Consider the following 262608-nt stretch of genomic DNA (forward strand, 5'->3'; position numbering starts at 1 on the left):
TTCCCCAAGTGAGTGCGGACCCTCAGTAGTGCGGTTCTCATTGCCCGCGAGGGCGTGAGCCACGAACCAGGGGAAGCGAGTGGGTACTGTTGATTGGAGGGTGCTCCAGAAGGTGGGACAAGGGAAGAGCAAGCCCCGGACTCCCATTAAACTTCTTACGGTGCCGAAGGATAGCCCACTGGGATTTATGTTAGAGAATTGGAAACATTATCCTACCACAGGGGATAAGGATAAAGTGAAAATTGTTAATTATTTTATGATAGAATGGGGGGGAAGGAAATTTCTAAAAATGTCTTTTTAGATTTGGCCGATATTTGGGTCTTCAGAGGATTGGGTAAGACAAAAATTGAACCTGTGGGTAAATGACAAAACCCCCCCATGTCCAGAGGAGAGTGCGTATGCAGTCGTATGGCTGACTAGTCCGAGCACGCTCTTGTTTCCTCTAAAAGAGAAACGAAAGGGCAAAAACGTGGAGGAAGAAATTCCCCTTATACCTCCCCCATATGTGCCTCCACAAAATCCACCACCCCCCAATGCTCCATTAGAAAACCCTCAGGAGCCTGTTGATGATATAGAAGGGCCTATTACCCGGAGGCGGGCGCAACAGCAAAACCTGTATCCACTCCAAGAAATGCCCGTGGGGGGGGCCAGGCCCGAATCCAGCAGTAGGCTTTATTTCAGTTCCTCTGAATTCGGGTGAGGTACGGGACTTTAAGAAAGAAATAGGGAACCTCCTAGAAGACCCCCTGGGGGTGGCAGAAAGATTGGACCAATTCCTAGGTCCTAGTATTTATACGTGGGGGGAATTGCAGGCTATTTTGAAAATTTTGTTTACGGCTGAGGAGAGAAATATGATCAGGCGAGCTGGTATGCGGATTTGGGATGCCCAATATGCCCAGGGGCCGCAGGCAGACACTAAGTGGCCGATGGAAGACCCGAATTGGAATCAGCAGCAGCAGGAGCATAGAACCAATATGCAGGACCTAAGGACAATAATTGTCCAAGGAATTAAAGAAGCAGTACCTAAAGGAAAGAATATAAATAAGGCCCTAAACGAGAGACAAAAGAAGGATGAAACCCCCACGGAATGGCTAGAACGCTTAAGAAAGAATTTACAAATGTATTCTGGGCTAAATCCCAAAGATGAACTGGGACAGGCCCTGCTTAAAACTCAGTTTGTGGCAAAACCATGGGAGGATATTAGGAAGAAGTTGGAGAAAATAGAGGATTGGCAGGATAAGGGGCTGGATGAGCTATTGAAAGAAGCCCAGAAGGTGTATGTTCGGAGGGACGATGAAGTTCATCGGAGGCACGCTAGGATGATGGTGGCCATGGTCAGAGAGGCGAAATCTGACCCGGCCGTGGATGGGTGGTCAATGCCCCAGAGAAATGGGGGAGGACCGCCCCGGGTAGAAAGAAGAAAAGCAAATGTAGAAAGGAGGGAAGAGAATGTGTGTTTTTATTGTGGGAAAAGAGGACACTTCAGGAGAAGTTGTAGGAGAAGGATGAAGGATGAGAAGATCTTCAAGGAAGATTAGAGGGGTCAGGGGCTCTATTTAATGGGGACACGGAAATATCAAGAGCCCTTGATAAAATTACAAATAGGTCCCCGTCAACAGGAGGTGGAATTTTTGATAGATACTGGAGCAGAAAGATCTACTGTTCAGAAACTACCAGAAGGGTGCGAAATATCCAGAGAAACAGCCCAAGTAATAGGGGCAAAGGGAGAACCATTTGTGGTTCCGATAATTAAAAATGTACTAGTTGAAACTAGATCTAAGATGGGGATGGGTGACTTTTTATTAGTTTTGGAGGCCGAATATAATTTGCTGGGGAGAGATTTAATAATTGAATTTGGTATCAGCATAGAAGTGGTAAATAAGGAAATGAAAATAAAACTTTGTCATTTGAGAACTGAAGATGAGAAGAAAATTAATCCAGAAGTTTGGTACACCCCTGATACTATTGGGAAGCTCAATATAACCCCCTTTTCAGTAACCATCCGAAACCCCGAGGTCCCAATAAGAATAAAGCAGTATCCCATCTCCCGCGAGGGGAGAAAGGGGTTGAAGCCTGAAGTAGAGAGGTTAATAAACAAGGGCCTTTTGGAGCCCTGTATGTCTCCCTTTAACACACCCATTTTGCCTGTGAAGAAAGCAGACGGGTCGTACCGGCTGGTACATGACCTAAGAGAAATAAACAAGTGAACTGTGGCCCGCTTCCCAGTGGTTGCAAACCCCCACACTTTGCTGAGTCGATTAGGCCCCGAAAAACAGTATTATAGCGTAATTGACCTTAAGGATGCATTTTGGGCATGCCCCTTAGATGAACAAAGTAGGGATTATTTTGCATTTGAATGGGAAGACCCCGAAACGCATAGAAGACAACAATTGAGGTGGACTGTGCTCCCGCAGGGTTTTACGGAGTCTCCGAATTTATTTGGACAAGCTGTAGAGCAAATTCTACAAGAATATCAGCCTAAGGAAGGGGTGATCTTTATACAGTATGTAGATGACCTTCTCATTGCTGGGGAGACAGAGGAGGAGGTGCGGGCTGAGAGTATCAAGCTACTGAATTTCTTAAGTGCAAAAGGGCTTAAGGTGTCCAAAGCAAAGCTGCAGTTTGCAGAAGAGGAGGTAAAGTACTTGGGTCATTACCTTCGAAAGGGGGAAAAGAAGATAGACCCAGAAAGGGTAAAAGGAATTTTATCCATGCCACCTCCAAAGAGTAAAAAACAGGTCAGACAATTATTAGGCCTTGTCGGATATTGCCGACAATGGATAGAGAACTATAGTGCAAAAGTTAAGTTCCTATATGAAAAGCTGAGCCAGGACGGGTTGGTGAAGTGGAATGAAGAGGATGATAGACAATTAGAAAGGTTACCACAGGATTTGGTTAACGCTCCAGTGCTGAGCCTGCTGGATTTGAAGAGGCCCTTTTATTTGTTCATAAACACTGATGAGGAAACAGCTTATGGGGTGCTAACCCAAGAATGGGCAGGGAAAAAGAAAACGGTGGGATATTTGTCCAAACTGTTAGACCCCGTAAGTAGAGGATGGCCTACTTGTCTGCAGGCTGTAGTAGCCTGTGCCCTACTGGTAGAAGAGGCTAATAAAATCACTCTCAGCGGAGAGCTAAGGGTACTATCCCCTCACAATATCCGGGGAATCTTACAACAAAAGGCAGAGAAGTGGATAACAGATGCCCGACTTTTAAAGTATGAAGGAATTTTGCTGGACTCTCCAAAATTAACTTTAGAAGTAACTAGTTTGCAGAATTTAGCCCAATTTTTGTATGGGAAACCAGATGAGGAAAGATTGGTACATGAGTGTCTGTCCGTCATAGAAGAGCAAACAAAAATCAGGCCCGACCTGGAAGAAGAAGAGTTAGAAAAAGGGGAAAGGCTGTTTGTAGATGGTTCATCCCGAGTTATCGAAGGAAAAAGGGTGTCAGGATATGCCATAGTTGGAGGAGAGGATCTGTCAGTTATAGAATCGGGTCCCTTGAGTAGATCTTGGTCAGCCCAAGCCTGTGAGCTTTATGCTGTATTACGGGCACTGCAGTTGCTAAGAAACAAGTCAGGTACCATTTATACTGATTCAAAATATGCCTTTGAAATCGTACATACCTTTGGAAAAATTTGGGAAGAGAGGGGACTAATAAATTCACAAGGGAAAGGTTTGGTTCACCAAGAATTAATTAAAGAAATATTGAGAGCTTTAAGGGGACCTAAAGAGATTGCTGTGGTTCACCTGAAGGGACATCAGAAGGGGATAGACTTTAAGAGTAAGGAAATAATGCCGCAGACCAGGAAGCAAAGAGGGTAGCCCTCATGGCAATCCACTGTTCCCCGAATAAAGAAGGAGAAAAGCAAGAGTTCCCTTACTATGTTGATTGGGATCCCAAAGAAATAAAGGGACAAGAATGTCGAGAGTGTCGCTGTGAGAATACTTTATGGGAACTCCTGTGTCAGGACTGTGGGGAAGGTTGTGGTACAAAACATATTGAGAGTGCTTGCGATAATCCAGGCACAGAGGGGTACCAGTTTCATGATAGCACCCGGGAAGTGCATAGAATATACAGTTTTACTATCCAGGAAGAAGAGAAGATGCAGAAAATAGGATTAAGGAAGAACTCCCGGGGAGAGTGGCAACTTCCAGAGGATAATAGAACTGTTTTACTGTCATGGGGTTCCTTTACCTTTAAGAAAGTTAAAGTTGCTGGGGACTCCTGGGAGTCTTTTCTCCTGACCAATTATCGGTCATTGCTGAGAATTGACAGCAGTTTTAGCCATTGAAAAGGGGGATCAACTTGTGAACCCCACCTTAAAGTGTACAACCAGAAGTCTGTGGTGCTCTTTGTTTCCTGACTGTGAAGGGTGGCGGAGCTCCGGCTGGCCTCCGGTTCCCTGCCCAGGCCATGCGGCCGGGCGGGGGCCGGGCCAGGCCTGCCGCGTCTCCCGGCCGAGAGATAAGGCCTGCGGGGGCTTGCCCGGCCCGGCCCGATCTCTGGCTCGGCTGCAGGTTTTGCTGTAACTACATTCACTAGAAAACTGCTGAGTGAAGAAAGAAAGGGGCTCTGGGCCTGCAGCAAGCAGAGACACCGACCACACTCTCTAGAGCAGCTATGAGGAACTTTCCATCGCAGACGGCTCCAGCTCCTGTTCAGCAGAGATCACCGAACCATCTACAAAAGCTTGGGCAAGATTTTAACTCTTTCTTATGCAGATGAGACTTGCAGATTAATCTTTTTATCTAGAGAGAGAAAAGGAGAGTGATCAACATGAAAAGAGACTTTATAAACTACTAGTGGCAAGAAAGAAAAGAAACTTCAAGAAAGGTAGAGAATTAAGAAGATGCTTTAATTAAGCTGAAATATCTTTCTGTTAAAACTATGGGGATGGACAATGAAGTCCTGAAAAGAACTCCTTTAATTCATGATACAGTTTGTAGGGAGGAATAGAGTGTTCAAAGTGTAAATTTGAGTAAAAAGTAGAGTAATTGTGGTATAGTGAAGTGCTGGGAGATTTGAAGCCTTGAGAGGCAATGAGAAAACTGTTTTCTAGTGAAGCTCACAGAAACAAATGAAGAATACCTTTTTGCCTTTGACTAACTTATCTTTAAAAATGCTATCCTCAAACTCATGGCCCATAACACATTTCAGAGTGATGTGGAATGGGAGGGGTGGGCTTTGATAACAGCAGCTCTGAGCAGCTGATATCAGAGAAACGAGAAACTATAACAAAAATAGTTTTCTTGTGAGAAACTCCATAAATTAACAGAAAGGAACTTCTGTTTCTTTACAGAAACTGATGGAAAGACTGTAAAGAGAATTGAGATTATTTAAACCATCAAAATTGTAAAGTTTTTTGTCTCTGTTGTCATGTGAACAAAAGAATGGTAGGCAGTGAGAAATGAAAAGGTTTTTTCTAAAAGTTTATTCTGGTGTTCTTATTCTTGTAGTTTGTCAATAAACTTTCTTTACTCCTTTTAAGTTTTATGCCTGGTTTGCTCTTATTTTAATCCATATCTCACAGCAAGAGATAAATAATTCTTTTTCCCCCTTTTTGTTAATTACTAGTTCAAAACCACGACATTTCCCCAAAGCAGTAGCCTTAGAAATAATGAAAAGGATGCATGACAAGACACACTGGGGAGCGCAAGCATTGGTAGATCAATTTGCCACAAAACACGTGTATTGGGATAAATGACCTAGCAAAACAAGTAGTAAGGGGATGTGTTACTTGTTTAAAGGTCAATAAAGCAAATTTAAGACAGCCTCTAAAAAGAGGGTGGCTGGCTGCATGCAAGCCATTTGCAAACATCCAAGTAGATTTTACTGAACTCCCCAAGGTTGGTAGGTATAAGTATTTATTAGTAATGGTGGATCACTTTACTCATTACATAGAGGCTTTCCCCACAGCAAGAGCAACAACCCAAGTAGTAATTAAAATTCTACTGGAATGCATAATTCCCCGGTACGGGATTATGGAAACCATCGATTCAGATAGAGGCCCCCACTTTGTGTCAAAGATTGTTGCCGAGACCATGGCAGCAATGGGGATTCGGTGGGAACATCATACACCTTCGCACCCACAGAGTTCAGGATGAGTCGAGAGAATGAATGGAGAAATTAAAAAACAGCTGACAAAACTTATGCTAGAAACCAAACTATCCTGGGTAAAGTGCCTGCCACTAGCTCTATTAAACATTAGGACCCAGCCTAGGACTGATATGGGGATATCCCCATTTGAGATGCTGTATGGAATGCCCTATGATATGGGAGAACCACAAGATCACCCAGTATTAAGAGATCAGAATATGCATATGTATATAGTACACTTAATGAAACATAGGGAAAGTCTGTGGAGAAAAAAGGTATTAGCACAAAGACCCCCATTAGATTTGAAATTACACCGTATACAACCAGGAGATTGGATAGTGGTTAAAACATGGAAAGATGCTCCTCTAACCCCGCAGTGGGAAGGTCCTTATCTCACATTACTTTCACACATTACCACAGAAACTGCAGTCCGAACAGCTGAAAAAGGATGGACTCATGCCAGCCGAATTAAAGGACCGGTGGAGAAGCCAGCTTCTGAGTGGCAAATAGTGGAAAAGCAAGGGGACTTGAAGTTGAGACTAAAAAGGAAAGAAACTGTAAATGAATGGATGCCACATTGAGTATGCATCAGACCTGAACTACACGAAGGAGGGACTAATTTGTAACTCAAGTGTTAAAATAAGATGTGGTCAACCCAGGTGTAATTGTTATCCTTTTGTATGCTACCTTTGTAGGATTTGCGGAGACAAGTGGTGGGCACATTGTAGGCGAGGGATCCCACCGAGGGGAGTTTTTGGTCCCTGTTGGAAACTCCAGCGGGACATAACTGATTGGACCCTAAAATATAAAGTAAAGCACAAGGGGTTAATTAGAGAATCCAAAGAGTGGTGGGAGATATTTGCATTTGGAGTTGAACCAAAATATTACTGCTATCACCCGAACGAGCCAAAACCATTTGTAGTAAAAATCATTGATTGCACTTGTCGAACTCGCCTGGGAAAAGTCCCATGCAACACACCCCCTATTAAACATCAGAACTGGGACGTCTATGTCAGAAGGCAGCAGAAGCTATCCCAGAGGGCTCCTGAAGAATATCTCTGCTGCCGAGAAGATGGTATCCCCCGTGGCTCGAAGCAACTGAGTCGACAGGCGAGGCAAAGAGATAAAATACTGTGGAGAAAAGAACCCTCAGGTTGGGATACAAGGAAAATGCTTATGGAACTACCCCAAGGAGGTAGTGAGGGGTGGGACTCCCAATGAGGGCAACTGGATGCAATCCAGAAGACAGGCGAACTCCGGGGCTTTCCCCATCCCTCGCGACAATAAATACCACTTGGCTCTACGAATTACTATCATATGTTCCCTAATTATGATCCAAGAATGTACTGGGGATATCTCCTCACATGAACCCTTCAATTGGTCTCTAATCAGGTGGGAAGACCAGTTTATAATTCAAGCACAGGTCACACCTGGAGCCCCTAGTTTTCAAGTTACCCATTCATCTGTTCTTGGTAAACTGGGAGACATTCACACCTATGCTGTATTTTATACGTGTCCGGCCTCCAGTCCAGGAAAAGGGTACTGCAACTATCCAGGTCATTTTTATTGTGGATATTGGGGCTGCGAAACTATTTCATCAGGATGGAAAGTCGGAAATCCAGACAAATATTTAAAGGTTGGGTGGGGCCCCTATGGCTGTAAGATACAAGGAGCAGACAATTTTGGCTTGACTCTAGGATTAGGACGGGGCACCTGTAAGTTCTATTACATTAATGTCACAAACCCAGAGGACCCTGGATGGTTATCGGGAAGAACATGGGGTTTTAGAATATGGGAGACTATGAAGAGTGACAGGGGAGTATATATCTTCATAAAAAAAGAGAGAGTTCCACAAAAACCAGAGGCTATCAGACCAAATCCAGTGATAATACCCGAGGAGAATCACCAAAAACATGATGATAGTAATATACAAACCATCATAGGGCGAAGTAGCAGTGATTCTCAGGCCTTAGTACCCATAAACATGCCCCCCCAAGAGTTTAATGCCCTTTGGAAAATACTACAAGCCAGTTTTGAAGTTTTAAATAGTACACACCCTAATTTAACTGAGGAATGTTGGCTATGTTATAGTATAAAACCCCCGTTTTATGAGGCTATTGGATCAACTGCAGAATCCAGGAGACTTAATGGAACAAATCCAACATCATGCCTCTGGAAAACAGGAAAGGAAAATACACCTGGAATAAGCATAACCCAAGTTACGGGGAAGGGAAGATGTATAGGCAGAATACCCTCAGAGAAATCACACTTATGTCAGGTACAAATGGCTGTAAGAGATCCTCGTGAGCCAGCAGATTGGCTGATTCCGGCGGCTAGCACCAAATGGATTTGCGATACTTTAGGGATTACTCCATGCATATCAACCCGTGCTTTTAATGAAAGTTTTGAATACTGTATACAAGTGGCAGTGATCCCTAGAATAGTATACCATCCTAAAGAATATGTGTATGCCCACCATACAACTCCAGAACACCATTTAGAGAAAAGGGAACCTTTCACAGCTCTTACTATGGCGGTACTATTAAGCATAGGAGGTGCTGGGGTAGGGACGGGGGTGGCCTCCCTAGTGTCCCAACAACAAAGATTCAAGAACTTGAGGATGTCAGTTGACGAGGACTTGGAAAGGATAGACAAAACCATAGATGGTCTTGTAAAATCCGTAAGATCATTATCAGAAGTGGTTCTACAAAATAGGCGAGGATTAAACTTACTATTTTTACAGCAGGGGGGTTATGTGTAGCTTTGGAAGAAGAGTGTTGTACCTACGCAGACCATATGGGGATAGTAGTTGATACTATGGCCGAATTCCGTAAGCAATTAGAACAAAGGAAGAAGGAAAGGGAAGCCCAGCAAAGTTGGTATGAGTCATGGTTCAATCATTCTCCTTGGCTGACTACTTTATTATCAACAATGATGAGACCTGTGATCCTATTGATGTTAGGACTTACTTTTGGGCCATGTATATTTAACAAATTAGTTTCCATTGTGAAAAGTCGCCTTGAAGCAGCTCATCTAAAGACCGGATATGAACAGGTTCCCGAAGAAGAAAACTTTGAAACTATGGAATTAGCTAGGCAAGAATTACAGAGGTTTAGTGAACAAAAATGAATAAAGAGAAATGGGGGATTGTGATAAAAACAAGGGTATTTTGTTCACTAAGAAAGTAGAATGGGAAATTAGTGGTGATGAAATTATATGTACAACCTTTATTGTATTTATTATGAAATTATATGTATAACCTTTGTTTGTGCTTGCTTAAGACATGTTAGAACATTGTGGTTTGTGCTCGTTTGTGGTTTGTACTTGCTTAAGACATGTTGTAGAACATGCCCTTGCTTGGGATGTGTTGCCCAGTTCCAGTTCCGGGGGCCTTCACCATGTCGGGAGGGGTTTGCGAGGGGAGACCTACCTGAGGGAGACTGTCAGCCTCCATCACCACGACTACCAGGAGGCAGAAGAAGACCCCCAGCAACAGACGACACATGCGCAGAGTACCAGCCTAAAGACACGTCACCAGATGTATAAAAGGAGGAGCGGGAACTGGTTCGCGCGCGGCACTTGGCGGAGCCCTACGGAACAGAGGCTCCCCTGTCGCCCAGCGCTGTTTTTGCCTATACCTTGCTTGCTCTAATTAATAAATTTTCAATTGACCAAACCAATTTGGGTGCATAAATTTATCACACCATGCATGACCCACAGTATTCCCATCCGGAATCCTAACTCGGCTGTTGGGAAGGAGCCCTATCTCAGCCCAAACGCGGTTCTTTGGGGAAATACTGATTTATTTAAAACAGAGCATCCTCAGAAGTATCTGAGCGGCCAATAGGAGCCTCATCCGGCTTGGAGGAGCTCCCCGGAGATGGGGGAATTCCAGCTCCCTTTGCCTCTGGAGGATCTTGGACTCCGAGCACCGGCTGTTCCTATTCGGCTGCGCTGCAGTGCTGTGGGAGCTGTGGATTGGCCGCCGGCGGCTCCAGGACATTTCCTGCTGTGCCACTCGCTGCTGGGAACTCCTCACTGGAGCAGGCTGGGCTCCCAGTTTGACTTCCAGGCTCTTCTTGGCCACGTGCATCCTCAGGACTGAGCGGGTTCCCCTGATATCCGTGGATTCCTGGGAACATGGAGAACTGTCCGTGGCATCTTCTCCACTGTCCGCAGTCTGGCAGCTCCCGCTGAGGCTCGAGGAGCATGGGAGGCTCTCCGAGGAATGGAGTGACGCTTCCCGCCGCACCAGTTGCTCCTGGGAACGCCTCACTGGAACGGGCTGGGCTCTCAGCTTTACTTCCAGGTTCTTCTTGGCCACGTGCATCCTCAAGGATGACAAATTTCTCCTCATGCCCGCAGCTCCAAGGGAGCAGCAAGATCTGTCCGCGGGGTCTTCCCCATCTGGAGTCTGGCAGCAGCCACTGAGGCTCCGGGAAGGATGGAGGCTCCCAGAGGAGCTGAAGGAGCAGGAGGAGGCGCAGCAGGGCAGGTGGCCTCGCTCCAGCAGCTGCCCCAGGTCCTCCCACAACAGCTGCCACATCTCCGAATCCCGCGGGAAGGACACCCCGGGCCACAGCGGCATCACCAGGTCCTGCAGCTCCCGGGCCGCTGTCGCACAGGGGGCGCAGCCGGGGCCGCAGCCGCAGGGGATGTACAGGGGGCTCCCGGGGGCAGCCGGGCCGTGGGGAGGGGTCTCCTCAGCCGGGGAGGAACCGGGAGCCTCTGGAATCGCTCGGCTGCGCTGGGACCCCCTGGCCCGGCCCCCGAGGCGCTTCCGTTCCTTCCAAATGCAGGTGGCCAGCAGGACGGCTGTACTGGCCGCCAGCAGGACAAGCAGGGGGAGCAGGAAACTCATGGCTTCATCCATGTCCCATCTTGACCGCACTGGGAGCCAGGAGTGGTGGCACGTGTCCTGTAGAGACACGGTGCTGATGTCACAGTGCTGTGGATGGGACACCTGTGTGACGTCACAGCCCCGCCTCACCCCGGCGCTCACCGCTTTTGTGACGTCACGGGCCCAGGTCGCCCATCCCGAATCCAAACCCAGCGCGGTGGCCGCTGCTGGGAGGAATATGAAACCTATCTCCGTAAACCCAGTACACCAGCCCGGCACAAAGGCTGGGAGCACATCCAGGCCACTTCCTGCACCTCCTTCGGGACCCTCGGGGGTGTCCCCCGCCGGCGACCCCCGCCCGGCACGGGGGTGGGAATAGGTTGCGCCGCGTTTCCCTCCGGAACCAATGTTCCCACCGCGCTTCCCGCCCGGACAACGGGCGGCGCGTGATTGGGGCCGGGCCAATGGCGGCGCCCTTGCGGCACTTCCGGCGTGTCCCGGCGATGTGGCGATGGCGGCTCCCGGGGCCGCTCTGGGCCGGGGGAGGTCAGGGGGGTTTGGCCGAGCTCCGTGGGCCCGCCCGTGCCTTGTGGGGGGTTCAAAAGGCCGGGGGGGACCTTCCCGGGAGCCTGGGGATCCCGGGGGGGGGGGGGAACTCGGGCTGGCGGTGCAAGGGTTGACCCCGGAGAGGTTCCGAGGGTCCCGGTGGGACTCCCGGCTGGGCTGTGGTGGTTTGGGGGGGATCTGGAGACCGGGAAGGGGAGGCCCTGCGGGGACCCTCTTTCCCTCCCGGCCCTGCCCGAGACCCCCCCCGCTCTGTCCCGCAGGTCCCGGCGGCGTCGCGGTTCCTCGGGCGGGGCTCAAGAAGTTGGCGCTGCCCCCGGATTACAGCGGTGAGAGGAACGGGCGGCGGGAGAGCCCCGAGGGCTGGTGGGGGCACTCCCCAGTCTGCTCCCGGGGATCCTGATCCTGGTGTTCCCCGGCAGGGATCACCATCCCGGAGAAGCCGAAGCTGAAGTTCATGGACAAGGTGCCGGCGGTGCCCAAAGTCCGGCGGGAGCCCCGGCGGCTCCGTGACATCCGTGGCCCGTCCCAGGAGGCCACCGACTTCACCCAGGGGCAGTACGGGATCCTGGTGAGCGGGAACAGGCGCGGAACGGACCGGGGGGAGAATTCCAGAGGCTGGGATCGCGTGTCCCTGTTCGCAGGCAGGGCGCAGGAGCCTCCGTGTCCCTGAGCTGTCCCATGCTGTCCCTCCACAGGCTTTGGGCGGGGGGTACCTGCACTGGGGCCACTTCGAGATGATCCGCCTGACCATCGGTCGCAGCATGGATCCCAAATCCATGTTTGCCGTGTGGCGCGTGCCCGCCCCCTACAAGTCGGTGACGCGGAAAAGCCTGGGGCACCGGATGGGGGGCGGCAAGGGCCCCATCGACCGCTACGTGACGGCGGTGAAGAGCGGGAGGCTGGTGCTGGAGGTGGGCGGGCGCTGCCAATTCGGGGAGGTCCGGCCTTTCCTCGCCCGCGTGGCCCAGAAACTGCCCTTCCCGGCCGTCCCTGTCAGCCGGGAGAGCCTCCAGGAGATGCGGCGGGAAGAGGAGGAGAAAAGGCTGAACAACCAAAATCCCTGGACTTTCGAGCGTGTGGTGACCTCCAACATGTTGGGGATGAGGAAGTACCTGAGCCCCTACGACCTGCAGCTCAAGGGACGCTACTGGGGCAAGTTTTTCCTGAAGCACAGAGTGTGAGGAGCGTCTGGATTGGATTCCTTTTGGAATTAAACTTTTCACAAGAAACTGGAGTAGGTTTTGGAGCTGGGAACGCAGGGCTGGGAGCATCCTGAGGGATAGATGGATCAGGATTTGAGGCATGAGGATCTTTATCCCAAGGTGGGGTTTGGAGGTGGGGGATAAATGGATCGGGGTTTGAAGCACGAGGTTCTCTATCCCAAAGTGGATTTTAAGAGCTGGGAGCATCCTGAGGGATCCACGGATCAGGTCGGAGCCAGGAGGCAGAGTGTGGGTGAGCTCTTTATTGAGGAGGAAGGCTCCAGCATGGGTGGCTGCACATCCAAGGAGCTCCAAGCACAGGGAGAGGCTCCTCCGGCCGCCCCGGCAAGGCAGAGCCCTGTGTCCCCCTCCGAGAGGGACACGGCCCCTCCAGCCGCTCCGTGCCACCGAGGAGGGGCTGCTTGTCACAGCGGCCACCGACTGTCACCCGAGTGGAGGAGGAGGAGGAGGAGAGTGGGGACCTTGGTGCTGGGAGGGGAGCAGGGGGTGTGGTGGGAGGGCTCCACTCCTCCAGGGACACGTGGGATGTCCTCGGGGCTCCGGGGATCGTGGCTTGGCCGGGATCTCTCCGATGGATCATCCGGGCAGGGGGACAGGAGGGGGAAAGGCCACCTGTGACAGGGAAGAAGATGAGGTGACAGGAAGGGGATGTGGCTCCTAGTGCTGTCACCATCCCCATCCCTCCCCAGAGTGGCAGCCTGGAGACACTCAGGGCGAATCCAACCCCGGCAAGGCCTGAACCCGCTCCCTGGGATTGGGGTGTACCAGGGACCCCCCTGTGCCACCCCATTCCTGTCCCTGTCACCTGGAGGGCAGCGGGTGGGGGGCTCAGGCGAAGATGCTCCCGATGCTGGATGCCAGGATGATGGCGAGGATGATGCAGCACAACATGATCATGATCTTCTTCTGCTCGGGGAGACAGGGAATGTGAGGCAGGGACACTGCTGGGGACAGGGACAGGGAATGGGCTGGGGAGGAACACAGGATAAGGATGGGGCTGGGGAGGGGGGCAAGAGACAAGGACAGGGGCTGGGGAGGAGTCAGAGAAGGTGGCAGGACAGGTGTGAGCTGATTCTGTGTAGCACAGGGAGGGGACAGTGCCAGCATGCTCTGGGACAGGTGACCAAACACTGTGACTTACCCAAAAACTTGCGGCGGGGGGGGGTTGGGGAGTGTCTGGACAGGGCCGGGAGTTGGGGGTGTCCCCAGCCCCCTGTTTCCCCCTCGTGTCCTACAGCACCGGGAAACGGGGCCGGTCCAACCCCCAGATTCCCGAACACCGGGAGCCGAGCCAGAGCCGTGCCGGTGGCTTTGGGTGTTCCCGGTGCCAGCACGGAGAGGAGGCGCAGGGCGGGATCAGCGGGATTTTATTACAATGGGAGTTAAATACCCACGATCAACACATCCTCCCGCCCGGACATCAAAGCCAAGAGGGGACTGGGACCCCGACAGATCCGTCTGTCACAGCATGGTGACAACAAACCACGCTGGTGCCACCAAACCCCGTGTCCCGTCCCTATTCTCGCCCTCATTCCACCGGGATGCCCGCGCAGGCGAGCGTCCGGCCCTCGGATTTGTGTCCTTGTCACCCTTCGCTGGGGCTGTGGCACCGGTGGCCGAGTCCCAAGAGGACGGACGGAATCGGAATCCTGTCTCCTTCCGTGAGGACATGAGGAGCAGATCCCAGGGAGTGGCAGGATGGGCGGGAAAGGCGGCGGTGCTGAAACCGCGGCGGGAATCGGGACACGGAGGGCTGGGAGCAGCAGGTCCGGGAGGAGCGGGGAGAGGAGGGGTCCAGGATCCCGCCGGAGGTGACATCGCTGGGATGGTCGGGAGCGTCTGGAGGAGGGAAAGGGGAGCTGGAGACGCCGGCAGGGAAGGGGACGGGGACTGCAGCGGGAAGGAGGGAGTGGGGATGGCAGAGATGGATGTGAGGAAGAGACAAAATCCAGAGCCGGGAGCAACACGGACCCCCAAGGAATGCAGACCCTCGAGCAACACAGACCCTCAAGCACTGCAGACCCCAAAAAATGCAGACCCCACACAGCACAGACCCCTGAGCACCAGAGACCCCTGAACATCACAGGCTCCTGAGCACTGCAGACCCCCAAAAAACACAGACCCCAGAGCACCAGGGGCCCCCAGACATTGCAGACCCTCAAAGAACACCCTCAGCACTGCAGACCTGAGATCACCAATCCCAGAATCCAGCATCTCAAATCCTAAAGCACTGGAGCCCCCCAAGCAGGAGATGACACTGGGATCCCCTAGGGCTCTGTGTCCCTGCAGTGGGGGTCCCAACACTTACAGACCCCTGCCCCAGGGGCTATTTCATGTTCAGCCCAACCGAGAGTCCAATGATGAGGGCAACTGTCCCCAGCAAGAGCACGGCCACTGCCACCAAAATCAGCAGCTTCTGGGGGAACAGGGGCGAGTCGGGGGTGGTGACACCTGTCTTGTGGGGGGGGACATGGGGGAACCGAGGGGCTCTGGAGAGCCAGAGGTGCTGCAGAGCCCTGGGGATGGGGCAGGAGGGGCTGAGTCCTCACCAGCTCATCACACCTGAGGGTGGGAGGGGGTGCAGGGGTGGCAGTGGGACAGAGAGGGACAGAGCTGCCCTGGGGTCACTGCGGGGAGGTGGGAGCCACTGGGGTCAGCTGGGGGATATGAGGGGTGGCTGAGGGAGACAGGAGGTGACTGTGGGAAATAAGGGAATCTCGGGGCTGCTGGAGGATATGGGGAGGTGCTGGGAACACTGTGAGATGTGAAGGCACAATGAGGGCCAGAGGGGGACACTGGGGGTACCTCTGGGATGCTAGGGGCTACAGAGGGGACATTGGGGGCTACGAAGGGGACATTGGGGGCTACAAAGGGGACACAGGGGCTGTCGGTCTGTCTCACCCTCCTGGCCTCACTTTGGTACTTCACAGCCTTTTTGGTGTCAGCCACGGCCCGTTCCACGAACCCGACAGACTGGTCCATGTTGTTCTCTATGCGGTCGATCATGGCTCCCTAGGGAGCACCCGGGGGACATAGAGAGAGGGGGGTACACTGAGAGCACCCTGGGGTGCTGGCACCCACCCACCTGGCGCGTCTGGCCCCGGCACCAGATCGTCTCTGTGCTCTGCTCCACGTGCTCGACTCTGCATTATCCAGCAGCCCTCCCTGGGGGAGAAGGGACAGGGTTGGTGGGGACAACGGTGACACAGCCCCACAGCACGTGGCACACCCGCACACGCAGGTACTCACCCATCCCTGGGGCACGCAGCAGCTCCTCATGTGGCATGGGGGACAGAGAGGGGCTGAGAGAGGGGACCGCGCCACCACAGGGCAGGGGACACAGGAGTGTCCCTCCCGGCCACCGTGGGGTGGTGGGTGGCTCCGTGGGAACACATGCAGTGGTAACCACCCCAGCCCATATCGCTCCATGGCTGGACCCCCTCTGCAGGTCCCTGGGCCACTCCACGGTCCCATGCAGGTCCCTGTGACCCCACACTCAGGTCCCTGCTTGTCCCTGGTCACCCTATGCATAGGTCCCTGCTCGTCCCCATATGTGGGTCCCTGCACATTCCTCTGACCCTGTGCCCAAATCCCTGCTCATGTCCGTGTCTCCATACACAGGTTATCCCTGTGACCCCACACCCAGGTTCCTCCTTGTCCCCATGCTCAGGTCCCTATTCACTGTCCACAGGTCCCTGCTCATCTCTGTGACCCCATGTCCAGGTCCCCGCTTGTCCCTGTGTGTTCCTGTGTCCCCACAGCCGGGTCCCTGCGTGACCCCGTACCTGATTCTCCACCAGCATGGCGATGTCCACGAACATATCGTGGAGCTCCTTGATGCTGCTCTCCAGGCGCACGATGTCCTTGTGCCGCCCCTCGATCTCGCTCAGCGCCTGCTTCGAGATCTGCGAGTCCATGATCTGCAGGGGCAGGGGAACGTCAGCGGAGGGGCCTGGCCCTGTGACACACCCCCGTGTCCCCTGCTGTCCCCCCGTGTCAGGGCTCACCCCCGAGGTGAAGATGGAGGGGTTCCCACTCTCCAGCATCTCCTCCAGCTCCTCGTCCGTCGTGTTCTTGCCGGCTGCGGGCACGTGAAGAGGGATGGGGACGGGCCCCGCCCAGTCCGGGATAAGGGGTAGGGTCTGTATGGCCTGGCCCCACCCACTTAACTAAACTTGGTCAAATGGGAGGGGTCTGGATGAGTTGGTTCCTCCCACTTTATGAAAGGGTTGGGGGTTGATGCCCAGGCTGTGCCCACCCACCCGCGGGGCTCGGTCACGCACTGATTTCCAGCTGGCGCTGGATCCGGCCCTTGCTCCGCTCCCGGAAATCCACCTGCGCCTCGTTGTACTTGGTCATGACGTCCACGAACTTGCGGGACAGGACCGAGTGCTGGGGACAGGGACAGGGATGTGAGGGTGGGGATGGGGATGGGGACTTTGGGATGGGGACACCCCAGGGCATGGTGTGACCCTGGGGGACTGGACCTGGTCCTGGGAACGAGGACATGGAACACCCCACGCATGGAATGTCCCCATGGGCCATTTTCACAGAGGACAGGAACGAGGACAGAGGTGTGATGCTGTCCAGGGGACAAGATGAGGTGCTGGGGATGGGGACAGGAAGTCAGATCAGTGACACTCTGGGCATGGGATGTTGCTGATCCCAGGATGGACGGGACAATGAGAGCCAGGGGACCCTGGATATAGCATGTCCCAGCACAGGGCGGCAGGAAAGTGTTGGGGACAGGGCAGAGGGACACAAGGCCTGGGATCACAGGGGATAGAACTGGGGAGACTTGGACCTGGACATGCCACATCCCCAGCCCGTGGGAGACAGGGTGGGACCTGGGGACGCTGGCTGTGGACCAGAGCTCACCTGGGACTTGCGTATCCGAAGGTCGGCGGAGGATCGTGCCTCATCCTGCTCGATGTTCCTCTCCATACCTGTAGGGAGACAGACCTCAACCCATCAGGAACCTTTCCCACTGCCAGCCCCCATGATCCCAGAGTCCCAAGGGGACAGGGACACTCACTCTTCAGCTTGTTACGGACGCTGTTGGCCATTTTCTTGATCTCTGCCGTCAGCTGCTCCAGGTCATCTTTGGTCTCTGTGGGATCATGGGTGTGAGCCACCATGGGAATGTTCCCAGGGAAGGTCCCTGTGAGCAGGGGAGGCTGTGGGGACATGGTGACAGCACTCACTCTGCTCTGGGATGGGGGCTGAGAGGATGATGCTGTAGAGCTTCTTGGCTTCCTCCACGTTCTCTGAGATCTTGTCGATGTTCTGCCGGGTCTCCTCAATCTGGGCATGCCCGGGAGGATTTTGGGGGGGTGAGGAGGGAGCCCTACGCCCCCCAGCCCCGCTCCCAGCCCTCCCTCACCTCCGCGAAGAACTCATCCATGAAGGCCGTGTTGTCCACGGCGATCTCCAGCTCCTCCTCGTCATCCGCATCTTGCTTCTGTTGGGACACAGCGCTCAGGGTGGACCCTCTGCCCTGCCAGAGTCCCCCAGGGGCTCCCCAGGGGTGACAGGGACACGGGGGGAGTAGCCATGGGGATGTGGTAGCACAGGGGGGGACATCTGCAGCAGGGGACAGCCGGGGGGGGCTGAGCACAGCTCACATCTGGCCACACGTGGCTGGGAATTAAGGGATTGCTGGGCTCGGCCAGAGGGAGGGGACGGGGACAGCAATAGGATGGGGATGGGACAGGGTTTATGTCCCAGACCGTGGCCCCACGGCAGGTCTGGGGCAGCCCTGGGGGGCACGAAGGTGGCTGGTACCCTTCACTCTGGTGTAGTGCCCAGGCCCCCACCCATGTGCTCCCAAATCCAGCCCTTCCCAAAACTCAATCTCAGCCCCACTGCCTTCCCTCACCCCCTCAGCTCCACCAGCACCCCGGGGGTGCTGTTGGGGTGTCCTGGAGAGGGGAACAGACCCCAGGCTGAGACCCCCCCAACCCCCTCCTCCTGCTGTTGGAGTAAAAATAAAATTAATCCCTTTGCTCTCCCCTGAGGGCTTTATCTGATGGCTCCATAATCCCGGTAAATCCCTGCCAAGCCTCCCTGCCACGGCTAGGGGCCCGGCTGCGAGTTGGGGGCCTGCTGGGACCCCACCATCCGTGGCACATGATCCTGCTGGGGAGCAGGGGGAGCCCCCCAGGAGTGGGGGGAAGTGGGGCCCCAAGGCAGAGCGGGAAAAGGGAGAAGGAAGTGGCGCTGGTACCAGGAACATGGGCAAGTGTGGGGTGCAGAATGGGGTGTGGGCACCCCAAATCCACTGCCATTCCCTGCGGGATGGACACCTCCCATAGGCCGGGTGTGGGCTGGTGTCTCCCCATCGCACCCCACGGCGTGGGGGGACGGGACTCAACTGGGAGGGTCACGTCACCCCAAAACAGCCACCGTCCCCCCAAACAGCACGGGGATGCCCCCCCCCCCAGTCCCTCCCACCTGACACCCGCCTTGAGTGAGGCTCAGGGTCCCCCATCTGCCATGGGGTGACCCCCGTGACACCCCCACGCACAGTGGGGTGAGGTCTCGGGGCCATCCATCCCGTGGTGTCCCCGCTCACCATGGATTGGGGTCTTCCCAAGACCCCAGTCCACCATGGATGTCACCCCCCACCCCCGTGACACCCCCGGGCACCGTGGGGTGGCATTTTGGTGACATTCACCCCGTGACGTCCCCATCCACCACAGACTTGGTTTTTGAGGCTCCCTCTCCCCGTGATGCCCTCATCTCGGGGACCCCCATCCCGGTGTCATCCTTTTCCTGAGGGGCCCCCTGGAGGTGTCCCCTGTCCCCTCCCCACGCCCGGAGTCCCTCACCGCCTTGAGCTGCTCCAGCCGGTCCTTCATGGTGCCCCCAAAGGCTGGGGGGGCGCGGGGGGGTCCCCGTCCTCGCCCAGCGCAGGGATGGGGGATGTCACCCTCGGTCCTCGCCGCTCGGCCAGGCCTCCTACATCCAGGCGAGGTGGCGGGTGGCCCTGTCCCCTGTGCCTGTCCCCAAGCCCGGGGCTGTCCCTGCGCTAATCCCCAGTGACGGGCACAAGGAAGGCGCCGAGGGGAGGGACGAGCTGGAGCCGCCCCTTCACCTGGGACACCCGGTGACACCGGACCCGCTGCAGACGGTAGCTGGGGGTGGCCCCCGGGCACCCCGGGAGGTGACAGAGGTGGGGGAGGATGTGGGTTTGGAGGCGATGAGGAAGCTGATGCCCCACGGGGGTCACACGGTGAGGACGTGTCACCCCCTGCCACGTGTGGCTGCAGCGGGAGAACGGCTGGGGACAGGGAAGGCGGCTGGGGGGACACAGCTGGGGACACGGCTGTGGGTGTGGGTCACAGCTGGGCACGTGGCTGGGTTCAGGGGACACCACGCGGTGGGATGAGGCTGTGGATAGGGGGTCACAGCTGGGGACACAGCTGGGGGCGGGACACAGCCATGGATTCAACACACAGCTGGGGGGACACGGCTGGAGACGGGACAGGAGCAGGCACAGGGGACGGCTTGAGGACATGGCTGCAATTAGGGGACACAAGTCAGGGTCGTGACTGGGTGCAGGGGTCACGGCTGGGGGAGACACAGCTGGGGACAGAGGACACAGCTGGGGAACATGACTGTGGATGGGACACAGCTGGGGACAGGGCTGGGCGGGCACTGCGGGAGCTATGGATGGAGTGACAGCGGGCATGGATGGCACTGGGGGGCACGGCTGCGGGCAGGGGACATGCGGCTGTCACAGCTGTGGGGGGTAGAAAAAGGGACGCTGCCTCTTTAAGAAACACACAGGATGGGCGTGGTCTCAGTTGGGCGTGGCCCCCGTTGGCTCCGCCCCATCGCGCGCCGGAGGGCGTGGCACGGGGGATGTTGCGGCGGATGACGTCATGCGGCTGCGCCCGCGGCGGCGCATGCGCGGCGGGGCCCGGGGCCTGGTCGGGCGGCGCGGAGCCTGCGGGCGGGGGGCGCCGGCGCCGCCATGTTCCGGTACCCGGTGAGCGGGGAGGGGCCGGGGAGGAGCCGGGGGGGGGCCAGGCCGGGCGGGGCCCCGCGGGGCCTGCGGGAGAAACGCGCCGGGACGGCAGTGGGGCGGTGTAACGGGGTGGGGGGGGGTATAACGGGCTGGTGCGGGGGAGGTAAAAGGAGTTGGGGAGGGCGGTCCCTGAGGGGGTCTGAGGGGCTGGGAGGGAGCTCCAGGGTGACAGAAGGAGTCTGGGGTCACTGGGGAACTGTAACGGGCTGGGGGAGTGTGTAACGGGCGGGGTGACTCTCTAGGTTTGGAGGGGTCACTGGGGGGATGTAACGGGTTGGGGGAGTCACTGCACGGGAATAATGAGCTGGGGGGGTTTCCGGGGTGGATAATGGGGCTGGGGGAGGTATTGCTGGTTGAGGGCGTTATTGTACAGATATAATGGGCTGGGGGGTCATCAGGGAGGTACAGTGGGGCTGACCCCATCCCCGGCTGTCCCAGTCCCTGGAGGACTGCCCGCTGGACGAGGATGAAGATGCCTTCCAGGCCCTGGGGGAGGAGGATGAAGACATCGACCAGTTCAACGATGACACCTTCGGGGCCGGGGCCGTCGGTGAGACCCTGAGCGTCACCCCCAGATCTCCCTGAGCCCACAGATCCCCCCGGCCCACATCCCTCACCCTGTGCTCCCTCGCAGATGATGACTGGCAGGAGGCCCACGAGCGGCTGGCGGAGCTGGAGGACAAGGCCGGGTCGAGCCGGGAGCCGGACGGTCCCGTTGGGAATGACGGGGATGTTCTGGGTGATCCCGAGGACGCGCTGGCCGAGCGGCTCACGCGACTTGTCATCGACAGCGAGCTGGAGGACCCGGCCATCATGCAGGCCGTGCACACCAGGGACCCCCCGCAGGTGGGAATGGGCTGGGGGATCCCGGGGGATGTGAGGATGGATCTCGCTGCGCCGTCCTGACTCTCCTTGTGCTCTGCAGCAGCCTGGAGGGCTGAATTCCAGCATCTGGGACAGTTCAGCTGTGCTGCGGCGCATCCGGGGGCCACTCCTCGCTCAGGTAGGGCAGGGGGCTCCTCCCTGGTGATCCCAAGTGCCTGTGGCAACCAGCTGGGTGGGTTAAACTGTTCCTGGGATAGTGGAGTGTCCCGCTTCCCTCCAGCTGCATCCATGGCTTGTGGGGGACCCTCATAGCTGTCACCCTCTGTCCCCACATCGGACCCTGGAGGGCTGGGATGGCAGATTTTTGCTGTTCTGGGATGCCTGGTGATGTCTGAGGGATTTGAGGGCTCCCAGCAGGATCTGGGAATGTTGATGCCTGGAGGCAGAGGATTTTTGTGTTGTTGTGGTTTCATTAAGAGTCAGGCTTTGAAGTGCTGCGTGTCCAATCCTCTCCCAACTCTCTCCTGGCTCTGCCAGGCTGGGAGGTGACCCAGAATTCCCACCCCACGCCCTGTTATCCCAAACGGGATGCTCTTGGCAGTCACGTGTGCTTCGGGAATGCCCGGCATCACATGGAGATCCCAAGGAAGCACAGGGGACATGGAGAGCTGACAGTAGGAAGTGGGGACACCAACCCTCCTCCTTGTCCCAGCCTGTGACTCTCAGGGAACGGGGGTGTCCCTCCCATTCCTCCCACAGGAGATGCCGCCCGTGTCCGTGCTGGATTATGCCCTTCCCCAGAGGCCTCCGCAGGCTCGGGATGAAGAGCGGGATCCATCGGAGCGGGCGCTGCCCCGGCGCTCCTCGTCCCCCATCATCGGCAGCCCCCCGGTCCGGGCCGTTCCCATCGGCACCCCCCCGAAACAGGCTGCCATCCCGAACTTCAACCAGCAGGTACCTCCTCACTTCCCAACTTCCCACTGCTCCCAGGGGTGTAAGCTGCTTCCCAGGGGAGTGACTGTGCCACTTGCCTCTTCCTAGATCCTGTGTCCCAAGCCTGTCCACATCCGAGCTACCATGCAGCAGCGTTATCCCACTCCCTATGGAGAGAGGATGTCCCCCAACCAGCTCTGCAATGTTCCGGTATCCAGCTTTCTCTCCACCGTTTTTCTGGGGATTGATGACCAGGTCCCTCCAAGACCTCCCTGTGTTCCTGTGGCTCATCCCCACCCCACAGAGCCTGGCCTTCCTGGGATTTGTCCTATCTGCCAGTCGTGGTCTGTGACTGGGGTCCCTTTTCCCAACTTTTTCCCCAGAATTCCTCCCTCCTGGGTCACCCGTTCCCCCACAGCGTCCCTCCCGTTCTCACGCACCTGCAGAGAGCCCAGCTACTCGGAGGAGCCCAGGTAAAGCTCTTTCCTGTGCTTTATCCCACTTTTCCTCCTGGCTCTGGGACTTGGCTCTCCATGGCTGTTGCCGGCCATCCCAGATCCTTTTCCCACCCGGCTGACTCCAGGTGTCCTCTCTGCCCCTCCAGGCCGGCCGAATGTCCCCCAGCCAGTTTGCCCGGGTGTCCGGGCTGGTGGGGAGCCCGCTGCCCTCTGTGAATCCCAAGCTGCTCCAGGGCAGAGTTGGGCAGATGATGTCCCCAGCCGGTGGGTTCCGTGCCTTTTTCGGGGCTCCCCCTGCCCCGCCCCCCTCGCAGCTGCCGCACCCTCCGGGCCCCGGATCCCACCTGCAGAACCTGAGGTCGGTGCTGTCCCTGTCCCAGCACCCCAGCCGCTCCCTGCATCCATCCCTGACAATTCCCGCTCTCCCCAGGCCGCAGACCCAGATGTTCCGGCCGGACACGACCCATTTGCACCCCCAGCACCGCCGGCTCCTGCACCAGCGGCAGCAGCAGAACCGGAAGTGAGTGCGGGGACAGGGACGGGGCCACGTGGCACGGGGACGTGTCCTGCTTCTGGGGTCACCTGTCCCCCCTCTTTGTCCCTTCCTGTAGCTCCGGTGTGCTCACGGGTGCCCTTCTTCTCCTGCCAGCCAGCACCGGAGCCTCAACGGCTCCGGGGGGGACCGAGGGGGCCACCGGAGCAGCCATCAGGAGCAGATCCGTAAGGATCCCTATGCCAACCTCATGCTGCAGCGGGAAAAGGACTGGGTGTCCAAGATCCAGATGATGCAGCTGCAGAGCACTGATCCCTACCTGGATGATTATTATTATCAGGTACTTGGTAGCAGTATCTTCCCCTTGTCCATTGGGTATTGTTGGGAATGGGGTGCAGAGAGAGATCCAGTTTATTGCTTTCTTCCTGGAAAAGGAAGGCAGAGGGACAGGGTGGGATCAGCATCCTTGGGAAGAGCTGACTCCTTGGGCGAGATTTCCAGGAGTGAGGAGATGTTGGGATACACCAATCTCATAAGTCTGGGATAACAGGAGAGCAGCTCCTCTCCATCAGAAGTGTGACAGAGCCAGGATAAAACCCTTGGAATGAGACAAGGGAAATGCTAAATGGAAAACTCAAGATCTTGAGGTCCTTGGGCAGGGAAAGGCTGACTTTGGTCTGACTGGGAATGGTGGTGGTGAATCCTGTGGGAATCCAAAGAGTGCAGTGGAGAAGGTGGATAGGGAGAGAGTGCTCCTGCTTTTTTCCATTTCAGGAATGGGGGATTGTCAGACAATGCTGGGAAAAGCCAGACTTGGAGCAGGTGAAGCAATGTGGTGGTTGGGGGACTGTTTGAGGGTTCCCAGGGAGAGAGGGAAATGTCTGGGATGGTCCTTGGGAGATTGAATGGAATGGAAGAGCTGTGGCTGCTGAGTCCATGCTCTCGTGAGGTGGCAGAGTTTTTCTGGGATCTGTGGGTGAGCTGGTCCCAACAGAAAAGAGGAACTCGTGCAGGATGTGAGTCAGCAAAGCTCTGCCATTGTGAAATAGGGTGGATGGGGTGGGGAGGCCCCAGCACAGTGCTGGTGGAGCAAGGCAGGCTGACTGGGATGTGCTGGGAAGGACTGGGAATCCCACAAGGAGAGCAGATGTCATTGTCCTGAGAGAGGGTTAAGGAGGAGCCTCGATCTCTCTCATCCTGAGGAATGGGAGAGGAGGATGGACTCTGCTGTGGCTTAAATGATGATGTTGAGAAGATAATGGAGCTGAAGAGAAGGAGATGGTCAATGGTTTTTTGGGAGAAGGCTCTCAACTTTTCCTCTCCCTGCCTCAGAATTACTTCCAGAAGCTGGAGAAGTTGGCAGCAGCTGAGGAAGTGCACGGTGATGGTCCCAAGAAGGAGCGCACTAAACTCATCACCCCACAGGTGGCCAAGCTGGAGCACACCTACAAGCCAGGTAAAGCCCTCCAGCAGCCCCAGGGCTCCTTTTATCCAGGGATTGCAGGGGCTCATCCCTCGGCTTCCCTGTCCCTCCTTCCTGCAGTGCAGTTTGAGGGCTCGCTAGGAAAGCTCACCGTCTCCAGTGTCAACAACCCCCGGAAGATGATCGACGCCGTGGTGACGTCCCGCAGTGAGGATGATGTGAGTTCCTGGTCTTCCTCCTTTCCAACACAGCCCTGTGGCTGCTTCCCACTGCCCTGATTCCCTCTTCCCTCCCTGGCAGGAGACAAAGGAGAAGCAGGTCCGGGATAAGAGGCGACAGACCCTCGTCACCATCGAGAAAGTGAGTTTGAAGGGGATCATCCTGACCCTCAGAGGTCCATGGTGGGATAAAAAGTGGACCAACCCAACCCATTCCATGATTTCCTGAGTGATCCATGCTTCCTGCAGACGTACAGCCTCCTCCTGGACGTGGAGGACTATGAGCGCCGCTACCTCCTGAGCCTGGAAGGGGAGCGGCCAGCCCTGATGGGAGAAAGGAAGCAGAAGATCTGTGACATGTACGACAATCTGAGGGGGAAGGCACCTGGGCAGGACAGGTGAGCGGGATTTGGGAGCTCCAACACTCTGGGACCACAGCAGCCAGTTTTCGGTGGATCTGTTTGACTCTTGCAGGGAGCTGAAGTAACCTTTTTTTTTTATCCATTTTACCCTCACTTTGGTTACAAAGTCACAATTTCCATCCCCTCTGGCAGGACTGATTTAGGGATGTCATTCCTGTGTAGTTTTGCTCTCCTCAGGGATGTTTTGTGAGGTGTGGGTGTTTTCCATCTGGTGCTGGGGCAGATCCCGGTATGGGATAACCCTGGGATGCTCCCAGTTGATGGTAGACACCTTTCTCCCACCCACCTCAGGCCAAGCGATGACCACTTCATGCAGATCATGTGCATCCGGAAAGGAAAGCGCCTGGTGGCCCGGATCCTCCCCTTCCTGGCTCCAGAGCAAGCGGCTGACGTGCTCATGGCCACGGCCAGGAACCTGCCCTTCCTCATCAAGAAGGATGCTCAGGATGAGGTGAGGCTCCAGAGGCTGAAAGGGCTCCATGTGTCTTCAGGATGGTAGTTCCTGGGAGGGTGCCAGAGGTTTGGAGGGGCTGTGTGGGAGAAGCTGTTTGCAATTCCAGCCAGGCACAGGGAAGTGTGTTGAGCTCCCAACTGTGTTCCTTTCTCCACAGGTGCTTCCCTGCCTCTTGAGGCCCTTTTCCCACGTCCTCTACCACCTTCCCCTGGGAACAGTCACCAGCCTTGTGCAGCAGCTCACGAACCTACCTCAGAGCGCCGCCGCTCCCACCAACCTGCACCTCACTGCTGTGCTCCAAAACAAGGTGCTCCTCATCCCCACCCCTTCCCAGCCTTGGGAATTGCCCCAGCAGCCTCTCAGCACCGGGGTGTTCCCCTCACTCTTTAACAAGGGTGTCTGGCACATTAATTAATGGCCTGAGGTAGCCCTGGGCTCTGCATCAGCCTGGCAGCATTTTCTGGGTCTGTCCCACTGTACTTCATGCTCCAGTCCTGGAATTTGGGGTGGGAATGTTGCTCCAGTAAGTCCCTCCTGGGCTGGCAATGGTCTGTGGTCTTTTCTTCCTCCTCCTCCTGCAAAGGCAGCCAGGGATCTTCCCGCCTGTGGCAGCATTCCAGGAGGGTTGGGAAGTGTTGAGGATTGTCAGATTGTCCCGAGGAGTGTTTGGAGGGAACTGATCCCCTCCGTGTTCCCACAGTTTGGTCTGTCCCTGCTGTACCTGGTTCTGAGCCGAGGGGAGGAATTGCAGAGCTCAGACACAAACACGGAGCTGATGCAGGACAACCAATGGTGAGTTCCTGTCCCGGGCTGGCATTTTCCTGCCTGGAATGTCACCACACTCCCAGCCCCTTGGGGAGAAAAAGGTAGCCTCCAGGCTTCTGGAGCCCCCATGCCTCTCACTGCTCCCTTCTCCCGTTTTTCTGGCAGGACAGAGCTGATGCTGATGGCGACCCGGGAGCTCCTGCGGATCCCTCAGGGAGCTTTGGCAAAGCCCGTGTCCATCCCCTCCAACTTGATCTCCCTCTTCTCTCGCTATGTTGACCAGCAGAAGTTGAACCTGCTGGAGACAAAATTGCAGTGAGTGCCAGCCCTCTTTTCCCATGGGAATGTGGCCCTGTTCCAACAGGGAACCTGGAGAAGGGGGAAACCAGAGGTGGGGGTGCAGCTGGAGAAGGATTGGGGTGTGGAAAAGCAGCTTGGGGAGAGGGGAATCACTGCCTCCCTCTTATCCCACCACTGTTGTTCCCTGGTTCCAGCTTAGTGCAGGGGATCCGGTAGATCTCCGTGGCTCCTCGCCACCACCGGAATGTTCCAGAGGAAGGATGGATGGAAGGAAGGAAGGATGGATGGATGGAGGGCACACGGTTCACCCCACACTTCCCCTGACACCTGGCCTGGCACATGGGGCACATCTGCCCTCCAGTCCCTGGATCAGCAGGAAGAGGGGGTTGTTTGGCTGCTCCCCCCTTTCATACAAAGTGCTGCCTTTCCCTGCTGCTCCCAATTTCCCCCTGACTCCCTCTGCACCCCCAAAAACTGCTGCTTCCCCCCCAAACACACACACACACACCACACACACACACTACTGAGGATCCTGGGAAGTGGGGAGCCCCTTGCTCCACATCCTTGGCCAGGGGTTCCCTGCTCCTTCCCTGCTCCTTCTCCAGCCCTTCCCACAAGCACTGAGCTCTGCTTCCTGCCCTTCCCCACACTTCACACACCTGTTTCGCACACTCGCCTCGTCTTCCCAAAATTCGGCTCCTTCCCTCCCCCTGGGATCAGCCCCAGCATCTCCGGGGTGGGGAGGCACAGCCGGGTCTCTGTCCCCTCTGGATCGGATCCGGGTGGATTCAGCTGTGCTGCTCCTTGGGAAGGTGGTGGTGGTGGTTGGGGGATAATTTTACCTTTTTTTTTTTTTTTTTTTTTTTTTTTTTTTTTTTTTTTTTTTTTTCCTTTTAAAAATAAAAAAAAACCATGAGATTTGCACATATAGGGATTTTTCACCCCGGAATTATTCTTCCTGGCATTAACCAGCCCCCCATCCGCTGCTCCCGGCTCCTTCCCTGTCTTTTTCCTCTGACAGATCAAGTGGAAAGTTCATTTATTATTTTATTTTATTTCTTTTTTTCTTTTACCCTGCTTTTTTGTTTTGGTTTTTTTTGCCTTCCCGCCTCCCCCCCCCCCCTTTACTGCTTTTTTTCTTAATTTCATTTGCTTGCAGTAATTTTTTTTGTTTGGTTTTTTTCTTCCCCATCCCTTCCAGTCTTTGGTTCTGGTTAATGAGAATAAAGTTTCTAAATTTACATTTTTATAGGGTATTGTAAATAAAGATGAATTGTATACGGCTGCCAGCCTGGCCTCTCCTTCTCTGGCCCGAGCCCCGCCCTGCGCGACCCCGCAATGTCCCGGCCTTGTCCCCGCTCTGTCCCCTCGGGGGGCTCGAACCCGCGAGCCCCGGGAGTGCCTCCGTGGGCAGCGGGCAGGGGGCGTGGCTACGCTTCAGCCAATGGTAACGCGCGTGTCGCGAGGTCCCGCCCCTCAGCCAATCGCTGGCGGGTGACTCACCGCGAGGCGTCAGCACGCGCGGCGCGACGCTCCCCCGCCCATTGGCTCCCAGCCTGATTGACAGCCGAGGTGTCCGCCGTTGACCAATCGCAACGCGCGAACCGCCCCGCCGGCGATCCGTCCGCCAATGGGACGGGGACGTGGGCGGGGCGAGTGACGGCAACGCGGCGGGGCGGTGGCGGCGGCGGCGATGGCGGAGCTGCGTGCGGCGGGCGCGGGACCCGGCCCGGCCGCGCCCCCGGGCCCCCCGGCCCTGCCCGCGGCCCCCGGCGCGCCCCCGGCCCTGCCCTCACCGGCGGCGAGCGTCGGGGCGGCACCGGCACCGACGGCGGCGCCGGCAGCACCGACAACGTCGGCGGGCGGCGGAGCCGGCGCGGGCGGCGGCGGGGCCGGTCCCGGCTCGGCTCGCGAGGGTTGGCTCTTCAAGTGGACCAACTACATCAAGGGATACCAGCGCCGCTGGTTCGTGCTCAGCAATGGGCTGCTCAGCTACTACCGGTACGCCCCGGGACCCGCCCCGCCGCCCCCCGGGCCCCCCGTGACCTTGGGGCCGGGCTGAGCCCCCGCGGCGGGAGGGAAGCCGCTGTGGGCCCCCCGCACCCAGCTGGGGAGCGCTCGGTGCCCCGGTGCCAGCTGGGAAGGAGCGCGGCTGTCACCTCCCTGTCTCCACGGTTGTCACCTCTCTGTCACCGGGGATGTCACCTCCCGGTCACCGGGGCCGCTCTTGGCCGAGGGGAGGTCGCTAGCCTGCTCCCCGTCGCCCCTCTGTGCCAGCAGGAGAGGGGGGCGGTTGTCACACCCCTGTCCCCATGGTTGTCACCTCCGGGTTGTCCCGGGGATTGTCACATCCCTGTCCCCGTGGGTATCTGAGGACAGGTGGGGGCGGGGGTCTGCAGCCCCCTCAGCCTCCCGCAGCTCCCGGGTCCCGCTGTCCCTCCCAGCAGCTCTTCCCGGTGGCCTCGTGTGTTGTCACCTGCGGGGACACCTGAGCCCGGCCGTGGGGGTGGCCCTGTCCCTCCATTATTGATGAGGAACCCGAGCCTTCGGCAGCTGCCAGTTCCGGTTACACCGCCGACAACGGGGGGGCACCGGGCTGGGGGTAACTGGGCTGGGGGTGGCCCGGCTGGATGTCACCTCTGTCACCTGCTGACGTGGAAGGGGAGTGCCAGCCTGGCGTGGCCTCTCTGGGACTTCACCCTCATCCCGGGCCCTGCCAGGATCCGGGAAGCACCGGATCCCTGAGGCTCCAGTATCCCTGAGGCCGCTCCTGGGGGCTGTGGACTTGTCCCCCCAAAGTGACATCCCCAGGCTTGGCCCTGCTCTGGTGCCAGCAAACCCTCCCTATTAATAGCCCTGGCTGCCAGACTGGGAACACCGAGCCCCCTGCGCAGCCCCCCGAGGGCACATCCCGGGGATCCCAGCCCTGTCCTTCCCTCACCACGGCCTTCCTGTGCAGATCCAAGGCGGAGATGGGCCACACGTGCCGTGGCACCATCAACCTGGCCACAGCCAACATCACCGTGGAGGATTCCTGCAATTTCATAATCTCCAACGGTGGAGCCCAGACCTACCACCTCAAGGCCAGCTCTGAGGTGGAGCGGCAGCGCTGGGTCACCGCCCTCGAGCTCGCGAAGGCCAAGGCTGTCAAGATGCTGGAGGAGTCAGGTACAGAATTCCTGGATCCATGGCAAGGTCACGGTGCATTCAGGGTGAAATCCCAGTGCCCAGAGTAGGATCAGTGTCTTCAGAGTGGGATCTCAGGCCTGCACAGACCCCGGACCATGTTTCCAGAGCCCCACAGGACCCAGAGCAGGATATTAGTGTTCCACAGGATCCCAGTGCCTCACAGAACTGAGGGCAGGATCCCAATGCCCAAAGAACCCCAGCCCCACAGGGCACAGGATCCCGGTGACCCCAGGGCAGGATCACAGGGCAGCATCAGTGCCTTTAGGGCAGGCTTCAAGTTCCTCACAAACCCAGTGCCCCCAGGGCAGGATCCCGGTGCCCTGGGCAGCATCCCAGCATCTCCAGCAAGGTTTGGAAGGGGATGGCTATGTCCATGCACGTGTGACCCCAACAGCCTGGCGTGCATAGAGATGGACCATCAGTGTTTGGGAGCTCTCAGGGATTTGGGGATCCCCCCATGCCCTTCCTAGCAGCCCCACCACCAGCTCCTGGCATGACATAACAATCCCACACTTCCCGTCCCTTCCCACCTGCAGACGACTCCGGCGACGAGTCTGTGTCACAGACAGACAAGACGGAGCTGCAGAACACCCTGCGGATTTTATCCAGCAAAGTGGAGGACCTGAGCACCTGCAACGACCTGATCGCCAAGCACGGCACGGCCCTGCAGCGCTCCCTCAGCGAGCTCGAGGCCCTGCGGCTCCCTGCGGAGAGCACGGATAAGATCAAGCAGGTCAACGAGCGGGCCACGCTCTTCCGCATCACCTCCAACGCCATGATCAATGTGAGTCCCCATCCCGAGGATTCCATAGTGGGAAAAGCCCCCACTTCCATGCTGAGTGCTGTTTCCCCGCAGGCCTGCCGGGATTTCATGCTCCTGGCACAAACGCACGGGAAGAAGTGGCAGAAGTCGCTGCAGCAGGAACGGGATCAGCGGATTCGGCTGGAGGAGACGCTGGAGCAGCTGGCCAAGCAGCACAACCACCTGGAAAGGGCTTTCCGGGGGGCCACGGTGCTCCCTGCCGGCACGCCCGGCACTGGAGGCTCTGGAAAAGGTGGGGAGGGACACGTGCTGTGCCCAAGTGTCTCTGAGGTGCTTCCCGGGATTTTCTGAGCCAGACTCAGCTTCTCTCACTCTGCTGATCCCGAGGGATGTGTCTGTCCCAGTTCACCTGTGTAGCCAAGTGATTCTGGCATCCACAACAGGGTCCAAACTGGCTCCTCTGAGCCTTATCCAACACCCCTCAGATCTGGGGTAGGGTGTGACCCCCTCGCCTTGCTGATGGTGACAGGGGAGCCTTCGGCAGGAAACTGGGAATGATATCCTTTCCTCACCAGCCCTCTCCCCTTTCCCAGATCTGTGCTGCCCTGCCAAAGGTGACCTGAGTGATGAGGATGATGACAACAATGAGTTCTTTGATGCCCCGGAGATCTTCCCCATGCCTGATGTCATGGGCCACAAGTGAGTTTTGGGGGAGAGGGGGATCCTCTCACTGCTCTGCCCTGCTTGGGAATGTTCACCCCCTTTCCCCCCTTCCCAGGAGAACTGGGAGCAACATCAGCGGCACCAGCAGTGACATCAGCCTGGATGAGCAGGTGGGATGGGGGTTTATGGCTTGGGGGTGCCCCAATTCCCATGGAAGTGTTTTGGGAGGTCACAGGGATATAACAGCCTTTGTCTCCCCTCTCCCTAGTACAAGCACCAGGTTGAAGACACCAAGAAGGAGAAGAGAACCCGCATTCCCTACAAACCCAACTACAGCCTCAACCTCTGGAGCATCATGAAGAACTGCATCGGGAAGGAGCTGTCCAAGATTCCCATGCCAGTGAGCACAGATGCAGCCGGTGGGTGGGTGTGGGGCACTGCAGAACCCCCTTTTTTTGACCCATTCCCTCTTCCAGGTGAATTTCAATGAGCCGCTGTCCATGCTGCAGCGGCTGACAGAGGACCTGGAATACCATGAGCTCCTGGATCGGGCAGCGCGGTGCGAGAGCTCCCTGGAGCAGCTGTGCTACGTGGCCGCTTTCACCGTGTCCTCCTACTCCACCACCGTCTTCCGCACCAGCAAACCCTTCAACCCACTCCTGGGGGAAACCTTCGAGCTGGATCGCCTGGAGGAGAACGGATACCGCTCCCTCTGCGAGCAGGTGCGGCCGGCTCCTCTCTCCCAGCCTTTCCTGGGCCATTGGGATGGCCAGCACTGAGCTGTCCCCAATCCCGTGTCCAGGTGAGCCACCACCCGCCGGCCGCTGCCCACCACGCTGACTCCAAGAACGGCTGGACGCTGCGCCAAGAAATCAAAATCACCAGCAAATTCCGAGGGAAATACCTCTCCATCATGCCTCTGGGTGAGCCCCCCAGGAGTGTGTGGGATTTTTGGGACCGCCTGAGGCTTCAGTTGTGGTTCCCAGCACAATCTCCCTCCCTCAGGTACCATCCACTGCGTCTTCCACTCCTCCGGCCACCACTACACGTGGAAAAAGGTGACGACCACCGTGCACAACATCATAGTGGGGAAGCTCTGGATAGACCAGGTGGGAAGTCGTGGATGGGAGCTGTATGGAAGCGTGGATCCCTGCGGAATGGGGCATGGGTGGGTCTGACTGTCTTCTCCCCTCCACAGTCAGGTGAGATTGAGATCGTCAACCACAAGACAGGGGACAAGTGCATCCTCAAGTTTGTCCCTTATAGCTACTTCTCCCGGGATGTGGCAAGGAAGGTAGGGACATGGAGCCATGGAATACCCTGGGCTGCTCTTGACTGTGGTGTGTCCTAATCCAGGCTGTCCCCTCTCCCGCCAGGTGACCGGGGAGGTGATGGATCCCTCGGGAAAGGTGCATTTTGCCCTGCTGGGCACGTGGGATGAGAAGATGGATTGCTACAAGGTCCAGGTGGGAACAGGGGACAACGGAGCTGAGGCGCGGCCACGAGCCCATGAGGCTGAGGACAGCCGGGTGCTGCTATGGAAGCGAAACCCTCTCCCGTGAGTGGGGAAAACGGGAATGAGGCAGCCCTGGGAGCTGGGCTGTGGGGCCGGTGCTGAGTCCCATTCCTTGCCATGCCTTAGGAAGTATGCAGAGAACATGTACTACTTCTCGGAGCTGGCGCTGACCCTGAACGCGCCGGAGAGCGGGACGGCCCCCACGGACAGCCGGCGGCGCCCGGACCAGCGCCTCATGGAGAACGGGAGGTGGGACGAGGCCAATGCCGAGAAGCAGCGGCTGGAGGAGAAACAACGGCTCTCTCGCAAGCGCCGCGAGGCCGAGGCCGCCCGCGCCACCGAGGACGGTAAGGCGGGGCTGTCAGACAGGGATGTCGCCCCTCAGTGTCCCCCCCAGGCCCTCACCCCGCTGTGCCCCCCAGGAACACCCTACGATCCCTACAAACCGCTGTGGTTCGAGCGGAAGAAGGACCCCGTGACCCAGGAGCTGGCGCACATCTACAAGGGGGGCTACTGGGAGAGCAAGGAGAAGCAGGACTGGAGCTTGTGCCCAGATATTTTCTGAGCCCGGCGAGGAGGAGGAGGAGGAGGAGCGGCGGGGGGGGAGGGATGAAGGCCAGGATCCCCCCGTCCATCCGTCTGTCTTAACCGTGTGTCCCCGCGCCTCGCCGTGAGCGCCGGCCGGGCTTTGCCTTAGCCCACCCAAACTGACCTTGGGGAGCAGGAGCCAACACAGCTCCCCCCCAAATCTGTGCTGGAGCAGGGGGGGTCCATTCATCCCACCCACCTCCTCAGCATCCTGGGGTGGAGAGCACGGCTGCCCCTGGGGTGGGGGGCCCTGGGGAAGGCACAGCGGGGCGAGCCCGAGGCTGGCCTTGGTCTCCCCCCCTCCCCTTTTATTCCCGTTCCCCTTCGCCCCCAGGAGTTCGGGTGCTTTTGGAGTCTGGAGGGGGCCAGACTCCCACCCCAGCCTGTTCTATAGGTGTATATTATATATATGTAGAGAGCAATCGGGGTCCCCTTCTCCCCCACAGCCCCCAGTTTGGGGGGTCCCCACCCTCCCCGGGGTGGGCCCCGCATGTCGGGACCACCCATGAGGTGCCTTCCCTGTAGGTTTAGGGCAGGGGGAGGGCCTGGGTTTTGGGGGGGTCTCTCCAGGGTGCAGTGGGACCCTGCACCCCCAGACACTACAGGGGTGGGGAGATGCACCGTGGGGGAGTCTCTGCACCCCCGAACCCGAAACTGGGGGCGTTTGATGCCTTTTTATTTTATTTTTTCTTTTTTTGGGTTGTTTTTTTTTTGTCTCCAGAAAAGGAACTAAATTAAAATCTGTGAATGCCCCAATGCTGTGCCTGCTCTGTGGGGTAGGGGGAGGGTCCAGCCTGCGACTGATTGGGGGTGGGGGGATCCCCTACTCCTGTAGGGATCTTGAGTGGCAGCACCCAAACAGGGACTTTAACCCCGTTCATGGGATTCTTCAGGAGCCACCTTGTCCACTCCCCCGGTTCTGCTGCCCTGTGACAGATGGGGGGGATTGAGGGGTGTCTCCTGTGTCCCCCTGTGTCCCCCACTGGATTTGGGGTGCTGGGGACGCCCTGGGTGACTTTTTGGGAGGACCCTTGACCTCTTCCAAGGGACCTGGTCTGAGGGGGAGCATGGAAACAGGGGAGGTCCTGAGTGGCCTTGGGGTCACCTGGGGGCACTTCCATGGGGCGGGGATGTCCCAAGGGACGCCCTGCGTGTGACACAGGTCCCTCCATGCCCTGCCCGTCCCCATGGTACGTGGCCTCTGATTGGCCAGCTGCCATGAGAGGCGCGTGCTGATTGGTCGAACCTTTGCCATCCCTCGCGCTGATTGGCCAGTTGATTTGAGCGACTGTTCCGGGGGCCTGGCATTTCCCCGCCTACCTTGAATTGGAGTGTGCTGATTGGTCGGCTTATCGCAGCGGGTCAGATCCAGCCAATGGGAGGGCGCGGTCTGGCCTTGAAGCCACGCCCCCAGCAGCCCCCACCCCTCGTCCCCGTGGGACCCCGCCGTCCCCCACCCCCGGGGTCGGGGGGGACACCGGCCCTACGTCCCTCCCCGCAAACACCGGACACGTTCCTCCAGCTCCGGCCAAAGGGCTTTATTGGGTCCCCGGCCTCCGCTGGCTCTGCCCCCACAGCCGGTGACTTTTGGGGTCGGGGGTCTCGCATGTGCCCCATTCCCAGATGCTCCGCTCCAGCTGTTCCCTCTGAACTCTAATGTTGGCAGAGCTCTCGGGTGGGTTGGCCGGGCAGGGAGGGTCTGAGAAGGGGTTTGGAGGGGTCATCCGGGAGTCCCCTCCTGCCCGGTGTCTCCGTTACCGGGACGACAGCATCATCACGAACTCTGCGGGGCGAGGAGGCCACGTCAGGGGACCCGAGGCTCAGCCCCTGCCGCGGCCCCCCCGGGGAAGGGGGTCCCCTCACCGTCGAAGTCCACGTGACCGTCCCCGTTGAGATCCACGTCCTGCAGGATCTCGTCCACCTCCTGCGCCTTCAGCTGCTCCCCCAGCAGCGCCGCGATGGCCTCGCGCATCTCGGCCGTACTGATCTCCCCGTCCCCGTTCATGTCGAACTGCAGGGTGGGGGTCACCCTCCCACCACGGCCACTGGCACCCCCGCCAGCTCCAGTGGTCACTGTCTCCTCTGCACTTATGGTCACCACTATGGTCATCATTCCCCCCTGGTCACTGTTCTCTCCACGCCTGTGGTCACCCCATGGACACTGTTCCCTCATGGCCACTGTCCCCTCCATGTCTGTGATCGCCACCATGGTCACTGCTCCCCCATCATCTTCCCGTGGTCAGTGTCCTCTCCATGTCCTCGGTCACCACATGGTCCCCCCAGGTCACCATCTTCCCTTGGTCTTCCCACAACCACCGTCCCCTCCATGCCCCCATCATCATTGTCCCGACCAGGATCTTTCCAGGGCCACTGTCCCCACCACGCTCGTGGTCCCCTCATGGCTGTGGTGCCCCTGAGGAGGGGACACCATGCCTGCTGTCCCCGTGGCGGTGGCCATACCTCGCGGAAGGCAATCTTGAGCTCCCTCACGCCCACCATGTGCGCTGTCTCCTCCCGCAGCTTCGGGCCCATCATCTGCACAAAGTCCTCGAAGTCCACGCGGCCACCCACTGTGGCGGGAAGGGGACACCCTCAGCGCCCCAGCGACTCCCCGCTCCCCTCCCCTGCGCCCCGACCCCACTCACTCCTCATCTTGATGTGCTGGGAGATCTCGATGAGCTCCATCTCGGTGGGCATGTACCCCAGCGTGCGCATGCACTCGCCCAGGTCCTTGTAGCTGATGTAGCCATCCTGGTCTGTGTCAAACTCCTTGAAGGCATCCAGCAGCTCTAGGCATGGCCACGGGTGGGGAAAGGGAGATCAGACAAGGAGGGTCACACAGACACGTGTCACCCCGGGGCAGGTCCTTTCTTGGATGTGGGACACCCCTCCATGGCCACGTCCCCATGGGAGATCCCTCCATGAGGATGTGCCCCCCCATTCCCCTAGGCCCGTGTCCCCCACCTTACCATCCAGCTCCTCTGGTGACAGCTCCCGCTCCTGCATGGGACATACAGAGGGGGTGACAGCAGAATGAGACCCAGCTCCATGTCCATCCCCCCTCCTTGCCCCCCCAAACCTCGGTGTCACCTTTGTTAAGCGCGGGCCAAAATTAACTCCAGCAGAGGATTAATGGGATTGAAGGCAAAGCCCCGCCCTGCCCTGTGCCTGCGCCTCCCACCTGCCCTGCCCTGGTCCCCGTGTCCCACCTACTGTCACCCACCCCAGGGGTGTCTCACCCCGGGACCCCCAGGCTCTGGATGGGATGTGCTGGGTACCCACAGATGCTGCCGAGGGGGTTTGTACTCCAGAGGTGGGGAGGCAGCATTTTTACCTGCACAGAGCTTGGCTGCCCCTGTCCAGGATGTCCCCTCAGTGTGTCCCCTCTGTCCCCAGGGCCCTGGAGTATTCCTGGCACCCATGTCCCATCTATCCCCATGATCCCAGGGTGTCCCTGACTGATCCCAATGCCCCGTATCCCCTTCATCCCCAGGTTTCCAGAAGGTCCCTGAGCCCATTCCCACTGTCCCCATGTCCCCATCCCTGGGCTCCCAGAGTGTCCCTGAGTGTGTCCCCACTGTCCCTATGTCCTTTTAATCCCCAGGGACCCAGAGTGGCCCCAACTATGTCCCCAGTGCCCAGCATCCCCTCCATCCCCAGGGTCCTGGAGTGTCCCAAGCCCATCTTCACTGGCCCCATGTCCCCTCCATCCACAGGGCTCTGGAACATCCCCATTGTCCCCATCCTGCTGTCCCCAGGCCCATCCCGACTGCCTCAATGCCCTCTTCATCTACAGGGCCCTGGACTGTCCCTGCCCCCATCCCCACTTTCCCCATGTCCCTTCCACAGCCAGGGTCCTGGAACAGCCCCACTGTCCCCATCCCCACTGTCACTATGTCCCCATGTCTCAAATGCTCCACATCCCCTCCATCTATTCCTGTCCCTACCCTCACTGTCCCCATGCCCCCATCCCCACTGTCCCCATATCTTCTCCATCCCCCGAGTCCCAGAGTGTCCCTGACCATGTCCCCAAAGCCCCTGTCCCACAGGATCCTGGACTATCCCTGTCCCCATCTCCACTGTCCCCACATCCCCTCCATTTCCAGGGTTCCTCCATCCCCACCCTCATCCCCATGTCCCCTCCTGGTGTCCCCACCTTGCCAAAGACGGTGTTGAGGAAGGGAGAGTAAGTCTTGGTGGCAGCAGCGTGGGGGTCCGCGGGACTCTTCTTCCCACTCTTCTGCCCGTGGCCGCCGTGCCGGGACTCGGAGCAGGAATTCTTGGGGGCCGGGGCACCGACGTCCTCGGGGGCTTTGGGGGATTTCTCCCCCTCCTCATGCCCCCCTTTCCCCTTCTGCGGGGGCTCCGTGTCCTTGGGGGTCCCCTTGTCCCCGCGGGAGCGTGGCATGGGGCCGGGGCCGGGTGGGCAGCGGGCGGGCAAGGGAACGGGACCCCGGGATGGCCGAGCCGGAGGAAGGAGCAGGGAAATCCTCTTACACCCCCCGTGACCCCTCCAAACTCCCCCCGCAGTGGGCCCGGCAGGGCAAAGCCAATTAGCGGTGATTAATGGCAGGAAACAGCCACGGCCACCGGGCAGAGCCACGCGGCCACCGGGCCTCGGCCACCGGACAGGTCCCTACAAGTGTCCCGGGGTCACCACCGAGGCCCCGAGTCCAGTGGTGACACCCCACAGCCACCAGTGTCCCCAGCACTCCTCCATGTCCCCAGTGGTGACACTCCATAGCCACCAGTGTCCCCAGCATTGCCCAGTGCTCCCAGCGGTGACACTCCAAAGCCACCACAGTGTCCCCAGACAAACCCACATCCCCAGTGGTGACCTCGCAAGGCCACCACTGTGTCCCCTCATCTGGCACCTGTCCCTGAGCTCCCCCCACCTCTAAGGTAGGTCCATTTATTGTCCCCCCCGGATGGGGACTGCTGGGGTATCCCCAAGACACGACTGGGTGGGCACGGGGTGGCACAAGGGGCTCCAGAGGGGAGGGACACCCCAAAATGAGAGCAGGGAAGAGCCCGGCCCGGGGAGTGACCCTGGCTGCTGTGTCACCCTGGTGTGACACAGGGGACGGCACTGGTGAGGGTGACAGCCTGCCAGCAGCACCCCGGTGTCATTCGCTGCCACTGTCACCTCTGTGCCACCCACTGATGCCGTCCACCGATGCCCCATCCACGGGGTGCCCCTGTCGCACGGGTGTCCCCCGTATCCCCGCAGGGTCCCGCTGCCCCGGTCCCCCCCGCCGGTCCCTCCGCCCCCGAGCTGCGCACGCGCGGGGCGGCCCCGGTCACTTCCTGCCCCGCCCCCGCCGCCGCCGCCGCTCCCGCCGCCCCCGACACCGGCACCGGCCCCGGGCACCGACCCGCCGGTGAGTGCGGGCACCGGCACCGGGCACCGACCCCCGTCCCGAGCCGCCGGGCACGGCCCCCGCGGGACCCCCATCCGCCTTCCCGGGGCGGCCCCGTCCCCGTTCCCTGCGGGGCCACCCCCTGCCCCTGTCCCCATCCCTTATCCCTGTCCCAGTCCCTGTCCTCATACCTTGCGGGGCCACCCTATCCCCTTCCCCGTCCCTGTCCCCATTCCTGTTCCTGTACCAAGCGTGGCCACCATCGCCCCCATTCCTGACCCCGCCCCCGTCCCCATCCTTGTTCCTGTCCCCATCCTTGTCCCTGTCCTCGTCACTGTCCCCATGCAGAATGAGGCCACCACTGTCCCCATTTGTGCCCCCCCCCTTCCCTGTCCTGGTGCCCATCCCTTCCCCCGTCCCTGACCCCATAGAGCAGGGCCACCCCTGTCCCCTGATCTGTTGGAGCTGTCCCTGCCCTCCTTTCCATCCCCACCCGTGTTCCCAGGAGGACACCCTTGTCCCTGTCCCCATCCTGAATGGGACACTCCCTCTCTCACTCAGAGCCCCCATTCCTGGGATGCTTCCCGAGTTCCCTTCAGGGAGCTGGCAGGGACAGGGCCATGTGCCCCAATTCCTGGCTCCTGAGAGTGGCTGAGCCACCCTTTACTGGGGTGGAAGACGGTGACAAACCCAGTTCAGGGGACACCCCATTCCCAGGCCATCTCCCTGGTGGCCCCACCTCCCATTTTGGGGCATCCCAGCATGCCTGACCGTGGGCCGGGGGCGCTCCCCAGCCATGTCGTTCCGGAAGGTGGTGCGGCAGAGCAAATTCCGGCACGTGTTCGGGCAGCCGGTGAAGACGGACCAGTGCTACGATGACATCCGCGTGTCCCGTGTCACCTGGGACAGCACCTTCTGCGCCGTCAACCCCTCCTTCGTCGCCATCATCGTGGAGGCCAGCGGCGGCGGCGCCTTCCTTGTCCTCCCCCTGCACAAGGTGACAGCAGGGTGGTGACACGGGGAAGGGGGGGTTTGTGCTGGTGGGTGACCCCTTCCCTGCTGTCACTTTGTCCCCAGACTGGACGCATTGACAAGTCGTACCCCACGGTGTGCGGCCACACAGGCCCCGTCCTCGACATCGACTGGTGTCCCCACAACGACTACGTCATCGCCAGCGGTTCCGAGGATTGCACTGTCATGGTGAGGGGTGGCCCGGGATCCTGGTGGGCTGGCAGGGGTCACCCCGCTTCGCTCACTGTCCCCTCTGTCCCCTCAGGTGTGGCAGATCCCAGAGAACGGTCTGAGCCAGCCGCTGACGGAGCCAGTGGTGGTCCTGGAGGGCCACTCGAAGCGCGTTGGCATCGTCACCTGGCACCCCACCGCCCGCAACGTCCTGCTCAGCGCGGGTACGGGGGGACACAGCGGGCACGGGGAGGGGTGTCACGCGGCCGAGGTGACCCCTGCCGTGTGCCCCAGGCTGTGACAACGTGGTGCTGATCTGGAACGTGGGCACGGCGGAGGAGCTGTACCGGCTGGACGGGCTGCACCCCGACCTAATCTACAGCGTCAGCTGGAGCCGCGATGGCTCCCGCTTCTGCACCGCCTGCAAGGACAAGAGCGTCCGTGTCATCGACCCCCGCCGCGGCACCGTGGTGGCCGTGAGTGTCCCCACCCCTCCGGGGGGTCTGTGTCACCAGGGCACTGCCCTGCACTGGTTCCTGGGGGGAATCCCCTGCTCCCTGCTCTTGTCCCTTGGTGCACCCCATTGTCCCGTGTTCTGTGGGTGTCCTTGTCCCCTGGTTCTCCCCGCTGTCCCCTGTCCCTCTGTGCCTGTCCCCGGGGTGCTGCAGGCACCGGTGACAGTCGTGCCCCCCAGGAGAAGGAGCGGGCACACGAGGGGGCCCGTCCCATGCGCGCCATCTTCCTGGCTGACGGCAAGATCTTCACCACTGGGTTCAGCCGCATGAGCGAGCGGCAGCTGGCGCTATGGGACACGGTGAGTGGCACCCCAGGGGTCCCCCGGGACCATTTTGGGGACCCCCACATGCCTGACACCTCATCCCACCCCAGGAGAACCTGGAGGAGCCCATGGGGCTGCAGGAGCTGGACTCCAGCAACGGGGCTCTGCTGCCCTTCTACGACCCCGACACCAACGTGGTCTATGTCTGCGGCAAGGTATGGAGGCCCCCACCCCACTGGTGGCCCCCCCGGAGCCAGGGACCCCCCCAGCTTTGACACAGCGTGTCCCCAGGGGGACTCGAGCATCCGGTACTTTGAGATCACGGAGGAGCCGCCCTACATCCACTTCCTCAACACCTTCACCAGCAAGGAGCCCCAGCGGGGAATGGGCTGGATGCCCAAACGCGGGCTGGACGTCAGCAAGTGCGAGATCGCCAGGTGGGCACGGGGACGCGGGGGACGAGGTGAGGGACCGCCCCAGCCCCCCCCAAACTGTCTGTGACCCCTCTGCTCCCCTGGCAGGTTCTACAAGCTGCATGAGCGCAAGTGTGAGCCCATCATCATGACTGTGCCAAGGAAGGTCAGTGGGGATGGGAGCAGGGTGGGGATAGGGGAATGTGGGGTGGGGGCACCTAGTACGGCTGGTGGGAGTCCCCAGGGGGTCTGAGAGGGGTCACTGGGCAGGACTGCGGGCTGTGTGGGGTTCCTGGGCAAGGGGTCCCTAATCAGGCTGGATGGGGTTCTCTGTGGGTCTGCATGTGAGGTCCTTGAGCAGGACATGGGAGCAATGGGGGGTCCCCAGTGAGGCTGTGTCCCCATGGCGCCTCTCTGGGGGTCGTCCTGAGGACGCCACCCCTCTGACACTGTTGGGGGCAGTCGGACCTGTTCCAGGATGACCTGTACCCGGACACGGCAGGCCCCGAGGCGGCCATGGAGGCAGAGGAGTGGGTTGCAGGGCGCACGGCGGGGCCCGTGCTGGTGTCTCTGCGCCAGGCCTATGTCCCCAGCAAGCAGCGGGACCTCAAGGTGAGCCGGCGGACGCTGCTCCATGACAGCCGCACCACCGCCACCTCCGCCACCGGGGCCACCACGCCACCCTCCACGCCCCCTGCCGCCCCTGCGTCCACTCGCTTCAGTGCCCCCCCAGTGCTCGGCTCCGGCAACGCCACGGTACGGGGGACAAGGGGGACAAGGGGGAAAGGGGGAAAGGGAGAGAGGGGGAAAGGCAGAGAGGGGGAAAGGGAGAGAGGGGTGCGGTCGGTGTGGGTGGGGCTGTGGGGTGGGTGTGGTTACTCTGGTGGGCAGTGAACGGAGTGGGTGTGGCAGGTGGGTGGGGCCACGGGGAGCGGGTGTGGCTCTGTCGGGTGTGTCCCGTGTGACGGGGCTGTCCCTCAGGGGGGCCGTCTGGAGGAGGTGCTGCAGGAGGTGGCGGCGCTGCGGGCGCTGGTGGCGGAGCAGGGCCAGCGCATCTCCCGCCTGGAGGAGCAGCTCAGCCGCCTCGAGAACGGCCACGTGTAGGGACCCATCAGGGACCACCGCCCCAGGGACCACGCCTACTACACCCCAGAGAGCCCTCTGAACCATCTCGCCCCACTGGGGTACCCCCCTTGCCCTGCTCCGGGCCCTTCTCCCATTGTGGGGCTGGCCGCCCCTCTGGCAGCTCCCCACTTTCCCCCATTGCCTTATTGGGTGCTGCCTCCTCAAGTCATGGACCATTCTCTACCCCTGCTCCCATTCCTCGGGCTGGGGGATTGCTCCTGGGATCAAAGATTACCCCCTGCACCCCTCAATCCCTGTGTGGGGTCTCCCCCCTTTCTATGGGGCAGGGCATGATCTGCCTTCCTCAACTGTGAGATATTGTCCCCCCTATATTTTGGGGGCTTCTCCTCCCCTCCTCCTCCTTGTGTCCCCCATCTCCATTCCAGTGCAGGGTCAAAAACTATATTTTCACTCCAAATAAAGGATTTATAAGAAAAGCGGTGGTTGCAGGGGCCACCTGGGGGGTGACAAAGTGGGGGCAGGAAGGCGCAGCAGTCACGGGCGGGAGATCAGCGCCCTGGCAGGAAGTGGGGGTGCACGGGGCGGCATTTTGGGTAGCAGGGGTGAGGGGGGTGCAGCAGTCGGCCTCCCCCCGCTCCGGCACATCCGCTGCGCCGGGGCAGGAAGTTGGGGGGGGGCTCCCCCATCTCAGAGCGTGCCCGCAGCATCGGGACCGGCTCTGGCTGCACCCACTGATGGTGAGCACCCCAAAACCGGGCAGGGTGGGAGACTGGGGAGCTGGGAGAGTCAGGAGTAGGGAACTGGGGTGAGGTTAGGGAGAGTGGGAAGGTAAGGGGAGTATGGAATGTCTGGGGGAAAGGTTGGGGGATAAGGGGAGTACAGTGGGGTTGGGAGGGAAAGAGGGGTGTTCAGGGCAGCACGGTGGGATTGGAGGGGGCCAGGTATTGGGATGGGGTTGCGGGCTGTGCAGCCACATTGAAGACTGCAAGTGCCAAGTTTGGGGGGCTCTGGGGCTTTGGCAGGGGCGAGGGATTCCAGGGGGTCTGTGCAGCCATGTAGGGTGGCAGGACCCAGTTCCTCTCCCCCAGCACCTGCAGGTGCTGCTGCACCCGCCACCCACGGCTTCCGTCCCCGAGGGTCACCTCCCCCTCCCTGGCCCTGTCCGCTGCTCCTGTACCTTGTCCCCCGTCCCTGCCGCCCTTCGCCCCGGCCCTTCCCTGCATCCCAGCTCCGGGATAGCACGTGCCAGGTGCTGACCCCGCTGCCCTCACCCGCAGGCTGGCCCGCGGTGGCACCCGGTGCTGCTGGCGCTGGCGGGGCCGGCGGCGGCCGGGGAGCCCGCGGGGGCCCGCAATGACCGGGCGGTGGCCGCGCTGCTGGGGCTCCTGCTGTGCCTGGCGCTGGGGCTGGCGCTGGCCTGGCACCACCTGTGCCGCCTCTCGGCCGGCCGCTACCACCCCCGGCCCTTGGGCCGCCGGGCGCTGGAGCTGCTGCGGGGACGGTGGCACCGGCTGCGCTCACCAGAGGACCCCGCCGTGGCCCTCGGGGACGCTGACGGGGGGGTGACCGTGCGGGACGAGGAGGAAGAGCTGATGCCCTGGAGCCTGGAGCGGCGGCCGGAGCAGCATCAGGAGGAGGAGGATGAACAGGAGGAGGATGAACAGGAAAAGGATGAGAAGGAGGAGGATGAGAAGGAGGAGGATGAGGAGGAGGCCGAGGCAGCACCACAGGGCGGGGAGAATCCCCTGAGTGAGGGGGAGGCGGCGGGGGGCAGCGCCAAGGCCCTGCTCAGTGACCTGCACGCCTTCTCGGGAACAGCGGCCTGGGGGGACACGCGGCCACACGTCACCGCCTTGTGACATCATCGGCCTGACGTCACCACCCTTGGATGTCACCTCTCTGTAGTGTCACCTCCCTGTAATGTCACCGCCCTGCCAGCAAGGGGACCCCTTCTCTGTCCCCTGCCTGCCCCCAGCGGAGGCTCCTGATTGGCTGCAGTGATTTGCGCACTGACCAATAAAAGGGCAGCTCTACCTGGATCAGGGGGCGTGGCTTGCAGAGAAGTGGGTGGAGCCAATAGAAGGGTGTGATGAATGGGAGGAGCCTGGAAAGGGGCGTGGCCCCCTCACACAGGGGGTGGAGCCTGGATCCTCCCTGGTGGGACAACACCCCCACCCTCCCAGCGGGCCCCCCCAGCCCCAGCACAGGGACCACCACAGCCTCAGCAAGTCCTTTAATTGGCACACATCCAGCAGCAGGGCCACACCCCAGGGGCCACACCCCAAAGGCTGTGCCCCCAGAGGGGCCACACCCCAAAAAGCCACGTCCACATGGGCACCTCCCTGGGGGTCCACACCCCTGGGGGTTCTCGCTGTGCCCCCAAACCCGGCCGACAGGGGCTGTGCCAGAGGGGAAGAGCCCCCCGGAACACAAGCAGCACCGTGGGGTCCCCCCCACCCCATGGGGAGCACCAGGCCCCCCTCAAAACCCCCCACCCTCCCCACCCCTACCTGGGCACCCGACCCCGGCCCCCCTTCTGCTTCTTGGCGCCTCCTGAGGGTTTGATGGGCAGGGGGGCTGTGCCCTCGGGCGGGGGGGGGCTGGGGGGGCCCCAACTCCATGGGGTCGCCAGGCACCACCGGCTTGAACGCCTCGAAGGGGGAGAACTTCACAGGGCTGGGGGGGGACACATGAAGGGGTGTGTGGGGCACCCAGGGAGGGCGAGGAGAGGGGGGCAGCCAGTGTCCACAGAGCTCCTTCCCCACCCCTGGAGGCACCAGCTCCCCCCATACTCCATGAACCTCCCTTACTATTCATTCTCTGCCTGTTAGGCCCACCCTGACTCCCTCACCCCAAAGCACCCCAAACCCTCACCCCACTGCCCACACAGTCTCTCAGTACTCCCAGGACCGGGCAGGTAGAGCCTCCCCACCCTCTATGCACCCACCCCTCGCACCCCCAGCCCTGTCCCCTGTCCCCACCTTGGTGCCCGCCCTGAAACCCCCATCCCAAAGCCCCCCACCCCAAAGCACCCCCCAACCCCCCTGTGCCCCGGTACCTGACGGGGGTGCGGGGGCTGCTGTTGAGGCGCCGGGGGGAGCGCACCTTGGGCTGGAAGGAGAACCCCTCCTTGATGCTCTCCAGCACGGAGGGGGCCACGTAGGTGAAACCCTGCGGGTTTGGGGGTGTTAGCGGGGGGGCCTGGGGGTGCCGGGGGTCCCCCCCACAGCTGTGCCCCCCCTACCAGGAAGGCCTGGTTGGCACTCTCGCTGATGGCAGCGTCGTCGGGGCTGTCCACAGGGGTCTGGCGGGTGAAACGGGTGTCGAACTGGCTCACGTCCTCCTCTGACTGCTGCGGGGAACACAGCGGCTGCTCTCACAGGGCCCCCCAAAACATCCCCAGCCTCCCCCCACAGGCCTCCATACCAGGCAGGGTTTGAAGGGGGGGTCCAGCCTGCGCGCCAGCAGGTCCTCCCAGTTGATGTGGCGGAAGAAGGGCTGTTTCTGTGGGATTTGGGGGTGTCAGGAAGGATTTGGGGAGTGTCTCTGGCACCCCCTGCCCACCCCTGTACCTGCACATCGGCCGCGTCACCGGGGCCCCCCCCAACCCGCTGGCTGGGGTTCCGCTTGAGGAACTGGAAGAGAAATAGGGATAGAGATGGAAATGGGGGTAGGATCCACACAAATAAGGGTGGGGGGAGGTGGGGAAAATTGGGGGGAGGGGGGAGGACCTTTTTGAGGAGGTCACGAGCATCGGGTGTCAGGTAGGGCGGCAGCACCAGCTTCCCCTTGAGGATCTTGTCGATGGTCTTCTTGCGGTTCTCGGCGGTGAACGGCGGCTGCGGGGGGCACCGGGGGGCCATGAAGAGCCAGGCAGACCAGAAAGGCACGGGGTCAACCCCCCAGGCACCCCGGGATGCCCCCCCAGTTCCCAGGGAGGAAGGAGCAGCAGTGGGACTTGCCGATCCGGTGAGCATGTCGTACATCAGGGCGCCCAGGCTCCACCAGTCCACCGCCCGGTTGTGCCCGCTCCGCACTAGGATCTCAGGGGCCCTGGGGGGTGCGGGGGGGCCCCTGAGCGGATGGGAGGCCAGGATAGACCCCCCAAATTCCCCCCAGTGCTGCATCCACCTCACATGTACTCGATGGTGCCGCAGAAGGTGTGGGTGACGGCTCCGTCATGGATGGACTCCTTGCACAGCCCGAAGTCTGTCAGCTTGATGTGACCTGAGGGACGTGGGGGGCTCAGCACTGCCCCCAGAGAACCCCCCCAAGCTCCCCAGTTTGCCCCCCAAACCCACCTTGGCTGTTGAGCATGATATTCTCTGGCTTAAGGTCCCGGTAGATGATCCCGTGGGAATGCAGGTGACCCAGTGCCAGCGTGATCTCGCTCAGGTAGAAACTGCAGCGGGATCGGGGCAGGCTGTGAGCGATGTTGGGGTGACCACCCCACCCACACCCACCACCACCACCACCACATCCCTACCAGGCAGTGTCCTCCAGGAAGATCCCTTCCCGCTCCAGCTGCATGAAGAGCTCTCCACCTGTACAGAGAGCCCAAGAGGGACCCTCCTGAGCCATCCCTGGACACTCTTTAATCACCCCCAGGGAACACTGAACCATCCTGGACCACTCTGTAGCTGTCCCGGGACACCCTTAAACCATCTCTGGACCCCCTGAGCCATCCCTGGACACCCTCACTGGACACTGCAGCCACCCCAGGTCACGCTTTAACCATCCCTGAACACCCCAAGCCATTCCTGGAACCCCTCCAGCCATCCCTAGGACAACTTGTAGCCATTCCCTGGAGTTATCCCCGGGACCCCCGAGCCGTCCCGCACCACTGAGGCACTCCAGGATGAGGTAGAGCTTCCCGCCCGTCTGGAAGGCGTAGATGAGGTCAACGATGAAGGGGTGCTTGACGGCCTCCAGGATGTTCCTCTCTGCCCGGGTGTGCGCCGTGTCCTTAGCGTTGCAGGCGATCTTGGCCTGGGGGGGAGGCAGTGAGCGGGGGGGGTCCCCGGGGGGGCTGGGGGGGCCGGGGCGGCCCTACCTTCTTCAGGACCTTCATGGCGAAGATCTTCCCCGTGTTGGTGCCCTGCACTTTGCGCACCTGGAACACCTGGAAGGACAGGCAGAGAAGGCTGGGGACGCCATCAGGGAGCACTGAATCCCCTCAGAGCCCCCCAGCCCCACCGTGTCCCCACCTTGCCGTAGCCACCCTTGCCCAGGACGCGGAGCAGCTCGAAGCAGTGGGGGCCGATGTGCTCGGGGCCATTGTTGACGCTGCTCTCGGAAATCTCGATCTCTTCATAGTGTCCCACCGGCCTGGTGGGAAAGGGGGTGAGCAGGGACAGCCCCCTGCCTGTCCCCTGCCTGCATTACCCCCAAACAAGCTGTCCCCCACTTACTCCAGGCCGTTCCCCCGTGGCTCCAGCTCCATGTCCTGCGGGAGAGAACTCGCGGTCAGAGGTGGACAAGCGAGGAGCAGAGGGCAAGGGGACGCATGGCAAGGAGGGGACAGAAGGCAGGAAGGGGAGACACAGCAGAGAGCGGACCCGCGGCAGGTAGGGGACACAGGGCAAGGAGGGGAGCCCCGGCAGGCAGGACACGGGCAGGACACGGGCAGGACACGAGCAGGACACGGGCAGGACGCGGGCAGGACGCGGCAGCGCGGGGCGAGGCAGCGCCGAGCTGGCCCAGCCGGATGTTTTGGGGCCGAGGCCGGGCCCTGCCCAGCGGGAGCCGCCCGCTGCCCGCCCGGGATCCGCGGCTGCCCGCGGTGCCCCGGCGCCCCGTCCCCGCGGACAGCCCGGCTGCACCCGTGTCCCGCCACCGGCGGCACCCCTGTCACTGCCCCTGCCGCTGTCCCCCCAAGCCCCTGCCCGCCGTTCCCGGCACCGAGCGGACCCCACGCACCCCCGACACCCCCGGTCCCGCTGTCCCCACCGCGCCCCGGTGCCGCTCACCGCCTCCACCGCCCGTCCCGCTCCCGGTGCCCCCCGTCCCCGCGGCTCCCCCCGCCCCAGCCGCCGCTGCCGGTCGCAGCCCCGGCACCCCCCCGCGCCCCGCTGCCGGCTCACGGCGCCCAGCTCGGGCTCGTCCCCGTCGCTGCCCTCCTCGGTCTCCAGGTCGATGTCGAACACCCCCGCCATGACGGCGCCCTGCCGGGACCCCCGGGGACCCGCCCCGATGGCCACACCCCCGATGGCGGTCACGCCCCCGCCACGCCCCCCGTGTCACCGCCTTATCGGGACCCCGGGGAACCCGCGGCGGTGGCCACGCCCTCGGCCACGCCCCTCCCACCGGCCACGCCCCTCCCGCGCGCGCGTCACCGGGATGTCCCCTGCGCGGGGGACACGGGGACAGGGGGTCCCCGGGGGTGGCGCAGGGAACACGACAGAGGCAGCGCGGCCGCTCACAGCCTTTACTGGGGTCCCCGGCCCCGCCCCGCCCCCGCTGCGCCGCGCTGACGTCAGCGGCGCCGCCGTGACGTCAGAGGAACGTCAGAGATCCCGCGCGGGGTTTCCGCGGCGTCGGAGGACACGAGTGGGGCTGCGGGGCACTGGGGTTATTGTCGGGTCGCTGGGGGTGATTGTGGGGTCACTGATGTTATTGTAGGGCCTCTGGTATTATTGCAAGACCAGGGGCACTGCAGGGGCCGTGTGTTATTGAAGGGTCTCTGGTGTTATTGTAGGGTCACCGGTGTTATTGTAGGGTCAGGGGCACTACAGGGACTGGGGTTTATTGGAGGGTTTCAGACACTAAAGTGGCTGTGTGTTATTGCAGGCTCTCAGGCACTACAGGGGCTCTGTGTTACTGTGCGATCTCTGGTGTTATTGTAGGGCTGTGAGGGCGGTAGGATCTTGGGTGTACTGTAGGGTCACTACTGTTATTGTAGGGTCAGGGGCACTACAGGGGCTCTGTGTTGTTGTAGGGTGTCTGGTGTTACTGTAGGATCTCAGACATTACAGGGGCTGGGCGTTAGTGCAGAGTCATTGGTGTTCCTGTAGGGCCACCCCAGTGACAGCCCTATATCACATGGGTTTCCCACACAAGTCTCTTCCCAGAGGATTTTCTGAGCTGCTCCAGGGAAGCCCTGGGTACCCCTTTGTTATTGTAGGGTCTTCCTGTGCAGGTCTATTATTGTAGGGTCTCCCCATGTCAGTTTGTTATTGTAGGGTCTCCCCATGTCAGTTTGTTATTGTGGGGTTTCCCATTCAAGGTATGCTGTTGTAGGGTCTCCCCACACAGGTTGGTTACTGTGGGTTCTCCCCAAGCCAGTTTGTTATTGTGGGGTCTCCCCACTTCAGTCTGTTATTGTGGGGTCTCCCCATGTTTCTTTTTTATTATGGGATGTCCCAATAATTCTTTGTCATTATGGGGTCTCCCCATAATGGTGTGTTATTGTAGGGTCTCCCCATGCCAGCAGGTGCCAACACACCTCAAGCTTCACCTGTTGCTCTCATGGGGTGGCCTGGGTGCCTGGGGGCGGGTCCTGGCTGCCGCCCCCGGGGATGGCACGGGTTCAGCAGGGGTCAGTGTCCTCCTGTATGTCCATGTCCCAGGCATGGGACCCCCAGCTTCAGGGACAGGGGGCACTGAGGGTAGAGACTGTAGGGACACGGCAGAGGGGACAGGGAGGGACAGGGGAGAAAGGGTGGAATGTTGGGAAGCAGGAAATGGGGTGCTAGGGCAGAGGGATGGGGTGGTGGGGTAATGGAGGGATGCCAGGAGGGATGGTGGTGCGTGGATTGGGAGAGGGGGACTCTTAGGGTGTCAGTGTGATGGAAAGGTGAAGTGCCAGGACGGAAGGGGATGCCAGGGAATATGGTTCCAGGACATGGAAGATGCCAGGGACTGGGGTGTCAGAGTAGTGGGGGGGGTGCCAGGAGAAAGGGTTTCAGGATGCCAGGGGATGGAGTGCCAGGTTAATAGGAGGATCCCAGCGGATGGGATGTCAGGATGCCAGGGGATGGGCTGCCATGGGAGTGAGGGGATGCCAGGGGATGGGAGGCCAGGATGAAAGGGAATGCCAGGCAGTGGGGGGGCAGGGCAAGTGACTGGGACCCAGAGCGGTACCGGGGTGCCAGGGCATGGTGTACCAGGCCACGGGATGGGGGGACAGCGGGACGGGGCGGCAGGGGGATGCTGGGGAGGGGCGGCGGGGCGACGGGAGGGGGTGCCGGGGCGTGCCGGGGCACCCATTCCCCCGCTCTCCCCGCTGCCTGCCCGGCGCTATTTGAAGTGGGACAAGAAGTGCTCCACGGGATATCGCGGGGAGTCGATGCCCAGCCCCTGGCAGAGCCCCAGCAGGCGCTCGCAAGCCTCGGCCAGCGTGGCCCCGGAGCACGCCACGCTCAGCAGCGGCTCCTCGTACTCCCCGGCCCCCTCGGGCTCCTCGAAGAGCCGGTTGAGGCGGACGAGCCCGCGGCCGTGCAGCTCCCGCAGAGCCTCCATGCCCCCGCCGCCCGCCAGGATCTCGCCGTGCTCCGATCCTAGGCACATCACCCCGGCCAGGTGCGTGCGGGCCGCGGGGCGAGCGGGCAGCACCGGCGGCACGCCCAGCGCCACCAGCACGGCGGCCAGCAGCAGGTCGGGGCCGTAGACCTCGCGGATCCAGTCGCGCAGGTAGAAGCCCCCCATGCGGGGGTTGATCTCCAGCAGGCGCGGCCCCGCCGGCCCCAGCTTGAGCTCCACGTTGAAGACGCCGTCGCGCAGCCCGCACGCCCGGCAGCATTCCAGCGCCGCCCGCACCAGCTGCGCCTGCCGGTCGGCGGGCAGGCAGGAGGGCAGGCAGGCCGCCGTCTCCAGGAAGGCGGGGACACGCGTGGGGCCGTTGTCCGACACCCAGGCGCCCAGCAGCCGCCCCTCGAAGACCACCAGGTCCACGTCGTGCTCGGTGCCCGGCACGTACTCCATGAGCAGCATGGCGTTGCCCCAGCCCAGCCCGATGCCCGGGTGGTCGGCGTCGTCGCGCAGGTCCCTCCAGAGCCGGGCGGCGTGAGCGTGGCACTGCCCGGCGTTCTCCACCAGCCGCACGCCCACGGCACCCGCTCCGAACTCCAGCTTGGCCACGGCGGGGAAGGGCACGGCGCTCGCCGCCCGCTCCACGTCGCCGTGGCTCTGCAGGCGGCGGCAGGGCACGGCGAAGGCGGCGGGAGGCGGGCGGCCGCGGCGGCAGCGCTGCAGGTGCCGGTGAGTGCGGCTTTTCTGCTTGGCCACCCGCACGGCGGCGGGCGCGGGGCCGCGGAGCCCCAGCCCCTGGCACACCAGGGCCGCCAGCACCACGCAGTCGTCCCAGTAGGAGAGGCAGGCGTGGGGCCGCAGCCCCCGGGAGCGCAGCAGCTCCAGCACCCGCTCCGCGTGCTCCTCGTCCCGCCGGTGCTCCCGGCTGTCGTAGGGCAGGAAGGTCTGCACCAGCCCCGCCGCGAAGTGCTCCGGGTCCGACTCCACCAGGTGGATCTGTGGCCCCAGAGAGGCGTCACCGGGGGACGGCCGGCCCTGGCACCGCGTCCGTGCCACCCCCGCCCACCCTGAGCCCGCCGACGGCCCGAGCTCCTCACCCTCAGCCCGTAGTCGCGGGCCGCCTCCCACACGAAGCTCTTGCTGACGCCCCCGGCCCCGATGAGCAGGATGTCCTTGCCCTCGACCAGGTGACACTGAGCCCGGTGGAGCATGGCCTCGGCCAGCAGCCGCGGCAGGTCCCCGCGGGGCTCGCCCACGCCGCGCCCCATGGCCTCGGCCAGCGCGCAGGTCTCCAGGCACCGCTGGCTGTTGGTGGCCAGGGCCACCAGCTCCAGCGATTCATCCACGCACGCCAGCAGGAAATCCACGCCTGGGGATGGTGACGGTGACACCGCGCTCAGCACGGCGGGGTGACCGCGGGCACCGGCGGTGTCACCCGCGCCGTGCTCACCCAGGATGTCGGTGTGGGCACGGGTGCCACCGCGCTGCTGCGGGCTCAGCTCGGCCTCGGTGGCCAGGAGGGCGGCCATGGCGGCCTCGGTGGCCTCCCGCAGCCGTGTGGCCAGCGCCTGTCGCTGGCTGGGGGCCACCACCCCCCACTGCTGCAGGCTGGAGTCCAGGCCCTGGGGCAGCGCCGCGCCGTGACGCACCGGGCTCTCCGCGCGTCCCACGGCGCAGGCCACCTGTGGGGACATCCACGTGTGTGTGGGGACACCGGCTGCCACCGGGGTGTGGGGACATTGGCTACCAAGCCATAGCCTGGGGACGCAGCTGCCACCAGGGCACAGCGATGTGGGGTGACACATTGACCCAAAGCATGGGTGTGGATGGCCACCAATGTTAGGGACACCCAGGGCCACCGCCAGGGCATGGGGACATGGACAGGCACACAGGGCATGGCACACAGATTACCACAGCCTGGGGACACTGACTGCCACCATAGCTTGTGGACATAGAGGGCCACCAGGACATGGGGACATGGACAGCCATCATAGGTTGGGGACACACACAGAGCCACCAGGGTGTGGGGACATGCTGTACCTGGCAGAGCTGGGGCCGGTCCCCCCAGGACCTGCAGACGAGGGTGCAGATGCGCAGGGCCATGGGCAGCCGCGGGGCTGGGCTGCCTGGGGGGCAAGGGACAGGGCAGGCACGGCCGCCAAGCGGGGACGGGGCGGCCCTGCCCGTCCTCCCCCTCCTCTGGGGGCTTTTGGGGCTCCCTGTGGCACCGTGGTGGCCCCAGCCAAACCCAACCCCAGGGAGTGAGTGGTACAGCATGGCCACTGCCATCCCCAGCCCCACGGGACCGGGGTGAGGAGTTAAAAGGGGTCACCCCAACACCCTGCCCCAGGGGACCGTGGGGGTTCAGGGTGACTTTCCCTCCCACCATAGGGAACCATGGGGGTCCAGGGTGACCTTCCCCACCTTTCCCCATGGGTCTTTGGGGGTGGGGGGTCCAAGGTGGCAAACTGTCCTCCAACCCTAACCCAGGGGACCATGGGCATCCAGGGTGACCCTCATGCCCTCCCCCAGGACTCCAGTACTTTGGGCACCCCAGTGGCCACCACCCACCCACCCACCCCAGGGGACAGACACGTGTCCGGCAGAGCTGCAGGGACCCGGGGGACCCCGGGGGATTCTTCCCCCCCCGTCCCAGGGTGGTGGGCGCCCGAGGGCGGGGGCCTTACGTGGGGGGGGCGCGGGCAGGCGGGCGGTGGGCACCATGGCCTCCAGCAGGACGCTGTCCTCCTCCGTCAGCCCCCGGAGCCGGGCACCCACCGCCTGCGCCACCGCCGCCCCCTCCTCCTTCCTGTGGGTGCTGCGGGTGCCTGTCCCCCACCACCGCCACCCCGCCGGCCGCACCACCACCTGCGTGCACCTCCGTGTCACCCCGTGCCACCTGGTGCCACCCCAAGAGCCAGCCCGCCGCCTGCGCGCAGCCCCGTGTCACCCTGGGCCACCCCAGCACCCGCACACACCCCTGCCACCCCATGCCCCCCAGTGCCACCTGGCTGCCACCCTAACAGCCACCCCACCACCTGCGTGCACATCTCCATGCCCCCCAGTGTCCCCAGTGCCACCACCACCACCCACCCCCCCCGTGCCCACCTGGCCGTAGGGCTCCATGGCGGTGCCCCCCAGGAAGGCTCCCACCTCCTCCTGCACCAGGCTCTGCTGGCCGTGGGGGTCCTCCAGCCGCACCAGCCTCACCCCGGGGGCCACGGGCTCGGCGGGCAGGTCCCCCCTGGTCCCCAGGACAAAGGCCAGGGTGGGGGGCACAGGCAGGTTGGCGCGAGCCGCCAGCACCCAGCGGGCGACCAGCGTGTCCTCGAGCCGGTGGGCGAGCGGGACCGAGCCCCCCGTGGGGCAGTCGAGGTCACGGGCCAGCTCGCCCACCCAGCCGCTCTCGGGGTCCCCCGGCGCGAAGGTGCCCGTCACGTAGTTGGCGCGGCGGGGGGGCACGAAGGTCTCCAGGGCGCTGTGCCCCCCCACCTTGAAGGAGACCCCCCGAGAGAGCAGCAGGGACCAGGCGCCTGGAGACGTCTCCGATGGCACCCGGCTGGCCCAGGTTGGGGACAGGCACAGCACCATGGCACCTACGGGTGGGCAGGGGGGTGGGCAGTGGGTACCCCGCACCCCCTCCCCCAAACTGCCCCCCATAGGGGTGGTGCTGCGGGGTGGGGTGGGGAGGGGTGGGCGGGCATTTGCTGCTGAACTGGTGTGTACTGGTGTGTATTGGGATTAATGTGACACGTAGTTGCTGCTGTCACCCTCCTCTCTTGCCTCAGTTTCGCTCAGTCCCGGTCAGGCAGCACAGGGGGCTGTGGGGAGCCCTGCTGTTGGCCCCGGGGTGTCTCATGCGGGGTGGGGACAAGGGGACCACACCCACCTGGGCAGCGGGTGCCACCCTCCAGCAGGACAGGCAGGAAGGGGGTGGAGGAGCCCAGGATGCAAACGGTCATGTCCAGCGGGCCAAATCCTGCCAGGGGAATTGGGTTAACAGCCCCGCTGTGGGGGTCCTGGCGCCACCCTGCCCCTGGCACCCCAGTGTGGCTGGGAGCCCCCAAACACCCGTGTCCCAAGCGTGACACCATATCCCCATTGCCACTCTTATCCTCGCCATCCCCCTATCCCAGCCTGGCACTGCGCCAGCATCACTGTCCCTGCCACCCCCGTGTCCCCAGCCTGGCACCATTCCCCCATCACCACCCCAGTCCCTGCCACCCCCGCGTCCCCAGCCTGGCACCGAGCCCATAACACTGTCCCTGCCATCCCCGTGTCCCCAGCTTGGCACCGAGCCCATAACACTGTCCCTGCCACCCCCGCGTCCCAAGCCTGGCACCGTGCCCCCATCACCTCCCCAGTCCCTGCCACCCCCGTGTTCCCAGCCTGGCACCGTGCCCCCCGTGTCCCCAACCCGTGCGGGGCTCCGCGGAGCAGTCCAGCGTGGGGGGCAGCCCCTCCTGGCACAGGGCGCTCTGGAGCCGCTCGTAGGCGTGGGTGGCACAGTCGGGGTCCCCGCTGTCCCCGGGCACTTCGCCATCGGGGGCCTCGTCCTCCAGCCAGCCCGGGCACAGCGCCTCGGGCCCTGCCCACTCCTGCTCCTCCGGGCTGGGCACCCGCTCCGGGCTCGGCTGGGACTTCGAGAGCTGCGGGAGCAGGGACAGGGCTGACACGGGGCTGGCACCGGGGTAAGGGGGTGGCACGGGGCTGGCGTGGGGTTAAGGGGCTGTCACGGGGCTATCACGGGGCTGTCACGGAGCTGGCATGTGGACAGACCCCGGGTGGGCATGGGGGACGTGGGGCAGACGCGGGGGGGCTGGCACAGGACAGAGGGGCACCGGGCGCCGCTGCGCACCCGTGGGGTGGGGGCGTCAGGGTGCTGGGGGGCTGCGGGCGCCGGGCACGGCGCCACCGCCTCGGGGACAGCGGGGCAGTGCCAGCCGCCGGGGCCGCCAGTTCCGGACAAAGGGTCCCCTTGTCCCCGTGGGGTCACGCGGCGGGTGGGCACAGCACGCCACGCTGCCCGCTGCCCTGCGCCAGTGCCCGGCACCGCCGGGATCCCGGGATGGGGCACCCACCTCCGCCCGGACCCCCCACCCGGGGGCCACTCACCATCCTGGTGACAAAGGGGCTGCAAGAGAAGGACAGTCAGAGTCAGAATGGCTCCCTGGGGACCTGCCACCCCTCCCCGGCCACCCCCAGCCGGTGCTGGGAGCCCCAACCTCAGCTCCCGCGGGGGGACCCGTCCTAAAGCACCCACCAGAGCCTGGCACACTTCCTGGGGTGCACCTCGATGCCAGCTCCAATGTACCCAGTGCTAGTCCCTCAGTGCTAGTCACAGTGCTAGTCACAGTGTCCCCAGACTGACCCTCTCGGTGGCAGTCGCTGTGGCCCCAGCTTGTTCCCTCGTTGTCAGGTCTGGTGGCCACAGATTGACCCCTTGGTGCCAGTCACGGTGGCCTCAGGTTGTCCCCTCGGTGCCAGCCCCGGTGGCACCGGCACCTCCGTCTTAGTGTAATCCCGTGCCAGCTCAGCACAGCCGGGCCCCTCCCCATCCCTGTCATGCCAAGGTGCCCTGGGGGTGCAGACCCAGGGACCGAGGTGTCCCCACCGCCCCCCCCGGGTGCCCTCGCTCCCGGTAGGTGCCCGGCAGAGCAAAGCGCGGAGGGGAAACTGAGGCACGGAGTTGAGCGGTGCCTGCTGGCAGCCAGGTTGTCCTGAAGCCCGGCACCCGGTGACAGGGTTAGGGGGCACACGGCTCGGTGGCGTGGCACAAGGAGCCCCCAAAACCAGTCACGGGGGTCCCTCAAGGTCCGCGCCCCCCAGCCTCGGGACCACCCTGTCCCCCTCCATCCCCAGCTGGGAAGTGGTGCTGCTGTCCCCGAGCTGGGACAGCTGTGTCACCCGGTACCTTGGGGCGGGAGCCGTGGCCTGAGAGCGCGCAGGGAACGAGGGCTCGGGGACGCCTGGCACAGGGGACACCGGCCGGTCTGGCCTTTAAACCCCCCCGCGCCACCCCGGGGTGCCAACCCCCGGCCCCGTGCCCCGGATTAGGCGACACAGAGCCCCATTGTCCCCTCTGCCACCTCGCGCCAGGCGCTGGCACCCCTGTCCGTATCCCTGTCCCCGTCACTAGCGAGCTGCCTCAGCGGGACCCGGGCTCGGCTCAGCCTGACGGGGTTCTCCTGTCCCCCTGTCCCACGTCCCCAGGCTGGGCACGCCCCTCGTCCTCCCCCCCCCGCCCTGTCCCCCTGTCCCCAGCGTGGCGGAGCTGCCAGCCCGCACGTCCCCCGGCTTAGTTCCAGCTGCCCGCGGCGTCACTGTCGCTGTCACCGTCACCGCCACCGGCAGGCACGGGGACACCAGCGCGGCTGCCGCGCCGCGGGGTCCTGCACGCGCTGTCACCCGCTCCCTGTCATCCGCACCTCCCCCTGCACCCTGCCACCCTCATTGTCACCTGAGCTGTCACGTGCACCTTGTCACCCACAACCCATCCCACACCGTCACCTACACCATCACAGGGGTCTTGTCACTTGCACCTGTCACCCGCACCCTGCCACACACATCGTCGCCTTCGCCGTCACCCGCGCTGTGACACTGCACCATCATCCTGTGCCCTGCACTGTCACCTGTATCTGTCACCCACACTTTGTCATGCGCATCACCTACCTGTCCCCCGCACCCTGTCCCCCGCACCCTGTCCCCCGCACCCTGTCACCCGCACCCTGTCACCCGCACTGCCACCCAGACCCCATAACCTGCACCAATGCCACTGCACTGCCACCTGCACCCTGTCACCCACACCGTGTCATGAACATCATCACCCACCTGTCGCCTGTCCTGTCACCCGCACCCTGTCACAGGTGTGCACACACACCCCGGCCCCCATCCCACTGCTCCCGCCCCCCCGGCACCAGCAGTCCCCCAAAACCACCCACATTCCCCCACTGCTGCCAGCACCCACCGCCGGTGTCGGTGCCGGTGTCTGTCGGTGTCGGTGTGTCCTGCTGTTGTCGCAGCCGGCAGCGGCTCTGCCCGCTCCGGTCCCGGCGGTGTCGGGCTCTGTCGGGATTTGGCGGTGTCGGTCCCGGTGCTGTCGCGGCCTCAGCAGCGGCTCTGCCCGCGCCGGTCCCGGCGGTGGCGCCGTGTCCTGCTCGGGCGGGGCGGGGCGGGGCGGGACCGGGGACACCGGGGGGACCGGGACACCGAAGGGGGTGGCAGGACGAAGGGGACAGCGGGGGCGACGGTGGCGAGGCCGGGGTGCCACCGCTGGGAGACGGGGACAAGGGACTGGGGTAGGGAGCGGGACAAAGGACGAGGACAGGGACGGGGACGGGGATAGGGGACAAATGACCGGGGTAAAGGACGGGGCCAGCCCGGGGTCACCCGGGGCCCCGTGTAAAACTGACACCGCGGAGCAGAAATGTCAGGTCAGGCCCCGGGAGCTATTCCCGACCTTCCCTCACGGCATGGAACGGGACGCAGGGAATGGCATGGCGTGGCACACAGGGGATGGCACACAGGGAATAGCATGGCATGGCACTGCCAGTGCGGACAGGGGACAGGCGCGACCCCATCCCTGACGCTGCCACCCTCCACGAGCGGTGGCACAAATGTGTCACCCTCCCCCCGTCCTCAGTGGGATCCCGGCCATCGGGGTGTCCCCGGGGACCTCAGGGTGGCAACAGTCTCCCGGCAACCGCCCGGTGCTGCTCCCCACGGTGTCCCCAGAATCCCCGGGTGGGGATATCCCTGAGCCCTGCCAAGCATCCTATCCCCTCGTGTCCTCCCGTGTCCCCAGACTGTTCCTGTGCCCGCAGGACGGGGATGCGGATCCCCGGTTCCCTCCGTGTTCCCTCCTGTCCCCTGGCAGTCCCGGGAACCTCTATCTATCCCGAGGCTGTTCCCCTCCCTTTCCCTCTCTATCCCTGTGGCCCCAGGCCCAGGTTACGGGTCCATGTCTCCCGTGTCCCCCATGTCCCCCGGGTTGCTCTCTTGCCTGGGATGTCCCCCTTCCCAGGATGTCCCCTTTCCCGGGACGTCCCCCTTCCCGGGAAGTCCTCCGTTCCAGGGAAGTCTCTGCTCGGGACTGTCGCCGCTGAAGATGAATAGATCACACGGACACAGGTCGAGGTGTGGTGAAAAGAAGAGAAAGTTTATTTTTCCTCCCAGGATTTATAGGTTTCTGACCACAGCCAGGGATTGGATGGTCAGGCTAACACTTTATCACAGCACTGGCCATGAGAGATGCCCATCACAAGACGTGTAACAGAAAGAATGTACACATATCTATGTTAACAGGTACCGTCCTGGGAAAGTCCTTAGAAAACCATGTCAGCAAGCTCAGAAGCTGAGTTTTCAGGGCGACATCTTACCCTTTTTGGTTTAACAAAAAGAAAAGAAAAAAGAAAATGATCAAAGAAACTAGCAACATTATAAACAATCAAAAGGATAAATAACAGGAAAATACAATACTCCATACAATAAGAAAGCTGTAATTTCAGGGTGATACGGGATGTTCTCCTTTTCAGTCTCTGCTCGCCTGGGATCATCCCCTTCCCGTAGTATCCCGTTTCCCGGGGTGTTCCCCTTTCCAGGACGTTCCCCTTTCCAGGTATGTCCCTCTGCCCGGGATGACCCTCTGCCCGGGGTGTCATCTTTCCCGGGGTGTTCCCCTTCCCGAAATGTCCCCCTGCGGGGCACGTCCCCTCTCCACGGCTGTCCCACTGCCTCTGTGACACCGCCGTGGCTCCCTGCTGTCGGCCCCCCGCCATGCTGTCCCTATTTCCCGTCCCTCCCGGAGCAGGACACCCCGCCCGTGGGGACAGCGGGACACGGGGACAGCGGGACACGGGGACAGCCCCGCTCGCGAGGCGCTGCGCTGAGTCCTCCGAGCCCGCAGGGGGCGCCACCCGCGCCGGGGCCGCTCTGGGCGGGCGCGCGGGGCGGGGCGGCGCGCGGGCGGCCATGGCGGACACCGAGAAGCTCAACCTCGACTCCATCATCAGCCGCCTCCTGGAGGGTGAGCGGCCCCCGCCGCCCCCCGAGCACCGGGATACCCTCCCTCCGCTCGGGGAATCTCTCGGGGCTGGCTCGGGCCGTGTACCAACGCCGCGGAAGGGTTCCCGGCCTGGGCCTGGCGGGGGCGGGTTAGGCCGCGGTGGTTTGTGGGGGGGGTCGGGGCTGGGAAATGTTTTGGGGAGGGTCTCCATGGGGTCTGGGGAGCTGGAGGTGAGTCCGGAGGACGTGGAGGATATGGGAGGGGATCCCGAATGGGTCTGTACCCCGCGGGAGGGGGCTGGAGGAAATGGGGGGTTCCCAAAGGGTGTGTACCCCGCGGAGGGGGCACTGGAGGGTATTGGAGTGCCACGAAGGGTCTGGGGGCTCGAGTTGAGCCTGCGGGGCCTGGAGGATATGGGCAGGGAGGGCTGGGGCAGGTAAAGCAGGGGTTCCTGGGGCGCTGTTGGGGTCCCGGAGCACTTGAGGGTCCCTGATCCTGTTCTCTGCGTCTTGGGACCAGTCCAAGGGTCGCGGCCGGGGAAGAACGTGCAGCTGACGGAGAACGAGATCCGGGGGCTGTGCCTCAAATCCCGGGAGATCTTCCTGAGCCAGCCCATCCTGCTGGAGCTGGAGGCACCCCTCAAGATCTGCGGTAAGGCCTGGATGGCTGCTGGGCAGCACTGGGGTAGCACTGGGGGGCTGTGGGGTGCCACTCACAGCCTGTGTCCCAACCCCAGGTGACATCCACGGGCAGTACTACGACCTTCTGAGGCTCTTTGAGTATGGAGGCTTCCCCCCTGAGAGCAACTACCTGTTTTTGGGAGACTACGTGGACCGGGGCAAGCAGTCGCTGGAGACCATCTGCCTGCTGCTCGCCTACAAGATCAAGTACCCTGAGAACTTCTTCCTGCTGCGGGGCAACCACGAGTGTGCCAGCATCAACCGCATCTATGGCTTCTATGACGAGTGTGAGTGCCTGGGCTCCCCAAAATCCCACTGCTACCCCTGGGCTCCCTCTTTCCCAGTGTTGTCTCACACTGACCCTGCCTGTGACCTCCTTCCCTCCATGCTGTGTCTTCCTGCCCTTCCTCTGTATCCTCCTGCCCTTCCATGTCGTGCCCATCCCCATGCTGTCCCCAAGGACACCTCCAAGTCCCTTTTGTCCCCCACAGGCAAGCGAAGATACAACATCAAGCTCTGGAAGACCTTCACTGACTGCTTCAATTGTTTGCCCATTGCCGCCATCGTGGATGAGAAGATCTTCTGCTGCCACGGAGGTGGGAATAGCCCTTCCCAGGGATTTGGGAGGGCTGGAGGATGGGTGGGATCTCCATCCTGAGCTCTGGGGGTGTCCCTTTCCCACAGGGCTGTCCCCAGACCTGCAATCGATGGAGCAGATCCGGCGGATCATGCGGCCCACGGATGTCCCGGATCAGGGGCTGCTCTGTGACCTGCTCTGGTCTGACCCCGACAAGGACGTGCAGGGCTGGGGGGAGAACGACCGTGGGGTCTCCTTCACCTTCGGGGCCGAGGTGGTGGCCAAATTCCTGCACAAGCACGACCTGGACCTCATCTGCCGGGCACACCAGGTACCATCGGGACCCTCAAATACTGGGGACATCTGGGTTTGGGTCTCCGGTGGGTGTCAGGTGGTTCTACGCCGAGTACTTCCTTTTCAAGGGCAGTGTGCAGTCCAGGAGCGTGTGGGTTGGAATTCTAGGGGTGTTTGCCCTGGGATTTGGGTATTTACTTCAGCATTTGGGTATTTGCTGTGATGTCAAAGTATTTGCCCCAGGGGGATGAATAGTCACCCTTGGATGTGGCTGTTCCTCCCAGCTGTTGGATAATCACTCTGGAGATGCATATTTGCCCTGGAGCAGTGGGTGTTTGTCCAAGTGGTGGCTTATGTGCTCCAGGGAATGGAGTATTCACCCTGGTAGAGATATTCAGCCTGGGGGACTGGGAATTTGCCAGGGCAGGTGGATACTGGCCGTGGGGGGTGGATTTTTGCCAACCCTGTGCCCCCTCCAGGTGGTGGAGGATGGCTACGAGTTCTTCGCCAAGCGCCAGCTCGTCACCCTCTTCTCGGCCCCCAACTACTGCGGCGAGTTCGACAACGCCGGCGCCATGATGAGCGTGGATGAGACACTCATGTGCTCTTTCCAGGTGAGCCCAGGGAGGGGAAACACCCTCAATTCCTGCTGGGAGGGCTGCAGGGAATTCTGCCCTCCAGGGGAGTGGAGACATGGGACAGGAGCTCACTGATTTCTTTTCCCCCTTCCCCCTCAGATTTTGAAGCCGGCTGACAAGAACAAGGGCAAATACGGGCAGTTCAGCGGGCTGAACCCCGCCGGGCGCCCCGTCACCCCTCCCCGAAACTCTGCCAAAGCCAAGAAATGAGCTGGGAGCCGCCCCCGTGCTGCCCACGCCCCCCAGCCCCCCGCCCCAGCATCAGGTCGCTTTTCTTTCGACTCGTTTTTTTATTTGTAGGATCCTGCCCCCCCCCGCCATGCTCCACCAAAGCAAATCCAGGCCCAGGGCAGGGAGTGCTGGGGTGAGGGGGGAGCCTGGAGCCCAGAGCCCAGCCCTGGGGTGGCAGCGGAGGGGGGGGCAGGAGGACTTTTTGAGGAATAAACTTGTAATGGGTCACTGGGGGGTGCCTGTCCTGGTGGTTGGATGGAGGCTGGGGTGGCAGTGACCCGGGGCTCAGCTTTCTCCATCGCTGTCCTCCGCCAGCACCTCCTGGGTGGTGGCCAGGCCGGGCCTTCCTGGTGTCATCACCGAGCCAAAAAACAGGGAGCGAAACTGTGGGGAGAAATGGGGGATCAGGAGGCGGCTCTGCCCACCCCATGACCCCAGGCACACCCATCCCTCACCTTCTTGTGTGGGGGGGTCCCTGGCACAGCTCCTTCCTCCTCCTCCTCCTCCTCCTCCTCGGGTTCACTCTCAGCTGGCCGGGGGGTGCGCAGGGGGAAAGTGGGGCTGGGGGGCCCCTCTGAGCCCCCCTCACTGGTTTCCATGGCAGCCATGTAGGACTCCAGGTCATCAGGGAAGTCATCTGATGGGGCAGGCAGGTGGGACACACTGATGGGGACAGAGCAGGATTGGGAATGTTCACTCTGCTCCCTGCTCATGGCAGCTGGAAGGCTCATCTGGGACTTACCCGTTGGTTGAAGGGGACTGGGAGTTGCTTTGCAGGTCAGAGAGGGTGGCCAGCACCAGGTGAACCTCCAGGACAGTGTCATCCAGGGTGAAGATCACCGGCCTGGGGACAACAGAGGGGCTGAGGGGGTGCCAGGGACAGGGCTGGCACAGGGTGGGGATGTGGTGACCAGTCCTACCTGCCGGGCTCATCAAAGTGGATGGTGAGGGGCAGGTTGGAGGCCTCAGCAAAGCTCAGCAGTCCCTGGGGACAAAGGGGAGGGTGAGGGAGGCCAGGGGGTGACACAGGGCTGGGGGGCTTGGGTGGGGACTCACACGGAATTCCTTGAGGCAGAAAGTGATGTGGGAACCTGGAGCCACAGCCACTGACTGGAACTCGTCCTCAGCCAGCCACAGCTCCGTCACCATTGTCTTGCTGGGCTCTGGAGGGGGGAACGGGGTGGGTGGGGGGCTGGAGGGCACCACAAGGCGGGGAGGGGGCCCCCTTACCCTGCAGGACTCACCTGCCTCCTCCTCCACATAGTTCCGCAGGCTGATTTTGCCACCAGGCCCAGTTCCCAGTGTCACCTCAGCCAGCGTCGGGGGAAAGTGGACCACGGCCTCTGTCAGCACCCTGAGGGGCACAGGAGGGGGCTGAGCACCCCAAATCCTGCAGGGCTGGCCGGGGTCCCTCCTTCCATCTGCCCTCATCCCACTCTGCCCACCCCAGTGCCACCCCCGGTGTACCCCCTCACCGTGCCGGGGCGCAGAGGCGGCTGGCGCAGCGCTGGGTGTCGAATACAGCCTGGAGCCGCTCACACTCCTGGAAGGCCAGGTTGTGTGTCTTGGTGACACCTGGCAGGGGGACAGTGGCTCAGCGGGGCAGGATGTGGTGCCAGCATGTCCCTCGCTGTGCCGTGTCACCCCCCAGGCCGTGTCCCTGCTGGTACTCACCATACTTGCAGTGGAGCTGCAGGACCAGGCGGCTGGCACGGGGCTTGAGCAGGATGAGACATTTCCCCACCGACTTCTCCAGCGAGGGCAGCGAGCGGAAGATGCCCAGGAAGGACTGCAGGGATGGATACAGGGACTGTCACCTGCCTGGGGCCCCTGGAACAACGAGGAGCACTGAGGGGGCCCGGGCAGGCCACTGCACCTTCATGTGGACTTTGCATCGGAAGAGCTCCGTGTCGGGCCCGCTGCTGCCCGGCTCGTACAGCTGGAAGAAGAGGGGTGCGAAGAGGAAGGAGGCGAAGGCAGAACGGGAGGAGTTGACAGCACGAAGGGAGAGCTGGGGACACAGCCACAGTATTGGCACTGCCTGCCGGGAGGGAGGGGGCACAGGTGCCCCCCCAGCTCCCGTCCAGCCCCCTCGATGCTGCATACCCCGCTCTCGGTGGGCTCCAGGTAGAGCTCGTCGCCGATGCGGGACAGGGAGTGCACGGCTCGGCCGAGGACTGGGAAGGAGAGGATGTGGGGGTGAGGCAGGGCTCCCCGGGCACGCCGCACTCCCTGGGGCCCCAGGCCCCGCTCACCTTTGACGTTGCCGCCGGCGATGACACATTTCATGGCACCGGGACCAGGACCGGCACCGGGCGGGCACGTGGGGGCTTCGCGCCCGCAGGCCCCGCCCCCGACAAGAGACCACGCCCCTCGGCGGAGCCTGCGGGTTAGGCCACGCCCCCCAGCTAGTTCTGCTCGGGCCTCGCCGCCTCCCCCTGCCGCGGTTGTTTTCTCCCCGCCCCGCCGGTGCTGCCTCTCCCCACGGGCCCCGCAGGGGTGTCCCCCAGCCCCCCTGCCCCGTCCCTTCCCAGGGGTTCCGGCCTCTTCCCCGCCGCGCCCCGCCGGTGCCTTCCCGGCTTCCCGCGCCCGCCCTCCCAGGCCGCCTCCCCATTGGCCGGGAGCGCCGCTCCGTCCCGCCCCTGCCGCCAGCCGATTGGTCCGCGCTGAGCGGGCGCGTGACGGCGCGGCGCGATGGCCTCACGTGACCGGCAGGAGGGGCGGGGCTTCGGCCCCGCGGCTCGCGGAGCTGCCCCGCCGGTAAGCCCCGCCTCCCATAGCGCGGCATTGGGTGGCGGTCGGAGTGACGTGCGGCTCAGCCAATGGGGCCTCGACGTGCCCCTCAGCGCGGCTCCCGGCGCTCAGCCCCGCACCGGCTCCTTCCCGGGGCCTCCCGACCTATCTGGAGGCTCTCCCGGGGTCGTTCCGTGCTTGTCCCTCCCAGCACCCTGACCCTCGCTTCATTCCCGGCAGCATCCCGGGCGAGGTTGCCCTTCTGCCGCATTGCCTGCACCTCCCGGTCCCTTTGCCGCTTCCAGCATTCCCGGGGCACGGTGCTCCCCAGGAAGGGCTGCAATTCCCTGGAACTGCTCCAGAGCTTCCCGAGATCTCAGTGTTTCGGGGATTCCTATCTCCCAGGGACACATGGGCACTGGGATGCTGCAAGTTAATGCTGGATGTCTCTCTCCATGCTGGAGGTGCTGCTGGCTGTGCATCCCTTAGAATCATGGAGTGGCTGGGGTTGGAAGGGACCAGCTCATCCAATTCCATCCCCTGCCATGGGCAGAGACACCATTTACTAGACCAGGTTGCTCCAAGCCCCATCCAACACTTCCAGGGATGGATTTTTGGGGTGTCCCAGAATTCTCCAGTGGGGGTACACTGTAAATTCTGGGCTGGCCAGGTGTATCCACGGATGGTCCATAGAATTCCAGAACGGTTGGGGTCGGAAGGGACTTTAATGCCCACCCTGTCCCACCCCCCTGCCATGGGCAGGGACATTTCCCACTGGCCCAGTTGCTCCAGTGTGGCCATGAGCACTTCCAGGGATGTGACACTGGCTCAACCAACAGCCTGTGCTCGCAGCCAGCCTCCACAGGCTGTGGAGTGGCCTCGAGGGAGCCGGGGGGATGTGGCTGTGAGGAACTCGAGTCGTGCTCACAGCAGGGTCCTCCAGCCGGCTCCCGCCTGCCGCTGGAGCAGCCGCTCCCAAGTCCCTCCTCCCGGGCTCGGTGGCCGTGGAGCCCGAGCCGAGGGGCCCCGCTGTGGAGCAGAGCTGGCACCTGAGCAGAGGCAATGGGAAGTGCATTGCAGAGCCCTTTCCCATGGCTCCCGTCCTCCAGGACACAGAGGTGACAGCCTCTCCTCCTCCTTTCCCAGTCTGGTGTGCTCGGTGCCTTTTATCCGGGGTTTCGGCCCCGGCCTGCTCGCCGCATCCCCTCCAGGTACACAAACTCCTGTCCTTTGTTGGGGCTCCACGGCCCGAGCCACGTGTACGGGGCTGCGCTGGGATCACCAGCACTGCACGCCAGGGACTCTCAGGCCTGCCTTGGCCTGGGCTCAGGGGCCAGCCGGATCTGGCTCCTCCACTCCTGGGGTGAGCACTGGCTACTTCCCTTCCTCCCAGGAGGAGGAGGAGGATGGGATTGTGTGCGAGCGTCCGTTCCAGCTCTGGCAGAGCAGCCGGGCTCCTCTGGAGCCGGCGTCCCCAGGAGGGGCTCTGGCCTCAGGGCTCGGCATTTTATGGGGCTGCGGAGAGGACGCAGCTGGCTGCGGTCGTGACACACACACCTCAGCGGGGGCCAGGGCCTGGCCACCCCTCCCTCTTCCCACCGGCGCCGACCAGGGAATGGGCTGGATACGGACCGGGAGCAGGAGCCTGGCAGCCCTCGGGGGACTCCGGCACCCCCAGGCTCAGCTGCGCCCACGCCGCCTCTCCCAGGACCCCCGTGGGGCTGGCGAGCTTCGCCCAGGGATGGCGGGGAAGGTGACAGGGGTGTTCCCTCGCACCCGTCGGGCTCGGGTTTGTCTCCCAGCGCCCTTCCCGCTCCTCCGGCTTCCTTCCCGGCACATGGCACGGCGCCCTCGCCCAGGCAGCGGCTCGGGGAGACAGACGGCCACAGCTGGGCTCCTGCTGCCAGCCCGGCAGGAGGGGACACGCCGAGCCGGATGGCTGCTCCGTGCCCCTGCCTGCGCCCCAGGGGTGTCCCCAAGGAGCCGGGCGCTGCCGGAGCGTCTCAGCCCGCGCCTGGCGGGCGGTTTGGGGCTAAAGCCGGGATTTCTGGGTCCGGTCGGCCCCCGTCTCTCCCTCCTCCGGCTGTCGGCCGCAAAGGTCAGCAGTGGGAGGCCGGGCTGGTCCTGGCGCCGGCCGGAGGACCCGCGGGGTGGGATGGAGGTGAGCTCAGCTGCCCGGTGACGTGGCCCCGAGGGCAGGGCGGGCACGGCCTCACCCACGCGGAGCTGCTGCGGGCACCGGGCGAGGAGGAGAAGGAACAGGATGTGGGGATGAGGCTTCCCAGTGGTTTGACCTGGCTGTGCTCTGTGCCCGCTTTGTCCTGGGGCGTGGGCTCCGTCCTGGCACCGCTGGCTGGCTCAGGGAGAGGGGCTTGGGAAGCCGGGAGCCGCGTCTGCCGGGCTACGTTTCCCTCCTCCTCCTCCTCTCCTGTCTCAGGTGTTGGCCCAGCGGGAGCCGTGGCAGCTGGAAAACTCCCCAAACCCAACCGCAGCGCTGGGTTTTGGGGAGGGGAGAAGGCAGCGAGGAGCAGCCCCGCCGCCTCGGCAGGCTGGAGACCCCCGGGGACGGGCCGGCGGCTTTTCCCAACTGCTCCAGCGCTGCTGGCGGGATCTGCTGGCTCGGGGGGGGGAAACCAGATACCCTGCCCTGCGGCTGGGGGGGCGAGAGGGTTGGCCCCACGCCGAGCGGACCCCCCCAGACACGCTGCCGGAGAGCCGGGACAGGGCTCAGTCCATCCGTGGATCGTTTGCGCAGCTCCGTCCGACACCTCCGCAGCCCCTCCGGATCCTCAGGGCTGTGGAGTATTCCGAGTAATCCCCATTTACCCGGGGGAGGGGATCCAGAGCCCCCCTCGTCACCCCTGGCAAGACTGTTGGGCGCTTCCTCATGGATTCAACACCAAATCCGCACTTCCCCAGCAATAAATCAGCCAGCAGCACGTCCGTGTGTGGTTCATCCCTACGGGGGGGTCCCCAAACTGGTGCTAATGAGTTCAGCACCCAGTGTCCCGGTGGATTTGAGGAAAGAGGGTCCTGCTCTGCTCCGAGCAGGCACCCCGTGTCCCGGAGAAAACCGGGAGGATGCGGTCGCAGCCGGGAGGGCTCAGACCTGGCCAGGGCCGGGGTCTGGAGTGGAAGCGAATCCGCCTGTTACCTCCCGGCCCTTCCCGGCGCTCCCAGCGCCTTTGTTTTAAACAAAGGTTTTTTTGGGGGGAGCCAGGACGTTCCTCTCCCTGTCGAGAGAGCCCCGGCGGCAGCACCCACTCATGGATGAGGGACACGAGGGGAATGGACGAGGGGCTCCGGCTGTCGGGTCGCCCCCCTCCCCTCCGGCGGCGGCTCCGCTTGGCCATGGGGGTCTCCTCACGCCCCCCAGTCCACCCCACTTACCCCGGGTGGGCTGCGGGGAACGCCGCGGTCATTGCCAAGGGCCCCGCGGGCGCCGGGACGGAGATTGTCCTAACGGGGGAGGATAATCGGGAAGAAAGCGGCTCTGGCACCCGGAGGAAAGGGGCTGGGGCGGGGGGGGAGGAGGGGTGTCCTTCTCCCGTCCCCGTGTGGACAGGGGGCGCCGGGAGAAGCTAAGCCCTCTCACGGGACGGAGGGTCCCCCGTGGCTTAGCCGCCGCCGCCGCTCCGAGGGGCTCCGGTTGTTCCGCCGGGACCCCGCCGCGCTCCCCCCACTCCGCCGCTCACCTGCCGCCGTCCCGGCTGAGCAGCGCCCGCCGTGCTGCGGGTCCCCAAGCCGGGGGCGGAGGGGGGGGGATCCGCGGGCCCCGGACCCCCTCTCTCGGCCGGAGGGGAGGGGGCTGGCCGTGCCAGCGAAGAGCCGAGGACCCCCCCCTCCCCGCCCCGCCGCCACCCTTCCCGCACCGGCCGGCCCCATCCCTCCGCCACTCCTCCCCGCTGCCCCGGGGGGGGAAGGAAGGGGGGGCAGGCTGGCACCCCACGCCCCCCACGCCCCCCCCCGGCCCCGCCAGAGGAGCCGCTCCGCCGCACCTCGTCCCGTCCCCCCCGTCCTCCCCTCCCCGGACCCCCCCCTCTGTCCCGTCCCCCCCGTGCCCCCCCCGGGACCGGGCTCTCGGCTCTGTGCGCGGGGAGGAGGAGAGGCGAGAGGGCTCGGAGCGGCAAATGGGAGCCGCAGTCCCGGGCCGGTGTGCGGGACCGCTGCCTGCCCGCCCGGGGACCCCAGAGCACGCACCCAGCGCCCCGGCCCCGCGCCCGTCCCGCATGGAGCTGAGAGCAGGTAGGAGACCCCCCCGCCGAGCGGCACCGGCCCCGCACCGGCCCCGCACCGGCCCCGCCGCTGCCACTTTAACAAAAGCCGGGCGGGAGCCAGAACCGCACGGGGGAAACGCAGCGAGGGAGAAAGCGGGGGTCTCCCCCTTCCTACCCGGCCAGCGGCACCCCGGGGGACCCCCCTCTTCCCTTCCCTCCCCTCCACCTTCCGCAGCTCCGGGGCTTAGCTCCAGCCTCCCCACCTCTGCCCGGTGCCGGGACCCGGCGATGGGGATGGGGATGGGAAAAGGGGGGATAAAGCCGGGGCGGGGGGGAGAGGGAGGGAATGAATGGAGCCCGCTCTTGTGTACAATTGCATCAAATACATTCTTGAAAGCAACCTGGTTCTGCTTAACACTTGAATTGGGAAAAAAAAAGAGGAAAGAAGGAGGCAGCAGCTTGGAGAGGGTGGATGCGAGCTCCAGTTTTTTTTTTCTTTTTGTGTTTTTTTTTTTTTTTTTATTCCTGCATTCCTGGACCCCAATCAAAAGAGCAAATCAAGGGAGGTGGAAGGGGGGAACGGCGGCGAGCGAGGCAGCCGGAGCGCGGTGCGAACCCTCCACACCCCAAAAACCCACCCAACTCGCCCCGTTTTGTTTTTTTTTTTCACCTAACACCCGAGCGAGCCCAAACCAAAACAAATAGAGACCGAGGGAAAAAAAAAAAAAAAAAAGGAAAAAAAAAAAAGAAAGCCAGAAACCAACCCAAAAAAAAAAAAAAAAACCACCACCCAACCCTGAGCGCGAGCGAAGCAGCGAGCCAGGGCTGAGGCGAGCGGGCGGGCTCGGGGCGCCGAGCAAGAGCCGAGCCCCCCAAAATCCCCCTGCACCCCGACTATGCTAAATGTAACCGGGGAGCTCTCAGGTAAGCCCGCGGCGCTGGGTGCGGGGCGGGGGGCTGCCCCAACTCCCCTGCCTGCATCTGCCGCGAGTTTTTTTCCCCCTTCCAAACCGACTGCTGATTTTAATTTGATGTGATTGAAACGTCTGTCTGGCTTTGGGATTGATTTAAGACTTTCCTCTCTCTAGGTTGGGTTGTTGTTCTTTTTTTTCTTTTTTTTTTTTTTTCCCCTTTCTCTCGTTCCCTCTTTTCCATGCATGTTTGTGATTACCAGGGAGGGAACCGCCGCTGAGCACGGAGAATTAAACCCCAGGACTGACAGAGGGGAGGAAAAGGAAAGTCGGTGGGATTTATGGGGGGCAGGAAGAGTTTTCCTGCCTGGGGCTGGATTTCGGGGCTTGACACCGAACGTCACCGCTGGATTGCCGAGATTCCTCCGGGACACAGCAGCGGGATTTTGGGGCGTTGGGGAGGGTACGGCTTTGTTCCCCCAGCCCCAGCGGCCACCGGCACCGCCGGGGTTGCCGGGGGGCCGGCCGGCCTGGCGGCACACCGGGACCGGGGGCTCCTCGCCCGGAAAATACTGGAAAACACCCTTAAAAGGTCAAAGTGTGGGCGCCGCCAGGCTCCCCGGGGTCCCGGGCGGCGGGACCGGGGCCGGGGCAGCACGAGGCCGGCGCCGGGTTGGGCTCCAGCTCCCGCGGTGCCGGCGTGACGCAGGACGGGCAAAGCGGGGCGAGCGCCGGGGAACCGGAAAAGCGAGGCTGGGATCCCCAGCGGCTCCATCGCCCTCCCTCGCCCCTTCCTCTCCCCCTTCCCGCTGCCGCCGGGCCCGGCGGACGTGGCCGAACCGGTGGCACAGCCGGTGCCGAGGCCTGCGGGGAAGGGGACGCCGAGGAGGAACCGAAGGGCTGGAGCTCGTCCGCCACGACCCCGCTCCTCGTTTTGGGACATCCCCTCCCGTGGGCTGTCCAGGCGGCGTCCCTGGCAGGGCTCGGGGACTCTCGGCATCCCCGGTGTCCCCGTGCCTATTTAGCAGGCGGTGCGAGGGCACGGTGGCGGCCGCACATCTGGGCTGCATTAGGCGCTGGCTCCGCAGGGAAATGCGGAGGGCTCTGCTTACAGGGCCGCGCTGGGGGGAGATTTATACCCTGCTAAGTGGCACCGAGCCCCATAAATCATCGCCCCGCACCCCCCCCCCCCCCCTCCCCCGGGGCTGCAGAGGCAGTGTCCCCATGCCACCGTCTCAGCGTCCCGGCAGGCTAAAGGGGATGCACTCCTGGATGGGATATCTGGGATATCTGGGAAGCAGCTGGCCCAGCAGTGTTGTGGCTGCGTGTGGCACGTGGCCTGTGGGTGACGGAGACGTCCCAGGTGCTGTGGGGACATCAGGGCACGGCTGTACCCACCAGAACGGCTGGTTCCACACTGACCCAGCCAGGCAGTGTCCCTGTGGCAGGCGATGCCAGCAGTAGCAGTGGGTCTGGAGGTGCCAGGGCGTGTCACCCAAGGCTCTGCGGCGCCACGTGGTCTGGCACTGGGGGTCCCCTGCCCTGCTGGAGAGCAGCCAGCCCAGCTCTGTGCCGGTGAGCCCCCAGAACGGTGCTGGGGGGGCTGTTGGGCTGTGTGCCTCCATGACCTGCGCCGGGAGTGGCAGGAAGGGATCGAGGTGCCTCACGTGGCTCCCGGGTGCTGGGTGTGCGTGCAGGACAGCGGGGTCTGGTTGGGATTAGGGGCCTGCACCCCCCTTGCCGGCGGGGGTGTTTCCATTGTGCCGCTAGCTGGAGCTGGAGCCGGATGGGAAATCCAGGCCCAGCTAATTATGGCCTCGCTGGAGTCTCCCGTGCGCGGCCGCATTTATAAACACACGGAGGAGACAGGATGTAAACACTCAGCGCCGCGAGCGCAGGCACGGCCGGGACTGGGGGGACGTGGGGCCACGCGCCCCCCGCGCCACCACCCACTCCTGGCATGGCGGCTTCGCCACGGGATGGATGGGATGAGATCGGATGGGATGGGATGGATGGGATGGAGTGCAGTAGAATGGGATGGATGGGATGGGGACCTCACTGTGGTAGCTCTGAGTGCTGTTGGGGAGCAAGGGCACACGCGTTCTTCTTGTTGGAACTCAGGGAATGCTGTGTCTGTGATATCTGGGTGTGGAACATGAGCATCCTTGTGTCCCCAGCATGCTGGCTCCACAGGGACGCTGTTACGCTGTGGTGTCGCCTCTCCAGACACAGTAGGATTAAATGCCAGCAGTGTGGGGACACAGAGGCGTCTGTCCATGAGCCCTTGAGTGTCACCCACTCCAAGCCCCCGGGAGCTGGCAGCCACATTGGGCTGGGAAATGCTCCGTGGAGGGTTAAGTGGTACCAGTTGGTGGCCAGGGCAGTGGCTGGGGTAGTGGGGACAGGGCTGCTTTGTCCTCAGTGCCACAGTCATGCCTGGCCACCACGAGACCTCCCGTGCTGGCCCCCAGAATGGGGCTGTGGGGTGGGACGGGGCTCTGTTCACCGCTGGATGCCGGCCCATCAGATACGGCAGCTCCCGCCGCGGCGTCGGGGGCCGGCTCGGCTCCGTCCGCTGCCAGGGGCTCCGGGGCCAGGGGGGTCTCCCCTTCCCGGCTGCCGCCCCCGCCACCAGGGTTTCGGGAAAGCGGCTCTGGGCGGGCTGTGGTCGCTCAGCCCTCGGCAGCGCTGCCCACAGCATGCCCAGGGAACAGCTCACCGTCTCAGTGGCCGAATTCCCACTTTGGCCGCTGGCCGGGAGGTCTGGCCAGCACTGCCGCCTGTGCCGCTGGGCGGGTGGCAGGCCAGGGGTCCCGGGTGTCACCCTGAAGGTGGGTGAGCCACAAACCCGCTGCCACGTGTGCGAGGGCTGTCCGTGGCGTCACCGGTGTGTCGGTGTGGGTATCCCCAGGGTGCTGCTGGCAGAGCAGGGGGTGTCTGTTCCCATGGCCCCCTGTCACCCCGGCTCCTCGGGTGTCCCCATGGCCCAGCCAGTGACCCGGGGCAGGCACGCCATGAGCTGCTTACGTGGGCTGGGAGCATCCTGGCCGCGCTCCAGGGCCGGTTTTGAAACCCTCGGGCTCTTCCTCTCCGACGTCACCGGGATCCAGCTGTGCCGGCTGGAGCCTCCCTCCTCCACTGTCTGTGCCGGTGGGTGCCCGGCGCCAGCCGCTGGGACAGCGGGGGCACCCGCTATGGCTGGGCCATTGTCACTGCTGTGCCATGGTCACCGTCACTGCTGCGCCACTGTCATCGTCACTGCTGTGCCACTGTCATCATCACCGCTGTGCTGTGGTCGCTGTCAATGCTGTGTCATGGTCACCCTCATTACTATGCAGTGTCACTGTCACTGCTGTGTCATGGCCACTGTCTCTGCTGTGCCAGGGTCACCATCGTCACTGTGTCATCATCACTACTGCCCAGTGCCATCCATTCTGTGCATCTCACCATTCCCATCCCTCAGACACCCACCTCCATCCCCTTCCTCCATCATCCTCATCCTCATGTCCAGGCCACCTGCCCAGGAGCCACCGTGGCTCCATCCCAATCTCACATCCCTGCCATTCCCCCCTCATCCCGCTCCCCGGCTGTGTTTGGTTTGGCACTGGCCAGGCCGGGGCGGGTGTAAATCCCGCCTGGAAACCGGAGCCGGCGGCGGGCGAGGGTCTGGCCAAAGCAAACACCGGGAAGGGGGGGTATGTGTGGTGTGAGTCACCGCGGCCCCCCCGCCGGCCCCCCCCCCGGCCCACGCTCGCACGCACGCGGGGCCGGCCGCACGCTCCACGCACCGGAATGCACCGGAACGCGGGCAAGCGGCGGCACGTGCCCACCGCAGGGCACCGGGCGAGCCAGGGCCAGCCGGGGCTGCCACGCACAGGCATGGTGTCACAGCGTGACGTGGTGTATGCACGGTGTGTCACACGTGGGTGGCACGAAACCGAGTGTCCCCCCCCATGTGCACAGCACGTTGCACACTTGCCTGGCATGTCCCGTGACTGCCACGTGTGTCACACACCCGTGTGGGAGGTGGCACACCTGGATGGTGTCTCGCGTGTGGTGCATCAAACACGTGCACAGTGTCACACGTGCACGGTGTCACACGCCTGGAAAGCGTGGTGCTCCCCATGCCTGGGTGATGCGCACACACAAGGTGTAACCCAGGTGTGCTCTGGATATATCCCAGAGGTGTCACAAGTGTCCTGCACACCTCCAGGGTGTATCCTAGGTGTGACAGCGTCCTGCACACCCACAGGGCACTTGCATCCGCCGCAGCGAGGCTTGCAGTTTGCAAGACACCCACGGTGGTGAGGCCGTTGTGGCTGGAGCCGGGGTGTCCCCGAGGACCGTCGTGCGTCACCGGCAGCCGGAGACGGGGAGCGGTGACGCGCGGGGGCACGGGGGGCTGCCCGCAGCAGGAGCCCCGCGGTGCCGAGCCGTGCCAGCGGCCGGTGTTTCCCGGGAGGCGCTGCCGGGAAGGCCGGCTGCGGCGAGCCGGGGGTGCCAGCTGGCCGGAGTGTCCTGGCCGCGGGCCGTGACCTTTGCACGGCCGCCGGGGCCGCGCTCCCGGGCCGCCCTGACGTCAGGCCGATGACGGGGACCCCGCCGGCGCTTTCCGGTGGCTCCGCAAAGGTCACCCCGCGTCCCGGCCGCTCCCCGGAGCTGCCTCCAACCTCCCCTGCATTCCCGGTGGCCCCTCGGCGGGGGTCCCCGCTGAGTGCCCGGCCCGCTCCGGCGTTGGCGGTGCCCAAATATATCCCAGGCGTGTGTCCCGGCGGGAATGCCGCGGCCGCGCTGCTCCAGACCATATAAAGGATTGTTGGTGCAGCCGCGGGCGGGAGCACTCCGAGGGGAGCCGGGGGGTCACCGCGCTGAGCTTGGGGGTCCCTGCTGCTCCGGGGGGGGGGGGGGTTCTGCTGAGGTGAGTGGGACCCCACCCTCCCTACCTCCGTGCCTCAGTTTCTCTGCTTTCAGACGTGTGACTCAGGGATACTCTGAAGGCTCAGCGTCAAACACATGGAGATGGAGTGTCCTTGTCACCCCCCCTGAGGTGCTGTGTGTCCCCCACAGGTGACTCTTGGGGGATCTTCACCTTCCTGTGCGCCGCGCTTTGCAACCTGCCGGCGCTGCCGGCGCTGAACTGCTCCGAGGAGCTGGGCGCCGGCCAGTCCATCCAGCAGACCTACGACCTGACCCGCTACCTGGAGCACCAGCTCCGCACCCTCGCCGGCACCTACGTGAGTCCCAGACGCATCCCCCGGGATATCCGCCCCGTGCCCAGCTGCTCCCACGCCGGAGGTCACGGAAATGCCTCATCGCCCCCCGGGCGCAGGGCGGTTCCCGGGCACCCTCCCCTCGGCCCATGATTCCGTCATGGGCGCGGGCATCCGCCTCTCCCTCCCCGCCGGCGTCGCCGACTCACCCGGAGGTTCACCGTCCCTGCCCTGACGTGCCCTCGGCGGTGCCGGCGCGTTGGGTGCCAAGCGGTGACGGTGGCACGGACTGGGCTGTGCTGGGAATGTCCGGCTTGGGCAGAGTGGGAAGGGGGATGTGATAAGAGAAGGGAGAGCTGGGGCATGGGGAATGTGGAGACTGGGGACAGGGTGGACATGGAGACATGACCCCTGGCACCCCAATTCCCTTCCAGCTGAACTACCTGGGCCCCCCCTTCAATGAGCCCGACTTCAACCCCCCGCGGCTGGCACGGGCCGAGCGGGTGCCCAGCGCCACGGTGGACCTGGACCTGTGGCGGGGCCTGACGGACAACGCCCGCCTGGCCGCCAACTACCGGGCCTACAGCCGCCTGCTCTGCTACCTGCGTGTGCTGGATGGGCAGGTGGGCACGGCCGAGCTGCGCCACCGCCTCGCCCACTTCTGCGCCAGTCTCCAGGGCCTGGTGCTGAGCATCGGTGGCGTCATGTCCTCGCTGGGGTACCCGCTGCCTGCTGGCCCCGCTGGGCCCCCCGCGCCCCCGGGCGCGCCCGCGGCCCCCAATGACTTCCTGAAGAAGATGGATGATTTCTGGCTGCTGAAGGAGCTGCAGACCTGGCTCTGGCGCTCGGCCAAGGACTTCAACCGCCTCAAGAAGAAGGTGCCGCCCGCCGTGGTCACTCTGCGGCTGGAAGCGAGGGGGTTCTGAGCACCTGCTGGGCTCCTGAGTCCACGGCGCAGCCACGGCCATGCAGGTCCCCTGTTCCACCACCAGTGTGCCTTGAGAAATGGGGCTCCTGACCTCCAAACCACCCCACAACCTCATCATCACCTGGCAGTGCCTTGAAAGATGGGGCTCCTGACATCAAGTGTCACCACGGCCACCCTGCAGCCCCTCCATCATCATCATACTGTGCCTTAAGGGACAGGGCTCCTGACCCCAAGTGCCACCACAGCCACCCCATGTGCCCTGTCCACCACCAGTGCTCTTCAAGAAATAGGGCCCCTGACTCCCAGGTGCCACCACAGCCACGTCACAATCCCACTTTCATCACCGTGCCTTAAGTGAGGGGCTCCTGACCCCAAGTGCCACCCACCGCAGCCACCTCACATCCCCTCTGTCACCACACTCTGCTGTAAGGGATGCATCTCCTGACCCCAAGTGCCACCGAGGCCACTCGATGTCCCCTCTTTGCCACCAGCATCCTTTCAAAACTGTGCCTCCTGACCCCAGAGTGCTGCCAAAGCCACCCCACATCCTCATCATCACCCGGCTGTGCTTTAAGAGGTGGAGTTCCCTACCCCAAAGTGCCACCACAGTCAGCCCACAGGCCCTCTGTCACTATGTTGTGTCTTAAGGGACTGGTGTCCTGACTCCCAAGTGCCCTCCCATGGTGTCCCCAACCCCCAGGGTGCCTGTCCCTATCCCTAAAATCTCCAGCGGGTGCAAACCCCGCCCATCCCAAAAAGGACCAACGCCCTCTGAGCATAGGAATAAACCCCGCCCCAGCCAGCAGCAAGCCCCGCCCCAGAGCAATAGGCTCCGCCCCAATGGCAATAAACCCCGCCCACTCGCTGTGTAGCAAGCCCCGCCTCCTCCCGCAACAGCCCCACCCCCGTCGCCCAAGCCCCGCCTCCCCATGGCTGCCCGTCGATGCAGCGGTAGGGCGAGGCCATGGGGCGAGGCCGGGACGTGGCCGCTGTCCCGGTGCGTCTATGAGTGTTTATTTATTGGAGATGTTTGTTTATTTATTGGGGTATTTATTGCAGAAGATCTATTCTTGTATGAACGAATAAAAGCCTTTCTCCAGCCCCCCGCCCCACCCGTGCCACACCCCGCTGGGGACGGGAGAGGACGGCTCCGTGTGGAATTCGGGATGTTCCCGTCAGTGCCATCAGCTGGGAGCAGAGCGAACATTCCACATTCTGAGCTCAGTGTGGGATTTGGGGTGTTCCCCTCTCTCACAGGGAGGGCATCCGGGTCCTCCTGGGCCCAGATAACCCTACCCCGAGGACAGGCACCCCCAGCTTGGCACCTCCTCCCTGGGCACTATTTCGGGGTGCCTAGGATCATGTAAAAGGTTCCGGGCTGGGGCACGAAGCCGATGGCTTGCAGGCAGCGCAGCGAGGGCGTGTTGTGCGGCAGCACGGCTGCGTAGATGGGGAAGCCTCGGGCGTGCAGCTCCCGGCCCAGCATGGCCAGCACGAGCCCGGTGAGGCCTTGCCCTCGCCAGGCGGGCACGGTGTAGCCATGGCGCATGCAGCTCTGCCCGTCCAGCAGGGTCCAGGACACCGGGCGGCCGCGCGGGTCCAGCAGGCAGGCGGAGGGCAGCGTCCGCACCAGCCCCAGCAGGAACGCCCGGCTGCGGGCATTGCGCCCCAGGGCCCACGTGGCGTTGAGCAGCGGGACATGGGATGGCGACACGGGTGCCAGGCGCAGGCCCGGGGGCATCCTGCAACAGGGCATGGCAGAGGGAGGAATGCTGAACCCTGTTCCCAGCTGGGATAGCAGATGGGATGGGACTGGGAGCCTCTGAGCCACCCAGGAGTGGGACTGGGGACCCCTGTGCCACCCCGGGGTGTGCTCAGTGAGCCAAATCACATCACCCTGTGCCTCTCAGGGATGTGCTTGGGGACTCCTGTGCCACCAAGGGATGTGACTATGACCCCCCTATGCTACCCAGAAATGTGACAGGTCTCCATGTGTCACCCAGGGATGTGACTGGCCCCTCAGTGCCCATGTCCCCCCAGTACCCCATGTTCCCCAGTGCCCCTCACTCACTGGCTGCGGGGTTGGGGGGGCTTGGGGCTCATCAGTGCCCTGTACCGGATCGTCTCCACCTTCAGCCCCCTGGCACTGGCCACCTCCTGCACGGCCTCGTCCAGCTCATCCTGCATCCCTGGGACCCCCTGTCAGCTAGACAGGGGACCCAGATGGAGGGTAGGGGAGCCCTGTGCCCAGTGCCATCCTTACCCAGAATCTGGAAGGCTCTTTCCTGGGTCACCGCCTCAGTGCCCTCCAGCAGTGCCTGCAGGGCTCCCTTGTCCCGGTAGAACACAGACAGCTGGTTGGTGTAGTAGTCCATGGGGTCCCTGTGTTCCTGGGAGGGACATGGAGCTGAGGGTGGCACCCCAATTCGCAGGTCCCCAGGATGTGGGGTGCTGCTGCCAGGGCAGGGGCACCCGGGGCAGCACCTCTGGGCGCAGGCGGGTCAGGACAATGCCGAAATGGGGCCAGGAGTCCACCAGCACCTCGTGGGAGGCTGGGTTCCCCCTGGCCACCATCATCACAGTACCCAGGACCTGCAAGACAAGGTCGTTGTCACCGGCAGGGCAGGGGAGAGGGGACAGAGGGGTCCTTGTCACCACCAGGGCACGTGGAGAGGCAGAGGGGTCCCAGGGTCCTCATCACTGGCAAGGCAGGGGAGAGGGGACAGGGGACGGGGACAGAGGGGTTCCCAGGAATCAGCAACACTGACAGGGCAAGGGTGAGGGGGTAAAGGAGTCCCCAGAGTCCTCACTACCGGGAGAGAGGGAGGAAGGGGTCCCCAGGGACTCTGTCACCAGCAGGACAGGGCAGAGGGGACAGAGGGATCCTCGGGGTCCTTGTCACCGGCAGGGTGGTGGGCAGGCTCTTCCGCAGGGTCTCCTCCAGGAGCTGCAGCTGGGCTGGGCACCTCAGGATCAGCATGGCTTTGTGACCGTGGGGCAGGCGGTGAATCTGAGGATCCGTGGGGAGCTGGTGGCACTGGAGCAATATCCCAGAGTGTCCCAGTCAAGCACCCGTCCCCAGCCGTCCTCAGGGCTGGCCTGGTGCCCGGTGTTCAGCAGGATGGACCCTGCCCGCTGCCCCCCAAGGCAGGGGGCACTCGCTGGCCCGTGACAGCTGGTGGTAATAATTGTCACCGAGTGCCACGCAGTCTCCAGACTCCCAGTCCACGGTGCCCCAGAACCCACAGACCCAGGATTGTTGCAGAGTGAGTGCTGGAAGAGCTGGGGACCACGGGAAAAGGGATGGGGAGGGGGACAGGGGCCATGTCTGGTGGTCCTGTCCCCCCGTTATTGAGGGTCTCTCAGCAGGACAATGAAGATCCTGACGTGCCCAGCCCAGCTGCAGCGTCTGGAGGGGATCCTGAGGAAGAGCCTGCCCCTCGCCCTGCCGGTGATGGGGACCCCTCTGTCACCCCTGCCCTGTGCCATGGCTGGGACCGATATCACTCATCTATTGCTGTGATGGGGACACCAATATCCCCCTTGCCCTGTGCCATGAGGGGACCCCAATACCACCCTTGCCCTTTTCCCTGCTGGTGACAGGGACCCCAGTGTCACACCCACCTCCTACCCTGGTGATGGGGACCTCTGTGTCATTAGGGACCCTTTTGCCACCCTGTTTCCCACACCTGCCCCTCTCCCCTCAGCTCTGACCCCACATCTGCCCCCATGTCCCCCACATGGAGATGGAAAGCCCCCATTCCTGACCCAGATCTGTCCCCTCTTTTTCCCACGTTGCTGACCCCCTTTTCCCGCAGGTCTTTGGGGCAGTGCTGAACATCAACCGGGGCAACCCTGGCCAGTTTGAGGTGCTGGTGGACAAGTGGCCCGAATTCGGTGCTGTGCTGGCCCGGCCCAGTGGAGAGGTGGCCAGTGGGGACATGGGGCACTGCAGGAGGGGGGTGACATGGTGCCCTGGCACATGCCAGGTGTGCTCAGAGCACCTATGGTGCCCCCAGGTGCCGGTGAACGACGGCTACTGGAACACACAGGCAGGGTTTTACCGGGACCTGGGGGCGTACCGGGCACTGCTGGAGACCCCCGGCTGCCTGCGCTGGGACGCTGCCTTCACCCTCATTGGTGGCTTGGGGACACCGGAATCCTGGGGGGGTCCTGGGGAGGGATGGACATGCTATGAGAGGTGCTGGGCAGCACTGGGAGCGTGGGACACTGGGGACAGCTGTTGGAGGAACTGGAAGGTACTGGTGGAGAGAATGGGGGGTGCTGGGGGACACTGGGGATGGGTGTTTGGGTGCTCGGGAGCACTGGAGGCCTGATTTGGTGTGCTGGGGTGGGGTTTGATGGGTGATACCAGTGGGAAGCATTGGGGTAGGATTTAGGGGTGCTGGGGAGCATCTTGGTTGGATTTTGGGGTGCTGAGGAGCATCAGGGAATGCACTGCTGGCTACCCTGGAAGCAGGGTCCTGGGGGGTACTGGGGTTGGACTTGGGGATGTTGGGGGCACTGGGAAGCATTGCAGCTGGATTTGTAGGTCCTTGAGGATATTGGGAAGCACTGGGGTTGGACTTGGGGATGCTGGGGGCAGGATTGGGGTACTGGGCACACTTGAAGCAGGGATCTGGGTGCTGGGAATAGGGTTTGGGGCTGGGGACACTGAGGAGGCCACTGGGGTCACATAGAGGGGCTGGGGACAGGGATGGTGGGGTGCAGGGGGAACAGGACACCATGACATCCCCATCCCCAGGGCTACAGGACGGGCTGGCCACAGTGTCCCAGGACCTGGCAGGGAGGAAGGGTGTGGAGCTGGACATCGTTGAGTACTACTCCTACTGGCACCCTGACCCCAGCACCATGCCTGAGCTCCGGTAAGAGCCCCTCACCCTTATCCCCGCATGGGGACACTCCTGAGCCCCCCACTGAGCCCTGCCTCACCCAGGCCAACCCCCGGGGTGCGCATCGGCTCCCTGAGTCCCTCGCACGTGGACCTGCTCAACGACACTTGGCCCTACGGGGGGAATGCCCGCAGCCGGCGCTACCTGGCTGAGATTTTGGGGCGCTTCCCGCAAGTCTGCCTGCAGGACAGCAGCGGGCAGCCCATCGCCTGGGTGCTGACGGATCATTTCGGGACGGGCACCCACAGCTACACGCTGCCCGAGCACCGGCGGTGCGGCCACATGCAGGTGGCACTGACGGTGGCGGCGCAGCGGGCACAGTCCCGTGGGTTCCCCACGTTCGGGCACACGGCGCTGGGGAACCGGCCCATGCAGCAGCTGCAGGAGCTGCTGGGCCACCAGCGCCTGCCTGGGGTCTGCCGCTACATCCTGCACAATCCCGGCCTGGACAGGGACGGGCCCTGAGGCCCCGCTGTCCCCTCTCTGTGCCCACCTCAAATTAAACAGCGATGTGGAGTCTCTGATGGCTGCTCTGGGGTTTTTTGTGTCCCCCCCAGCACTGACTGTTACAGCGGTGACACAGCTTGGTGGCTCACTTGTCACCACTGAGGCACAGAGCGGGGTCCCCTGGGAGTCACCCCATTCCAGGGCACACATCTCAGTTATTCTCAGTTCCCCAGGGGAGGGCTGAAAGCCTCAGGCAAATCTGCTCTGGTGGCACCTGCAGTGTTACCCCCTCAACTGGGGCGGTGTCACCACAGCTGGGGGTGAGACAGGCAGGCACTGGAGGGACAGACAGTGACACACAGGACGGTGGGACAGGGCAGAGAGTGACAGTGTCACAGCGTGAGTCACGGTTTGGGGGGGCTGATGAGGACAGACATGGGGGTGACAGTGTCCAAGGTGATGAGGAGTGCTGGGGTCGGGGTGACAATGTTCAGGGGGACAGGGAGAACCACAGCGGTGACAGTGCCTGAGTTGATGGGGACAGTAACAGGGGTGAAAATGCCAGGAGGCAGTGGGCATAGCTTGGGGGTGGCAGTGCCTGGGGTTACAGTCACTGACACGGATGACAGTGCCAGAGGAACAGGGAACACTGGGATGGAGGTGACAGTGCTCTCGGGGTGACAGGAACTGCCGCGGGGCTGACAGTGTGTCTGGTGGCAGGGACAACTGGGGGTTGACAGCACCCCAGGACAACCGGGGGGTGCCGAGGGGGGAGAGGGACCGGCACCACCGCGAGGGTGGCACTGGCCGAGGGTGCCCGTGGCCGGCTGCCGAGCCCGGCCCCGCCACTTCCGCCCGGCCATGGGCAGGGGCGGGTCCGTCCCGCTGGTTCCCGGTAGCGGCGGGTTCCGCCCGGTTCCCGGTACTGGCGGCGCCGTGCCAGCTCCATGTCGCGCAGGGCAATGGAGCAGCCCCGGCGCATCACCGACTCCTTCCCGCGGCGGCGGCGGCGGGGCCCGGGGCGGCTCCCGGGCAGGCTCAAGGTCAAAAAGGACAAGGACAAGGTGCAGGTGAAGGTGCTGGACTGTCCCCGCGCACCCTCGCAGCCCACCCCGGACCAGGCGCTCCTGGAGATGTTGCGGCGCTTCGATCTTTCCTGGGAATACGGACCCTGCAGCGGTGAGCAGCCCCGGTTCCCCCGGTTGTCCCGGTGGCCCCGGGCTCCCCCCCGGTCCCGCTGAGCCTCCGGTGTCCCGCAGGGATCACCCGCCTGCAGCGCTGGGAGCGAGCACAAGAGCTGGGGCTGAGCCCCCCCGGCCCCATCCGTGACGCCCTCCTGGAGTACCGGGACAACCCCGATGTCACCTACAGGTGGGTGTGGGGTGGGATGGGACCGGACGGGTCAGTGGGCGGGGGGCACAGGGCATCCTCTCTCGGTGCCCCTCGCCTTTCCCGCTGACCCCCCTTGTGCCCCCGCAGCCTCTGGCACGAGTATGATCTCTGAGCCGCCGCACCGAGAGAGTGGGGGGGACCATTCCTGACGCCCCCAGACCCTATTCCAGGGACAACGGGTGGATTAAAGCTGGTGTGAGCCAATGAAGGGGTGCCGTGTGTTGTCGGGGGGGGCACGGGGTGGGGCGAAGCCCTTGGAGTTCAGGGGGAGGGAAGGGAGTTGCATCGCGCACTCAAAAAAGCTAGGTGGGGTGTCCAAGCAGCACAGTTTAATGCCACACAAATGGGACCCAAGGGGAAAAGTCTGTTCTTGGGTGGAGAAAGGGAGGTGGGATTTTTTTCCTCAGGAATGGGATGAAAAAATGAAGAATGAGGTATAAAATGAGGTGAAAGTGGGCATAGCGGGGTGAGGCAGGTGGCTGTGGATTGTGGGCATGTTCTGCAGTGGGGTGGGAAGAATGACACTGTCCTGGGGGATTTATATGTTTAGTAGCCCTAATTAGCAGCTTTGCTGTGTGCAGAATCATAAATAACAGGACATGTCTGTTAATTACTCAGGTTGTTAATGGCTTAATTCACCAGCTCTTTCTGTTGCTTTATCAATAAATAAATTGTTTCTATCCCAAGGCTGTGATGGAGCGTCAGAGCCAGCAGTAACCTGGAATAATGTGGGATAGGGTGGGATGGGTGGGGGCCACTCACAACTCCCATCCAACTTGCACTGCAGGTTCCTGACCCTCTGGATTGTGTTATCCATCTGGATCTGGTCCCGCTGGTTGGAGCTGCAGTCCCTTTGATATCTCTACAGGAACATAATTCCTCTGCTGGGCACAGGATGGAGGTGTTTAGGTGGACTCCCAAAAAATAAACACCATGCACCCAGCCAACCCAGGGCTGTGCCCTCCTGGTGGGAAGGAGGGAGATTCCCATCCTCCTTCCTTGACAGAGGGTCAGTCCCAACCTGGTGGGTGTCCCAGGAAAGGGGGAAGTGTCTGGAATGGCTCCAGCCACAGGAACAGCCCAAGGAGATGCAGCAACCTCAGGGGCAGTTCCAAACAGGAATCTCCTTCGCTGGGTGGGTGGGTTTAGGTGGGATTTTGGGAAGAAATTCCTCCCTGTAAGGGTGGTGAGGCCCTGGCACAGATTGCCCAGAGAAGCTGCAGCTTCTCCATCCTTGGAAGTGTCCGAGGCCTGGTTGGACGGGGCTTGACGCAGCTTGGGCTAGTGGAAGGTGTCCTGTGCGTCAGGGGTGACATAACATGAAGGGACGCCATAGTGGGAGGGGGTTGACACCATTTCACGGGGTGGCGGGGGGAGCACCCGGCTTTCCCCTCCGCCACGGCCACAGCGAGCTGTGTGCTTCATTCCTCCGCTGCCGGGCTTCGGGACTGCCCCCGTCCGCTTCCAGCACCAATTCCAGAGCCCTGATCCCAGTCTAGGCGCCAGTCCTAGGCCACGACGGTTGCCATGGCAGCCCGGAAGTTGATCTCGCGCAAAGGCCGCCGGGAGTTGTGGTTTCCTCCGTGCCGCAGAACATGGCGCCGCTGGGTCCCTGTGCCCGCCCGGTGTCCCCAAAGCGTTCACTCTGGTCCCTACTGACAGCACCCTACCCCCCAGATGCTCAGGGTTACAAAGCCATCGGGGGATGCCATTTCCACACTTTATTGTCAGTGCAGGAGCGGTGTCGGTGTTTGTGCGTGTGGGGCTGAGGCAGAAGCACCTCTCAACCCCCGGGTGAGGGCGGGGCGTGAGCGGAGCGTGCCGGCCCGTTGGCCACGCCCCCGGCGTCCGCCACGCTCCTCCCCTTGTTGCTATGGCAGCGAGGAGGCGCTGTCCCATGCCCCCACAATTAAGGAGTGGGTTCATCAGTGTGGGCGTGGCCAGGTGCATGGGTGTGGCACTGGGTGTGGTCATCACCACGGGTGAGGTCACAAAACGGGGCGGGGCCACCATCCAGGCTGGCCTGGCGCACCACACCGCGCGGGCGGGACGAGGGTCGTGACCTCGGGGAGGGACCCCCTACTTCCTCCGTGGCCTCAAACACCTGAGGGGGGACAGTGGGGTCATCCCGTGCTGCTGTTACCCCACAGCTGGACCCCCCACCCCTGACCCCTGCTCACCTCCCCGGCCAGGGGCTCTCCCGGCAGCTCGGGGGTCTCCAGCAGGCTGATGCTCCGCATGACAGAGCACAGGGAGATGCGGGGGCGCCGGGAGGCCCCCAGCAGCCCCCCACCAGCTGCCTCCTCCTCAGAGGGCTGTGGGGAGGCCAGCGGGGACAGGCCACTTGTGTCCCTCGTGGTGTCCTCCTCGGGGTGCGGCGCCTGCTCGGCCTCCCGGGGCTCCCACAGGCTGCTGTGGCGGCTGCCACAGACCTGTCACTCAGCACCCAGCCACACCCCCTGCTGGGAGCCACACCCACTCGGCAGGGTGGGGTTCCCATAGGCTCCTCCCCCACAAAACACACACCTTTCTGGGTAGGGCGTGGTCACAGAAGCCCCACCCAATTCCACACAGAGGGGTGTGGTGCCAACAGGCCCCACCCTCTTATCCCATAGGGATGTGGTTATGCCAGACCCCACCCACCGGTCCCAATCCACCTGTCCCCACCCTGTCCCCACCCACCTGGCACTCAGGATGCCCTGGTAGAAGTCGAGCTGGCGCATGAAGCCCGGGTTGGGCAGGACTCCGGGCCGGCAGTGCCGGACGTGCCGCAGTGCCCGCTCCAGGGGCCACCCGAATTCCTTCATGGCGTAGGCCAGCACCGTGGCGGCCGAGCGGCTCAGCCCCATCCGGCAGTGCACCAGTGCCCGACCTCCTGCTGCCCTGTGGCACCCACTGCTGACACCATGGCGCGGGGGGCTCTCGGGGACACTGTGTCCACAGGGCTCACAGTGTCCCCCAGCCGTCCCAAGATCTCCAGGGCTCCCAGCATCCTCCAGCCATCCCAGTGTCCCCAGGGCTCCCCATGTCCCCAGTCACCCCACTGCTCCCCAGGGTCCCGTGCCCCAGCACTCCCCAGCTCCCAGTGCACCCCAGCAACTCAGTTATCAAGACCCCTTCCCATGTTCCCCTCTCCCCTGCCCCACCTCCAGGCCCTGCCCCTCTGTGCCCCTGATGTTCCCGGTGGTGTCACCTCCTGTGCCCACTGACCGGACACGGGAGAGGAAGAGGAAGGTGTCGTTCCAGTGGGGCAGGAGCTCGGCCGCTTCCTCGTCGTACACCCGCACGTTCATGTATGTGAACAGCGCCGGGAAGAAGTTGTCGATCTCCCGCGCCACATTCAGGATGTGGGTGACCCTGCGGTGACACGAGTGACACCCCAGGGGCACCCTATGATGACCCCCTGCCGCCCCACAACAGTACCACCCCATGCTCACCTGTTCTGCTGCAGCTCCTCCAGGTTGGCTGCATTCCACTCGGAGCCCTGCGTGGTGACAGCGGTGAGGGAAGGGGACACTTCCACCCACCCCGCCCACCCTGCCCGCCCCGCTGCCCACCAGGAAGAGGTGCGGGAAGACGCGGGAAGGCCGATCCATCTGCGCCAGCACCAGCAGCATCTCGTTGTCAATGAAATCCTTGTGCTCGGCCAGGTTGTGCCCCGTGCGCCGCTCCAGCTCCTCCCGCACCTGGGCACCACCCTGGGTGAGGGATGGCCCTGCCCGGCCCTGCCCGTCCCCAGGACACCCTAAACGGTGCCACCCACCTCCTTGGACGTGACGTTCTCCAGGTCGGCCGCGGCCATCACCTCCCGCAGCAGCGCCCGCACCACCTGCTCCGACAGCTCCGGCATCGCTGGCCTGTCACCGGCACCGCCTTGTCACAGGTGTCACCTGCCCCACCCAGGCCACGCCCTGCCAGGCGCAGCAGCCATTGGCTGACAGGCTGGGGGGTGTGGCAGGGGCGTTGCAGGGAGCTCACCGGAGGGGCGTGGGTGAGGCGGGGCGCACGGACTCGAGGTCAGCCATGGCCAGCCACTCATTGAGGCAGCTCTGCTCCGAGCTCAGCGCCGCTGCGTAGTCGCGGGCCCAGGCCAGCGCGGGGCCGCCGGGGATGTGCCCGCCGCGGGCCGCATCCTCGCAGGCGCGGTGCAGCTCCTGCAGCACGGCCCTGCCGCACAGCATCTGCCACCCCTGCACTGCCACCGCCACCCGAGCACCATCCCGACAGCTATGTCCCCCTCACTGGCTGTCCCCAGCTTGTGGGTGCCACCCAAACTCTCCCCAGCTCCTTCCCCATGACTGTACCCAGGGGCCCATGGTGGTGGCCATGGTGATAGCCAAATGCCCCGTGCCCACATCCCTATGTCCAGCGTGGTGCCCACATTCCCATACCCAGGATTATGGATGCTGAATGTGAGATAGCAGGCAGGGAAGCACAGAGCCTGTGTGAAACTAAATCACAAAAGGTCCTCACTCTGGCCTGAGAAATCATATGGAAAAATCCAAACAGTCCTTAGAGAAGGAAAATATTTGCAGGTATTGTTTGGATCCTTGCAGTTTCCTTGCAAGAAACAGTCAAGGGGTGTTGTTCCAAATTGACCAGTGATGGTGATGTGTTGGTTTAATGACCAATGAGAGTTTTACCTCTCGGACCTGTCTATAAAAGAAGATCTGGAATAATAAAACTTGCGCTCTTGTGCAACCCAGAAGAAAGTCAGTGTTGTGCTTTGCCATTCCTAATATAGTGCGACACCAGGATGGTGACAGCATCACCTGTGTTCGTAGCAGTGCCACATGTTTCGTGTCTGTAGTGGAGCTGAGATCCCCTGTGCCCATGGCAGTGCCCATGTCCCCAGTTCCCGAGATGGTGTCCAACCCCTTGTGCTCACTGTGCCACCCACACCCCCCATGCCCCGGGTGGTCTCCACGCCCCCCGTGGTCACACCCGGGCCTCGCTCACCACATGGTCTGCACAGAGATGGGCTTGAAGATACGTGTCTCTCCCCCCGATGTCACGCTGAAACCCCTGGGCATCATGGGGACATACGTGGGTCAGGGTGGGCACCCCGACCCCTCTAAGCCCCTCCCTGTCCCAAAATTCTGTCCCACCCTTACCCGTCGCCGTCGAGGAACACCTGGGTGTCGCTCCAGAGGGGCAGCACCATGCCCAGGGTGCAGAGGTTGGCCCTGGGGCAGGCAGAGGTCAGGGGGTGCCGACGCCCCCCCCGGGCCCCCCCCGCACCCCGCTCACCCCTCGTGGGCAAAATCCACTCCCAGCAGCGCTGTCTCTGCCTCGGCTCCTGCCTCCTCCGACCTCACCACCAGCAGGTACCGCACCCGGCACGGCCGCACCGACTCCAGCCGCACCGCCTGCCAGAAAGGTGGGCATTGGAGGGGGGATCTGCCCCTTCCCAGTGCTCCCAGTGATCGGAGAGGAGCATCAGGCTGGGCCATATCCCCTCCTCATCACTTCCCATTCCATCCCTATCCCCATCCCATCCTATCCTGTCCCCATCCCATCCATATTTCATTCCACTACTCGATGCTCCTGTTTCCATCCCAATCCTGTCCTGTCCTGTGCTATCCCCACCCTGTTCACACTTTCACTCCACCCCATCCTCAGTCCAGCCATCCTGTCCCATCCTGTCAATTTTCTCTCCCCATCTTGACCCCATCCCTATCCCATCCTCATCCTGGTCCCATTCCTGGTCCCATCCATCTCTTTCCCTGTCCCCATCCCATCCCCATGTTCCTGGAGGGGGGAATCCATGTCCTACCAGCCGAATGGCGTCCTGGGGGCGCAGCAGCTGCATCATGAGGTGCAGGTGCTGCTCCTGCTGTCCCGGGGCCTGGCCGAGGGGCTCAGCCGGGGGGGGCTCAGCCGGGGGGGGCTCCTCCACAGACAGCAGCCGTGCTGCCCCCTTGACCATGACGAAGCTCTGCCTGGGGGGCAGGATGGTCCTGAGCACCCAGGGCACCCCCAGAGTGCTCTCCCAAGGGAAGGAAAATGTGTTCCACTCCCACCCCAGTGTCCCCCCCACCCCGAGGTTTCAGAACCCCCTCTCACCGTCGCTGCAGCTGTCTACGTCTGGGAGCATCTTCCTCCTGCAAATTAGGAGGCAGTTCCTGGGGGAAATGTGACCAGGCTCGGGGGTCCCACAAACTCCCACCAGCATGGACACCACAGTCCAATGACCCCCTAATCCCCCCCCCTTCAAAGAGTGTGGGGGCCCCACGGGGGGCGTAGGGACCCTTTGGGGGTCCCACTGTGGAGACAGGTCCATGAGGAGTCACCTCGGGATGGCGGGGAGGGTGTCCTATCCCTGTGCCCCTCACCCCTGGCTGGATGAAAGTGCTGGAAGGGGCAGCCTGGGAGGAATACCCAAAAAAGGCCCAGTGGTTACGGGAGGGGGGGGGGGGGAGGGGGGCACTGGGGGATACTGGGACAGCGAAGGGACTGGGAACACTGCAGAAAGTGGGAGCTACTTGGGACAACCACCCCCCCCCCCACCCCTCCTTCACCATCCACACCTCCATATTCCTCCCTTAACTACGGAGAAGCCCCCGCTGGGAGTACAGGGATCTCCAAGCGTGCTGAGGGCAGCTCGGCTCTCGCTAAACTCCCGGCAAAGCCCCATTGGGAGCGCCTGGGATGACCCGGCACCGGGAGCGACCGCAGCAACCTTCATCACTTCACCCCCGCGCTGGCACCCCCCGGGACAGCGGCACCTTCCAGAGCACCGGGAACCCCCGGGGCTCCGAGAAACCCCCGCGCAGCCCGCACTCCCCACACCGGGAGCCCCCGGCCCGCCCCGCACCCCCGCACCGGGGCCCCCGCGGCTCTGGGGCAGCCCGCACTCCCCCGGGAGCGCCGTGCCAGCCCGCAGCGGGACTTCCCGGGACCCCCCTCCCACCCCTGCCGGGATGTCCCATCCCTGCCCGCCCCGGGGCCGCACTCACCGCGGGGCCCCCGGCGGAGCCCCCCGCCCGCCGCACCGTCACCAGCGCCATGCCCCGCCGCGCCGCCCCCCCGCACCAGGAAGCGCCGCCGCTGCCCCGCCCGGACGGGAACGGGAACGGGAGCGGGAGCGGGCACGGCCCCGGGCACGTCCTGGCACGGCACGGCTCCCCCCGCCACGGAAACACCGCAGGCGGGACCCCCAGGCTGCCCTACCTCAGAGCGGCACCTCCCCGGTGCCCCGGAGCCCCCCGGGCCCCACATCCGTGGGGACAAGACAGGATTGACGGCCCAGCACTTGAGACACTCCCAGGTCCTCCGAAAGTGGCACTTGGGACCCTCCCCCAGGCGCCCAGAATGGATGATGCCTTCTCCAGGTCCCCAGAAATTGTGGAACCCCCGAGGGGTCACCCCAGGCTTCAGCAGGTGGGAATCCCGAAGTGTCCCCAGCAGGTCACCCCCAATGAGCCCCTTGTGACCCCATGGCTGCCCAGCCAAGCTCCCCCTCCCTGGGCAGGGGTCTTTTCCCAAGTAATATAAACAAAACAAATCAATCCCTGGTCCAGGGATGGGGGCACAGGGCCAGATTTGGGGCGAGCTGAAGAGGAGCAGCCCTGTAGTGCCACCCACACGCTTACTGTATGAGCCCCATCACCTGAGCCCCACCTTACCTGTAGGATCCATCCCTTTTTCCAGGCTCCACCCCTGTGGCACCCCACCCATCACCCCCAGGCACAGACACACGTGTGTGTATATATATATATATATATAATATATGTATATGTACAGACATTTGGGGCCCCTCTGCCCCCCACTGCCCCAAAGGACGAGGCCTGGGGGTCCCCCAGCAGTCCTCCCCACACTGCAGTGCCTTAAAATAGGGGTCATCTGCATCCCATGGGGACCCCAAGGTCTGTCCTGTCCCCCATGGGGTCACAGTCCAACACCAAAGAGGAGGGGGGTCCCTAGGGAGGGGTCCTGGGCACAGGGGTCTCCCTGGAGCGGCGGTCCCAGGCGAGGGTCCCTGGGCTGAGGTTTGACCCTGGTGGGAGAAGAGCCCTGGACTGGGGGTCCCGGGGGTAGGAGGATCCCTGGATCAAATCCCCTGTGCAGGGGCTGTGCCCACATCAGGGGGGTCCCCATCATGGGGGGGCCATCCCGGCACCACCGGCTGCTCCCCAGGCAGGGCTGTGCCCATGCTGGGGCATCCCAGTGTGGGACAGTGCCCGCACTGGGGTGTCCCCCGGGTGGGGTGTCCCTATCCCTGCAAGGGGCATCCCCACGCGGAACATCTGCGTCCGTGCGTGGGGTGACCCCACATGGGACACCCCGTCCCCGCGTGGGACGTCCCTGTGCTGGCGTGGAGCACCCCGGGGCGCTACTTCTCGGTGAGGGAGAGGCGCAGGATGCGCTGGAGCTCCTCGTCCTCTTCACGCCGCCGCCGCTCCCGCTCCTCCTGCTCCCGCTCCGACAGCGCCATGGCCAGGCGCAGCTGCTCCGCGAAGCTGCCGTAGCCGGGGGGTCCCGGGGGGCTCCCGCCGCCTGCTCCGGGGGGGCTCCCGGCGGCCGGGGGCTCGGCGCTGGGCCCGGCCTGAAGCAGCATGCTCTCCTGCAGGGCCCTGGGGAGGGGACAGCAGTGGGGCCACGGCCATGTCCTGGGAGCCACACCCCCTCTGGCACACCTGTGCCCCCCCCCTCCTGGCCACACCTCCTTCACAGCCCTTAGAAGGCCTGGAGAGCCATGCCTCTCCCACATGCCCCGCCCAGCTGCCAGCCACACCCACACCTGTGCTTAGCCACGCCCATTATGACCACAGCCTTTGGGCAGCAAGAAGCTCCTCTCTGTTCAGCCCCTCCCCAGGGCACACCCTGACACCTTTAACCCCTGCCCCTCCAACCCCCACGGACCCTGTACCTGCCCCACCCTGACACCTTAACCCCTGTCCCGCCCAGGGGAGGTGGGTGTGGCACCCAGGCCACGCCCCCACAGCTGGAACCTCACCTTTCCAGCTGAAGGTCCTCATCGTAGGGCGGCGGCTCCGCGCCAGGGCGGGTGTTGGTCAGCGCCTCCCAGATGGTCACCTGTGGGGTACGGCCACATGTTAGGGCCGTGTCCAGGTGCGTGTGGGGCGTGTCCAGGTGAGGGGGCGTGGCCACACCTGGTCAGTCTCGGTGCCTGCGTCCAGCAGGCTCTGCTGGATGGCAAACTGCAGTAGGTCGTCGTCCTCGTCCCGCAGGGGCTCGCTGCGCCCCGCACCCAGCACCGTGTACCCCGCCGGCACCTCGAACACGCCCGCCTCCACCTCGCACGGGAACGGCCACGCTGCCACGCATGGGGAGCCGTCAGCACCCTCGGGTGTCCCCACGGCATCCCGCAGCTCCCCATGGCTTCCCAAGCTGCCCCACATCACCCCACACCCCACCCATGCCCACCCCATTCTGTATCCACGGAATCCCGGCACCCCCTGGCCCCAGGACCCCCCTGGCCCCCCCAGCCTCACCTCTGGGCCCGGAGGGCTGGGTGCCAGGGGGGTGGGCGCCGGAGGGCTCCTGAGGGGCACAGATCCGCACGGAGCCCAGGGGCTGGTCACACCCACACAGGTTGCTGAAGGTGATGCGGGCGTTGAGCACGTGGAACAGTGGGATCTCTGTGGGTACAGGGGTCAATTGAGGCCCCAATGAATTCCTGCCCCTATTAATCCCGCCCCAAATTAAGCTTTCCCTCTCACCGATCTTGACGGGGAAGCCAGGGGGCAGCTTGAGGGTGATGAAGTCGCGGAGTTTGGCGAAGTGGGCGTTGGAGATGGCCATGAGGTCGATGATGGGCGTCACCTGCTCCGCCAGCGACAGCGGGTGCTGCTCGCACAGCCACAGCGTTGCCTTGAACCTGCCGGGGCACCACCGTGGGCACGGGCACCTGGCAGGGCCACCGGCCACCAGCACCACCCCAGTGCCACCGCCCTGGCCACACCCCCGAGGACAAAAGTGGAACAGCCCCGAGGACTCTGTCACCATCCCATAGGTCCTGACCCTGGGGTGGTGGCCTCACCTCTGCACCTTGCTGGACATCTCGATGGGGCGCCCGATGTTGCGGGTCTCCAGGTCAAAGTGGGGGTCGAAGTACTCCTCGGGGGTGATGGCCGTGGGGTTGGTGGGGCTGGCAGCCTGCAGAACAGGTGTCTGTGGGGACACCAGCACTGCTCAGCCCCCTGTAGACCCCCCAGTTTCCCCAGGGACCCCTGGGATGGCCACTCACCCCGTTGTGGGTCCCGTGCTGCTGTGCGATGCCCAGGAAGGAGTGGAAGGGGGTCTTGGAGCCTGGGGGAAGAGGGGGGGTCCAGGGGTGGGGTGTGGGCAGTTGGAGGGACTCCCAGAGCTGTCACCAGTCACATCCCTCATGGGTGACACGCCACACACTGTCCCATGCCTGTCACATTATTCCCACAGTTTCCCATACCTGACATGTCACTCCCCACACCCTGCGTGTCCCACACCTGACACGTCACACCCACACTGTCCCACGCCTGACACCTGTGCCACCCAGGAGGGGTGGCGTGTCCCCACCGTGTACAGGCCCCCTGATGGGCTGACAGGGCTGTCACCTTTGCTGCGTGACTTGTCCTGGTCAGAGAGATGCTCCGTCCTGGTCTTGGTGACCAGCTCCACGTTGCTGGCACTGTACACCTGTGTGGGGACATCATCAGGCCTGCCACACTCCAAGGTGTCCCCAGTGTCCCTCCCTGGCTTCCTGCTCACCTTGGCCTCGTAGCCGCTGACCACCTCCATCTTCTCCGAGCGCCAGCCCCAGATGCCAGACTTGTTCCTGGCGGAGCAGGGAGGCCTCAGCTCACCCTCTTGCACCACATTTCCTTCCTTCCCCTTTGCCTGCACCTCCCCCTCACACAGCCCCTTCCCGCTGGGTGCTCCCCTTCCCACCTCTCGAAGGCGATGTTCCGGGTGTCCAGGTGTGTGGAGACGATGGGAGAGGTGAGCCGCCCGGCCACGTGCTCCTCAGTGGGCTGCATGGCCGCCAGCAGCAGCTCGGGCTCGTGCAGGGCCAGCGCCAGCGTCTCCGTGTACACCACCTGCTTGTCGTGGTCCACCTCCATCACCACGGCCCCCTCGTCTGCTTGGGGACACCGGAGGGGTCAGCATCCGGCCCCCCGTGACAACCCCTGGGATCTGGGGGGCTGGGAGGATCGGGGGTCCCTCGTACATGTAGGAGCTGGGGTGGTTCCCTCAGGAAGGGGGAACTGAGGTTTCCTTGGGAGATCTGGGGTTCCCTGATACATGTGAAAGAACTGAGGTGTTCCTCTTGGGAGGGGGGAACTGGAATCCCACATGGCCCTGGAGGGGATCTGAGAGGTCCTTATGGGAGCATTTATAGTGCAGAGGGTCTGGGGGATCTCCAGGGGAGTCCCTGTAGAGAATCTGGGGTCTTTACAGGGGAGTACTCATAGTGCAAGGGGTCTGTGGCTCCCCACAAAGACTGGAGGGCCTCCAGGGAATTCAGACAGGTCCTTACAGGGGTGTACTTATGGTGCAGGGGGCCTGGAGGTTCCCCAAGGTGACTGAGGGGCCGCGGGGGGGTTGGAGCTGACCTTCCCCCTTGAAAATGTAGCTGCGGCGGCCGCGCTGCCATGTCATGTGCTCGAAGCCCAGCAGGGTGGTGTCCACCCGCAGGCTCTCGCCGCGCTTCCACACGCGGTACACGTCACTGGGACACACCTTGGACACCAGGGGCACTGCGGGCACAGGGACCCCTCAGCCCCACGGCTGGGGGCCCCTGGGGACCCCCTTTCCCCGCCCAGCCCGGCCATGCTCACCCCAGCTCGTGAACTCCCACTTCATCTCCACGTAGAAGTCAGATGCCTGGAAGGGATGAGGAGCATGGTGGGGGATGTGGAGGGGCTGGAGACTCCCTGCTGGGGTCACTGGGGTGGGGGGGAATCTGGGGAGCAGGGATGGGGGTCCCTATTGGGGTCCTGAGTGGGGATCAGAGAGAGTGGAGTCATTAGTGCAGGTCCACAGGGAAGGATAAACAGTGAGTCCCAGAAGAAAAGGATAAGCAGGGGGTCAATGGGAGCTTCTGGGGAGAATTGGGGGTCCCTTCTCAGACCACGAGGGACACAGAAAGTTTGGAAAGCAGGGATGGAGACCTTGCTGGGGTCCTGGGTGGGGATCAGGGAGATTTGGTGAACTGGGGTTGGATAACCAGGGTGTCCCCGGGGAAAGAGTGAGGTCATGGAGGAGACAGAGGGTCCTGAGGAGACTTGGGGGGTCTCTGCTGGAGTCACTGGAGAGATGGGGAGTCTTGAGTGAAGGGATGGGGCTGTTTTTTCCTGGGGAGCTTTGGGGTGCGGGGTGCAGTTCTTGGGGGCTGTACCCGCCGCAGCTTGCTGAGCAGCTCGGGGATGCCGGCAAGGCGCCGCGTTGCCCGCTGGTAGTCACGGTACTGGAGCACCAGCTGCACCATCTCGGGGTCCCCCGTGCTCACCGCCTCTTGCAGCACTGGGGACACGGGCTGCCATCAGCCAGAGGCCACCCGCACCCCTGGATGGTGTCCCCGAGCCCCCATGGTGCTCCTGTACCCGTCCATCCATTGGCATTCTCCCTGCCCACATTGGCGTTGTGCCGCAGCAGCACCCGCACCGACTCCAGGTGGCCCAGAGACACGGCCAGCTCCAGGGGCGTCCGGCCACGTGGGTCCGTCAGCTCCATGTCGTGCTGGAAGGGTGTTGGGGTCACTGCCCCCTCCCCGTGCCACCCCAGTGCCCCCCAGTGCTTCCCCTGTGTCCCCCATGCTCGCAAGGCCTGGTGCTCCCAGCCCCCACTTCTCCCAGTCCTGCTAACCCCATCCCAGCGATCCCAGTTGATTCCAGGCCTTCGGTGCTACAGTCTCTTATTATCCCGGTGTCACCAGTCCTTCCAGTGCCACCAGTCCTTCCAGTGCCACCACTCCCCTGAGTCCCAGTCTCCCCTGATACTCCCAGCCCCCACACCACTCCCAGTCTTCTTCCAGCACTCCCAGTCCCCAAAAATGCTTCCAGTGCTGTCCCCCCACCCAGTGCTGCCAGCTCCCCGTGCTCCCAGTCTTCCCAGCCTCCCTCCAGGTTCCCTCAGTCCCCTGTGCCCTCAGTATCTCCAGTGCCCCCAGTTCTCCCAGTCCACTGTGCTCCCAGTCTCCCCTAGCGCTTCCAGTCCCCCTGCAATGCTCCCAGTCTTCTTCCCAGTGCTCCCAGTTCCCTGCGTCCCCAGCCTTTCCTAACGCTCTCAGTCTCCCTCCAGCGATCCCAGTCCCTCAAGGCTCCCCGTCCCCGCAGTGCTCCCAGTATCTCCCAGTGCTCCCAGTCCCAGCAGCGCTCCCGCTCCTTCCAGTCCTCCCAGCATCCCCACCCCCCCGCCCCGCGCGGAGCCTTCCCGGTTTCCCCCAGTGCTCCCAGTCCCCCCCAGCATTCCCAGTGCTCCCAGTCCCCCCCACCCCCGCGCTGCGGGCCCCGCCGTTCTCCCTCCCTCCCTCCCCTCCCCTCCCGTCCCGCCCGCTCCCGTTCCCGGTGCCGGTGCGTGGGGGGTGCCCGCTCCCCGGCGCCGCTCCCGGTGCCGCTCCCGGCGCGTTCCCACCGTCCCCGCGCGCAGGGCGCTGTCCAGCGCCTGGTGCCGGTTGTGCCAGACGAGCCGGTGCAGCGGGAAGGTCTCGGCGGGCCGGGCCATCCCGGCACCATGTCCCCGGGGCCGCCGGGGCGGACGGACCGGGCCGCAGCGCGGGGCCTGCCCGCAATGGCTGCGCGGGGGCGGCGGCGGCGCAGCGCGGCGGCGCGGGGCGGGGCACCGGGCACCGGCAACAGGCAACGGCACCGGCGGCGGAGAATGGCAGCGGGAAAAGGGGATGGCATCCCCACCGGGAGCAGGCAGCGGGAAAGGGACGGGAAAAGGGAACGGGTGTTGGCAAAAGGAACGGGAACGGGGCACCAGGAAGGGGAACGGGCACCGGGCATGGGAAAGGGAAAGGGGCACTGGAAGCGTTAGTGGCACCGGGAACGGGGGCAGACACTGGGAACGGCAACAGCACCGGGCACCATGGTTGTGGGCACTGCCACTGCAGCAGCACCGGGAATGAGACTGGAACCGGCACCGGACACAGCCCCTCTCATCCCCTCCCATCGGGGATGAAACCAGGGACCCACTAGCCTTCGCATCCCATCCCATCCCATCCCATCCCATCCCATCCCATCCCATCCCATCCCATCCCATCCCATCCCATCCCATCCCATCCCATCCCATCCCATCCCGGCCCTGCCCAGCCGCTCCCCAGGAATGCCGGAGCACCAGCCCGGCTCCGCCGCGCCCTGACACGCTGCCTGCAGGCAGGGTGTGGGGCAGGAGAGGTGGCACCTGCACTGCCTGGGGACAAGCGACAGACAAGATCATCCCTGGGGACTGCGCAGCAACGGGGGACACAACCCCCAGGAGCCCACGCTGGCCCAGGACCCCCATCCTGTGGGGCTTGGGGATGCTTTGGGATGTCCCCGAAGTGCTGGTGTGTCCATAGGGGGACATACAAGAAGCCCCCACACCACAGGAGGTGACAAGGACTTCATGCCACCATCAGCGGACATGGAGACATCTGTCCCCCACGCAGTGAGGTGGAGCCGGATGGTGTTTTTCTATCTTTTATTATAAAAACTCTTTTTTTTTGGCATTCTCACATCTCTGCTCATGAAAACCTCACTCACCCACTGCCCTGGCCCTGTCCAGTGCCGCCCCTGCCCGGTGCCACCCCAGCCCCGGGAGCAGAGCGACCAGAGACCAATATTTACAGATGCTGCCAGGGACTGGGGGGGCACGGGGCACCCCTATGCCCACCTGTGGCTGATTTAAGGGGGTCCCACCTGCTCCTTTCTCTTCAGGAGGGAGGGCAGGGAGCTGGGGGTGCCCTGGGGAGGGGCAGTGGCAGAGCCGGGGGCGCAGGGGACCCGTGGCACAGTATTTACAAGGGGTCCCCCTGGGCACACACTCACACACAGCCACACACACACACACACACACGAGGGGTTGTCACCCACGGGACGGGCACAGCCGCGCAGGGAGGGGGGGAAATGCCACCTGGGGGTCCCCGCCGGCCCCTTTGGCACACACGGCACTGGGAAGCGGGCGGGAGGGACGGGGGCTGCCTTCATCTGAGCCGGAGAGTTCCTGGAGGACCGGGGGGCACACCGGGGAGGAGGTGCCAGGCCGTGTGCCCGGCACCGGCGGCGTCACCGCAGCCGTGCCCCCGGGTGACAGCGACACCGGGCGTGTGTCCCCCCTCCGCCCTCCCGGCACACGGAGAGCGGGGGACACGCGGGAACCCAACCCAATAAATTAGAGGCGGGGTGGGAAGGGGGAAGAGGGAGCGGGGAGGGGTCAGAGCCCGTTGGGGGAGCGCTGGATGAACGGCACTTTGCTGAGCTCCACCACGGGCGAGCGGGGCTTGTTCTGCATGCGGGGCACCCTCTGCAGCAGCTGCTGCGCCTGGCGCTGCGCGTCCCGCAGCTCCTTCCGCCACTGCACCAGCTCGGGGTCGCTCTGCGGGGCAGGGAACTGCGTCAGGAGCGGGAACAGGGCAGGGCACAGGGTGGTTGGGCCTCCCCAGAGTGCCAGGGCCGTGGGGTTTCCCCGTGTTTTCAGTATTGATGCCCTGGCACGGCTTGAAGGACAAAACATACAGGCCAGTGGCCAGCAAGAGGGGATGGCTAGTCGGCAGCAGGAGGTGGTCAGCGGCCAGAGGTTGGGGGGGGACACTCACGTCACACTGCAGCACGAACTGCTTGCCCCCCCGGATGCGGAGCAGGATGCACTTGCGCTCCTTCACCTGTGTCTCCTCCACCGAGTCGATCTCCTCCATGGTGAGCAGGGACTGCTGGGGGGACAGGCTCAGCCCGGTCCCCATGCCCTCACCAGGGTCCCCCCAGGCGCCCCCCACCCCTCAGCCCCTGGTGCCGTGTCCTCCTTACCGGCGACTCGCCCTCCCCACGCCATTCCAGGCGGTTGGGGAAGAGGTAGAAGTAGCGGCGCTGCCACTGCGTCAGGAAGGGGTTGCCCAGCTTGGCCATGTAGCCGTGCATGATGCAGTCCTTGCCCATGGCGTACTCTGGGATCACATGGAGGCAGGATAAGCACCTGGGATGTGGCCAGGGGTGGTTCAGGGTGGGGCCCCCGGCCCCACTCACCCTCCTCGTGGCCCAGCTGCTTGTTCTTGGCCTTCTTGCGAGCCTCCAGCTTGTCGGTGTCGGAGTTGACAGTGTCGAAGACAGTCTCGGTGACCTCCTGCTGCCAGCGCTCCGAGATGGTGAGCGGGAAGTTGCGGTACAGCTCCTGGTCGCTGTCCAGCAGCTGGGCAGGGTGGGATACTGGCGTGAGGGGCTGCAGGACACCCCACGCCCCGACACTCAGCCCCTGTGCCCGGTACCTTGATGCCCTTGGTGTCCTCCTCATCAAAGGAGCCGATGTCAAAGGCGTCGGCCGCGTTCACCTCACCGCGGGGTGGAACGAGGGGCGGTGGGTACTGCGGGCAGCAATGGGGTCAGAGGGGTGACTGCCCACATCTGTGTCCCTGTCCCTGTCCCCAAACATGGGCACACAACCCTCACCTTCTGCAGGAACACCATCTGCCAGTCCAGGCCCTTGAAGAAGGGCTCTTCCTTCACCTCCTGAGCCCTGTGGAGGGAGGAGGGTGGGTGAGTGTGGCTGCAGGGGAGCTGTGCCAGCACACCTTGCCCCATCCCTGGGGGCCTTGGGGACACTCACCCTCGCCCCATGCAGCCCAGGCGCCGGTTGACATCCCGCTGCAGCAGCCCCTCAAGCAGGGAGCGCAGCTCTGGGGAGAAGGAGTCTGGCAGCTCCACAGCCTGTGGGAGATTCCATGAGCACACATGAGTGGGGACAGGGACATGCAGTGACACACAGATGGGCACAAACATGTGCTCCAGGCAAACACCAGCTGTCCCTGACCCCCCATGTGCCCCCCAGACCAGTGGGTGCCACGGCAGGGATGCCCATGCCCTGCCCACAGTCCCCTCAGTGCCCCCACCCACCATGGTGAGGGTCATCCGGTCAATCTCGTGCTTGTCCTTCGTCTTGTGCTGCCGGAATGGGCTGTGCCTGTGGCGTGGAGGGAAAGGGGGCTCAGCAGTGTCCAGCTGTGTCCAGCTGTGCCCAGCTGAGCCCACACTCACCCCCGGAGCAGCTTGAAGAGCATGCAGCCCAGCGAGAACCAGTCGGCGCTGCTGTCGTAGGCCACCCCCTTCTGCAGCACCTCCGGCGCCATGTACCCGTGGGTGCCCCTGGGGAGGGGGCACAGGGGGGTCAGGGGCCGCCCCGGGCGGGGGGGCAGGGCGGGCAGGGGTGTGGGCACACTCACACGCTGGCGTGGGGCTTCTTCTTGGAGAAGTCGCAGGCCAGGCCCAGGTCGGAGATGCGGACATGGCCAAACTCATCCAGGAGGATGTTTGCCGGCTGCAGAGACACCGGGTGACACCCTGAGCCCCAGAGTGGCCCACGGATAAGGAGGTGGTGAGCCTGGGGGGCTCTGTGGGATTTGGGGGTGTCTGTGGCCCCGAAGTCTCACGGTGCCTGTAGATTTTGCTGTTGGGGTGTCCATTAGACCTGAGGGTGCCCTCTGGGCTTGACAAGCACCCACAGCGTTCTGAGGGCTCTGGTGGGGTTTGTGACACCTGTGGGTGCCCACGGGGCGGTGGAGGGGTTTCTAAAGGCTTGGGGATGTCCTGTGGGTGGGGACAGTCACCTTGAGGTCACGGTACACCACAAAGCGGCTGTGCATGTGCTCCAGGCCCAGGATGATCTCAGCCGCGTAGAACCTCATCTCTGCTTCCGAGAAGACGCCGTGCTGGGACAGGTGATAGTGCAGGTCCCCCCCTGTGGGGACAGGGACCGGCTGTCACCTGGAGCAGGTGTGGGCAGGGGGCTCCATGCCCTGGGAGTGCCTCGGGGCCAGGGTCTCACCATTCATGAGGTCGAGGATGAAGCTGAGCTTGTCAGGAGTGTGGAAGGCGTAGGACATGCATACGATGAACGGGCAGTCCTGGTGGGAGACACTGGGTCACCCTCCCTGTCCCTGTCCCTGTCCCCTGCCCAGCACCTGTATCCCCTCACCCCAGTGCTGACGAGGGACAACATGATGCGCTCGTTGAGGGCCAGCGTCTCGCCCTGCTTCATCTTGATGCGCTTCTTGTCCAAGCACTTCATGGCGTACCTGGGGGGTGAGCACGGAGTCCCTGCAGCCACCACGTCCCCACAGCTGGGCCAGCACCCAGCTCCCGCCCACAGCCGTGACGTCCCTGCCAGCCCCGGCTGCCTGTAGCCATGACAATAATCCCGCAGCCCCCCTGACGTGTCATTACAGCAGTGCCACTGGGACTCCCCAGCACCCCGAAATCCCAGGTGGGGCTCTCTGTTCCAGACATTCCCGTTACATTTTGCCCGTGTCCGCTTTCCGGCAGCCATAGACCTCCCCGAAGCCGCCGCGGCCGATGATTCGGTGGACGCTGAAGTCGTTCATGGTGAGCTGGAGGGGTGAGGAGGAGACTGGGATGAGCCTGGACACCAACCCCTGCCCCATTTTTCCCAGGCGAGGGACACAGAGGCTCCCTGGAAGCACATCCCCCGCCCAGGGAGGTGAGGGGCAGGGATTCCTGCTCACATGGATGTTCAGCTCTACGTTCTTCCACTGGCAGAACCGTGTGAACTTGTCACTGCAAGGAAGAGGAGAGAGGGCAAGAGTGGAGATCCCAGAGAAACACGCCCTTCAAAGACTCCCTGGATTTGTCTGGAGACAGGGAGGTACACACCCCGGGACACTTGGGAAAGGAAAAGACCCCTGAGTTCCCAGTGTAGGGAGCCCTGGTCCCTCTCTGGGCTGGGAGACAGTGGGATGGGACACCCCAATCTGCAAGGGAATTTCCTCCCAGCTCACCTCTCAATGAATTTCTGGAAGATGCCCCCACGCAGGTTCTGGCAGATCTCCTCAATGTAGGGCTGGGGAGGACACAGAGCTCAGCGCTGGGTCCCTAGAGCCACCCAGGTCACCCCTATCCCATCATTACGTGGGGTGTCCTCCACCCTTGGGATTTCACATCCCCCCACTGCCACTTCCAGGCCTCTGGGGATGCTTCTGCCACCTCAGTCTCTGGGGACCCCAACATCACCAGCCCTGGGGACCCCTAGGGTGACATCCAGGATCCAAATCACCTCCCTCTGAGGACCCCCTGCTACCTCCAGCCCCCCATCTCCCACCACCACATGGGGACCACTAGCAATTCCCCCTCATTGCCAACATACTGGGAATCCTCTCACCATCCCTTGGGGTCCCCATTCCTCCTGGGATACCCCCTCCCACTCTCAGGGACTCCTGTCACCCCCAGCCCCCTCTAAGGATTAACTCTCTGAGTGTTACAAGTGGCAAGAACCCCTTCCCTGTCCCAGGTGATGCCCACCTGGAAGAGATCTGGGGGCACCTGCTTCTTGCTCAGGCGGCTCTGGACGTGCTCCGTGGCGCTCTTGGAGAAGGGCTGTGAGGGGGACAGGACCGTGTCACCTCAGGCAGAAGGGACAGCGGCCTGGCAGGGCTGCATGAAGCAGGAATACACAGAGGAACTCCCATCCATAGCGCTGGGATGTGGGTGCCAGGATGGAGCCTGTGGGGAGTTTGGAGCTCCCTCTGAGGACACTGTGGGCACAGAGGGACTGGCACTCACGTGGGAGCAGGCCAGCAGCTCCTTCATGATATAATGATCAAAGATGTGGCGGCTGCGGGTGGCCCGCTCCTCCTCCGAGTCCAGCTTCTCGTACTTCTTGATCTGGAGAGGAGACAGCTCCAGTGGCACAGGGACACACAGAACGCTGGGAACTGTGGCCCCTCTGGGTGCCAGGTCCCATGGGAGAGGTTATCCTATCCCTGGGGACAGTATCTCCCCGCTCCCCAGGCACCAGCACCTCGCGTGGTGCTCTTGGCACCATGCCCATGGGCCCTGGAGGTACTGACCCTACTGCTGGTGCACACAGAGGACTGTCCCCTGGGTCCCCCTGTCTCACCTCCTCGTAAAATTCCATCAGGGGCTTGGCCTCCTCAGCCTGGTTGAAGGCAAAATCCCGGAAGAGCAGGTAGCCTGCAGGGACAGAGTCACAGTGTGAGAGGTGACAGCCTCCCAGCCCATGCCAAGGGACACGGACACATCCCCTGGGTCTGCCCAGCCCTGCTGCCACCCCAGTGCCAGGCTTGGGGAAGGGGAAGTGCCAAGCAGGGACTGGTGAGGACTTGGCAGAGTGACAGGGTGACAAGGACACAGCTGGCACGGGGAGCAGCACCCAGGGACACCACGGGGCAGTGGGGGGGCTGCTGTGGGGCACAGTGGGGACAGGGGCACGGGCGGGCACCCGGAGCAGTGAGGACGTGCCCGGAAACCGCCAGAGCCGGCAGGAGGAAGTGAGAGGCGCTTCCTGCCCTGGACGGTTTGCGCTGGTGTTGGGGGAAGTGACAGGGCAGGGGACACAGGGTGGGGAACGTGGCGCAGCCTCCGGGCACCCCGTCCAGCCTGGCCCCACAAGCCCCCTGCCATTACTGTGGCCACTCTTGCTGTCATGGTGGCCACCAGTGCAGCCCCTCAGCCCACCCATGCTTACCCCTGTGCTTGTGGGTGCTGGCCCAGGTGCCCCATGTCCCCCACAGCTCCCATGTCCCCAGCTCACCAATCTTCTGCGTGAAGATCTTGTCAAATGTCACCTCTCCCCGGTCCTCCAGGTACTTCTGCATGACACTGCGGATGCTGGGGACACACCAGAGGGGCTCAGCTGTGCCCCCTGATGGAGCTCTGCTCCCCACCCCTCCTCTCCTTCTTTTCCCGTCTCCCCAGGCCCTGGTGGCATGCAAGTCCTACCATCTTGTGTGTCCCCACCCATGTCTTGCACAGTGCTGTGTGCCAGGATCACAGCGTGTCCCACACACTGGGGCCCAAGGCAGGGTGGGGACGAGTGTCCCCCTTAAAAAAGCTTCGCAGGTGGCAGGGAAGGTGCAGGAGAGCACCGGGGTCTGGCAGGGGGAGTGGGGACGGTGACCCTCTGCACACCTGGCTACAGGTGTGTGTGTGTGTGTGTGTGTGTGTGTGTGCACAGGTGTGACACGGCGGCGACAGAGGGGACACACAGCTGTGTGGGACTGTGTCTGGCAGGATGTGTGTGTCCATGACCGTGTGTCTGTGCAACAGGCGTGACGCATGTGTGTCCACATCCCTGTGTGTCCGTATCTGTATGTGTCCGCGTCCGTGTGTCCACGTCCGTGTGTCCATGTCCGTGTGTCTGGGCAGGTGTGACCGGCACACACGTGTGCGGGAGGTGTCCGTGACCTGCGGGCGCGTGCGAGCGGTGCCGAGAAGGGGTGACCAAGGGACCGGGGGTGGCGGTGCCGGGAGTGGACGGACGGACGGACAGGCAGAGGGGCAGCGGCGGGGCCTCACCTGGGCTCGGGCAGGACGATCCTCTTGCTGGCGCGGGCGGCGGGCGCGGCGCGGCTCTTCTCCATGGCCATCAGGTAACTCACGTCCGCCAGCACCGCCTCCAGGTCCGCCATCGTGCCGCGCCGCCGGCCCCGCCGCCGGCGCCGCACCGGCCCCGGCCCGACCCGACCCGCCGGCCCCGGAACCGGAACCGCTCCCGGAAGCGGAACGGGGCCGGAGAGGAGCCGGGCAGAGGAGCGGGGAGCGGCCGGGAGGGGCTCGGCGGCCCCGGGACGCGGCGGCGGCAGCGCCCGGAGCGGCGGGAGCGGAGCGCGGAACGGGGCGCGGCCGCGCCGGGGCGCGGGGCGGGGACAGCGGGGCTGGGCGGGGACAGCACCGCCAGCACACCCGCCCGGCAGGGGCCGTGACACCGACTGTGGCACTGGCCGTGTGTGTGGCACCGGGTGTATGTGTGTGTGACACCGGGTGTGGCACTGGCCGTGTGTGTGACGCCGGGTGTGTGTGTGTGACACCGAGTGTATGGCACTGCCACCAGGTGCGTGTGCCAGCGTGGGGGTGTGACACTGTGTGTGTGCCACTGTGTGTGACGCTGTGAGAGACACCGCGGCTGTGTGTGGCAGTGTGACAGTGGCTCTGTGTGTGTGTGACATCGCGTGTGTCATTCCACACCACACACTGTGTGACCGCGTGTGCCATGCGTGGCCGTGGGTGTGACCATGCATGTGTGACACCGTGTGCAGGCTCCCGGGGCCAGGAGGGGACACCTGGATGGGGGGGGTCAGGGTGCTGAGACTCACTTGGCTCTGGTGCATCACTGGGGGAGGCACATGCTGGCATTGGGGACCAGGGTACAGGGAGGGTGACAGTGGCCTGAGCCACCTGTGGAGGATAATGTACCGTACATGCCTCGCCATGCAAATGTCACAGCCCAGCTGCCGCGGGGACCTGGGCCGTGACATCCCTGGAGGGTGTGGGACACTTAAATGTCACCGTGGTGGCCGAGGAATCCACTGGGAGAGGGCAGGTTTCCCAAGGGATGTGGAAGGGAAGAGCCCCACAGGCCTCTGGAGGACCTGTGGCCCTGGCAGGAGGTGATGAGATGCAGGGACAGCTGCCACCACCCGCCAGGAGACAGTGGGGACACCGGGACAGCTGCCACCACCGATGGTGCTCCAGTTTCTCCTTGAGCAGCTGAGAAAGCCCCAGTGCGGGGGGCAGGGGACAGGGGGGACACAGGAGGTCCCAGCCCTGGCCTTGTCCCCTCCACTTCCCTCACAGACAAAAGGGCAGAGCTCACGCTCATGGATTGTGGTTGGTCTTTCTTTTTTCTCCTTTTTTTTTTTTTAATTCCAAAAATCCACCCCCAAGAAACAGAATAGTTCCCTTGGGAGGCTGGGGTTTTCCCTCCCCCCACAACAGCTTACCCAGCCTGGTTGTAATATGGTATAAGCAAAGAGCCTCTCTAAAAATCCAGGACGGGAGAAGCAAAACAACCCAAGATACAAAAAAAAAAAAAAAAAAAAAAAAAAAAAGGAAAAGAAAAAAAATAAAGAAAACCAAGCCCACTTGCCCTCCCTCTGCCCCAGCCAAGAACCCCCAACCCCAGCTGAGAGAGCGCAAGACTTGGTTTGCTTTTACCCTTAATGCTTACATTTAATTTTAAAGCACAAACATCAGAGATGGACTCTAAATCGCCAACAAAAAAATAGATATTTACAATATTTCTCCGGGGAAGGGAGGGAAGAAGGAAGGGAGGGAAGGGGGGGATCGAAACGAAACAAAACCACAACCAAACCCTTAAACAAGTGACTTTGCTTGCAGGAGTTGTCTTTAGGGAGCAGGCTGGGTTGGTTTTAAATCACTAAGTGATTTTCATTATATATAATTCTCTTTTTTTTCTTCCTCGTGGATTTGCACCACGCTGGGGTGGTGAGGAGGATCGCACGCTGGAGTCTCTGCGGCTGGAGAGGGGGGGACAGGGTGGGAAGGGGTGCTGTCCCCGCGGAGGAGGGACCACCTTGTCCCTCTCAACCCCAGCTCTGGAAATTTTCTTTCGCGTTGCAAAACTCAAAAGGAATCCAAAGGAAAAAGAAAAGCTTTAATTCTTCCGACGTCTTTCCCGGGAGCCACCGCCGCCAGAGGCCGAAGGCTCCTCCTCTCGCCTGGCGGGGGGTGGTGATTTCCTGCTCCGAGCCCTGCGGCTCCGCTTCGGCCACACTGCCCCTTGTCCCAGGCACTGCGGGATTGTACCCTCGTGTCCCCCTGCCGGGGACAGTCCCCGCGGGCCGCCTCTCCTCCTTTATTGCTTCTGAAGCAGCGGGGGTGGGGTGGGGGGGTGCGGGCTGACCCCAGGGACCCCTGCGGGGCTGGGGACCGGTGGTGGCACGGAGGGGACACCCCGGATTGTGCTATCGGTACGCTGCCAGGGAGAGAGCAGGGTGCTGACACCGGGGGGACAGAGAGGGGGAGCGTCCGGGCACAGGCAGGACAGGGAAGGAAATAAAATAGTGACCCAGAAAAAGAAGATTCCAACCTTTTTTCCTTTCTTTTTTTTTTTTTTTCTTGTCTTTTTTTTTTAGTTGTTTTGTTTTTTTGTCTTTTTTTTGTTGTTTTTTTTTTAAAGTGCAAAAAGCTCTCTGCTGCCCTAGAGAGAGGTTCTTTGGACCAACCATTCATTGCAAAGGAAAATCGGCAGCAAAAAGGGGGTGGGGGAGAAGGAGAGGACGATGCCAGTTCGGTCCCAGGCCGCAGAGCAGCCTTCGCCCCTCCGGCCCCAGAGTGCTTTGTGGTGCCGGGAGCTGGGGAGGAAGAGGAGGCAGGCAGCTCCTGTCCCCGCTCCATGCTCACTCACCCCTGGCTGATGCTTCCCAAGTCCTCCCTGAGCTCTGGTGTACCTGTGGGTTCTCCCCTGCTCCATCCCCTCGGACAGACGAGTTATCCCCCAGCCCCTGCTCCTGGGACACCCCCACCATGGGGCTCCTGCGCTGGGTGCCCAAAGAACCGCCCGGATGTGTGGGAGGAGGAGGGGGATGGATAGCAGTCCCTGCAGCCAGACGAGGGGAAGGGGAAGGGGGAGAGAGCGCAGGAGAGCGCCGAGCTGGTGGTGGCACAGAGAGGGACGGGTGTTCTGGCTCTGCTCCCACTTCCTTGGTGAGACCTCGACCCTCAAGCTTTGTGCTACCGGGGAAGTGACAAGTGTTTCAAGGCAAGGAGACGACGGGGAGGAGGGAAAAGCTGGGGGGAGAGGGTGCCCCATTTCTCTGCACAGAGGCCTCTGTTACAGCCCCTGCCTCAGGAGCGGCGAGCTCCGGGCCGAGGCTCCCTGCCATGTGCCCGTTCCTCCTCTGGTACTGGCCAGCCTGGTGGGACATCTTCCTCGGCAGAAGTCCCGGGGAAGGAGGAGGAGGAGGAAGGACATTGGAGCGAGGCCAGCAACAGCCCTGCCTGCCGAGTCAGGTGGGAGGCAGCGGCAGGACACGCAGGGCAAGGGAGGGGAGGTGGAGGAGCAGCTCTCCAAGAGGGGTGGGATGGGCTCTTTTCCTTCTCCTCAGTCTGCCCCGGGGAGGGTCTCTAGCTGATTTTTTGGATCAGCTTCTCATCGGACAGGCAGTAGAGGCTGTTGATGGACAGGTCCGAGATGAAGTGCTCACAGGCTTTGCGGGTGATCTGCTTGCAACCCCGCAGGTCGATGAGGGTGACGTTGGAGATGCGGCGCAGGTAGAGCAAGGCCTGGTCCGTCAGCTTATTGCAGCCTGCGGGCAGAGCACAGGGAGTGTGAGGGGGACACCTCCAGCAGCCGGCACTGGGAGAAGGAACGGGAAATCCAGGGGGCACCTGGAGCAGGGCACGCACCTGCCATGTTGAGCTCGGTGAGGGAGTTGCGTGTGGAGGAGCCCACGGCGGTGAGGAGGTTGGCCGACTGGTCCGTGAGGTGGTTGCAGTGGCTGAGGTCGAGGCGGGAGAGCAGGGGCATATGGCGGATGATCAGGCGCAGCGTGGCGTCCGTGATGTCCAGCCCGGCGAGCCGGAAGTCGATCATGTTGCGGAGTTTGCTGCGATTGTCCTGACCTGCACAAGCACAGGGAGACACAGAGTGGACAGACTGCCCTGGGGACCTTCCCTTGTCCAGCCCAACCAGCCCCAGGCAGCAGCAGCTTACTGGGTTTGTCTGTTGGAGGTGTGAGTAAGTCCCGGATCTGAGGGTCCTTGATTCCTACTGCCCACCGAAGATCGAGGGTCCTGAGAAGGGGGCAGCTGGAGGTACTGAGAGCACAGACCGCAGACCAGGAACAGCCCGCTAGGATGAGGTCTTTCAGGCCTGGCAGGAGGGAGGCAGGTAACAAGTTAGACAGGTTTGGTCGGCTCCCAGGCATCCCAGATCTCCACCACCTTTTTCCAGGCACATGAGGAAGCAGTCCCCTCCCTGCCTGGTGTGGGACACTTGCTAGGCGATAGGACCCAGGCACCCAGGAGCTCCCAGGCTTGCAATCTCTCACCCCATGACCCAGGCCTCAGGAAGCCTCAGAACAGGCTGGTGGCAGAGGAAGGGACCCCTCCCCAGCCTACACTCACCTGGCAGCCTGTTGACGAGCCACGTAAGCTGTTTTTTTGAGATATTGGTCCAGCTGAGGTCGAGGCTGACCGGCTGCCTTTTGATTATGCCGCTCAGCGCCTGGGGGGTGATGGACTTGCACCTGCTCAAGTCTATCTTTGTCCACAATCTCTTGTCACAGCACCTGGGGACAAGCACAAGGCTGAAAGTTGAATCCCAAGAGTCCCATGGGATAACAGACTGCCAAGCAGGGTGCCTGACTTCTGGAAGGAGCCCAGCCCTGGTGTGGCTCCAGCCACAGAACAAGGCTGCTCCTCCTAGTTTCCATAGGTTTCCCCAAACATGGGTTGTTGCTGAAGGTGTTGGGCCACCCAGGGTAGCCCCAACAGGGTTTTGCTGCCACAAAACAAGACTCCAAGTGACAGCTGCATGTCTGCTTGCCCCCTCTGGGTACTTCTCCTGATCTTAAGGATCCTTACTCCCAACAGGCAAAACACTGTGTGTCCCACCCCACAGCCCCAGCACAGCTCGCTTGTTTGCAAGGAGCAAACACTTCCTCTTCCATGGAAATCTGTGGAGAACCAGGACCTGATGGCAGCACAGCTGAGCCCCTGAAGGTGCAGGCAAGGGGATACTTCTCCACCACACCACTGCCACTAGCTGCTGATCAAAGCAGGCAAATCCCTGCTGCTCGGCTGTTAGAAACCTCCCAGTTTCCATTCCTGTCTGTTCCCAAGCCCTCCATGCACAGCTGTGCTGGTGCCAGCATTGTCTTTGGGCCTGCTGCCCCCCGAGGCGTTTCCAGCCAGCAAAGCCATCCCGCCTCAGCCTGCCTTCCCTGTCTGCTGGGAGGGCGAGGCAGCAAGGGAGGCCAGGAAGGGCAGGCACCATTCAGGGTGATGGGTGAGGGAAGGGCACTGGCACCTTGCAAGGACACGGTGGGGGACAGCTGAGGGGACAGGAGGAAGGCAGAAGGGAACAACAGAGACGGGTGCACACATGGCAGAGGCACAGCGCTGGCTACAGTAACACTGCCCAGCTCTGAGGCGAGATCCTTTCCCCTGTTCCCTCTGGGTGTCCACCACAGATATACCCCCCAGCCCCAGGACACGTCCCCACACTCACCACTTGTACCAGGTCTTGCACACCCGCATGCACTCGCAGAGCTCCCTGCGGGTGAGGTAGCGGAACACGGACATCCAGACCTCGCGCTGGACGCAGCTCTCCTCGCCCTCCTGCGCCCGGCTCCCGCGCCCGTTCAGCCGGGCCGCCCCCCCCTCCTCCGCATTCTCCTCCTCCTCCTCCTCTTCCTCCTCCTCTTCCTCGGCGGCCGCCTCCTCGTCGCCCCCGCTCCGCAGGGGCATCCTGGCGGGCGCGTGGCGCACAACCACGCGCGGCGAGTGCTGCAGGTTGGCCGAGGAGGCCGTGATGGCTTGGAGCTTGGGGACGATCGAAGTGCCGTGGACATCTTTGGTGGGGCGCTGGAGCGTCACGGTGAGGTAGGAACCGTGCAGCTTGGCCTTCTCCACCTCTGACAGCTCCTTCTTGCCACTGGGGTTGTTCTCCTTCTCCCGCACCATGGTTCTCTCCGTGGCCTGGAGCCGCAGCAGCTGCCGGCGCTTGAAACGTTCGTCCCGGCTGGCGCTGTGGTGGTCACTGGGCCCGGCCCCTGGGGACGAGCGTGTCACCACCCCACGGGGGGATGCGGGGTCGTGGATCAGCTGCAGCATCGGGGTGGGCGAGTTGGGTGGGGGGGTCAGGGGCTCCTCGCAGCTCCGCAGGGGCCGCAGCACCTTGGTTTGCGCCGTGTCATCGTCGCTCTCCTCCACCTTCCGCTTCTGTGGGGAACGGGGGTGGCTGGTTAGCAGGAATGAGGCCTGGGGAAGGCTCTTCCCTTCTCTTCTTCCCCAGGGGAACACCACGGTGCTGGCAGGACCTCCACCAGCAGTGCCCAGTGAAATCACAGAATGGTTTGGGTTAGATAGGGACACCCTCCACTAGATCAGGCTGCTCCAAGACCAATCCAACCTGGCCTTGAACACTTCCAGGGATAGGGCATCCACAGCTTCTTTGGTCAATCTCTGCCAGGGTCTCACCACCCTTACAGTAAAGTAATTTCTTCCTCACAGCTCATCTAAGTACCACAAGGACCAGAACCCACCCATACCAGTAACAAGCATTTTTGCCTAACCTATTCTCAAAAGGGGCATCCCTTGAGGTTGGGGGTGGCTTCCACTCTGTGGCTAACAGTCTCTTACAGTGGAATACCTCAGGACTGCACTGCAGCAGGATGCGCCCAGGCCCCCAAGTGTTGCATCTCCATGATTCCCATTCTCACTGGTCAGAGCCCCCCACCCCCAGCCCATGCTGGTTGAGCACATCCCTGGCAGAATGCAGCAGGATGGATGGAGGACACAAATCCTGCCTTGCCACAGCACAGCTCCTTACCTGGCCCTTCTCTGCATCATCACCCTGGTAGCACTTGGGGCACTCCCAGCAGTTGGGGAGCTCATCATTAAGCAGCCCTTCCCCATCCATCTGCAACGAGAGGAGGGGGTCAGCAGCAGCCCAGCCCCACAGCAGAACCCCCTTTGCCCAGCACAGTCCCTGCTCACCTGCAGACAGCCAGGGTGAACGATCTCATTGCAGATACAGCACTCCATGAGCTTCTTCTCAAAGTCCTGCGAGTCCTCGTTCTGATCCACCTCCCCACAAAGTGCACACGTGACCGAGTGAGGCAGCCTGGGCTACAAAGGAAAGCAGGGCTGACACCACAACATGATGGGATAGCCTTCTTCCTTTCCCTCCCTACTACCTGAACCATGGAGAGGCAACCAGCTATCCCCCAGGAATCCAACTGGGACTCACCGCCAAGCACTGCCGGAGGACACAGGACTGCTTCATGCGGCCAGGCCCGCCAAACTTCTTCATGTCCCTGCAGTAGTGGCACATGCCACACTCGCCCTGCATGCAGGCCTTGCATTTCCGGCACCGCACCCGCCTCCGCCGGGCGCCCGACACGATGGGAGACACCGTGGACCTGACAGGAGTCGGGCGTGGTGCTGGCTTCATGGTGTGCGGCTTGGTGATGGGGATAGTGGGCAGGCGCACCCGCAGCCGGGCCTGGAGCTTTAGCTGCCAACAGGAAGAGAGGGAATTGGGTGAGGAGAGGGAAGTGTTGTGTTTTGCTGGGATCTGGAAAGCTCTGATCCCTGGATCTGCCACTACAACTTCAGGTAATGTGCCAGAGAGCGGCTCTGCTTCCTCAGTGCTCTGCAGCCAAAGGTGCCTAGATCAGAGCTGACCTGGCACTTCCCCTGGAGCACATTCCCTAATCCCTCATAACCCCACACCAAGAGCTCCCCTTCTTCTAACCCCCTGTTAAGGCTCAATGGGTCTGGAAAGGGATGTTGTGTCCCAAAAGCATCCCACAGCATCCATGCTTTCCTACCAAGGCAAGGAATGACAAGGTCCAACCAGGTTGTCCTCTCTGTGTCACTCTGCTAACTGAGCAAGGGGACAGCTCTGGCTGCCCTTTCCTGAGCTCCAGGCACACTGGGAACACCCACACCTTCCTTGTTCACAGTGCAGGTAGGACAGCACAGCTCTCCAGCTGTCACCCTGCAACCCATCAGCCCTCACAGGAAATCTGCTGGCTGCAGCATCCTTCTGAGATTGGCTGGGGTGTGCACCACAGCTGATGGGCTTGGGGAAGGGCAGGCTCCCAAGGATGGGGTTAGGGATTATGGATGCTGAATGTGAGAAAGCAGGCAGGGGAGCACAGAGCCTGTGTGAAACTAAGTCACACAAAGTTCTCCCTCTGGCCTGAGAAATCATATGAAGAAATCCAAACAGTCCTTAGAGAAGGAAAACATTTGCAGGTATTGTTTGGATCCTTGTAGTTTCCTTGTAAGAAATAGTCAAGGTGTGTTGTCCCAAATTGACCAGTGATGGTGATGTGTTGGTTTAATGACCAATGAGAGTTTTACCTCTCGGACCTGTCTATAAAAGAAGATCTGGAATAATAAAACTTGCGCTCTTGTGCAACCCAGAAGAGAGTTTCGTGCTTCGTCGTTCCCAATATAGTGTGACGGGATGTGCCAAGCCTCTGAGTGCTGCACCCAAAGAGTGCACTGATCTCCAGGTCACTTCTCCCAGAAAAGCTGCCCAAGATGCTTGTGCTGCACAAGGATCACGCTGGATCCCCTGGGCAGGGCAGGCAAGCCGAAACAGGCATCTCCAAAGGTCAATCCAGGAGGCTCATTTGTCTCCAGACTCCCGAATGGGGTGTTACCCACCCTTCCCACCATGAATGGGTCCTGCTCTTCCCATAGCCTGCCTGTGAGCCCATCTCCTGGCAGGAAGGAAGAAGTGACCTCTGGGAGCCATCCTGGCAGGCCACAGGAAGGCAGCCTGCAGAGGGGAAGTCCGGTTGCTCTGTGCCTCCATCTACCCAGTGAGCTCAGCCCAGGCTGCTGCCCAGCTGTGGGCCCTGGGCTATGAGCGCAGCTGGACAGGGAAAGGCAGGGATGCATGGAAAGGTCCCATTGCTGAAGAGCTGGCTGCTATCCACAGGGAGAGATTCCCAGGAGAGAGCTGCCTTGCCTGGGGTTGTAAGACCCAATCTTACAACAGGGACAGGGACACAAGGGACACGTTCACCTCACAGTGAGGGGCTGGACTGCTCTTGACCATCAACCCCTCACCTCACCCACCTCTGCCACAGAGAGGCCTTCTTCCTTGACACACAACATTCCTCAGGTCATCCAGGTCTCCCTTATCAATCCAGAGAGCCCCTGGGAGAGCAGAATCACCCCTCCCTCCCCCAACAAGGCTCCCTGTTCTCCGAGACCAACCAAAAAGCTGGAGAACACAGAGCAGCTGGGGCTGATCTGGTTACCACCCATCAGCTGGACTGGGAGATCTCTGGGTTTGCCCACAGTGCTGTGGAGGTGGCTGCACCCCATATCCCCCTTTTGCACTGCTGGCAAGGCGAGTATGGAAGCAGTGCCACCACACCCCATGCCCGGGAAACTACTCAACACGTGACACCCATCTGGGTCTCCTCCGCACAGCTCCTACCTTATCTCTCTTGGGCCACTGGACGATGGGGACGCCTGTAAGTGCCAGTTTGGGGTCGCTGTTTGCGTATTCTTCCAACAGCAGCTAATGGAGAGAGAGGAGGGGGAACACAGCAGAGAGACAAAAAGCACAGGTGTGAGCAGAGGGAAACACGTCTCCCACCAGTGAGGCAGGCTCCGACCAGATGCCAAGGCCAGCATGCTTCAAAGGCGGCTGGGAAGGAGCCCTCCTCTCCTCACGCCCGCCAGCAACCATCCCTCCTCCCCACATGAGACAGACAAGCTCTGTCGAGTCGATCTGCACCAGCGCTTTCATCAACTGCATTTCAGCCCCGAGGCCCCATGCTGGGTGGTGGTAGAGGGGAAGAACGCCAAGATTCAGCAATCTAGGGGGATTTTGGGAGTAGGATTCACCAGCATTGCCCCCCCCCAGCTGCTTCCCAGGCACAGGGCATCCTGGAGGGTGCAGCAGCAGCAGAATGTGATGCCCCGGCACCCCCTCCGTAGCCTAGTACAAGCTGCCGGCAGCCGAGAGCTGCTCCCCCGCACTGCCTTGGGGTTTGGCTTTGACTTGGAGGAAGAGATCCCTCGGCACCGACCAGACTGGCACGGACTGGCATGCTGCCCTCCAGCACGACAGCCCCTTGCTCCCAGTACGTGGGGCTCCCTCACTCACCCTGGTCCTTTCAGCACTCTCCAGCGCAGCCCCCTCCCCACATTCACTCCCCACTGAATTAGCCGGTTGCAAAGGTGCTTTATTTACTTGACGTTGCCATGGTTACGCAGGCAGGGGCCTCCTGCCGGCATCCTGGCGGGCGGTGCTTCCCACTGCCAGGCAGGGCCAGGGCAGGGGGTGCCCGGCATGCCCCTGGCCCGATTTTCGGGGTGTCTGAGAAGGCAGGAAGCCGCAGTCTCCCCGGGCTCCCCGGCAGCGCAGCATGCTGCCTTCAGACCTTCCGCCTCCCCACGAGCACATGCCAAGGGAAAGGTCAGGGCTCAGAGCTTCCACACGAACGTCCGTGGGACCGCAGCGTCTGCCTGCCCGTGGCAGCGGGGACGGGGTGGGGGTGGCTCAGTCATGCTCCCCGCCAGGGAGCCGAGGGACTGCGGGGACTCCCGGGTGCTGCGGCTGCATCTGGCTCAGAGCCGGGGTGGGCGACAGCCCGCTGGTCCCCTGGTGCTCCGTCGCGCGGTGGTCGGGGGGACGCAGCAGAGGGGACCCTGCACACACGCGGCTGGAGCGCCCCGGGGACGGGAGAGGTAAGCCCAAGCACCGGCCAGGGACCCCTCCGGGGAAGCAGGGGTCCCCCCGCGGTCCCCTCCCACCGTGTCCGGGACCGGAGCGTCCCCGCGTCCCCTCCCCGAGTCCCTTCCCCGCGCCACGAGCATTGCCAGCTGCCTGACCTTGCGCCTCTGGAGCTGCCGAGACTCTGGGGTGAAGTTTGCCGAGCCCTCTTTGTTTCGGTGCCTGCACTGCGAGGGCTGGGGCCCCCTCCCCTCGCCCCGGACACCTCCTGGGGCTGGCTCAGACCCCGGCCGGACCCCCGGTGTTCGGGGACATGGCTGGGGGAGCAGCTGCGCCCCCCGCCCCGAGCGCCCCCGGCTCCTCCCCGCCCCCGGCAGCCGCACCGGCGGCCGCGTGCTCCTCCCGAGCCCTTGGGCAGCGGCGGCGGCAGCTTCCTGAGCCGGAGACAATGCTGCTGCGTCACCCACATGCGGTTCCCAGCAATGCTTTGCAACGGGAAGATGGCAGAAGAGAAAAAGGGAGCGAGGGAGCGGAGGGCAGAGCCGCGCTGCTGCAGCGCCGGGAGGGGCCGGGACGGCGGGGATTGGCGCAGGGTCCGGGCGGCGCTGCCCACCGGCCTCCCCGGGATCCCTCCCTCCCTCCCTCCGCCACCGCAATCCGAGAGGCCGGGGCCGGGCTCCCCGTGGCCGGGCAGAGCGTGGCCGAGAGCCCTTACCCAGTCCCGCTCGGGCCCAGCCTCCCCGGCACCTTTCTTTTGTCTGCTCCGAGGCGGGTCTGGGATCTAGGAGACCCCGCTGGAGCGAGCGGGGCTTTGGAATGTAGGCAAGGGTCATCCCCCTTGCAGTTCCCCCCAGGGTCTGCACCCTCATATTCCCGACCTGGAGGGACAAACATCCCGCCAGCCAAGTTTGGGAGCAGCCACATTCCCGAAGGCACCAAACCGCTAGAGGGGGACAGATCCATACCGGGTGATCAAGGTGTCCCCAAGCAATCACAGCCCCCCCGAGACGCCCCCCAGCTACACACTGCAATTAAAATGGAGGAAACTCCTGAAATAAAGCCGAACAGCACAGGGGAACAGCGGCTGCTCCCACTTCTGATGCATCCAAAGCATCTGCAGGCAACTCCAGCTTTGTGTTCCCAAGAAGCCAGTCGCATGCCGACCTGGCTCCAGACTGTCACCAACTGTGCCACCAGTGACACCCTCAGGACCCTGGCACGGGCTCTCTTCGACCCGCAGGCAGGAACGTGACCAGTGCTGCCATCCCACCATGGGAGACCTTCCTGGCACAGCTCACAGGCCATCCTGAACTTCCTTGCCTATCCCTGAGGATATCATTCCAGCTCCTCACCAAATTCTCTCTGTGCTCACTGCCCAGTCAGGTACATGTGCACAATGCCCCACCACAAATTTTGAGATGAGGTTCTGTAGACAGGATCAGCACTTCTGGGAGAAGTTTTTCTTGTTTCTACAATCCTTGGTGCTCTAACAGCTCCATGCAGAGCACAGATATAACCTGTTCATGCCAGGCTACAGGGCCTGGCATGCTGTCAGCTGCCTCATGACCATCCTCCTGTCAAATCCAGTCATGGAAACCAGCACACCACAGAGGGGGGTCAGAAAGCACAGATGGAAACAGTCAAAAGACAACAGGACCTCTCAGAAATTCCCTCTTTGTCAATGATCCTTCCAATGACTCCCACCATGCTCAGAATTTTCAGACAATTCCTGCCACAGAGCTGAAAGCACAACATTGTCACATCCAAAGTGTCACATCCCCTGATGCTCCAGGCTGAACTCGTGACAGGATACCCATTTCTCCATGTGACCCAACAGACAGACGCCCTGAAATCCTGCTCACCACACAAGAGGCTGAGGGAAAAGGCAGCATTTTCCTGCTGCCTAGGAATGCTGAATAGCAGAGGGTGGTACTGGATGGGCAGATCACGGTGCCAGGCCTTCAGGTCTGGATGAGAAAACGCCACGTTATGACCATGGGGAGCACAAACCAAAGTGCAGTTTTTCCAGCTTGGCCAGATCCTGGCTCCATCAACGACCTTCCCTGATGATACAAGGGCAAAAGTACCTGCTGCAGATTGGTGGCCCCAGTTGGAAGTTTTAGCCAGAAATGTTTAAGCCCTTCTCAGGCTCTACAAGCCAACTTCTACTGGCCACTTCTATCACTTCTATGGAAAATGGATTTTGAAAGTAGAGGTTTGCTGTGGTTGGACAAACTTGTCCACTTTCCCCAGCCACTGCAGGTTGTGACTAGGGATCTTGATGCCTTAAGGATGTCAGTCTTGAGGGACGGAGTCCTGTAGCTCAGGATACTTCCAAACCTCCAAGGACAGCCAGCTTTAAGGAGCAAATCCTCAGGGAAGTTGTCTGAGACTACAAAGGCTGTCACCTGCAGGTCCTCTGTGAAGTACAATCAGACACAGGGGTGGAAGGGTCACACCAAAACCACAGGCATACCTTTACTACCTCTAAAACATGAGCAAATTCTTAGATCAGGTCTCAAATTCAAACTGAACACCAACAACATTTAAGGCTCTGCCTTCAAAACGCCCAACACCAGCCTCCTTTTGTCAGTCCAAGAGTGAAACAGCCCACAGAAACACACGTGTCATATTCTCAAAGGTCACAGCATACACAGGATGCCTGAAAAGCCACAGAAAACCAGAAATTCAGCCCCTACCAGCACCCAGACTCTTTCAGCCAAGAACCTGGGACCCCAGAGCCACACCCTCTGCTCCAAACACAGCAGAGCTCTGGATTTACCCAAACAACTCACAAGAAACATCAGAAGCCAGCACTTAGAAATAAAAACAATGGCAAAGTCAAGGACACATGCATGGCTGTGTCTGGATGTCATCTTTGGTACAGGCAATCTTTGGTACAGATCACCAACAGCAAGGAAGGGAGCAGAAGCTAACTTTTTAGGGACTAGAATGGATTTCTGGGGATAGAGTGAAGCTGATATTCCCACTTCAATGCTGAAACAGCTAAAGCACCAAAGCTCATTTGGTCAGCTCAAGAGATGAAAGCAAATAAAATCCAAACAACCTCCACCAGCCCAAAATAACTGACTCTCCTAACTCCAGATCACACCCTGGGCAAACAACTCAAAGGAACAAGGCCAAATCCACCTGGGGCAAGGAAAAGACTCCATATGTCAGAGTCTACAGCCAAAACTGGAAGTGAACTGCATCAGCTACGAGCGCTCCTGCACTAACAGCCATAAGCCCCCAGCCAGGGCCCAACCACCCTCCTGCTTTCCCAACCCCAAATCCCAAGGCTATACCTCAGGTGTAACATCAGCCTCACACACAGGAAGAGGAGGACACCAATCCTCCTCCAGGGACAGGGGTAGGTGAGAGTGAAGCCCAGTTTCCCGGTGGGAAGCGCTTTGCACTTGCTCAGGCCTACCTTGACGTCAGCGATGAGGGCGTCCTCATCCTCGATGCCAGTGGGAACACACTTCTTGTGCAGAGGGAGCGACTCCAGCTTGTCCACGAGGCAGCGCAGCCCCTCCAGCTCAAACTGGGTCAGGTGCACCTTCCTGCTCTTGCGGGGGCTGCCCCCACTCGGGTCCCAGGCCTGGCCATTTTGGGAGCCCCGGCTGGAGTCAGAAGAGTCTATGGATGGGGTCTTCTTGAGACCTGGCAGGCTGCTCCGGCAGCTCTTGCTCAGTTCGTCATAGTCCACATTGGCACCATTGGCGATGGGGCTGGTGAGAATGGACCTCCTGGTCATGGGGCGTCGGGATTCCTTCCCTGCTGCATCCTCATCATCCTCCTCTTCCTCCTCCTCTTCCATGTTCACCGAGTCTGAGGAGCTCAGCTCCATATCTGCCATAATGGAGAAAGGAGAGCAATCACAGGAGGTGTTCTGTGTTTAGTGGGATCCCCGCAGTCATAAGGGATGCTGGAGCAACAGATTTGTACAAGGTGAAAGGAACAGAGAAGCTGCAAAAAAACAGCTAAATGCCCTTCCCATTCCTGGTTTGTTTGTGGGAATGCAAGGCACCAGATATAGGAAAAGGTCCCAGAGGAAGAAACAGCAAATGCCCTAGACTGAATTTCATGGAATTGGGTTGGAAGGGATCTGGACTGTCATCTAGTCCAACCCCAGTGCCATGGGCCTGAACATCTTCCACTAAACTACATCATGTTGCTCAAAGCTCTGTCCAACCTCATTTTGCTTTGGAGGGCTTGGGATCTCCAGCTGGGGGCTCAGGACCTTGATCCCTCAGGACCATCATGGTGCGAAAAATAGGATGTGGACTCATGACCATGAGGTCGCTGAGCCCTCCAAGTAACTGTGTCAGCCCTTTAAACTCAGTGTGCAGAAGGCCCTGGCCAGCTAGAGAGAATTCCTGCCCACAGCACTGTGGTGGTCACTGCAACTTCCCCCCACCTCTTCCATGCAAGGCTCTGAACTGGTGGTGTGCTGATTTCACAGCTGTGAAGAACCTGGGCTGCTGCAGGGCCAAAGGAGGAAGCAGAAGTCTGGTTGTGACTTGATGCTCATAAAAAAAAAACCCACCCAGCCCTCCCCTGCCTGCCACACTCCTGAACCAGTGCCCCAGCAGGAGGGTGTAAGAAGCCAGTTGGATGGGGTGAGGAAGGAATAAGGGCTGGACTTACCCATGCTCAGGGATTCCTTCTGGAAGTCCTTGGTCAGGTGGGAGCGGCTGGTGATGCAGTACACGTAGCGCTCCAGCACGTACCAACACATCTCGTAATAGAAGGGATAACGAAATTTATTTGGGACCTGCAAAACAAGCAAGAGAATCTGTCAGACCTCCTTCCCACTGCTGGTCTCAGATGACACATGCCTCACCAGGTCTGGCCCAGTGTCCAGCACGGGTCTCCCACAGCTCCTTACCCGTGTGCGATCCTCAATGCTGTAGATACGGAGCTGCATAGGGATGTTGAAGCTGTGTAAGAAGTTGCCTCCAAAAACCAGCGTGTCCATGGGAGTGTACACAGCATGGATCCAACCTTGGGGAAAAAGCAGAGTCAGAAGAATCCTTCTGATCCACCTTGCACAGTTTTTTGTCAGCCTGGTGTCATCCTAGATTGTTTCCTAATCACATTAGGCCTAGCACCAAGGGAAACAGCCTTCCCAAGTCTGTTCCAACACTTCAAACACCTTCAAAATAACTAAAGTTCCAGTCCTTATCTTCAAGGCTAAGCAATCCAGCCAAGTCCAACATCTGGGGAATTCCAGCATGGGTTTCCTTAAGGCAAAGCCACTCAGTTCAGAAGAGGTGTCAGTTGTGATAACAGGACTCAAATGAGTGGGTTGTGCAATCCCTGGTGTTTTCTGTTCCTGGTCCTGCTGTAAGCCACAGCTCTGCAGTGCTGTCACGAGACACCCAGGAAGCTGAGGAGCTGCCTTGGGCCAGCCTCTCCTGAGCCGACACTGCTCCATGTGTCAACACGACAGGATCTGGGAAAGCCTCCTTTAATAATTAATCAAATGTGATGTGAGCCAGCCACAGCTTTCCTAACACTTGGGCTGGAACCACAATGCCATCACAGGCATGTTTTGGGAGGTGGCAAGCAAGAGAACAGAGCCACATCATATCTCCCTCTCCCAGTGACTCATGAAGGAGCTAAATCTTGCCAGTGTCCCAGGAGCTTCAATGTTGCCACAACCCTGGCCAAGACCAGGATGCCCCTGCCCACCCTGAGGGTACCTGAGGGGATGACAAATGTGTAGCCCTGCTTGAGCTCGATGCGCTGGCACTCTGACACTCTGTCCCCAAGGAAGATGTCTCCCTGCTTCCCTGAGAGAAGCCAGTTTTCATAGAGCTCCAGGTTCTGGGGTGTGGGAGGGATCAGCCAGAAGATCTGCAAATAAAGACAACATGCTTATGTAAGTCATCACATAATGAACAGCTATGGCTTCTTCCCAACATCTGATTCTCTTCCTTGCCCCTCTCCCAGAGAACTTCCCAGCAAAATGACTTGGACAGCTGCCCTCCTTGAGAGGACAAGCAAGGTCTTTCCCAGCCTGACACACTGAGAGCTACAGGTAGCCTGAGTTACCTGAGGGGATGCTTTTTAAGGTATGATTCACATCAATGTCAAAATATAGAAAACCCAGGAAAGCCATCAGAGTGACAAGGAGATTTACCGAGTTAGATTTACCATGTTAGAGCTACACCTGAACTAGGGATTGGCACCTGTCTGACTCTATGCAATATAGGTAAGTTTAGGGTGGAAAGACTTCAATTTGCTGTCTGAGACCAGCATCCTCAAGGATTTATACAATAACAGACCAACAGACACTTTTCTAAAGCACCTACAGCTGCCCCAATAGGGACTGTCCTACCTTTCCCCCTCGGTGGATGTGGTACCACACAGAAGTGCCACCAAAGTCCACGTGGAAATCTGTGTAGCAGCCCTTGACACTCATCAAACAGTATCTGGTGGAAAACAAGATGAGGAGAAGGTGAAAATGAATGCTGATCCACACTTTGGAGCATATATGACATTCCAAGGGAATGAGTCCCCCAAACCCAGGCCAATGACTCAGCAGTATCACAAGCCACCCAACCCCTCTTCCACACAGCTAAAGGGGATTAAATAAGTGACTGCAGTGGCCTTACAAGAGTCACCCACAAAAATAAGCTGAGAGACTGTTCCTCCCCCTTTCCCTTGGTACAAACTGCTGCTCCCTTGGGCAGTTTTCCTGCAAGAGATTGTTTTCTGCCTGCCACAGCTTAAGAAGTCACTTACTTCTGCACCTTTGGATACTGCATCTCCAGGATGGCATTGGTAGACTCTGTCTGACTTTCCTTCAGGTGCCTGGGCCACATGTTATCAACCCAGTCAATCAAATCCACCTACAGCAGAGAGGTAGGAGATGTGAGCAGAGATAAAAGGGGCACAGCAGAACCTTTTGCTACCCCAGGCTGGCAAATCCCTTTTTGGTCCTTCCTCACACCCAGGAACTTTCCCAGTGCCACTGTGACAGTCCTATACATAAAGGACTTAGGATCAGGTGTTCAGATGCCAGCTCTGGACTTCCATTAAAAATATGCCAGACAGCAACTCCTAGGGTGGGATTCAACTCCCTAAGCCTCAGGAGAGCCAGAGATGTCAAGGTTCCCTCTACAGTTAACAGAGAGAATTAATTGGCCCCACAGCTGCCACTTCCACTCTGCTGACTGCAGAGGCAGTTTGGGATGTTCATCCCATCCATCCCACCTCCCACAACTCATTTTCCCACCAGCTTTCTGCTCCTCTTCCAGCACACCTCCAATCTTGGCCTCACCTGCCCCCAGAGATTTCCGCATTTTGCATCAGGAACACTCCCTGCTGCACTGCGCAAAGTTCAGACTTCCATGTTTCTGATTGCTGACAGCCAATGAACAAGCCATCTCTCTGCAGAGTGACATGCCAGGGACTTGGCCATGGTCACCACAGCTTGACTGAGAGATCAGCTCCAGCATCTTCCAGACTGACATCCCCCATGAGCCCATGCATGTTCCAAGCAGTCCCCCTTTTACCACATCCCAATGCCAGACTACACCTCGCCTCCAGATTTCCAGGGAAAGCAGATCCCTGCAGGAGGAAGAACCCTGCTCACCGTAGCAGGTCTCTGCACCAGATTCTCCAATTTGGTGTGGCTGAACTCCAGGCTGATGACGTTGTAGAGTTTCTCTCGCTCCTCCTCTGGTGTTTCGTAGTAGCGCGCCCACTGCGCCATGGACATCTCGATGTCTCGCTGCGTGTTCACATCCATCACATCCACCATCCGTCGGCTCCCTGCCACGACAGACACGTCACTGAACTGTCCCTGTGCACCATGGACTCCAAGAGGTGTGATTCTCAAAGACCCCAACCATACAAGCGAGTGCAGGTTGGCTCTGGACACTTACCCACACACAGCCGCACATCGTTCACGCTGAAGTCTGGATCCGGCATCCTGTGGGACAAACATCTGGCTAAAACAACAATCAAGTGCTTCTGGCTGCACATCCTGTGACCCAGGAATTAGCACCTGTGCTTCTTTGGTGTTGGAGAAAGGCATGGAACAGGATCTCTGGGGGCACAGGACTGGGGTGAAACACTAGGACAAACTTCTGGCTCGGGAAGCAGGCTTGGGAATAGGATGTATCATCTCCGGAGCTGTTGTACAGTGACTTGTAGCAAAGGAGCCAGGAGGCCTTGAACTAAGCAACCCCAGCTCTCATTTTAAAGGCTGCTCCTGTGACTTATCCCAATCCAAAGGCATGGCCAGAGCAGGACACGCAGTATATTCCACTGACACAGCAGAACTATTCCAATGTTTGTACTGGCACCCTTCTCTGTACAAACACTGCTGTCAGGCAGAGCGGGCTGGCAGCCATTCGAGCAGCTCTTGACCCAGAGAAATACCCAAAAGCTCAGGAGAAGCCCAGTTTCAGCCACACTGTAATCCCCAGTATTAAATCTCTACCCTCCCAAATCACTCAGCAGTTAAACTGAGCCTGGCACTGCTTCCTACCCAATTCACCCCAGCACAGGACATCCTGCACTGGATGAGATGTCAACCATCCGTTCACAGCCAGCTGAGGGAGATTGGAGCAGTGCTGCTGGTAACTGGATCTGAAAGTTTGTGAGGGGTCATTTATTCCTCTAATCTTTGTATTAATCAACCCCAAAAAACACTGACCCAGTTTACACTTGGAGCTGCAAACCTCAGTGGAGTACTGCAACAAGAGAGGCAGAGACAGCTTAGAAGTTCAGAAAATCAGATTGGAATTCTGGAAAATGCCAGAAATACTACAAATTGTTTGACTCTCTGGCAATAGATGCCTATGTTACTAGGAAAGAAACCCAGCCAGATGTTGCATCACAGCAGCAGTGGGACTTTCCAGACATTTGGTGGAATTCTGATCACCTACAGCCAATTCAGTCCTCTCCTTTTCAGTCCAAACAGACTAGGAAGAACAGGATAACCGAGCTGGAAGATATTTCTCTCTGCTCACTGCACATAAAGAACAGCATGGACACGACACAGTCAAACCAGCTTGGCAGAGCCAGGATCAGATCCCACACAGTGTGGAGAGATGAAGGAATTGGGCCAGAGTCACCCACCACTCCATGCTTCCAGCACTTACTTTATCCCCAGGCCATCCGAGCTCCTGAAGATGAGTGGGTCCCTCAGGCCACCTCGCTGGATGTACTCAACTGTGAAGTCTGGTGTGGGGAGACAAGAAGACAGAAGTTTTAGGAGAAACTCCTTCAGAGGATGCTCAGGTTGAAAAGGATCTCTGGAGATTCCTAGTCCAACCCTGCTCCTCACTTTTCTAACCATTTCAGAAATCCTGGAACTCCTGCAGCAGTTCTGAGAGGCAGCATGGTGTGTGCTGCTGACAAGCCTCAGACAGGACCCCTAAGGAGGGCTTGCTCCAACAGACTGCTCCTGACAGGTGAACAGCCTGGATTCTGGTGCTCACCTCCCTAGGAAGCTCAGAGCCAAGCAAGAGACGCCTTGCAGAAGTGCTCTTTCCTCCCGGTAAATCCTCATGAGAGGCTGTGTGATGAAAAGCCATCCCACAGAGCTGTGTGTGTGGTGAAAGGAAAGGGAGACATCCCACACAGTCCTTGAATTAAGGATCTGGTAGACATGTGGCTGCAATTACAGGTGCTGACCCAGGCAAACCCTCCCATTCCTGGTTGCCATGTGTCCCAGCAAGCTGCAGACCAGCTCCATGCTATCCGGAGCAAGCAGCTTCCATGCCATTCTCCACACACACTCCCTGAATCCAGCAGTCCCAAGACAAACCTTTGCCTTCCATGAAGACCACAAAAGTGGAGTTGAATTTGTTGGTGGACAGCTTTTCCTCAAGGTCAAACGTCCTCTTCCCTTCAATCTCATCGTCGGAGATGCCATCGTCCTCGTAACGCCGCCTCATCGTGCCACGCTGATGGGAGAACACCGGGAAAGAAGTTATGGACCAGGAAGGGAAACTATGGACCAGAAGGAGCAACCAGAGCCTCATCCCAACCTAGCACAGCTCAACCACGGCCTCTAGGGGCGCTCAGGTCTGTCCTAAACCCAAAACATACCACTGAAACATCAGCTTCGCTCCTCCTCCACATAGATTTGTGCTAATTGGGCTGTAGGAGAGACAGATAATCACTCCTAATGAATTCCAACAAGGAAATGCGGGAGGAGGGGAGAGAGAGTTTAGTGTAACTGAGGCAAAGAACAAAAAATCAGTTCCCCACTTTTACAGGTGCAGCAGTATTTTGCTGCACTGGAGGTAAAGACACTTGTGAGTTTAAATCTCTGCCAGAACACCAATGACAAGAAAAAGATTCTCAAGTTTTCATCTTTGGCTGTGCCTGTACACAAAAAGTGATTTATTCCCTTGTTTGTGTGGGGAAGAATAGCAGAGTGGAAGGAATACTTTTCTTAGAGGGTCTCATAAGCACATCTGTACAGTGATTCCTGACAGACATCCTCTTCTGGCATTGCTGGATCTGGAAGAAATTACTGTCCCCAGCTGTTGGCCACCTGGACAGAGAGCAGAGCCCTTCGTGGGAATGCTCCCTAAATCCCCTCAGATAAAAGGCAAACCTGCTCTGAATTAGCCAAGCTGCCTTCCCCTAATTATGGATGTTCCCATTATCAAGCGTGCACACCAACTGCTGGGCCAGCAGACAGCCGGGGACAGGATGGGGCAGGAGGTGACACAGCTGCTGGCACCTGCCTGCAGTAGGGAGGGGCAGTGTCACATCCCCAGCAACACCACTAGAACCAGCCTGTGACAACCTCACTGGAGGAGGAATGACTCCCTCATATAGAAGCACTGCTTTAAATAAATTTTTAAAATTAATTAGATGAACCAGAGCAGGAGCATGTAGAGACACACACAAAAAAAGGCTTTTCCCCCACCCCCCCAACATTTAATTTTAACTACCAGTTTCAAGCAGGCTGATGGATGTACAAGGAGTTCCCCTGCCATCAAGACAGAGTCACTCACCCATTGTCAACAGCCCATTGACTGCGATCAGCTTTCCAGCCCCCTTTCCAAAAACCTGCTGGAATGGGACACAAACACCTCATCAGCCAGGCAGGAACAATCGGCTGCTACTGAATGGGGCACTTCAGGTAGAGTCTCCAGGATTCTGCAATCAGGGTCTGTCCAACTGCCCAGAGGATTAAGCAATCTGGAAAAGAGCTGCTGTCCTTTGTCTTAAGCTGTCCACTAGAGGTGAGTGGGATCTCCCCATTTTTAACAACACAAAACCTCACTTTACTTACAGGTTTTGATAGAGACACTTGTATAAAGGCAGGAAAATACATTTTAGAAGCACAGATATCTGGGGGTGGCACGAGCAGAAGTGACCTACTCCTTGGGAAGACCTGGAATTTCACACTGCTAAGGTTGAGTTGTACACACCAAAAACTGGAACTCCCAAACACTCACTCTGCCTTTAAACTGAGACTGACTCTTCCAAGGGGATGCATCAGAACTTGGAGACACAGCGGTGTTATGACTGTTATAATGGATTATTACCCCACCTCATAAAGCACTTTTTCTTAAAAATCACAGAATCCATGAACCCTGTGTGGTACTCAGCTCCAAAACGAGGGCATGAAGCAGAGAGAGCTCAGCCCTGTGCAGGATTTAGGGACAACGAGCCAATCCCACACTCAGCTTTTCCTGAAGAACCCAGTATTTTGGGGAAAACCCATTTCATCCTATTCCTTACTAAACCACACCAGGGAAGTTCAAGGCACACCTATGCCAGGCAAGGAGGTGAATCACCTTTCCAGCATGACCAATGTTTCACTTTTCCCAATCCAAGGCAAGCCTAGGACTACAGATCCCAGCAGGCAGCTCTCTGTCATTAATCAGAGGATGTGTACAATGAAGATGAGGACTCTGCAGTCCATGGTCTCTCTCACCTGCTTTCAGATCAGGTGGGTTGTGGCTCACTGCAGGACCAGGCTCCTTTCTGACTGGCTCCCTTACTCCAGAGACCCACTTTTAGGGGGAAAAGCAGCTCTTTTGCCTTTGCTGGATTCAAAACCTCACCTTTTTGAGGGAAAAGGTTTGGCATGGAAAGTCTGGCAAGAAAAGGCTATGTCCAAACCAATCCTTTAATAGATTATATTTGACTCATTTGGCTACACTTGACTAGGAGCAGGGGTTACTGCACTGGGCTGGAACTCAGGTGAGTCCCATTTGAGGATGAACCTCGGGATATCTGGGCTGGAATGCAGCTCCAGCCACAGACATGATGACCAGGCATTGTCTGTCACCCTGGAAGTGGCACCAAGCCAGGCTCTGGACTGGGTAGAGCAGCTTATTCAACAGCAATGTGACCATGTCAGGCTGGGCCTGGTTCACATCCTATTGGTGCCATGGATGGAAGCTGGAGATGCACTGTGGGATCAGGGAACTGTTTTCCCAGATCTCCTCCACAGCACAGCCTTCAAAGCAAACAGGTTGGAACCTTCAACTCCACGATAATGCAGCCACACCACAGAAGTACAAACACCAGGAAGCAGGCAGAAACACCTTAAAATTGAATCGCTTTGCAATGAGGAAGCAGGGATGCAAAACACAGAATGAAGGGGATTGTGTCCTCCAGCCGAGCAAATTCCAAAGTCTATTGCTCCTGTCATCGGCAAAACATCTGGCACAAACCCCCTCCAGCTCCCAGGCAGATCAGCTTCGCCTGCTCCCGTGGGCAGGGAAGAGTCTGGCTTCCTAATTGGCCCAGCATGGAGGAGAGTGGGATCCCAGCCGTGGCTGAGGACCCAAAAGCACAATGCAAACAGCTCCCATCCCATCAGACCCGGCCGGGGCCACACGGCTTTCATGTCATTGTTGTCTTGGGAGGGTGGGGAAAAACAATATTTCAGGGCCCCAGAGCAGGCAGAAGGAAGGAAAGGCTTCTGTGCTTCCAGGCATGCATTATGGGAGAGGCAGCATCTGCGGGAGTTTTCCCCTCCTGGAGTGTGCAGCTTCCTCACAGCACAGTGACACAAACCACAGTTCCCTTGTCCCCAGACTGGCTCTCTGTACAGGGACATGTGTACAAGATGTGCTCAGTGGATGCTCCACTCTCTTCTCCCACGTGCCACATAGGGAACTGCTGCCTGGATAAATAACTGTCTACAGGTGACACCTGCAAAGCCATGAGAAGCTAATGCCAACCTTGCCTCCCCACTATTACACACACAGAGCTGTGCAAATCCTTCTGACAGCACCAAGTTTCACCTATTCCCAGGAAGAGCTGGCTACTGTTGTCCCACAGCCTGTGCTAGGGACAGGGCATGGCTGAGTATCCCTTCCCAGCACATTCCTACAACCCATCCAGAGAACACCAGCAAGTCAGTCCTGGACTCTTAGACTAGAACTGCTTCTTCCTGGGAGTGACTCCAGTACTGGAAGCCCTTCCAGTATCAACCAGTTCAACCAGGGACACACAGCTTCCCAAAATGAGATCAGCAAATGTCCCCAAAACTGCCACCTGTGACGATGTTCTGGGTGAAGTTCAGCTCCAGTGAAGCAAGGGCACCAGAGTCAGGCACTGTCAGGCCACCTCAACATTCAGTATTAAGCAGCAATATTTAAACATCACTTTGTTTTCCCAGCTTTCTCTTAGGATTCAGGCACTTTTCATACTGCCGAGAGTTTTACTAAGGAAGAACTGACAAGTGGCCCAAACCTTTTCTCTCTGTGTCAGGCAGGGTCAAGATAAGGGCAGTTTATTCATCCTCCAAGACCAGACAGCTAACAATTCCCACCTAAGACAGCTGTCCTTCACCATTCCTTTCTGACCCTCCTGGGTACCATTCAATTAATGGAAGAAATAGGAAGCAAGAATATTAATTCTGCTGACAGCTATCCCTTCTACTATTCTGACACTTTCACCTGCATTCTCCTTTGCCCAAGGATTCCAGGGAAAGCGCCTCAGGAAGCTCCACAGTGGCGCTCTCCAAAACCTTCCATCAGCATCTTTCCATCAGCAAGTGCTGCCTCCATGGAGTGCAGCTCCTTCTAACAGCAAAGGAGCTGCAAGTCAGCTAAAGAGAGCCAGAAAACTCCTCTCCTGTAAGGTTTTTTTGAGGGAAGAACGAGTACAAGGTCACATTTGAAAAAAAGAACAAGCCGTCCTTTTGCTGAAAGAGCCTCATGTATTTAAGGAGTGAAACCAACACACACCACAGTATTTTAGTCACTTCCTGTCCTGTCTTGCCATCCCCTCCCTCAGCTCCATCTCCAGTCACCAGGAACCTCTTCCTGCTATGCCACAGCTCCTTCCCCCTCAGGAGACCAGAGCACCCCTTGCTTTTCCCCTCCCTCTGCTTGTTGTCTTTCCAGAGCAGCTTGCCCATGTGAAGCCTCCCACAACCCTCTTCCACTCCTTTGACATGAAGAATGCAGGAAAGTTTCACCTCAATTTCCAATCCCAAACTCCCCTTGTTGCTCGTTTTAACTTCTCCCTGGCTTCCAGTGTATCCATAGAACAGTGTGACTTACCAGTACATTTCTTCCTTACGCCATCCCTTTGCAGTTTACTCTGCTGAAATGCACCCAAATTGATAATAAATCAACCAGCTCAACTCTCCTCAGTTAAGGAATTTAGCCTCTCACATATTTTTACAGCATACAACTGTGGCTCTTGTCTAGATAAATGTAGACCTGCAACATTCAAATCTCTTGATGAGTATTATGATCTCAAGTACCTGAGGGAAGTCCAGAATTCTGCCTCTGAGACCTCATGCTGAGAATCCCTAGCAATTTTATCAGTGGCAAAGTGGGAAGAACAACTTCCATTTCTCAGGCACAAGGCAGCCTGACAGGAGGATGGACAAGCAGGGAAGCAGCCAGGCTGTGATCATACAGACCCAGAGCACAGCAGGTGCCAATGCCAGAACAGGCTATGCAGGGAAGATCCTCCCTTGCCAGTGTTTCCAGATAGAGTGTGAAGAACCAAAGCACCAAGATTATGACACCCAACAGCAGCCTGCCAGGTCACTGCTTATCTTAAGCACAAGAGCTTTTCCTTTCTATATCCCTCTCCTCTCCAAGCCTGCAGCTCCCACTTCAGCTCCTGGGCTGGGCTCTAAGCTCTGGAGCACAAGCACAGCACAGAGGCAGCAGGTTCCTGCCCTCTGTGCCTCTCCCACCTTCAATCCTGGACTCCCTGCTCCCCCAGATATCCACTTTGGATATCCTAAGATCCACTGAGTCCACTTAGGATCTGAAAAACAGGCACAATCCCCTCAAGAAACCCAAGAAAAGAGGAACAACTGAGCTTAACTCAGTTTTAATGCCCCTCACCACATCACATTTCTCTCAAAACCTGGAGTGCAGAATAGGCATATCCCAGGTGGCACAACCCTGGACAAAGACAGACTCAAAGCACCAGGCTGAGGAGCAAACAGGATCTACACAAAACTGGAGCCCTTCCAGGCTTCCCAGCTCCAGGAGGGATTCCTATCACGAGCAAAGCTGGCAGCACTTCAGAATGACCGGGGAGAACACTTTGGTTTGCACTTTTGGGTTACAAAATTGAATGTACATGAGGAGTAATCGGGGAATTGGAGCAAGGCAGGTGGGGAGGGAGCACAGAGGGGCCAAGGAGAGCTCCACAGCTGCTCCCAAACCACACACTGACAAGCCACAGCAGCGAAACCAGGAGGCAGAGGAACATGCTAGATTAGATCACAGATGGGCAGCTCTGGCAGCAGTCCCAAAAAGGAAGCACTGCTCCTATGAAAGGATGTGGCTCCTCACTCCAGTCACCTGCAGCCTCTGTCACACACAGCCTCTGTCCCAATGGGCTTTGATGGCACTGCTAACCCCAAAACTTGCCCATTTCCACCATCAGCCATGGCATCAGGACAAATCCTGCCTGGACTACATGAAAGCCTGGAGAAGCTCTTGAAGGACCATCAAACCCTCCACACCATTTCAAGGCTGAACACTGACCCTCAGTGCTGAAAGCCATCCTTTGATATTCAGCTTTCTCATTTCTGGAGAAGGGGATAAAACCCTTTAAATCACATCCACCTCCTCCCAGTCAGAAGAAATCCAAGGAAAAATCCCTGCATGGAGCCCTTTCCCTGCCAGGTGTCCTCAGCACATGCCCTATGCAGTCAGGTAGATGAGCAGTACCAGCTCTGCTCCTCCTTTTGCTTTGTGCAGGAAGGCATCAGAACCTCCCCCAAATGGAACAAAATAGACCAAACTGCTCCAAAAAAGGTTGGCTTGAAAATGAGACACATTTAATCCATATTCCCAGCACTGAGCCCACACAGACCGGGAGGCAGAGACCCAGGACAAGGGACAGACAGAGCCATATGCATTCAGAGGTGCAGCTAATCGGCTGTAGCACGTCAGCCCTGAGTGACTTCATTCCTTGCTGGGAACCTCTCTGTCTCCAACACACAGAGATCACAGGACTAGCTCAGATTTTTTAATCAGGGAAGTGCTCACCCTCCAAATTTCTCAGTGTCTCAACCCAGCTATGCCAAAACCTGTTGCCAGTTCTGTCCCATCACCCAGCCTGAGTGAGGCTGGACCACAGGAGTACTGGGATAACAAAAACACAGGAAGCTTTGAGGTTTGTACTTCAATTCCTGCTCAGCTGACACTGTTTTTTAAAGGGAACAGCAGCAGCTTGGCTGCATTGCAGGCTATAGGGCTGAAGATGCTCAGTGAGAGGGAAGACAAGCCAGGGCCATTGGGAAGAATACGGACAATGTGGGAATCCAGCTACTAGGAAGGATATTTCCTCTGGACTCTGTGCTGTTACACCATCCCTGCACACACTCCCTCCCCCTCCCCTTCATAAGGAGCCCAGCACTCGTCCCTTCCTTACTCCAAATGGGGCAAAGGGGCTCAGTGACACATGGAAATATTTATGCACAGCAAATTAAAGACACTGAGGCAGCCTGACCTTAAAGGAACATGCACTGCCAGCCCTCTTCTTTCCACTTCCAGCTGCCTCAGCTCGAGCCCAAGATTACAGCTCCCAGGAGCCAGGGGTACATGGAAGAACTAGGAAGACTTTTCTCAAATGATATTTTCTCCCAAACTCTGTCATGACTGGCTAAAACACAACGTGACTGTACACTCAGCTCCCAGCTCTGAGCACCAGCATGAACAAAGCCCATGGAGCCCCTTCCTTGATGTAAAAGGGCATGTGGGGGCAGCTTTATTAAAACTCTTTTGTGTACAGAGCAATGGCTAAAATATGGAAAATCACTACCCTGCAACCCGGAGCAGATCTAAGCCCAAAAACTTCTCTGGTTCAAGTTCCTGGAACTTCCAGAGGGATTCAGAATCCCTGGACAGCCAGCTCATTGCTGTTTACTCCCAGTGCTGTTGCTACAGCAACAGAGATGCACAAGCATGGACACAGGAACGGGACAGAAGCTCCATCCAACAGCTCCATCTCCTCTCCCCCCATCATGGATTCCCAGGATACACTTTGTAACCAGGTTCACCTGAAACACCTCAAGTGGCAGAAAGAAACACCCAGCCAGCTAGGAATATTCCCCATCTGGTTCCCAAGAACTGGGAAAAGAGGTAAACAGGGAGCATCAGCAGCACAGGGAGTGCAGACCACTGTGGAAAGGGAAGAACAACACTGAAGTTCCTCACAGCCCCCTAAAGGCTCAGCCATCGTTTCCTCCTCTGGAATCAGCAACACTCTTCCCTCAGCAGCAGCACCAGAGATCTCATCCTGAAAGGAATTGCTTCCTTTATGCATTTTCAGAGGACACGATTAGGGCAGCACCTTGTTTCTTCACCTTCTGAGCACGTCACCACTTTCCCACATGTGCCCTTTCTTCCCCAAACCCAGCCAGTGACCTGTAAATCTGGGTAAAAAGGCACTGGGGGCACAGGGACTGCTTTCCTGATTTGTCAGTGTCACCTCCAGCTGGTATAACCCTGGGAAAACTGATTCCTGGTTATTATAGAACATAAATGGAGACTGCAGAGATTGTTTGGTAATTGTAATTCACAGGTACCTTGAAGTGCTCCTGTGGTATTTGGCTCCTTACTTAGTCAGCACTGCAGCTTCCAGGACATACTCAGGGCACAGACAGGCTTGGGACAGTAAGAATCCAGCAGATACTTACCTCCTGCATCCCTCTCCGCTGAGAGAGAACAGCATCCACTTGGTTTCAGAGACGTATTCTCCCAGGGACCAGCACAGCCATGCATCTGGCAGGATCTAAATGCTCACAGGGACTTCTAAAGCTTTCCAAGAATAGCCTTCAGTTGCTGCTAGCTTCCACCAAAGCCCTGCCCAGACCAAATCTGAACAGCCCCTGAATTATTTAGATCTCATTTATTATACCTGGGTCATTTGGAATGACTCATTTGTAGTACCTCCAGTTTGAGGCATGTGGGAGAGATTAATTACCCCCCTTGCCCAGGTCCTGTCTAGACTGGGCAGCTGAGGTGTGTCCAACAGACCAGGGACATTTGGCCAGGCTAGGTTTCACACAGGGCACAGAGAAGCTCTGGAAAGGAGCTTGGCTTGACAGGAATTGCCAGTGTCACATTTCAAATGCAGGGAAGAGGGAGCAGGTGATGTACAAACACCCAAATTCTCACCCAGTGCCTGGGGCTCATCCCATGCTCAGTGTCTGCAAGAAGCAACACAGGCAGGGTCATTCCAGGACACTCATATGAGTCCCAAATCAGTGGGAGCAGCCCTGGAAAAGCAAGTGTCCAGCAGGACTGGCCTCGATCACCCCCAGTACCTGGGGGTGTCAAACACCAGCAATCTCCAGGGATCATTACCTGGCAGTGAGCAGCTTTACAGGACAAACAAGAAGTTGGGCTGAACCTGGTGGGATTACTCCTTGCATCCTACTGTTGGGATACTGTAAAACATTCAAGATGGAGCAACACAGGGAAGGCAGGGAGCTGCATCCTGCTCCCAGCCTGCTCCTCCTGATCTCCCTCTCTCAGCTCTGAGGCCACTTATCCCTCAATCTATTCCTATCCTGTAAGAAAAACTGTCACAAGTGTCTTGTCAACATGTGTGGGCCCTCCTGGCCCCATGACTTGTGTCCTGCACTGACATCACCCCATCCATCCTGCAGAAAGGATACAGACAAGTTGGAAAACACAAGATTCCAGCTGCTGGGACTCTGGGCACTGGCCAGAGCTGGCCGTGCCATCCCTCAGGCATGGGCTGAACTGGGATCACTCCACAGCATGCAGGGCTGCAAGGAAAATCTTGTCCTGCACAGATCCCAGGCTTCATCCCCCAGCTGATGGCTCCACATGCTGTTAAGCCCGTATGAACTCTCCCAGAGGATAGTGTGGACACCGACATGTAAGGGCAGGTTTGGTAACTGCTGTTTAAAGGAGAGGCCTCGCTTCTGGCTGGTAGGGACAGGCAGAGCCTCCTCTCAAATTTCACACAAGGATGTGACCAGAGGGCAGGACAGTGCTAAGGCAAGACACAGACTGCCTCAAGACATGGGACTGAGCACTTTGCTCCCTGGCTCCCCTCTCACCTCTCAAATTCTCCAGCACCCACAGCAGTTAGGTCTCCTGCTCCATGAGCCCATTTCCCTTCATGGGTGTCATAACCCCTCCCACAGCCAAAATAAGGGTGGCACTGCACCCAGCCAGTGATGGTCACCCGGGGCCAATAGTGCAGCACCTCCAGCAGGAGTTGTAGCTCAGCACACAGAGCTCCTGGGGAGGGCGAGGCTCCTTCTCAGGCTCTCTCCAGCAGCAAAGCCAGTTTAAGAGGTTCCTACCCCACCCTGTCTCCCCATCTCAGATTTACAGCCCTGTCAGGTTTCCTCACTACCCCAGCATAGACAACAGCTGGGATTAGATGCTCCCCCCTGCTGACTCCTATCCAGGGCAAGATCCACAATTCCCTGAGGCAGCATTCACCTCAGGGCCACCAGCTCCTGGGGCATTAGCTGAGGGAGGAAGAAAACCTCTTCAACCAGCTCTGCCACCCCAGCAATCCTAACTGGGAGCCACACCCTGAGACACTGCTGGGAAGTCTGTGATGAGCAGGATTTGTCCTTTGGATAATGGCACTCCCCTGCTGTGGTCCCAAGCCATTCCGAAGTGATCCAGAGCTGCTGCCCTTCATTTCTCACCCTGAGCATTGTCACTGCAAGCACACGACAGCACTGTGGTAATGTGCTAATCCCAGCCTGCAATTCACGGGGCCTTGCTAGTCTCAGTTCACAGCACAGGCCTGCCAAAATGAGCCTTAGAGCAGGCAGGTGAGATTTCCTCACATTTCCAGCACCCAGGAATACGGCAGGACTGCTCTGCAAAAGCGCAGGCAGCCTCTGTGAGCAGCAGGCAAATGGATCTTTTTCTCCAGAGCCTCTAAAGAGTCCAGGCTGCTCGTGGGGAGCCCAACAGCCTGGTGTGACATGGGCTGGGTGCAACCACCCAGTGACAGCCAGCAAAGACTTCCAAGGCTCAGAGAGGGACCGTGGCATTGTTAGTGCCAGGGCTGGACTGTCACTCAGGCTCAGGACACAATAGAGCATTTCAGCTCCTCAGTTAAGGGCCTGCAAAACACACAACTCCAGCTTGAAATGCTGGCACCTCAGCCCAAGCCCCAAGAACTGCCTCGTTAGGGAGCTGGGCAGAACAACATTCACACATAGTTAGCAGGAAACTACTCCACAGTGCCTGCAAGTCCCACCTCCACTGCTCCCAGTCTCTAGGGGAGGAACTCGGATACCCCATAACTTGCTCCTCTGTGTCCTCTCCACACTCAGCATCACCCACTGCCTGCGTGAGCCTCCCAGACCTCACCAGGACACAGCCCTCCCCTCAGATTGTCGTGAATGGGTGCAAGACATACTCCCAGTGATATCCCTGAGTCCAGAGCAACTCACCCAGGTCCGTGTTATCCTGGGAGTCATGGATGCAGAGCCTGAACTAGGAAGCAAGTAGACTTAGGGCAGTGCAACCAATCAAACTGTCATTGTGCCACACAGGCATGTGTGACCCAGTAGAGGATTCCTGCAGGAACATGACTACACCTGAAGCAGAGATGAATTTCTCCTCCAAACCCAGATGTATCAACAACACTGATAAATTCATTCAGAAAACAGACACACATCAGATTTTTTTTTGAAGCAGAGGAAGGCAACATTAGTGCAAACTAAATAAAATAACACAGAACACTCAAGATTTCTGAAAACATGCTCATGAATTTCATATTGCATGAAATTCTGTGTTTTTCTGGATCTTAGAGTTAAGTATCAGAAACAAGGGCACACACTCTGTATCTCAGACTCCAACAATTTCCTCTAAATCCTGATGGAAACCAGTCAGGAAAAAGATGCTGTCAGTGTGATTACCTGACACACCAGAGAACTAACCTCCTCTGCCATCTCAGATGGCACCATCAAACCACACAATTAATTCAGCTCCTTCACCACCATAAGCTATTCTGGTCCAGGCTGTTTGGCTGGTAAGACTGCTATCATACCTGGATTGTTTTCTTTTTAATACACTTACTTTTTGCTAGTTGAGCCCCAGTCACACACCAGAAACACAGCTGACAGCAGCAGAAACACACTGTACCACCAGCTCACTGCTTCCCTGCTTGAAACTTTTCATTTAGGCCTACTAACCCACTCCCAATTCCAAGGCATATATGGGATATTCAAGGAAGTCAAATCATGCTCTACAGAAGAAAAATAGCAATCTTTTAAGAGTCCTTCAGCAAGAGAGTGTCACTGACACAGGACGAGCACATAATGAGCTGGAAGTTTCCAGGAAAAGCATGGCAAGAGGTAGGAGTTAAGCCTCACCCACCACACAGGGGTCATGCCTCCTCCTCTGGGCCTCAGGCCAGCACAGCCAACACATGAACACGAGGCCACACAAGTCCAGGTGAGCCTCACCCTGCTGCCCATGTGCGTTCCCAAACCCCTTAAGCACAGAGCTCATCAGCCTGCAGGCATTTATCCAGCTTAGCACATTCTGCTGGAGCCCAGCCCACCCGCACCAGGACACCAACTCCTCTTGATTTTTATTTGAGAAATGATAAGCATTTTTAAACTGACAAATTCCTGGCTGATACTCCCCTTCACCTGCCATATCTTTATCCAGATGTTTTGGGTTAGTCCTGGATCACTCCCCAGTCAGACCAGCACCTTGAGCTGCATCCTCAACAGTTGTGGGAATAAATGTGTCAGGATGAGGGAGGAGGTGGGACTGCTGCTGATGCCAAATTAAAACATCCACCAAAGCACTTGGGAACTTCCTAGAACATCTTGAGGATGAAGCTTAATGCCAAGAACCACAGCCTCACACCAAATGATTCCAGAGCATTAAAGGATAAGGATTTACCTTTATGGACAACACATTGAAGGTGAGGGTACTGGTACTGCTGTGACTCAGAGAGGGACTCCACCACTTGGCCCCATGGGAGTTTGCAACTGCCTCACAACAGCACGGGAGACACAGCAGCTTCCCTCCTTTCCTGGAATCCCTGGGAATAACACCTCAGACTCTAAGAGCAGCTGCTCCCAAGCTGTTCCCAGTTACAACCCAATTCCCAGACCACTGATTCATGCAGTCCTAGAAAATAGCAGCACAAACATCAGAGCTCCTCACAGGGCCTGACTAGAACCTGAATGCTGGAACAGCTCTCTTCAAAAGAGAACACTAGGAAGGGACACAGGCATAGGAAAACTGGAGCTTGAAGCTGGAGCTGGTTTCCCCAGATTTCACAGACACTCAAATCAAGAATGGTAACACACAATATTTCAGGTCCTCTGCTTGCCACAGAAAAAAACCTATTGACATAGAAACTACACTTACACCAGTTTCATGTTCCTATCCCAAAGCTCCTGCCCCAGCCTCAGCCTCCAACCCCCCTTTGCAGAGCTCAGCAGCCAAATTCCCTCCATTAGGACAAACTTGGTGACACAAAAGGACCCACAAAGCCACCTAAAGCCAAGCACACACCTCTGCACAGGCTGCATCCATTCACCACCTGCCTGCTTCGGTTGTTTAACCCTACTACTGGGAAAAGCCTTTCCCTTCTCCAGCTGCAACAGAAGCAAGACCGGAATAGGATTATTTCAAGGCCACTACTGACCAGTCTTTGGCTGTAACGGATCCGTTCTTCCTCAGGCTCCATCTCCGACTCCTCTGAAGAGAGCGAGAAGGACACGCCAGGACTGCTGTCGTCGTCCTCTTCCTCCTTGGAAGTGAGAGGGAAACAGTGAAGAAGGGCACGGGGACACCCACAGCCCTCACTTCCCTTCTCCTTTTGGGGCCAACCCCAGCCTGCTCTGGGGGCTGAGAGAACCCAGTGGATGAGCCCAGTCCAACTTTTAAGGCTCCTATTCTAACTTAGAATAAATGTCTGGGTAAACGGCTTCACCAGCTCTTCTGTAACACAACAGGAGCTGCAGGTCTCCCACCTTGGCTCCACACTACCACCAGCAGCTTCACTGGCCCACAGGGGGATAAAAGCCCGGGAAGGTGCTATCAAACCATGACTTCCTCAAAATTAAACATTAGAGAGTCAATTCGTCCAAACAACACAATCACTGTCCTTGGGATATCATGTACTGTGGCACCTGGGAGAAACTACACTTGTACAGGACATCTCCCATGACCAGGGAAGGCATATAGGATCTCTCCTACATACAGCACCCCAGCAGGGAAGCAGTTAGGAATCTAACTCCTGGCTGGAGGAGACCTAAATGCTGAGCTCTCCAAATGTGCCACCTTGTGACACCACACACCAACCTGGGAAAACCTCCCAGGGCGTCAGATGGCACCTACACTTTTTTTTTTTAAAGGGACAGAAACCAGCCAAAGCCTGGGTATGGCACGGCTTTTAATCCCCAGGACTATGCCTCAGTCAGGCCTTGGGATCGGGGAAGGGGATCCGCCGCCCCCTGTAGTGTTACAGAACCGTTACGACCACATAGGGAGAACTCGCTCCACCCTGCGCCTTCCCGACCCCCAGCTTCGACAGCAGAGTATTCCTAGTCCCGCCAGCACCTTCGCCACCCCTGCATCCCTTAGAACCACGGCACCAGGACTCCCGGCTCGGCCGAGAAAGGCAGTTTCCCCACACTTGCTGAACTCTGTTTATAAACAACCGGACAACCGGAGCGCAGCGCTCCCGCCCCGACGCGGGGGAGGGGGCCACCCCCGGCCCGCCAGGCCACCCCAGCCCGCCCCCGCCGGGGCAGGACGGGAGGCGGGAGGGAGGGAGGGTCCCCGGGGAGCTGTCAGCCGGCACCCGCCGCCCCCTCCCCAACTTCCCAACGCGGCCTCCCGGGGAGACCCGCCCGGCCGCGCTCCGAGGGCCTGCACAAACTCGGGGGTCGCCGGTGACCCCCGCGGTGCTCACCAGGTCTCTCCTGCGCCTTTGTCCTCTTCTGCCGCCGGCACGGAGGGGGGAACAGAACAGACGGAGGAGGAGGAACCCTCCGGTCAACAGCGATCGCGCCCCGGACCCGCCGCGCCCCCGGACCCGCCGCTCACGGCGCGGGCTGCGGGCGCTGACAGCCCCGCTGGCCGCCCCCCGCCGCCGCGGCCCGCGTCCCCCCGCCACCGCCGCCGCCTCCACCACCACCGCACCCCCCCCGCCTCTGAGTGCCGGGGCTCCGCCGGCGCCGCCCGCCCCGTCCCGCCCGTGCGGTGCCCCCCCGACGCCGCCGCCCCCCGGCCGGGACGCGGTTCCCCCTCCTCACACAGGAGCCGCCGCCGCCATTTTGAACCCGTCAGAGCCTCACATACACACCGACGCCGCGCGCACGCGCCGCACGCACGGCCCCCCCCCCCCCCCGCCCGCGCGTCGCGCGTGCGCCGCCCGCTCCCCAGCCCGGCCCCGCCCCGCCCCGCCGCGCGCGCGCGCGGCTCGGGGCTGACCACGCCCACAGGCGATCAGACCACGCCCCTCCCGTGAACGCGCCCCTCCGCCGTGTGGCCACGCCCCCGGCGGGGGGGGCTGGAGAGGGGGAGCCCCGGTGGGATTTTGGGGGGGTTCTGGCCCAACGCGCCCCGCCGTGAGGCCCTCGGTGTCCCCGCGGGCTTGGCGGCTGCCCGCACGGTTGTGCACGCACGCCTGAATGCAGAGACACGGGCAGGTACCTACGTACAATCCTGTAACTATATACAGCTCGTTAGTTATATATTATAGATATTAACAACGTTTTTATAAACTATATATATGGCTATATAGATAGTTATAACCTAACTATATGCAGTGATATATATAAAAATATAGTGATATGGATGGTTATAAATTAACTATATAGTTACATATATGTTATATATTAGTATGTATAAAAAACCACATGTATATAACCGCACATATAGGGTGTACATATACACACATATATATAACTACACATATAAAGGGTACGCCTACAGACCTGTATGTGTAGCACACACATGGACACATGCTCACACACACCTCAACACAAAATCAGCAGTTGATCTCATCCACCCTGGGTCCCTGACAGGACCCCATGTCCCCAATAACCACCTCATGTTCCCGATCCAATGTCCCAATGCCCCCAGGTGCATGCAGGGGCTGCTCCTGCCCCAGGGACTGTGTCACACTGCTGAGTTTTGTGTCACTTTAATGGCAGAAGATCACCCCACAGTCACCCTCCGGCGCTGGCCTGCCAGCGGGAAGGGGAACCCCCAGATCAGTCCTCTGCTCCCAGAGCCCTGCTGGCAGGGCCATCCATGGTGGGACAGGATGCTGGGATTCTTGGTGGGACAGGACATGGTGCTCTCTGGTGGGACAGGGACATGCTGGGATCCCTGATGGGAAAGGGCAGGACTCTAGGATCAAGGTGTGACAGTTCATGCCAGGGATGCTTTCCTGCCGTCACCCCATGGTGACCAGCGGTGCCAGCCCAGGGTCAGGAGGGTGGCAGTGGCATTCTGGTGGCAGAGGCAGAGGTGTGGCAGCAGCCACGGTGCAGTTGGAGCTTGGGGACAGCAGGAGATCCTGGGGGGGCTGTGCCAAGCCGGGGGGCTCAGAGGAACACGCAGACCCTCCTGGGTCTCGTTTTGCGCTGCCGCCGGCGGGTGGCACTGATGGCGGCACTGCAGGCTGTCACAAAGATGTTCCCGACGTTATCCTGGTACCTAGCTGAACATTCCATGTAGGACACGGCACGGACCTGCCGGGCCATGGCCTCTCCCTGTGGGGACACACAGAGTCAGACCCTCCAGGACTCCGCTGTCACACTATCCCGTGCTGGGAGCCATCCCTGTCCCGTCCTGTCCCACGGGGAGATGACACCCACCTGGTGCCGGGAGATGGGCTCCATCCGTCTGTCCTTCAGCTTCTGCAGCACCTCCTGGTCCTGCCGCAGGTCTGTCTTGCAGCCCACCAGCAGCACTGGGACCCCCTTGCAGAAATGGTTTACCTCTGGATACCACTGTGAGGGGACATGTCAGCCAGGGATGGGCACGTGTCACCCAGGGCTGGGGTCAGGGGACAGGCAGCACCCCCGGGGCTGCATTACCTTTGTTAGGATGTTGTCAAAGCTGTTGGAGTCGGTGACATCAAAGCACATGAGGACAACGTTGGCATCTGAGTAGGACAGAGGGCGAAGCCTGTCGTAGTCTTCCTGTCCTGCCAGGTGGAGAAGGAAACCATTACATGCCAGCCTGGGACCATGGCAGTGACATTTGTGGAGATGGTTGTGGGTTAACCCCCCCTCTCCCATGGTCATGGCCTGGGGACATCCCTCCAAGGCATGACCACATGTGTGGGACACCCTGAAACGCCCAGGTGGGAGAGTCGGGGGCACAACTGCCTGCCCTGTCCCCACCTGTCCTGCCCTCCTGTCCCACCTGCTGTGTCCCACAGGTGGATCTTCACGGGCTTGCCAGAAACCTGGAGGGACGCTGTGTACTTCTCGAACACGGTGGGGACGTAGACCTGGCAGGGGACAAGGAGGGTGTGATACAGGTCACACAGGCAGCTGTGGGGGCCAGCAATGGAGGGGACCCCAGTGAGGATAGAATAGGGCATAGGGAGGGAAGCAGGGAGTGGGAAAAAGTGGTTCCCCCCTGGGGCAGTGGGAAGGGAAACACCCTTGTCCCCGATCCCAGGGCACTCCAGAGAGCCATGGATGCCCCAGGGGGACCTGGGGATTCAGGACAGGAGTTCTGGGGTCTCTGTGGCTGCACCCCTTCCCTCCACTCCCTGAGTCCCTTATGTGCCCTGACTGAGAGACAAATCCTGCTCCCCACCCCGTGACCCCCAAAGAGAGGCAGAGGTGTCACAGACCCCCATCTGCCCCAGGCTGGGCCACCCCCTGTCCCCCTGTCCCCCTGTCCCCCTGTCCCCCCGTCCCCCTGTCCCCATACCCTGCTGCAGCCACCGTGTCCATCCCATCGCACGTCCACCTCCCTTTGCCCGCCGCCGCTCCCGCACGGGGACAGTCACCCACCCACCAGGGGACAGGGATTCCGGTACCTTAGGAAAGTCTCCCCTGGCGAAGGCGACCAGCAGCGACGTCTTCCCGCAGCCACCATCCCCCACGATGACAGCCTTGACCTCGGTTTCGGGGGCTCCTGGGCTCTGCCCCTCGCGCTCCCGCTGCATGGGGGTGTCCGGTGAGGCCACGGAGCCCGTGTGGCCTCGGCGGAGACAGGGATGGGGACAGGGAGGCGAGAAGCACCCGCCCGGTCCAGGGTGCGGCTGTCACCCGCTCGCCGGGCCCGCCCGCCGCGGGGCTGGGGCCGCGGTGGTGACAGCGGCCGGGACACACGTACAGGTGTCCTGGGACACAGGTGACCTTCTCCCGGCAGGTCCTCGCATTGCACAAGCGCCACACTGCCACCTGCATGTCCTGCCTGCCTGTGTCATGCTCCCTCGCACTCCTGCCCGCTGCCTCTGACACACTCCTATTCCCATCCCACTCCCCATCCCAATCCCGCTCATGCACTCTCCGTGCAGATCCCCCTGCACAGCTCAGCCCCCACACCCCTGGGATGGAACCCCTGTGCCCTCCCCGACGCCCCACTTCCGCCTCCGAGCCTGGGATTTATTGCCCTGAGCATCCGCGGGAGGCAAAGTCCAGGGGTGGAGGGAGGCACGGCGGGGGGGGAGTGACTCACTGCCCTGGCCCCGCTGCCACCCTTGCTGTCACACCCGTGCTGTGCCATGCTGAGCCCTGCCCTGCCATGAGTCTCTGTCCCCAGCGCCCAGCTCAGCAACACCTGGGTGAGGGAGCAGCCACCAGCCTCCTGTCTTCTAGTGATTCCAACACAGGCTATGACACCCTGCTTTGCTTGGGGACATGCCATCCCAGCAATGATGTCCCCCATCACCCTGTTTGGATGTCCCCAAGACCCTCTCCCCTCCAGTATGTGCCCTCTTCTGCCACCCCAAAACTTTGCTGAGGGGGAACGGGTGCTTCTGGTGTAAGGTTGCAGGGAGGGATGTGGGATCATGTGTGCTGTCCCCTGCTGTCCCTTCATCTGCCACCAGCCTCTCCAGGCTCTCTCAGTGGGTACCAGGCAGTCCAGGAGGGCTCTGAAGCTCCCAGACCAGCTGGAGTGAATCCAAAGTGATTCACATCAGACAACAGATTCCAAATTCTCACCCAGGCCTGATGCAGGATGAAGTCGGAGGTGAGGGATTCTCATGCTGGGAGGCTGGGAGGCAAATGCACACAGTAATGAACAATCTCAGAAGGATGCCAACATCGGGGCAGGATGGGGAGAGGAGGCTGGAGCACCATCAAACAATTAGGAAGGTGGCAATTACTAGTCTAATGAGACATCAGGTTGAATCCTAAAAGCATCAAGATTCTTTCACAGCAAGATGTAACTGCTGCAGTGTTTGTCCTCTGGGGTATTCGCCTGGACAAAACATTTCCTTTCCCGCAAGACCAACAGAATTTTGATGGGAGAAGAGGCAGCCTGTGTTGCAACTGCCCAGTGCTCTCAGTGCCTGATCCGTGATTGTGCAGAAATGCCCTCAAAACCAGCTTTATTTGGGGACAAATAGGCTACTTGGAGCTTCTGAGGACGTGGAGACCCCAATTTTCCTCACTGGAGAAGATTGTGGCGAGGAGCACCAGAGGGAGGGAGTGTGCCCTGCTTGGATACACCAACAGCTTGGCCCCAAGGAAAGGTAGGGGGTTGAGACCTGAGTCCAGCCCTGGGCACTGCATGTGTCTCCCTTGATGTCCCCAAAGCCCCTCTCACCTGTCCTGAATCAGGATGACCGGATTGATCCAACCCTCCCTCTGCCCTCCCCTCACCCCTAGTCATCCCATAGCCCCCTGTCCCCAGCCCTGCTGTGCCACCTCACCAGAACCCCTCTCCCTGTCACATCCCCTGGGGTCCTACTAATGCTCCTCTGCTCTGACCACAGCTGGGGACCTCATCCCACCTTCCACATGGAGCTGACCCAGATGTCCCCACCTCCCTCATCTCCTGCGATGGACACCGAAGGAGATGATTCCTGTGGGATCAATGTCACTGATGTGGCCATGGACGGTGTCACGCTGTTCATCTGCCTCTGTGGGCTGGCTGGGAACGGGACTGTCCTCTGGCTCCTCGGGTTCCACATCCGCAGGAACCTCATCACCGTCTATATCCTCAACCTGGCAGTTGCTGATTTCACCTTCCTTCTCTTCATGTTCCCCTACTCCCTTCTCTACCTGCTGGATGATGTGTCCTGCTCCACTCTCGTGTCCCTGAAGTACCTGAGGTCCCTTCTCCTGTTGTCCCTGTTCTCCTACAACATGGGGCTGTACCTGCTGGCAGCCATCAGCATTGAGAGGTGTGGCTCGATTCTCTTTCCCCTCTGGTACCGCTGCCACCGTCCCCAGCGCCTGTCATGGGTGGTGTGTGCCCTGCTCTGGGCACTCTCCATCGCTGTCATGGTCATGGTGACCTCCCTGTGCCTGTCACACGAGCACGAGCACTGCCAGGTGGCTCTCATCTCCATGTACGCCCTCAGCTTCCTCATCTTTGCTCCACCCATGGTCATCTCCAATGTGATCCTCTTCATCAAGGTGCAGTGTGGCTCCAAGAGACGTCAGCCTAAGAGGCTCTATATCGTTATCTTCCTCACTGTGCTGTTCTTCCTCACCTTTGGAGTGCCCCTCAGCCTCTGGAATTTCCTGCAGCAGCTCAACCACACCGTTGTGTCCTCCCAGGTGGTTTTCCTGCTCGCCTGCATCAACAGCAGCATCAACCCCTTCATCTACTTCTTGGTGGGTAGCTGCTGGAGGCACTGCTCCATTGTGTCCCTCCAGGTTGCCTTCCAGAGGGTCTTTGAGGAGACAGGGATCACCATAATCTCCAGCTGAGAGGCCACTGTGGTCCCACCAGCCATGCTGCCCACACCGGCTTCATGCTCAGCTGCCCATCCTTGCTCCCAGCCAGGCCTACAGGTCATCTTCCTGTGAGTCAGGATGCATCCAAAAGCTTTTCCCACCCCTTTTCCCATTCCACTGATCCATGTTGTTGTGTCCATCCCCGTCCCTATCCCTACCCCTACCCCTACCCCTATCCCTATCCCTATCCCTATCCCTATCCCTATCCCTATCCCTATCCCTATCCCTATCCCTATCCCTATCCCTATCCCTATCCCTATCCCTATCCCTATCCCTATCCCTATCCCTATCCCTATCCCTATCCCTATCCCTATCCCTATCCATATCCTATCTCTATCGCATTCCATTCCTATCTGCCTTCCCACCCCAGTCCTATCCCCAAACCATCCTCATATCAGCTCCCCTTCCCTTTTGCCTGTACCTATCCAACCCCCATGCTGGTCCCCATCCCTATTTCTGTCCCATTCTCCATCCCATCCCATCCCATCCCATCCCATCCCATCCCATCCCATCCCATCCCATCCCATCCCATCCCATCCCATCCCATCCCATCCCATCCCATCCCATCCCATCCCATCCCATCCCATCCCATCCCATCCCATCCCATCCCATCGGTTTCCCAGCAGGCGTCCGCTCCGAGCACTGCCCGTCGGGCTCTGCTGCCCTCCGGTGGGAATATTTGGGATTGCCGGCAGCCAGACCCTTCCTGATCGCCTCTGACATCCCAGATCCCTCCCAGGGGACACCTTCTGCCCTGGCAGCTCCGCTCCTGCCCCGGTCCCCCCGGGATCCCCGGCAGTGTCTCCACTCCTGGCCATTCCACGCTCCTCCGCCCCAATAAACGCTGCTGGATCCATCCCGCTGTCTCCTCTTATCCCTCTCCAAGGGATGCTGGGGGGCGGGACACGGTGGGTGAAGCTCTGGAGGGGGATCTCCCAGAGGAACAGTCCCCAAAAATCGTGTGAGGCAGCCCGGGGTGAGCAGCCCAGGGGGAGGGACTGGAGCGTGAGGGTTGGGAGGGATGGGAAGGACGGGAGGTGGGTAGGCTGCATGGGGGAGTGGGGTGGGGGGTTGTGGGGCAGGTTTGGGATGTGGTGGGGCTCGTGGGCAGGTGTTGGACATAGTGGGAAGGCGTGGGATGTGGTGGGAGTCGTGGTAACGTGTGGGATATGGTGGGGCTGGAGAAAAGGTGTGAGGTGTGGTGGGGCTGGTGACCCCAGCGAAGGCACAGGGAGATGGGTGATGGCCCGCGGTGACAAACACGGATGTCACCCTGCTCCTGGAAGGGGGTGGCTGTGCTGAGGACCGCGGCCTCCTCCTCTCCTTACTGCTGCACCATCCGAGCCTGCTGAGGGAGCGGCTGAAGGAAGTGGAGAGGAAGAATTTCTGAAGGCAGAGCCCTTTGCACCTGGCTCACAAAATTAAAAATTCAAGATCTTTGGGGAGATCTCTGCTGTGACACTCTCGGGGCAGTCGGGGGGGAATGCTGAGCCCCTGGGCCATCCTGTCCGTGCCGGCTGTGCCAGTGCCAGTCCAGCTCTGGGCACTCAGGATCGTGGTTGCGCCAGGGAGCACAAGCCATGGCTGTGTCCCCTCCCTCCAGCCACATTCCTGGCTGGCAGCAGGAGCCAGAGGAAGCTGGGAAGTGCGGGGAGAGGGGGCCAAGGCAGCTCAGCATTAACAAAGCTGTTTTTTGATATCAGACCACAGTGGGATGCAGGAACCAGGTGCCAGGGGGATTTTGGGATCACAGCCGTGTTGGGAAGGGTCTGTTTGGGGAAATAGTGCTCTAGGAGGTGTGAGAGAGGAGGAAATGTGCTCCCCACAGAGCATCCATCCCACACGGCCCTCAGCAATGCCCCTGTTCCCTTTTCCTGCGGGATTACAGCACCACAGAGAGGGTGATCCTGTGGATATTTATTAATCCGGTGGCTCAAGTAAACCCTCAGCCTCTGTGCCAAGGTCCTTCAGCAGAGCAGTGGAAGGGATCAACAGGCTGGGTTGGCTGTGTCCATGGTGGCTTCATTGCTGTGGGCAGTGTTTTCTTCTGGCTCCTCAAAGATCCTCTGGAGGGAGAGCCGGAGGGACTCCAAGGAGCAGCACCTCCAGCACCTCCCTGCCAAGAAGTAGATGAAGGGGTTGATGGTGCTGTGGATGCAGGTGAGTAGGAAAACCACCTGGGAGGACACAGCGGTGTAGCCGAGCTGCTGTAGGAAATTGGAGAGGCTGAGCGGGAGAGCAAAGAGAAGGAAAAAGAGCACAACGAGGAAAGTAACAGTGTTGAGTCTCTTGGGTTGCTGCTGCTGGGAGCCACACTTGATCTTAATGAGGAGGACTGTGCTGGAAATGATCATGGCTGGGGCAAAGAGGAAGAGGTTGAGGGCGTACATGGAGGTGAGAGACACCTGGCAGTGCTTGTGCTGGTGTGACAGGCACAGGGAAGTCACCATGGCAATGACAGCGATGGACAATGCCCAGAGCAGGGCACACACCACCCATGACAGGCACTTGGGACGGTGGCAGCGGTACCAGAGTGGGTAGAGGATAGACATACACCTGTCAATGCTGATGGCTGTCAGCAGGTACATCCCCAGGTTGTAGGAGAACAGCAGGAGTGGGAAAAGAGCCCTCAGGAACACCAGGGGCATGATAGTGGAGCAGGACAATTCCTCCTTCAGGTAGAGCAGAGTGGAAGGGACCACAAAGTGGAGGAAGGTGAAGTTGGCAAAGGCCAGGTTGATGATGTAAAAGGTGGTGGGGTTCCTTTGGAGAAGGCAGAGGACAGTCCCGTTCCCAACCAGCCCGCAGAGGCAGATGAGCAGTGTCACACTGTCTATGGCCACATCAGTAACATCAATCTCACAGAGATCATCTCCCTCGGTGGGTGAGGCAGGAGGTGGGAACACAGTGGTCACCTCCATGGGTGGGCGCTGGGCAGGCAGTGGGATGTGGCCCCTGGCTGTGGTCAGAGCAGATGGGAGTCAGTGGTTGAAGGATCCAGGAATAGACCATGCAGCTCCTCAGCAGCTCCCTGCAATGGGAAGGATTCAGTGGAGAGAAGTGAGATGTGCAGGAGAGGAGGGTGGTGGAAATGGTGGGGTGGGAAAGGGAGGTGGGAGGGTCGGGATGTTCAGCAGGAGATATGGAAGGGAAACACGGGGCAGGAGTGGGAGGAGCTGGGGAGGGCCCTGCGGTCACCGAGAGAGGGTGGCAGGAACAGAGCAGCTGCTGGAGGAGAGGAAGGTGGCATTGGGAGAAAGGAAAGCATTCCACTGACCTGTTCACTGTGGGGCAGCAGCAAGCAAAGGGGGTCTATCCAGATCAGCAGCGCTTCCTGGTACCTCTTGCTCCTTTGGGATCCATATCCTAAAGTGGCTCCTCCCAGGTCAGTAACATGAAGGAGAAAGTGCCCAGATCACCAGGAGCTCCCCATTCCCGTTCTGCTGGCTCTCTCTGTGCCCTGTCCCGGTGTTGCTCCCCAAGGCTAGGTTGAGTCACAGGGGAGTCGGAAATTGCATCTTTGGCTACGTCAGAGCTCCACTTGTACAGAGTCATTTGTCATGATTTTTTTTGGGGTTTTGTCTACTAAGGAAGTGGCTTTTGCCAAACACTTCACAAACAGAATTTTGAGATTGGCTCATCATTTCCTGCCGATTAGAAACATTCCACTTCCCTGCAGAATGTCCCATTCTCCAACTGCCTTCCCTCCCTCGACAGCTTCTGCCATTCCTCCTTTCTCCTCCCTGAGGGGTCACGGTCCCTCCAGCAGCAGAGGGATGCTGGTGGCACTGGAATGCTGGCAGTACTGGCAGCGCTGATGAAGCAGCTGGGTTCTTGTCAGAAGCATTTCGCATTCCGGGAAGAGCTCCGGGACCATTGCCAAATCCTGCCCCGGGCCCAAGGACGCTCAGCTAAGCTTTCTCGCCATATTCCAACCCCATTCTCATCCCGGCTCCCCTTTCCTGCTGCCTGTCCCCATCCCATCCTCATCCCTGCTCCCCCGCCGCTCTCCATCCTCACCCCATCCTCTCCATCCCGCAGGTTTCCCGGCTGGCGGCGGCTCCCCTGCTCCGAGCGCGGCCTGCTGTCTTCCAGTGTCCTCTGCTGTCCTCCAGTGGGGAGATTTGGAATCGGCACCATCCAGACCCCTTCCTACCCTCTCCTGACCCTTCCAGACTCCTCCGACACCCCAGACCCCCCTCCCTCGGGGCCACCTTTCTCCCCCACCAGCCCTGCCCCGCTCCACCCGGACCCCCGGCAGTGTCTGCTCCTCCTGGCCATGGTGCCCTAGGAGCCGGGAGGGAGGAGGAAAGCACAGCTCCCCTGTGCTCCCCTCAGAGCATCCCTCCCACGTGCTGCTGCTCCTTTCTCCTGCAGGATTACACCTCGAGAGTGTTCCAAATGAGTGTGTGTGATCGCTAAAAGAACCACCGCCAAGGGCATCAGTAAAAGAGACGTTTAATATTAAGCGACAGCGCAACGGAGCTCATTGGCCAGGTTCACTCCAGCGCTGACCAGACAGGCACAACAGGAAAAAAACTTTACAAAGAAAATCCAGTCAATGAAACAAGAAATATGAACACGTGTGTGGACGCAGACAAACAGTCACTGCAAGGTCCCTGAGAAAAATTCCCCTCAAAGGCAGTGTAATGCTCACACTGGATGCCTTTGCAGCTGCTCGCCGGCAGAGGGTCGAGCCTCGAGGAGTAGAGAGATCCGCCCAGGATCGGTGGGCGTTCAAGGATCCTCCGAGTGCAGCAAATGGGAGAGTTCCCGGCTCAGGTGACTCAAGGAATCCCTCAGCCACTGTCTTGGGGTCCTTCAGCAGAGCAGTGGAAGGGATCACAGACTCAGAACGCTGTGTCCATGGTGGCATCATTGCTGGGGACAGTGTTCTCTTTCGGCTCCCCAAAGATGCTGTGAAGGGCCTTCCTTAGGGACTGCATGGAGAAGTGCCTCCTGCAGCTCTCCATGAAGCAGTCCCTCCTCCAGCTCCCCACCAAGAAGTAGATAAAGGGTTTGATGCTGCTTGTGATGCAGGTGAGCAGGAAAAACACCTGGGAGGATACAGTAGTGTAGCCGAGCTGCTGCAGGAAATTGCAGAGGCTGAGGGGGAGAGCAAAGAGGAGGAAGAAGAGCACAGTGAGGAGGATAACGATGTTATCTTGGGTTGCTGCTGCTGGGGGTCAGACTTGACCTTAATGAAGAGGACTGTGCTGGAAATGACCATGGCTGGGGCAAAGAGCCGGAGGTTGATGGTGTACATGGAGATGTGAGCTCCCTGGCAGTGCTCATGCTCCTGGCAGAGGCACAGAGAGGTAACTGTGACAATGAAACTGACGGACAGGGCCCATAGCAGGACATTCACCACCTCCAAAAGGCGCTGGGGACGATGCCTGTGGTAGCAGAGAGGGCAGAGGATGGATGTACACCTGATTGCCGTCAGCAGGAACAGCCCGAGGTTGTAGGGGAGCAGTGACAGCAGGAAAAGTATCCTCAAGTAAGTCAGGGGCATGATGTAAGTCAGGGGCATGATGCTGGAGCAGGACATGTTCTCCAGCAGGTAAAGCAGGGTGGAGGGGACCATGAGGAGGAGGAAGAGGAAGTCAGCAAAGACTAGGTCGAAGATGTAGAGTGTGATGGAGTTCCTGTGGAGGAGGCAGAGGATAGCCCCATTCCCGGCCACACCACAGAGGCAGATGAGCAGCATGACACTGTCTACAGCCATGCTGGTGACATCAGTCTCACAGAGATCATCTCTTTCTGTGGGTGAGGTGGGAGGTGGGGACACGGTGCTCACCTCCATGGATGGACACTGGGCAGGTGGTGGGATGTGTTCAGAGAGAATGGGAGTCAGGGGTTGAAGGATCCAGGAATGGACCATGCAGCTCCTCAGCAGCTCCCTGCAGCGGGAAGGATTCAGTGGAGAGAAATGAGACGTGCAGGGGAGGAGGGTGGTGGAAATGGTGGGGCTGGGAGGGGGAGGTGGGAGGGTTGGGCTGTTTGGCAGGGCATTGATAAAGAACATAAAGAATGAACAATTTCAACTCTCCTGAAGTTGTTCAAAGACCAAGTGGCCAAAAAGATAAAAGGATGTAAAGGCAGGCACACAGGATGATAAAGTGGCTGCAGCCAGGGCAGAAGCAGATTAGGAGGCCTGCAGTGGTTCTGTGACAAGAAGCAACAGCGCATGGCCAAAGGCAAAGTTCAAGGCAAGGTCACCTTTAATATCACAACATTCAGTAAATAGGACAATCAGAGACCCCTCTTAAAGATCCTCCAGGATCATGAAAGGACTTCCAGTAGGAGGACACATGGAAATGAATTGTAGGAAAATATATTTATGTATTAGGTAAGAAAAACTTTTGAATGATTATGTGTTGTTATAATGGATAACTCTCTGTTGTAAAGTTGTAATGTATTATATTACAACTCTCTTTACTGTTGTAAAGTATTACCACACACAGAACAAGGAGAGATCCTTCTGTGTGTCCTGTGGAGGTATAGAGGTCTGTTTCCTCATGCCTCCTGTTGTGTGAGAAAGTTTATTTTGCCTGATTTTCATATCACTCCCCAATCCCTATCCCCAGCATTCTCTTCATCGCATCGCATCGCATCGCATCGCATCGCATCGCATTGCGTCCCTTCCCGTCCCATCCCATCCCATCCCATCCCATCCCATCCCATCCCATCCCATCCCATCCCATCCCATCCCATCCCATCCCATCCCATCCCATCCCATCCCATCCCATCCCATCCCATCCCATCCCATCCCATCCCATCCCATCCCATCCCATCCCGTGGCTGCTCCTCGGCTTGAAGCGCTGCCTGTTGGGCTCAGCTGCTCTCCAGGTGTGACATTTGGGATCAGCAGCATCCAGACCCCTCCTGACCCCTCTGACACATCCAGACCCCCACCCAGGGCTGCCTTCCCCCTTCCAGCCCCGCTCCTGCCCCGTGCCACCCGGGACCAGGGACATCTCTGCTGTGACACTCTCAGAGCACTCATGGGGGAATGCTGAGCCCCTGGGCCATCCTGTCCGTGCCGGCTGTGCCAGTGCCAGCCCAGCTCTGGGCACTCAGGATCGTGGTTGCTCCAGGGAGCACAAGCCATGGCTGTGTCCCCTCCCTCCAGCCACATTCCTGGCTGGCAGCAGGAGCCAGAGGAAGCTGGGAAGTGCGGGGAGAGGGGGCCAAGGCAGCTCAGCATTAACAAAGCTGTTTATTGATATCAGACCACAGTGGGATGCAGGAACCAGGTGCCAGGGGGATTTTGGGATCACAGCCGTGTTGGGAAGGGTCTGTTTGGGGAAATAGTGCTCCAGGAGGTGTGAGGGAGGAGGGAAAGCCATGCTCCAATGTGCTCTCCACAGAACATCCCTCCCACATGGCCCTTGGCAGTGCCCCTGCTCCCTTCTCCTGCAGGAATAAAGTGGGGAGGGTGATCTGGTGGATGTTTATTGATCAGGTGACTCAGTGAATCCCTCAGCCTCTGTCCCATGGTGCCTCATCAGTGCAGTGGAAGGGATCAGGGATCAGACTGCCGTGTCCCTGGTGGCTTCATTGCTGCGGGCAGTGTTTTCTTCTGGCTCCCTAAAGACCCTCTGGAGAGATTCCCTGAGCAACCCCATGGAGCAGTTCTTCCAGCATGTCTCTACCAAGAAGTAGATGAAAGGATTGATGGTGCTGTTGATGTCGGCAAGCAGGAAATCAGCCTGGGAAGGCAGAATGGTGTAGCTGAGCTGCTGCAGGAAATTCCAGAGGCTGAGGGGGAGAATGATGAGGAGAGAGAGGAAGATAACAATGTGGAGCTTTTTGGGCTTGCCCTTCTCTGAACAACATGCACCCTGAATGCAGAAGAATACACTGTAAATGAGCATAAGGGAGCAAAGAGGAGGAGGTGGAAGCTGAACATGGAGATGTGAGGCACCTGGCAGTGCTGTTCATGAAACTGGCACAGGGAAGGCACTGTTGGATTGAGAGCGATGAACAACAGGGAACTCATCACCACGCATGGCAGGTGCTCAGAAAAGAAACAGCAGCAGCAGCAGCAGCAGAAGAAATTCAAGGCTAAAGAGCCTAAATAACCTTATCATGTTCATGAAGACCACATGGTACAGCCCCACGCTGGAGCACAAGAGTGACAGCTGGAAAAGGAAGCTCAAATACCCCAGGGATGCAGTAGCAGAGGTAGACTTGTTGGGGTCACGGGGGAGTAGGAAATAGCATCTTTGACTACATTAGAGTTTCACTTCCGTTGGTTTGGTTGTGGGACTTTTTTTGTTTGGTTTTTGTTTGTTTGTTTGTTTTCTGCAAAGGAAGTGATTTTTGCAAAGCTCCACTTGAAGAAGTAGCAGAGCAGGACACATCCTCTACAAGGATGAGCAATGTGGATGGGAGCATGAGGAGGAGAAAGAGGAAGATGGCGACAGCCAGATCGAAGATTAAGTCAGTGGTGAAGCCAATGTTAAGGAGGATGATGACAGCTCTGTTCCCAGCCAGCCCATAGATGAGCAGATGAGCAGTGTCACACTGTCTGTGTTGGTGTCTCAACTGGCCACGTTGGTGACATCAATCTCACAGAGATTATCTCCTTCTGTGGGTGAGGCGGGAGATAAAGACACAGTGCTCATCTCCATGGATGAACACTGGGCAGGCAGTGGGATGTGGCCCCAGGCTGTGCTCAGAGCGGATGGGAGTCAGAGGTTGAAGGATCCAGGGATGGACCACACGACTCAGCAGGACCCTGCAATGGGAAGGATTCAGTGGAGAGAAGTCAGATGTGCAGGGGAAGAGGGTGGTGGAGATAGTGGGATGGGAAAGGGAGGTGGGAGGGTTGGGATGTTCAGCAGGGGATGCAGAGGGGAAGTGCAGGGCAGAGAGGGGAGCACCTGGGAAGGGCCCTGCGGTCACCGAGAGAGGGTGGCAGGAACAGAGCAGCTGCTGGAGGAGAGGAAGGTGGCACTGGGAGAAAGGAAAACATTCCACTGACCTGTTCACTGTGGGGCAGCAGCAGGCAAAGGGGGTCTGTCCAGATCAGCAGCGCTTCCTGGTACCTCTTGCTCCTTTGGGATCCATATCCTAAAGTGGCTCCTCCCAGGTCAGTAACATGAAGGAGAAAGTGCTCGGATCACCAGGAGCTCCCCATTCCTGTCCTGCTGGCTCTCTCTGTGCCCTGTCCCAGTGTTATTTCCCAAAGACTTGGTGGGGCCATGGGGGATTTGGAAATTGCATCTTTGGCTAATTTAGAGTTTCACTTCCTTTGATTTGGTTCTGGTTGTTTTTTTGTTTTTTTTTGGTTTTTTTTGTTTGTTTGTTTGTTTTTGTTTTTTTTTTGTTTGGTTTTTTTTGCTACAAAGGAAGTGAGTTTTTTCAAAGCTCCACTTGAAGAATAGAATGGGTCCTCCTTTCCTCCTGATTTGAAACACTCCTTCCCTGGACAACATCCAGTTCTCTCACTGCCTTCCCTCTCCTGGCAGGTTTCTGCCATTTCCCATTTCTATTTCATGAGGGGTCATTGCCCCTCCAGCAGCAGAGGGATGCTGGTGGTGCTGGTGGCACTGGAATGCTGGCAGTGCTGGCAGCGCTGGCGAGGCAGCTGGGTGCTTCTCAGAAGCAACTCCCACTCTGGGAAGGGCTCCAGGATCATTGCCAAAACCTGCCCTGGGTCCGTGCAAGCACAGCTGAGCTGCTCCTTATCCTATCCCCATCCCATTCTCCCCATCGTCATCCCCACCCCCTCTCCATCCTCACCCCTTCCTATCACATCCCACAGCTTTCACAGACCGCAGCTGCTCCCCCACTCCAAACGTGGTCGGTCAGGTTCTGCTGTCCTCCAGTGGGGAGATTTGGGATTGCCGGCATCCAGACCCCCTCCAACCCCCTCTGACCCTCTCCTGACCCCTTCAAACTGCCTCCAACACCCCAGGGCCCCCTTTCCCATCCCCAACAGCCCCAATCCTGCCCAGCTCCACCCAGGACCCCCGGCAGTGTCTGCTCCTCCTGGCTGTACAGTTCTAGAACCCAAGAGGAAGGAGGAAAGGCCAGCTCCCCTGTGCTCTGCAGGAGAACACAGGATGATAAACGTGGCTGGAGCCAGGGGAGAAGCAGATTAGGAGGCCTGCAGTGGTTTTGGGACGAGTTCTCTATCAAGAAGCAACAGCACATGGCCAAAGGAAAAGTTCAAGGCAAGGTCACCTTTAATATCACAACATTCAGGGAACAGGACAACCAGAGACCCCTTTAAAGATCCTCCAGGACCATGAAAGGACTTGGAGAAGAAGGTGAATTCATGGAAATGAGTCCTAGGAAAGTGATGTTTATGCGTTAGATAAGAAACACCCTTTAACGATTATGTGTGGTTATAATGGATAAAACCACTGCTGTAAAGTCTTGCCACACTCAGAACAAGGAGAGATCCTTCTGTGTGTCCAGTGGAGGTAAAGAATTCCTGATTCCTAATGCTTCCCATTGTGTTTGAAAGTTTATTCTAGCTGATTTCAGTATCACTCCCAGTTCCCATCTCCACCCCTCTCCCCATCCCATCCCATCCCATCCCATCCCATCCCATCCCATCCCATCCCATCCCATCCCATCCCATCCCATCCCATCCCATCCCATCCCATCCCATCCCATCCCATCCCATCCCATCCCATCCCATGACTGCTCCACTCCATGAAGCACTGCTCATTGGGTTCTGCTGCTCTCCAGGTGGGACATTTGGAATCAACGGCATCCAGACCCTTCCTGACCTCCTCCAGACCCTACTTAAACCCTCTGACTCTTCCGGACCCCTCTGACAACTTCCAGACTTGTTCCAGAGCCATCTTTTCCCCTATGTGAGCCCTGTTCCTGCCCCACTCCACCAAGCACTGTGAACAGTGTCTCTGCTTTTCCAGCTATTCACGCTTTTGTACCTTAAAATGAACAATTTAGCAAGGAAATAACACTTAACATTATTTAGCTGAAATGGTATCTCATGACTTAACCTTGCTTACAGGCCTGGCCCACTCAGTTGTCTCAGGTCCTAAAACACCTGAGAGAGCAGCATTTCTCCCACATTTGCTGTAGCAGATGGACACGTGTGTGCACCCAGACAGAAAGAGTCAGTGCAAGGTCCCTGTGGGAAATTCCCCTTGGAGGCAGTGAAATGCTCACTCCGGATGCCTTTGCATCTCCTCGCTGTGCCAAGGGTTGAGCCTGGAGCAGTGCGGGGATCGGTTTAGGATCTGTCGTGGTTTGGGCATCCCTGAGGGCAGCAAACGGGAGAGATCCCAGCTCGGAGAGGCCCCAGTGCGAGGGAGGTTCTGGCCAGTGCTGCTGGGGCCCAGCAGAGCTCCAAGGGTCTCCTTTTGGACCGCTGTTCACAGGGCCCCAAGAGATGGGCTTCGGTCACAACAATGTCTCACCCTGGCCACACTTTGGGCCAGCAGCTTTCTGTGGAAGTGTAGAAACAGGGATGTTGTGCCATTCAGGGATGTAAAATAATTTCCAAGGCTGTTCACAAAACCTCAGCAGGTTGTTGGACAGCAGCAGTTCCTGGGAGCAGAGGGCATTTCTGATCAGTGCCAGAGAAGCTGAGCCCAGGGCCTGCTCCTCAAGGCTGAGGCCTCACAAGCCTGTATGAGACCCCAGTGTGGCCTGAAAAGGGGGTGGGGGATGCACCAGCACAGGGAGGGTGATCCTGTGGATATTTATTGATCAGGTGACTCAAGGAATCCCTCAGCCACTGTCCCAGGGTCCTTCAGCAGAGCAGCGGAGGGGATCAACAGGCTCAGACCTCTGTGTCCATGATGGCATCATCACTGAAGGCAGTGTTTTCATTGCTGGGCTCCGTGTTTTTATAGCTGGAGGCAGTGTTTTCATCACTGGGGTCAGTGTTTTCATCACTGGAGGCAGTGTTTTCATCACTGGGAGCATTGTTTTCATCACTGGGGTCAGTGTTTTCATCACTGGGGTCAGTGTTTTCATCACTGGGAGCAGTGTTTTCATCACTGGGAGCAGTGTTTTCATCACTGGGAGCATTGTTTTCATTGCTGGGAGCATTGTTTTCATTGCTGGGAGCATTGTTTTCTTCTGGCCCCCCAAACACCCTCTGGAGGGCCTCGCTTAGGGACTGCATGGAGATGTGACTCCCACAGCTGTCGATGGAGCAGTCTCTCCAGTAGCTTCCCAAGGAGTAGTCTTCCTTCCAGCTCCCCACCAAGAAGCAGATGAAGGGTTTGATGCTGCTGTTGATGCAGGTGAGTAGGAAAATCACCTCGGTGGACACAGGCGAGGTGTACTCGAGCTGCTGCAGTAAATACAAGAGACTGAGGGGCAGACTGAGGAGTGCAGTGAGGAAGATGACGATGTCGAGCCTCTTGTGTTCCCACTGCTGGGAGCCAGGGTTGAAATGAATGAAGACAATTATGCTGGAAATGAGCATGGGTGCAGCAAACAGGAAGAAATTGAGGACATACATGGAGAGGAGAGCCACCTGGCAATGCTCCTGTTCCTGTGACTGGCACAGGGAAGTCACCATGGGATTGACAAAGATGAGAACAAAGAAGAAGGCCCAGAACAGGGCAGTTATCACCACCCATAACAGGCGCTGGGGAAGTTGGCAACCACAGAAAACCAGGCAGAGGACAGATCTGCACCTCTCAAAGCTGATGAATGTCAGCCGGTACAGCCCTATGTTGTAGGAGAACTGGGACAGCTGGAAAAGCAAGCTAAAATACATCCGAGGCATTATAGTGGAGCAGGACACTTCCTCATACAGGAAGAGCAGGGTGGAAGGGACCATGAAGGTGAGGAAGAGGAAGTCAGTGATAGCCTGGTTGAAGATAAAGTCATTGATGGCATTAATGTGGAGGAGCCAGAGGACAGCCCCAGTCCCAGCCAGCCCACAGAGGCAGATGAGCAGCGTCACAATATGTATGATCACTGCGCTGACACTGATCTCACACAGGACAGATCCATCGGTCAGTGCAGAAAAATGAGGAAACACGGTGCTCACCTCCATGGATGGGCGCTGGGCAGGCAGTGGGATGTGTCCCCCTGGCTGTGGTCAGAGTGGATGGGAGTCAGTGCTTGGAGGATCCAGGGATGGACCAGGCAGCTCCTCAGCAGCTCCGTGTGGCTGGAAGGATTCAGTGGAGAGAAATGAGATGTGCAGGGGAGGAGGGTGGTGGAAATTGTGGAGTATGAGAGGGAGGTGGGAAGGTTGGGCTGGTCAGTAGAGGATTGATAAAAAAACAGAGAATACACATTTTCAACCCCCCTGATGTTGCTCAAAGGCCAAGTGGCCAAAAAGATAAAGGGGTGTAAAAATGCGGAGCCAGGGTGATAAAAGTGACTGGAGCCAATGGAGAAAGGGATAAGGAGGGCCACAGTATTTGTGGGGCAAGTTCTGTGACAAGGAGCAACAGCGCATTGCCAAAGGTAAAGTTCAAGGCAAGGTCACCTTTAATATCACAGCATTCAGTGAATGTGACCACCATAAACCTCTCTGTATGAACCTCCAGGACCACAAAAGAACTCCCAGTAGGAAGTGGATGCATGGAAATTTGTTGTAGGAAAATGGTGTTTATGTACTAGGTTGGAAAAACTTTTGAATGATTATGTGTGGTTATAATGGATAAAAATGCTGTTGTAAAGTCTCAGCACACACAGAAATAAGGATGGATCCTTCTGCGTGTCCTGCTGCCTAAAGCTTCACTTCCTAATGCCATTACTTGGTGTTAATAACTTTATTCTGTCTGATTTTGGTATCACTCCTCATCCCCATCTCCACCACACTCTCCACCCCATCCCATCCCATCCCATCCCATCCCATCCCATCCCATCCCATCCCATCCCATCCCATCCCATCCCATCCCATCCCATCCCATCCCATCCCATCCCATCCCATCCCATCCCATCCCATCCCATCCCATCCCATCCCATCCCATCCCATCCCATCCCATCCCATCCTGTCCTGTTCCCATCCCATCCCACTGGTTTCCCAGTCAGAGGCCACTCCCTGCCTGCAAGGGCCTGTTGGGCTCTGCTGCTGTCCAGTGGGGAGATTTGGGATTGGTGGCACCCAGACCCCCTCCAACCCCCTCCAGCTCTGTCTGCCTGATGCCTTGGAGTGGCTACCTAGAAGAGAGGCTAGACAAGGTAAAGAGAATAAAAGCAGGTATTTATTAAAGGCCTTCAAAAGGTACACCTTGGGCAGTCAAAGCCTCCGAAAGGGGTTCCACTCAAAATGGACAATGGTCACGAGTTTTTCAGACATATAATGTGGGGGCGGAGGAGCCCACTGGTCCTGAGATCCTGGCTTTACCTTGGAGACAAGACACTTCTCTGTAAGAGAGTGTAACACTTCCAGGGATCTTTGAGTTAGTTATGTTAAACTGTTGTGCTCCATTGGTGTTTCCCCTGCTGTCCCACACCGATACATGTATCCCGCACTCCCCCCCGCCCCTCTGTCTCCCTATAAATACCCCGAGTTTTCCCCTGTTTGGCGGAATAGCTGTGATCAGCTCCCTTCGCTAAAAGCCCTGCACTGAATAAAGGCTAGTGCTTGGTGGAATGCCAGAACAGCTCTCTCGTCCCTTCTTCCTGTGTTGCCTGCTGAGCCGAGCCGCAAGATCCGAGCTGGAATCACTCGCCAAGCCTAAGACACACACGCGATTCGGGCCAGCCCTTTTCAGGACTCTTTCTCCAGTGAAGTCGCGGCGCTCCGGCCCCCTCCGTCGCTGCGGCAACTGGCGCCGACCGCGGGGCATTCGAACAAAGCCCTGAAGAAAGCACCTGCCCGCAGCTTTAACTGCGAGGTACGCCGCTGTTTCGAGCCGCCGCCCCTCGAGGAAGCCTCCTTGCGTTGTAGCAAGAGGCTATCCACGAGGCTGTGTCCGGGACCCTCGCTGACCATCCGGGACAAGGAAGAAAAGCCCCTGAGGACCGGCCGCCCAGGTGACCACCGACCCAGCAGCTTTTGCTTGCCCGCTGGCATCTGCCGAAGAGAAATTGTAAGTCGATCCTGTGAAGGGTTTTTTGGGCTTTTTTTCTTTTTCTCTGCTGTTTTACTGCTGGGCGGGGAGTGAAAAAGGATGGGAAATCAGTCCTCCACATCGAGGCTGACGCCACCTGAGAGGGACTTTTATATCCAAGTTGTAAGCACCTTAAAAGGGGGAAATTTTAATTTTTCTAAAGGGGATTTAAAGAGATTTATTAATTGGGTTTTAAAACATCTAAAGATTAATGCGGATTCTGCTAAATTGGGAATTTTTTTGGATAATGTGGGGAGAAAGTTATATACAGTTCAAGCAAAGGGAGACTTTTTTGTTGCAAAATTTTTTCCTGTGTTTCAAAATATTATTTTCTCATTGGAAGAAGACGGGAAAAAGAAGAGGGAGTTTTGGGTCCCCAGTTGAACCCCCCATCCCCATCAACTTCTTCAAGTGCCCCTAACCCCTCATCACTATCTGAGGGGCAGTCGGCGGGTAGACGTATCCTCCAGGCACAGGGCTGCTGCCATCTCCCTGACACCCCGGCACCGTCTCTCTACCCTTACCAGGGTGGCACTGGCCACGCCGCTCTGGGTCTTTCCTCTAAGCTCTCTCCTATGCCCTCACACCCGGTTGTATCCCTCCCAGTTCCTAGCGTTAGCACAGATGGCGCCGGCAGTGTGGCCAGCCCCGCCATTTTGTCCCACTCACACTCTGGTTTTCCTGCCCTCGAAGCCCAAAATGGCCACTTTCCCGCCTCTACCCCTTCTCTTCCTGCCGTGCCCTGCTCCTCTTCCCATCCCACTGCGGCGTTGGGTGTAAACGCATCGAGCCCCGCCCCATCCATCGGGAAACCTCTTCCCGTCACGGACCCCGGTCCTGCCCCTTCATGCCAGGGCCCTGCCCCCAACGACACGCCTGCTCCAGGGTCCCAACACCCCGGGACCATGAATCACAAAGGGACCAACCCTGGGCACCTGACTCAGCTCCGCGCTATCATCAAGCGCCCCCCATCTCCACAAGGGGATGAGAGCAGTGAATCTTCCTATTCAGATTCTGAATATGAAGATCACTGGGCTGAGGTGCAGAGGGAAGCCACACGGGCGGGGAACTCAGCTCTGTCCCAGAAAATACTTGCCTTTCCTGTAATAATGAGGAGAGACAGGGCAGGGGCACAAGTTGCTGCCTGGGAGTCCCTTCACTATAGGGAATTGCAGGAACTTTGTAAGGCTGCTGAAGAACATGGCCAGGGCTCACATTTTTTCAAACACTTCACTGCCCACGTCATGTTCCCCCATGACATCAAAAATATTATGAACTGCCTTCTCTCCCCAGCAGAGTACATATTATGGGAGAGGCAGCGGAAGAAACATTTAAAACAATTGGCAGAGGTTTATGCTAAAGATGCCAACCAACCTAATTTTACTTTGGAGCAATTGGCAGGAGAAGGTGATTTCCAAAAGCCCTGAGATCAGGCCCGGGATCTGCCTGAAGCAGCGTTAAAGGATATTGCCAATGCTGCCAAGATATCTCTTTTTACCACCCCTGATGACAAAGTGCCGACGCAGTGCTTCACCAATATTAAACAAGGGGCAAGTGAATCCTTTATTAAGTATATTGATAAGTTAAAAGTGGCCATTGAAAAGCAAATAGAGAGCTCTCAGGTGCAAAAGGAATTATTAGTAAAAATAGCAATGGCCAATGCCAATTGTGTGTGTGCAACGCAGTCTTATGGGCCCTCCCACTGGACCCAGAACCAACCATAGATCAGATGGTTGAAGCCTGCACCAAGCACTCCTCTGCCTCAAGTGAGAATACAGTGGCACTTGCAGTGGCTAAGGGAGTGGCAGAAGGGATATCTGGAGCTTATGCTGCAGACCCCAATAGAAATTGTTGTTTTTACTGTGGCGAGCCTGGACATTTCTTCAAGGACTGTCAGGAGAGACATTTTGTACAACCACCTGCCCACCAACGGTTACCCAGACCAAACTGGCATTCGGGAAACTTCAGGCAGAGCGCAGAATGGCCCCGCGCTTCGACATCAAATCAAATGCCGCCCCGCTCCACCCCTCCTGCCAAATCCACCATCCTGCCTCCACGGGGACCCCAATCTCAAACCCAGTAGGTGGAGCGCTTCAGATGGGAACCCGGCGCCGATTGGTAACTAGGCTCTCTTTACATATGAAGGGTGACTGTATTTACACAATCCCCACAGGAAAACATGGACCACCAGGCGGTCCCTCCAACATCTTAATACTTGGGGATCCAACCAACTCTCCAGGACAAATTCATACCCTTCCTGAGGCTCAGACTATATACCCTGGAGATGAAATTTCCATCTTCCTGACCTTCATAGACCCTCCTTATTATTTAAAGGAAGAGACTCCTGTGGCACAGGCCTTTTTACTTCCCAGTGACTGCCCAGAACAGGTTCCCTCAACCGTAGCGCTATGTGGACTCAGGTTGTGGGCTCCAGCAAACCCGTCATAGACTGCAGCCTGTTTTGCAAAGGGGAAAAAATCCAGCGCCCAGGAATGCTGGACACAGGAACAGATGTTACCATCATCGCCTGCTCCGAGTGGCCAGATAATTGGGAGTTACAACCTGTGGCAGGCATGATTTTGGGAATGGGAGATATGACAGCTTCCATGAGGAGCAAGTGGAATGTTGTCATCGAAGGACCCGAGGGGAAAATGGCGACCATCAGGCCATTTGTGGTGAGGGCACCAATCACCCTCTGGGGAAGCATCTATTATCCCAGTGGGGGGCTTCTCTGCGAATTCCCAGCAGGGATTTTTAGTGGGGGTCACTGAAGAGTGCGTCACACCTACCATCCCCCAACTCACCTGGAAACAGCACCATCCAGTGTGGGTTGCTCAGTGGCCCCTATCTGAGACAAAATTCCGACCACTGGAAGCCCTCGTGGAACAACAGCTTACCAAGGGCCACATCACTGAGTCCAACAGCCCTTGGAACTCCCTTGTCTTTGTTCTATGCAAACCAGGCAAGGACAGGTGGAGACTCCTCCATGACCTCTGAAACATCAACGATGTCATCGAGGACATGGGACCCCTTCATCCTGGTATGCCCTCCCCTTCAATGCTCCCTCGGGATTGGAAGCTGGCCATCATTGACATCAAGGACTGTTTTTTCCACATACCACTCCATCCTCGAGACGCCCCCAGGTTTACATTCTCAGTTCCCTCCCCAAACAGACAGGCGCCTTTAAAGAGGTACCATTGGCTGGTCCTCCCACAAGGGATGAAAAATTCGTCCACCATCTGCCAATGGCACGTAGCCCACATCCTGTCACCTGTGAGGGCCCTGTTCCCAGATGCCATCATCCTCCATTACATGCATGACATCCTGGTTTGTGCTGCTGACGACGACTGTCTGCACCGGACTTTACAAAAAAACTATCCAGACAATTGAGGACGCAGGGCTTGAGATCCACGAAGACAAGATCCAGCACACCTGCCCTTGGACCTACCTGGGACTCTGGATCCGTGAGCGGACCGTCGTACCCCAGCAGCTGACCATCAGAGACCACCCCAAGATCCTGCGGGACTTGCATCAGCTCTGTGGGTCCATCAACTGGGTACGCCCTCTGCTTGGGGTAACGATGGAAGTTCTTGCACCCCTATTCAACCTGCTCCACAGCAGCGAGACCCTCAATTCACCACGCTCCCTCATGCTGGAGGCCCAGGAATCCATCACCAAGGTCCAGGAGGCCCTGTCTTCGTGGCAAGCCCACTGCTATGAGCCCGGCCTGCCCTTCCCACTGGTTATCCTGGGTAAGGCCCCGCACTTACACGCGCTCATTTTTCAATGGGACATGGCATTGAAGGATCCACTCCTTATCATCGAGTGGATCTTTACACATAACCAACCTACTAAGACCATTACCACTCCACAAGAAATCATGGCTGAACTAGTTAAAAGAGCTAGAGCCCGTCTCCGCACTCTTGCGGGTAGTCAGTTCGCATGCATTTTTCTCCCATTGACAACTGGAGATTTGGAGCCTTTGCTCCAAACCAATGAGAGCCTTCAGTTCACTCTCGATAGCTATTCAGGCCAAATTTCTATCCATCCACCTGGCCACAGACTTTTCAAAACCACATTTAATCTGGTTCCCAAATTATTACAGAGCAAAACACTGCTCAAGGCTCTGCCATTTTTTACAGACGGCTCGGGGAAATCCCACAAGTCAGTCATGACTTGGAAAGACCCCAGGACACCGAAGTGGGAGTCTGATGTCCAAGTGGTTGAGGGATCACCACAGATTGCTGAATTAGCAGCCGTCATCAGAGCTTTTGAGAAATTCCAAGAACCTTCCAATCTGGTGACTGATTCGGCTTATGTGGCTGGAATAGCTAGGAGAGCAGAACACGCATTTCTGAAAGAGGTCTCTAACCCAAATTTATACAAATTGCTTTCTGAATTAATATACCTTATCTCCCACAGAAAGCAACCACACTATGTCATGCTTGTGAGGGCGCACACCGACCTCCCAGGTGCCATTGCTGAAGGAAACAGGAGGGCAGACACCTTAGCCATGCCTGCTGGAGCAGCCATTGTCCCGGACATTTTTGCTCAAGCGAAATTGTCCCACCATTTCTTCCACCAAAACGTGCCTGCACTGATTAGAATGTTCAGACTACCCAGGGACCAGGCTAGGGCAATAGTTGCCACCTGTCCCAATTGCCAATCATTCCAGATACCTGTCGTTAACTGCGGGGTTAACCCCCGAGGACTTAACAGCTGCCAGATATGGCAAACTGATGTCACTCCCGTCCCGTCCTTCGGGAGAGTTAACTATGTACACGTCTCAGTGGACACCTTCTCTGGTGCAGTGTTTGCCTCAGCCCACTCAGGAGAAAATGCCAAGCATACCATCCGACATTTTCTCCTTGCGTTTGCTACCCTGGGAGTCCCGGAAGAAATTAAAACAGACAATGGACCCGATTACACCTCTCACAGATTAAGAGACTTTTTCAATCTGTGGGGATTGAGGCATACCACAGGCATACCTCATTCTCCTACAGGGCAATCAATTGTGGGGAGGACCCACCAAAACCTGAAAAGAGTCCTTGATCACCAGCGGGGAGGAACAGAGATCATTCCTCCCATTGAGAGGCTCTGGAAAGCTCTGTAGGTCATGAATTTTCTAAACTGTTCGTCTACAGAGCCTGACCCCCCTGCAATACGGCACTTCTCCAATTCGACCCATGCCAAACTCACCGAGAAGCCGCCGGTGCTGATCAAGGATCCTGAATTGCAAATGACATCAGGACCTTTCCCATTGATTACCTGGGGGAGAGGGTATGCATGTGTGTCCACACCATCAGGAAGGTACCGCAGGTATCAGGCGTTCCGGGAAGCCTGTACATCTCAAGTACCTCAGCCTATGGGGAAAGCGAGAAGGGACAAGCGGCCGAGAATTAGGATAAAAAGGAGGCTGCGCCCTCCAAAAATTTGAGAGACCCCAGAGGAATGCCCCATGGCCTCTCCCTTTATTTGAATAAAGTAAAAGGACTCCTCTGTCTCCTTTTTGGACATAAACCTCAGGCATTTGTGGATTAATTTTCCTGATACAGGACTATGGGAACCTCACACTCCTGAAGAACATGTGTTATGGCTCTTGGAGGATTGGCATTGTTATAAATGAGTAGCCGATTTGATTAATAAAATAATTTATTAAAAACATATACTCATAAAAAGCCACAAGCAAAAATCAGTTGGATGCTATACTAGGCGAACAGCATCGAGTGAGGCAGGGAGGAGCTTGCTAGCACCGCTTCACCATGCTTCACAAACTGCGACTGTCCTAGGGTGTTTTTTACATGTTTTCAGGCTTTTTGGGGGTTTCTTGGAATGCTCTTCTTGCAGACAAATATTCACGAGTTATAATCTTATCGGACAGAGGTTTCTTGGAATTATGCTCCTTGCAGATGCATATTCCTGTTGGCCTTGCTGCATATCACTATAATCTTGTCAGAGGAGGTTTCTTGGAAATACGCTAGGTTTCTTGTAAGACGAGATTATAACTTTAACACAAATTTATTTATGTATTTATGTATTTATGTATTATGTATTTATGTATTACAGCAGTCACTGCTCACGGGTCATTGGAAAAGGGATAATTATCACTCCCAGCTCAGGCTCCAGACCAGGGCTGACACACAGAGCTCTCACCATCCCCTCACAGTGGGGTCCTGGCTGGAAGGATCACAGTTCAGGTCAGGTCTTCAGGTAGAGGCTTGGAGAGCCATGCAGGGCACAAGACGGTCAGCAACCCTCATAAAAGGGAAGAAAAATGAAAGAACAGGCGCATCTATGAAAAAATCCATTTCCCCCCCAAACCCTGTTTTGGTAGGTGAGTGCAGTAGACAGAAGGTGGCACAGGTTTAGTAGATGGCACCTGCCCACAGGGCCAGGGCAGGCAACTGGGTGCTTTCCTGTGACTAGAATAGTTACTGCACTTTCCATCTCCATGAGTTGTTTGTAAGGCAGAGGAAGATATTTTGGGGAAGTGCAATGAACCCAGCACCATGGGAGTGACTCCAGCATCTCAACATTTCCCTTGAGCTCCATGACCATAGCTCATGTCCAGAGTTCCGTAGCTGTGGGCCCAGCTGGCCAAAGGCCCAGCCCTGCCTCCCCTTTCAGGGGAAGAAAGAGGAAGAGTTCATCAGGGCTCAATCTGAAATGAAGTTTTGGTGCTTACAGAAGCACAGCTTTGGTAGCAGAGGAACATCTCTGCTCCTGCCACCCGCTGGCCCTTGGAATGCACACACAGCCCTGGTTTCATTTCAGGAGACACCAAGAAGCTTGACAGTCTGAAAGGGCAGCTGTTGTTTCACTGTTGCAGTTCTTGGCTTGTTAAACACCCTCCTAGCTGTACTACAGCCTGTGCTTGAAGACACAAAAGTACCATCCTGGAGGAAAGGCATCAAAAGCTTGACAAAGGCTGAAGGGAGTGCCTTTGATTACCCCTTTTCCCAAGAGGTCTCTTGAGCTGAAGTTGCTAACAAGGACCAGACTTGACAGCCTAGAATGGGTGTATGGTTTTATTTTTTGGGTCCTCAGTCCTGCATGGGATTCAGTAAGTGGGTGCTGCAGAGGCTCCAGCAAGGCATCAGAAACGCCTGCCCCGCACCCAAGGGTGGCGCAAGATCTCCTCCAGCTCTGGCCTGTCCGCAGGGTGCTTGGACAAACACCAGCGGATCAGATGTTGGCACTCTGGGGAGAGAAGCCAGAAAGTGCTGGTCATTTTCAGAAGGCTCCAGCTCAGCTGCTCACGGCGCCCACGGGGCCCGGGCCGCGTTGCGTGTGCTCAGAGCTGCGCCAGCCTCCCAGCCGACTCTGCCCTGCGTGGGAGAGTGGCACGGTGGGACACATCCAGCTCCTTCAGTTGCACGGGCCACCTCCTGCAGCCAGCTCTTGAGGGCAGATGGATGTCCTGTGGAGCTGTGTGAGGGCCATGCTGGGCTGCATGCTGCCATCTGCAAAAGTCTGCCTTCTTGAGGCCAGATACCAACCTGGAGAGACCTGCTGCCTGAAGAAGGGCTGCCCGAACATGATGTCACGGTCCTCCTGGAAGGGGTGGTTTCCACAGACCATGACATACAGCAGCACGCCCAGGGACCAGATGGTCGCTGAATGGCCATGGTAGCAGCCAAGGTAGATCCACTCGGGTGGCCTGTACGCGCGTGTTCCTAGGGGAGATGGGAGAAGGCGCTGTCCAGACGCAGGCTGCTGGCTTTCAGCGCCTGGTGCTCGCCTCCTGGCAGAGGCAGGAGAGGCACCGGTGGACAACACTTCTCCCCGAGGCCACCCCACATCCCCCAGCCAAGTGGCCAAAGCCAAGAAACCATTCTGCAAGGCAAAGAAGGCCAGCGGAGCAGCCCAAGGCCTTGAGAGCCTGCTAAGCTGAGGGGCCAGGACCTGGCTTTTGCAGCTCCCCCCGTCGGCAGGGCCAGCAGCCAGCTCCTGGGGCACAGCATCTGCTGCCAAAGGGCAGCCAGCAGCCAGCTGAAGGATGCAGCCTGCAGCCGAGGAGGGAATGGGGCCGTGCCGTGCCTGGCACTGGGAGCAGGGCCCGGGCTGTGGGCTCACCGGCAAATTGCGTGAAGGCCCGCTCCTGGAGAAAGGTGCTGCAACCAAAGTCAATGAGCTTCAGGTGGCCGCTCTCCAGGTCCACGAGGAGGTTCTCCGGCTTGATGTCTCGGTGCAGGACGCCGCAGGCAGTGCAGTGCCGCACGGCCTCCAGCACCTGGCAGAAAAGCCAGCGTGCCACCTCCTCACACAGGAACCCCTGCTCCAGCAGGAAGTGCAGGAGATCCTGCGATGGCTCTGGACGCTCCATCACCAGCAGAAAGCTGTCAGGCAGCTCAAACCAGTCCAGGAGCTGGATGATGTTGTGGCAGCCAGAGCCCACCTTCTCCAAGATCACGATCTCCACAGGAACACGGGTGCCATCGGGCTGTGAGGAAGAGACAATGCCTCCAGCAGGCCTGATGCTGCCCTGTGGCTGTGCTGCCTCCTGCCTGGGATGCCCCAGTGGGCAGACTCCCTGGTGCTTGGGATTCCTCCTGCCCAGGGGTTGCTTGGAGGTGCCCCCTGCCCGGCCCTACGGTCCATGTTTGGCATCTCTGAGCCCACAATACCCCGGCTTGAACGCTGAGCCCATGCCCGCTCCCCCAGCCATCTACCGCCTCCCACTCCCGGCACCCCGGGCTTATCCCTGCCAGCCGTGCCCCGCTCTGTCCCGCTGGCCCCGCTCACACACCAGCTTGTCCCACTGCAGGACGCTGTCCCGAGCCACGCGTTTGATAGCCACCTGCAAGGCATTGAGAGAGAGAGGCTTAGCTCAAGTCCTGCCCCTCCCCATCCCTCCCCCTCCTCGCACGCCCGGCCATCACGGCCACTCACGGGGCTCCCATCCGAGAGGCGGATGCCTGAGAAAACGGTGCCGAAGCCACCACTCCCCAGCTGCGGACCCAGCTGGTACAGCTCCTGCAGCTTCTTCTTTTGCTCTGCGACCAAGACCGAGCCATCAGCCTTGTGCCCAGGAACCTCCCCAAATGCCCGCGAGTGCAGCGGGCCGGGCCAGTGTGGGTCATGTTGCTCTGACCTGCTTCCTGCTGCCTGCCGAGCAGTGGCCAGCGCCTTGCAGCCGTCGGGCTGTTGAGCAGCAGAGCTGGGACAGCAGAGCACGCAGAGGCTGCAGGAGCCGGAGTGCAGTGTGGCTGGATGGCACCGTCACTGTCACTGTCCCCGGCGTTGTGGGCTGGACTCTGCTGTTGAGAACGGCCGGGGCTACAGCCCAAGGCTTTGCACAGGGGGGTCCCAGGAGCAGCTGCAAAGCAGACGGGTTTTTGAAGCCGTGCCATCAGAGGCACTGGAAACAGCCAGGGACTGGGCTGCTCTCAGGGGCCATGGCCTGGCCTGGGGTGTCCCTCAAGAGCACTGGGCGAGCCTCAGACAGCTCCTCAGGAGATCTCACCTGCTCTTAGAAAGGCCTTTGTGGTAGTCAAGGCCTTTCTTGGGGCAGCTTCCTGGAGATGGAGGAACCTCCTTGGTGTCTTGAGGGTTGTCTCCACCACCAGGCTTGGGCTGTTGGCAGCTGGCACAACTTGCCCAGAGTTCTGGGAGCTGTGGGATGACAACTGCTGCTGCCAGGATGCTTGCTGCTCCGCCAGCTGCTCCTGAGAAGGCTCCCCTGGATTGGGCTGGGCTCCCACTTGGACTTCTGGGCTTTCCCTGGCCACGTCAATGGTCAGGCTTGTACCCTTACTGTTGAAGTCTGGGAGTCCAAGGGAGCTGGGAGAACTGTGCATGGGCTCTGCACCTTCTGCAGGCTGACAGGTCTCCCTGAGCCTCTGCGAGGGATGGAGGCTGTCAGAGATAGCAGAGGCTCCTGACAGAATGGAGGCTCTCTGACAGCCTGAGGTTCCTGCATGGATGGTGGGTCTCTGCTGCTGTGCCATCCTTGCAGGGGTTGAGGCTTTCCCAGGGGTGGTGGAGAATTTTGCTGGGAGCAGCCTCCTGGGGTGATGGAGGCTTCTGGAGGAACCAGACGAGCCACAGCAGGCCAGGTGGCCTCGGTTCACCAGCTCTTCCAGTTCTTTCCAGAGTGCCTGCCACATCCCAGGGTAAAGCGGCGCACATGTCCCATTGCGATCCCAGAGCAGCAGCATCAGTTCCTGCAGCTCCTGGGCCACTGCCATGCAGGAGCCCCAGCTGCAGGAGCTGTCCAGAGGGATCGCGGGAGCACGTGGCCACTTGCCAGGGGCCGCCAGGGGCCTGGAGTATCTCGGAGCCACAGGGGCTCCTCGGTTCCTCCGTGAGCCTCTAGGCCGGACCCAGCGGCGCTTGGTCTTCTTCGCTTTCCATGTCTGCTGCCTCCGTGGTTGCCAGTGGCCAACAGCCCACCAGACAGCCACAGCGGCCAGCAGCAGGACAAGCACAGTCATCAGGACAGCACCGTCATCCATGACTCCGGCACGTCCCATCGCGACTGCACTGACAGCTGTGGGTGCTGGCCCGTGTTATAGAGCGACAACGCAATGATGTCACAGTGCTGTGGCCAGGACAACTGTGGGACATCACAGCCCTGCCTCATGCCAGCTCTCAGCCCCTTTGTGCCGTCACAGCCCCGCCCGCCTCAGGGGTCAGCAGAACTGGCTCATCTCTGAAGATGGACGTGGCCAGAAAAAGCCTGGAAGTAAGAACGGGAGCTCAGTCCGTTGTTGCAATGAATCATTGAGAGGACCCACCAAAACCTGAAAAGAGTCCTTCATCACCAGCGGGGAGGAACAGAGATCATTCCTCCCATTGAGAGGCTCTGGAAAGCTCTATATGTCATGAATTTTCTAAACTGTTCGTCTACAGAGCCTGACCCCCCTGTAATACGGCACTTCTCCAATTCGACCCATGCCAAACTCACCGAGATGCCGCCGGTGCTGATCAAGGATCCTGAATCGCAAATGACATCAGGACCTGTTCCACTGATTACCTGGGGAGGGATGCTTGTGTGTCCACACCATCAGGACCTAAGTGGCTCCTGGGGAAAAATGTAAAACCTTATTTAGGCCCTGCAAACCCTGCATCAGTCTCAGAACTTTCAAAGTCTCCTGAGACCCACACAGGTCCAGAAAAACAGTAGTCCACTGCAACCTGGAAACAGAGACGTCATCGGAGTCCACCGAACTGACCTGCCACCAGACCAACAACCAGACAGAGGCCAAACCGTCCTGCTACCAGGACCGCAACAAGATGACTGCCAACGTCACACCTGACACCGTGACATTACACAAGTCTTCTTAACTCCCTTCTTCTCCCGTGCTCCTCTCTCCCTTCCCCTTCTTGCCCTTGTTGCCTAGCCCAAATTGCCAGTTTACACCAAAATGCACCTCAGTACTGCTGCTTGTGTCAGGTCATGTGTCCCCAATACAGAGAATAACCCTGCTTATAACTGGTTTTTTTAAAGAGGGAGTATGGAGGCTAGCTTCGGAGCAGGCTGTAGGCCCATGGCCTGCCAGCCCTGCCTGAGAGCTAGCCTGGGAATTTCATGGGAGGATTTCAAACAATCCTCAAAGACAGAAAACAGCCTGCAGGTGCTGTTTGTCTGTTCTCTTGTTTTCCTTGCAGGAGAGGGTCAGGCCACTGACCAATGATGGTAATGTAGTACTTTACTAACCAATAAGAGTTTCTTTTCTGTACTTTCCACGAACTAGTCTATATAACATGGCTGTAGCAATAAACTAGAGATTCTCTCCTGTTCTGACTCCCTTAAGAGTCCTGTCGTTCTTTCCTGCCGTTCCCAATTAGAACGACAAGGGAGGAGATGGGAGAGGAAGGAGAAAAAGAAAATACCCCCCCCCCCCTCCAAAAATCAGAGCTAATCTTTTATGTCCTATTGTAGAAAATGGAGAGCAAAACCATCCTTGGGTTCCTGATGTTCCTGATTATCAGGATGCTCCTGAAAACATCAGCTGTGGATGCCTTGCTAGTAGCACAGCCCCAGGAGAACGTGTGGATCAACCTCGCAAAGACTCTCAAACAAGAACACGTGTGCTTGTCCATGGGCAGCACCACCAACCCTCTGTCATCCTGCCTGGTAGGGATTCCTTTGAAGCCCCACGAATACCCTTTCACAGGGAATGAACCCAACCCGGTAGACATTTGGGACGAGTGGACAAAGATCTTACCCCATGCACCAAGGAACCCCAGGAATTGGAGCTTTTGGGGTCCTCCAAAGCTACCTATTGCATAAATTTTAATTATCACCCAGTAGCCAATGCATGGCCTGCCTCAAAATACCACAAGGCAATTAAATAAAAGAAAAATGTGACTCCGAACAGTGACATTTACAATCAGTTCAAATGGTGCAATTACACCAGCAGCACACGATCTGCCTCCTCTCACTGTCCCAGAGTGCTGCCCCGGGGAGTGTTCTTAATCTGTGGGGATAGAGTGTGGACAGGAATCCCTTCCCGACTCCGGGGAAGTCCTTGCATGCTTGGACAGCTTACCATCCTCACTCCAAATTCAACTCTAATACATGATTGGCTGAAAAAGAATGAATTGGCCTGCCAAAAGAGAGACCTCACTCAATTAGATGAAAATTGTGATAGCCAAATTAAAGATCAGTCCTACCCAAAGAGGGTGGTGATGTCAGCATTTTTGCCATGGTCAGCTGCTGCTAAAGCCCTCAGTGAGCCTTCTCCCCTGGAGTGTTGGCTTGGTAAGCAGGCCAACCTGACCTCCTCTGTCCTGAGCGACCTCTTGACAGATGAGGAGACTGTTAGGCACGCCATGCTACAAAACCGAGCTGCCGTAGACTTTTTGCTCCTGGCCCATGGACACGGCTGCGAGGAGTTTGACGGACTGTGCTGCTTTAACCTCTCCAGCCAAAGTGAAGGCATCCACGCTCACATCCAGAGACTCCAACACGCGGTCCGGGAACTCCAGACTGAAAAGGAGCCCCAGTGGCTTGAAGACATTTTTGTGAGCTGGGGACTCAAAAGATGGGTTGCCTCCCTCCTCAAAAACATTTTTTGGGTTTTCCAAACTGTTATTATTTTCCTAGGTATGTTTTCATGTTTTAAGAAGCTATTAACTAACTCTCTAAGTGATGCCTTTTTAATAAGTAAAGAAGGGGGAGTAGTGGGAGTGGAGGAGCCTGCTGGTCCCGAGATCCTGGCTTTACCTTGGAGACAAGACACTTCGCTGTAAGAGACAGAGAGAGTGTATCGCTCCCAGGGATCTTTGAGTGAGTTATGTTAAACTGTTGTGCTCCATTGGTGTTCCCCCCTGCTGTCCCACACCGATACATGTATCCCGGCCTCCCCACCCCCCCCCCCCCCCCCCCGCCCCTCTGTCTCCCTATAAATACCCCAAGATTTCCCCTCTTTGGCGGAATAGCTGTCGTCAGCTCCCTTTGCTAAAAGCCCTGCCTGAATAAAGGCTAGTGCTTGGCGGAACGCCAGAACAGCTCTCTCGTCCCTTCTTCCCGTGTTGCCTGCACACCGCCACTGAGCCGAGCCGCAAGAACTGAGCTGGAATCACTCGCCAAGCCGAAGACACACACTCGCTTCGGGCCAGCCCTTTTCAGGGCTCTTTCTCCAGTGAAGTCGCAGCGCGCCGGCCCCCTCCATCACCGCGACAATATAAGTTTGGTCCATTTACATATCAGGGTCAATCCTCCAATTACAGCTTCAGGTAGTGAAGTCATTTACCCCCAGTTTGCTCCCCCCAATTCACTCTTGTTTATACTTTTCAGGGTCTGAGGCAGTAGGGTGTCCTTGAATTTCCAGCCTAGAGGGATTGTTTTTTCTGTCCAAAATGTGAAGACAGTTAACTAACACTTCATATGGAGTTGAGAGTTATGCATTAATGCAGTACAGGAGTTGAAAAACATAAAGGCTAACATCCTAAGGCAGCATGCCTCCCTGTGTCATCTCTGCTGTGACACTCTCAGAGCAGTCATGGGGGAATGCTGAGCCCCTGGGCCATCCTGTCCGTGCTGGCTGTGCCAGTGCCAGCCCAGCTCTGGGCACTCAGGGATTGTGGTTCCACCAGGGAGCAGAAGCCATGGCTGTGTCCCCTCTGAAACAAAGAAGTTTAAGTCTAACAGCCAAAGTGTGTTAGGCTAATAACAATTTTGAGTCAAAATTGTGAACATATTGGAAATTTATTTTCCATGCACATGTTCAAAGAAACAACAATTTTCAGGCATTTTTATACACAATAATATCCAAGATTTTTTATAGATACTCCCAAAAGTGCTCCAAATTTATTACACCTTGATATAGGTGGTTTGGTACTTTTTAAAGATACTCCTAAAAGTGCTTCCAATTTATTACATCATGGTATAGGTGTTTTGTTCTTTTAATATTACCAGAATATGTTGTCTATCTTCGTTTAATGGTTAACCCAGGTTTCTCCCAGCTAAACCATGTTTTATTGGTGCTGCTGGCAGTGCTGGTGAAGCAACTGGGCGCTTGTCAGAAACAACTCCCTTTCTGGGAAGAGGTCTGGGATCATTGCCAAGACCTGCCCTGGGCCTAAGGAAGCACACCTAAGCCAAGAATTCCCATTTCTGTCATTCTACTGCAGGCTCACGCAGCCCAAGGGAAGGACAGCAAACAGCTGCTTTGTGTTGATTCGGCACAGCTGGTTTTTTTGGTAGCCAAGGAGTGCCACAGAAAGCGGCTCCTGTGAGAAGCTGCTGGAAGCTTCCACCATGTCCGACAGAGGCAATCACTGATGGCTCTGAAGATGGACATGCTGCTGGCCCAATTAGACAGGCTGGTAACGCTTCTGCAATGACACATTGAAGAAGAAAGTCAGAGCAGCGCACACACAGTTTTTACCAGGGGTGGCGAGGCGCTGCTGCCGGGGCCATCCCGGTGTGGTGTGTGGTGATGCGCCGTGGCCGGGGCCATCTTGGTACCTTCAGGCAGCAATTTTTCTTCTAGTGAGAGAAGAGAGGGAAGTGAGAACGTGAGGGAAAACAACATGGCAGCACCAAGGTCAATGGAAAAAAAGAGGGGGAAGAAGTGCTCCAAATGTCACAGCAGAGATCCCTCTGCAAGCCATAGTAAGGACTGTGATGAAACAAACTCTCCCTTGGCAGTCCATGAAGTCTGTGGGGAATGCAGAAATCCACTCACAGCTTCCAAAGCAGAGCAGCCTGGTCCTTTGGAGGACTGCACCCTGTGCTAGAGTGACCCACACCTTAACAGTTTTGTGCACACTGTTTTCCCATGGGAGGCACTCACGTTGCAACAATTTTGGCAGGAATGCTGCTTGTGAGATTAGAGCCACACTGGAGAAGTTCATGGGGAAGTGTTTCCATGGGAGAGACCCAATGACACAGCAGAAAAAACTCCTCTCCGTGAGCGAACAGAAGAGTATCTCGAGTGACAAACTGACCAAAACCCCGTCTCCCTCCACTGTTGGGGGGATGGAGCTGGGGGGGAAAAAAGGTCTTTTAATGTTTTATTTATTTCTCATTATTGTCCTCCGGCTGTGTTAATAATAAATTTACTTAATACCATTAAATTTGAACCTTTTATTTTTTACTCTTAGAGTGTTTTTTCTCCCAGTCCTCATCTCAACTCATGAGCCCTTTGTTAATTTTTGTTTCCCTCTCCTCTGCCCAGCTGAGAGCAAGAGATGGTGAGTGAACGGTTTTTGCAGGTGCCTGGAGTTTGTCCAGTGTCAAACCTTGGCATGCTTTCAACCAGGTTATCAAGCATTAGAGCCCACATTACTTACTGCCAATAACTTTGATGATGCAATAAAAGTAATTGGAGAGCAGATTTTGGGGTGCTGTATTTACCCTTCCAGCCCTTCACCAGAGCTCCTCCTCCTCCTCCTCAGTCTTGGGAATACTTGTGCTTGTTTTTACCTGCTCTCACCCCTTTGCAAGCAGGGACACCTTACACTAGACCAGGTTGCTTCAAATCTCATCCGACCTGGCCGGGAACATTTCCAGGGATGGGGTGGCCAGAGCATCTCTGGGAACCTGTGCCAGGGCCTCTCCACCATCACACGGAAGAATTTCTTCCCAATATTCCACTCATACCTGTTCTCTGGCAGTGGGAAGCCATTCCCCCTTGTCCTGTCACTTCAGGCCCTTGTCCAAACTGCCTCTCTAGTTCTTGGAGCCTCTTTAGGCTCTGGAAGGGACTCTGAGATCTCCCTGAAGCCTTCCCTTCTCCAGGATGAACACCCCTGGCTCAGTGACCTCAGCAAAGCCTCAGGGAGAGGGTTAATGCCCCAGAGACCATGGTGACAAATGCAGATGTCACCCTGCTTCTGGCTTGTGCTGAGCACCACAGACTCCCCTCCCCTTGCAGCTGCCCTATCCAGGCCTGCTGAGGGAGAGGCCAAAGCCAGGGCAGAGAAAGAATTTCTGAAGGCACAAAACCGCCAGCAAGGATATAAGTAAAAATCAGGTTTCATATTAAGCAACAGCACACCAAAGTACTATCCCTGCGTGTTTGTGTGTGTGTTCAGGTGCGTGTGACAAAAGGACAGTGACGGTAAGGATAAAAAGGAAAATGGCCTAAAAACTTTAAAGCATTCAACTTAAACAGTACTTTAGTTAGAGCTTCAACTTAGCAGTTCAACAGTGATATAAATTACCCTACCTGCAGTCCAGGTTTTTGCAATTGTTCTCTCCAGCCTTTGTTCCAGGTTCTGAGGCGTTCCGGTTCTGGGCTCATGCCGAGCTGTTCCTCGTTACTCCTGTCCGGCCGCGCCCGGAGTCGGGGACGTCCCGGCGATCGGAGCCGGCCAGGTTTTGCAAGTGTTCTTTCCAGCCTTTATTCCAGGTTCTGAAGCGTACCGATTCTGGGTTCCATGACGAACTGTTCCTTATTACCCCTGTCCTATCACGACTGGACTCGGGAACTTCTTGACATGGCGACCGGGGTTAGAGACTTCCCGAAACGGCGGTCGGGGATGAGGGCTTCCCAAGATGGCGATTGGGGCTTATGCAAATCAGCTACCGAAAAACACCACCTCGGACAAAAAACCCGATCTATGAAGCATCAGAACACTAGATAAAGAAACTGAGAGCGATGCTCTAAGGTCAGGATCAAGGGACACTACCCACCAACTCCGCTTTCCTCGCCATGACCGCAAGAGACTCGCTAGGGGTGACACCCCTGGACTTTCGAGCCAAAGGGGACTTCGGGTTTACCCGAGAGGATGGAGATCCCGGCTTGGCCTACATTGCACCCCGTAGGCAGAGCCGCATTCCTCCTCCGAGCCACTTCAGGGAGCGACGGCGGTGTGCGCGCGACCCGTCAGGCCCCCACCCAAAGCTGATTCTAATAAATGCTTTAAAACAGGAGAAGAAGGTCTCCTGGCCCTGTTTTTATCAAACAGAGGAATAACACTTAGCAGTATTTCACCTACCTTATGCCATATACTTCCTTACAAGCCTGGCTCGCTCAGATGTCTCAGGTCCTAAAACACCTGAGAGAGCAGCATTTTTCCCACATTTGCTGTAGCAGATGGACACGTGTGTGCACCCAGACAGAAAGAGTCAGTGCAAGGTCCCTGTGGGAAATTCCCCTTGGAGGCAGTGAAATGCTCACTCCGGATGCCTTTGCATCTCCTCGCTGTGCCAAGGGTTGAGCCTGGAGCAGTGTGGGGATCGGTTTAGGATCTGTCGTTGTTTGGGCATCCCTGAGGGCAGCAAACGGGAGAGATCCCAGATCGGAGAGGCCCCAGTGCGAGGGAGGTTCTGGCCAGTGCTGCTGGGGCCCAGCAGAGCTCCAAGGGTCTCCTTTTGGACCGCTGTTCACAGGGCCCCAAGAGATGGGCTTCGGTCACAACAATGTTTCACCCTGGCCACACTTTGGGCCGGCAACTTTCTGTGGAAGTGTGGAAACAGGGATGTTGTGCCATTCAGGGATGTAAAATAATTTCCAAGGCTGTTCACAAAACCTCAGCAGGTTGTTGGACAGCAGCAGTTCCTGGGAGCAGAGGGCATTTCTGATCAGTGCCAGAGAAGCTGAGCCCAGGGCCTGCTCCTCAAGGCTGAGGCCTCACAAGCCTGTATGAGACCCCAGTGTGGCCTGAAAAGGGGGTGGAGGATGCACCAGCACAGGGAGGGTGATCCTGTGGATATTTATTGATCAGGTGACTCAAGGAATCCCTCAGCCACTGTCCCAGGGTCCTTCAGCAGAGCAGCGGAGGGGATCAACAGGCTCAGACCACGAAGGAATCATCACTGAGGTCAGTGTTTTCATAGCTGGGGTCAGTGTTTTCATAGCTGGGGTCAGTGTTTACATCACTGGACGCAGTGTTTACATCAGTGGACGCAGTGTTTTCATAGCTGGAGGCAGTGATTTCATTTCTGGGGTCAGTGTTTTTGTCACTGGAGGCAGTGTTTTCATTGCTGGAGGGAGTGTTTTCATCACTGGAGGAAGTGTTTTCATCGCTGGAGGGAGTGTATTCATCACTGGAGGAAGTGTTTTCATAGCTAGCCGCAGTGATTTCATCACTGGGGTCAGTATTTTCATCACTGGGGTCAGTGTTTTCATCACTGGGGGCATTTTTTTCATCACTGGGGGCATTGTTTTCATTGCTGTGAGCAGTGTTTTCTTCTGGCTCCTCAAACACCCTCTGGAGGGCCTCCCTTAGGGACTGCATGGAGATGTGACTCCTGCAGCTGTTGATGGAGCAGTCTCTCCAGAAGCTCCTCAAGGAGTAGTCTTCCTTCCAGCTCCCCACCAAGAAGTAGATGAAGGGTTTGATGCTGCTGTTGATGCAGGTGAGTAGGAAAATCACCTCGGTGGACACAGGCGAGGTGTACTCGAGCTGCTGCAGTAAATACAAGAGACTGAGGGGCAGACTGAGGAGTGCAGTGAGGAAGATGGCGATGTCGAGCCTCTTGTGTTCCCTCTGCTGGGAGCCAGGTTTGAAATGAATGAAGACGATTATGCTGGAAATGAGCATGGGTGCAGCAAACAGGAAGAAATTGAGGACATACATGGAGAGGAGAGCCACCTGGCAATGCTCCTGTTCCTGTGACTGGCACAGGAAAGTCACCATGGGATTGACAACGACAGCAACAAAGAAGAAGGCCCAGGACAGGGCAGTCATCACCACCCACAACAGGCGCTGGGGAAGTTTGCAATGACAGAAAACCTGGCAGAGGACGGATCTGCACCTCTCAAAGCTGATGAATGTCAGCTGGTACAGCCCCATGTTGTAGGAGAACAGGGAGAGCTGGAAAAGCAAGCTCAAATGCATCCGAGAAATTATAGTGGAGCAGGACACTTCCTCGTGCAGGAAGAGCAGGGTGGAAGGGACCATGAAGATGAGGAAGAGGAAGTCATTGATGGCCTGATTGAAGATGAAGTAGGTGATGGCCTTAATGCGGAGGAGCCAGAGGACAGCCCCAGTCCTAGCCAGCCCACAGATGCAGATGAGCAGCGTCACAATATGTATGATCACTGTGCTGACACTGATCTCACACAGGACAGATCCATCGGTCAGTGCAGAAAAATGAGGAAACACAGTGCTCACCTCCATGGATGGGCGCTGGGCAGGCGGTGGGATGTGGCCCCCTGGCTGTGGTCAGAGTGGATGGGAGTCAGTGCTTGGAGGATCCAAGGATGGACCAGGCAGCTCCTCAGCAGCTCCGTGTGGCTGGAAGGATTCAGTGGAGAGAAATGAGATGTGCAGGGGAGGAGGGTAGTGGAAATTGTGGAGTGTGAGAGGGAGGGTTGGGCTGGTCAGTAGGGGATTAATATAAAACCAGAGAATACACATTTTCAACCCCCCTGATGTTGCTCAAAGGCCAAGTGGCCAAAAAGATAAAAGGATGTAAAAATGTGCAGCCAGGGTAATAAACGTGACTGGAGCCAAATGGAGAAAGGGATAAGGAGGGCCACAGTATTTTTGGCGCAAGTTCTGTGACAAGGAGCAACAGCGCATGGCCAAAGGCAAAGTTCAAGGCAAGGTCACCTTTAATATCACAGCACTCAATGAATGTGACCACCATAAACCTCTCTGTATGAACCTCCAGGACCACAAAAGGACTCCCAGTAGGAAGTGGACGCATGGAAATTTGTTCTAGGAAAATGGTGTTTATGTACTAGGTTGGAAAAACTTTTGAATGATTATTTGTGGCTATAATGGATAAAAATGCTGTTGTAAAGTCTCAGCACACACAGAAATAAGGATGGATCCTTCTGCGTGTCCTGCTGCCTAAAGCTTCTCTTGCTAATGCCATTACTTGGTGTTAATAACTTTATTCTGTCTGATTTTGGTATCACTCCTCATCCCCATCTCCACCGCATTCACCATCCCATCCCATCCCATCCTCTCCCATCCCATCCCGTCCATTCCCGTCCTGTCCCATCCCATCCCATCCCATCCCATCCCATCCCATCCCATCCCATCCCATCCCATCCCATCCCATCCCATCCCATCCCATCCCATCCCATCCCATCCCATCCCATCCCAACCCGTCCCGTCCCGTCCCGTCCCGTCCCGTCCCATCCCATCCCGTCCCGTCCCATCCCTTCCCATCCCCCACCCCGTCCCATCCCCCAGTCAGAGGCCACTCCCTGCCTGCAAGGGCCTGGTGGGCTCTGCTGCTGTCCAGTGGGGAGATTTTGGATTGGTGGCATCCAGACCCCCTCCACACCCTCCAGCTCTGTCTGCCTGATGCCTTGGAGTGGCTACCTAGAAGAGAGGCTAGACAAGGTAAAGAGAATAAAAGCAGGTATTTATTAAAGGCCTTCAAAAGGTACACCTTGGGCAGTCAAAGCCTCCAAGAGGGGCTCCACTCAAAATGGACAATGGTCACGAGTTTTTCAGACATACAAGTTTGGTCCATTTACGTATCAGGGTCAATCCTCCAATTACAGCTTCAGGTAGTGAAGTCATGCCCCCAGTTTGCTCCCCCCAATTCACTCTTGTTTATACTTTTCAGGGCCTGAGGCAGTAGGGTGTCCTTGAATTTCCAGCCTAGAGGGGTTGTTTTTTCTGTCCAAAATGTGAAGACAGTTAACTAACCCTTTATATGGAGTTGAGAGTTATGCATTAATGCTGTGCAGGAGTTGAAAAACATAAAGGCTAATATCCTAAGGCAGCATGCCTCCCTGTGTCATCTCTGCTGTGACACTCTCAGAGCAGTCATGGGGGAATGCTGAGACCCTGGACCATCCTGTCTGTGCCGGCTGTGCCAGTGCCAGCCCAGCTCAGGGCACTCAGGATCATGGTTCCACCAGGGAGCAGAAGCCATGGCTGTGTCCCCTCTGAAACAAAGAAGTTTAAGTCTAACAGCCAAAGTGTGTTAGGCTAATAACAATTTTGAGTCAAAATTGTGAACATGTTGGAAATTTATTTGCCATAGACATGTTCAAAGGAAGAACAATTTTCAGGCATTTTTATACACTATAATATCCAAGATTTTTTACAGATACTCCCAAAAGTGCTCCGAATTTATTACATCATGGTGTAGGTGTTTTGTTCTTTTAATATTACCAGAATATGTTGTCTACCTTAGTTTAATGGTTAACCCAGGTTTCTCCCAGCTAAACCATGTTTTACTGGGGCTGCTGGCAGTGCTGGTGAAGCATCTGGGTGCTTCTCAGAAACAACTCCCTTTCCGGGAAGAGGTCTGGGATCATTGCCAAGACCTGCCCTGGGCCTAAGGAAGCACACCTAAGCCAAGAATTCCTATTTCTGTCATTCTACTGCAGGCTCACACAGCCCAAGGGAAGGACAGCAAACAGCTGCTTTGTGTTGATTCGGCACAGCTGGGTTTTTGTTAGCCAAGGAGTGCCACAGAAAGCGGCTCCTGTGAGAAGCTGCTTGAAGCTTCCTCTGTGTCTGACAGAGCCAATCACTGATGGCTCTGAAGATGGACATGCTGCTGGCCCAATTAGACAGGCTGGTAACGCTTCTGTGATGACACATTGAAGAAGAAAGTCAGAGCAGCACACACACAGTTTTTACCAGGGGTGGCGAGGCGCTGCTGCCGGGGCCATCCCGGTGTGGTGTGTGGTGATGCGCCGTGGCCGGGGCCATCATGGTACCTTCAGGCAGCAGGTTTTCTTCTAGTGAGAGAAGAGAGGGAAGTGAGAACGTGAGGGAAAACAACATGGCAGCACCAAGGTCAATGGAAAAAAAGAGGGGGAAGAAGTGCTCCAAAAGTCACGGCTGAGATTCCTCTGCAAGCTGTAGTGAGGACTATGATGAAACAAACTCTCCCTTGGCAGTCCATGAAGTCTGTGGGGAATGCAGAAATCCACTCACAGCTTCCAAAGCAGAGCAGCCTGGTCCTTTGGAGGACTGCACCCTTTGCAGGAGTGACCCACACCTTAATAGTTTTGTGCACACTGTTTGCCCATGGGAGGCACTCACATTGCAACAATTTTGGCAGGACTGCTGCTTGTGAGATTAGAGCCACACTGGAGAAGTTCATGGAGAAGTGTTTCCATGGGAGAGACCCAATGACATAGCAGAAAAAACTCCTCTCCCTGAGCAAACAGAAGAAAATCTCAAGTGACAAACTGACCAAAACCCCTATGCCCCGTCTCCCTCCACTGTTGGGGCGAAGGGGCGGAAGGAAAAAAGCTCTTTTAATGTTTTATTTATTTCTCAAACTCTGTTAATGATAAATTTACTTAATACCATTAAATTTGAACCTTTTATTTTTTACTCTTACAGTTTTTTTTCTCCCAGTCTTCATCTCAACTCATGAGCCCTTTGTTAATTTTTTTTCCCTCACACTGTGGTTTTTTTTCACTCCACTGTGAGGGAGGTTCTGGCCAGCGCTGCTGGGGCCCAGCAGAGCTCCAAGGGTCTCCTTTTGGACCACTGTTCACAGGACCCCAAGAGATGGGCTTCAGTCACAACAATGTTTCACCCTGGCCACACTTTGGGCCAGCAGCTTTCTGTGGAAGTGTGGAAACAGGGATGTTGTGCCATTCAGGGATGTAAAATAATTTCCAAGGCTGTTCACAAAACCTCAGCAGGTTGTTGGACAGCAGCAGTTCCTGGGAGCAGAGGGCATTTCTGATCAGTGCCAGAGAAGCTGAGCCCAGGGGCTGCTCCTCAAGGCTGAGGCCTCACAAGCCTGTATGAGACCCCAGTGTGGCCTGAAAAGGGGGTGGAGGATGCACCAGCACAGGGAGGGTGATCCTGTGGATATTTATTGGTCAGGTGACTCAAGGAATCCCTCAGCCACTGTCCCAGGGTCCTTCAGCGGAGCAGCGGAGGGGATCAACAGGCTCAGACCGCTGTGTCCATGATGGCATCATCACTGGATGCAGTGTTTTCATTCCTGGGGACAGTGTTTTCATCGTTGGAGGCAGTGGGTTTTTTTGGCTCCTCTGCAAGGCAGGTGGGAGAAACACCATAGAGGATGGATCTGCATCTCCCGATGCAGGTGGCTGTCAGGAGGTACGGTCCCAGGTTGTAAGAGAACTACAACAGGTGGAAAAGTGACTCCAAGTGTGTCGGGGGCATGGCATTAGAGCAGCACATGTCCTTCTTCAGGTAGAGCAGGGAAGAGAGGACCATGAGGAGGAGGAAGCCACCAAAGGTCAGACTGATTATATAAAAGGTGGTGGGGTTTGTGCAGAGGACACAGATGACAGCCCCATTTCTGACCAGCCCACAGAGGCAGATCATCAGCGCTGACACCATCTACGGTCATATTAGTGACATTGTTCCCACATAAATAGTCTCCTTCCATGGCCGAGGCAGGAGATGGGGACACAGTGAGCACCTCCATGGATGGTTGCTGGGCAGGTGGTGGGATGTGGCCCCTGGCTGTGGTCAGAGCAGATGGGAGTCAGCTGTTGGAGAACCCAGGGATGGACCACACAACTCAGCAGGACCCTGCAGTGGGAAGGATTTAGTGGAGAGAAGTGAGATGTGCAGGGGAAGAGGGCGGTGGAAATGGTGGCGTGGGAAGAGGAGGTGGGAGGGTTGGCAGGACATTGAGAATAAACATTTTTAGCTCTCCTGGAGCTGTTCATAGCCTAAGTGGCCAAAAAGGTAAAAGAATGCAAAGATGTTGACATAGAACGATAAACATGGCTGGAGCCAGTAAAGAAGCAGATAAAGAGGCCTGCAGTGGTTTTGGGACAAATTCTGTGACAAGAAGCAACAGCGCATGGCCAAAGGAAAAGTTCAAGGCAAGGTCATCTTTAATATTGCAGCATTCAGTGAATATAACCACCAGAGATCACTCTTAAAGAAACTCCAGGAGCATCAAAGGACTTCCAGTAGGAAGTGAATGCATGGAAATTAGTTCTAAGAAAATGGTGTTTATGTACTAGGTAAGAAAGACTTTTGAATGATTATGTGTGGTTATAATGACTAAAACCCCTGCAGTAAAGTCTCCCCACAAACAGAAACAAGAAGAGATCTTTTTGTGTGTCCTGCTGCCTAATATTTCAGATTAATTTATTCAGTCTGATTTTGGTATTACTCCCCATCCCATCCCATCCCATCCCGTCCCATCCCGTCCCGTCCCGTCCCGTCCCATCCCGTCCCATGGCTGCTCCCCAGCTTGAAGCGCTGCCCGTTGTGCTCTGCTGCCCTCCAGGTGTGACATTTGGGATTGGCAGCATCCAGACCCTTCCTGACCCATCTGACACCCCAGAGCCACTTTCCCCCTTCCAGCCCCGCTCCTGCCCCGTGCCACCCAGGACCAGGGACATCTCTGCTGTGACACTCTCGGCAGAGGGGGCAAAGGCAGCTCAGCGTTAACAAAGCTGTTTATTGATATCGGACCACAGTAGGATGCAGGAACCAGGTGCCAGGGGGAATTCTGGCATCACAGCTGTCTGGATCACTCTGGCAGAGTAGTGTTCTAGGATCTGTGAGGGAGGATGAAAGCCATACTCCAGTGTGCTCCATGCAGGACATCTGTCCCACATGCCCCTGCTCCCCTCTCTTGCAATAATACAGCAGGGGAGGGTGATCCCGTGGATATTTATTAATCCAGTGGCTCAAGGAGATTCTCAGAAACTGTCCTGGTCCTTCATCAGTGTAGTGGAGGGGATCAACAGTCTGGGACAGCTGTGTCCATGGTGGCATCATTGCTGCTGGCAATGTTGACTTTCAGCTTCTCAAAAACCCTCTGGAAGAAGAGCCAGAGGGACATGGAGCGGCATCATACTATGCTGTACTCAACCCACCACACCCAGAAGTAGATGAAGGGTTTGATGCTGGTCTGGATGCAGGTGAACAGGAAAACCACCTGAGAGGACACCACAGTGTAGCCAAGGTGCCCCATGAAATTGGAGAGGCTGATGGGGAAGGAGTAGAGTGCAGAGAAGAAGATAATGCGTTCGAGACTAGAGGGTTTCTCCTGTGGGGGGTGCAAAACGACCATAACGTAGAGGATTGCAGTGGAAATGACCCAGGGTGCAGCAAAGAGGAGGTGGTTGAGGATGTCCAAGGACATGCGAACCAGCTGGCATTTCACTTGGGAAAGGCGTGGGAAATATGCTATTAGAATGACATCAATGACAGCATAGAAAAAGGCCCAGTGCAGGGGTCTTATCATCATGCACAACTCGCTCAAGTATTGGTAGACGTGGCGCCAGAATATGAAGCTGATGGGCCAGTACCTCTTGATGTTGGTGATCATCAGCCATAACAGCTCTGTGTGGTAGACAAACAGTGACAGCTGGAAAAGCAAGTTCAAGTACCTCAGGGGCACCAAAGCGGAGCAGAACACGTCATTCACCAGGCAGAGCAGGGTGTAGGGGACCGCAAAGAAGAGGAAGAGGGAGTCAGTGGTAGTCAGATCAGCCAGCAAGTCGGTGCAACTTCTGACGCTGAATATCCAGAAGACAGGCACGTTCCCAAACAGCCCACAGAGGCAGATGAACAGTGCCACATTGTGTATGACCATGTTGATGACACTGATTTCACACAGATCACCTCCTTCCATGGCTGAGGCGGGAGGCACGGACACAGTGCTCACCTCCATGGATGGACACTGGGCAGGCGGTGGGATGTGGCCCCCAGCTGTGATGAGAGTGGATGGGAAGTCAGTGCTTGGAGAATCCGGGGATGGACAATGCAGCTCCTCACTGGCTCCCTGCAGTGGGAAGGATTCAGTGGAGAGAAGTGCAGGGGAGGTGGGTGGTAGAAATTATGGGGTGGGAGAGGGAAATGGGAGAATTGGGATGTTCAGCATGAGATGCAGAGGGGAAATGCTGGGCAGTGGAGGGAGGGGCTGGGGAGGGCACTGTGGTCACTGGGAGAGGGTGGCAGGAACAGAGAAGCTGCTGGAGGAGAGGAAGGTGGATGTAGGAAAACATTCCACTGACCTGTTCACTGTGGGGCAGCAGCAGGCAAAGGGGGTCTGTCCAGATCAGCGGCACTTCCTGGTACTTCTTGCTCCTTTGGAATCTGTATACTAAAGTGGATCCCCCCAGGTCAGTAACATGAAGGAGAAAGTGCTCGGATCACCAGGAGCTCCCAACTCCTGTCCCTCTGGCTCCTTTCCATGCCCTGTCCCAGTGTTGCCCCCCAAGGCTTGGTGGGGTCACAGGGCAGGCGGAAATGGTTTTACAACCTTGGCTATGTCAGAGCTCCACTCCCTCAGTTATTCATCTTGAATTTTTTTTTTTTCTTTGCCACAGAGGAATTGGCTTTTGTCAAAAGGTCCAGATGAAGAATTTTGCAAATGGATCCTCATTTCCATCTGATTAGAAACACTCTTTCCCTACAGAATTTCCCATTCTCTGACTCCCTTCTCTCTCCCAAGAGCTATCTACCATTCCTCCTTTCTCTTTCCTGAGGGGTCATGGCCCCTCCAGCAGCAGAGGGATGCTGGTGGCACTGGAATGCTGGCAGTGCTGGCAGCACTGATGAGTCAGCTGGGTGCTTCTCAGAATCAGCTCCTATTCCTGGATGAGCTCCGGGATCATTGCCAAAGCCTGCTCTGGGCCCAAGGAAGCACAGTTGAGCTGCTCCCGCTCCCTATCCCTATCCCTATCCCTATCCCTATCCCTATCCCACAGATTTCCCAGATGGCAGCCACTCCCCCACTCTTGAGTGTGGCCTGTCAGTCTCTGCTGTCCTCAGGGTTTTCCGGCAGACCCCCTCCAACCCCCTCTGACCCTCTCCTGACACCCCAGAACCCACCCAGGGCTGGTTTTTGCCCCCTGACAGCCCCAGTCCTGCCCAGCTCCACCCAGGACCCCTGGCAGTGTCTGCTCCTCCTGGCTGTACAGTTCTAGAACCCAAGAGGAAGGAGGAAAGGCCAGCTCCCCTGTGCTCTGCAGGAGAACACAGGATGATAAACGTGGCTGGAGCCAGGGGAGAAGCAGATTAGGAGGCCTGCAGTGGTTTTGGGACGAGTTCTCTATCAAGAAGCAACAGCGCATGGCCAAAGGAAAAGTTCAAGGCAAGGTCACCTTTAATATCACAACATTCAGGGAACAGGACAACCAGAGACCCCTCTTAAAGATCCTCCAGGACCATGAAAGGACTTGGAGAAGAAGGAGGATACATGGAAGTTAATTCTAAGAAAGTGATGTTTATGTGTTAGATAAGAAACACACTTTAATGATTATATGTGGCTATGGTTGTAAAGTCTCACCACACTCAGAACAAGGAGAGATCCTTCTGTGTATCCAGTGGAGGTAAAGAATTCCTGATTCCTAATGCTTCACATTGTATTAGAGAATTTATTTCAGTCGATTTCAATGTCAAAATACACAGGGCAGTGGAGGGAGGAGCTGGGGAGGGTCCTGCGGTCACTGGGAGAGAGTGGCAGGAACAGAGCAGCTGCTGGAGGAGAGGAAGGTGGCATTGGGAGAAAGGAAAACATTCCACTGACCTGTTCACTGTGGGGCAGCAGCAGGCAAAGGGGGTCTGTCCAGATCAGCAGCGCTTCCTGGTTCTTCTTGCTCCTTTGGGATCCATATCCTAAAGCGGCTCCTCCCAGGTCAGTAACATGAAGGAGAAAGTGCCCAGATCACCAGGAGCTCCCCATTCCTGTCCCGCTGTTAATTCCCAAGGCTCCCTGGGGTCGCAGGCAGTCGGAAGTGATTTTACAACTTTGGCTCCGTCAGAGTTCCACAGCCTCGGGGTTATTCATCTTGACTTTCTCCACCCCCCCTACAAATCAAGTGGTCTAATTCTTTGTTGTGAGAAACGACGCCTCACTTCTTAGAATTTTAAAAAGTTTAATAAACTACAACAAGGGACGAACTAAGTTAAAAGGACAGCTCAGCCACGGCCAGAGGCTCACCGCCCCCGGCAGTAACTGGCCTTACAGAATCTTAGCGAGCCCACCCCCACATGCATACACATTCCACTCTTCGGACACAGCTCCTCCCTCGTCCCTCCTTCCCGGAGCTTGTGCAGTCCCTCCGGCTTCCGCTCCCCTCCATGGACCGATACAGCTGGCAAAATGAACACAGTACTCGTACTGGAAAAAGTCCGCGTCTTAACAGAGCTTCTTTCAACATGTTATAACACACATAATATTCATTCAACATTTGCGAGAGCCGATCACTGCATCACCTGTTTGTAACATTTGTGAATGGCTCCTCATTCCCCCCTAATTAGAAAAACTCCTTCCCAGGACAGTGTCCCATTTTTCAACTTCCTTCCCTCTCCTGACAGGTTTCTACCATTCCTCATTTCTCTGCCCTGAGAGGTCATTATCCCTCCAGCAGCAGAGGGATGCTGGTGGCACTGGAATTCTGGCAGTGCTGGTGCTTCTCACAAACAACTCTCATTCTGGAAAGAGCTCTGGCATCATTGCCCAAACCTGCCCTGGGATCATGGGAGCACCCCTGGGCCATGGACTCCCATTTCTATCACTCCAATGCAGGCTCACACAGCCCAAGGGAAGGACTGCAATCAGTTGCTTGTAGCCAGGTTATCAGCACTTAGAGCCCACCCTAATTACTGCCAATACCCTTGATGATGCAATGAAAGGTATTAGAGACTGGATTTTGGGGTGCTGTGATCCTCTTTACAGCCCTTCATTAGAGTTTATCCTTCTCCTCAGACTTGGGAGCACTTGTGGTTGTTTTTATCTGACCCCACCCCTCTGGGCAACCTGTGCCAGGGCCTCCCCAACCTCACAGGGGAAGATTTCTCTCTAATATCTAATCTGAACCCACCCTCTCTCAGTGGGAAGCCATCCCCCCTTATCCTGTCATTCCATGGCTTTGTTCAAAGTCCCTCTCTAACTTTCTAGAAGCCCCATTAGGTCATGGATCATGAGGTGTTTGCATTTGAAAGGATTGGCCTGGTGAGGGGATATGAGATTCCGTAGCTGGGGAAACAAACACGGTGTCACCAAGAAAGAAAGGTGACAGTTCTCGTCCCAGGGCCACCACATGTGCCAGTTTCCAGCAGGAGCATCCCAGATCCCTGAGGCATGTCAGCCTGGGTAGGAATCATCTCACCTCAGCTTTCTAGGAATTCCTTGAATTATTGTAGGCTGCTGCCTGACTCCCAAGGGAGTGTAGAAGATGACTCAGATGAAACTTGCAACTTTCTAAGGACTGTAGCAAAGAGAGCAGTATTGATTTGACTCTTCTCAGAAGAAATGACATTGCTGAAATCCTAAATCATCCCTCTGCTGTGTGCATGTGCTCCAGCTCACACACAGAATTTATTATTCCATTAATTTTCTTGGAAACTGCATGGTGAAGGTCCAGTACCACTGAAATTTTGGTATACAAGTGGCAAAATTAGATTTGAAACAGAATCATAAGTTTTGTCCTGCAGGGCCCTCTCATTCCACCTATGGAATGAGAGGGGGCAATTTGGCCCATTAAAAGACAAGATTTCAGCATCAGGGTTGCTAAGAGGAGCCTGACACAAACTGTTTTTCCCAGAAGGAATAAGGAGCTCTTGGAACGGTTAACACATGGCTCATTCCAACCCTTGCAGGCACTAGCCTTAGGAAGAGCTCTGGTATGAGACAGGTACCTGCCCTCCTCATGGACAAGCCAGAGGCTTTAGAATGGAAAAAAGTAAGGAAATGAGACAGTTTTTGACACTGTTTCCCAGGGATAAACCCTGCAGCAAAGCCCAGATGTTGTTTATTCAACAAAATCTGGAGCAGGAGTTACCACGCTCAAAAGAAACAAAAAGAATAAATCCAAATCTGATTTAGGGGTAGTAAGAAAATTAAAAAGATCAGTACATCAGAGTTTATACCCTGGGGCCAAGGCGATGAGGGCTGTTCCATGGGGAATACAGGAACAGGATGGGGCTCTGAACCATGTGCTCCCGTATTTCTGGCTGAGGTGCCACATCTCCAGGTGCCACATGTCCAGAAGTGCCTCACAGAGCTGTCACCTCCACCACAGTGTCCCCAGGGCCGTGGCTCCCCTCGTCACTCCTGCCTTTCTCCTCAGCGACTCTGATGGAGCGCTGGAAGCGGCGCCGCTGGCAGCTCCCCACCAGCACATAAATCAGTGGGTTGAGGGTGCATTTCAGCAATACCAGCAGCAAGGAGGTGTTTTCTGGGAATAAATCACCAGAATCAGGGAGATTGAGGAAAACCTCCATGCAGAAAGGGATGCCAAAGGCGAAGAACAGCACGATGTTGAGCAGGATGGCCACAAAGAGCTTCCCTGGCTGCCGCCTCCGGGAGCCACAGCACAGCTTGAGAAACAGGAACAGGTTGGAAACCAACATCATGAGAGAAAAAAACGTGGAAATGGCCAGGGCTACACCTGCAAGGACCGTCTCAGAGTCTTCAGTATAGGTGTAGGTGACGTAGAGGGAGGAAACAAAAAGCCCTGCGAGGGCTCAGAGGGCTCCGCTTTATGTGGAAGCCCATGAACCACATGACCACTCCATTCCCCGCCAGCCCACAGAGGGATGGCAGAAGGGTGAGAGAGATAAGCCAGAAACCTTCAGAAGTGAGAAATCACTGATGTGTAGACATGCAACAGCACAAGTTGCTTAGTGCCTCTAGTGACATGTACCTTGTGCTCAAAGATTTCTTCCAACTTCCTTCTGGGAGAAACTTCCAGGAGTTGCACCTTTCTCCATCTTCCTCTCATGGATGGATGCTGAGCCTAAGCTCTCTCCTTATTTCAAGCCTTCCTCTACCTCCCAATCCTGAAGCTCCAGTCTGGACACCCTGGAGAGCACATGGACCTTGCGCATTGACATATCCATCAGTCCTGGGGATGACAAGCACAGGATACAACTCCAAAGGAGATGGAAAACACATAAGAGAGGGGAAGAAAATAAGCAGTAGAATGCCAGTCCCTGTGCTGTGAAAGGCTGAGGCTGTGTGGCAGGATCCCCTTGGAGATAAGAGCGCTTTGGCAGCACCATGTACCCCACAAACCTAATCTCTGAGGAGACACATGCCCAGCAGGGGTGATTAGGCTGATGATTGTGATTAGACAGGCTGGGATTAGAGGCTGTGGGCAAAGCCCTCGTGCAGTCCCATGTCTGGGCACTGGTGATTTCCCACAGCAAGTGGACACAAGGACAGGACTCATCCCCATGGCTGCTGCTCAGGGGCTCTGTTGGCATCTAATGAGGTCTGGAATTTCTCAGGGATTCAGAAAACCCTGTAAAAGCTGAACGGATCAGAGTGGAGTGCCCCTTCCACGGACAGGATTTGCCCTCACCAGAGGAGAGTTTTGACCCAGGATTCCCAGCACCTGAAGGGACATAATATTATCTGCGCTGTCCTCTCATTTTCTTTGTTTTAGATCCAGTAAATGATGTTTAATATTCTAAAGCCTGAGCACCTGCATTAATGGGATCATAACAGATCAGCATCTCCTCATGAAGGACTGGGGAGAGGAGAGGAAGGCAGTGACATGGCTCATCTCTCTCACCCTTCTGCCATCCTCCATCCCTGGGAATGATTTATGTTCCCTTCTGCATTGATGGATGGACCACCTGGCACACACAGTGAAAGCCAGAAGCCCCCTGCATGGTGGGATGACACTGGAGAGTGGCAGATGAAGGAGGTGATGTGGCCACCTCCTCCTGACAAGATCTCTGTCTGAGACATGTGATGGGAAGCTGTCACTGATGTGGGGAGATTGTGAGAGGAGGCTCTGACCATGGGATGTGATCTCTGGGCCAAGGGCTGCACTCAGGCAGGAGGGATGAGGCAGAAGCACAGCCAGTGGTTCCAGCAGCATCCCCAAATCCTTTCTCCTGGTGCTGCTGCGACAGCACTGCTCCTACTGGAGGTGGGAGTCCAAGGATGGACTGGTGGGAGATGCCTCCTGTCCAGGGTCAGGGCTGGAGAGGTGGGAGCCTGTCCTGGGCACTGCAGGGGTATGGGTTCTCCCTGGGGCTGGTGTGGGGCTGTGTGGCCAGATGGGAAGTGCTGGGAATGCTGATGTCCCTTATTTCCCTCTGGTTCCCCATCTCTCCCTAGGAGGTGGTGGGAAAGGGGGAAGGCAGCCACCGGGAGCAGGATCATTCACCATGGAGGAGAACAGCACAACAAACCTCACCATGAACAATACACTTTATGGATCTCTGGACTGGGATGAATTTGTCACATCTGAATGCTCGAGCATTCCCTACACCCTGATTGCCTTTGCAGGGGTTTGCTTGGGGATTTCACTCTGTGGGCTGGCGGGGAATGGAGTGGTCATGTGGTTCGTGGGCTTCCACATAAAGCAGACCCCTTTCACTGTCTACATCCTAAATCTGGCTGTTGCTGACTTCTCCTTGCTCCTCCTGTTTCTCCTGCTGATTTTGGCTTTTCTGGCCTTAGCAGCATTTTGCACGTCTTTGTTTCCTTTTATTCATCACTATAAGCATCTTGTGTTTGTCCTTGGGTTCCCGTGCCACCTGTTTGACCTGAGCAGCCTGGGGCTGCTGGCAGCCCTCAGCATGGAGCGCTGCTTCTCCGTCCTCTGCCCCATCTGGTACCGCTGCCACCGTCCCCGGCACCTCTCGGGCATCGTCAGCGGAGCCCTCTGGGCCCTCGCAGGGCTTTTTGTTTCCTCCCTCTACATCACCTACACCTATACTGAAGATTCTGAGATCGTCCTTGCAGGTGTAGCCCTGGCCATTTCCACGTTTTTTTCTCTCATGATGTTGGTTTCCAACCTGTTCCTGTTTCTCAAGCTGTGCTGTGGCTCCCGGAGGCGGCAGCCAGGGAAGCTCTTTGTGGCCATCCTGCTCAACATCGTGCTGTTCTTCGCCTTTGGCATCCCTTTCTGCATGGAGGTTTTCCTCAATCTCCCTGATTCTGGTGATTTATTCCCAGAAAACACCTCCTTGCTGCTGGCATTGCTGAACTGCACCCTCAACCCACTGATTTATGTGCTGGTGGGGAGCTGCCGGCGGCGCCGCTTCCAGCGCTCCGTTAGAGTCGCTCTGCGGAGGGTGTTTGAGGAGAAAGACAGGAGTGACGAGGGGAGCCACGGCCCTGGGGACACTGTGGTGGAGGTGACAGCTCTGTGAGGCACTTCTGGACATGTGGCACCCGGAGATGTGGCACCTCAGAGACAGCCAGAAGTATGGGAGCACATGGCTCTGAGCTCCGTCCTGTTCCTGTACTCCCCATGGAACAACCCTCATTGTCCCATCCATAGGGAATAAACTCTGTTGATGAAGCAAAGATTGCAAAAATGGACAGGGCAAGGGGTGCTGGGTTGGTGATGGGTGGATTTGGTGTGTGTGGGGTAAGAGATTGGTGAAAATTACAATTTGGGGAAAAGAGGGTGGAAAAAAAGAGAGTGAAAGTGAGAGACAAAGAAAGAGGGAAAGGGAAAAAAGGAGAAAGGGGGGGAGAGAGAGAAAAAAAAAATAAGAAAGAAAAAGTAAAGGAAGAAAAAATAAAGAATAATACAAGAAAGAAAAAAGAACTCTAAGCAAGAGAATGAATGGAAGAGAAACAGAGAAAGAAAGAATGAAAGAAAACAATGAAATAAGGGAGAAAGTAAAAAATAGAGATTGAGAATGACAAAGGATTTGCTTGGACAAGAGAGATGAAGAAGGATATGCCTAGTGTGCTAAATCCCCAAAATAGTTGGGTCAGTCACACAGAGGCTGGTCCTGCTCCCCCTGGAATCCTTGGAGGAAATGTTATTCACCTAAGCACAGCAGTGTTATACCAAAAAACACCTGGAATTAGCATTTATAAAATAAACTTGGCTTTTCTGTCCTTTTTCAATAGACACTGACTGGGAAGTTTGTCGTGTGCCTTTTTTTTAAGTAAAAAAAAAATTACTTTTCTGAGTTTATAGTCTGTGTTTTTATCAGCTGATAAATCAGATTACAACAACAACTTTAAATACAATTTTTATCCCGTTGGGGGAAAAAAACAAACAAAACAACAAAAAAGAAACTTCTGGTCTTTTTAACAATACATATTTTTTTTGTCCTAATGACAAAATCATTTGGGATATCACAAAGATAACATTTTGAACATGAATTTGTGAGGTTTTTTCAAAGAAAATTACCCACGTTGACTTCTTCTAATGATTTTGATTAAAAGAATAAATGTTAGGCAGTCTGAGAGCACAAATAATCCCATTTTTTCCCTCAAAGGATTTGGTTTAGAGAATAATTTGTTGCAAATCATGGTATTTATTTACCTTGTTCTGTTTCCTGTATTTTTCCCCACTATCTTTTGATTTATTTTTATTGGTAAAGAAGATTTTAAAGCCTTGGATTCTGATCTGTCCTTTTAAAGGAAGAAATAACCATCCAATATAAGATGTAGATAAATGCAGAGACTCTGTCAAGGGCTGGAAGAAATTAAAATAACATGCAATAATATAATATAAAAGAATAATCTCCAGTCATGTATTTCTTTGAAATACAAGACAATGGAGGATGAAACTCAGTGACTAAATTTTTAAAGAAAATTGGACGGAGTTGGAGCCCTTTTCTTCTCTGTGGTGTGGAAACATCCCTGGTTCAGAGAAGAAATGGACTTGGTGGATGTGAATCTTTTCAGTCCTTGAAATGCTCACATTAGGAAGCCCTGAATGGCTCTGTGAGCCACAAAAGGCTGTGTGCGTGCTCAGATGTGGGAATTCTAAACTAAGAAGGATAGATGGATTCTTTTTCCAGGAACTTTATGTCTGCTTCCAAGAGAAGGATTGTTGGTACTGATCTCATTTTCTGAGATCTGAGTGAAAAGCAACACTGAGAATTTATGAGTTCATGAATGACAAGGATTTATCTTGAGCAGGAATTCTTTGCTGAAATTCAGACACCAAGACATTTCAACCTTATCAAATTAATATTATTTAATAGTCACTAGAAACAAACAGGAACTTTTAATGTATCCTAAATACAGGTCAGGTAATTTCTGTGGTCCAGGTGCTTATGTGCCACAGATGGGGACTTAAAATAATGACCTAAAATATCTACAAAGAGAGTGCTGAGGGTCAAGTGACATGAACCTTCCCCAGTAACTCAGAGGTCTTCAGTTCTGCTAAGACATTCCAGGCAGGATTTTAGGAGGACATGGTTATCGTGTCCCGAGTTTCCCTCTCATCTCTGTCATCTGCTGAGTCTTGGAAGGCCCTCTGGAATGCCAGTCTGAGGGTGAGCCTGAATTTCCTATCCCTGTAGCTTCCCACCAGGAAGTAAATGACGGGGTTGAGGGTGCTGTTGACGCAGGACAGCACAAAGCCGATCTCTGGGGAATACAGGAATTTGTGGCCCAGGAAGTCCAGGAGGATGAGGACACTGAGGGGCACGGCAAAAATGACAAAGAGGAGGATGGTGAGCATGATGACAGTGAAGAGCCGGCCTGTTTGGAAGGGCTGGGAGCTGCACTTGACCCGCAGGAAGAGGGTGAGGCTGAAGAGCAGCATGAGGGGCGCACAGACGAGGAAATCCAAGGCTCCGATGGAGATGAGCAGGCGCTGGCAAACCCTGGGAGAGGGGCGAACAGTGCACAAAACATATCCCAGAGTGTTCAGGAGCAGGGACAGGGCCCAGAGCAGGCCAGACACCGTGGCAGACAGGTGCTTCGGGCGGTGTGTCCGGCACCAGATGGGGGACAGCACAGACAGGCAGCGCTCAATGCTGATGGCAGTCAGCAGGTACAGGCCTGTGCCATACATGAAGAGATCCAGGAAGAGGAATATTCCGAACTGCACCCCCACGTTGAACTGCATCAGGTACTGCACGGTCTCCACAGCGATGCACAGCAGGTACCCAAAGTCTGCGGCCGCCAGGTTCAGGATGTAGACAGTGAAGTGGTTCCTGCGAATGCGGAAGCCCAGGTACCACAGCACCAGGCCATTCCCCACCATCCCACAGGCAGCACTCAGCAGGCAGAAGCTCTCCATGAACTTGAGGACAGTGTAGGATGCCTCTGGTTGTCCCACAGCCCCACTCTGGTTGGTCCCAGGAGCCTGGATGGCTGTGGTTGGAAGGAGGATTGGTGTGGTTGAGGGTCCCATAATGGGTGATTCAGACCTGGGAGCAGAGAGGGGAGAGGTGGTAACTCCAGGGTGACTTTTCTAGAGGATTGCTTGGTTTGTGCCAAGGCTTTGTGGCTAGAACTTAATTTCATGGGACCTCAAAATAATTTGTTTTGGAAAGAACCAAGAGCCTAGAGTAACAGGACAAAGGGTAAAGGCTTCACACTGACAGAGTTTGGGTTTAGATGTGATATTTGGAATAAATTCTTCCCTGGGAGGGTGGTGAGGTTCTGGCATGGCTTGCCCAGAGAAACTGTGGCAGCCCCATTCCTGGAGGTGTCCAAAGTCAGGCTAGAGCAAACTGGGATAGTGGAAGGTGTCCCTGCCCATTGCAGGGGTTTGGAACTGGATGATCTTTAAGGTCCCTTCCAGCCCAAACCACTCTGGAATTCTGTGATTCCATGAGAACAACAGACAGTTTTTTATATTGATGAGTGATTTGTGTTTTAATGAAGTGTCATTTGATGTGGTTTTCCTGGGTCCCATGTACAGTAACAAATAAACATTTTGGTCTGGCAGAGCCCTCAGCTTCTCCCCCAGAAACTACAAGAACCACATGTAAGAAACCACGGATTATCTCGTCCTCACAAGACATGGGAGTTGTGGCTCTGATAATTTTTCAACACCATTCCATGAGTTAGGTCACTGTTTCTTTCTCTGTGGTACTGAGATCTGACTGAGAATCTTGGGGGTGAAAAAAAATGTTTAACATCTTTGTTTTGGTCTGACAAGAACAAATACAGTGGTTCTTCTGCTGTCTCCCAAACAGCTGTTAATTTGGACATGGAAGGAAGAGAAGTTAAAAAGAGGAGAGGAACAAAAAAATGGGGTTTACTGGGAAGATGTGAATCACTGAACCATGTAGCCAGCATGAATCCTCTGTTCTCTCTTTCTGGTGCAGCAGCACACATGGAGACAGACTTCCAAAAGCACCCAGAACATGACAGACTGAATCACTGCTGTTCCATCCCAGCACCCCAGGCACACTGACCCCATGGACAGAGGGAAAATAAGTGTGGTGCAGGGAATTTCAAGGCCAGGTGGATGGGGCTTGGAGCAACTTGGGCTAGTGGGAGATGTCCCTGCCCATAGCAGGGTGTGAGACTGAAGGGGCTTTAAGGTCCTTTCAACCCAAATTATTTGAGGATTCTATGATTTTCTGTAGGGTTGATTGAAACCAGGGAATTTCTGGCACTGCAGAGCTGGATGATCCCATCCTCAGCTCTTACAGCACCAGAAGCACTTCTAATATGAAGACTGGAGAGCGGCCCTGTGGCTGTTCCTCCCTCACAACTTGCTCCAGCAGAGGCCACAAATGATCACATTTTTTCAGAAATTATCAGAAACAACCTCAAGTTCTGTGCAGCTTTTCTGCTGAGAGAACAGAGGAAGGCTCGGTGGTTAAGTGGTTTCCTGGCTTCTGTGCAACAAATTTCTACTCGATCTGAAGAGGTGTGAACATCTGAGTGTCACCTAAGCACTGTCTTAGCCCACTGCAGCCTGCACAAGTGCATCTCTCTCCACTGGGGATGAGGGAATGACAGGTAATTATTTCCCAATGTTAAATGGCTTTTTGCCATTGATCATGTCATAGAATCATGGAATGGTTTGCGCTGGGAGGGATCTTAAAGCTCATCTTGTTCCAACCTCCTGCCACAGCCAGGGACACCTTCTACAGACCAACCTTCTACAGGTTGCTCCAAATCCCTGCCAACCTGGCCTTGGACACTTGCAGGGATAAGGCAGCCACAGCTCCTCTGGGCAACCTGTGCTTCACCACCTTCACAGGGAAGAATTTCCTCCCAAGATCTAATTCAAATCCACCATCTTCTAGTTTAAAACAATTGCCCCTTGTCCTGTCACTCCAGGCCCTTCTCCAAAGTCCCTCTCAAGCTGCCTTGGAGCACCTTTACACACCGGAAGTTGCTGTAGGTGCATAAAGACTGCCAGGAATAGAAATGGCTGCAACAGGTAAATGACAAAACATCAATAGTTTTGCCTTCTGCTGTAATAGGAGTGGCAAAATCCTTCTCTTCTTCAGATCATGGAGAAGAACACTGCAAAAGTCACCCATTATTCTCATTTATTTTTCATATTCCCTTGGAAAGACTGAATTCCTGTCTCCAAGACACATTCAAGACATGATTCTACTTCCTTATGTAACTAGTAAGTGAAAGCTTTCCTCAAACGGCAGCAGCCTGAGTCCAGGTAGTCTTTTTCTCCCTTGAGATTAAACATCCTCCCTGTGGTCTGCCTGCAAATCCTTCCTGTAGTTCCTGAGGCAGAACAACTCTGACCCCACAAAGATGTCTCAGACTATGGACAGAAGGTTATGCTGTTGTAATACCAGGTCTCTGAGTAATGACTTTTTATATTACAGAGGTGCATTTAGAGCAATTCAAGAGCACTTGTGCAGTGAAAAGAATCCCTGGAATGAAACTTTCCTTATATTGAAAATTATTATCATCAATTCCTGACCTACAGCAAATTTCTGTCCAGCAAGGGAAGTAAATATTTGATCTCTTTTCCTCCATTGTTTTTGTTTCTCCTCTCTTCCCCAAAGACTGACAAAAACCGTCAGAGTGTAATGGCAAAGACACATCTCAGAATTTCTCACCTTTTTTTTTGGCTTTCAGTGCCTGTGCCCAGCAATGTTGTCCTCTGGATTGTGTGACATAGGGTGCAGCTCAAGTCCTTGTGTCATCCTGCAGCGCTGGGCTGGGCAGCCACTGTTTAAAAAGCCATGTTTTCAGCGTGACCCTCCAGGCAGCCAATCACTCACGGGGGAAATACCTCCTCTCTGTGGGCATGACCACTCAGACGTGAACCACTTCCCCCTCCTCTCTTTGCAGTGTCATGGAAACATTATTTTTTACAACTTCTCCCTTCCTCAGCTGTTCTTGCAAGAGCTGTCCATACAAACGTTGCACTGGTGTTGTGTCCTATTTGAGGCCCTGAGATGCTCTGGTTTCACAGCCCCTGAAGATGAAGTTTTAGTGCTGCTCAGGTAGAGAAATTTTAAGTCCTCTCCCATAATATCTTTGTTGGAGCTGTCACACATCTGTCACCACAGTGGGTCCTCTTTTGACCCACAGCCTCTCCCAGCACAGTTCAGCAACTTATGGACTCCCTACTGCTTCATGCAACCTTGCACCCACACTTCCCACCTCAGCAATTTCAGATGCCCAAACCCTGCTTGTGCCGCCCTCAACATGGAGCTCTGGGGTCAGGAGCTCTGTCAGGGCACCTTCATACCCCACAGCCTTTCAGCACAGTCCTTCAACACCTCAGGCACTTCCAATTTCACAAAATCCCTCCAGCCCCATGCCTTTCACTTCCAATTTCACAACTTCCCCCTGAATAGAGCTTCAGGCTCTTCCTCACCTTGTGTCTCCTGAACAGACAGAACCCACCAGCACCCACCCACAACATCCCAGTCCTGTCCATGCACTCAATGTCCAGGAGCCATCCAGATCCACCTGCCAAAGGGCACAGAAACAGAGAAAATGCCTTTGTCCTTTCCTGACATCCTTACAGGAAACTATTCTGGGGAAGTACCAGCCTCTCTTCTTAGTCCCTTGGGCCAGGGAAGTAAAGGAACAAGAATGTGACACCACCCAAATCGCTGCCATGTATGTCAGTGGGCACAGGAATGGGCAGATTTGGGGTAAGTCCAAATTTGCTTAGCAGGTCAAAAACACGTTTGTACATCTTCAGCTTCTTTTGTCATCTGTTCTTCCTCTTCCTTTCCCAAAGATTGTAAGACTGGTTTTACTTTCTTACCAAATGCTACTTCCTATAGTGGTTATTGTCAACCCTCATTAACCTGGCCAGGACTCCAGGCTATTGTGTAAAATTGTATTTAAAATAAAACGCTCTTTTTATTTCAGAGCACTATTTAATCTCCTCTTTAATTTGAGGGTTTCCATTTTCTCTGCATGGATTGTTGGCATTCCATGTTGGGAGACATTCAAAATGCCTTTGTTGTTATTGGGCCATTCTGAATTTCAGTAAATGTCAGCAAAACAGAGATGGGCAGTGGATGAAACTATTTATTGATGCACCTAAATAACAAATTGAAAATACATAGTACACTTCAGAGCACTTTTGGGTTGAAGTAATACACAAATTCGTTGAGCTCTGGAATGGTTTGGGTTGGAAGGGACTTTAAAGCTCATCCAGTTCTACCCCCAGCCATGGGCAGGGACACCTTCCACTATCCCAGGTTGCTCCAACCTGTCCTGGAACACTTCCAGGGATGGAGCAGCCACATCTTCTCTGGGCAACCTGTGTCAGGGCATCACCACCCTCAGAGGAAAGAATTTATTACCAATAACCCATCTAAGCCGACCTTCTGTCATTCAAAACCATTTCCCCTAACTGATTAGGTGAATAGATCAATTTCTTTCCAGAGGAAAGCCCGGAGTGGCAAAGGCTGAACTCAGCTGACTTCCACAGATGTACAAGAGCTGACTTCCTCCCCTCCCTCAGTTTCCCAGATTGTAAAATAAGGATTTTTTTTTACTTATTCTTAACTTCACTGACCTTTGCTGAAACATGCAAGTTCTTACAAAAGGCCTTATTCCTGGGTTACCAGTGATGAAATTTCATAGAAAAAGGGACTTGGAGGGTCATCAAGAAGTGACCCAAGCCACCTTCTGTCTCTTTTCTACTTAATACTAGAAACCTCCCAGATTAATTTTTTTTTTTTTCATGAGGGCTTGTGGAGTTTTTTTTGGGATACACAATGATTTAAAAATCCTCACAATTTTATTATTACTCACAGTGCTATAAATCCCAAGCTGTGGATCCAAAAGGCTTTTACACTTGGGAAATGCACACAACATGGATTAATGGCAGAGTCAAGGAATGCTAACTCGACCAGGTCACATCATATGCTTGCCCAATTTAATATTCAGCTAATCCATTGGCTGTTATTTCCAAGAATCATGGAATTGTTAAGGTTGGAGAAGCCCTCCAAGGTCACTGAGTCCAACCATTCCGCAGCAGTGCCACCACTAACACATGTCCCCAGGTACCACTTCCACATGTTTCAAATCCCTCCAGATTCATGGTGATTCCAGCACTGCTCTCAGTAAAATGTGCCAGGGCTGGACCACCCTGTGAGTGAAGAAATTTTTCCTCAAATCCATTCTAAACTTCACCTGGCAGGACGGGATTAATTTCTCCTCTGAGCATTCTCTGAGCATCCACACCTCCCTCCTCCAGCCCCAAGAGCCCTTGAGCTGGGAGATTTCCTTGGAGAGGGTGGAGGAGGTCTGCGTAAACAGGGAATTAAGCCCTGGAGGAGGGAGATTTCCTTGGAGAGGTTTGAGGAAAGTTACTTAAACAGTATTTTTTCTCTCTGCTTGCTGGGTTGTCTGTGCACCCTTCAGTGCCCACACTACCTCCAAGCAGCTCTAAAACAGGCAGGAAAAGCCAGGATATGCTTGGTGATACAAGAAAGCAAGGAATTAAATTAGGTGGGATTTAAAAAGGCACCTCCTAAGGAAGTGTTGGAAGCTTTTCAGAAGCTGTTCTATGTTCTTTAAAGCCTCTACCAGGAAAAGGAGGTGTTGGGGACATAAAATCTTACAGTTCTTACACAACATTAGATCTCCAAACACAGAGGAGGTAAGTTTTCCAGGATCTTTTCCCTTTCCTCTTTTCTTTCCTTTTCCTGATTTCCTTTCCTCTTTTTTTTTTTTGTTTTCCTGCCCTTCTTGACAAATGTGAAAATACAAAAAGAAATTTCCCCTGAAGCTGTCAACCATCCCTGGCTCTCTTTGGCTGTAATCATGTGCACAACTGGTTTTGCAGTCCCAAATCAGGTTATTGAATTCTTTTTCAATTAACCACCTAAGATTTTAGGGGAAAACCCTTGCAATAGGGGGAAGGTGCAATTCCTTATCCTTTTTTTTTTTTTTAATTATAACAGTCCACATTGTATTTATTTATTTATATAGTGAAATTGATTGCACTATATCATGTATCTCAAGTGAGTGACTGAAAAAATTATTTTAGAGGTAAGACCCCCATTTTATCGCCTTTCTTGAGTATGTTTTACCTCCTGTCAGTAAAACTGCAAGCACAGGAAAAGTCCCAGACTTTCCCAACTTCCTTGTTAGGCTTCACTTTTTTGAGTTTGAGAGCAATTTTGTTTCTTCTACATTTCAGCATTTCCTGTGTGTGCTTGATCAGCTTTTTGCTCTACAGGACTTTCTGATTTTGCTCTATTTTAAAATCATAAAATAGGAGCCTGGATCAGATGGATCCAATCCCGAAGGGATCCAGTGGGTGGCATCCCTGCCCATGGAAGTGAGGTTGGAACTAGGTGGTCTCTAGGTTTGGTCCCTTCCAACCCAAACCATTCCAGGAGTCTATGATTCTATGGCTGTGCCTCATACAAGGAAAATTAAATACGTAGAGGGGGAAGAACAACAAAAAAACAAAAACAAATTTAAAAAGCACTTGATGGACTTAATGCTAATACTATGTATTTCTTAGAGAGAATGCACTTCTGATAAAGAATTATTTTTTAAGAAAGAAAAAACGGATTAATAATTTTGTCTTTATCTTTCCATATTTCCAGGCTCTACACTGCACATTGTTCAGTAGATTGGTAAAGAAAACTCCAGCAGCATGAAGGAATTCATCTTCCTGGGCCTCTCAGAGAACCAAGAGGTGCAGAAAATATATTTTGTGGTGTTCCTGATTTTCTACATTCTCACAGTGTCAGGAAATCTCCTCATAGTTCTCACTGTGACGAACAGCCAGCACCTGAACTCCCCCATGTACTTCTTTCTCTGCCACCTGTCCTTTGTAGATGTTTGTTACTCCTCTGTCACAGCTCCCCAAATGATTTCTGGCTTCCTGGTGGAAAATAACACCATTTCCTTTGCAGGCTGCATAGGGCAACTCTTTGGGCTTCATTTTTTTGGCTGCACAGAGACTTTCATCCTGACAGCCATGGCCTATGACCGCTACGTGGCCATCTGCCGGCCCCTGCACTACCCGTGCTCATGTCCCACCGCCTGTGCGGCCGTATGGTGGGGGTCTCCTGGGCAGGGGGCTTCCTGCATTCCACTCTCCAGACCCTGCCCACAGCCCTTCTCCCTTTCTGTGGCCCAAACAAAGTCCCCCACTACTTCTGTGATGTCCGTCCCTTGCTCCACCTGGCCTGTGCCGACACACGTGCCGAGGGCCTGGCCACGGTGGCCAACAGCGGAGTCATATCCCTGAGCTGCCTCCTCATCCTGGTCACATCCTACGTGGTCATCCTGCTTTCCCTGAGGGGCCAGACACTGGTGGGGTGGCACAAGGTCATGTCCACGTGTGGGTCCCACATCACTGTGGTGATTCTGTTCCTTGGGCCCAGCACTTTTGTTTACATCTGCCCGTCCAGTGACCTGTCCGAGGACAGGAGCGTGGCCTTGTTCTACACGCTCATCCCACCCATGCTCAACCCCCTCATCTACACCCTCCGGAACAGGGAGGTGAAGGGAGTCATGAGGAAACTGTGCAGGAGGAGAGTGGGAAGCAAAAATGGGAAGGGGTAGGGCTGTGGTCATGTTCCTAAAGGATCAGAGAAAATCAAGCATGTTTTGCTATAATTTCTTCTGTGACAATGCCCCAAAACATGCCTTTCAAAGAACAGCTGGCTGTTGTCTCCTGCTGTCATTAGGAAGGCACTAAAAGGTTTTTTTTATGATGGGAAAAACATTGGGAACTCTGGCATTCCCTTTCTATTGCTTGTCAATGAACACAGGCCCAGACCACAGCCTCCTGAGCAACTGCAACATCAGTGCTTAAATACTGTTAAAAATACTGAAAATGTTATCCAGGTAGAACATCCCATAAGAAAAAAAAAAAAACCAAACCAAAAAAACCCTGATATTAAGAGCTAGTTGGGTGGTTTGCTGATGAAGGAACAGGAGGGGAAATTTCCCCCCTTCCACTCCCACTTCAACAAATCCTTTCTGCCCCGTTCCAGGCCAGGCTGGATGGGGCTGGGATCAACCTGGTCTAGGGAAAGGTGTCCCTGCCCATGGCAGGGGGTTGGAGCAAGATGGTCTTTAAGGTACCTTCCAACCCAAACAGCTATTCTGCAATTCCATAATTATCCTGTAATTCTATCTGCTTCACCTATCTCTAGCCAACACAGCACTAAATAAAATAAATGTATTTTTAAATGCTTTAGAGGTGAACACCAGTGGGGTTTTTTTAGAGGTCTCACTTCTGGGTGCTGCTGAGCAAATATTCACCCATAGCATATGGAAGGTGGCACTGGAAACAGTATCAAGCTCTTCTACACTTTGCCAAGAATTCTTACAAGAATTTCATACTTAAGCTCAAAAGTTGCTTCTGTGCTTTACTGTGTCAGTAAAAATACCTGGTGAGCAAGGAAAGCTTGCCACAAACCTTTGTGCATTTTTTGACGTGATTTCCTGAATTACTTCTTGTTTTAAAGTTGTAAGTCAGGTGTCTAAGGGATAACATCAGTGATATTTTTGCTTTGTGCTGTCAACATGTAAGTTAGTAAGAAATAAGATTGTAGATGAGAAATACTGGGTTAGGACGGAAAGCAAAATTTGTATCCATTTATATGAATTTATATAAATGTTCTATGTAAGAGACATCTTTACTCTGATGTTTGTCTCTAGGGTCTACACTAATAACTACCCAAAGAACAATTTTAGCTCTTTGCCCACTGATGATTTCTGACAAAACACCTTTTGCCTCTGGGATCTCATTACCCCTGATAGTCTTGTGCTTCTGTTGTGTGATTTACTTGAACTATTTCTGCTACAGAAATAATTGTACTTGAAGATGCTCCTGGAGGTTTTTTGTTTGTTTTTTGGTTTTTTTTTGCAGAAAGGGAAATACATACAGAAGGTTGGGCTGTTCTTTTCAGAGCTCAGAGTTGGCAGAGATACAGAGATGCTTATAACTTCTGAGCAGTACCTTGCAGAGAGTTTTTGATGGAACTGAGAGGTTCTGATGGAACCCCCTGAAGTGGTTTGGGGAGGTTATCAGAGGAGCGGCAGCAAGTGAGCTCTCTGGAAGTGTTCTGGGATTTTTCCTTTGTTTTGCTCAGGCCCCACTGAAATCGTGCCTTTGCAAAGCAACATTCCTGGTGAGTGACTTTTGTGAGGTCTATTTTTTGATTTAGGGGGGGAAAAAAAAAAAAATCTGTTACAGATTTAGAATCCCAGAATGGTTTGGGTTGGAAGGTACCTTAAAGCTCATCTTTTTCTGACCCTCTGCCATGGGCAGGGCCATTGACCAGGTTGCTCCAAGCCCTGTCCAGCTTGGTCTTGAGCACTTTCAGGAATATCACACACTAGTGATCTTTGTGTTCTGCATGAGAATGCTGTAAGGGTGGATTTGTAGGTGTTTGTCAGTAAGGAGGGTCATCAACATCTTATTCTCTACCCCAGCGTCACTACAGGTGTATTTAGGGGGTGTTCCACACCACAACCAGGACCTGGGTATTATTTCTACCACCCTTCTCAGCTAAATAATCAGAGCTTTTTATTACGCATGTCAGTGAAATAGTCTGGATTGGATTTCACTGTTAATCCTTTAGGGAAGCATTGGCTTTAAACTGAAATTGTCCCAAAAAGACAGCAGAAGAAATACAGTAGATATTCAACATACCAGAGGACAATGTGTGAGTCCTGTTAATGTCCCCTGTCTAATGATCTGGACTTTTAGATCTTTTAAGGCAGCTTTGTTTAATGCTGTTAGCATCATAGACATCTGGTTTCTTTCTTGTAACCTCCTGCTTGCTGAGTTATAAACTCCTTGGCAGAAGTGAAGGAATTTTCTGGAGTGATTTTAAATGGACAAGTGCATTCCTCTGCTGGTCCCACTTTAACCTCCACAGGACAGTGAGTGTATTTGTCTGCTGAAAAACTTTTAAAATTCCTTTAAAAAATAGAGAGGTGGAGAAACCGTGTGGGGTTTCGTAGCTTTTGCTGTGTTAGAAACTCCAATTGCTCCAGCGAGGAACCTCCCAGACCTGGTTTCTGCGCATGTATTTCCATCTTCAGAATGGATAACTGGAGAGCCCTTTCCTCAATTTAGAGGAGTGTCATTAGGATCAGAACATGGAACAGCTCATGCTTAAGAATGACAGCATTTGCTTCAGTCATGGCACTTCAAATTTCCAGCAGGAAAAAGCACAGCACAGCATTTTTCCAGCATTCATGGTTCTTGTTATCTGAGAGCAGGATGTGCTGGAATCACCATTCCTGAAGGGATTTAAAAGCAGTATGGATATAGCACTTGGGGACATGGTTTAGTGGAGGACTTGGCATTGCTGGGGGGATGATTGGATGCAATGGTTTTACAGGGCTTTTCCAACTAACAATTCCATGATCCTGTGATTTCTCCCTGACAGAATGGGAGCACACCAACTACAATGCAGGAAAATTGTGGTCAGAGTGAGTTCAGGGCAGAAGGTCAGTGTGGAGGGGCCAAAGACCTGAATAGGGACAGAAGGGGGGGTGACTGCAAACTCTGCTTTCTGTCATTTATGACATGACATTTTGCTTTCTGCAGCAGCAAATGCATCCTGCTCACATCATCCATGAGCCTTGGAGCTGTAGCACATTCCCTTCCCTTCCTGACCTGTGCCATGGGAGTCTGAGCTGCAGCAATGACACAGGACAACTTCTCCCAGGTGACCGAATTCATCCTCCTGGGGCTCTCTGACACGCAGGAGCTGCAATTCTTCTTCTTCACCCTCTTCCTCCTAGCCTATGCCATGGTCCTGCTGGGCAACCTCCTCATCATCGTGACAGTCAGGGCTGACCCCAAGCTCTCCTCGCCCATGTACTTCCTCCTCTGCAATCTGTCCTTCATTGATATCTGCTACACCTCTGTCACTGCTCCCAGGGTGCTGGTGGCCCTGCTCTCAGGACACAAAGCCATTGCCTTTGAGGGCTGCATAGCCCAGCTGTTTTTCCTGCACTTTGTGGGTTCCTCAGAGATGTTCCTCCTGACGGTGATGGCGTTTGACCGCTACACGGCCATCTGCAGGCCCCTGCACTACACAGCCATCATGGCCCGCAGGGCCTGCTGGGCCCTGGTTGCTGCCTGCTGGGCTGGGGGCTTTATCCATTCCATTGTCCAGACTGTGCTCACACTCCAGCTGCCCTTCTGTGGCCCCAACATGATCCACAGCTATTTCTGTGACGTGCTACCTGTCGTCCGCCTGGCCTGCACTGACACCACCCTCACCGAGTGGCTCATGGCCTCCAACAGTGGCCTCATATCCCTGGGCTGCTTCCTGGTGCTGGTGGCCTCCTACGTGCTCATCCTGGCCAAGGTTCGGGCCTGCGTCTCCCAGGGGCACTGGAAGGCCCTGTCCACCTGCGCCTCACACGTCATGGTCGTCACCCTGCTCTTCATGCCCTGCATCTTCACCTACCTGAGGCCCGCTGGGACCTTGCCCACCAACAAGTACATCTGTGTCATCTACACAACCTTCTCACCCATGATGAACCCCCTCATCTACACCCTGAGGAGCAGTGAGGTGAAGGAATCCATGTGGAGACTGTGGAAGCGCTGCAGAGCCTCCTGAGACAAGTTCAGTTGACAGAACCCTGGAGTTACACCCAGAGTTAACACCTGGAGTCACATTCCTACTCAACTCCTACACAATAATGACTTATTGTCCGTGGCTAAAGCCTGCAGACTTCAAATTATGTACAAATACATTTATATACCAATATAACTATTAATATTAAAAATCCATGCTGAAAACCCCAAACTTATGAAACACTTTCACTCATGTGGGATCATAATTTTCAAATAAATATATAAATGAGTCCAGGGTGAGGCTTGTCTCCCTCTCTGACATGCTTTTCCTGTGCTGTGACAGCAGACAGCAGAGGTACATGCACTAGATGTCCCCAAATTCACCCACCAACCCTGGAAGATAAAGACAGCACAGATTCTGCTTGTAGGGTTTTCTTTAGACATGTAAGACTATTTTTAGTCACAATTCTCTCACAGAAGTGGATTATTAAAATCATACAAGGCACAGTATATGGAGGAAGCAGAAGGAGTGGAGACAGACTTGGGACAAGGGCATGGAGGCAGGACAAGAATGGCTTCACACTGACACAGGGTAGGTTTAGATGGGATATTGGGAAGAAATTCTTCCCTATGGTGGCATGGGTTTCCCAGAGAATCTATGGCTGCCCTGTCCCTGGAAGTGTTCTTGGATGAAGCTTGGAGAAATTTGGGATATTGGGGATAGTGGAAGGTGTCTCTGCCCATGTCAGGGTGTTTGGAATGGGATTGTCTGTAAGGTCCCTTCCAACCCAAACTGCATCTAGGAGGGCAGCAGCCACATCACCAAATCAGAGATAGAAACTCAGTGGTTGCCATGAGGGGAACACCATCAGTTTCTTTGTGCTAGAATGATTTAGCATTGGATTCATTCCACCTAAATAAAATCATGGAAACACTGAGGTTGGAAAAGCCCTCTAAGATCATCAAGTCCAACCATTCCCCAGGGCTGCTAAGGCCACCACTAACCCATGTCCCCAAGTGCCACATCCACACAGCTTTTAAATGCCTTCAGGGCTAGCGACTCTACCACTTCCCTGGGCAGCCTGTTCCACGGCTGGAAAACCCTTCCCATGAAGGAATTATTTCTAATATCCAATCTAAATTGCTGCACAGGAAGTGAATTTCCAATTCACATGTCTCTACGTGCTGTCTTAAATTAGCCCTCACTCCCACACCTGTAGGAAGAGGAGGATCAGAAGCATCAGTGAGTCATCGATCCTCCTGGTTAAAATATATTTCCAAACATCTCCTGTCCTTGTGCAAATGAGATTTCTTTTTAATAGTGATTTTCTACTCAGGATCATCATAGAATGGCTTGGGCTGGAAGGGAGCATTTTTTTTAGTATTAGAGAAAAATGTTGAAAAATTAATGTGTTCTTTAGGTCAGTTGGGGTAAAATTCAATTGAGAAAAAATGTATCACTGTGGTAATTTTTTTAAACATTCTAATAAAGTTTTTAGAAATATTTTATTCATAAATCAATGCAAGACAAATTGGAGAGCTGTGGTCCAGTTGTTTTGCTGGTGTCAATTTATATACCAGGTATAAACTGGGGGCATCAACAGTGAACTGATTTGAAATAATTGCTCCAATTTTGATAAAATAAATAAAATTTCCATATTTTTGGGAGCTGGGATTTCAATACAAGGGGCTTGGAACAACCTGATCCAGTGGAATGTGTCCCTGCCCATTGCAGTGGGTTGGAATGGTATGAGCTTTAAAGTCCTTTCCAAGCCAAACCATTCCTTGAAGACAAACAATTTAATATAATTGATTTTTCTCCCCTGGAAACATCTTGGGATGACTTTAACAAGGCCTCAGAAGATGCTGTTAGAAAGTTGGTGCCTGACAAATTGCAAAGGTGCAGCTTTAGCAGCTGAGTTCATCCCTGTGTATAAATTGGGTCCACTGCGCACCATTAAAATCCCAAGTTCTTTCTCTCCTGGAAATTATTGGCTCTATGAGCTCACCCTCAGATTTATTTCCCTCACCTAGAGGACAGTGAAAAATGGTCTCAAAGGGAAAAAAAATTCCTTTGAGAACTGGCAGGATCTCTACAATGCTTTTGTTAAATCCCAAGAAGTCTGAAGAGATCCCAGGCTAATCAGTTTTATTTAAAGACTATAAGATTGAAACACAAATGGACATCAGAGAAAAGGGAGCATTTTCAGTAGACTCTAATCAGTCTGAGCTCATTATAAGCATTCCTAGATGGAAATCTCAAAGAAATTACAAAGCTGGGTAGTTCCAGAAGTGGACAAAATCAAATCACTTTGGTGTATCACAGTGGGGATGGCAGGGAGGGGTGGGCAACAGGGAAAGAGGGGTCTAATCCAGCATATCAATTAGTGCACATCTGGATTCTGCAAATAGAGATGTTTTTGTTGTTATTTGTTCAGGGGTGATGGTTTTTTAAAATTAATGTTAATAATCAAATATAATGCAATATAATTTTTATTTATTTACCCTGAGGCAGAACATTTCAAAAACTGTCTTATGTTTCTACCTGTAATAACCCAGCTAAGATTATACCTGCAAATAGTCAACTTGGATGTAGAGCTGAGAGCCTGAGTGCCTGGCACCTTGAGGAGGCTAATGCATCCCGTCCCAAAAGAAACATTTAAGATTTATGAGTGGAACAGAATCACAGAATGGTTTGGCTTGGAAGGGAGAGGTGAGGGATGGATATTTTTGCTGTATCTCTTTCTGGCATCTGGGCTTATTGCAAAACTCCATGAGAAGTGTGATGCATGATGGTCCTTGGGCTAACTGCAGCACACAGGGAAAGGCCTGGACCATAGGGATTTATTCCAGCCACAGCTCTGCACTCCCATGGCAGGATAGGCCTGTGCTGTATGACCCTTGGGGAATTCCAGTTTATAGAGTCCTGGAATGCTTTGGGTTGAAATGGACCTTAAAGTTCATGTTGTTCCAGCTTCTGCCATGGGTAGGGACACCTTCCACTATCCTAGGTCTTCCAAACCCTTGGACACTTCCAGGGATGGGGCATCCACAACTTCCCAGGGCAACATGTGCCAGGGCCTCACCACTCTCACAGTGGATATTCTAATTCCTAATATCCAATCTAAATCCCTCACCTTTTAGTTTAAAACCATTCCCTCTTGCCCTATCACTCTTTGCCCATGTAAGATGCAGAATCTTTAATTCTCCAGGAGTTTGCAAACACAGCAAACAGGCTGGAAGAATGATGGACAGCCAGAGTCCTTCATATGAACAGCACAGAATTTATGGTCATGTATTGCTGGAATAGGAACAGGCCTGTTCCCAGTCCAGGACATCACAAGGGAAGTGGCACTCCCATAAATCACACATGGATGTTTAATGGAACCAGAGTGGAATTTTTGTTATATCTTCAAAGTTGTGCTGGTAATTTTGGTTCCTTCAATTTCCAGCCTCTTTTGGCAATGTGCTGAAAACCCCCTCATACATGCAATTAAGGGAACATCCAAAAAAAGTGTCAGACGCACTTGTCCCCAGACACTCCCTGATATTTATACTCATTAAAGAAGAGAGGTGCCTACTCCTGCAGCCAAGCCAGCCCTTGTGCCAGTGCTGGCAGGTCTCTGTGTGAATATTCCAACACTGCTCTATCGGGATTCATCTCGTCCTTATTAGTGAAATAATTTTTAAGTCACATAAAAATATAGAAAGAAGAAAGAGGATTGTTTTGTTTCCTGGAGATACAGACAACTATAAATCACCTGCAATTAATTCTGTGTAGCAGTGAGTATTTCTATGTTGTTTCTGTGCTATTTCACCTGATGAGCTCCCCATTTTATGAGTAAGTGGTGTCCCTTTTATTTCTGCTGAGTTAACTATTTCTCAGGTAGTTTAAGCCCTGACTTTGCTCCCTCTCAAGCTTCTGGGAGAACATGAGACCACAGAGGAGCCTGGCCAGATGAAATATTTCATCAATCTATTTATCTCTGTATCTCTTACAAATGAGAATGTGGTACAATATTCCCACCATCTCAAAATCAATCTGAAAGTCTCCCGAAAAGGAGGCACTCAGACTGAACTTTGCTTTCCCTCCCTACAGGGCTGGTATGTAAATCCTTACTGTAAATACTGAGCTACATTCCATGGAGCAACACAGGGTAAATGGGAAGATCCTTTAATGCCACGTTTAGACTTCTTTGAATTGGGGAAAGGGGATGGGGGAAAGCCCAGATAGATGCTAGAAGTACTAATGGTATTACGGATGTCTGTAGGGTAGAATTTATAGAAAACTGGGAGGTCTTTAATGGGATGCCAAATTGTAACTTTTTTTTAATGATGGAACCATAGAATGGTTTGGGTTGGAAAGCACCTAAAAGTTCAGCTGATTCCAGCCCCCTGCCATGGGCAGGGACACCTTCCACTAGACTAGGTAGCTCCAAGCCCCATCCAAAAGCTGAAAAAAAACCCCCAAAATCCATCTATCAACTGATTATAAGGGATTTAATTCTTCTCTAACAGCATTACTCCATTAAAAAGTAAGTTTTAGCTTCAGTTACTAATCTAGACTCTTTTAGTGATAATAACACTAAACAGTTTATGTTGAAAGGAATTTCAGGGATCTATACCACACTCAGAGAACCTTGAAAGCCCCGTGCTGTTGCCTGGGGCTGTGTCCAAGCTGGACACCACAGGGAAGATAACTTCAACTTTCAGCTCTTCAGTCTGAGGTGGCAACTTGTAAAAACTAACATTTTGGATTATCCAAAAGTGATAATGTAATGATAATGTGATAATGTGAAGTGTAATACCTACATTTTGCCTTTTGCATTAGGAATATGTGGGTAAAATTTAGATTTTGAGTGTGGCAATGCTTGGAAATAGTTTTGAACTTCAAAGTGGACAAAAATCCCCTCACAATATTTAAAATGGGGAATGAAATTGTGATTAATTTACACCTTCTTTATTCCAGGGAAACCTCTGTCTCATTCCCACAATGATGCAGAAGGTCAACCTCTCAACAGTATCCGAATTTGTTTTTGTGGGCCTCTCTGATGCTCCAGAAATCCGTTTGCTTCTCTTTGTGCTGTTTCTGCTCATTTATTTGGCCACCATGGCAGGCAACATCACTCTCCTCGTTGCCATTAGCACTGACTCCCACCTGCACAGCCCCATGTACTTTTTCCTCGGCAACTTATCCCTGCTGGATCTCTTATGTCCCACCATCACCGTGCCAAAGATGCTGAAGGCCTTGCTGCTGGAGCACAAAGAGATTTCTTTCTCTGGCTGCCTGTTCCAGCACTTTTCCCTCATTGATGTGGTGGGGACAGAGATTTTCCTCCTGACTGTGATGGCCTATGACCGCTACGTGGCTGTGTGCCACCCCCTGAGGTATCCGAGCATTATGAGCACGAAGCTGTGTGCTCAGCTGGCCATGGGTACCTGGGCAACAGGGCTTTTGAACTCCCTGCTGCACACCTCTCTGGTTTTCACACTCTCTTTTTGTGGTCCTAACAAAATCCAGCAGTATTACTGTGACATTCCTCCCATGCTGGCCCTCTCCTGCTCGTCCACCCACAGCAGGGAGTTGGTGATCCTGCTGGTGGCCGGGGTGCTGGGGTGCAGCGCCTGCGTGGTCACTGTGGTCTCTTACATCTATATCCTCCTGGAAATCCTGGCCAGGAACTCCCCTGGGATCTGGCACAAGGCTTTCTCCACGTGTGGTTCTCACCTGACCGTAGTTTGCCTTTTCTATGGGACCACCATCTGCACCTACGTCCGCCCTTCCTTCACCTACTCGCCACATCGGGATAGGGTCGTGTCCATGCTCTACGGAATGCTCACCCCGCTCCTAAATCCCATCATCTACAGCCTCAGGAACAAAGAGGTAAAATGTGCCGTAAAAACAGTGATCAGCCAGGTGAGAAGGGCTTTAACAAGACAAGAAAACCTCGCTCAGTCTCCACCATCAGCTGGGTAGAAACTACAGTTTGTGACTGGTCTTCTCTAACTTTCAGACATCTAAAAATTAGATGCTGGAATTAAAATTCATCTTTCTGGGCTCAAAACTCCTCCTCTGGGCTGAAAACTTCTTCTTTTGGCTCCCTCTGCAGTTAGAAAGGAGAGCTGCGCACTTCCAGAATTCCATGGCACAGCTTTAGGTCATTTTCACAGGAGGAGAAGAGTCCAGCTGGGAATGTTGTTTTCCGCTGACCACTGACAAAGCTGAGGTGAGAGCAGGCAGGTGCTGGATGCATATTTTGGGGTAGGAATTCTGGGAATTGGTATTCAGGCACACTTAGATACACCATATAAAAGCAGTTTATATCCCTTTCAAAATTAAACTCCAAACATATTAAATTATGTTTTATGGATCAGCCCTGAAATCTCTCTCGTCTCTCTCTCTCTCTCTCTCTCCTTTTTGGGTGTCTGTTGTTTGCTGGAATCTCAGAGTTCCATCTCTGGAGACATTTTTGCTACTACATTTTTCCTTTTTCCCATTTTTTTTCCTTGCTGCATCAAATCCTAATGGAAGGAGAGGTGATGCTGCTTCCTGCAGCTCGCCCCTCTCTTCACCACTTCTCTTCTTTTTAGAGAAATAATAAACCATCCCATAAAAATGCTGAGATTATTCTCACTTGATTGACCCCCAAAGTTTCTGATGAGATCGGTTTGATAAGATCTCTTTTATTGGCTCTGAATTTTTAAATACTTTCATTCTGTGATGGGACCTCGTATTAACTGTACCTTTAAGGTGTCTGAAATGCAAGAAAATTCATCAGTGTGAACGAGATTACAAATGTGAGCAGGATATTTATGAAGCAATTCATCTGCCAAAAATTCCTTATTCCAGCTCTCCCAGGGCTCTAAATGGCAGCACAACCAGGGCACAGGAGTTGGATTTGTCTTTATGCACAACTTTACTTCTGACTAGAACCCCTGGAACCCGGAATCTGTTCCAGGCTGTTGATGGCCCCTTCGGGGGGGGTGGGGGGTGGGGTCCTTGGGATGTTCCAGGCACTTTCACAAGGTTCTGAGGGACTTCTGCCAACCACAAGTTGTCCAGGGGCAGCTGCTGGCACAGCTGGTGAAGGATAATGATGAAGGATCACTTATCCTTCAAATTCCTGCCATAACTTCTGCATCAACCAAGTGGAGGACTCGAAAGATGTTGGCAAAGCTGTGAATTCTCCTACCAAGGTGTGGAGAAGTTCTAACAAACTGAACTGCTTTGGAAGTATTCATTTTCTTTAAAAAGGAGGAAAGTTTCCTTCTCCTCAGTGCCTGTAAAGTTGTTCTCAGGGGCTTGTAAGAAGGATGAGGGAGGTCTACCAGGAGCTTCCTAAGAATGTTTTAAGATCATTAGAGTCTTCTTCAGGATGCCTAAAAGGGCTTGTGAAGATGAAGGGCCTTGGGTGGCTGCTCCCTGCAGGACTGAAGAATACTTCTCTTTCCAGAGGTGATGGAACCTAAATGTGGCTGGGAGGACAGATGCCTAAGGATGGGTGTCAGCTTGTGTGCAATTCCAAGCTGTTGATGCCTTTTAAAAAAAGCATCCAAATTCCAAGGTGCCAAACAAGAGCCTGATTTCCAGTGTGTGTCCAGATGGGAAATTTTGATGCCTCTCCTGGCTTGTGAAGGTGGAAAGGTTGGATTATCAAGTCTAATTCTGCTACAGTTCCCTCCCTCTCCCCCACCAGAGCTATGTGTTCCCAAAAAGATCCACTGTCAGGAGCTGTTTGCTGCCAGTGGACCAAACAAGGCTCACAGCAAAACCTGGGATAGAGTTATTGGGTAATTTAGCAAAGAATGTGTTCCTTCTTTTCTTGCTCTTTCCCAGAGAAGCTGTGGCTGCCTCCTCTCTGGAAGTGTCCATTAGAGGTTCACTCTTTATCATCAGCTGTATCATCCCGTCATGAATCGAGGTGCTGATTGCTAAATATTCCTCAAAACCAAGATATCCTCTTTCATTTTCCTCACGCCCAGTAACCTCTAACACTGGAAGGAGACAGCTGTGATTTTCTTTGGCAGCGCTGGAAAAATTTAGCAGGGAAGGATCGTAATACACTCACCCAGTTTCTGCTCCCCTTTCCCCGAGTGTCTATTTTTGGCTGCTCTCGAAAATCAATACCCCTGGACTGACTCATCGCCACAGAGCTCCTCTCATATTCCTAGAAGTGGAGCTGCCCTGTTGGAATGGGAGGTGGGAGTACAGACAGCACCAAATAAATCGAGGAAAAATACTCTGTCGATGAAATTCCCATATGAATGATCTTCTGTGTATTTCCACTTTGTTTTTGCCACTGAAAATCAGATTTCACCTATTATTTGGTTAATAATAAATAATAAAGGGAAGTGAGAGACCATTTTCATTTATCTATTCTTAAACATAAATGACTCCTGTAATTCTTGACATGCCTTCAAAAAAAAAAAAAGCTTTTTTTTGTTTTTTTTTCCTTAAGCACAGTCCAACTATATTATTTATGTGTGGATTTAATTACTTGCACTCAAACCAGGGCAGATTTTCCCCTTTATTTTTGGTGTGATGCTGCCAGTTATGCAACTATGCAACATAAAAGAGGATGTGAATTATTTCTTTTTCTCCTCCAAAAATAGCATCCACTTGTGAAATTCAGGCTGGGCTATGGTTTTGGCTTTAAAATTCCCAGGACTTTGGGAATCAAAACAAAGTTGCAATTGGCATGTAATTTTCACCCTATTTTCTCTTCCCTTTCCTCCCTATTTTTTAATTCTTATACAAAAAAATGGATTCATAGATTCAAGGCTCCTCGTGAAGAGACTTTGTCCTCCCTGTGGCCACCCTTTAAACACTTGGATTTAAATGGCTTTAAGATGAAGGGGGGAAGGATTAGATTGGATATTGAGAAGAAATTTATCCCTTTGGGGGTGGTAAAAATCTGGTTGTTTATTAATCCCATTTTAGGCACATTTGTGTTATCTCACTCAAGGGTAACCACCTAAAATTTTGGAATTTATACTGCTCATTCAGGCTTCCTTTCTCTGCCCTGCCTAGAATTTATTCTGGCATCAGCAGAAATGTGCATTAACTTTTGCAAAGTTAGAGTTAAATTACGTGCTTTTTCTTGGAAGGGTAAAATAATACCCAGAATTCCTTTTCTAGCAGACTGAGTTCAATTCAAATTCAAGTTTCAGGTAACAAAAAATTGTGAGGGGAATTGCTTGGAAAATCTAAAGATATTTGGGTTTGAATGTTTAAAAACAATGCTCATGGCTTGCTTTCCATGAATTACTCTGGAAAGTAAATGCACAAAATATTTGTGAGAAATCCCAAAATCAGATGTGACATTTAATTTTAAACTTGGAAAACTAAAAGCTTTTGTACAGGGAAAATACTTCCTTTGTTTGCCAGCCCTGCCACCCCTCCATAGAGGAAAGGAATATAATTTATATATATTTTATCATATATTTATGGCCTGTTCTGCTGTCACCAAACATCTTTCAGACCTGTTCTCATCCTGCTTTCTTGACAATTTCAACACTTTTATTATTTTTCCATTTTGTCTTTTTACCTCTAGACCACAAGTTCTTGTTTGTCTTCCCACAATATAATTAGGTTTTTATTTCTGCTTAATTGTGAAATGCTTGTTGGTGGTTATGGGAATGTCCAGCCTGAAGAAGGGGAACCTTAGAGTCCCTTCCAGTGATGAAAAGGGCTCAGGGCTAGCTGGGAGGGACTTTGGACAAGGGCCTGGAGTGACAGGACAAGCGGGAATGGCTTCAAACTGTCAGAAGGTGGGTTTAGACGGAATATTGGGAAAAACAAAATCTTTCATGTGAGGGTGGTGTTGCACTGGAATGAATTTCCATGGAAAGCTGTGGCTGCCTGTTGTTATAGATACATATTATATTGTTGGCTTTTCGCAAATATTAAAATGAATTTTATATGTATACAGTTAGAAAACTTTGTTATATTAATATAGTTCCTTTTATTTCTGTTATTGATGAAGCTTAGAAATAGTAGTATAATATACATATATGTTGAGATTTGGCATGGTATTAAAACAAAAACTACTTTTGTTTGTATAACCCAAAGACTGAAAAAGATAGTTAGGACCCCCCTGTATTTTAAACTATTTTATCCAGATGAAGACAGCAGTGACCAGAGCTCCGGGGGAGGAATTTATTGCATTTCTGTTATCAGGGAATGTAAAACTCGGTGGAGCCAAGAAGATTGATTTATTGAGAGGGAGGCAAGTCAAAAACTAAACAAAGAAACATACAAAACTTAAGAAGAATGTTTGAATCATGTATGAGAATTTATGAATATGTAGTAAGGTTCTGTTTTTAAGGGACAATCCTTTGTTAGTAAGGTGTGCACTCTTGGCTGAATGCAGAGACACCCAGCCATATCTGTATACTTTATTTTTATCTCCTAATTGTCTTTCTATTAAACTTTTAAATTCTATTAAAAAATATGTGAACCTCGTTTTTCACACTGCCCCATCCCTGGAAGTATCCAAGCCCAGGTTGGATGGGGCTTGGAGCAACCTGGGATAGTGGAAAGTGTCTCTGCTCATGATAAGTGATGGTTTTCAAGGTCCCTTCCAACCCAAACCAGCCTGTAAATCTGTGATAATCAGGACTTTCATAAACACTGGAAATGCCCTGTATCGGTGATTTCTCAGAGGAACCAAATTTTCAAAGTGTGTATGCCTTATAAGTTCCTTATAAAACTTAAGATTCAATTTGACTCTTCCGCTGCAACATTCTGTGTTTGGCACAGGTTCCACTGGGATTATCTCAATGCGTGCTCCTCTTTACACAGCCCTTGCACCACCCTCCCTCATTCCCCTGCTGGAGGGGGGGTTGGAAGGCAACAGCTCCCCCACGGCCATGACACCCACCCGCACTCCCGCTGACGTCATCCCCACGCGACACCGGTTCCCCATCCCCGCGGTGCTGCGCCCCACCAGCGCTGCGAGATGGCGGAAACCTCCCTGCAGGTCCCCGAGTGTCCGTGAGGGGACAATAGTGAGGGAGCCGCCCCCTCCGAACCGCGGAAAAACCACCGGTAAACACCGCTCCGCCGTCCCGCCGCGCCGTGGGGACTACAAATCCCGGCGTGCCCCGGGGCAGCGGCGTACGGCGCGCGCTGATTGGCTCGCGGGGGAAAGTGCAGCGCGGGCTCCCCCACGTGGCGATTCGGCCGAGCCGGGCCGGCCCGCCCCCCCCCCGGGACAAACACGGGATAACCCGGGACAAGCCGGCTGTCTCCCGCTCCGGTGCCACGGGCCTCGTCTGAGCTACCTGGGGGGAGGCCGTGCTGAGTCTGGTGGCTGGGGACAAGGCCAGCTGCTGAAGTGCTTCCCTTCCCTTCCCTTCCCTTCCCTTCCCTTCCCTTCCCTTCCCTTCCCTTCCCTTCCCTTCCCTTCCCTTCCCTTCCCTTCCCTTCCCTTCCCTTCCCTTCCCTTCCCTTCCCTTCCCTTCCCTTCCCTTCCCTTCCCTTCCCTTCCCTTCCCTTCCCTTCCCTTCCCTTCCCTCTTTCCTTTCTCCCTCCACCCCTCTCTTCCAACTCTCTGCCTGTCTCCTGATATTCTAGGCCCAGGATTTTCACCTAGCATCCCTATTCCTCTTGGTCATTTCCCTCCCCTCTCCCCTTCCTTTCCCTTCCTCTCCCAGATCACAGTGAGCAGGAGGAGCTCTGGGACACAGCAGGGATATTCCTTCCTTCCCAGGCAGCCTCTGGCAGGCAGGTGAGGTGGAAGTGTCATTTGGAAGGGTGCTGGCACTTGTGACCAGCCTCTCGGTGCCCTGTTTGTTGACTGTAATCTTAGTGCAGGGAATATAACAAAGTTCCTGGAATATTCATGGAGGGAGCTGTAAAGGACAGCATCCCTCACAGAGGAACTGAACTGAAATTACAGCTAGTTAACCTTTCATTTATTCCCTGATTTATGGTATAACACGAGTTTTTGCAGGTGAAATAAAGATGCTTTTTAAATGAATCATGATGTTCTTAGTTTGGCTCTTGTAGATATCAGGCAAAGCACGTTGTCTGAAAATGGAATGTTACCTCACTTCCCAGAAGGAGGATGAATAAAAGTCATGGTTGGGAAGAGATCCCACCCACTTCCCAGTTCCTTGCCCTCGAGGTTTGGTTGCTTTTGGAGGTGCTGTTGCTCAATCCTCATCCTTCCACCTGACAGGAAAGCAGGAACTGCCTGAAACAGAGAGATCTGTCTGGTTTTGGCGGAGGGTGATACGGGGAACGGGTAGAACTGTCTTCTCCCAATTACTCTGGAAAAAGCCACTTCTGAAGGACCTGGAACAAGAAGAGAAAGTTTCCACTGATGTAACGGTGATGTCACTTTCTCTTCCTATTCCTCGGCCTCTCTGTGCACTGGTGCTTCTTATGCTCAATGTGGCTGTTAAAACACAGATTCTCACTCCCCTCTCCTTCTTTTCCAATCTCTGCAATTCCCAGCTGTGTTCCCATCCTTGTCACTGCAGGCCTGTGAAGTGGCTGTGTGACAGTTTAGGTTGAAATAAGTTTAGGAAGTGCTCCTTTCTCTGGATTGAGCTGCTTTCCTGGCCTCTGGAATACAGCAAGAAAGGATTGAACCCTTCCCACCTGAGTAATTTTGTAATGATAAAATTTTTCACCACAGCAAGGCTGGTAATTTGAAGGAGAAGGGTTTCCAGCAGAAAACTCTGGGAGTGGATTTGGACTCTCTTTTGCGAGGCTTACAACCTCCCTGTTCCTCTTGAAATGATTTATATTTATATTTATATTTATATTTATATTTATATTTATATTTATATTTATATTTATATTTATATTTATATTTATATTTATTTAGGGAAGTAGGGCCTGGTGACTCCAGAGTAGATCAGAGTAAACATGGGCAGGAAATAAAGTGGGAATTTTTCCAGGCAGAGTCCACTGCTAGTTAAACCAGGCTGAGGCAGGGATACAGGCACTCAGGAATTCCAATAAAAGCCTGGTAGCTTTTTTTGTGTGGTCATGCTGAGCCTGCTGGTCTTGGTTGAACAAAGTTCCCCGGATTAAGTAACAATGCTGCAATTCTGGCTTCTTTTTTCTTCTTAGTCAGAGACTGTTTTCCTTGGTGACCTCAGAGATATCCTCGTGGTTTTGCACCCCTCCGCTCCCTCCCAGGCTGTTGTTTCAGCTGGTGTCAGCCCATTGCTCAACCTGCACCTCCTGACTGGAGAAATGCTTTGTCAGAGAACTCTTCCCTTCTGGGCCTGACTGAACATCCTCCCTGTTCTTCGGGGTCTTGGCATCTTGGTGAAATTCTCTGTGATTACCTTTGCCCTCAAGTCGCTGAGGTCCTCCATGTATCTCTTAACTCTGGAGCTTTCAGACACATCCAGTGGCCAGCCCAGCCCTAGAAACTGGTCCAAATGCTGTTTTCTGCTAAGTTCATGGCCTGCAGAGACCCTCTAAGGGGTCAGTAGGGTGGCTGGAGACAGGTAAAAGAGACAAATGAAATGTGTTGGTCTATGTGTGAGGAGCGCACCCTTTTTGCCTGCGGAAGTGTTTCATCTTCTCTCCTCTGAGCCTGCTGTCCCTTCTCAGAGGCTTTTAGAAGGAACCAAGAGCACCAACCACCAAACAAGGAAGGGCCTTGCCTGTGCTAAGTACGTGTGGAGTGGAAATATTTATTTTTTTTTTTTTTACTTGTTAGACTGGAAAGTTCCGGATTTGAGTTTCAGTCTTGGTCATCGCTGCCTATTTAGACAGGTTTGTGGCCATGCATGACTGAGCAAGCTGCTCATCGAGCAACTGGGTGGAAGATTCCTGAGGCCAGGCAGAGCATTCCTCTGGCTGCTTCTGAGGGGAGTCTGAGGGCTTTGCCTCCACAGCTTTTATGGGAGCATCCTCCCAGGACACTGACCATGAGCCCAGAAGGCCAGGGTGTTCTGCCTGGGGTTAAGGGCTCTGCCCAGTCCAGCAGAGCATCTGAAACAGTCATGTGTGATTGCTGAGGGGTTCCTGTGGCTGTCCTTCCCAGTTATCTCCCTGTCCCACCGAGTGGGCGGCTTCTTTGCCACCCACTTTTTTTGCTTTACTGCCGGCTAGAAATGCTGATATCTGTGGGCATGGCCCAACATCTGCTGAGCTGAACACAACCACTTCAACGTGCTCCTGAAGTCCAACCCGATTTAGAGTGTCACAGCCATTTTTTGCCCCAACAGAGATGATTTTCCCTGTTTTATTTCTCTCTCTGTGCAATTTGCTTGCTTTTTTTCCCCCAGTTTGTTCAGTGTGCAGGGAAAGCACCACTGGATCTCTTCCCCACCCCGAGGAAGGAGCTGTGCCCAGCTCATCCAGATGTGACTTTGCAGGACAACACACTTCAGCACTGCCTGGCTGCTCCACAAGCAGCACACAAAGGATTAGGCCTAATTTGAGCCCCTTGAGCTGCTTTTCAGTATTTTAACTTTGATATCAAGGGCCTAAACATGGCTTAGGAGGAAGTTACACCCAACAGGAAAGGTGGATGTGGATGTGGAACCTGTGGAATTGTGGCTGCACCTCTGCATGGACCACAGGAGTGTATTCAGTGTCCCCTCACAGCACAGCACAGCACAGCACAGCAGGAATGAGCTTTTCCTAGAGAAAATTCTCCCTGTGCCTCACCTCTGCTGAGAACATCCCTCTACAACAATTTATTCCCTTCACTTCATCTGAATAAGCCATAGAATGAGTTCCTGGAGAGACCTGCTCAGCAGTTTGGGGGTGGCCCCCCGCCCATCCTGCCCAACAGAGATCAGCCATGGGCCACTGCTTGTTTTTGTGGTGTTTTATCAGGCTGCTGCATGTCCTTTAACTGCCAGCTCCTTGTAAAAGCTTGTTTCTTCTCCTCATGCTTGAAAGCATTTGCTGCTCATCCCTTCTTGGGTGGCTGAGTATAAAAACAGCTTCCTCTGAGAGATTTAGTGTCTGCTCAAACTCAATGCTGCACTAAATCCAAGGAACACCCTTTTGCATCCTCACAGAATTATCTGATGGCTTCAGGAGGGACAAACCTGTTTGTCTTTTTGATTCCTAAGTAAAACTTCTTTTTTTAAAAAAAAGGTTTTTCTTAAAAAAACCATTTCACCCACCTATCTAGACTCAAAGCTGCCTGGTGATCCATGAGAGATTGGACACTCACCAGTGCTTTCCAGGGGAATTCATGCTCAGAAAGGAGGTGATTTTCGTGGTGTATTGTGAAATTTCCCTGTACTTGTTGACTTTAGATTGGTGGTCTATTTGCAATTTTTGTACAGTATTTGAAGAAAAAGTTCAATACAACAGAAGTGGGACAGGAATGATCCCCACCCCCTTGTTTTTAACATTCTGTGAATCTGAAAGAGAGGAAAAAAAGAGGTGGATGGCACCACGGGAAGATCATGACAGTAGAGCAAATAGTGTGGCTTGTGGCCTGTGGTGGAATGTCAAGATCAAACTTTTTGTGGCTTTTGCAGCTTGGCTAATCCGTGTTGTGAAAGCTTCTGTACGTGCACCTGGGGCACAGACTGCCTTTGGAATCAGGGATGGAGCTTTCCCCTCACAGACAGTGGAGTCAGTCTGGAAATTAGTTTAAAAAGGGATGATGCATCCAAGTAAATTTGCCAGATCCTTCTTCTGGCTATGCTGACAGAATTACTGTATTATTAACATTGTTCTTCCTCACTCTCTTGGATCTAAGTGTATTTTTACAAGGCTTGTAAAAGAAATAAAAATAAATTAACGGATATTCTGGGAAAATTAGAGAATTGCAATCTCCTACAGCATTTTGTTTAGACTGTGTGTAAAAATACTCCAGAGAGAAAAAATCCTGTGTCACAACTTAGAAGAAGTTTGTCTGTCTAAAGAAGGTTTTATCCCCCTTGTCTACAAAATCTTGTAGTACAAAGCTACAGATTATTCTGCATTTGGGACTTTTTCCCTGTTTAAAAACAGCTTTGTTTTCTGTCTCCAGAGCAAATTTCCCAGCAGAACTTCAAACATCCTTTGTCTGTCTCCCTTTGGAGAGTGTTTCCAGGAACCAGCAGCTCTGTGTACCCCAGTCATTTGCATTCTGTGCTGTAAGTACCCAGAGAAAACTTGTTGCCTAAATCCCGGGTTTTCCACTTGGAAAAATTCAGGCATGTAAAAGAAATAAACTGAAAAGTTTGCACCAAGTGTTTTGCTCAAGGAGTGACAAGAAGGAGTTTTCAGTTAAACTCCCAGAGCAAGTGGAGCCCAGATGTTTTTAGTAAAGTCTTCAAAACTCAGAGTTGGGATCAGTGTCAAATTTCCAGACACATGATGAACCTTGGAGACAAGTTTAGGATTGCTTTTGTGTTTACATAAAGCCTGGAAGCTGAATGACACTGAAATTTGTGGATGTAGTGGACGTTCTCCATAACAAATATTTGACTGGATGCAATTTCTCTTATTTACAGGACTTTGAGCTTTGGGGAAAGAAAAAAAAAAGGTTACTGTATTTTTGTTGATCTTACATTTGAGGCATATTCAGCACTTTCTTGTTCACTGGAATTGGAACAGTTGTTGATTTTTAATTGGGATGTGTTATTATTCTGGCCATTAAACCAGCACGGCAAAATCAAGTGTTTTAAAGCTGGAGGTGAACCATTTCTACAGGTGAGAAATGAAATCTGTGCATTCCTGGGCATTCTGGCTCTCTGCTCACACCAAGGCAGCCCTCTCGCTGAAGGTTTAACTGGATGCCTAAGCCACATGCCAAGGTTTTTGCTCAGGGACTGTATCAGCAAAAATGTCTCAGAATTTAATTTGGGCAAATACTGTCCAGTATTTGTTTAGGAGTTCTGTTTTCTGCCCCTTTGGAAAGCTCATGCATGAGAAGGGCACGGGTAGAGTCAGGATAAATTATATTAAAGTGGGAGTAGGAGTCATGGAAACTTGCCCTTTAGATGTATCTTGATCTTGGACCTAATAACCTTCTGTATCATATGCAGACACTCACCAAAGAAGCTCTGATTAGTTTTGCATGCTTAAAACTCAGCTTTACTATCCCTAAATTGGCAGATTTTGAGATCTGTGCCCTGTGTACAGTAGCTAAGCTGTAAACAACAAGAGCATTTGCTCCATTGTTTCTGATGGGATGTCATCCAAGGGAAAACAGGGATTGTCTTCAACAATTTGAAGCTTGTGTAGGCAGACAATACACTGTTTTTGCCTGTGGGCAGCATGAACATGCCTCTACTTCAGCCCAAGAAAGCAGCTGAGAGGGACATGAATTCAAAATCCACACATGCTGCCGAGAGGATGGGACAGGCCCTGGGCAGCTGGGAATGTTGGGGGATAAAAAGGCACTAAAATAAGGGCAAAGATTTTTGTCCTAAACAGTAAAGATTTTTTTTTCCTAAAGAGCTTTACAGGCATTCTTGGAAAGAAGCCTGCTAAAAGCATTGCCTTACTCAGGCTGGGCTTTCCATCAAGTGACTTTCACATTTAGGAGGGAATTCTTCCCTGTGAGAGTAGTGAGGCCCTGGCACAGCTTTCCCAGAGAAGCTGTGGCTGCCCCTGGATTCCTGGAAGTGTCCAAGGCCAGTATGGATGGGGCTTGGAGCAAACTGGGATAGTGGAAGGTGTCCCTGCACATGGCAAGGGTGGAACAGGATGATGCTTAAGGTCCCTTCTAACCCAAATCATTCAGGGATTTTATTATAAATGCATTTTCATGAAGAGCAGCACAAGATAAAAGGAGGCCTGAACCCATCCATGAGGAAACAATATGAAGTAAAGTTGAAATTAAAACAGTAATTTGAGACAGGAAGATCTAGGAATGGCTGAACCTAATCCCATATGAGAGCAGAGTGGTGAATTCTTCACCTTGGTTACCAAGACATGACCCCCATGGCTATGCAATCCCGTGTTTCCTCTCCTGCCCACATAAATATGCTGTCATCAAATACAATGTGCATTGTGCAACTCCAGAAAGCAGAATTTGGGACTTCCCTAATCCTACTGACGTGTGGTCACGGGTGGCACAGACTGTCCAAGCTGCAGAGGAAATATTCCCGTAACAAACTTTGCAATAATGGAGGTTTGTTTGATGTTCCTGTTGTGAAGACAATCCACTGTGAGCACATTAATAAAGAAAAAAAAATCTTAAAAAGAGTCTGCCCAGCAGCTACTTTTTTTTTTTTTTTTTTTTTTTTTTTTACATAAGCATTTATGTGGGAGGAGAACAGGAGATTTGAAATGTACCTGGCAGCCTGCTGAGGCATAGGTATGACCCACGTTATGTTATAGATCTTAATTACTTATGATGGTTAACCGACAGGAGCAGCAGAAAACCCTGAAACAAAGGGAGGCCGAGGCTCCCTCTTCCCTCCAGGGCATTTGGAGTGTCTGGAAAAGTGCTCTGGTGCTGCCCTTTACCCACACACAGGCACTGCCGGGAAGGGTCAAAGACCAGATAAAAATGTATAGACAGAACCGGTGAGAGGAAAACAATTATTTAATCTGAGTTTATGGTCTGAGTATATACAGGAAAAAAATATTTAATCTGAGTTTGCAGGCTTAGTCCATAGAGGAAAAATTCTTTATTCTGAATTTACTGAGGCTCAGTAAATTGTATTTCTGATGGATTTCAGCAGGAACGCTGACTTTGGAAAAACCAGGGTTGAACATTGGCTTGGGAAAAGCCAAGATTAGGGCATTCAGTGCTATGGGATGATCTCAGTTTAAGCAGTTTCTATTCCCTTGTAATCTGGTTAAAATTTGAGAAAGCAGAAACTAAAAGACTCCAGAGCTTGTTGTAAATTAATGACTGAACTGAATGACTGAAGAAACCAGTTTATTGAAAATAAATCATGGCACACACCGAGTGACTGGGATAGCATTAAAAGCAGCTGAAATAGCAATCTAATTAGCAACAGATTCAGTTTTTGACATCTGGCCTTCAATTTCTGCATTTAAATTGGATTTTAGGAACTTTTTGTTCTCACGGAGGGGGTGGTCAGGCATTGGCACCAACCTCCCGGGGCAGCGGCGGAGCCCCCATCCCCGGAGGGATGTAGGATGTAGGATATAGGACTTGGGACACGGGTTAGCGGCAGGTTTCGCACGTGGTCGAGGGGAAATGGCCGGATTTGCTGATTTTGGGGGAATTTCCCCTCACGGCCCATCCCATGATGGACGCTACTCCCGCGGCGGGAACCGGGGCCACGCGCGAGCCCCACCCCCGATGTGGGCGTGGCCTGGGCGGGTGCTGAGTCACGCCGGGCCAGCAGAAGGGCGCCGGGACGCCCCGCCCCTTCCTGGGGGCGTGGCCTGCCGCACGGCGGTATAAAAGGCACGTCCGCGGGCGGGTAGCCCTCACAGCGCGTCGGCGGCGGAGCGAAGCGGGTTCCTGCGTCAACAGTGCTTGGACGGAACCGGCCGCGCTCGGGCCCGCCGCGCCCCCCTCCCCTAACTCCACCGTCTACACAGTCACCGCAACACCCACCGGAGCACCCCAGCCATGGCAGCGCCCCCCTCTCAGGTGCGCCAGAACTACCACCAGGACTGCGAGGCCGCCGTCAACCGCCAGATCAACTTGGAGCTCTACGCGTCCTACGTGTACCTCAGCATGGTGAGGGCAGTGGGCGCGGCGGGGTGAGGGAAGGGTCCTACTAGGGATAAAGAGGCTGCACGAGGGCCTTGGCCAGCGGGGGGTTCCTGGGTGCCGGGCGGTGCCTGCGGGCCCAGCTCCTCCTCCTCCTTTTTCTCCACCTCCTCCTCCCCCCTCTGCTTTCAGGCCCGTCTGGGCCGTCCCCTGGGTGTAGGTGAGGCCCTTTTATCTCGCCTGCTCCGCGAGCCCCGCGACCGTTGCCCTTGGCGGCCTCGTTATCGGCCGCGCTCAACGCCTCGCCGCCGGCTCTGCCCTTGGGGCCGGGCTGGGTAGCGGGAGGTGCCCAAACGAAGCCTTTGGCACCTTTCCCGCAGGCGTGCTCGCCTCCTAGGCTCGGGTTTTCCTTCAGGAATCGGTAGGAATCCGTGGTTTCCTTGGGCCCTGTGTTTACAAGCCTCCTTTGGCCCGAGGCGCCCGTTTTAGCCGTTCCCTGACCTCTGTGCAGCAATCCTGGTGCTTTGGGCGTGATGGGACATTGAGGCTTCCTAGTCACGCTGGGCTGTGTTTTGGCACGTATTTTGTTTTTTTTTTCTCCGTTAATTTGTTTCTGAGCCCTGTTTTGAGCTTCTCTTGTTCGGTGATAGTGGTACACAAGCACCAGTGCCTTGCCTTGGACCTCCAGGCCGCTGGTTTAAGAGCAGAGAATTCTGTAGTAGGTTGGTAAATAATTGGCAGCTGATACATAACGTTCCATTGAATCCTGGTAATGACTCTGAAGGAATAAACAAATTGTTTGATAAATTTTAACTGCTGTTACAGGATTTTTTGGCTTTCAGAAAAGTAGTTGCTGTTGAATTCATATTGTAGTCGAGTTTATCTCTTGTATTTTAAATATTACTCTTACTCCCCCCCCCCCAAAAAAAAGTAGAAAGTGTATTCCTTAGTCTAATCCCTAGAAAGCTTAGGGGGAGCAAAAGAGTTTTATTGCAGAAGTACCTAAAAGTTCTTGACTCACTCTTACCTGGTGTTGCAAGTCAAGACCCTGACTTGCAATATGATCATTGTAAACAAGCTTAGGCAAAGGGAAGATTCTCCTTGGAAAAAAAGGCTTTGCAAGGCTGAAGCTTAATGCTCCTCAGAACAGCTATCTGTGGGCTTTTAGGGTTTGTTGGATTTTTTTTTGTGTTCTCAGAACTGAGCCAAGGACACAAACACCATTAATTTGTGCCCTTGGTAGGGATGCAGGTTAAAATTTAACCCTAGCTGGAAGATCAAATGATACTAAGGGGAGAGTAGTTCCACACTGCCTTGCTGGCCTGGGCTTGGACTGCAGCCATCCTGAAGCAGAGGTTTAGAGCCTGTGAGCTTTTTTTTTTTTTCAGTCCTACTATTTTGATCGGGATGATGTGGCCCTGAAAAACTTTGCCAAGTACTTCCTGCATCAGTCCCACGAGGAGCGGGAGCACGCTGAGAAGCTGATGAAGCTGCAGAACCAGAGGGGTGGACGCATCTTCCTGCAGGACATCAAGGTGAGTGTGGGTGGAAGGGGATGAACTTTCCTCTGGGTCCTCCCCAGAAGAGCAGCAGCTGACACAGGAGAGGCACAGTAATTTGAGATGTGGAGCAATTGGATTATTTGTGCTGATTGACTAATAAAAGAGTACTTCTTGTGTAAGGAGAAGGTGCTGAGCCCCAGGTTGTTTGCTGTGGGATGAGAGCAGAACCAGAAGACAACTGGTTCATCATCATTAAATTTAACACTGAGCAGATGTGCTCTGTGCACTATTTTGAGAAGTGGGACTTTGAGGGTTTGCTTAGTTCTGTTCCCAGGGTGCACCTCAAATTTTTGACTTTGCATAAGTGCCTAAACTTGGTATAAACGGCCTTTGAGAGTGATCTAAAGACTCTCCACCCTGCTGGTCTGTGGGTTCTTACAGAAAACATGTCTTGTGCTTTCCCCTTGCAGAAGCCAGACCGTGATGACTGGGAGAATGGCCTGACTGCCATGGAGTGTGCCCTGCACCTGGAGAAAAACGTGAACCAATCACTGCTAGAACTGCACAAATTGGCAACCGAAAAGAACGACCCACATGTAAGTGCATGTTCAACATGGCTGTCCAAAGATGTGGCTTTAGGGCTGAGCTGTGTGTCCTTAGAGTTGTTAAAGGTGAAGAAAGGTGTGAACCAGGGGTGCAGCCCTTCCAGACACCTTTGGTGGGGTTATTGCTCCTTCCAGGAACATTTTTAAGGTGGCAGGGACTTGATGTATTCCCTCTGAAGTGTCTGTGAACAGTCTCTATGGAGACCGTTTCTGAGGGGGTTGAGTTCCATCTTTGTAAGGCTTTTTGTCACGAGGCTTTTTTGCCACAAAATTCTGGAGTTGCTTTGGAATATTAAAAGCCCTGATGTTTCAGAACACTGTTTGAAAACATGTAATTCTTCTCAGATGGAAGTTTTTGGCAAGACTGGATTGAGGTTGCTTAATATTAGGAAGAGATTAACACGGGTGAGAGTCCCAACACTTTAGGGGATGTCCTGGCTAAGTTAGAGGGACTTTTTAAAGCAAAACCAGAGGTGTAAATCCTCACTGCTGTGAGCTTGCTGTGCAGTGGGGGTGTGTCAAGCTGCTCAGGACCTTGGCTAATGCTTCCTGGAGTGAGGAAGAGGAGAGGCTTCCTGAGCTGCCTGGCTTTTCAGGGTTCTGGAGCAAGTGAGCTTATGTAAGCCTGGCTCACTTTGATCTTGTTCTGCAACAAAACTAGAGGCTGCTTCCTCTCAGCTTGAAAATTCTGCATCCTGTCCTTTCCTTAGAGAGCCTTGGTAGGATTTCAGGCCTGAATTTAAACCTCTGGTCTCCCTTCACAGTTGTGTGACTTCATTGAGACCCATTACCTGGATGAGCAGGTGAAAGCCATCAAGGAGCTGGGTGACCACGTGACCAACCTGCGGAAGATGGGGGCCCCCAAATACGGCATGGCAGAGTATCTCTTCGACAAGCACACCCTTGGGGACTGTGAGAGCTGAAGCCTTGCCAAGAGCCACGCTGTGGGTTTCAGTGGGACTCCTACTTACTGTCCAGCCGTGCATGCAGCTTCAGCTATCTAGATAAACAGTTCCATACTCTGTACCAAATATTCCCCCCTCTCTTTGTGTTTTATGTACTGCCCTCCAGCCAATAAAGTGACTTGGTTCCAGCTGGCTTTTCCTGTTTAGTTTGGAGGGGGAGCAGGCAGCTGTAGTGAAGGCTGTGGGAGGTCAACTTGTTGTGTGTGACATGGGGGCTTTGCAGCTGCTGCTGAAGGCAGAAGTAAGAAAACCTCTGATTTCTTTAAATTCCTTGCAGGGAACTAAAATGAGGAAATGAAACCAAGGTCCTGTGCTTGAGCCTCGCTTTTATTTTCTGAGGGTGGGCAGTAAAAAATGAGCTGAGTGGTGTCTGCTGCCATCCAGCTTTTCTCTGAGCACCGTCAGATCTGTGGTGGCAGATGTGGACCTTCCAGAAGGAAGCAGTGTGCTGGGCAGATGCTGCGGCTGTCTGTGCTGGCAGGCCCTTGCCCTGCCTTATCCCAGTACTGAAAAACACTAGCCAGGCAGGCCTGGAAAAGGCACTGTGAGTCTGCATCACAAAAGATGGGATTTTTTCCAGTCCCTTTTCCCTGAAATATCTTGTTAGGAGTGCAAGTCCTGCCTGAGGAAGGACTCAAGCTCTCATTCTTGCTGTGAGGAGGGAAGTATCCACATCAACTGTGCTCCTGTTCTGGGCTATGCCTGGCTGGTACCTGCAGTCTTTAACACTCAAAGTCTTGTTCTTTTGCTACAGTTGGGTTTTTTTGGTGCTTTTGCTCTTGTTGCAACATGGATTGTGCCTGCTGCTGTAGCTGAGGGCAGGAGCAGCATGTCCTTAGTGCTGGTTTCAGCCCAGGCTGGGCTCCAGCTGCATGTTCAGCACCTCTGTTTGGGTGAGTGCCAGGATAAGGCAGGTATCCCATGGATTCCCCTTTAGCTGTACTGGTCCATCTGCTCTTCCCCTGGGCTTTCACTGGCCTCCAGGATCACCTCCATCAGCCCCACATAGTCACCCTCGGCTAGGGAGATTCCAGAGTCATTGGGGGATGGACTCTCTGCTCTCCTGGGCTCTTTGGGAGCTGGGGGATTACTGTTTACATTCCCAGTGTCTCTAATGTTCCTGGAAACCTCTGGGTGCTGGTCTGGAGCGCTAGCTGCATCTTCCAAACTCAGGCTGCGAGCCTCAGGGCCCAGGTTGCCCTTGTGGGACCTTTCCAGCACTGGAGAGGTGACTGGAGTGAAGGAGAAGCAGAGGGCAGTGCTGCCTCCGGGGGTTTTGTTACTGGGGGTGTGAAAGGCACTGGACTGCTCCGAACTGGGAGTGGCTGAGGCCGTGTTCTCCAGGTTTAGCCAGGGTGGGTGTGAGGGTTTGGAGCTCTTCAGGCTTTTGAAGCTGCCTTGCTTCTCACGCTCAGGGGGCTCTGGCAGGAAGGGGAATTTGGGGCTGTTGGATGCTGTGGACTGCGCTCCTGGGCTTCCTGTGGTGGCAGCTTCCCTGGAGCTGCTCTTTCCTTCTTCTACTGTCACAACCATGGAGTCGGGACCTTTGCTCCTCTCTGTTGGCCAAACAAAGGTTTCTTTTGCAGTAGAGCCCAGGGAGGTCTGGCTCTTGTCCATGTCACTGGCCCTGGAAGGGGAGGCGTTGACAATGACATCCCGAAGGGAAGTGGAGCATGCAGCGATGCTGGAGAGTGCTGGTGGCTTCTTGCGCCCTTGGCGTCGGGAAGGGAAAATCATGGGGATGGAGCTGATGGGTGTCTGTGGAGCACTGTAGAACCCAGGCCTCTCATAAAAGGGGGTGGACATGAAAGCATCAAACTCCCTTAGTTTTCCCTCTTCGCTGTCCCACTGCTCCTGGGAGTCTCCCCTCGGCTGATTGATGCCACAAGGGCTTCCAGCCTTCCCCATGTCCTGGTAGGTATAATGGGAGAAGGGCGATGCGGGATCTCCTCGCCGGCGCAGCAGGTTCATCCGGGAAGAGGACCTGGAGAAGTTTGGGGACTGGACACCCAGGAGGCGGCCCAGATGTCCCAGCAAGGGAGTGGAGTGGTTGGCCTCCTCATTCTCTTTAATCTGCTCCAGGGGCTGGAACTCCATCTCTTCCTTCTGCATGCTGGGAAAGGCAAAGTGGACTGTTACACAGCCACAGAGGGAGGCAAGGGATCTCCTGGAGAGGCTGGCAGCACTGGGAATTATTCTGCCAGTGGCAAGCCTCTCCCTGTACTGCCATTAGCCCCCCAAAACAGGCATGCTCATCATACAGGTCAGTGAGGAAAAGAGGTTAGATTTATCCTTTTCCATGGAAAATGCTGACTGTTGTGGATGAGTCTAAAAGCTCCTCAAATGTAATGTCCTGCACAAGACCTGATGCAGGTGTTGTGACACTTTGTCCCTGCACTCACCTGATGTCAAAAGTGGAGCCCAGGAAGGATGGGCGCTTGTATTCGGCAGTGGCTGCAGTGTAGGGTGGCTGGGGATCAGGCTCATTCCAGTACAGGTCCTTCTCCAGAATGGGTAAATCCTGGTGCATCTCATCCACTGCCATGAGGGAGACCTGTGGGGGACAGCAGGAATGTCACACGGAGTGAGCAGCCTTTTGTGTGCGTGTTATCGGGGGACAAAGAAGCACAGAGCTGGTGGAAGTGGTGCAGCACGGAAGCCAGGCAAGTGGCTGGGGTTGCTGTGGTTTCCTGTCATTTGGGTTGTTTCTCACACAGAGATTTGATTAATTGGAAGGAAAATGGTGCTGAAGGAGACAGGAAAGCAACAGGCTCACTAGGATGGAGCGGTGGGAGATGTGGTTATTGCATGGCAGAAAGCAGAGGAGGCAGTTTTAGATGGACACAGGGTAGGAAAGCAAGGAGGGGAAGGAATGACATGTCATTCAAAGGCAGCTGAGGCCTGAAATGAGCAGCCTGGATCCACCCCATGTGCCAGAGCATGGACTACAGCTGCAGTCGGCCTCTGTGTACTAAGATATGCCAGAAGCCCCAAATTCCCTGGTGTGGATTGGGAGGATTTCTCCCGTCTCAGGCAAGGAAGTAGGGGCAGAGGTGTTGCAGGAGAATTTGGTCACTGTCCTGCCTTGGTGTTCCTCTTCAGGTGAGGCTCACCTGGCAAATCTTCCTCCCCTTTACCTGGAGGTTCCTGTCGATGAGCCAGTTGGCTTCAAAGTCATCGTCATCCTCCCCAAAAGGGTTGATCAGCTGCTCGGCCACCTGCATGTGGAGAGCACACAACAAAGGTCACCATTGTCATCCCCTGCCCCTTTCCCTGCAGGGAGAAGTCAGGTGTGATGTCCCTTGAATTCCAAGCCCTGTTTTGCCTCCCAAAAAGGGGGTGGGTTAGAAGTGGAGGCATCACAGGGGCAGGGAGACACTGGAATTTATAACTCCCCCTGGCTCACACAACCCTCCTGCAGCTGAAGTAGCTCCTTTTTTCCCCCTCTAGTAAGGACCAAAGCCTAGAAAAGTGCAGCTGCTGTCCAGAATGAGACAGTTGGAAAATTAGAAAGTCCTGACAGTTCCCTCAGCCCCTCTTGGCTTCCTGTTGTTGCCCTAGATCAAAGAACACAGCTGGGTTCCTGATGAGCTCACACTGGGAAAAACCCTTGGCTGGGTCAGATTCCAGCTCCAGCCATGTTTTCTTGGACTTACCTTTAACCAGCCAGCATAGAAGAAGAATTGCAGAAATGTAAAAACAGGCACAAAGAGATCCAGCTCATGGCCAGGATATGCTTTCTCTGGATCCAGGAATTGCCTCCCGATCAGACAGGCCAGGAAGAAGCTGTAAACAGCCACGGTCACCACCTGGGGAAGGACGCCAAGGGACACACCAGGGTAGCATGAGTTCCCAGCATATCCCTTCAGTTCCACCCCACACAACTCCAAGGCCAGGCTCTGGAGCCTCTGGAAAGCCTTGGATTTGGTTCTGACAGGCTTTTATGCTGGAGGATGTGTTTCCCTGCAGAAAGCTACAGACATTCCCTTCCCCTCCAGCTTTTACCTACACTGTGTGCTGTCCCTGGAATGATATCTGTGCCGGTGTCACAGGCCAGTGGCAGCAGCAAGCACATGACATCCTGGATGGGCTGGATGCTGTCTCATGGCTCAGTCCATGCTGGCAGGCTGCTTCCAAGTCCAGGAAGGGAACCCTGACACTGCTATTTGCTCCTTCCTTCCTGCTCCTTGTGCTGAGCTTTTATTAATATTTGCCTGCTTGGATTTCAGGCTGTGCTGAGCTTTGTGCTTTTCCCTGTCATCACAGGACTGGAAACTTCCCCTTTTCAAGTTAAAAGTAACTAAGACTCTCACATGGTCCCTTGATACAAACAAGGGGGTTCAAAACAGGAATATACTCTCCCAACATGTTCCCCATTAACCTCCAGCACTGCCAGAGCAGCAGCAGCAGCTCCTGTTTCATGGTGAAGGGCATTCCTGTTATCTGAGCAGCTGGATTGTAGGAGACAAAGGAGCAAGGTGGTGCCAAAGTGTCTGCCTGGGCTGATAAACAGCTGAGTACATGCCTGGCACAACCTTCCTGGGATCTTGCCCAGGTTGTGATCCCTGCAAGGTGGTGCAGGGAGTGCGTCTGTGTGTTCCTGTGTTTTCCATGGATCTATGTGGATTTGTTCCCCCTGGACAGAGGTTATTTCTGGAGAGGTGAATGTGTCTGAGTTAGGGAAAGGAGGCTGGGCTGGGTGTGTGCTGAGCTACCAGTGGAAGAGAGATGATGTGTGCATGTGGGGATGAGGGATTTAAGAGTATCCTGCATCTTTCATGGGTGGGTCAGGTATGAAGCACTTCTACAAAGATGGGCTGAGAGAGCTAAGGCTGTTCAGCCTAGAGATGAGAAGATTTTGGGGAGGCTTTGGCCTTCCAGTGCCTTAAACGAGCTTATACAAAGGAGGGAGAGTGACTTTTTACACAGGCAGATAGTGACAGCACAAGCAACAATGGTTTTAAACTGATGGAGGGCAGGTTTAGATTAGATATGAGGAAGGAATTCTTAACTAAGAGGGTGTGAGTCCCTGGCATAGGTTTTCCAGAAAAGCTGTGGCTGCCCCATCCCTGGAAGCACACAAGGCCAGGTTGGACAAGGCTTGGAGCAGCCTGGTCTAGTGGAAGGTGTCCCTAGATGAGCTTCATGGTCCCTTCCAACCTAAACCATTCCAGGATTCCAGTTGTGGGTGTAAGAGGGGATGTGCACGGGCAGTGGTGGAGCAATGGGTGTGGGGATTCCTTTCTCACCTGGGTGTAGACCAGGGGGATGCTGATCCAGTCATATCCATAGAGTTTCCCACACTGGCTGCGCAAGGTGTTGAGCTCCTGCAGCGGGGAAAAGGGAATGGCATGTCAGGATTACTTCCCATCTCCTTGCAGAGCCTCCCCAGCACCACTGTCCTCCATTGCTCCAGCCCTTTCCCTTGTGCTTATACCTTCTCTGGTAGGGGAGCTCAGTCTCAGCCTTGTAGGAATTCCCTGCTGAGTGTCTCCCCCTGAGCCAAAGATCCCTTCCTCGCTTGCTTCACAGCAGAGTTTCTTCTCACAAAATGAACAGCCAACAGGTGAGGCAAAGAATGCCCTCAGGAGCAGCCATTTCTCTCTCCTGTCTATAGACAAATATCCCAGAGGGAGATCTCCCTCTCTGTGGGCAGATGAATTCTGCTCCAGGCAACAGAAACCACATGACTTTCTCTGCACATGAATACCAAGAAGGATGAGCTGCTCCAGAGCCTTTTTCTGTGCAGCTGGGCAGGGATTTTTGCCAGATCTTGCCTGTGTAGCAGGCATTGCCCAAAATTATCTCAGAGTTTTTAATAAAAATGTTTTCTACAGGACCTCAGTTGTTGAGTATGTTTTTGACCTCTCCTAGACTTCCAGATACATTCTTCCTTGTGGCTTTCCATCTGGATTGCAGAAACCTCCACTGGCATTGGCTGTTCTGGAATGTGTCAAGGACCTGCTTCACAGGTGCCTCCCATTGCCCAGGATCTCCTGCCTGTCCCCTCTGTCACTCACATTCAGGATGCCTTGGAGCAGCACACTGTCCCGGATCCTCCCGTCATTCCTCGCCTTCACAGCCAGGTTGGAGAACCACACGCATGGGATCCAAAACTTGTTGTGGGGGGAATTCAAGCTCTCAAACTTCTTGTGCTCTTCTGGTGTCATGAGACCTGGATGGGAAAGAGCAGATGGGAGAAGGACAGATATAGAGGGCAGGAGGAACTGATCTGGTCTGAAATGAAAACATCTGAATCTCAGGTGGATGCCTTGGCTCTCCCTAAAAACCCCAGCAAAGACTCAGAACTTGGGGAGTCATGCAGAAGGACAAGTCTCCTTGTTAAAACATTCAGTCATGGAAGGGGGATAATGGGATTTCACTTTGGATGTCTGCAGCACATCAGATCAGAGGCATCAGGGAGGTAAAGCACTGCTGAGGGTGCAGCTGCCTGGTGTCCATAGACACTGGTTGAGAATGGGATAACTTGTGTCCCTGAAGTGCCTTTTCTTTTTAGGATGCCAACAATATCACATCTCGGTGGATTTCCAAGGGAAACCAGACAATGTGGGCAGAGTGGGAACTGCTGCACCTTGAGGAACATCTCTCAAGAACATTCAGAGTGCCCAGCAGTTACGCTCAGAGGCTTGGGGCTCAAATTCCCACCGGCCTAGAGGGAACAGCACCACCCCATTTCCAAAGAACCTTTCCCAGGGGCCCCTGCCCCTAGAGGAGCAGCGAGGAGCAGTGCTGACCTGCCCTCACAACGTGCTCCATGCTGGGGAAGCGCTTGTAGACAGCGGTGCTGACGGAGCGCAGGATCAGCACGCTGACCAGGTTGCTGTAGCGCATCAGGGTGCGGCGCAGGAGCCTCCCATACTCATCCTCCCCATCCACGTTGCAGGACACCAGGTTCATGATCCGGTCTGGCCATGGGATGCTCTCGTACTGGGCCCACCAGCGGGACACCACCAGGGCCACATAGAAACCTAGAGGGGAGCTGAGAGAGTCAGGCATCTGAAAAGAGCTTCTTCCTCCTGCTCTATCTGCTCTCCTTCTTTTCTGCTCACACAGGGATGGGTGCAGGAATGTCTAGAGGGAAATTCAGTCCTCTGTGCTAAAAGGAGTCTGGATTTCATACTTCGCTTCATAGGACCAGAACGGTTTAGGTTGGAAAGGACCTTAAAGATGATCTCATTCCAACCCCCTGCTGTGGATAGGGACATCTTCCACTAGACCAGATTGCTCAGAGCTCCATCCAGTGTGGCCTTGAAAACTTCCAGGGATGAGGCAGCCACAATTTCACTGGGCATATCTGGTGCCACTTGGAGCTTGCCCTCCTATGCTGGGGGACATTCACAGCTGTGACAATAAAGGATATTTCCCACTTGAGGAATTTTACAAAGGCAGGGGGAGGCACTTGCTCTGCCAGCAGAGCTCTGCTGAACCAAGGAGAAGAAATGCTGTCCCATTGCCCTCCCTGCTGGATTCCAGACAGCTCCTTACCCAGCACGAAGGATACAGGGATTAGCTCGGCGTAGCTGTTGCAGTACAGCGCCAGCTTCTCAAACATCAGCCTTTGGCTCTCGCTCAGAATCAGCCTAAAAGGGAAAAACAGAAGCAGTTCTCCCTCTCCCTTCTCTCCTTTCTCCCCTTCCCTTCTGAGAACAGTCTGGCAAGAGCCTGACCAGCAGGATCCCAGCCCAAATCCTGTGTTTCTCCTGTGTCCTGCCCCAGGCCAGGCTGTGCATGTGAAGTTGCTCACCTGTAGACAAGGCTGATGGTGAAGTAGAGCGAGATGAAAATCAGGAACTCGGAGTAGAGCAGTTTGTAGATGCTGCCTTTCCATTGGAGCAGGAGCTGGGAGAAGGTGCCCAGGCGGGCATCAGCCACACGGTTAGTGTAGGTCACTGTCATCACAGCTCCTGTGCAGGCACACAACAAGCAGGGCTTGGAGTTTGAGCAGGAGGAGGACACAGGGACACCCCAAGTGTCCCACCAAGCAAGACGGAAAGAAAGGAGAAAACAGAATGAGCTGAGATCAAAAGCCAGGTAAGATGGAGGCAGTAGCACAGAAAAGCAGGAGGCAATTGATGGCAGGTAATAATTTGATGAGTTTGCCATCTTTTCTCTGTTCTTGAGCTGGTTATAGTGACCAAGGATGATTTTAGGGTTTGATTTTTGTCATCATTCAAGTGGGGCTGGTTGGTTAGAGAGGACTAAGCCCACGTGCCACCCCCTTCCACAAAACACTGTGGTAATCTCAGGGTCATAAACTCCAAAGTTTATGCTTGTCCCAGTAATTTTCTAAGTATAGTTTTTGTTCTATATATATTTCTGTAAACCTAATTGCTGGGAAACATCTTCCTGGAATACTGCTGGGAAAAAATCCCCAATCCAAAGGAAAGGAAAAACCCCAGAAAGATTTCTTGGGATTGATCCAATTGATGAAGGCATCCAGGCAAGGATAGCTGTCTGCTCTGCTGGTCCTAGTCCTGCAGGCAGAGCAGCCCTCCCTGTTGGAGATCTGTGGGATGGAGTTTGGCCAGGTCCTCTCCTTCAACCATATGTTGCACAATAATCACAGTGTCTGAAAAAGAGGCATTCAGGCTCCTGAAATGCTCCCCAGACATGCAGCATACCCATTTCACTTCTAGTCTAACTTGCATAAATAATTCTTTATAATCAATTAATAATCAGACTCATAGTTGCATAAACCTGAATTTATTTCAAAAGCACCCCAACAAACAACAAGACACCATTGTTATCCATGCCAGGCAGATTGGTGAATAATTCCTTGGGTTAGAAATAATTATCCAGTGTGAAACTATTGGTATTTGTGAATCCTAACATGTCACCAGGCATTGCTATTTAACAGAGGTAATAATGTTAATGATTATGGGGCCCTGGGCTCTCCCTGAGTGATGGGGACAAAGAAGCACTTCAAGGGACAGTTCACACCCTGAAGCAGCTGAAGGCAGGTAAGTTTGGGCCCATGTTCCTCCTTTGTTTCTTATTTAAGCATCCCAGTGGAAGATTTACACTAAGGTGGGGACAGCTCAGGTCCCAGTGAGTTCCTGCTGTGAAGAAAACCAGCAAAGTCTAGATTTTTGGCTATTTCAGCCAAGCAGTATTTTTGTCCTGGGTTTGGTTTTTTGGTGCTGCTCCTCCTTTGGGTTTCCCTGTTGTAACTCAGGTCCCTGAATCTCCTCTTAAGGGTGATATAGAGGAGCAGAGCTGTCCCTGTCCCCAGCTGCACAAATGCCCATTTCAGTAAATCCTTGTGTCCATTCCATATGGATTTCTGGGCACAGAACATGGAAGAGTGGATATTAACTGCCCCAGAGGTTGCACACACGGGCTGTCCAGAAGAGAAAAGCATGCCCAAAACCCCATACATTTTTGGGGCCCCTTACACAAAGCTGTATCTTTTCTCTGGGCTTTGGGGCTCGAAAGCGCTCAGGGAGATTCTTTGTTGCGTAATTCAAATACAGATTCCCTTTTTTACCAAAGAAGGAAAACTCCAGCTCTTGTCCATGTAAATAATGGATGTCGCCCACCTCTACTCTGTTCTGCTCCCATGTGGGATATGGGGCTTTTCCCAGTGCTTTTCCCTCCAGCCCTGAATGGTTAAAGGCACCTTTCTGCCCACCTGCCAGCCTGTGCTGGGCTGCCCTGGGATGTCACTGGGCAGCTGGCACGTTCCATTTGTGGCTGAGGTCCGTGGTGGGAGGTGGCTCACTGGCACACTGGAGTCGGGATGGGCAGGAAGAACCCACACAGGGAGCTGCTGCCTGCCACTGCCTGCATCCCCTGCTCATCCCTCTGGACTAAACAACACACCTGGAAGTCGACTGAACTGGAATTCAGCTGTGGGAGCCCACAGCATGCAAGATTCTGGGACATCAGGTGCATCACCCACCACAAACAGACCCGAGCAGGTATCGCAAAGACAATGAGCAGGCAATGAGCAGACAGAGCAGAGGGACAGAACCAGAGGAGGTCACGGATAGGCAGGAAGATGGATCTCTGTGGGAGAGAGCGATCCTCCCGCTGCTGTTAGGAGGACCAGATACTCACAGTCATGGGCTCCTGAGCCGTGCTGGAGGCTGGGGAGGTTTGGTCCTGCACGTGTCCCTGCTGGGTCCTTTGTGGCCCGGGCCACCACCCGCCTCCTCGTGTCCCCTTGGCTCATAGGGGGATTGGACCTGCCCCACACGGTGTGCTAAGGAGCCTGAGACCCACTTGGGAGCTGCAGCCGGTCACTTGATGCTGTAATCCCTCCTCATTACAAAAGAGACTCTGTTGTCTTTTGCCCTGTTCCCTCCTAATCTTCTGAGTAAGCCCTGCGTGTTTATAGAGGCGGCCGGAGGAGGGGGAGGCAGGGCTGGCTGCTCCGCTGCTGCTAACTCCTGGCACAGCCATGGTGGCTGCCAGAAGAGAGGCATTTTTCCTCTTAATTCTTTCCTGTTTGGTCCCTCTCTCTGTGTCACAATCTTACAGGAACCCCAGGAGATTATGCAGGGCTGGAATTTACCACCAAGGCTGTAAAATGCAGCATGCTTGGGGGCTGCCCTCTCTTCCCTAGGTCAGTGAAACACCTGGTCCATGCTCTGCCTGGCTCTCACAGGATGTTTCCTCATCATCCCTCACTGTCCCTGGATGAATTTGCCACCTCTTCTGGCTGTGGTTTGGATGCTGGGGATTTCCACTCTGCCACTGGCTCTCTGAGACTCTTTCCATGTGTTTGCTTCATTTTACTCTTGCTTTTCCAGTAGTGCTTGAGAGCTGTCACTGTGCTCCCTTGCGTGACACCCTGGGAAACACTGGTCCTTGCCTTGCCCTCAAATTTCCATCAAGCCAGGGTCCTTAGTCCCTTTACTGCTCCTTCCCAATTGTGACCATCCTTCCACCACCTCCTCAATGCCTCTGTTCAGATCCTTAGGATATTCCCCTTCCAGGAGGCTCTGAATCAAAATATTTTCTTAACAAACTGGTCTTCTATCATTTAGGCCGCTGTGGGACACTGTGGAGAGGGAGCACAGGTCTGAACCTTGCAGGTAAGAGCAGCTGGAGACCCAGGCTCCTGTAACAATCAACTTTCTCTTGTGCTTTGTCTTTGACACTTATTTAACATTGGTAGTTGGAATAAATTTGTCCCATTTGTAGTTTTCTCCTTGCAGTGGCTGATCCTTGACAAGGGGAGTGGGTTTTTTCACTGCAAGAGCAGAAGCTGCCCAACATCTGCCTCATGTGGGATTTCTGGCGCTGTCCTGGGAATTGCTGCCAGTGGCAAGGAGATCATCATTTAAAACGTGAGATTCAGTGCTCTGTGAAGGGAGATGAGAGCATCCCCCTCTCTGAAGGGGATGTGGTCCGCTTCCAGGGATGGAACTGGTGAACAGGCAGGCTGAGGTAGATCTTGAGGAGATTTAGTGCCTGAGCCCTCATCCCCACACACAGCAGGGAGACCAAAACGCTTCAGGTGAGACATTTGCTGCAGCTGTTGGGAGCAGTTTGGCTGCTCCTGGGCACATGGAACAACAACTCCCTGAGTGTCCTGCTGTTTGTGGAGGGATGTGCTGGCATCTGGGGGCCTCTGCTGCCCTCCTCTGAGAGCAGTTCTGCTGGCAGCTGGTGTGCTCCACAGCTGCCCTTGGGACAGCAGGAAATATGTGTGGAATTTAATATTAAAGTAAATAACTGAGGGGCTACCAGCATGGCAGAGCTGCTTGGATCTCTTTCCACGTCCTGTGGCCTCAGACCTAGAGGAAGAGGTTGGTCTGAAAGCCTGCCTTTCTCTGCAGAGCAGGAAGCAAAGAGGTGCTGACATCAATCCTCAACCTCAGAGCCCTGGAATCATCTTCATTTTATTCATGCTAAAGATGTAGAGATTGAATTGCTGTGCTGGGAGTTGAATCCCCATTTTGGGAATGCCAAAGGGCCTCTCTCAATGCTGAGTTAGCAGCAGCTAAAGCTGGGAAAGGCACAGTGTTCTCCTTGCTCTCTCCCAGAGAATAGTAAGTGTTTTTAGGGCCAGCATGTCCCAAAGCTTGGTGAAATCCCTTTCCCTTCTCCAGTTTCAGTGCTGGGATAGAGACAGAGGCAGCAGGCATCAGAGGTGTTTCTCCAAATTACATTCTTCCTTGCAATTTGATTTTTAAAGAATTGAAGTGGGATGTGTCTGGGGAGATGCTGTTTTCCATGGATAGGATTTATTCAGATGTTTGAGCTGGCCAGAAATGTTTGAAGAGGATACAGTGACCCTGCAGTGCTTTTGTGAGGACCCCCAGCTTTCTCCCCTTATGCTGCAGAATTCCTCACTAACTCTGTGCCATCCTGGGCTGCCCTGGGAGCTGGGGGTGCCTGTCCCTGTGCCGAGCTCCATCTGACTCTTTGCATTTTGCTTTTAGGGGCTTGAATGGTGACAAATATCTCACTTTCCCTCTGATGTTGCACAGTTCAGTGCATACAGCATGAAAATGAGGAGAGGGTCTTTAGTGAGGTCCCTCTTCTCTTGCCTTAGGAATTGTGGTGGGGATTAGGTGCCAAAGAGAGGATCAAACGTGCTGGTGCTGGAAATCAGAGACCTCAGAGGAGCCTTGCTGCAGCCCTTGCAGCCAGCTGAGCAAACATGTGGCACAGCCAAGGAGCCAGCCAGGAGGGGGTGGATAGAGCCCGGAGTTTTAGGCCATTTGTTCTCCTTTCCATGGCAATAACATCCGGTTTGAGTTTGCTGGGTAAGGCGTGTCAGCAGGTCAGATCCTGCTTTCCAAACTCAAAGATAATCCCCCTTCCTCCTTCTCAGCCTCAGTCTGGCTTTCTTTTTCTTTTTCCTCTTCCTCTCCTCCCTTCTTCCCACTTTCCTTTCCCTTTTCCTTTCTCCTTTTCTTTCTTGTAATTTCCCCTTCTTCTTCTTCTTCTTCTTCTTTCCCCTTCTTCTTTCCCCTTTCTCCTTTCTCCTTTCCTTTCCTTTCCTGCTTCTCTTCTGGGAAGAAGAGGGGAGCACATGCCACTCTCCCCCTTTTGTGACAAGTTACTTTTTCAAGTGGCTGGGATTCAGCATCTCCAGCACATCCCTCTCAAAGCTTCCTGTCAGCATTATCAGTTCTCATCCTTCCTGCCTTTGTTGGCTCCTGGAAGCATTTCTACCTTTCTAATCCAAAGATTCAGCTCTGTCACTGCTGGCCAAGCCTTGGGAGTTAATAATTACAAAGACTAATTACTTCTGGTGCTGCTTTGCAGAGCTGAAGATCATTCCCCTCCTCCCAAAAGTTCCCTGAAGATAGCAAAGGTTGCAGCCAGAGACACAAACATCCAGGACACTCCGTTCCCAGACTTCAGAGCATGGGCTTGGCCCGTGCTGTCTCTGTGGATCCTGGCCATGAGGCAGGGCAGGGCTGGAGGTGACACAGACACCCAGGAGATGCTGGGACAGAGAATTGCTCCCTGTGTGGCATCCACAGCAAAATCTGCAGTGGACACAAGGATCACCATGTCTGACTCTCCTGCCTCTGGCATTGGGTCTGTCCCAGAGGCAGAGGATGGACAAGCTGAGAGCAGGGAGGGAGCTGTCGCTGTGTGTGAAGGCTCCAAAGGCATATGGCTACCTGGAGGGAAGCCCAGGGCAATGGCAAGGTAGGATGTGATGGGAAATGTCCTCTGAGGGCAGGAGCAGTTTTTCATTCAAAATTCCAATGCTGTCAGCCCACAGGCGGCAATGGGATCCACTATGGAACAGGGGTGACAGCAGGAGTGGGTTCCGAGCCCAGTGCTCCCCTTGAAGTATAAAAACCCTGGACAGTCAGCAGCCTTTCCCCCCTCAGCCAGATTTCCCCCATCCTTCCACCTTCCTGCGTTTACATCCCAGGTTTCCCCTCTGTACTGGCTTTGTGCGGTACCGTTTTGGTAGTGGGGGGGCTACAGGGAAGCAGAGATCCATCTTCAGCACACGGAGGAGCCCACGATGGAGCAGAGGCATGCCTAAGGAGGCTGTGACCCCACAGGGAGCCTGTGCTGGAGCAGGGTCCTGGCAGGACATGGGGAGAGAGGAGCCCACGCTGCAGCTGCCTATTCCTGAAGGACCGACCCTGTGGAAGGGACTCACACTGGGGAAGTGCATTAAGAGCTCCTTGGAGGACTTCTCCCGTGGGAGGAACCCCAGGCTGGAGCAGGGGCGGAGCGTGAGGCGGCCTGCTCCTGAGGCAGAAGGAGCAGCAGAGACAGCAGCCCCCATTCCCCATCCCGCTATCGGGAAGGAGGCGGAGGAAGCCAGGATCGATTCCGAGCCGGGGGCGAACAGAGGAACGGATGTTGGACGTTTCCTTTGACGTCCTGACGGCCCCGCGTTGAGTTGATGGGTGACAAGCCCCGGTAATTCCCAGCTCCAGCCGTCCCGTCCGCGCCGGTGCCCGCAGCGGCCCCTCAGAGCCCCGGCGGCGCTCAGGGCGCAGCCGCGCCGGCATCACGTGGGCGGCGGGGCCGCGGCTGCTCGGGATCGGCTCCCGATCCTCCGGGAGCGGCTCCGCTTCTGGCTCCTCCGGGCACGGATCCGGCTGCGGCTGCACTTCTGATCCCGCCTGGCACGGCTGCGGCTCCGCCGGGCACGGATCTGGCGGCGGCTCCGGTTCGGGTCCCTTCCGATACGACTCTTGCTCCGGCTCCTCCGGGCACGGCTCCCATTCCGGCTGCGGCTTCTCCGGACGCGTCTCGGCTTTTCGGGCCGGCTTCTCCCCCGGGCACGGCTCCGGCTTCTCACCCGGGCACGGCTCCCACTCCCGGTGCGGCTGCCCCGGCCATGGGGGCGGCGGCGGGCGCGCCTCCGCCGTGAGGAGCAGCAGCGGCGGCGGGACCCAGCGATGTTGCGGGGGTAGGTGAGGGTCTGCACGGGGAAGGAGTGGTGTCCGTGTGCCGGGGCTCTGTGTCTCCGTAGAATCCTGGAATAGTTTGTGTTGGAAGGGGTCTTAAAGTTCATCTTCTCCTGCCGCGGGCAAGGACACCTTCAGCTATCCCAGGTTGCTCCAAACCTTGTCCAACCTGACGTGGACACTTAAAGGGATGGGGCAGCCACGGCTTCTCTGGGAAATCCATTCCATCACCCTCACAGGGAAGAAGTTACGTGGAAGCCAAATAAGGAGATGGAGTAAGGAGGCAGGAGCATCCCCAGACATAGGACTTAGCATTTTATTGCTGAGACAAAGAGAAGAAACACCAATGTGTGTTCTGCTATAACATGCTACCATAAAAATGTAATGAACCACTACCAGATGCTTTGCCAAACACTTGAGGGCTTATGCTGAGCACACATGGGATGATAAGCCACTCTGGAGTGATGCTGGTCCATGGTGATGCAGGTCAGGTGTCCACCCCGGTGGGGATGGAAAAGTCAGGCCCTGCTCCCAAACCTGTGGGTAAGAGTTTAACCTGGAGAGAGCCAGAGGCTGCTTGCATGGGAAACAGCCCTGTCGGATCAGTGCTGCAGGAAACATGTGGGGCCCGCTGGAAAAAGTGCAGATCCTGCACATTTTTTTGCTTTTTCTACAGAAACCAACTTTAGAAGTTTGTGGGGTGTTGGGGGATTTTTTTTTTTTGTGTAGGTTTGCATTTCTTGTGCCAGTGTGTGACTCTTAGTACATGATCCATTTTTCCTGGAAAGGCAGCTCGCTACCAGTCAGCAAGAGAGAGAATGTTTGTGGTGGTCCTTTGGTCTCTGGGATTGGATTTCAGAGCACCACCTGGACCCTGAGCAGAATTCAGCATAGCCAAGGCTTCCACAGGGATTCTGCTTGCATGGTGTGGAGAAAGAATGAGCTATTCCATCATAATTTTCCAGGATATGTTTTTGGCATTACAAAGTGTGGGTGGGACTGTTTAATTCCTCCATATCCTCCAGTTTTCTTCTGTAGTGTGTGAAAATATGCTGAAATATCTGTCTCCTGAGGTAACTTTCAGCTGAGAATTAGAGAGTCATAAAGGAACAACGTTATTTTTTCTTCCTGTGGGTTAGATTAAATGTATTTCTATCAGTAGACCGGTGAAATGTCCTTTTTCCTTGCTGCTTCTTTTATATATTATTTTTATCCTCTGTGCTCTGGTTTCCTTGCTCCTTTCTGGTGTGATTTCTTCCGAGTGTTCAGAGAGTTCTCCATGTGTGCTTTCCCGCATGCTTTCCTATGATACCTGAGCTGATATAGCTGGGAACTGCTCCTTTGTTCCCTCTTTGGAAGGTGGCTGTGGACAGCTGTTGGTCTTGGACAGCTTGGGGGGCACAGAAAGGGAGAAATTAGAGTGGAAAAGGTGATTGGACTCTCTGGGACTGAGGAGAAAAGCCCAGCCTGTGTGGAGCAAGGGGAAAGAGCATGGCCTGGCTGGAATGCAGAAGAGGAAGACACAGAGATGGGGCAAAGGGAAGAGGAAAAAGTGAACCTGAGCAAAAAGAGGTGATGGCTGCTCTGCAGGAGGAGGTGGTGGGTGAGGAGCAGTGTCCAGGAGTGTGGGAGGAGGTGCACGAAGAGAAGGACACCAGAGCTCAGCCAGGGCTTGTGAGCCAGAGATAAGCAGCAGCAGGTTAATCTGCAGGGCAGTGTCTGTGTCTGAACAGGATAGAAAACTGCCACATGGGGAAGGCTTGGACACGCTGGCCCTGCTTTCAAATGGAGGGAGATTACATGGGGAGAGTTCAGTGAGGAAGAGGAGAAATGTAAACACCGCAGTGACAACAGTACCCTGCATCCAGGCAGTCAAATTATGTTTTCCATTCCTAAAACTTCTCCAGCATCTGTGTTAATGTGGGCGTTGACAGAGCCCTACCGAGCACTGGGGTGCAGTGTACCAGGTGACTCTTCTGGTTTCTTCTTTCTAGGACATCTCTGCTTGCTGGCCCCTGAAACTAAAAAATAGGGCTTTGACACAGCTTGGGGAAAATACACAGGTTTAGACAGCTCTGTGGGGGATTTCAGTTGGAAATAGGTGGGAAAATAGGCTAAAATTTTGTTAAAAATAGATCTTTTCCTTCTGAAACAGGTACAGGGGGTAGAGGAAGTCTGGGTTGGCAGCAGAGAAGATTGGGGTCTTTATATTCGGGATGGGAAAGCTGTATTTCTCTTTTTTGCTACTTCAGTAGGGAAGTCTGACCTTAGGTCTATTTGGTGTATCCTGGAATCCTAAAAATCCATCTGCAGAGTGTTTCTCTTGAGCAGCAGGTGAGAATGGGATCCCTGGAGGAGCTGTCCTTAGTTCTCCTGCCTTTCCCTGAGTTAATAAGGATGCCCTGCCAAAAGGGTAAAGCACTTCCATAGGGATGCAAGGCAAAGGAACTGGTGCAGCTGTTGCTGCCCAGATTCTTCCCCATCACCCTCCCCACCTCATTCCCACTGCCTGTGTCAGGGGCTGGATGTGTTGTGAATGTTGGAGGAGGGATCTGGATCACTGCCACACTCATTTTCCCTGTGCTGTTACCCCACAGCCAGGTCAATTTTGAGGAAGAGAGCCAGAATCCACCTGCTGTGGGACACTGGAAGCCCCTGATGCCATCCAAAGGCGACAAGGAGGAGCCAGAGAGTGGATGCCAGGATGCTGGAGGTGTGCATGAACCCCAGTCCACGGAGCAGCTCAATGTGTCCCGGCTGCGCAGCTCCTCGGTGGAGATCCGGGAAAAGGGCTCTGAGTTCCTGAGAGATGAGCTGCACAAAGCACAGAAGGTGAGCCCCAGCATTCTTGGGAACTCCTGGGGAGGGTGGCACAGGTTGGAGTGGTGGGGACTTTTCTAGAGTGACAGAAATCTTGGGTCAGGAATCAAGTGCTGGAGTGTGGAGGAAATGCTGGGATTGACGGCTGGGGCAGGGCATCAGCATCCCTATCCCTCTCCATTTCCTCAACAGGAGCTGAAGCTCAAGGACAAAGAATGTGAGAGATTGTCAAAAGTCAGGGAACAGCTGGAGCAGGAACTGGAGGAGTTAACAGCCAGCCTGTTTGAGGTACCACCCTCTTCCTTTTCCCATAGTTTTTTAAGCTAAGCTTACATCCAGCTCCTTTAAGACAGCTTTCCCTGGACTTCCAGCCATCTCTTCCCACAATTTCCTCCTCTCCCCTTTTATTCTTTCCCACTTGGAGAAGCAGAGCTGGCCAGTGCTGCAGGAGGAGGCTTTACCTGGGTTTCTTTCTCCTTCTAGCAGCTGTGGGGTGGCATAAAGAGCACAGTAGATACAGTTCCAAAATGTGGGAATGCCTGGAGCTGGAGCCAAGCACAGCTCCCAGTCGTTCTCCGTGCCTGCTCTGTTTTGTCCCAGCCCTTGCTGGGGGTGGGAACATGCTGGATGTCCTCATCCTCACTGCTCCAATGAGTGTCCAGAAGGCCTGTTGGTTGTTGGTTTTGTTTTGGTGGTTTTTTTGTTGTGATGTGATTCTTTCCAAGCTGTATCCTAGCAAAATCCCATTCACCAGCAGCTCTAATGTCTGGATCTGTCTGGGTGAGGAAAGCCAGAGCCCATCTGTGCCTTTGAAACACAGGGCTATGAGAGCCAAGGGAGCACCACCTCCCAAAATTTTGGCTGCCTGAGCACAGGGTGATCTTGGAGATCATGTAGCCAAGGGCTGTCCCCTTCCTTCCTTTGGTGGCCTTGGCCAGACACTGTTTCCAGACTGCAGGGAGGCCCCAGCTGGGCTTCATCCCCCTCCTCTCTTCCTGTGGGAGAAGCTTCTAAGCCAGTTTCCACCATTTGGCTCCCACCTGAGCTCCAGCTCCTGCTGTGCCACAGCCATGCCTGGGGCAATGGGAACCAGCTGCTCCCAAAGGGAAGTGGGAGCACAGTGCAATAACAAGGCAGGCAGGAGCAGTGCCCTCACCAAGATGCGGAGCAGCTAGTCTGGATCAGGATCAGAGCCACAGGCAGCAGTCAGGGTCAGGAATCAGTGCAGGGATCACCCAGCAAGACTGCAGTGGCTGCAGGAACCAGGCTGAGGTGAGGATGGAGTCGCAGAGCTGTTGGAATAGGGGCAGACACAGCTGTGGTGTGGAACAGGTGGGTTCTAATGTTACAGCAATTCCGAAGGGCAAGGAAAGGCAGGTCCTTGCTTCTGGCATTCTTCTCAGCAGCCCCTATCAGTGAGTGATGACCTTGGCCAGCTAAACTCCTTAACTTAGCCAGCTATGCTCCTGGAAAGGGGATGCACTCCAGGCTTTGGCACTGGGAGCCTTCCCTGGGAAATTCTGAGGGAAGGCTCTGCACAGCTGATGGACCAAACCCTCTGGATGTGACAGGGCTGCCTGTCCCCTTGCCTGAGCATGTGATGTGGTGGATCTGTGACCTCCCTTGTTGGCTGTGTGAGCTGCGGTGCAGCAGGTGGATTAAAACTCTCTCTGGTGCAGGAAGCCCACAAGATGGTGAGAGAAGCCAATACCAAACAGGCTGCGGCAGAAAAACAGCTCAGGGAGGCCCGGGGCAAGGTGAGTGAGTGACTCTCTGTGACTTCATTTTTGAGGTTGGTGTGGTGGCATCTCTGCCCAGCCTGGCCACAGGGCTGTTTATTGGCTGAGCAGAGTGAAGTGCAGCTTCATCTCTCTGAGATGCTGTGGTCCCTTTCCAGCACTTTCTCACTTGAGTGAGAGGGAAAAGGCCTCACAGACATCCTTGCAGTCTCCTGCTGATCCAGCTCTCATTTGGGAAATGGATTCACGGAGAAATAATGAATTTAATTGTCACAGCTCTGGGATGGAAAGATAGAGCAGAGACCCAGGGAGCTGGAATTTCCTCACATGGCTGCACCACAGGGCTGCTCAAATGGCTCCATCTTGAGAAGAGAGAAATTTCTTTAGAGTTATTGGTTCTGAAAAGAGCCTGGGACAAAAGGGGTAGATTCCCAAACAGCTGCTTTTAAAATTCTGGATGGTGACGGCAGTGGGAGGATGGGGAGAGGCTTCGTGGCTGGGCTTGTAGCCACATCCCTGTGGTTTCAGTGTTTGATGGGATGCAGCAAACTGGAGCCCAGCAGGTGCTGAGGGTGACTCTTGCTTGTGCCCCCAGATTGACATGCTGCAGGCAGAGGTGACAGCCCTGAAGACGCTGGTGATCACATCCACACCGTCCTCCCCAAACCGGGAGCTGCACCCTCAGCTGCAGAGCCCTTCCAAAGCTGGCTTCAGGAAGGGCCACGGGCGGAACAAGAGCACCAGCAGTGCCATGGTGTCAGCTGCCAGCCAGAACGCGGCTCCAGAGCCTGTCAGCCGGGAATGCAAAGAGGTGGGTGAGGGGCGTTCACTGCATCGGCCTCGGAGCTGCCACTCCAGGAGCTCCGGGCTCAGGCTTCCCACAGAGCTCTGTGGTCTCACTGAACAGCTGTTTGTGCCTTCTTCCCTAAATTTGTGCTGAGGCAGGCACTGGAGGGTTTCCTTTTGTGCGGATTTCCTCTTTGCCGGGACAGGAAGCAGTTGAGGGATCACTGATGGCCAGATTCAGGGGGTGCCAGTGCTGTCAGCGGATATCAAGAGCTGCTGAGCAGAAGCCAGTTCCAATAGCCAGATGTGGACACAGCTGTCCTGGGAAGCAAATAGGAGGCACTTGGTCAAGAATAATGAAACTGAAGAAGACTGTGGTGGGGGAATATGTCTCACTAGAGATTTTTTGGGAACTGCAGTCTGTGTCGTGAAGAATTGTTGAGGGAACACAAAGGCTTGTTAAAGATTTGGATCTGTCATTTCTTCATGGAGGCAACTTCCACAGGGTGCAGATATCCTGAGGTTTCAAATCTCAGGCCTCAGCCTCCAGAGTGCACAATGTTACGTATCAAGGATGGGATGGATTTTTGTCCCTCAGAATCCTTATGTGAGAGGTGATAAAAGGGAGCCTGGCATTCAGAGAGTTGGTGCTCTATGGGAAAGATCTTAAATTGGGCCTAAAAATGGTAATTTCTGTTCCCTTTTTGCACCTCAAGTCTAAAGATGTAGTTTGTGGCCCTGTGGTGCCTTGAGGACCATGCTCAGTTCCTGCAGGGGAGGACCTGAGCTTTTCTCTGTATCTCATGGTTTTTACCCCCCTCTTTGCCTGTCTCTCTAAACCTCTTCCTTCGCTGTCTGTCTCTCCCTCTGCCCTCCAAGTCTGGTTTCCCTGCTCTCCTCTCCCTGCTCCTTTGCATCCTCCCTGGGAAGGCTATCCACATCACCTATGAGCCAGGCTGGCAGGCCTTGGGAGCAGATGCTTCCTCCTCTTCCTCCTCCTCACGGCAGGTAACCAACCTCTGGGAATGGGTGGGATGCACCTGCCTCTCATGCTTCCAGCCTTCCAGTTCCAGCTTCCTTTTATGCTAATCTCCATTTATTTTTTCTCGTTTTGTTTTTCTCCATTTGTTTTTCCATCTTGTGGCTCTGAAGCTGTTGCTGGTCCCAGGTGAGCAGTCTCCATGGCACAGAGGGGATGTGCAGGAATCTGGACTTTTCCAGCTGCATTCACTCATGTTCTTTCTGTTGCCCAGCTTAGTTTTATTTTTTCCTTTCAGAAGCTTTTGTTGGGCTTGTAGGAGCTGCTCTGTCAGTCAGGTTGGTGCTTTGCCCAATGATCCATCTGGGATTTAAATGCCAGATCCCACGGAGTCTTCTATTGCCCCTCAGTTGCTCCCATCATTCCTGCCATGGGTTGAGCGTGCACTTTGTCTATTCAGTGGTTGTGTGGTGGCTTTCCTGCAGCCACAGGAAGGAGAAAAAGCCATGTGAAGGAAAATGGGATAGAGAGGCAGGCATGGCATGCAGGCTTCTGGCACACACAGCCCAGGAGGGCTGTGTCACTCTGGCACAAAACTGCTGCTGGGTGGGAAACGAGATCCTTGGAGCCAGGCAGCTTCCTGCATAGTAACAGGTACCTTTTGATACAGCGTTCCTCCTTCTTCCCCCTCCTCTTGGACACTCCAGGTGGACTCCATTTTATTTGCCGAGTTCCAGGCCTGGAAGGAATCTCCAACTTTGGACAAATCCTGCTCCTTCCTGGACAGAATTTACCAAGAAGATGTAGGACCTTGTCTGGACTTCACCAAGCAGGAGGTGGGTGCTAGAAAAGCAGGAGAGGTGGGCAGCTCTGGAGTGTTACCTTCCTGGAATTCATTCGTGCTCTCACTTGTTTTGCTGCAGCTGTCGGAGCTGGTGCGAGTGGCTGTGGAGCAGAACACCCTCACCATCGAGCCAGTGGCTTCCCACACTGTCCCTGTGGGGAAGGCAGCAGCAGAGGAGTGTGGTGGCCCCAAGTAAGAGCTGTGCCTCCCTGCTTTGTCCCCTCCTTGCTGCTGGTTTGTCCCCTGTCATGGAGTGGTGTGACAGGAAGCTTGGGGCCACCTCACACTAGCAGGAGTGTTGTGGTGTTCCAAACAAAGAGGAGGGATTTTATTCAGATGTTAAATTTAAGCCCTTTCTTACCTTCTAAGGTGTCCCTGTGACAGAGGGGGCTTGCAAGTTTCCTGCCACTCTCCTGAAAATTATTCCCCAAACAGCCCATCCTGTGTTTTTTTCCTTGTCAGTTTCCTTAAGATTTTTTAATTTTTTTTTTTTTGTGTTCACAATGGCTTCTGGTCACAAATCATAACGTAAGTGAAATATTTATTGTTCAGCCAGTGATCAAAGGTCTCTGGAGCATTAGCAAGCCACTAACTCAGCACCATGTGGCAGCTTGGAAGCTTTTGCTGAGCTGACCTAACTCTTTAACCCTGTTTAAATTCCACCCAAGCAGGATGGGAAGGACCCCACTGGCAATAAAAAACCCAAAAGGAATTAGTTTCCTTTTTTTCCCAGATGTAAAACACTAATTTTTATGGCAATTGTGCTTAGTTTGGTTGTGATAGCTGTAGTTTTACACCAAGTGGAATTAAGGAAGTCACTCTTTTCCAGGATGTTGCAATGCTCAAATATATGGCTCCTTACAGGTATCTTGTTTACAAAGGTTTTGGTCATCCTGCACCTCCTGGGAATTTAATTTTCTTAAGATGTGGTAATATTTGGTCAATGATTACTTCTCCTTGTATGCAGTCACTTGGAACCCGTGCTTCCACTCTTGGCTAATGTTTGCCTTGAGAACAGTGGAAAACAAGCCCAGGGACAAGCTCAGGACCTCTCTGAAACATCTCCTTCACCTCCTGTGGCTCCCCAGAGAATTTTTTTTTGCAGTTTGGGAGTGATGTTCCTCTTCCTACTGAGTCCTGAGAAATTTGGTGATAATTGTGCGCTAGAAAACTCTGCTTAATTGCTTAAATTGGTGATGGGAATAATCTGCCTTGCAAATATCAGGAGAAAAGGGATGAAAAGAAAGGAATGCAGCACCCCTTGCTGATTATTGATTGGTAAAGGCTGTTTTCATCCTCTGAAATCTCAAAATGGGGAAGCCAAGCTCCTTTCCTGTCTGCCCAAGGAGAGGTTGGCTTGTTTTGAGTTCTTGGTATGTGCAAATCCTGCTCAAATGTTGGATTTGCCTGTTTTGAAGCCACCTTTGGTGCCCAGCCAGTGTGGTTACGTCTCACCAGGAAAGCTGATACACCTGAGCCTGGAATGTGGGGGACATGTGCAGAGACCAGGGGACATTGGTTGTGCTCTGCTCCAGCCTCACTTTTTTAATATTTCCTGTGGTTTCCTCTGGAGGTGTGTGTCAAGGAAAAGGTGCTTTCACCTAAAGTCTCCTAAACTTCCCATTTATGGAATATTCCCAGGAGCAAAAGAATATCAGCCAAGGGTTGATTGTTTTTTTTTTCCTTCTTCACACTGCCTGACCCAGGGGTGGCTTCTGATCTCTGACTTCCATCTCCCTAGCTGGCTGAAATTGCTGGATCTGTGCTGTGCCACTGGATTGCTGAAGTGCTTTTCCCTTTTCCTGCAGGAAATGTGCTCTGAGTGGCCTCCCCAGGACCTGCAAGCACCGGATCATGCTGGGGGATTCTGGGAATTACTACTACATTTCCCCTTCCTGCAGGGCCAGGGTGAGTCCTTCAGCTCCCCAGAGTGCCTTGACCTTCCAAAATTATTCCATGCCCTACAGTGGACGAGTTCCAGTGGGTCAGCCCTGGAATTGAGGAAAAACTGTGGGATTTGAGGTTGTTCCTGTGGTTGAGTTGACTCTTAGTTGATGATTAGGGGGCAGATCCAGCTCTTCCTTTTGCTTTCAGATAACCTTCAGTGTGTTTACTTGCCATGATTTAATTTAGTACAAAGCTTTGATTGTTTGGCTTTATTGTTATTATTTAATTCCCCTTTGTAAAACACAATAATTTTCTGCTCTTTAGAGACTGTTGCTGTTCCAGTTAGATCTGTGCCTGGCTGTGAGAACAAACTGTCCTTTCTGTGGAGGGGAGGGAGAAGGTGGATCATTTGTTAATTTTGCTGTTGGGGCTCTTGTTCAGTGGAGGATTTTAGAAGTTAATTCTTTCCTGAGCTGCATTTTTAAAGAGCTGAGTTTTTGTGCACAGGTTTGACTCATTTTCATCACTTGCACCAAAGTAATGTCTCAAATATTTGTTCCTTTTGTTTTCTCCCCCCGTTTCCCTCTGGCCCTCAGATCACAGCAGTGTGCAACTTCTTCACCTACATCCGCTACATCCAGCAAGGCCTGGTGAGGCAGGATGGTAAGAGCTGGATCCAGGGGGATGCTTTCTGTGGAGGCAACTGGGAGGAGCTGTTTGGAGTGACAGGAGTGGGGCCAGCTAGGGATGTCTTTGAGAAGCAGATAAATGACAAAAAAAGGCATGAGGGAAGGAGTGTAGCATCTTTTCCTTGTTTATCAGCTTCCTGGGGGCTTTGCTCTGAGGTGGGGCTGGTAGTGGGTGACCCGATGGGCCTGTCCTGCTTCCTTCTCCTTTGGGAATGCTGGGAGCACAGCAGAGCAGGAGCTGGTGGACAGCTGTGCCCTCCTTACTGATTTTTTGGTGTTTTTTCCCCTTCTCTGTCCCTGTTGTGCTTTGCAGTGGAGCTAATGTACTGGGAGGTCATGCGGCTCCGGAGGGAGATGTCTCTGGCCAAACTTGGATTTTATCCCAGCGAGATGTAAGCAGAGCCCTGAGCGTGGAAGGAAACTGCTCCTGAAGGAAGGGCTTGGAATGTGAAGCCTGTCCTGCTCCCTCCCACCTTCCCTCTGCCTAGAGCAAGGAGCAAGAGGCACAAGTTCCACCTCAGCTGTCCTGCTTCTCCAAGTGTGACTGGAATGCAGCTACCACACTGCCCCTGGAGCTGGGCTGGCCCTGGCTGCTCTGGGATGGCCATCCATGGACTCTGGAGTGTCCTATATGCAGTGTATATCCATTTTTTTTTTAACTTTTTGTTTTTATATGCAATCTGCTTTGGCATAACCCAAGGCCAGGCCTGTGCAGGGTGGGAGTTCTGAACCTTCCTTGTGAGCCAGTCTGTCAGAACAGATGCTGGCTGTCTGTTCCACTTGTTTTTTTGGGATGGAGGGTGCTGTCCCTGAGGTCCTGCTGACCACAGCAGCCCTGAAAATGCCAGCAGAGCACAATAATCTTGAACAGTTTGTTTCCAAGTACTTCCTTGTTCCTTTTCAAGGAGCCTGCGAGAGAAGCTTGTTGCCAGGGGAGTCACAAAGAGGGATTTGTTCCTGTTTTTAGCTGGATGTTTGGCACTGGGTGATGCAGGCTGGGAAATGGCTGGAGCTGTGCACCTGGGGCCTCCAGCAGAAGAAAGGGAGCAGGGAAATTCCCTAACTCCCAGCTGGCTGCAGGATTTTTTCCCCTGGACTAGGGAGTATGCTGCAGTTGTCAGAGGCAGATGCAGGACCCTGTGACCAGTTCCTGGTGTGAAATCCCCCATGATGCTCCTAAACACAAACCTCACCCACAAACAAGCATTGGAGCTTATCCTGCTCTTGAGGGAGCTTTGGGCAGTCCCGTTCCCACCCTTCAGGCAGAGCCCATGTTCCCAGGTTGGGTTCTTTGTGTCTGCAGGAGGAGCGTGCCAGGCTGGGCAGTCCCAAAGCCTGGAGATTCCTTCCCAGTGTTACATCAGACCTGGAGATGCCTGTCCACTGGGAGTCACAACTTTTCCTGGGCTGCCATTCCCTGGTGAGGGAATCTGAAACCTCTTTGTGTGCACATGAGGGATGTGGCTGACATTCCTGCCTGCCCCAAAATGTGCTGGGAGGGAGGGATGTCACTGGAGCTGTAGGAATTCACAGGTTTGACACATCCTGAACTCAGACCAGGTTTATTAAAGCCATGACAGTATTTTGTAGCTAATTTAGTCTTTTTTTAAGTGACTCTGGAATCAGCTCAGCCATCACCCACTCTGGGGTTTTCACTTCTGACAGGGTTGTCACCCTGTCCCTCTGCCACCCTCAGCAAGCTGGTGCCCATCCTCAGCTCCATAATTCCATCCTCTACTTAAGGATGTTACAGTAGGAACTCAGTTTTCTTCCACTGAGCTGCTGGATTGTGTCTAGGGGAGAGAGAAATAACACAGCTTTGGTTTCCCCAGCTGTGGATTTCAGCTCAGGTGAATTCCATCCCTGGAATTTCTCCCTGCATCTCTTCCCCCTGTCCTTTTGATCTCCACGTCTTCCTGTGCCGTGAGCTGCCACACTGCACAAACGTTGCAGCACTGGGGATGAGATGATCTCTCTGGGTAGGAGATGTTTTGGTTTGTGGGATGTTTTTTCCCCTCAGTGTCACGTTGAAAAGCACTTTGAGACAGAAGGAACTGGAGCAATGCCTTGTCTGAGGTTGTCTTGCATTTCAAACAAAGCAGAGAGAACAATTTGTGAAGGAAAATGAAGTCACTCTGTTTGCAGCAGGATGGTTGCACCCTGCTCTTTCATAAAGGAAAATAAACATTTGCTATTAACCTCTACAAGCCTGGTTGGAGTTGGAGGGTTGGGGTGCTTGGGGTGTAAGAGAAAATCCTACAGGATGAGGTTTGGGATGCTTTTATTCATCAGAGCAGGTACCTGTTCTTCCTGAGGGAAGCTGAGGCTTCTCCTGCTCCGTTGTGTCTCCTTTAATTTCCCAGCTTGAAGCACTGCACGGGTGCTGGGTAATTGGAGGATCTTCTTCCGTCCTCTTCTCCTGATCCATCTTCCCGTTCTCTCAGCAGGGAGAGGTTTTGGGTCGCTCTGGTTTCACTAAAACCACTTGTTCTCCTCCCTGCTCGGCTCTGCACATTAACATGGAATATCTCCTCTTGCCCTGTGTGAGATGACAATGGGAGGGCTGTGTACAGAACGATATTTAATTTAATTTTCATTTAAAAAGCCACACAAGAATCTGGTTGTGCAGCACAGTCAGACAGCCACGAGAGGGCACAGGCAGCCCAGGCACGGTCTCCCTCCCTCCCTCATTCCCTCCCTGTCTTCCCTGGGAGAATGGAGCATCTCCAGGTCCCACCTGTGCCTGACCCTCCCTGCAGCCTCTTGACAGGGAAACATTCCTGCTGCAGCTTCTCTGCGCTGCTGGGAAAGGGAATTGGGCAGCTGGAGAGTGAAAAGGGAGGATTTGGATTTCTGTAAGGGATGGTCAGGTGAGAGACTGGGAATGTTTTGCTGTGTCTGGGTCTTTCAGTGTAGTGTCTGCAGGGATTGCTGTCAGAAACTTCCCTGTGACATTGGCTCCTGAACTTCTAAGGTATGAAAAGACATCATGTCCTCTGTTGCCAACCTTTTCCACCAGAACTTTTGTGCTGTTTTTCCCCTCATAAATAAACCAGAGTTTGAGCAGAGTCTCTGGGTTCTCTGGTACCTCCTGCAATCTTCCTTGCATCTATTTTCCCCCACAAAGGGTCTGGCAGCCTATCCTGGGCCAAAATAAAGAGGTTCAAAGGGATGTGAGTTCAAAAATCTGGTTTTATAGATGTGTTTGACTTGCTTAATTTTGTTTTCATCCCCGTTTCACTCAAGTTTGGGGAGAAAAGCGATATTTGGGTGTTTGGATGATGGCAGAGGTCAGTGTTGGGCACAATGAAGTGCTTTTAAGCATTTGGATATTACTATTTGAGAAACTGGGATTTTTAGCAGTGAGACTTGGTTGCTCCTGGAAGTTTCCTGTGTCTGCTGGCTGTGTCCTTTCCCTGTCTGTGGAATTACTCCAGGTTTGCTCAGGACTGTAAATCAGGCTGTCTTTGCGCAGCCGGTCAGGCTGTCCCCACACGCTCACAGAGATGGATGGTTCCTGTTCCCAGGAACAAACATGAAATATTTTTTTTTTTTTTTTTTTCATTATTTACTCCAGGTGCAATCAAGGAAAAGAAAGAAGATAAGCAAGCAGCTGGCCTCAGAAAAGTCAGGATTTTCCAAGGTTTCCTGACCTTCCTGTAGGATGAATCCATCAAAGCATTGAGGTTCCCTGTAACACAGGCAACACTGGGACAGCCATGGGGAAATTCCAGTTATTTTGGACATTCAGGGAGCATGGCCCTGCCAGGAAAAAGTCAGATGTCCTGGCACAACTCTCAGTGTGCACGTGGCACCCAGGGCTGGGGCTGGCCAGCTTTGCCAAGGCAACCCATTCCTAATAGGAACAAATCCCTGTGGTACCACTAGTGCGGGGAGCCAAGAGGTCAAATTTGCTGTTTATCATGTCAATATTCCCATGTTTGTGCAAGGCTCACTGGGCTGAGCTGGAAGGTTGACTTTAGCCAGGCTGAGAGGGCAGCTGGACTTTGTGCTGGTTTATATAACATCCAGAGAATGTTTCACCTCCTATCAGAGTGGGTTAGGAAGGAAAAGGAATGTAGAGAAAATGAGATTTGACCTAGTTGTGGGCTGGGTGTGAGGGGGAGAAGGGAAAATGGCTATAGAATGGCCTTAAGATGAAGGAGGGTAGATTTGGATGAGATATTGGGAAGAAATTCTTCCCTGTGAAGGTGGGGAGGCCCTGCACAGGTTGCCCAGAGAAGCTGTGGCTGTCCCATCTCTGGAAGTTCCAGGCCAGGTTGGACAGGGCTTGGGGCAGCCTGGGATACTGGAAGGTGTCCCTGCTCATGGCAGGGGAGTGGAATGAGATGAGCTTTGAGATCCCTTCCAGCCCAAACCATTCTGGGTTTCTGTGATGAATCTGAGCTGCCAGTGGTGTCCTGGCTCAGGAGATGAGATAGCACTGGCTGGAATGATGGAGCAGAGGGACAGCAGGGAAAGTTTAGGAAGGAAAAGACACTCCTTAGCTTTTGTTTGGTTTAATCTTGAAATGATTCCCCACGTGGGAGAAAACAGCTGCACAGGAAAAGCTGAGTTACTGGTACAAATCTGGTTACTTGCAAGTGACTCCAGTGATGAAAAAGCCATTTGTGCAGGAATAAAAGTCCCAAAACAGCTCCCCATGGGACTGTGCCAGAGAGGGGAGCTGGGAGAAGGAAGCTGAAGGTGTTCCCCAGGAAGCTTTGCAGTACAAACCCCAGCACTAAGTCCTGTGCTGTTCACAGAGCTGCCAGGGATATCCGTGTGGGCACACAGAACATCCTGAGCTTTTAACTCCTAGTACTTCCAGTTTCTGTTCCCTCTCTGGTTCTGGGGCTGGCAGATGTAGCCATGGGATTGGCTCCAGGACAGGTCCCTGCCCTTAATTCCCCTGGCTCACTGTGCTAATTCTGCTCTGTTAATCACCTTAGAGTCAATTTAAGGTGGTCCACACAAATGGACTCTCAATGTGAGTTACAGCTCAGTGACACCTTTGCTCTTTCTGCATCAGCACCTGGACAGAGGTGACTTGTCCCTTGCTTTTGGTGACCTTCCCCTTTGTCAGGCCATCAGTGCCATCTGGCAAAACCAGGAGGAAGGAGGGAAGCACCAAATCCAACTTTGCATCAAGCTGAGGGCAGTGATAAATAATGTCTCAGGACAGCTGAAGCAGTGTCTGATGGTCCCACGGTGCTTTTGGGCAAGGGAAGTTTTGCAAACCAAAATCTTGGTAACTTGGGCAGATATTAGTCCTTAATAGGAGAGGGAAACTGGGCTCCAAATCTGATTCATTTCACATTGGAATGATGTGTATGTGGAGAAGACCTCGTGGGCTGTGTTTGAGTAGTGCCTGAACCAACTGAGTTGGGAGAACCCAAAAAAACATTTTTCTGTTGTCAGCAGCTGGGCTTTGCTACTTTCTCCTCACCATGCTAGTTTTAAAAGCCTGGCTTTACACATTCAAGATACACAAATGACTTAAACCCTCTCTCTTACTGCAGCACGTGGGACTCATCCCTGTCCCCCCACCACCACATTCAGGAGAGCTTCTCTGAAACTATTTACTAAATATTTCAATAGAGACCTTAAATACTGTTCCTCTCTGTTTAGAAAGACATTGCAGAAAGCAAGTTGCTTCTTAATTCCTGTCCTCTGTTTTGTGTTTGAATCGTTTGTGCATCATGGGGCAGAGCAGGCTCAACATCTCTTTGCTTTTAATTCTTTATTTTATTTTGTGCAGACAGAAATGTTCCCAGGGAATGATTTGGGCTGTATGGGATCTCCAAAGATCATCCAGCTCCTGACTTGCCCAAAAGCTCCTGCTGCACCATTCAAGCCCAGACATTCTGTTACTGTGGAGATGTTGATTTTCTGCAAGCATGTGGAAGGAGTCATGGTGCTGGAATGCTGCTGGAACACTGTGGCTTCACCATTCCTTGCCCTCTAGTGCTGTTGGATTCCGTTTCACTTGCATACCTTCACCAAATCAGGTGTTCAATTTTAGCACTCGGTGAGCTCCAGCAGGATGGGGAGACAAGAATGAGCAAGACATGGAATTGGAACTGGCAGCAGTGCTTTGATTTCTGTTACACTTTATTTTCCCCTCCCCAGCATGATGGTGAGGCACAGGCTATGCTGCTTTGCTCCATTTGGGGTTGTGAGTGTGGCTTAAAGGTCTGTGCAAAGGGTGATAATTTCAACTGGGAGCGATTTACCTGGAGGTGCCAGACCAGGAACTGGCTCCAGCTGAGAAACCAACAGCATCTTCGGCTCAGAACTCAAACTTCCAGGGTTTATCAGGCATCTCTAAGCAATAAGGGAACAAAACACACAGAGAAAGTGCAATATGGCTCCTATTGCTTAATGAAGACCAGGCTAATTGAGGGCAATTAAATTAATCAGGCAAGTGAACCAGCCACACCCATTCCAAGGAGGATGGGTGCAATCACAG

The 262608-nt window shown here is 55.9% G+C and overlaps 35 protein-coding genes, 1 long non-coding RNA gene and 1 pseudogene across 62 annotated transcripts; 17 read left to right on the plus strand and 20 right to left on the minus strand.

Moving 5' to 3' along the window:
* Positions 1-11368: 11368 nt before the first annotated feature.
* On the plus strand, positions 11369-12738 carry MRPL16 (mitochondrial ribosomal protein L16). The gene is made up of 4 exons (XM_058834427.1): positions 11369-11488; positions 11770-11835; positions 11929-12077; positions 12205-12738. The coding sequence occupies exons 1-4, from the start codon at positions 11407-11409 to the stop codon at positions 12688-12690; spliced, it is 783 nt and encodes a 260-aa protein (XP_058690410.1). The 5' UTR covers positions 11369-11406; the 3' UTR covers positions 12691-12738.
* Positions 12739-12889: 151 nt separating this feature from the next.
* Positions 12890-20388, minus strand: STX3 (syntaxin 3). 4 transcript variants are annotated; one of them, XM_058834400.1, is made up of 12 exons: positions 19563-20388; positions 18116-18193; positions 17937-18036; positions 17768-17842; positions 17611-17678; positions 17016-17124; positions 16740-16813; positions 16518-16652; positions 15634-15744; positions 14343-14622; positions 13538-13638; positions 13200-13344 (listed from the first exon to the last, which is right to left on the minus strand). In XM_058834400.1, exons 1-12 carry the CDS (start codon positions 19590-19592, stop codon positions 13309-13311), a joined length of 1197 nt encoding a protein of 398 aa, XP_058690383.1. In that variant the 5' UTR covers positions 19593-20388; the 3' UTR covers positions 13200-13308. The 4 variants fall into 4 exon arrangements, 3 of the variants coding, with proteins under 3 accessions (XP_058690373.1, XP_058690383.1, XP_058690392.1); XM_058834390.1 differs by having other exon boundaries at positions 12890-13638; positions 14343-14571; positions 19563-20157; XM_058834409.1 differs by lacking the exons at positions 13200-13344; positions 13538-13638 and adding an exon at positions 15041-15148 and having other exon boundaries at positions 14437-14571.
* Positions 20389-20564: 176 nt separating this feature from the next.
* PATL1 (PAT1 homolog 1, processing body mRNA decay factor) lies at positions 20565-27933 on the plus strand. 2 transcript variants are annotated; one of them, XM_058834367.1, is made up of 19 exons: positions 20565-20725; positions 21203-21314; positions 21399-21610; positions 21690-21767; positions 22349-22543; positions 22631-22732; positions 22906-22995; positions 23127-23338; positions 23411-23500; positions 23630-23813; positions 24806-24929; positions 25017-25114; positions 25197-25256; positions 25364-25512; positions 25828-25987; positions 26148-26297; positions 26691-26782; positions 26921-27070; positions 27250-27933. In XM_058834367.1, exons 1-19 carry the CDS (start codon positions 20711-20713, stop codon positions 27269-27271), a joined length of 2295 nt encoding a protein of 764 aa, XP_058690350.1. In that variant the 5' UTR covers positions 20565-20710; the 3' UTR covers positions 27272-27933. The 2 variants fall into 2 exon arrangements, with proteins under 2 accessions (XP_058690350.1, XP_058690360.1); XM_058834377.1 differs by having other exon boundaries at positions 21693-21767.
* Positions 27934-28723: 790 nt separating this feature from the next.
* OSBP (oxysterol binding protein) lies at positions 28724-34530 on the plus strand. Of its 2 annotated transcripts, XM_058834348.1 has the most exons (14): positions 28734-29056; positions 30015-30223; positions 30781-31028; positions 31101-31299; positions 31601-31706; positions 31786-31840; positions 31939-32070; positions 32147-32392; positions 32473-32593; positions 32676-32779; positions 32869-32964; positions 33047-33228; positions 33313-33533; positions 33609-34530. In XM_058834348.1, the coding sequence occupies exons 1-14, from the start codon at positions 28749-28751 to the stop codon at positions 33749-33751; spliced, it is 2370 nt and encodes a 789-aa protein (XP_058690331.1). In that variant the 5' UTR covers positions 28734-28748; the 3' UTR covers positions 33752-34530. The 2 variants fall into 2 exon arrangements, with proteins under 2 accessions (XP_058690338.1, XP_058690331.1); XM_058834355.1 differs by having other exon boundaries at positions 28724-29056; positions 33313-34530.
* A 772-nt stretch (positions 34531-35302) lies between these two features.
* On the minus strand, positions 35303-39024 carry CABP4 (calcium binding protein 4). 3 transcript variants are annotated; one of them, XM_058829345.1, is made up of 6 exons: positions 37931-39024; positions 36744-36774; positions 36420-36563; positions 36235-36309; positions 35638-35785; positions 35303-35557 (listed from the first exon to the last, which is right to left on the minus strand). In XM_058829345.1, exons 1-6 carry the CDS (start codon positions 38180-38182, stop codon positions 35428-35430), a joined length of 780 nt encoding a protein of 259 aa, XP_058685328.1. In that variant the 5' UTR covers positions 38183-39024; the 3' UTR covers positions 35303-35427. The 3 variants fall into 3 exon arrangements, with proteins under 3 accessions (XP_058685328.1, XP_058685329.1, XP_058685327.1); XM_058829346.1 differs by having other exon boundaries at positions 35387-35557; positions 36235-36344; XM_058829344.1 differs by lacking the exons at positions 35303-35557; positions 35638-35785 and having other exon boundaries at positions 35847-36344.
* Positions 39025-39083: 59 nt separating this feature from the next.
* CORO1B (coronin 1B) lies at positions 39084-43041 on the plus strand. Of its 2 annotated transcripts, none has more exons than XM_058830407.1 (11): positions 39084-39155; positions 39929-40131; positions 40212-40334; positions 40411-40540; positions 40611-40792; positions 41011-41130; positions 41205-41309; positions 41386-41531; positions 41616-41673; positions 41970-42119; positions 42489-43041. In XM_058830407.1, the coding sequence occupies exons 2-11, from the start codon at positions 39931-39933 to the stop codon at positions 42609-42611; spliced, it is 1338 nt and encodes a 445-aa protein (XP_058686390.1). In that variant the 5' UTR covers positions 39084-39155; positions 39929-39930; the 3' UTR covers positions 42612-43041. The 2 variants fall into 2 exon arrangements, with proteins under 2 accessions (XP_058686390.1, XP_058686312.1); XM_058830329.1 differs by having other exon boundaries at positions 41970-42263; positions 42489-43040.
* A 111-nt stretch (positions 43042-43152) lies between these two features.
* On the plus strand, positions 43153-44632 carry PTPRCAP (protein tyrosine phosphatase receptor type C associated protein). The gene is made up of 2 exons (XM_058830937.1): positions 43153-43330; positions 43871-44632. Exons 1-2 carry the CDS (start codon positions 43328-43330, stop codon positions 44450-44452), a joined length of 585 nt encoding a protein of 194 aa, XP_058686920.1. The 5' UTR covers positions 43153-43327; the 3' UTR covers positions 44453-44632.
* A 452-nt stretch (positions 44633-45084) lies between these two features.
* On the minus strand, positions 45085-48811 carry RPS6KB2 (ribosomal protein S6 kinase B2). Its single transcript, XM_058830536.1, is given in 16 exon segments — positions 45085-45199; positions 45201-45269; positions 45652-45764; positions 45838-45945; positions 46020-46097; positions 46166-46228; positions 46325-46432; positions 46556-46646; positions 46730-46820; positions 46895-46995; positions 47080-47137; positions 47435-47582; positions 47647-47715; positions 47801-47921; positions 48005-48039; positions 48677-48811. Coding segments are annotated over 16 exon segments (1425 nt in total). The 5' UTR covers positions 48749-48811; the 3' UTR covers positions 45085-45099.
* A 91-nt stretch (positions 48812-48902) lies between these two features.
* Positions 48903-58424, minus strand: CARNS1 (carnosine synthase 1). 4 transcript variants are annotated; one of them, XM_058830127.1, is made up of 10 exons: positions 58030-58423; positions 56178-56196; positions 55480-55711; positions 54952-55041; positions 54171-54658; positions 53750-53930; positions 53103-53188; positions 52513-52744; positions 52160-52431; positions 48903-52058 (listed from the first exon to the last, which is right to left on the minus strand). In XM_058830127.1, exons 2-10 carry the CDS (start codon positions 56178-56180, stop codon positions 50832-50834), a joined length of 2811 nt encoding a protein of 936 aa, XP_058686110.1. In that variant the 5' UTR covers positions 56181-56196; positions 58030-58423; the 3' UTR covers positions 48903-50831. The 4 variants fall into 4 exon arrangements, with proteins under 4 accessions (XP_058686110.1, XP_058686187.1, XP_058686000.1 ...); XM_058830204.1 differs by having other exon boundaries at positions 52160-52744; positions 56144-56196; positions 58030-58424; XM_058830017.1 differs by having other exon boundaries at positions 52160-52744.
* A 1506-nt stretch (positions 58425-59930) lies between these two features.
* Positions 59931-62714, plus strand: PPP1CA (protein phosphatase 1 catalytic subunit alpha). The gene is made up of 7 exons (XM_058830676.1): positions 59931-60087; positions 60586-60717; positions 60803-61033; positions 61238-61342; positions 61431-61654; positions 62097-62231; positions 62355-62714. Exons 1-7 carry the CDS (start codon positions 60033-60035, stop codon positions 62463-62465), a joined length of 993 nt encoding a protein of 330 aa, XP_058686659.1. The 5' UTR covers positions 59931-60032; the 3' UTR covers positions 62466-62714.
* An 18-nt stretch (positions 62715-62732) lies between these two features.
* On the minus strand, positions 62733-65068 carry RAD9A (RAD9 checkpoint clamp component A). The gene is made up of 11 exons (XM_058830806.1): positions 64742-65068; positions 64593-64663; positions 64363-64497; positions 64161-64275; positions 63962-64061; positions 63731-63840; positions 63543-63649; positions 63407-63471; positions 63229-63330; positions 62942-63149; positions 62733-62870 (listed from the first exon to the last, which is right to left on the minus strand). The coding sequence occupies exons 1-11, from the start codon at positions 64773-64775 to the stop codon at positions 62772-62774; spliced, it is 1146 nt and encodes a 381-aa protein (XP_058686789.1). The 5' UTR covers positions 64776-65068; the 3' UTR covers positions 62733-62771.
* Positions 65069-66307: 1239 nt separating this feature from the next.
* LOC131575460 (uncharacterized) lies at positions 66308-68215 on the plus strand. 2 transcript variants are annotated; one of them, XM_058831063.1, is made up of 2 exons: positions 66308-67380; positions 67657-68215. In XM_058831063.1, exons 1-2 carry the CDS (start codon positions 66835-66837, stop codon positions 68032-68034), a joined length of 924 nt encoding a protein of 307 aa, XP_058687046.1. In that variant the 5' UTR covers positions 66308-66834; the 3' UTR covers positions 68035-68215. The 2 variants fall into 2 exon arrangements, with proteins under 2 accessions (XP_058687046.1, XP_058687112.1); XM_058831129.1 differs by having other exon boundaries at positions 66308-67317.
* Positions 68216-69334: 1119 nt separating this feature from the next.
* On the plus strand, positions 69335-77326 carry CLCF1 (cardiotrophin like cytokine factor 1). 2 transcript variants are annotated; one of them, XM_058844216.1, is made up of 3 exons: positions 69335-69464; positions 75415-75581; positions 75992-77326. In XM_058844216.1, exons 1-3 carry the CDS (start codon positions 69350-69352, stop codon positions 76481-76483), a joined length of 774 nt encoding a protein of 257 aa, XP_058700199.1. In that variant the 5' UTR covers positions 69335-69349; the 3' UTR covers positions 76484-77326. The 2 variants fall into 2 exon arrangements, with proteins under 2 accessions (XP_058700199.1, XP_058700208.1); XM_058844225.1 differs by lacking the exon at positions 69335-69464 and adding an exon at positions 70184-70360.
* Positions 77327-77514: 188 nt separating this feature from the next.
* On the minus strand, positions 77515-79621 carry LOC131581672 (glycine N-acyltransferase-like protein 3). 2 transcript variants are annotated; one of them, XM_058844193.1, is made up of 5 exons: positions 79388-79609; positions 78970-79077; positions 78749-78875; positions 78557-78674; positions 77524-78227 (listed from the first exon to the last, which is right to left on the minus strand). In XM_058844193.1, exons 1-5 carry the CDS (start codon positions 79463-79465, stop codon positions 77825-77827), a joined length of 834 nt encoding a protein of 277 aa, XP_058700176.1. In that variant the 5' UTR covers positions 79466-79609; the 3' UTR covers positions 77524-77824. The 2 variants fall into 2 exon arrangements, with proteins under 2 accessions (XP_058700186.1, XP_058700176.1); XM_058844203.1 differs by lacking the exon at positions 78557-78674 and having other exon boundaries at positions 77515-78227; positions 79388-79621.
* A 109-nt stretch (positions 79622-79730) lies between these two features.
* On the plus strand, positions 79731-83919 carry POLD4 (DNA polymerase delta 4, accessory subunit). Of its 4 annotated transcripts, XM_058844180.1 has the most exons (7): positions 79801-79936; positions 80304-80411; positions 80505-80625; positions 81251-81371; positions 82804-83024; positions 83105-83216; positions 83325-83919. In XM_058844180.1, exons 1-7 carry the CDS (start codon positions 79859-79861, stop codon positions 83347-83349), a joined length of 786 nt encoding a protein of 261 aa, XP_058700163.1. In that variant the 5' UTR covers positions 79801-79858; the 3' UTR covers positions 83350-83919. The 4 variants fall into 4 exon arrangements, with proteins under 4 accessions (XP_058700154.1, XP_058700147.1, XP_058700140.1 ...); XM_058844171.1 differs by lacking the exons at positions 82804-83024; positions 83105-83216; positions 83325-83919 and adding exons at positions 79731-79749; positions 81443-81919 and having other exon boundaries at positions 79855-79936; XM_058844164.1 differs by lacking the exons at positions 82804-83024; positions 83105-83216; positions 83325-83919 and adding exons at positions 79743-79749; positions 81443-81919 and having other exon boundaries at positions 79842-79936.
* Positions 83920-84943: 1024 nt separating this feature from the next.
* SSH3 (slingshot protein phosphatase 3) lies at positions 84944-90285 on the minus strand. Of its 3 annotated transcripts, none has more exons than XM_058844137.1 (14): positions 90197-90285; positions 89304-89341; positions 89014-89179; positions 88488-88606; positions 88352-88423; positions 88197-88262; positions 87216-87404; positions 87001-87094; positions 86795-86923; positions 86675-86721; positions 86448-86594; positions 85920-86120; positions 85418-85658; positions 84944-85341 (listed from the first exon to the last, which is right to left on the minus strand). In XM_058844137.1, exons 1-14 carry the CDS (start codon positions 90245-90247, stop codon positions 85147-85149), a joined length of 1755 nt encoding a protein of 584 aa, XP_058700120.1. In that variant the 5' UTR covers positions 90248-90285; the 3' UTR covers positions 84944-85146. The 3 variants fall into 3 exon arrangements, with proteins under 3 accessions (XP_058700120.1, XP_058700111.1, XP_058700128.1); XM_058844128.1 differs by having other exon boundaries at positions 85920-86132; XM_058844145.1 differs by having other exon boundaries at positions 85920-86132; positions 89014-89175; positions 90197-90263.
* A 662-nt stretch (positions 90286-90947) lies between these two features.
* ANKRD13D (ankyrin repeat domain 13D) lies at positions 90948-96999 on the minus strand. The gene is made up of 15 exons (XM_058844115.1): positions 96816-96999; positions 95786-95921; positions 95581-95705; positions 95021-95066; positions 94796-94939; positions 94131-94320; positions 93951-94017; positions 93797-93878; positions 93451-93512; positions 93244-93374; positions 92924-93081; positions 92696-92842; positions 92354-92517; positions 92197-92276; positions 90948-91813 (listed from the first exon to the last, which is right to left on the minus strand). The coding sequence occupies exons 1-15, from the start codon at positions 96903-96905 to the stop codon at positions 91573-91575; spliced, it is 1863 nt and encodes a 620-aa protein (XP_058700098.1). The 5' UTR covers positions 96906-96999; the 3' UTR covers positions 90948-91572.
* An 858-nt stretch (positions 97000-97857) lies between these two features.
* Positions 97858-105035, minus strand: GRK2 (G protein-coupled receptor kinase 2). 2 transcript variants are annotated; one of them, XM_058864387.1, is made up of 21 exons: positions 104702-105035; positions 103938-104014; positions 103284-103357; positions 102947-103048; positions 102686-102760; positions 102166-102227; positions 101893-101944; positions 101666-101757; positions 101346-101445; positions 101196-101274; positions 100978-101108; positions 100594-100688; positions 100409-100516; positions 100268-100334; positions 99981-100081; positions 99824-99890; positions 99643-99738; positions 99404-99566; positions 99188-99324; positions 98980-99090; positions 97858-98759 (listed from the first exon to the last, which is right to left on the minus strand). In XM_058864387.1, the coding sequence occupies exons 1-21, from the start codon at positions 104812-104814 to the stop codon at positions 98598-98600; spliced, it is 2064 nt and encodes a 687-aa protein (XP_058720370.1). In that variant the 5' UTR covers positions 104815-105035; the 3' UTR covers positions 97858-98597. The 2 variants fall into 2 exon arrangements, with proteins under 2 accessions (XP_058720370.1, XP_058720360.1); XM_058864377.1 differs by having other exon boundaries at positions 98980-99093; positions 104702-105033.
* A 2208-nt stretch (positions 105036-107243) lies between these two features.
* On the minus strand, positions 107244-140379 carry KDM2A (lysine demethylase 2A). Its single transcript, XM_058842636.1, has 22 exons — positions 140299-140379; positions 139956-139983; positions 138684-138788; positions 125371-125509; positions 124703-124781; positions 123479-123525; positions 123187-123365; positions 122334-122440; positions 121927-122020; positions 121289-121442; positions 120472-120587; positions 120231-120357; positions 119011-119432; positions 114336-114419; positions 112122-112388; positions 111869-112000; positions 111702-111791; positions 110379-111091; positions 109274-109437; positions 108861-109019; positions 108554-108769; positions 107244-108453 (listed from the first exon to the last, which is right to left on the minus strand). Exons 1-22 carry the CDS (start codon positions 140316-140318, stop codon positions 108272-108274), a joined length of 3624 nt encoding a protein of 1207 aa, XP_058698619.1. The 5' UTR covers positions 140319-140379; the 3' UTR covers positions 107244-108271.
* Positions 140380-140844: 465 nt separating this feature from the next.
* RHOD (ras homolog family member D) lies at positions 140845-149943 on the minus strand. Its single transcript, XM_058829162.1, has 6 exons — positions 149207-149943; positions 143052-144235; positions 142424-142511; positions 142093-142202; positions 141871-142005; positions 140845-141765 (listed from the first exon to the last, which is right to left on the minus strand). Exons 2-6 carry the CDS (start codon positions 143178-143180, stop codon positions 141598-141600), a joined length of 630 nt encoding a protein of 209 aa, XP_058685145.1. The 5' UTR covers positions 143181-144235; positions 149207-149943; the 3' UTR covers positions 140845-141597.
* LOC131574604 (mas-related G-protein coupled receptor member H-like) lies at positions 144242-146033 on the plus strand. Its single transcript, XM_058829161.1, has 2 exons — positions 144242-144716; positions 144960-146033. Exon 2 carries the CDS (start codon positions 144985-144987, stop codon positions 145900-145902), a length of 918 nt encoding a protein of 305 aa, XP_058685144.1. The 5' UTR covers positions 144242-144716; positions 144960-144984; the 3' UTR covers positions 145903-146033.
* On the minus strand, positions 147572-148920 carry LOC131574606 (proto-oncogene Mas-like). The gene has a single exon (XM_058829163.1). The coding sequence runs from the start codon at positions 148848-148850 to the stop codon at positions 147918-147920; it is 933 nt and encodes a 310-aa protein (XP_058685146.1). The 5' UTR covers positions 148851-148920; the 3' UTR covers positions 147572-147917.
* Positions 149944-150396: 453 nt separating the features above from the next.
* LOC131591476 (mas-related G-protein coupled receptor member H-like) lies at positions 150397-151796 on the minus strand. Its single transcript, XM_058862223.1, is given in 2 exon segments — positions 150397-151093; positions 151096-151796. Coding segments are annotated over 2 exon segments (954 nt in total). The 5' UTR covers positions 151736-151796; the 3' UTR covers positions 150397-150779.
* Positions 151797-152912: 1116 nt separating this feature from the next.
* LOC131586751 (mas-related G-protein coupled receptor member H-like) lies at positions 152913-155162 on the minus strand (annotated as a pseudogene).
* A 1439-nt stretch (positions 155163-156601) lies between these two features.
* Positions 156602-159065, minus strand: LOC131586746 (mas-related G-protein coupled receptor member D-like). Its single transcript, XM_058853918.1, has one exon. The coding sequence runs from the start codon at positions 158933-158935 to the stop codon at positions 157703-157705; it is 1233 nt and encodes a 410-aa protein (XP_058709901.1). The 5' UTR covers positions 158936-159065; the 3' UTR covers positions 156602-157702.
* An 8551-nt stretch (positions 159066-167616) lies between these two features.
* On the minus strand, positions 167617-171424 carry LOC131582617 (aurora kinase-like). Its single transcript, XM_058846027.1, has 6 exons — positions 170416-171424; positions 169842-170173; positions 169699-169749; positions 169026-169392; positions 168449-168625; positions 167617-168149 (listed from the first exon to the last, which is right to left on the minus strand). The coding sequence occupies exons 1-6, from the start codon at positions 171422-171424 to the stop codon at positions 168046-168048; spliced, it is 2040 nt and encodes a 679-aa protein (XP_058702010.1). The 3' UTR covers positions 167617-168045.
* A 7720-nt stretch (positions 171425-179144) lies between these two features.
* On the minus strand, positions 179145-180620 carry LOC131582676 (mas-related G-protein coupled receptor member H-like). Its single transcript, XM_058846145.1, has one exon. It carries the CDS (start codon positions 180471-180473, stop codon positions 179145-179147), a length of 1329 nt encoding a protein of 442 aa, XP_058702128.1. The 5' UTR covers positions 180474-180620.
* A 5045-nt stretch (positions 180621-185665) lies between these two features.
* Positions 185666-189240, minus strand: LOC131586756 (mas-related G-protein coupled receptor member D-like). The gene is made up of 3 exons (XM_058853942.1): positions 188767-189240; positions 187250-187338; positions 185666-187017 (listed from the first exon to the last, which is right to left on the minus strand). The coding sequence occupies exon 3, from the start codon at positions 186904-186906 to the stop codon at positions 186082-186084; it is 825 nt and encodes a 274-aa protein (XP_058709925.1). The 5' UTR covers positions 186907-187017; positions 187250-187338; positions 188767-189240; the 3' UTR covers positions 185666-186081.
* A 4124-nt stretch (positions 189241-193364) lies between these two features.
* On the plus strand, positions 193365-194354 carry LOC131582757 (mas-related G-protein coupled receptor member H-like). The gene has a single exon (XM_058846260.1). The coding sequence runs from the start codon at positions 193365-193367 to the stop codon at positions 194352-194354; it is 990 nt and encodes a 329-aa protein (XP_058702243.1).
* A 1797-nt stretch (positions 194355-196151) lies between these two features.
* On the minus strand, positions 196152-200062 carry LOC131574779 (proto-oncogene Mas-like). 2 transcript variants are annotated; one of them, XM_058829517.1, is made up of 2 exons: positions 199956-200062; positions 196152-197333 (listed from the first exon to the last, which is right to left on the minus strand). In XM_058829517.1, exon 2 carries the CDS (start codon positions 197315-197317, stop codon positions 196361-196363), a length of 957 nt encoding a protein of 318 aa, XP_058685500.1. In that variant the 5' UTR covers positions 197318-197333; positions 199956-200062; the 3' UTR covers positions 196152-196360. The 2 variants fall into 2 exon arrangements, with proteins under 2 accessions (XP_058685500.1, XP_058685502.1); XM_058829519.1 differs by having other exon boundaries at positions 196152-197277; positions 199956-200050.
* Positions 200063-202723: 2661 nt separating this feature from the next.
* LOC131574781 (olfactory receptor 4S2-like) lies at positions 202724-204985 on the plus strand. Its single transcript, XM_058829523.1, is given in 3 exon segments — positions 202724-202972; positions 203931-204353; positions 204356-204985. Coding segments are annotated over 2 exon segments (915 nt in total). The 5' UTR covers positions 202724-202972; positions 203931-203980; the 3' UTR covers positions 204898-204985.
* Positions 203966-209059, plus strand: LOC131574780 (olfactory receptor 4D5-like). Of its 3 annotated transcripts, none has more exons than XM_058829522.1 (2): positions 203966-204022; positions 207905-209059. In XM_058829522.1, the coding sequence occupies exon 2, from the start codon at positions 208002-208004 to the stop codon at positions 208926-208928; it is 927 nt and encodes a 308-aa protein (XP_058685505.1). In that variant the 5' UTR covers positions 203966-204022; positions 207905-208001; the 3' UTR covers positions 208929-209059. The 3 variants fall into 3 exon arrangements, with proteins under 3 accessions (XP_058685505.1, XP_058685504.1, XP_058685503.1); XM_058829521.1 differs by lacking the exon at positions 203966-204022 and adding an exon at positions 206350-206474; XM_058829520.1 differs by lacking the exon at positions 203966-204022 and adding an exon at positions 207120-207231.
* A 4822-nt stretch (positions 209060-213881) lies between these two features.
* Positions 213882-214862, plus strand: LOC131582827 (olfactory receptor 5V1-like). Its single transcript, XM_058846395.1, has one exon. It carries the CDS (start codon positions 213882-213884, stop codon positions 214860-214862), a length of 981 nt encoding a protein of 326 aa, XP_058702378.1.
* A 5505-nt stretch (positions 214863-220367) lies between these two features.
* On the plus strand, positions 220368-227294 carry LOC131577770 (uncharacterized). Its single transcript, XR_009277276.1, has 3 exons — positions 220368-220617; positions 224857-224962; positions 225323-227294. It is a non-coding gene; the product is annotated as an uncharacterized LOC131577770 (long non-coding RNA).
* A 919-nt stretch (positions 227295-228213) lies between these two features.
* On the plus strand, positions 228214-231653 carry FTH1 (ferritin heavy chain 1). The gene is made up of 4 exons (XM_058835874.1): positions 228214-228480; positions 229842-229988; positions 230426-230551; positions 231325-231653. The coding sequence occupies exons 1-4, from the start codon at positions 228370-228372 to the stop codon at positions 231481-231483; spliced, it is 543 nt and encodes a 180-aa protein (XP_058691857.1). The 5' UTR covers positions 228214-228369; the 3' UTR covers positions 231484-231653.
* A 151-nt stretch (positions 231654-231804) lies between these two features.
* Positions 231805-239649, minus strand: LOC131577762 (bestrophin-1-like). Its single transcript, XM_058835885.1, has 9 exons — positions 239291-239649; positions 239032-239126; positions 238281-238514; positions 237546-237700; positions 236775-236852; positions 235182-235334; positions 234663-234743; positions 233928-234079; positions 231805-233638 (listed from the first exon to the last, which is right to left on the minus strand). The coding sequence occupies exons 1-9, from the start codon at positions 239647-239649 to the stop codon at positions 232459-232461; spliced, it is 2487 nt and encodes an 828-aa protein (XP_058691868.1). The 3' UTR covers positions 231805-232458.
* An 810-nt stretch (positions 239650-240459) lies between these two features.
* Positions 240460-258343, plus strand: RAB3IL1 (RAB3A interacting protein like 1). 4 transcript variants are annotated; one of them, XM_058835858.1, is made up of 12 exons: positions 240460-240506; positions 242538-242585; positions 244771-245163; positions 248990-249224; positions 249405-249500; positions 250892-250969; positions 251547-251762; positions 253387-253552; positions 253640-253752; positions 255369-255468; positions 256044-256110; positions 256450-258343. In XM_058835858.1, exons 3-12 carry the CDS (start codon positions 244910-244912, stop codon positions 256565-256567), a joined length of 1443 nt encoding a protein of 480 aa, XP_058691841.1. In that variant the 5' UTR covers positions 240460-240506; positions 242538-242585; positions 244771-244909; the 3' UTR covers positions 256568-258343. The 4 variants fall into 4 exon arrangements, with proteins under 4 accessions (XP_058691841.1, XP_058691818.1, XP_058691807.1 ...); XM_058835835.1 differs by lacking the exons at positions 240460-240506; positions 242538-242585 and adding an exon at positions 245532-246394 and having other exon boundaries at positions 245057-245163; XM_058835824.1 differs by lacking the exons at positions 240460-240506; positions 242538-242585; positions 244771-245163 and adding an exon at positions 245179-246394.
* Positions 258344-262608: the final 4265 nt, after the last annotated feature.

This window comes from Poecile atricapillus, chromosome 1 (assembly GCF_030490865.1).
Source record: "Poecile atricapillus isolate bPoeAtr1 chromosome 1, bPoeAtr1.hap1, whole genome shotgun sequence".
Lineage (NCBI taxonomy): Eukaryota > Metazoa > Chordata > Aves > Passeriformes > Paridae > Poecile > Poecile atricapillus.

What these genes read in the sequence shown, in the direction of transcription:
- MRPL16 (XM_058834427.1), top strand. Translation starts at nt 11,407, where the DNA reads ATGGCGGCGCCCTTGCGGCACTTCCGGCGTGTCCCGGCGATGTGGCGA. An exon ending in GCCGCTCTGGGCCGGGGGAG is followed by an intron (nt 11,489 to 11,769) that starts GTCAGGGGGGTT and finishes TCTGTCCCGCAG; the next exon opens with GTCCCGGCGGCGTCGCGGTT. An exon ending in AGGGGCAGTACGGGATCCTG is followed by an intron (nt 12,078 to 12,204) that starts GTGAGCGGGAAC and finishes GTCCCTCCACAG; the next exon opens with GCTTTGGGCGGGGGGTACCT.
- STX3 (XM_058834390.1), bottom strand. Translation starts at nt 19,592, where the DNA reads ATGAAGGACCGGCTGGAGCAGCTCAAGGCG. An exon ending in CCATGCTGGTGGAGAATCAG is followed by an intron (nt 15,745 to 16,517) that starts GTACGGGGTCAC and finishes GGTGCTCCCTAG; the next exon opens with GGAGCCATGATCGACCGCAT. An exon ending in CTCTTGGGACTCGGCCACCG is followed by an intron (nt 13,639 to 14,342) that starts GTGCCACAGCCC and finishes CTCCCCGAGCAG; the next exon opens with AAGAAGATCATGATCATGTT.
- PATL1 (XM_058834367.1), top strand. An exon ending in CTTCGGGGCCGGGGCCGTCG is followed by an intron (nt 21,315 to 21,398) that starts GTGAGACCCTGA and finishes GCTCCCTCGCAG; the next exon opens with ATGATGACTGGCAGGAGGCC. An exon ending in CTGATGCAGGACAACCAATG is followed by an intron (nt 26,783 to 26,920) that starts GTGAGTTCCTGT and finishes TTTTTCTGGCAG; the next exon opens with GACAGAGCTGATGCTGATGG.
- OSBP (XM_058834355.1), top strand. Translation starts at nt 28,749, where the DNA reads ATGGCGGAGCTGCGTGCGGCGGGCGCGGGACCCGGCCCGGCCGCGCCC. An exon ending in GGGCTGCTCAGCTACTACCG is followed by an intron (nt 29,057 to 30,014) that starts GTACGCCCCGGG and finishes CTTCCTGTGCAG; the next exon opens with ATCCAAGGCGGAGATGGGCC. An exon ending in CCTCCAACGCCATGATCAAT is followed by an intron (nt 31,029 to 31,100) that starts GTGAGTCCCCAT and finishes GTTTCCCCGCAG; the next exon opens with GCCTGCCGGGATTTCATGCT.
- CABP4 (XM_058829344.1), bottom strand. Translation starts at nt 38,182, where the DNA reads ATGCCACGCTCCCGCGGGGACAAGGGGACCCCCAAGGACACGGAGCCC. An exon ending in TCAACACCGTCTTTGGCAAG is followed by an intron (nt 36,775 to 37,930) that starts GTGGGGACACCA and finishes TGTCCCATGCAG; the next exon opens with GAGCGGGAGCTGTCACCAGA. An exon ending in CCAGCACATCAAGATGAGGA is followed by an intron (nt 36,345 to 36,419) that starts GTGAGTGGGGTC and finishes TTCCCGCCACAG; the next exon opens with TGGGTGGCCGCGTGGACTTC.
- CORO1B (XM_058830329.1), top strand. Translation starts at nt 39,931, where the DNA reads ATGTCGTTCCGGAAGGTGGTGCGGCAGAGCAAATTCCGGCACGTGTTC. An exon ending in CCGAGGATTGCACTGTCATG is followed by an intron (nt 40,335 to 40,410) that starts GTGAGGGGTGGC and finishes CTGTCCCCTCAG; the next exon opens with GTGTGGCAGATCCCAGAGAA. An exon ending in TCATGACTGTGCCAAGGAAG is followed by an intron (nt 41,674 to 41,969) that starts GTCAGTGGGGAT and finishes TGTTGGGGGCAG; the next exon opens with TCGGACCTGTTCCAGGATGA.
- CARNS1 (XM_058830017.1), bottom strand. An exon ending in CCATGGAGCCCTACGGCCAG is followed by an intron (nt 53,931 to 54,170) that starts GTGGGCACGGGG and finishes AGGTGCACGCAG; the next exon opens with GTGGTGGTGCGGCCGGCGGG. An exon ending in ACCGGCCCCAGCTCTGCCAG is followed by an intron (nt 52,745 to 53,102) that starts GTACAGCATGTC and finishes ATGTCCCCACAG; the next exon opens with GTGGCCTGCGCCGTGGGACG.
- PPP1CA (XM_058830676.1), top strand. Translation starts at nt 60,033, where the DNA reads ATGGCGGACACCGAGAAGCTCAACCTCGACTCCATCATCAGCCGCCTC. An exon ending in CATCAGCCGCCTCCTGGAGG is followed by an intron (nt 60,088 to 60,585) that starts GTGAGCGGCCCC and finishes TCTTGGGACCAG; the next exon opens with TCCAAGGGTCGCGGCCGGGG. An exon ending in GATCTTCTGCTGCCACGGAG is followed by an intron (nt 61,343 to 61,430) that starts GTGGGAATAGCC and finishes CCTTTCCCACAG; the next exon opens with GGCTGTCCCCAGACCTGCAA.
- RAD9A (XM_058830806.1), bottom strand. Translation starts at nt 64,775, where the DNA reads ATGAAATGTGTCATCGCCGGCGGCAACGTCAAAG. An exon ending in GATGCAAAGTCCACATGAAG is followed by an intron (nt 64,276 to 64,362) that starts GTGCAGTGGCCT and finishes CCATCCCTGCAG; the next exon opens with TCCTTCCTGGGCATCTTCCG. An exon ending in CACTTTGATGAGCCCGGCAG is followed by an intron (nt 63,331 to 63,406) that starts GTAGGACTGGTC and finishes TGTTGTCCCCAG; the next exon opens with GCCGGTGATCTTCACCCTGG.
- LOC131575460 (XM_058831063.1), top strand. Translation starts at nt 66,835, where the DNA reads ATGGGCTGGATACGGACCGGGAGCAGGAGCCTGGCAGCCCTCGGGGGA. An exon ending in ACCCGCGGGGTGGGATGGAG is followed by an intron (nt 67,381 to 67,656) that starts GTGAGCTCAGCT and finishes CTCCTGTCTCAG; the next exon opens with GTGTTGGCCCAGCGGGAGCC.
- CLCF1 (XM_058844216.1), top strand. Translation starts at nt 69,350, where the DNA reads ATGGGAGCCGCAGTCCCGGGCCGGTGTGCGGGACCGCTGCCTGCCCGC. An exon ending in CCGCATGGAGCTGAGAGCAG is followed by an intron (nt 69,465 to 75,414) that starts GTAGGAGACCCC and finishes TGTCCCCCACAG; the next exon opens with GTGACTCTTGGGGGATCTTC. An exon ending in GCACCCTCGCCGGCACCTAC is followed by an intron (nt 75,582 to 75,991) that starts GTGAGTCCCAGA and finishes ATTCCCTTCCAG; the next exon opens with CTGAACTACCTGGGCCCCCC.
- LOC131581672 (XM_058844193.1), bottom strand. Translation starts at nt 79,465, where the DNA reads ATGCTGATCCTGAGGTGCCCAGCCCAGCTGCAGCTCCTGGAGGAGACC. An exon ending in GCCTGCCCACCACCCTGCCG is followed by an intron (nt 79,078 to 79,387) that starts GTGACAAGGACC and finishes CTTGTCTTGCAG; the next exon opens with GTCCTGGGTACTGTGATGAT. An exon ending in TGACCCGCCTGCGCCCAGAG is followed by an intron (nt 78,876 to 78,969) that starts GTGCTGCCCCGG and finishes TGTCCCTCCCAG; the next exon opens with GAACACAGGGACCCCATGGA.
- POLD4 (XM_058844171.1), top strand. Translation starts at nt 79,859, where the DNA reads ATGAAGATCCTGACGTGCCCAGCCCAGCTGCAGCGTCTGGAGGGGATC. An exon ending in CGCTGCCTTCACCCTCATTG is followed by an intron (nt 80,626 to 81,250) that starts GTGGCTTGGGGA and finishes CCCCATCCCCAG; the next exon opens with GGCTACAGGACGGGCTGGCC. An exon ending in AGCACCATGCCTGAGCTCCG is followed by an intron (nt 81,372 to 81,442) that starts GTAAGAGCCCCT and finishes TGCCTCACCCAG; the next exon opens with GCCAACCCCCGGGGTGCGCA.
- SSH3 (XM_058844128.1), bottom strand. Translation starts at nt 90,247, where the DNA reads ATGGCGCTGGTGACGGTGCGGCGGGCGGGGGGCTCCGCCGGGGGCCCC. An exon ending in CCCAGGACGCCATTCGGCTG is followed by an intron (nt 88,607 to 89,013) that starts GTAGGACATGGA and finishes CCTTTCTGGCAG; the next exon opens with GCGGTGCGGCTGGAGTCGGT. An exon ending in GCCTCACCCACGCCCCTCCG is followed by an intron (nt 87,095 to 87,215) that starts GTGAGCTCCCTG and finishes TGCCGGTGACAG; the next exon opens with GCCAGCGATGCCGGAGCTGT.
- ANKRD13D (XM_058844115.1), bottom strand. Translation starts at nt 96,905, where the DNA reads ATGGCCCGGCCCGCCGAGACCTTCCCGCTGCACCGGCTCGTCTGGCAC. An exon ending in TGGCTTCCCCGTCAAGATCG is followed by an intron (nt 92,843 to 92,923) that starts GTGAGAGGGAAA and finishes CTGTACCCACAG; the next exon opens with AGATCCCACTGTTCCACGTG. An exon ending in CAGGCACCGAGACTGACCAG is followed by an intron (nt 92,277 to 92,353) that starts GTGTGGCCACGC and finishes CGTACCCCACAG; the next exon opens with GTGACCATCTGGGAGGCGCT.
- GRK2 (XM_058864377.1), bottom strand. Translation starts at nt 104,814, where the DNA reads ATGGCGGACCTGGAGGCGGTGCTGGCGGACGTGAGTTACCTGATGGCC. An exon ending in AAAGCGGACACGGGCAAAAT is followed by an intron (nt 101,446 to 101,665) that starts GTAACGGGAATG and finishes CTCACCCCCCAG; the next exon opens with GTACGCCATGAAGTGCTTGG. An exon ending in CTGGGCTGCATGGGGCGAGG is followed by an intron (nt 99,891 to 99,980) that starts GTGAGTGTCCCC and finishes CTCCCTCCACAG; the next exon opens with GGCTCAGGAGGTGAAGGAAG.
- KDM2A (XM_058842636.1), bottom strand. Translation starts at nt 140,318, where the DNA reads ATGGCGGCGGCGGCTCCTGT. An exon ending in AAAGGCGCAGGAGAGACCTG is followed by an intron (nt 138,789 to 139,955) that starts GTGAGCACCGCG and finishes CTCACTTCCAAG; the next exon opens with GAGGAAGAGGACGACGACAG. An exon ending in CGATGTGCGGCTGTGTGTGG is followed by an intron (nt 123,366 to 123,478) that starts GTAAGTGTCCAG and finishes CTGTCGTGGCAG; the next exon opens with GGAGCCGACGGATGGTGGAT.
- RHOD (XM_058829162.1), bottom strand. Translation starts at nt 143,180, where the DNA reads ATGCAGCGGGAGCGCGAGGGGCAGAGCCCAGGAGCCCCCGAAACCGAG. An exon ending in CCAGGGGAGACTTTCCTAAG is followed by an intron (nt 142,512 to 143,051) that starts GTACCGGAATCC and finishes GTCCCCTGCCAG; the next exon opens with GTCTACGTCCCCACCGTGTT. An exon ending in AGCCCATCTCCCGGCACCAG is followed by an intron (nt 141,766 to 141,870) that starts GTGGGTGTCATC and finishes GTGTCCCCACAG; the next exon opens with GGAGAGGCCATGGCCCGGCA.
- LOC131574604 (XM_058829161.1), top strand. Translation starts at nt 144,985, where the DNA reads ATGGAGCTGACCCAGATGTCCCCACCTCCCTCATCTCCTGCGATGGAC.
- LOC131574606 (XM_058829163.1), bottom strand. Translation starts at nt 148,850, where the DNA reads ATGGAGGTGACCACTGTGTTCCCACCTCCTGCCTCACCCACCGAGGGA.
- LOC131586746 (XM_058853918.1), bottom strand. Translation starts at nt 158,935, where the DNA reads ATGGAGGTGAGCACCGTGTTTCCTCATTTTTCTGCACTGACCGATGGA.
- LOC131582617 (XM_058846027.1), bottom strand. Translation starts at nt 171,424, where the DNA reads ATGGGACGTGCCGGAGTCATGGATGACGGTGCTGTCCTGATGACTGTG. An exon ending in AAAGGCCTTTCTAAGAGCAG is followed by an intron (nt 170,174 to 170,415) that starts GTGAGATCTCCT and finishes GACAGTGACAGT; the next exon opens with GACGGTGCCATCCAGCCACA. An exon ending in GGCCTTCACGCAATTTGCCG is followed by an intron (nt 168,626 to 169,025) that starts GTGAGCCCACAG and finishes CATCTCCCCTAG; the next exon opens with GAACACGCGCGTACAGGCCA.
- LOC131582676 (XM_058846145.1), bottom strand. Translation starts at nt 180,473, where the DNA reads ATGGAGGTGAGCACTGTGTTTCCTCATTTTTCTGCACTGACCGATGGA.
- LOC131586756 (XM_058853942.1), bottom strand. Translation starts at nt 186,906, where the DNA reads ATGGAGGTGAGCACTGTGTCCGTGCCTCCCGCCTCAGCCATGGAAGGA.
- LOC131582757 (XM_058846260.1), top strand. Translation starts at nt 193,365, where the DNA reads ATGGAGGAGAACAGCACAACAAACCTCACCATGAACAATACACTTTAT.
- LOC131574779 (XM_058829517.1), bottom strand. Translation starts at nt 197,317, where the DNA reads ATGGGACCCTCAACCACACCAATCCTCCTTCCAACCACAGCCATCCAG.
- LOC131574780 (XM_058829522.1), top strand. Translation starts at nt 208,002, where the DNA reads ATGACACAGGACAACTTCTCCCAGGTGACCGAATTCATCCTCCTGGGG.
- LOC131582827 (XM_058846395.1), top strand. Translation starts at nt 213,882, where the DNA reads ATGCAGAAGGTCAACCTCTCAACAGTATCCGAATTTGTTTTTGTGGGC.
- FTH1 (XM_058835874.1), top strand. Translation starts at nt 228,370, where the DNA reads ATGGCAGCGCCCCCCTCTCAGGTGCGCCAGAACTACCACCAGGACTGC. An exon ending in TCTTCCTGCAGGACATCAAG is followed by an intron (nt 229,989 to 230,425) that starts GTGAGTGTGGGT and finishes TTCCCCTTGCAG; the next exon opens with AAGCCAGACCGTGATGACTG. An exon ending in CCGAAAAGAACGACCCACAT is followed by an intron (nt 230,552 to 231,324) that starts GTAAGTGCATGT and finishes CTCCCTTCACAG; the next exon opens with TTGTGTGACTTCATTGAGAC.
- LOC131577762 (XM_058835885.1), bottom strand. Translation starts at nt 239,649, where the DNA reads ATGGCAAACTCATCAAATTATTACCTGCCATCAATTGCCTCCTGCTTT. An exon ending in CCCTGTATCCTTCGTGCTGG is followed by an intron (nt 238,515 to 239,031) that starts GTAAGGAGCTGT and finishes GCTCCCCTCTAG; the next exon opens with GTTTCTATGTGGCCCTGGTG. An exon ending in TGCTCCAAGGCATCCTGAAT is followed by an intron (nt 236,853 to 237,545) that starts GTGAGTGACAGA and finishes TCCCCGCTGCAG; the next exon opens with GAGCTCAACACCTTGCGCAG.
- RAB3IL1 (XM_058835858.1), top strand. Translation starts at nt 244,910, where the DNA reads ATGAGGCAGGGCAGGGCTGGAGGTGACACAGACACCCAGGAGATGCTG. An exon ending in TAACAGCCAGCCTGTTTGAG is followed by an intron (nt 249,501 to 250,891) that starts GTACCACCCTCT and finishes TCTCTGGTGCAG; the next exon opens with GAAGCCCACAAGATGGTGAG. An exon ending in TGGACTTCACCAAGCAGGAG is followed by an intron (nt 253,553 to 253,639) that starts GTGGGTGCTAGA and finishes GTTTTGCTGCAG; the next exon opens with CTGTCGGAGCTGGTGCGAGT.